Source organism: Phycomyces blakesleeanus, assembly GCF_001638985.1.
Source record: "Phycomyces blakesleeanus NRRL 1555(-) unplaced genomic scaffold PHYBLscaffold_27, whole genome shotgun sequence".
NCBI lineage: Eukaryota > Fungi > Mucoromycota > Mucoromycetes > Mucorales > Phycomycetaceae > Phycomyces > Phycomyces blakesleeanus.
The window spans coordinates 149,942-424,538 of NW_017265160.1; the positions used below are offsets into that span (position 1 = coordinate 149,942).

Genomic DNA, 274,597 nt, shown 5'->3' on the forward strand with positions numbered 1-274,597 from the left:
CTGTTTGGAAAAACAAACATGTCAAGAACTTGTTGTATTCTGGGTGGACACCCATTATTCTTGCAATGTTGATTTCAAGGTAAGATATACAATAAATTAAAGATCAAGACAAGAAAATAAAAAAAATGCCCTTTTTATTAAGCAAATTTCATTAATCCATTAATCCATTAATACATTCATTCATTAATTAAATCTAAATATTTAGTTTTGCCGGCCTTGTTTTGGAGCGTTATGTTGAACATTTCAAGGGTTTGGCTATGCTTACTCCAATTTTGTGCGGTGAGTTTAACAAAATCGATATATATATATATATATATTTGAGGGCTTATCTCGGAAAATATACTTAATAGGTTTATCTGGTAATTTGGGATCAATCTATGCTTCACGTATCAGTACCTGCCTGCACACAGGTGTTCTTGAACAGTACACAAGAGTCGAATGGACCCTTATGTTTATGAACGTCCCAGTTCAGATATTGTTTCTCTTCATTGTCTGGCTACTGAACCTTGGCCATCTTGATTTCACAGTCTATTTTGCCTTTACTTATTTTATTGTCTCAATGATTTGTGTAAGTGGAATTATATTATGTGCATATAATACATATAATTATGAAATTTAATATTATTATTTAGACATGGCTTGCTCTCAAGATGGGTAAATCAATGACCCTTATCTTCTGGAAACATGGTTATGATCCTGACAACTATGTTCTTCCCTACCTGTAAGTTGGTACAAGCAGATATATATATATATATATATAATACAAAAGAAGAAGAAAGAGGTTGTTATTAATTTGTTGCAAATTAATTAGTACTGCTATAATCGATGTGATTTGCACTAGCCTTCTAGTGATTTCATTTACTCTTCTGTCAGAATACGGTCTATCAGATCTTTCTGCGCCGGTTTCCACGAGCAATACCCATTAACGCAAAAGAAGAAGAAAAGCAACATTCCATTTATATACAAAGCAAAAATAATAATTTAATCCATCGCACCCCATCCTAATCATCATCCTACTTACAATTTACTATTTAAACATGTACACAAAACTCTCATTCTCATGTAAAATATTAGACCCTTGTACTCAGTCTGTTTTACCATGATTTTCTTCCTTTTATTTCGTTATATATCTCCTTTACATCAAAATAATAATATATATATATATATTATATACAATAAAGTATTTCATTTTTTTTTAAATCGTTAAACTACAAACATGATAAATGCCAAATGATAAAATATAATTTATATTGCAATAGCAGCTATAACAGTTATAGCAATTTATTAGTATATCAATAATAGTAAAGTTATCTGATTTGTTTCAAATGTCTAATAAATTATTAATGACAAAATCCAAGAAAAATCCAAAAAAATCAAGATTTTTTCTCACGATTAGAAATCTTCTGTCTCTTTCAATTTCTTTATTTATTTTTTAAAAAAAATCAATTTTTTTTTAATTTCTGACATCTTCTGTCAGAATATTGGTTTCTATTGAGATGCATCGTGCATCCCTGTTGACCTTTCGACATGTCTGGGTCCTCCCAAGAAGAACTGCACAGAGGCATTTTACTTCAAAACCACTTGAAAGGCCGGCTGGTCATGCCTTTTACGATGACAAAATTATTGCTGTAAGCATCCGCGATTATCATTATAATATTCATTTACTAAAAAATGAAAACACAATTCCTTTCTTTCATTTTGTGTATATACATATCCCTCTCTCTTTTTGAAATCCAACATTTAGTATGTAAAAAGACCAATAAAACCTGTCACTCTTCAGCAACTTGTGCGGTTCGGCCAACCTCCATTATCAAAAGAAGGTTTACATGAGTGCACTCAGTACGCACGAACAGAACTTCCGGTCCGTCTTGCAAGACGTGTGCGTGCTTTTCAGGGTTTACCTTTTATTGTTGGAACGAATCCATACATCAAGGAAATTTACAAGCTCTATTATGAATCCTTTGAGAGCCTAGAACAATATTCCCACAATACAGACAGTACAGATGACCATGAATTTGGAGAAAAGCTCAAAGACCTTGTCAGTCGTCACACAGACAATATTCCAACTCTGGCCAGAGGTAAAAAGAAAAATGGCAATCTTTTCAACTTTCAAAACAAGTGAATAGTAATAATGATTCATATTAATGAGTGGAATTGAATGGAGAGGGAACTGATACTTACAAATACAAATTATGTATTTAATAAGGTTTCCTGGAGTGTAAGCAATACATGAATAGTCAGGATATGGCTGCATTCTTGGATGACATGATCCATGCACGGATAGGTATCCGCCTGATTGCTGAACAGTGTATTTCTCTTATGCATCAGCACAAAGCCTCTGAGAACCTTCATGAGGATGGTTATATTGGCATCATTGATACCCAGCTAAACCCACAAAAGGTGATCAAACATTGTGTTGACTTTGTGTCCGAGTTATGTGAATTCAACTATGGACAGAGTCCAGAGACAGAAATCGATGGTCAAACAAGCACTACATTTACCTATGTACCCGTTCACCTTGAATACATCCTCACAGAACTACTTAAGAACTCTCACAGAGCAACGGTCGAATATGCTCGAAAGACTGGCCGACCAGATATACCAAAGATACAGATCACCTTAAGCCAAGGAAGAGAAGATATCGGGATCCGTATCAGGGATCAGGGTGGAGGAGTCGATGAGGAGGATCTCAACAAGGTGTTTGAGTATTCATATACAACTGTGGCAAGCAAAGATGACAATAGTGATCCCTCAGATGTCTTTAGAGACATGGCTGAGATGGCAATGCAGAGTGGAGTGGGTGGTCCACTTGCTGGTCTAGGATTCGGACTTCCTTTGGCACGGATGTATGCACGGTACTTTGGTGGTTCACTTACATTGGTGTCCATGAACGGATATGGTTGTGATGTATTTCTGAAACTCAAGCACATCAATGAGTCCATGTCAGAATTAGAAATTTAAAAAGCTCATATTATACTCTCTTATTATATATCTATATCTATATCTTGTTGGAAAACAATGCCATTACATACATATTCACCGATTTATGTGAAAGTATCTTGTTTTATTTTATTTTTGTACAAACTACACTCCATCTCTCTATTTTTTCCCGACTATTATGATTAGTATTAAGGTTATTAAGGTTATTATTATTGTTATTATTGATGATGATGAATGATGATAAATGATATACAGAAATTTACATTTTTGTAGTTTATTTCTTAAATGTTGAAAATGCACCATCTCCAAAGTACTTTTCGTTGGCTTTCTTAACCCGTTCTGCTTGAACTGTAGGATCAATGAGTTCGATACCTTGTACAGGTGTAAAAGAAAGTGAGGACGCCAGCCCAGAGGTCAATCCAGAAGTATTCCACGATTTCTGCTTAGGTGCTTTTACTAAGAAATTATATATAAGAATAAATAACAGATCATTAGTTAACATATGTATATATATTGTTATTATTATTTACCTTTGTTGCGTTGGTCAGCTACTGAAGCCCTAATCTTTCCAATTTGTTTTGCTGCCATTCCAAGTCCTTCAGTCTCATCACCAAAATCAACTTCGTCTTCTGCTTCACCGAACACCATTCTATTACGGGCTGCTCTCAATTCAGTCATTGCATATGCTTCTTTCATCTTTCTAATTCTATAACCCAAAACAACAATAACAGTTAAATTTAAGCACATACATATCGATTTCTCTATATCTTTTGAAAGTATAAATGTGAGTGGTCTTACCTTCGCCCACCACGTCTCTTTTTAGGTCCTTCATCAGGAATAGGCAATGCCTTTGTGATTTTGTGAGGTGCTGCTTCCTGCATTTTCTCGACCTTGTGGTCAATATCCTCTCTAAATTTCCGTCCTTGTTCACCTATAAAAAAACATAAAATAAATAAATGGATAATATTTTAATTGATTTAACTCACCATCTGTGGATTCGTGTTGGGCATCAATACGAGCTGCAAGAACACATTTTGCTGCCAGGATTTTTGCAACCTTCTTACGAAGATCGTGTGGTACGGCTGACACAGTATCCGAGTGATAAATGTATCCAACATGTCTCTCCATACTTGCACTTGAGAATCCTGTGTTTGTTTTACGGTTGCTTCCCAATACTTGTACATTACAAGCCGGTATTTTACAGAATGCCATCAGACCACCAGCAGCCGTCAGTAATTTTGCGGCTGTCGAACTTCCGACCACATTTGAAAGGTTGGGAGCAATAATTGACATTCGCGATTCTACATAACTCATAATCTAAATAAAGAATACGTGGTTTATTATCATATAAATCTATATATTTTTTTGGATTTTTGTTACTGTAAAGTATGGTCTAACTTGACTTGACAAACTAACCTTTTTACGAGCAGCGTCCAATCCAAGAGCCATGTCACAAGCATCTTTGGTGATCTTCCATTCTTCTGGGCTAAGTTCACGCCCACTAGTTGTAGTGTGAGTGACAGTAATGACCATGATGGTCGCAGAAGGAAGAATAGGTCGTAAATCGATTTTGGTAATGTCCATGTTATTGCCAATGGCTTGGACTGTTCGTGCATAATCAAGCGGATTGAGAACAAGGGATTCAAGTTCTGGGAATCGAGGTGCATAATGATCTCGCAAAAACTAAAAACAGGCATTATGATAATAGTAATAGTAATAATAATAATAATAATTTAATTCGTCTTGTTTGGTATTATTTCATTCCAATAAACTCACTTTGTAAACAGTCTGAATTTCACTGTCAATGTCGGCTGTCATTCCATTGGCTTGAATAATCAAATTATATTCTTCGTCTTCCTCACCGGCATCTCTTGTCATGCCACTGGTTTGAGATTTAAAGTAGTCAATTCTCTAAAAATCAATTAGGTTACTTAAGTTTCTTGGATGATATATACATCTACACACCTTCAATATGTCCTGAGTATGCTTGCTGTAAAGTAGCTTTGATACTTTCTTAACATCGTTCGCGTTTTCTGATAGATCGCTAGTCGATGTCTCTTCGGGTGACGCCTTGACATCCATTGCTTCATCGGCATCTTCGTCTATTTCGTCTTCTTCATGATGCTGGCTTTCCTCATCCGAATCAAAATCCAGATCTGCTGCGAGTTCGTCTGCGAGAGAAGACATTTCTTTTTTACAGGTAAAAGATGTATAAGCTTAAAAAAATAAAAACAAGTAAATAGAGGTTTTTTTTTCTATTTTAAACTTTTTTTTTATTTAAAAAAAAAGTAAGAAAGAGGGGTTTGTAGGTGATGAGGGGGGGGGGAAGGATAGAGTGCCAAAGAAAGACAGAGAGGGGGAGGGAAAGAGGGGAGTTTTGTCTAAAAAGACGAGTCACGATAGATGGAAAAAAACAGGCATTTCCTTGGTTGCTGACATTCCCCTCTACCAACCACCACCGCTACCACCCCCCCTCCTTCCTTTTTTCTCTCTCTCTCTCTCTAAAAAAAAGCAGCGCCTTGACTTTCGCTTTTTTTTTTCAATTTATTTTTTATTTTTTATTTTTTATTAAATTTTAATTTTCACTCTCTCTCTGTATATATAATATATATATTTATTTATAATGTCTTACTACGAAGACAGAAACAGAGATAGTTATAGAAGAGGAGGAAGCAGCCGCGATGGTAGAGGTTCAGGCGGCCTTCGTCGACTTTATGTTGGTATGTCATGAGGAAAGACGGCAAAAAAGGAAAAACAAGGCAAAGAGCTGGCGATTGATGATGTTCAATTAGGCCATGTGAACCGCTATGTACGTGAACGCGACCTCAAGGACCTCTTTGCTAGAACTGGCAGAGTTAAGGACTGTGAGATTGTGGTAAGTGTACATGTATTGAAGCACATGACAGCTTTTTAAAGCATATAGTATATATATTTAATTACTTGAACTTTTTTGTAACTATTCTTTTTTTTTAAAAAAAAATTACTCACTCACTCACTTACTTACTTACTTACTTACTTACTTACTTATAGTCTGATTTTGCATTTGTTGAATACGAGGTAAATAATAGTAATGATTATTAGACTTATATTTACAAGACCACATTAGTAATATGCTTATAAATACTCTTGTATTATTTTTTTGATAATTATGTAGGATCCTTTGGGTATGATTTTACTTTATATAGAAACCATAATTTGGCTCAGGACCAAAGGAAGGAATAATATCAATGAATACCTAACAATGCGTGCTTATAATAGATGCTGAGGATGCTATTAGAGAATTTGATGGTTACCGCTTGGAAGGTGAACGTCTTCAGGTAATATAGTATTAAATATGCGTATACATACTTGGTAATCTTGTCATCATACTCACTTTTTTTTAAATATATAATAAAATAGGTCGAATTTGCCAAGAAGGGCAAGGGACAAGATTTTAGATCAGGACCTTCCCGAGGAAGCTCATTTGGCGCGGGTGCTGGTGCAGCAGAGCGTTGTTACAACTGCGGCGAGACTGGTAAGATATATATACGTATTAAATCAATGTGATAATTATATATTGACATTATGTGCGTGTTTTTTTAGGTCATATGTAAGTTGGAATTTGTTGTTCGTTTTAGAGATAATACACCTAATTGATATATAATCTGTGATGTCATAACAGTGCTAGAGAGTGGTAAGTTCAATACAAAGATACACACATAATTGCCCTTCTTTTTCTGACTTGACTATTTTTTTTCTTAGCCCCACACCAAAGGGAAGGTAAATACATTGACAGGAATAAGTAGTTTGGAAAGGAAGAGGATGATGATATTGATGAGTCTAAATTGTGTGTGTACGCATAAAAAAGAGGTGAACGTGCTATGCGCTTTGAAGAGAACCGTTGTTTGTAAGTGTCGTTATAAGAGCTGCTTTTGTGGATGGATTTGGGACTAATATTCTTCGTTTATGCAGCGAATGTGGACAAACTGGACATTTAGCTCGCAATTGCCCGTAAGTATAAGGAATCATATAAATATACCATGTTGTTTAACATGCTTGTATGTGTATAGTGAACGCAGATCCGGTGGCGATCGTGGTGGTGAAAGAAGCTCCCGAAGACGTTCACGCTCCCGTTCTCCTGTATCTCGCTCTCGTTCCAGATCTCGCTCTAGATCTCCTCGCAAAGCTTCGTCTCGCTCCCGTAGCCCTCGCCGCGAAACCCGTAGATCCTCGCGTGACAAAGAACGTAGCCCTCGCCAAGAGGATGACAGTGACCGTACAAGTCGATACAATGATAGACATGGCAGTGGCGACGACAGATATTAATAGCCTCTAATGTTATGGAGAAAAAAGAGCAGAAAAAAAAAGAAGCAAAAAAAAAGAAAACCAAATCACAATCACAATCACTATTCAAATTCAAACAAAAAAATCACGGCCCAGGAGATACAAAAAAAAGGGAATTTCATCACTGGAGACGCAAAGCAAGATATTTAATGGTGGGCGTCTCTGTCTAATGGTGAATGGTGTCTTATGAGCAAATTACTCTTCTGCACAAAGATTGGTTGGTGTCTGTAGGAAATGTTTCAAAATCCCAGGCAAATCTAGCTGTTGTTCGTCTACCTCTCTACATTCTCGCTGTGTGGTGCTCACAGGTTAAAAGAAAAAAAAAAGGAAAGAAAAATAGTAGGGGGAAATGAGAAGGAATATAGGTGAAAGGCGATGTCTTTTTTTTACAGGTCTGCCTCGGACTGCATGATATATACAGTGGTGGCGCTAAGATGTATTTATATCTATATACACTGGTGAAATTGCTTTGGATTTAAAAATCTCGACGTTTTATTTTTATTTTTATATATTAAATATATTATATATATATATATATATATATATATATTGTATTGTCCGAGGATTGCTATCTCACGACGTCATTTCTGATCAAGATGTCTTGTACATATATATAATTATCTATTTTTTTTGTACTTCTTCTTCTTTCTCTTTAAATAACATCAATTACCAAGGAAATCCTTTGATCTACCTCTTATTTGGCCATGTCTGAAGATATCTCCCCCTCTCTATCAAAGGCGGATTTTCATAAAATAAAATGCGCTGACAGAGTATTTATCGGTCCTTGGGATGCAAACGCGACTCAACTGGATATATTCTCTGTCCTTCCACAACCCTTCTCTCCCATCGAACCTACTACTTTCCCAAACTGTGATATATCGTCAACAAGGCAAGTCACGAATTATACCCAATCCGATCACAATTCATCAACTCATCGATTCAATGCAGAAGTGAACATGAGATAGCATCAAATCTCGAAAACCCAGTTGAATCGACTAACTTAGATAGTTCAAGTGCTAGCCCCACTAGTCAATTAAGCCATGCTGGCTCTCCTAGTTCATCCCATCCAACTAGTTCAAATGATCAGACTAGACATGTCAATCAAACACCTTCTTCTTCCCACGATAGTTTTTTTACTGCCTATTCCGAAGCAGTCTCTACATTCGAAAAGCATTCAGAAATTGAAAATAGTGATGATGAAATCGATTTTGACATCTTGAGAAACAATCCCGAGCCATTAAATTCTCCACATGCTTCGTCAATATCTGCTTCGTCGGCATTGTCAATACCTACAATTCGACCTCCACCGACCTCTCAAATAGCTCTTGTTGATGAAGAAATGGAACCATCTATTCCAGAACCTCTTTCCCAAGAAAGGCTTTCTGTGCAACCACAATTAAAGAAAAAGCGGTCGCTAGTCGATCGATTGACCATCGCACCAAAGAAGTTACTTTGGCATAAAGCCGGAGGTGTGTTTGTCCCGACAATGCCTGAAGTTCCGGCCAACAGAAACCCTGCCCAATTTCCTGGCCAGCCTATCAAACATGGTGTGATGCTCTGTATGAAGACCGTAAGCTATAAGAACGGATCAGAGCCTACACGCTACAGAGCAACCAAGGAAGCACGGCTGGGGATGTTCAAGGGTAATTGGCGGCAATTAGAGACTGTATTGACCTCGGATGGGATCACAACCTATTCAAACTCTGTAATGCAATATTTTTCTTTTTTCCTTTCTTTCTATTTGCTCTTAATTAATTGTCATTATTATCAAGTTTGTGCATTTTCTATACACAAGTTATGTTTGCGGATCTAATTTGTTTTTCTTGAATTATATAGCTACTTCATTGGCCGAAGAGATATGAAGAGTACAAGATCGGATTTTCTGACAAGGATAGACCTCCGAAATTACGATTATCCTTGGTTTCACCTTTAGATTATACATTCTGTCTAAGATACGAGTCAAAATCGGATGGGGAATATTCCAGTGTTACCTTTCGAGCCAGAACTCTTACACTGTGTCAGGAATGGTACATGGCTATCTACTGTCTCTTACCAGAAGTATGTAAAACCGCGTGTCCTTTGTTTTGTGAAGTTTATGTGCCAGAAATCGATATCAGAATACATCTACCTCTGATTCTGGATGAAAACAGACTAGTACCGTGTTATGATATCACTGCTGAAAATGTCAAAGACGTTCTTTTGGCTATGATTCACGAAGATCAGGCCTGGGCTAATTCAATAAATGAGCAACTTGGTGGAGGTATGTTTGGACTATGCTGGACCCGGAAGGACCGTGCCGAATGGATATATTGGAAAAACAATGTTGACAATGATAGTCGCAGAGATGTCGTAATTTGCCCTCAAAGCATCGAAAAGGTACTATAAATATACATCTAAGAAAACCATATTTAACTAAACAAGTATTTGCAAATGTATCTTTTTTTTTAAAAAAAAAAAGACACATCAATTAGAGCTTCGACGTGTTGAGCACACACCGCACGATGTTATCCTAGCGGGAGATATGTCCCTTAAAGTAAATCAAAACAGTTGGTTGATTCTACTGCAAAAAAAACGGATATTTACATACTATAATTCACTTTTAGGAGCCACAGCCAATCGAAGGGTTTCTTACACGACTAACAGACTATTACGGTAGAGAGATCAAGAATCGCCAGCTTATTCGTAGACGCTATTATATATCCTCTTTTGATCAGTATCTATTTTATACCAAGCCAAATAAAGTGACCGTTGCCGACCCAAAGTGTTTCGTCAACGATAGAGAAGTAGTTCTCACAAAAAAACCGTGCCCTTATATCGGTTTAATATCTCCTTATGGCGAACTTGGCTCCGACCTAGAGGCAAATGAAAGAAAGCGAAGAATGCAGCTCATGGACCTGGCTTCGGGTCTAATTGATCTCACTGAAGTGGCGTATGTAAGAAGAGCATTTTCAGCCGATTTTACACAGAGTGGAATATCAGAAAGCGGAAGTTTTGGTGCTACTTCAACCACGCCTGTTCTTCATCGCATTCAAAGTGATCAGCCAATATATCCCCCAAAACGGCGAGACGATGACATTGGATATTTAGAAATTGTTATGAATAGTGGGGTGATTATAAAATACGAGGTAAATATAAGAAAGAGAGAAAAGTTAGAGCATGGGACAGAAAAAAAGGGTGTATTTTTGACTAAAAATACTGAACTTTGTGTGTTTGTGGGTGCACACTTAGGCCTTTTCAAATGAGACATGTGATGCCTGGGTTCACCAATTAGCCAAGTTAATTGTTTATTGGAAAGCACTCAAGGAGGCTGAAAGAGATGTCCACGCTCGAAATAACTTTTATAATGGTCTCAACCACCATATGCAGCTAGCACTCGAAGAGAATCCCGTGCAGTTACCTAAAGATAAAAACTGTCTAGTAGATACCCGCATATGGAGCTTGTGTGCGTTTGAGCAATGTCGCGATGTGATGGTAAGAACTATTTTTAAGATCCATTAAATAAGGACGAAGAATTAACTTTTATACATATCTATTTGTATATACAGAAAACAGGAATAATGTACTTCCAACCTCATTCGCGTGGTACATTTACCCAAAAGCTTTTTATTCTGACAACCAGTGGAACTTTGCTTTATTACAACATCTTTAAACGGTCTTCGATGGTATCGCAGCCGCTTATCACAGCCTCTCACGTTAAGAAAGGCTCGTTTGATATCGCAAATTGCTTTGTATTCTCTGGTGACTTATCAATGGATATGGACAGACCTCCGAATCGACCTCCTAGAATGTTTTCGGATGGCTTGGTCACAGAAGACAGCGATACTGACTGTATATTCACACTCTGGAAACCACTCTTACGACGATCATTTAGTCCTCAGCGAAAACGTATCTCGGTATACACGTCTGACTTTAGGCCAAATCCGGATGGCGAAACATGGACTTTCCTAGCAAAAAGTCGGCAAGAAAGGGAGGAGTGGGTTTGGGCTATTAATCAAATTATCGAAAAGACTTTACGCTCTCAAATAGCCGCTAAAAATAAATAAATAATGTAAAAACAATGTAAAAGATAATGTAAGAATATTGAACAAGAAAATCCTTTCTTCTCAATTTGACTTTCCATATTGTGCCACACTCACACGCTGTATTTAATATTCGTTTGAACTCGATTCTAATTATTTTCTACCTTTAAATTCCCAAGTGTAAAATAATACCAATACTAATAATGAGGTTTATAGGATTCTTATTTGCGTTCTATATGATTTCTGTAATATAGTAATGTGCCACATTTAAGTAATATAATGCTGCTTGTACACATTCATTATTTTTATGTTTTTTTTTGTAAATATCGAAAAGTATTAAAATACCGTTTTAAACATAGAGGTAAAAGAAAAGAGCAAACGAGAAAGCAAAATGGATAAATTTTGGTACTGAAACAAACAAAAGAAGAATTGTTCATATGATCGCACAACAGAGTGTTGAACCCTGGGATTCTATTTGAATTTTGGCTTTATTTTTACAACATAGATACCAATAAGAACTCCCCTTTATCCATTCTTGATCTGATAAGATAATATCCAAGGGAACAAGTGCATATTAAGAATACTGGTTTTTGTTTCTACAAAGTTACTCCTCCTTCAATTGACAAAGAAAGATATGTAATAGAACCATGATATACAAGCCACTGAATAATGAGATTTCTTATGCCTTATTGGGTTTATCGTCCATATCAATTGTAGATTATTAAATTAAAGAGTATTATATTATATACATATCATTTTAGATTTCTCAGGGTTTAATTAATACAAATATGTCTATATAGGTCCTAATCTCCAACAATCACTTTTAATAATCGTGAATTTTTTATGGTTTTGAAAGAGCGGTGGTCTAAGAGAGAGAGAAGGAGAAGCCCTTATCTGCCCAACGGTGGAGAAACGTCAGATTAGCGTGGTAGCTTTAGGTAGTACTTGATCAACCTTCTTTTTTTCTGTTCAAGAATAAAAATACAAATGTTTCACTGAACACATTACTATGTGTGTGTGTGTTATTATTATCATTTTATTCGTGAATATCAATTTTTTTGAAACACTATTTTTACCAGAGGTGTACAGCGTACAGTCATGGTGACATAAACATTTAAAAATGGCCCGTTTCAACCAGACGATTGAATTAACAGCGTGATAAATGGTACATTACCCCAGTTGTATTGTCATTACTTCGTATCGATAAATCTATTCACTTATTTTTGTACCTAATATAAAAAAAAAGATATTTTCAATTTCTATAGCTGTTTTTCCCGCCAAATTTCCTAATGGAGAAATATGTGTGTATCTGGTTATGACTGCTTGAGGTTATGACGTAAGAAAGCATCAGACTGAGAGTGGTGTTCATGGTCAAAGTCTTGGTTCGCCATCAGTTAATCAAGTACCTTTAACTCATAATGCCATCCACTGTCTACGCATTCCCTACAACAGACGCGCTTTCCGGTGGACTCAATACATTTGTTGAGAAACTATCGCGCGAAGCTATTGCGGACCATGGCTCTTTTAGTGTAGCAGTATCTGGAGGCTCGCTCCCAAAACTGTTGTCTAAAGAGCTTGTGAACAACAAACAGGTTGATTTTTCCAAGTGGCACGTATTCTGGGCTGATGAGAGGTGTGTCGGATTGGATCACGCCGACTCCAACTATCTTGAACTCAAGAAGACGCTTTTGGATCAGGTCAACGTGCCAGCAAGCCAAGTGCACACCATAAACTCCAAGTACGCGGTCGAGAAGAATGCGGCAGCCTCGGCAGACGACTATGAGCAGCAGCTCAAGGGATTCTTTGGCTCCAATCTCCCATCGTTTGACTTGATTCTCTTGGGTATGGGACCTGATGGCCATTGTTGCTCGCTTTTCCCAGGACATCCACTTTTGGAAGAACACAGTCGATGGGTTGCACCTATTACTGACTCCCCCAAGCCTCCACCGGAGCGTATTACTCTTACATATCCCGTTGTTAACAATGCTAAGAACGTTGCATTTGTGACTGCCGGAGAGGGTAAACAAGAGATGGTCCAAAAGATCATTGAGCAGCCCGAATTACGCTTGCCTTGCCAGCGCGTCCAGTCCATTAATAATGGACCGGTCTATTGGTTTGTGGATGAAGCAGCTGCTGGAAGATTGGAGAAGAAGTTGGTGTCCAAGTTTTAGTGAGAGCTAATATAGTTTTGATATTAAAGAGATTTGCTTAGATAAACAATCGCATATAATCTCTCCATGTATGGCTTTTTTCTTGGCGTACTGAACACGAGAAATGAAATGTATTAGATATATTAGATATATTAGATATATATATATATATATATATCTGACAATTCCCGTCTTGTATATTGTTCTAAACCCAGAATAAGCTTTTTTTTCATAATAAAACGGATTATCCTTGTCTGGCTGAGTCGGCTGATGATTCTGTATATGCTTATAAGACGAGTTATTTGTGAATCTCATCTTGATAAAGATTAATTTTTAGGCACTAAAATAAATAAATCAATGCTCATCTGCCAATAAGAATACAGGCAATAGGTGTGCAGCTTATCATATATAAAGCAAATATTAGTTGTTATTGGACATGCAAAGTCTGACATAGAAATATATATATATAAATATTTTTATGAATTGCAATCGATTTTCAAGGGTGGGCTCTTTTTTTTTTTTTTGGTGTGGTAAAATAAAGGGTCCACCTTCTTTGGCTGAATTCTTTTTTTCCCTTCCTTCCAAAAACAAACTCGGCTTGTGTAACATTTAGTGAATGGGTCAAAGATGGAGAGATAGTCACATTAGGAACAACCCGCCATATACCGTTATTTTCATTCGCTTTGCCGCTTTTCCTTCTTCTGAAAAATTCCCACTTCCAGGCACGCTTTATCAATGCCTTGCTCGCCCCTTTCACTGCTAGACACAAATTCACCTCGTCTTGCCCATTGTCAAACTCAACTTGAACAGGGCTCTCTTATGAATTCATTCTCTCAATTTCTTCAGCCGCAGCAGTTAGCCAGTCCAAGTCATGAAGTGACAATGTCGTCTTTGATCTCCAAAGGCTTGGAATCCCCACCTTCCTTAAATCTCGACAACTTCTCAGCACCTGTATCCCCCACCTCACTCACTTCAGGAGTTCACCAGGATTATTTCAGTGCAAATATTAAAACAAGTCAAGTATCCACATGTAACGAAAAAGGAACAATGCTTGATTATTCAGGGTCCCACCCAGATTCTTATACCCGGGTAAGATTTGACTTGAGAGATTATTAATACCAACCAAGCTTATTCAAACGATTACTATCATTATTCGAATACTCATAATTTTTATATTTACATTCAATAGGCATCTGGCAAAAAATCTTGTCACAATGTAAATGACTACCAACTTATTAAAGATCAAAATACTCAAGCACCAGTCAAGGCGGAAAGGTACAAAACACACTAATTTTTATATAACATTTATTATTATTATTTTTTTAATCGGTTTACAAACTTGCATATATTCATTTTTATATGTATATATGTATATACTTGTATTTCTGACATAAAATAATAATAATAATAATAATAATTTGGTATATAGTTTGTACCTCTAACTTGCAAAATAATAATACTTATAATTGCTTAGTAGGGAGTCCATTTATCCTATCTCCAAGACATCAGACATAAACTCGCGCCACTCTCATTCTAGCCCTTTCATTCCCAGCACTGATGAGTAAGCGGAGGATGAGCCAGTAGTAATTAGATACTGATACTCCACATTTGCGTAGTTTACACATCAATATATTGGGTATTCCCGACGAAGGTGCGAAATCTCGCGTCGAAACACAGATAAAACTGAGCATTCAACTGCTCACTAAAGATGGAACAAAAGCAACTGCATGGCCCTATCTTCGCCTGCCAGAAAAGACCTTGGCAAAGTCAAAATTACGCAAGCATCTTGACTGTTCTTACCAAGATGAACGCGCCCCTGCATTGTTATCCGACGAATCGAAAGTACTCACATTAGAAGCTAGAGTTATATGCGAGTCAGACCCAACCAAGAAGGTCACAATGTGTGTGGGATGTGTGAGACGCGAGGTAAATATTTTTTTTTGAGATTCAAGATATCGTATCCAAAACTTAATTTTTATTTTATTTTTGCAGCGAAAGCGAGCAGAGCGTAAAAGAGTCAGTAGATCTGAAGGAGCTCAACGACTGGCTATGGAAAGCAGATTTTTACCGGAGAGAGATGCAATCAATTCAACTGATGCTGCATTTGAAAAAGACAGAGAACGCATTTTATTATTCAGCTGCGATCCTTTGGTAACATTTAGTTCAGGCGAGATTACGCTTCCTATTCGTATTACCTGCTATTGTCGGCACCATCGTGAACGCGTAGGATTCAGGTAATAACACCATACTCAGTCTACAGTACATAAATTCTAAACAACATACACAATAGAGTCTTGTTTTCTATGAGAGATTATATGGGAAATATCGTGGCTACAGGAGAGTCACCTTCGATTATGATCACAGATGATCACAAAAGCCTTAAAGCTCCCATTGAGATAAGAAAAAGAGATAGTACCGAAGCAGATTTGTCATCTTCCTCTACCCGCCCCATCAAGCAGATTGTAACGCCATCCACTTCTAAAAAATCATCTCCCATCACTTCTCCATCCGTGAAACCCATATCCCATCCTTCCTCGACCTCTTACCGTGCTGGAGGCAAAAAAACCAAAACCCAAAAAACAATGCCACCACCGCTTGATATCCGTCCAGTTAATCTGACATGCTCTCCCTCTAATCTCCAATCTTCACCAATCATTATTGACACACCCATATCCCTCGTCAATTTCTCTTCCCATCCCGCATTCAAAGCCCTCACAAAATTAGACACTCTTTCTATCGAACCACCTCGTATGGAGCTAATTGTACCAGCCCGTGGGCCAACATATGGTGGGACCGAGGTAACCATCCTTGGTTCTGGGTTTTCCCAGGACCTTACTTGCTATTTTGGAAGCCAGGCTGCCGTAACTCTCTACTGGAGCGCAACAACTCTAGTGTGTGTTCTTCCCCCTTCTGTCCAATCAGGTCCCGTACCGGTAACATTCCGAAAAAGGATTTCTCCATTGGAGTACAAGGCTGGGCATTTTGAGTACTACACCACCGATGATCAAGCTTTTATAGAACTAGCCTTGCAGGTAGTTGGTATGAAAATGACAGGAAGAGTACATGATGCGAAGCAGATTGCCATGAATGTAATCCAGGATGACTCTACCCAACGTCAACCTCACCCTCAAAACTTGGTGGACGAGAATCAATGTCGAATTAACCTTGCCAAGCATATTCGCCAGCAACGTACAAAGGCACTTGAGGTCAACTCTGCATCAGCCTGGTTAAACAATCGATCAGACAACAATGGCATTGGTCTACAGATGGGTCAACTTCAACATATGCATCAGCCAGGAATTAGCCAATCCGACTGGCTTAATAATCCAAACGCTGCTCATGATTCTGGATTCTATGCCTTATCAAAATTACTTGAAGAAGACACAGATGAATTGCTTGCAAACTGGGATCCATTGAGCAACACTATGAATGATAAGCACCGCACTGAACCAGCTATCGATACCCAAGCCCTGGCAGCACTTGGAACATATAATGGGTTGGATGACTGGCTTATGCAATCTATGAACGCAAGTGAGATGGACAACCCTTCTTGGCTTTCGCCTCTTTCATGCCCTTCTAGATAAAACTAGATTGCCCATTTTCTCCTTTTATATTTCTTTACTATCTATGCATTTCCTTGTGCCATGCCTATATTTGTTTCTCTTCTTCTGTGTATATCTTTGTTCTTATCCTATGACAAGCTCTAGTTGTAAATCTCTTTTTTTCCATGTACATCGTTTCTTCTTTCTATAAAAATAATAATAATTAATAATAATAATAAGTATGCTGTAATTTTCTTTACTTTTTATTAAACACATAGAAATAATATGATTTTGCCCCCCCCCCCCCCCCCCCTTTTTTTTTTTTTTTAACTTTGTCTACCTCAAAATACAGTCTAATATTGTTCCTTATCCATCACATAAATTCAAAGACCAAAATATTTCTATCGCTTGTATACCTTTTTTAATTTTAGTGAATCAAATAAGAAAAGAAGGGAGACCATATAAAATATGAGTGGCCGAAACCAGAGAAATATTCAGATAATTAGTTGGATTTACACAGTGTTTGAATAAAAAAGAACCTGGTGCATCAAAGATGAAAACAAAAAGTGATAATTCTGTCATGGTGTAAATATAAGAACTCTACAACTAGAAAACATGGGATATCAGGAGATGGTGCAATAGAATTGATAGCCAAAAAATATATATATATGGTAAAGTTGTTACTATCAGCACCGGATTTTCCAAACAGAGCGAGGTGGATCTAGTTCATGGTATTATTATCACCTAGAAAATAACTATGAGGGCATGCTTAATGTGTCAAGTAATTATTTTGGCTTTCTTAATAGTAGAGTTGATTGTATATATTGATATTTAACAAAAAATCTATTCTAATTATCATGCGCTCTTTATAAAGACCATCCCCGTCGGTCCACTCTTATTCTTGCGGGTTACAGTATGAACATATAAACACACATGAATCCTGTCCCATGTACAGCTAAATAGGGCCTTGATCACTTTAAAGTGTTCAGCCACTGTTACGTTTGAGTTATATACTTCTTTATGTACAGTAGCTCGCAGAGATAAATGGCCTGTTATATGGCATCCCAGCAAAAGTTGCCATAATACTAATTGGTAAAGTAAGCTTCTTCATTGCTTTCCCTCTCTGTTTTTCCTATCATTGCTTCTCTGGTCCTTCATATATTTTTTTCTTGTAGCTTATATTGGGGACTAATAATATCACAGGCTCACTTGGTCAAAGACATTCAGTAACTTAATGAACTTACTTACAATATTGTATAGGTGTATTTGTGTGTATATGGTAGCATAATCAGAGGGAGAAAAAGCATCTATTTCAATTTTATCGACTACTTACAGCTTATAAAAGTCTATAGTTATACGCCCACATTTTTTATATATGTCAAGTATTTACCATCTGTATACTCTCATATAGTCTTCAAATGTTTATCTTTTTCAAATGCTTGTGTTAGACTATATCGATTAGCTTTGATCTTTCTCAACGGAAAACGATCTTGTAGAAAGCTATACATCAAAATTAAATAGCTGCTTGAATCGTGTCTCTTTATGAAACTATTTACTACACTTTTTTCTCTCTCTTTTTCTCTTTGCTTCATGACACCACATAGAAAAATTATTCCTATTACTATCAGCATTAGTACTAGACATAAACTCTGGGATTTTATATTCCAAATGGTATAATATATATATCATATTGACTGGTGGGAAGCTCTTTGTAAAGTACAAAAAGGTCTTCCTGCTGCTATGGTAACCCATCGATCGATTGACTTGATTATGCATGAAAATCTCGCAGCAATCATATGAAATATTCCTTTTTTGGGATAGTGCCATCTATTTTTTTGATTGATTGATTGATTGATAGAGAGAGAGAGAGAGAAAGAAAAAAGAGATAAGTATTCCTCTTTTTTTTTGGTTTCCATTTTTTCTCCTTTTCCTTCTTTAATGCGGCTGTCGATTAGGAATTTTTAGCTCGGAATGTAGCTCTAAAACCGATGACCACAGAACAGTGACGACAGCCGGTACTTTGCCCTGAACTGATGCCAACAGGGTTGGGCCAAAGATGGGACGCCATTGCTGTAATTGCAAGGGCCAAGATGTGTTACATGCGCAACCGTGCGGTGTAGTCCTTGGTATTAGCGTTGCAGCCGTGCCGCTTGTAAAAGCGAAATGAGTTCAGTCTGAGATAATACTCTGCTGTCCGCCTCCCTCGCTGTCAAGCCAGGTTTTCGTCCTGGGGGAGATTGAGCCACCTTGTGTGGGGACTAAGAGCTTGACAACCTTTGTATCCTTTTGTTTATAACTATAGAAAAGTAAAGTAGATAGAAATAGTAGTAATAAATAAATATGTTAATAAATAAAATCTTCTTTCAAATAAAAAAGTATTTAAAACCATGTCTCCAAAAAACGTCTGTCTTTTATTGTGCATTTAAGTTGAAAAAAATAATGAGTAATGAATAAGTTTGACACGGTAATTACAAGAAGTCAAATGTAGAAAGAACTTGAGTATAAGTACCGCCTAAAAACACCCGTTCTTTGAATATTTGTGCTATTACACAAAATAGACTGATTTTAGAACTGAATGGCTCTCTTTTAATCTCACCATTCAAAATACAATTACGCGTAATACTTGTCTAATCCGATTCACATTAAAAGACTTTATGGGAAGATTGAAAACAAAAAACTCAATCTACGTACATTAGTAACTCTACTGATGATAATACGAGGGAGTATTGCATGCTGTTGTATGTGAATTTACAAGATTAACGCGCTTTTAATGTAGTCGACGTTGTTCCTGAAGCATTCAAGGAGATGGCTGTTTCAAAAATTGAAACGACTTGAGCAAACTCAATTCTTTTCTAAGAAAAATAATGCTATGTACTAACTAATCAACAAGTAAAAACAAAAACCTAATCACCGTGTAGTAGATGACCTATAGACAAGAATAGCAGTAATATTGAATTGTTATAATTGATCACATTCACGATTAACAATATCTAATACAGCCTACTCTAGCCTACTGCTAAAGTATTGAATGGCAAATACTCATCAAGGTTGATAACCTTAATTACTGCAGCACAGAGGTATATAATTTTTTTTGTCAGTCAAAAAAAATCTAGTAGAATTTTTTGCTTGTATGTGGCTGAACTCTGGTTTGTTGGTGGGATTCTTGTTCAAAAGAATTAAAAGATGCCAAAACTTGTTTTTTGGTTTCCCTCTTTTCCTAGTTTTTTTTTGTTGGACTTTATGTTTTTGTGAAGTATAAAATATTAAATTGCTAGATATCTAGACCTGGAATGGGTATTGATCAAGATTTTTTGGCGTGTAAGCAGTAAAGCAGAAAATTATCTCTGGTGATAGCATTGGTAGCAACAAAAAGGAGCTTGATAAAATACGAAATCCCAGTGGGTTTTCCACAAAGCGAAAATAACCTGGCCAATTATGGAAGCGGGTTGTAGAGTAGGAGCAAAGGAAGGTGGGAAGGTAAGATTGCACAACAGATTGTAGGTATCAGAAATTTGAGAGAAAAATCCAAAATACGTGTGCCAAAACGTCTGCCAGAGGGGAAGCTCGAGGGAGTATACAAAAAGAAATGGGGTTTTAAAAAAGAAAGGTCTTAATTTTTAAAGAAAGTCCAAGTAAGAGGTGGGAATACAGTAGGAACACGACATAGAAAGCTTATCAACAAGAAATCTCGCGATGAAGTAACCATAGACAGATGTTGTAAGAGGTATACGGAATGAAGAAAATACTAGGATTGTTGTCATTGGATGGTATGTATAGCCCGTGATACACCTTTGGTAGAAAAGATGTCAACTTCGTACGAGAAACGTTATTGGCGTGTGGATAAGCAGATCTAAGAAGATATAGAAGATACAGCTAACAGCAACGTGGATGGATCAACATTAGGGCCACTACAAACCATCATGTCAGGGAATTGAACAGCCCAGATATTTTGAGATAGACAAGCACGGATGACGAAAACATTAAGGAGATAGAGACCATCCATAAGCTGAAATATTTTGGGAAGGATGCGCAGTTATTGAGTGAAGGAATTAAGGCAAGCATCGAGAAAGAACACCCGAAGTTCTGTTGATCTTGCAGGTATCTCGGATCTGGAGGTGACACCAAGAGAAAGGGGAAAAAAGGGAGAACATGGGGAATAATAGAGACTAAAGTCAGAGAAACATCCAGACAGTTAGCCAGGTTTACCATAGTGGAGTCAAAGGTATGTGGTAAAAGAGCGCGCGCGGCAAACAGGTTAAAGAATGAACTGGTATATGAGCGAAATAAACTATGTCAATGGCAAGAAAAAATGATTGAAAGAAGATCATCAAAATTAAGCAGACAACGACGAAACAGAGGTATTACCCAAAGTATTACCAAACCAGAATGAGAGGTAGATTGGAACAGAAGTCAAAGCCAACGGAGCTGAAGAGCACCTTGCTGGAATTTTGGGTTCAAAATCCCTAATTTCCCCAATTTTGTTGGGAGACATAGGTGGGGGGTTTAACAGAGAAAAGGCTTCAGTGTCAAAAAAAATGACCCATGAGCGATCGAGCCTTTGTAAAAAAAAAAGGTACTGGGAACGTATACAACACAAGGAACGTGGTGCTTGAGTTTATAGCTTAAATCAAATGTCTTTTGGAAGTGACTTGTTTTTTATTCTGTGTTATTATAAAATATTATAAAATAGAATAAATATGTTGTATTTCACACTTGACTTGACTTGATTACCAAATGTCCAAAGCTCCAACCACATTTGGATTTCCATACGATGCTTATCCCATCCAAAATGACTTTATGGGAATGCTATATGATGTGTTGACTGAAAATAAGATTGGTATATTCGAAAGTCCTACAGGCACCGTAAGTTTGTTATATTGTACACATACGATTTATTTATATAAACACTTGAACATACATATACATCCACACACACACACACACATATATATATAACTATGTAGATATAGATTTAAATATAAACATACACATTTATACATGCTTTTGAATGCACAGAATAAACAAGCACTATTTTTTTTACTCGATTCAGAAAAGAAAAATGAAAATGAAAAATAACATATATCTATTTCAATTGAAAAAATAAATAAAGGGAAAATCACTTAGTTTAATTTGTGGATCATTAAAGTGGTTGAATGACAATGATGAATCTACAACCAATGCAAAAAATCAAGATTCTTCTGACTCATTTCAAGCAGATGGTAGCACATTATAAATAATTATAAAAAAAGCTTATTCATCTTTTGCTCATTTGCTTGACGCTTTCTTAATCTTATTGTACATGTACAATATATATAGAGCCAGATTGGGTCAGGGCATATCAAGGGAATCAGGTTGAGAATAAGCGAGATGTGTTAAAACAAGAGCGTAAACTTGCAATTAAAAAACGAATTGACTTGGTAAAAAGTCATGAAAAGAATCGTTCAATTCTGGAACTGTCAGGAAAGGAAGACAGATCTAGATGGAAAAGAACGAAAAAGGTGATCAAAAGACTACTCTAGTTCTTATTGGTCATATTCTAACACAATAGAGATATGTAGGATACAACTTCTACATCAGATGATATTAAAGAAAAATATGATGAATTTTTACTGGAAGAATATATGAGTGACGATGAAGAGGGAGGAAGAGCATCAACATTATCGTATACGACTGTTGGACCTAATAGTAGTTTCTCCAAAGAAGTACAAGACCTTTTGTCAAAGTCAGTAACAGATATATCGCAAATATTTTGATGAGTCTACTGGATAATTAACAGCATGCTACATATTTTAACTTAGATTTGAAACAAATAAAAAATCCATAGGGTATTCTGATGATGATAGCGATGATGCCTTGGAAGAAGACGACTTTGATGAAGTCAAGGTATTTTTTATAATAACATAATTTTTAACTGATCTAAATATATGTCTATTGTATTAAATTATAACAGATCTACTATACCTCAAGAACACACTCCCAACTATCGCAGTTTGTTCATGAAGTCAACAAGACTCCATATGCCGAAAACATTTGGGCTGTTCCATTGGGTTCAAGAAAGAATCTTTGTATCAACAAAAACATCAATAAACTTGGCAATGTTAATCGTATGAACGAAGCTTGCTTAGATCTTCAAAAGAAAAGTCAGTACAAACAATTCTCTATCCTACTTCTCTGATCCGAGAAATTCGTTTTAACATATTCAGTAGAAACAGAGAAAGATCGGTGTCCACACCTACCCTCACTGCAAGAAAAGGGGAAATGGCGAGACTTTAGAGACTATGCACTTGTAAGTATTACAAACCAATATACACTTTATAGGCATTAAGAAAGCATATTTTAATAGGCTAAAGTAAGAGACATAGAAGACATTGTCAAAGTTGGCGAGTCTCTATCTACTTGCCCATACTATGGATCAAGACAAACTGCAAGACCAGCAAGGGTATGTAATATATTAAGAAAAAATTTTGTGGAAGCTAATATACGGGTATTTATGTTCCTATTTTAGCTTGTTATATTACCTTATCAACACTTGCTTAATGCACACACACGAGAATCACTCGGAATATCCCTTAAAGGGAATATTGTGATTGTTGATGAAGCCCACAATCTGATGGAAACCATCAATTCAATTCATACTGTCGCATTGACGCTTCGTCAGAGCCAACTAGCACTTAAGCAGCTTGCAATGTACATCCAGCGCTACAAAACACGTCTATCGGGAAAAAATGTTTCTTACATCAGGCAAATCATACAAATTATCAAAGCATTCATCGGGATCCTTACTCCTCCAGAGAGTGAAAAGAAGGACCTTATCATTGGAGTAAACGAATTTCTTCACTTGCTCGGTATCGACCATTTCAATATGTTCAAGCTTGAGAGATATTTAAAAGAGAGCAATCTTGCACGAAAACTTCTCGGATTTATTGAAAAGGCACAACAAGATCAAGATAGCGAAAACCAGCTTCTGGGACTCAAGAATCCACAAGTCAAAAAGTCCGCAAATGCACCATCATCACCATCACAATCACCTTTAGCCTTACCTACATTAACACAGATCCAGTCTTTCATTATGACGCTTACAAACCCTGATAAAGACGGCCGAGTCTTTATAAGTTACAAGGGAACAGACACATTAGAACCACAGCTGAAATATATGCTACTCAATCCTGCAGAAGCATTTCGTCCAATTGTGGAAGAATGCAAAAGTGTGATTCTCGCTGGTGGAACTATGGAACCGGTAAGAACCTTTTTCTTTTTTGGTTACTATGCTTTTAACCTTATTTTTGTATACCTTAATCCTATAGGTATCTGACTTTATTAAACACCTTTTTCCATATGTCCCGGATTCTCGAATAACCAACTTTTCGTGTGGTCACATCATACCTCAAAAAAATCTATTGACCATGTGTATTGACGAGGGACCAACGCGAAAACCATTTTTGTTCAATTATGAGAACCGCCAAGATACTTCCTTGGTAAATATGATATAATTGTAAAGTCTAAATATATTTATTTATGAAAATTTTTAGATTGATGAGGTTGGAAAGACCATAGTGAATTTGTGCAATGTGATTCCAGATGGGGTTGTGTGTTTTTTTGCTAGCTTCACATATCTTGAGGAAGTTTACTCTAGATGGAATGGTGCTGAAAGTGGAAACATTTTGGAAAGGCTTGCTAAGAAGAAAAAGGTATTTATATCGGCTTGGTCGCTTTAATAGCTTTGTTTACATTCTTCTAATCAGACTTGAATTTCCTTGATAGATATTCAAAGAGCCTAGAGATAGTGGAATGGTAGAATCAACTTTGAGAGATTATTCGCTGCATATTGACTCAACTAAAGTAAGCTTATATTTATCAAAATAGTCTGAACAACTCACAGAGTTTCTTTCTTCCTTTTCTCTTTCCCAATTGTGGGATATAGAAAGAAGCTTCAAATACTGGAGCTATACTACTATGTGTTGTCAACGGGAAAATGTCAGAAGGAATAAACTTCTCGGATAGGCTTGGGAGGTAATATTATTCCATGCATTTAATTTAGGATGGGATAAACACTAATCGGGCATACACAATTATACATGCATATTTAGAGGTGTGATAATGATTGGACTTCCCTTTCCCAACAGAGGGTCGGTAGAACTTAATGAAAAGATCAAGTATATAAACGAACATGGGGTAAATTATGTATTTGTTGTTTAAATGTTTGATAGATACTTATAGCATTTTACTGTAAGGATGACCCATCTGGAACAGCTGCCGGAAGAGAATACTATGAAAATCTGTGTATGCGAGGTGTTAATCAGTCTATTGGTAATCCTAATCTATAGTGAGATCTTTCATAGCCAGGCCGTATATCTTATACGAACTTATTTACTATTAGGCCGTGCTATTAGGCACAGGGGTGACTTTGCAACCATTGTTCTGTTAGACAAACGTTATTCGACGGCTCGAATCCAGAAAAAGCTTCCTTCATGGATCGGAACTGACATTGTGCACTGTGATCGATTCGTTAAGTCAATTAGTAAATCTGCTGGTTTTTTTAGGCAGCATAAAGAAACATAATTATATTTGACCCACAACAAAAATCCATATGGTGTTTGTCTATAATAAAAAGTACACTCTTAGTGGTCTATTGTAAAGTATATCTAAAAATGCTGTATATCACATATACCTAATCTGATATATGGTTCCCTCAAAATGATCAGGCGCCTTTTAAGTTCTATGCAAAAGAATGCAGGACATTTACTATCCTCAGCTCTGGTGGTGAAACATGTATAAGTCTCACATAAGTATAGTTTGCATACAAACCACTTTATAGTGTATAAGCTTTATACTGATATAAATGCAGCATGAGCTCTATAGAAGGCGGGTGCATATTCAGTTCGTTTAAATATATAGTCAAAATATAAATATAAGCTGAATTTTCTTTCCTAAGAAAAACGATAGCCGCGTAGAAGGAAATATTTTATGTGAAAACCCTCTCTCAGACTATCTAGAGTTCAGACTGTCGTAAAGCTCTTATCATAAAATCTGACAGCTTCCAATAATGCGGTTTGATATTCTAGTTTATTATACTAAAGTAGCATCATATCATAGTTAATATTTCCTACAAAAAGTTATATATATATATATGGTTTTACTTTCCCCTTGTGATTTTTTATAGAAAAAAATTTCAACTATACGATTTTCAAAATGACTTTTTATTGGAAAATACCAAGCTCTCCTGTGACGAATATATAGTAGGAAAAAAAAGCATACTTGTTGGACAGACTTGCTAAGTATTGGTCTTTTTTATTATCATTAAAATTACTATTCGAGTTATCCTGCTCGAAGAGGAAGTGAAAATAAACCTGATATACATTATGATAGAAATATTAAGATACAAGGTATAGGGGAAAGATGATATAGGATAGGAGATATGGAATACATTTACTTCTTTAGTAAGAGTAGATAAATAAGATTAAATGACTATAAATATTAATAAGAATAATAAGAATAATAAGAATAATAAGAATAAGAGTAAGAATTACTCGCAGTCAGCACAGCAGTAGTCGTAGTAGGGAATATCGGCATTATTTCCAGCCCAGGTAGGGAAAGGTCTGTTGACACCATCGCCACCACCAAAAACAGACATCGCCAACACGAACGACATGAGAGAAGACCCAGAGTCCAAAGCGGCAGACATCAAGTAGTTGTGTTTGATGTACCACTTGTTGTAGCGACGTTTGACGTAAAGCTGACTGACAAGAACAATGACGAAGGACAGGGTGATCCATGATGTATTTCCACCAGGAACAACGCAGAGACCAATCATAATCATGGGTACGTTAACAAGGTTAAAGCCAATCTTGGGATAAAATCTGTGGAGAAGCCAGAAAGGAACGGGGAGAGCAAAACCAACAAGGAAGGACCACAAAACGAAATAATACTCGGTATCAGGACCAAACATGTACATGGGACCAATAGCACCCCATGTAATAGCAGCAGAGTTCATAGTCTGAGGGCCAGTACCACTCCAGATGTTGCCATTGGGATCCAAAAGCTGTTCTCTCTTCGAGTTGATAATGGTCTATTGTTTTTTTTAATTGTTGTTAGAAACCAATAATCAGTCATCAGATTTGACTAGTTTTTTTTTACTTACATAGTTGACAATGTAGTTGAAGATGCAACCAACAATAGTACCGATCATTTGAGCAAGGAAGGTAAGTCTTGGTGGGACCTTGAGGTAGTGACCAATCTTAAGATCGGCTGCCATGTTACCAGCCTGGCTCATAGTGTTGTAACCGAGAGTCTTGAAGTACATGTTTGCAACTGCGTTACCAGGAAGTATGAAACCACATATCATCTCAGCGACGACGTTGAGACCAAATCCATTACCAGTAATGGCGGTAATCATATTCAATGGGAGAGACAAAGCCGTAGACAAGAGGATGGCAAGCAAGAAACCCCACCATGGAAGCTGACTCTTGTTAGCATAACCAATGCCAATGTTGAGTCCAATACCACAAACAAAGATAGTGTAGTACCACCAGGAAGGAACTTCTTTGTAGGAAGCCATGAGGCGGTTGTGGATATCGTTTTCTTGAGAATCCTTGCGTTTAAAGATAGAAAGAGCAATTTTCTTGATTTCAGGGCCGTAGAAGAGAGCAACGTGGGAGATCATGGCCGTGACACCAAAGTTGATGATTACATACTGGATAGCGTATATACCACTGAAGTAAGGGCGACCAACTTCTGCGAGAGCGGTATGATTAATGTTGTTGTGCTCATCGAGAACGAGCTTCTGGGGATAGCGTTGGGAAACGCCGGTTTCGGGGTCCCACTGGAACAAACCATTAGACAAGAAGGGGAAGCTCTTAGCGTGCCATACGTCGCAGTAGTAAACAAGAGGGGCCAAGAGCCACAGGATTAGTATACCACCATAAATGTTGAACTGCACGTATAAAGGGAGTACTAAAGGGGCGTAGGACGATAGATAGGACCAATCAAAACTGAGGGAGCCAATACCAAGGCCTTCGTTGACTGATATACCACCGAAAAGACGCTGGACCCAAACACTATCACGCTTGGCAAGGCAGACAATCGAAACACCACTGAGGAGCGGGAACATGTACTGAGGAACGATCTCCCAGACAAAGATGACAAAGAAGATTGTAAAGAAGAACTTGATGAGAGTTTTGTTTTCATTTCCGGGCGTATTGAACGTCTTGAGAAAAGAAACGGTTGGAAGACTGGTAGGCCAAATCATCTGAGAGGGATAGACAAGGAAAGGACGAAGCTGACCGGCGATACCGTAACCGATAATCTGAGTAGCAAACAGCAGAAAAATTCCACCAGCTGCACTTGGGTATTCCGAATAGTAAAGTTGCTGGGCGCCGAGAATGTTGGTACCGTAGGCAGATGCATTTGCGGTTGAAACAATGACATAGATGAAGGTGTGCTCCTTGACATTGAAGGGGGAAGGATTGAGAAGAGTGCCAGATTTAAACAAGCGGGATAAGCCGATACATATGAGGTAAGCGAGGATCATCATGAACATGTTGGAAAGAGTGATGACAACTGGCTTAAATTGCATCAACTGGTTGACAGAGGATCCAAGACATGCAAGTAACTAAGATACGTATAAAAGTATAGTTTAGAGAAAGTTGGGATATGATTTGTGTACACTTACAATACCAACTACCACGGCACGAATGGTTAAGACGATTGTTGTTGGATCATCTTCAGTGCTTGCGATTTGATTGACAATTTGGATATCAAAATCTTCGTTCTCATAGTCAAGATCTTTTTCATCTCTGGTGCCTCTGTGGGTTTCAGCAAAGGAGGCCCTTTCTTCCTTTTCGTCGAGGTATCTTTCTGATTTCTCGAAACTTGTATTTTCGGGGATAACCTCCCTTTTTGTGAGGGTTGTTTCCATTTGATATATTAGGTTTGTAAATTAAGAGTAGGGGGGGTTGAGGGAGAGATTATGATATTATCAATTGAAAAGCAAAAAATAAAAAAGTCAAAAGGTTTGAATAAGAAATAAATAAAGAAAATAAAAGGGTGATAATCGCCGAGGAAGATAATGAAGAAGGATGATGAGAATCAAGGCTTTTTATATAAATTTCTTTTTCTTTGTAAAATTGGGTGGCAGATTAAAATTCCAAAAACATCCCTAGATATAGTTTATATATATATATATGTATATATATATATATTCTTCTTCTGCTTAACCGAACTGTAAGGATAGGACATTGGAAGTATGCAATGTAATCAATGGTAAGCATGTTCCTTGGTACACAAAATTGCTCTGAAATTACATCTACATCTACATATATAATAGACGCCAAAAAAGCTTTATTTTCACCCTTACATGTTCGCTGATAGGCTTCTTCTCTATTCTTACTCATCGTATCATTTCTTGTTTGGGAAAATAACGACTAAAAAAGACATTTTATACTTTGTAACTTGAGAAAGCACTCTTACTATAATACTGACGCCATTTTCTTTTTAATTTCAAATGAAATATCCTCACCTGTGCCAGTTGCTACTTTGGCAGAAATCATGATTTACATTTTATTATGTTTTATGTCATATTTTATGCTTGAAGAATCTACACTTGATCTTGTTCATTATAATGTATTAATCAAGTATTCTAGGCGTATCTATGTCACCTATTAAACCAGCATTAATTCTTTAAATATTTCAAGGGTATATATATATATATATATATATATTGTTGGAGTTCAAATTACTAGGTGATCTATAAACAGGTCACTACCAATGGCGCAAAGTACAATTAGAGTACAAATGCAAAGAAGTTGTACAAAGGAAAAGTAAAAATAAAACATCACAAGCCATGTGAGTTGAAAATAGTACTAATTAAGACTGGTGAGGCATAAGCAATAGGTTGACGCCTGAACATTGTATAATCAACCACTATTTAATTTTCCTTTTTTCGACTTACGGTCATAATTCTGAAGAAAAATGTCGACTTATTATTATATTAAACGCAGGAAGCATACTTAATTTTATTCATTCAACTTGCTGACATGGGGTCTACGTTATTTGAGACACAGCAGGATTTTTGTCCGCAATAGAGAAATAAATTCCAAAATTAGTGAAAAGATTGCTATTACCTACAAAGTTTTTTTTTAGATATGTAATACACTCTTTCCAGAAATTATTTGCCCACACATCGAGGAACAAATTGCCCATTTTCTAATAAAGTGTTTGTACAACCAAGGAGTAAACCTTTTTCCAACTGTCAATTGCTTCGTATACCCGTGGGACAAGTATTTGCAACTCTGATACATTAAAAAGAAATATACCCATGGTCAATGTATTACACATGACCAAAGCACAAAAAGTGCAAAAAACATTTTAGAGATATCATTGCCAATGTAGCCATTATCAAACATCACATTTTTATTAAAGGAGTCAAAAGTAATTGGAGTGCTCGTCAAAGAGCTAGATAAATATTCACGGCTTTTATATCAGCAAAATTATATACATTATCATGCCTCACTTACAAAATTTTGCTGTGTTTCTGCTAAAGGGTTTCATTTCATTTTCATTTGGTGTGGACAGACTAAAAGTTCAAAAAAAAAAGCAAAAATTGAAGGCATATTATTGGACAAGAGTTTTAATTCATTTTGCCCTTTTTTTGAACCTTTAGTTTGTCCACACCAGCTGTACTGAGTTCAGGAATAACCAACAGCAGCCCCAAGCTTTAGCAGAAACAGATAGCAACTTCTCAGAGGCTAGGAACAGAATTTTGACTTACAACACTCAAGAGAACAATTCATCCGTGGCGAAGTGTCATCTGTCTGAACCAGTACCTGCAACAATGTCTTTGCAAGCTCCTACTGACACACGATGGGTTGATTATGTGATGTAAATGTTCAGCTCAGTGACAATAAAGTGAATACTGGTAGAAAGACAGTTTTATTAAAGAGCAAATAAGAATAGCTCTTTAACTACTTCGAAGCTCACTGCGATGAGCGATACAAGAGACCCCGGTGGATAAAATACACCTTGTCACTACCACAGCAGGTGGCTGCCCAGGGATGTCTGTCCCATTAGTCCCAGCAAACACAGGAACACCTGGCTTACAATTATTATTACCATCAATGGCAGAGACAAGCTCGATTCATCAGCGCCAGTAACAGCAACCTCTTAGACAGCAGACTTATAGGATCACTGGATTATTGGTCCTTTTGCTGAAAAATTTCGACTGTATCAGTGCATGGCATACATTATTCCAAAAAGTTGTCCATTATAACCCAATTTCTAAGAAATCCTAGCTTTGGTCAATTTTTTTTTGGCTCTAGAACAACACAGCGAAGCAAAAATGACAGTTTTTGGGCCAGGAACTTCTCGACAAAGCGATGTCACATCAGACAGAGATGTTACTTGGCAAAGTGCCTATCCCTTGCTCTGGATTTACCCCAACTAACTTCGTGACCATTGTTTACGTTGTTTCTGCAATCAACGTGAAAACTATGAGCCCAAAGTAATCCAAACTTCAACTTTTGGCCCTGGTCTCCATCATAAACGACTTACGGGCAGATGTAATAAAAGCCATTGCTGATATGTATGTTTTGTGTATGACGTTTGTTCAACCTTCATCCACCCACTTTCCATTTTATTCTCGCTCTGCACTTATAGGCTCATCAATATGTCATAAAACTTTATCGCAGACCAGGGGAAGTTTGGTGAGGCCAATCTGCAAACATAGTTCTATAATCCTTTGCTTGCGGCAATACCTGCGGATGTCGCTAAGAAAGTTCTATTGCGCTAGCCAAACAAAATAGACAAAACGGTGCCCCAAATACTATCTGACGCTATAGTGTCCACTGTTGTGTCCAAGGGTGAAGCTCTGCTCACTTGCAGAAAATAGCCACCTTATTTTCCATGACGGGAAAATTGAGCTCAAAAGCTAGAGTTTTCAAAACGCGCAAAAGCATTTCATTAAATTGGCCTTCTATTCAAGCAATCATCGAACCTAGCGATAGAATATTTGAAAAATCCTCGAAGATCACCAATAAGAGTTTGATTGCAACCCATTCGGATCCTGATCGTCAAGATCTCTTCTTCCAAAAGCTGCTCTCTCCTGAGCTTGTTTTTACGAATGGACCAATATTGCTCAATCGGATTCAGTTCCAGTGAGTAGGGCGGGAGGTATATACATCGATACCCACAGTTTTCTATATGCTTACAGATATCTTCGTGTTGGTTGGTAGGGAAATTATCCATCACAATATGATTGTCTTTGAACATTTTGTGTCTGTTTAGCACGTTCGTTGTACTCAAGAGGGGGTTAAAGTAATGACCAGTTATAGTTCCACGCTTGCTCGTTGCCTTGTAGACAGTTCTGTTCCTCTCTGCTGCTTTACGCTTTTTGGATGAATCCATTGCCTTTGGACATCGCACCGAAACGTTTACTACACAAAATGGAGAGATTGTACCGAGAATGGTGGTTGTCATTTCTCTGGTTTTTGGCACCTTGACAATTACACATGAGCCCTCTTCCGACTAAGTATACGAACGCTTCATGTTGATGTGGAACACGGTTTCATATACAAACACACAGTTGCTCAGATAATCCATATCGGTTTGTAGCCACTTTGTCACCCAAGCATGTCAATCATCGATTTTTTCAGAGTTGTTTCGTTCAACTGATTGAAAATAGTTTCGCCTCAGACTAATCTTGCATTTTCTAGTCATGAAATGGTGTAATGTGCCTTGCTTGATGTCGAGGTTGGCAAACTTTTCCGTCAAAATTGCCAGGATATTGTCTAGCACAAGTTAGGTGTTTTCATCAATCAAATCAACCAGGAATCTACGGTGCTCTTTGACTGGAATCTCTGGTTGTCCTGGTGGCCTATTGCCACCCACATCCTTTACGATCCGATCTTTTGGTTCTTTTTGATCTTGATGAATTCAATATTGCGCTGTACGTGGTTTGATCTGCATTTATAAGGCCGCAGCTCGCACTGATATGCCTTTCTCATACACCAAAAAAAAGAGCTCCTCTTTTACATATCTTTGTAACATCGATAGAATTTGCGGTTTGGTGTTATGGGGTTTTCCAGTTTCACTTCATCTGACCCAGCTTTCGTGACCACCATTCGTTCAGGCGGTTTCATGTCCATGTAATGGTTGTAATTAGTGATCATCTCCCCTGGAAATAGATGTCTTACCCTTTCAATCATAATATCTTTCCATCTTCATCCATCATATTTCCCAACCCGTCTTTATGAATGAACGAGATCGTTTTGAATGTAGGTTTCTGAAAAAGATGATAGGAGCTACAGTTGTGGCATACACGAAATACAAAAATTGTGGGATACAAAGTCTTTTCTGATCAATGGCCAAAGTTTATTTTTAGCAACTTGCAAACCATTGCTTGTGCTTGGCGCAAAATGTTACACATAGTATGCGCAAAAAAAATCTGGAAAGAAATATGGGCATGTAATATATGTAATTAGGGGTCATCATTCATGAATAATCGTAGGTAATAAAAAAAAAAGGCGAAGATTCACTTTAGCCAATAAGATTCGTTTGCTAATGATGCCCTTTTTACATAAAAAGATGAACTAGTTTTTTATAGCAGCAAATTTTTTGTATTTCCCAATTTTCACCTCTTTGAAAGGTTCACCTTTTTTTTATTACCAATGGTTATTCACGAATGACAGCCCCTAATATAAAACTATAATGAAATTTGGGTATGTGAAACATAATGTTATTTTTACTTCAAAAAGACCTAACTTTCTACCCAATGTTGGGCTGAAAGATTACTATAATTTTGTGTGTGTAAATATCCGGTGTGAATAGTATTAGCACAATGTAGTAGGCAGAAGGAATAAAAAAAACGAAAACATAAAGACAAAAGAAAGGTTAGATTTTGGTAAGAGCCACATGAGTTCTAGACTTGTAAAAAAAATAATAACGTTGACAAGAAGTACGAAACCTGTACTACTCTTTGAAGTACAGAAGTGTATATACAGTCAAAGATCTATATAGTGATACTGTTTAAAATCGCATATCATTCTATAGATTTTAAGCTGGAGCAAAGTTTCAAGTTAAATGCAGTTCTTATTGGAAGATATTTGAATAAGATAACACGAAATAACAAAGAGAATATAAGTTAATTTCTTTTTTTTAAAAAAAATATAGTAATATCTAAAGGGTACTTGAATCTATTGTAAAGAAAGCTTTGAATAAATCTTTATTTTATCTCTTGTGAACAATGCGATCGAAGAAATTATAAAGATAATTATATTGGGTCAACTTTTATTATTAAATCTAACTGTTAGAAATAAACCACGTAGCTTATTTGAATAGAAAGGATAAGATAATAATAAATGGAATAGAGAATACATATAATTGTTTATTAATGGTAAGTAAATAATAGTAGGTAAATATAAAGTATAATTAAGGATAACATTGAGTATATGTTTTACTCGCAGTCAGCGCAGCAGAAATCATAGTAAGGTATATCCTCATTGTTACCAGCCCAGGTAGGGAAAGGCCTATTGATACCATCACCGCCACCGAAAACGGTCATGGCCAACAAGAACGACATAACAGAAGTTCCAGAATCCAAAGCAGCAGACATCAAGTAGTTATGCTTGATGTACCACTTGCTATATCGCCGCTTGACATAAAGTTGACTGACAAGAGCAAGGATGAACGACAGGGTAATCCACGATGAGTTTCCACCAGGAACAACGCAGAGACCAACCATTATCATAGGTACGTTAACAAGGTTAAATCCGACCTTGGGGAATAATTTGTGGAGAAGCCAGAAAGGAACGGGAAGAGCAAATCCGACAACGAAGGCCCACAAGAAGAAGTAGTAATCGGTATCAGGACCAAACATAACCATAGGACCGATGGCACCCCAAGTAATTGCAGCAGAGTTCATAGTCTGAGGGTTAGTACCACTCCAGATGTTTCCGTTAGCTTCCAAGAGCTGGTCTCTCTTGGAATTGATGATGGTCTATTTAATTGATTTTTGTTGTTGCTGTTAGAGACCAGCATATATATATATATATTGAATTTGATTTGCTATTCTAGTTTTACTTACGTAATTGAGAATGTAATTGAATATACAGCCAATAACGGTACCAATCATTTGAGCGAGGAAAGTGAGTCTTGGAGGAACCTTGAGATAGTGACCAATCTTAAGATCGGCTGCCATGTTACCAGCCTGGTTCATAGTGTTGTAACCGAGAGTCTTGAAGTACATGTTAGCAACTGCGTTACCAGGAAGTATGAAGCCACAGATCATTTCAGCGACGACGTTAAGACCGAAACCAGTGCCAGTTATAGCATAAATCATGTTCAAAGGGAGAGACAGAACAGTAGACAAGAGGATGGCAAGCAAAAAACCCCACCATGGGAGCTGACTCTTGTTGGCATAACCGATGCCAATGTTGAGTCCGATACCTAGAACAAAGATGGCGTAGTACCACCAAGCAGGAACTTCTTTGTAGGCAGACATAAGACGGTTGTGAATATCATCTCCTTTAAATTTTCTGCGTTTAAAGATGGAAAGGGCAATCTGCTTAATTTCAGCTCCATGGAAGAGCACAACATGGGACACCATTGCTGTGACACCCAAGTTGATAAAAATATAGTGAATAGCATATAAAGCACTGTAGTATGGACGGCCAACTTCTTCGAGAGCGGTAAGATTAATGTTGTTGTGCTCATCAAGAACAAGCTTCTGGGGGTAGCGCGCGGAAACTCCGGTTTCAGGGTTAAATTGGAACAAGCCATTAGACAAGAAAGGAAAGCTCTTGGCGTGCAAGACGTCGTAGTAGTAAATAAGAGGTGCTAATACCCACAAGATCAGGATACCGCCGTAGATGTTGAACTGTACGTACAGAGGGAGTACTAAAGGAGAATAAGACGACAAGTAGGACCAGTCAAAACTGAGGGAACCAATACCAAGGCCTTCGTTGACTGATATACCGCCGAAAAGACGCTGGACCCAAACACTATCACGTCTGGCGAGACAGACAATGGAGACACCACTGAGGATGGGGAACATGTACTGAGGAACAATCTCCCAGACAAAGATACCAAAGAAAATTGCAAAGAAGAACTTCATGAGGGTCTTGTTTTCATTACCGGGTGTATTGAACGTCTTGAGAAAAGAAACGGTTGGAAGATTAGTAGGCCAGATCATCTGAGATGGATAGACAAGGAAAGGACGAAGTTGACCGGCGATACCGTAACCGATAATCTGAGTAGCAAACAGCAGAAAAATTCCACCAGCTGCACTGGGGTATTCAGAATAGTAAAGTTGCTGGGCACTGAGAATGTTGGTACCGTATGCAGATGTATTTGCGGTTGAGACAATGACAAAAATGAAGGTGTGCTCCTTGACATTGAAGGGAGCAGGATTAAGCAGAGTGCCGGGTTTAGCCAAACGAGATAAACCGATACAGCAAATGTAGGCAATAATCATCATAAACATATTTGAAAGAGTAACCACAATAGGTTTGAAATGCATCAATTGGTTGACGGAGGAACCAAGACATGCAAGCAACTAAGATAAGTATAATGATATAGTTTAGGGAAAATTTTCAAGACATGGTTTTTGCATACTTACAATACCAATAACCACAGCACGAATGGTTAAGATCTTAGTTGTTGGGTCATCTTCAGTACTTGTAATCTGATTAACAATTTCAAGATCAAGATCGTTGTCTTCGTAATCGAGATCCTTGGGATTTATAGAGCCTTTATGGGTTTCCTCGAACGATCCGGACTCTTCCTTTTCGTCAAGGTATCTTTCTGATTTTTCAAAACTGGCAGTCTTGGAAACTACCTCCTGTTTTGTGAGGGTTGTTTCCATTTTGTGTATTTGGTTTGCAAACTAAGAGTGAGGGGGATTAAGATGTTATAAAATAACTAAATATATAAAGAAAAGGGTGATAATCGCCAGGAAGATGATGATAAAATGTATTTCTGATCAAGGCCTTTATATGACTTTAATCTTACACAGAAATTTTGATGGCAAAATCTAATTCCCAAAACATATTCAAATAAACATTTATCTTTCTGTTTGGCCAAATTGTAATGATAAGACACTGTAATTATGCAATATACTCAATGGTAAGGATGTTACGTGCCACACTATATTACTCTAAAACAATATACAATCTTATGTGTATAAAAAAAAGCACATAGCCCAAAAGACATCAACTTTATCTTTACTTGTCAGCCGATATATTTCTTCTTGATTTCACTCATCGTATCAATTCTTATTTTGGTAAATAACGGCTAAAAAAGTTTTTTGCTTTGTTTTTGTTTTCTCACAACTTGAAAAATATAATATATTCTAGATATTAGCATCACGCTTGTCTTTTAAAGTCAAAAGAAGTATTCACGCTTGGATCAACTGTTATTCTGGTATAAATTATTATCTTGATTTATTAAATCTTAATATTTTACTTTATCTTTGATAGATCTACGCTTAGAAATTTGATCAACTTTAATTTATTAATTCAGTATTTTCGGTATATCTGAACAGGCTATCAACAAGTATTTTTTATTTTAAGCAATTCAAGAAGGGTATCATCGTGGTTTAAAGTACCAGGCAATCTTCTAATATTGTTACCAATGGTGTAAACTATTGATTGTCACATCCGCAAGAAAGTTGTACAGATATATAGAGTGGTCATTGCTCATGTACGACTGCAGCGTATATATAGACGAATTCACAAGCCAAAGGAGTTGAAAAATGGCACCAATCAAGTCTATGAGAAACATAACCAGCAGACTGTAACTTGAACACTGTACAATCAACTATTATTTATATATTTTATTTCTTAGCTAGTAGTTATAGCTCAGGATAGATACTGCACACAATACAGAATAACAGAGAAATAGGATATAAACATAAAAAAATTATGAATAGAGACTTTAACTAGTAGTATCTAATAAAAAAACAGTGTAGTTAATTTAGTAAATTTGACAGACTAACATTGACCCTGATCTTGTTGAGATACAGTGGAATATTAGTCTGTAATAGAGAAATAATTTCTAAATTTGGAGAGTAAGTGTTTGCTATCAATAAAGCTCTTAGCTATAGATATATATATAGGTATATTATACAAAATAATTACTGTTGCATATAATTGTCACTTTAGAATTTAATTGGGATAAATACATTCTCTACGTAGTAAATATATTAATAAGCTTTCTTGTTTTCTTCTTTTTCTTCAGAGATACCTGGAAGCGATTTATTTAATAGAGTTAAGAACTGTGCTACTAAAGAAAGAAAAATGGTTATATTCGGGTTATTCCATAATAATATTCTTCTTCTACATTTATTGTCTTGTGTACTAGCTGGAACTCTTGACAAGGCTTATATTCAGTAGAATTTACGTACCCAAACAAATCCCAACATTTATTACTTACATTAAGAATATTTATAAGCCAATATTTAATATATCTTATTTTCCAAATATAGCAATATATAAGTATCAATAAAATTTTATATTTTACACCTCTCAAGTCCATATATTCAATTAAGATCTTTGTCACTATACCCAGATTGCATAATGGTAGAGCTTATGAAAACTAAAATAAACCTTTTTACCCACCCAGAAAGGCGGTAGTATTGGTCTTTACAGAGGTATAATGAATATTAGTCTCATTACGGTTAATGATGCTGTACATCTATATATAATTAACTCTCTTTCATCTATTTGTTCTTAAATTTTGGGTTTATTGGCAATAAAAGATCTTATGGAAGAAATAAGAAAATGTACTCACACAGAGAGAACATAAAATACTACCATCAAATTTCAAACTCTGAAAAATATGCTATGTGCACTCTGGGAGGAAGATAAGGGAAAAATGTACCAAAGAAAACATCGGGAGAAAAGGCTTTCGCAAGAATAGACAGATACCAATATTTAACTAAACTTTAGACTCTACTTTTTAACTAGCACATTTATTAATATCGAATTAGACGCATCAATACAAAAAATTATGAGAGCTAATTGGAGATTAACATATGTGTTGGCTTAATACAAACTCTCATTCTACAAGAATGATAGTAATGGTTATTTCTGGAACATGCCTAATAAAAGGGTATCAGTGCATTTATACTGTTTCTAATATTAAAAGAAATAGATACCTAGCCATTCTTTGGAATTCTGCTAGGTTTCAGTGGTTTGGATCGTCTGCTCCTGTGAATGATAACATAAATGTTCATAAGCACGGAAGAACCCTTGAGAACTTAATATCATCTTCACGCATCCCCGGAATTAACTCATATTTCAACATTTCAACAAAATATGCTATGATGTGTCTCAGCGGACCAACTGAAGAATATATTTCTTTTGTTGAATAAATTGATTTTCCAAGAAAGTCATTATTCTAGAGCAGCTCATATGAAATGAATTTCTTATAAATGTTTAGTATGTACATAAAGCATAAGACTAGCCAATTTTTCCTCAATAACTGGGACTAATAGAAAATCATTTACAATAAAATTCTCCTTGATTTTGATTCACAAAGCATGTGTAGCAACTAGCACTTAACAACTATCTCTATAAAGATGTGTTTTAATATTTATACATATTGTTTGAGCCCAAAAAAAATACATGCATAGCCCTTGGATCCTTCGATATAAATATAGCCAGGTTGTTTTGTCAGATTATTAGATGATGCTTTTTTTTAGCAAAATGGGAAAAAGCAATAAGCAGAAGAATAAAAAAATAAAGATAAAGCTCTGCATTGATATAAAAAAAAGGCAAGAAATTAGCCATATGATTGTTACAACAACAATGCATTGTTAAGACCAAGCAATGATCCACTACATAATTTGATATAGTAGCTGCCTACCAGAGTATGTCAGATATCCATTGTAAAAGACAAAACAACAAAGACATTTAGAAATCATACTAAATTGTATTATGTTGGAATAATCCATAAAGTAAGAAAACGATATCTTCTTACTTCATTTTATTTATTTATTAAGTAAATCTCTCTTTATTAAGCTACTACCCAAGTAATTATACTTAATAATGGTAGTAGAAATGAGTCAAGAAATTAATTATTATTATAGTAGTAAAATAACTTAATAACAAATCGAGTATCAATATACTGCTTTAGTAAGAAGGGATGATAAATGATAGTAATTAAGTAGACATATAAGCACAAATATAGATATAAGGTTTACTCGCAGTCAGCACAACAGTAGTCATAGTAAGGGATATCCTCATTGTTACCAGCCCAGGTAGGGAAAGGCCTATTGATACCGTCACCGCCACCGAAAACGGTCATGGCCAGAATAAACGACATGAGAGAGGTTCCAGAATCCAAAGCAGCAGACATCAAGTAATTGTGCTTAGCGTACCACTTGCTATAACGACGCTTGATAAAAAGCTGACTAACAAGAGTGATGATAAATGACACGGTAATCCACGATGAATTTGAACCAGGGAGAATACATAAGCCATACAAGAACAGGGGTATGTTAACAAGGTTAAAACCGACTTTGGGATAAAATTTGTGGAGGATCCAGAAAGGAACAGGGAGAGCAAATCCAACAACGAAGGCCCACAAGAAAAAGTAATAATCGGTATCAGGACCAAACATGACCATGGGACCAATGGCACCCCAAGTAATGGCAGCAGAGTTCATGCTTTGAGGCCTAGCGCCACTCCAGATGTTTCCGTTAACATCCAAAAGCTGGTCCCTCTTGGAATTGATGATGGTCTATTGGATTAATTTTTGTTGTTGTTTTTGTTAGAGACCAACATATAGATATATTGAATTTGATTCGCTATTATGGTCTTACTTACGTAATTGATAATGTAATTGAATACACAGCCAACAACTGTACCAATCATTTGAGCGAGGAAAGTGAGTCTTGGAGGAACCTTGAGATAGTGACCAATCTTAAGATCGGCTGCCATGGCGCCAGCCTGGTTCATAGTGTTGTAACCGAGAGTCTTGAAGTACATATTAGCAACTGCGTTACCAGGAAGTATGAAACCACATATCATCTCAGCGACGACGTTGAGGCCAAAACCAGTGCCAGCAATGGCAGTAATCATATTCAGGGGGAGAGATAGGACAGTAGACAAGAGAATGGCAAACAAAAAACCCCACCATGGAAGTGCACTCTTGTTGGCATAACCGATGCCAATGTTGAGTCCAATACCTAGAACAAAGATGGCGTAGTACCACCAAGCAGGAACTTCCTTGTAGGCGGCCATGAGACGGTTGTGAATATCATCTTCTCTAAATTTTCTGTGTTTAAAGATGGAAAGGGCAATCCGCTTAATTTCAGCTCCATTGAATAGGGCAACGTGAGATATCATGGCTGTGACTCCGAAGTTTATGAAAATATACTGGAGAGCATATGTAGTACCAAAGTACGGACGGCCAACCTCTGCCAGAGCAGTGAGATTAATATTGTTGTGCTCATCAATAACAAGGCTCTGGGGGTACTGAATGGCCACACGGGTTTCAGGATCCAATTTGTACAGACCATTAGCCAAGAAGGGAAAGCTTTTAGCATACCATACATCGTAGTAATAAACAAGAGGGAACAATATCCACAGAACCACAATACCGGCATAGATATTAAACTGAATGAACAGAGGGAGCACAAAAGGAGACAAAGAGGACAGATAAGACCAGTCAAAACTAAGAGAGGCAATACCAAGGCCTTCGTTGGTTTGTACACCGCCAAATATACGCTAAACCCAAACACTATCACGCTTGGCAAGACAAACAATAGAAACACCACCGAGGAGGGGGAACATGTACTGAGGAACAATCTCCCAGACAAAGATACCAAAGAAGATTATAAAGAAGAACCTGATGAGAGTTTTGTTTTCATTTCCGGGTGTATTAAACGTCTTGAGAAAAGAAACGGTTGGAAGACTGGTAGGCCAGATCATCTGAGAGGGATAGACAAGGAAAGGACGAAGCTGACCGGCGATACCGTAACCGACAATCTGAGTAGCAAACAGCAGAAAAATTCCACCAGCTGCACTGGGGGATTCAGTATAGTAAAGCTGTTGGGCACCGAGAACGTAAGTGCCATATGCAGATGTGTTTGCGGTTGCAATAATGAAGTAGATAAAGGTGTGTTCCTTAATGTTGAAAGGACCAGGGTTAAGAAGAGTTCCGGATTTAAATACACGGGTTGAGCCATGACATATGAGGTAGGCGAGTATCAACATAAACATATCAGAAAGGATAACAGGAACTGGCTTGAACAACATCAGCTGGTAAACTGAGGCACCAAGACATCCAAGTAACTAAGAAAACATATAAATATTATTAAAAAAAGACATGGGAGTTTTTTTAGGACATAAATTGCATTTACTTACAACGCCAACTACTACAGAACGAATGGTTAAGACCTTGATTGTCGGATCATCTTCAATGCTTGCAATCTGGTTAACAATTTTAAGATCAAGATCGTTGTTTTCATAATCGATGTCCCTTATATCTGTAGGGCCTGTATGGCTATCCTCAAATAATTCGTTCTCTGCTTTTTCGTCAAGGTATCTTTCTGATTTTTCAAAACTAGCAGTTTCAGAAACTACCTCCCGTTTTGTGAGGGTTGTTTCCATTCGATGTATTAGGCTTGTAAACTAAGAGTGGGCGGTGAATTATGATGCTCTTAATAAAAAATAAATAAATAAATAAAAGAAATGATAATCGCCAGGAAGATGATGACAAAAGATACCAATGATCGAGGCTTTTTATAAGAATATATTTTTTTAGTAAAACTAGAGGAAGGTATATTGTTTGACAAATAGTTCTCGATCTACCTAAACTTCTTTCAAACCTCATAGCAACGGTAGGATGCTATAATTATATAGCGTAGCCAATAGAAATCTTATTCTCTACTAAACAATGGTACACGATGGTCTTTTAAAATAAAATATAGGCTGTATGTCTATAAAATAAATATAAAAAATATTGTTTATGTCTTTGCTTGGCAGCGGATAGATTTTTTGGTTTATTTGTTCTCATTCTACTTATTCTTATTTGAGTAAATAGTGACAAAAATGGGTAATTTATTTCTTATAGTCTGCGAAAATAGTGGAACAGACTCTAGTAGTACCTTCTTTTTTAACTCTAAAGAAGGATATACACTTTAACCAAGTGGTATTTTGGTATAAATTATAATTTCACTTTATTTGGTTCAATATCTCATTTAATCCTTAACAGGTCTAAACTTAATATTCTTGTTGATTTTTAAGTATTTACATACTTATTTATTGATCCAGTAGCTTTGATATTCCTAGACCAGATATCTTATCAGATTTAAAAATCTTGACTAATAAAGAAACATATCACCCAAGTATATATTAAAAGTCGGTCTATATAAGAAATTTAGTAGCAAAAAATACAGTTTGTCATATCCACAAGAAAGTTTCCCAGATATATCGAATAAAAATTGATTGTACTTGACCTCAGGGTACGAATATAAATGTGCACACGGTCAATAGAATAGAAGATGGTACCAATCAAGGCCATTTAAAATACAATATATAGTTTGAATTTTGAACATTGTAAAACTCATTACTACCTAGATCCCTTCTCTTGACTTATAACGGCAGATCTGAATAGAAATACGTTTCTTTACGTCTAATATTTGACATGAGAAGATTATTCTATTCAGTCGATTCGATCTACTTTTATTTATTTATGCTTTAGTTAAAATCAGATACGATTTTGTGATCTATCCTGTTCACATTATTCAAACGCAATATTAGTCTATAATGAAAACATAATTTCCAAAAGTAGTACATAAATTATTGTTATACAAAAAATTATGTGTATATATTTGTATATATTATACCAAATGAATATTCTCGCATAAATTAGTTGTTCTACGATGTTGGTTGGTTTACATCGTGTGTTTTGTGTATCAGTAGATAGGCTTAAACTTCCTATAAAATTTATGCCTCGTGTAAAGTAAATTATCAAGACTTGGCTGTTATGCCATTAAGAAGACCCCTTTGCTACTGCATCTTCATAGAGGTATGAGAAACCTTTTATTTATTTATTTATTACTAATAAAGGTGTAAACTATACAGATAAAAGGAATTATGCTGTTATACTTGAATCGTTCCACGCTATTATTTTACTCTATTTTTTATTCTTTTATGCGCCTGTTTTCAGTTTCTAGTATATTTTTATAATTGACAGAAGCTGTTCCTATACAGACTCTAGAACTTTGCAATTTTATCAAAAATGTTTAGCGACTCATTTTTAAAATATTTTTCGTTCAAAAGCGGCTATATCTTTTTCTTTTATCTTTATTTTCTACCTTCTACTTATACCAAACCAATATATTCAATTAAAGGCTTCGTCGTCATTACTTAAATGCAAAAAAAAGTGTCATGCGTGACTATTACAACACATCTTTATCTTTCCAAAAGGACATAATTGTTAGGATTTACAAAGATAGGATAAATATTAGTCAAATTGTGGTCAATAATTTTATACTAATAGATACAAATAATTCTTTTCCTCTTCAATAATAATGAAAACAGACGACTGGCTCTATTGAAAATAATATAATCAACCGAAAGAGCAAAGCTATTTAGATCGATAAAATACTATCTCACCCTTATAGCTAATATAGAAATAAAGAAAGTTTTCATTGTACTTTAAGCTCTGGAAGACATATTTTTCAAATTTAGGGCAGAGTCGTGGGAGAAGTTTATCAGAAATTATGGTGAACAGAACCTCGCGTAAATATAAATGTACGCCAATATCTAGCTTACTATCCGTCTCTATTTCTTCTTCTTCTAATGAGTATCCTTCTAGGCATCGAACTTGGCACAATAATTTAAAGATCTAAAACAAATATTTAGATATTTATGCTTATAATAAATAAATCAAGGCTGTCATCTTTTTTTTAGGAAAAAAGAAACATATCTTACTCCACTGTTTCAAGTATACAAATAAGTGAAAAATCGGTTATGCTTTAATTGTTTGGTGGCATTTATAGTGAAATTAATATTCAAAAGTATGTAAAAGAGTTTGGTATATATTCATTAAGAGCTTTAGCTACCCACTTTATGTTTACGTTAACTATTCTAGTTACCAGAAATATCATAACGCATCTCATAATACTAACGTGTCTAACTGATACTAATTCAATGTTGGCTTAAAAGGTTTGGAGTGGAACATAAAAGACGCTTTTATACAGACCCGCTCAAAAACGTCTAGAGCCACTCCTCTCCCCTGCCTTTTCTTTTTTCATAGTTTAGTGTACCAGTTCTCTCACCGAAAATATTATTTTTAGACTGTCAAAAAGAATCCTACAAAACAGTAGAGAAAATTTAAACATGCAGAATTGCTCGACTGTACTTCGAACTAATAGAGGTATATCTACACTCCTAGATCTCTCATTGGCAATATCTTTTATGTTTACTGGTATAAAGCGTGTTTTACTTGGAGTAAATATGTATATGTTGTAGAGCTCTATAATTGCTGTACGTATTCTACCGTTAAGGTCATGATACTCATTACACTTTACATAGATATTATGTTAAAGCGGCGGTTAATACATTTAAACCCCTGCGAACCTGTTAAAAGAAGAGTATATTATTAAGTTATATTTATTAATTTATTTTATTGTATCTCTGCTTTGGTGAAATAAATAAATAAAATAGAAGAATGAAGGTTGAGTATTTAGTGGCCTTTTTATCACAAGTTACATAATGTGCAATTTATTGTGATGTTGTATTTATACTCGATTGCATGACTGTTATTGTTACTTCAAATATCAGAAGGTTCAAAGCTGAACTAGCTCAATCTCATCCAATTTCTAAATACAGAATCTTTAATGCATAATACCAAAGAAATAGGTATACAAAAAAAACTGACATATAGATATATATTTAAATCGTAAAGGCTAACTACTTTATGATGAATTGTGGTATTTCAGGTACGAAACAATAGAAAAATAAAATATTTGATAATAGAAACGTATAGAAATACTTTGAGACTGTATATAAGTTGTCTTTATTCATAAATAAAAAGTGTCCCTTTTTATAAGAAAACACAATCTGCTCTTGTCATTACGTCTTAGTTTCTTAAGGCTTTCTTCCTTTACTATATTTGGTTATTAGAGTGTATTTACTGCTTAACTAGTGTCGGTGTTACAATTATGACATCAAGTCATAAATCGTACTTCTTTAGCTCTTAGCTATTCTTTTCTCTTTTATACTAGAGCTTTAGGACTTCCTACTAAATTAGCTCCATATCGATCTGACACAGTTTACCCGGCAGTATGATATAATTATCTTAACAATCTTTAAGATATTATCTACAGTACTAACTGTAATAATTATTGGGCTGATTACTTAATCGTTTATATATATTTTATACTGACAAGATGATAGCTACTACGCTATCCCAATATGAATATGTTCTTATATGTGATAAATCCAACATCCGAGTGTCTGGATCACCACATGAATAACCTATAAAATATATAAAGTATAGAGTATATAGAATATATAATATAATATAGTATTAGCATATAAATAAACATTATAGAAGTTCCACAGTGGTCCGTGTAACAGTAGTTAGCATAAATCTCATTCTCACAAAAAAAAGTTTAGGCAACATGAATTATGTGTTTTTTATGCTGAACAAAAATGATAAAGTCTTTAGATAAATGCTTATTACAAAAAAGGAAAATTGAGTTTGTTGTAAGTTTTTTTTTCTATTTTTTTCTCTCTTTTTCATTCATAGAATCTAACCAAAAAGAGAAAAAATCGGATTATTGTTACACTGTATTTTGGGCGTGTACGCTTTTCTTTTTTATCTCCATGGGTACAAAGGATTGATTGTCAATTTTATCGAAAAATTAGCTTTTGACATGGGCCCATAAAAGGAAAATCATTTGGATTATTGTTACATGACATTCTCAATACACTTATTTTTATTTCACTTAGCATAAAAACGGGATGACTTTTGACTTGGCAAGAAAATACTCCGTCAAGGTATACACGTACAGGAATATTATAGCTATAGTTTGTCCTTGCGAATAAAATAAAATAAAATAAAATAAAAAAGACGTATTATGATGTATCAGCTACTTGTAATCTAAGCATGATTTGATATAGATCTATATAGTATTTTCAGCCTTAAAGATAATCCTTCTGTAGTATATTCGTATTTTTCCTGTCAAAATGTATATAAGGTAAATCAAGTATATCTACTTACTCATAACCCTTGATAAGTCTTGCTGACCGTGAACCAAATTGTGTATTTCTTCTTTATTCTAATATTCAACCATATTCCAGCCTTCTAGTCATTCTTTATAGTATTAGTGAAATTCAGAAGTATAAATTAAATGAAGATTGACTATATACTTAAATTCGAATCGAAAAAAAGCCTACTCAGCTAGATTGTAGCAATTATAATATAAAATATCAACTCGATTCATATATAAATACATGAATACATTTATTTTAAAGAAAATAAAGGTCCATCAGCAGATTCGGATTCCCTGTCTGTGTAAGCAAAAGACGAGATAATATATTACAAGTACGCCTTATTTTATTGTATTTACCCAAAAGCACATTATCGCGATAAACTTGGGGTTACTTTTGGCATATTGTGCATTCAAAATGCCTCTATATTTCTAAACTTCGGAAATATAGGTAAATTTGTTACAACCGACCTTACCCACTGTTCCCATAGGCTTCTTAAAACATATACCCGCACTTTCCAACTAGTCAGCTGTATTATACTGTGATTTACAAGCAAAACATAGCACAAAAACATAGTCAAGTATATTTATTTACTTTTTTTATATCTCCTAAAAAAAATACACGTATAATATAATATCTTTTTATTATTCTTTTTCTTCTTCTTTTTCTTCTTTACATAAATTATTTTTGCTCTTACTTGGTACCAAACTCATAAAGCATCTGTATTAAGAGAAGAAGCTGCTGTTGTAAAGATATACAGAAGAAAAATATAAGTAAAGCCGGGTGTTTTTTTTTAAAAAGAAATATTTAAAAATACCTTTATATTACAGATATTACAAATAGGAAACAATTTACTATTTTGAAAACAAGTATATATATCACAAAACTATCGGAAAGCTTCTCTGTGGTTACAAAAGAGCATACTCTAAGAGCCGTGTATCAGTAAAGATTTTTATTTTATTTTAAAAAATGGAGTCATTCAATCATTTTTTCCGTAGATATTGTTTTTGTTTGTTTTTTTACTTTATCCCTTATAAATAAATAAATAAATAGACAAACAAATGAATAGAAAAAAGGTATAATAAAATATAACGGAAAGCAATTATGAATGGCACAGAGTGGTCTGTACAGTAATTAATTTATTAATATTTATAAAATAAATGAGGGTCACACGGTTAATTATACACGTTAATAACATATGCAAGGTAGGGATTCAACTGCCATTAGACTTATAAGCCAATATATAAAAATACAGATAATATCAAGAAAACTTTAACATGTGCATAGAAATAATAAGCTGTATTGAGTAAAATATTGATATTAATATTAAATTATAATTATACTTATAGATTAATTGTCGCAAAGTATTAAGAGCTAGACATCTTCTTTATTTATTGGTAACGTATGCTACAAAAGAATAGTAGAATTCACAAAATAGTTACCCGTGACTTTCTTTGTTGCTGGTACCTTGCGTACCTCTAGGTACATAAGTCTACATTCTTTATATTTTACGCGTTATTTATAATTTATACAATTTATATAAGCATAACGCGATGCTAACGCTTTTTGATTCCACAGTAAATAAATTGATGTAAGACAAAGTCATGCTACAGAATAGATTTAAGATTATTCAAGAGTCTGGGAAATACACGCTTGATTCTAAAGATTAGGTACTACCTGAGACATTTCTCTAAGAAACAAAAAAAATATGCCTATTTTGAATAATGTGCGCGAAGCTGAATCCAATAAAACAAGAAGGGTTTTATAAGAGACACATATACAATATATTACTGAAAATATCAATACATATATACACCAAAAACAGGCTCACAGAGCAGTTAATACTCTTTCGAAAGCAAACTAAAATAGCTGAAAGGAAGAGATAAGAGGCCTACTAGCCCAAAAGGGAATATATGTCTAAATATATTCATGTTTTGTATCTGTAGGATCTGTAGATGTAGTTGAAGCTCACTTTTAACAAGTTATTTCTACCGGGAATTAGGGATAAAATAGATTTATTTCTATAGTAAAATACAAAAGAAAAAGATAAATCAAATTTTCTGTCCTATCTAGGAAACACGAACGAAAATATATGACACGGGAACAAGTATTCTCTCTAAAAAAAGAAAGTTTTGCCTTGATCCAGGCACATGAGTATTTTACGGAAACTTGTTTTTATATTTTATTAACATTTCTTACAACCTATGATAACGAATAACATTAAAGGCTAAAAGACTGATCTCCGCAAAAGATGAAATAAAATCAATCACAATAATCAAAGCGTATAGCGAATATATTCATTTTTAATGCAATTAAAATGAATAATCAGCACAGACTAGCTTAGTGTCGAATATTTAAGCAGAATACTTGGAATTGGTAAGAGCCAGATAAATTTCGATAATATTAAAGACTATGTACATGTGTTTATTAATCGATTTAATATACAATTACTATGTGAATTTACGTCCACTTTGAAGTAAATTTGCTTCATTCAATATCAGCTTAATAAAAAACAATAGCAGAAATCTTAATAAAGTTGATTTATTTTAGCAAACATATCAGCACAAGAATCATATTTATTTTAACTTCAGAAAGAAGGGAATTGTTTATCTCTAACTCCAAACGGGCTCGATAGTCTAAATTCTCCATTTGAGCTACTCAAGAGTCGCAGAAAGTGAAACTGTTCAAGTACAGAAAAACTCTACTGTCAAATTAGACGATTTATTCCTATCGCGTACATCAAATCATATTGTCTTTGTAAAGGAGGAGTAATAGAACATCAGGCCTTTCTTGCTCTCAAAAGAATTAATTCTATATTCTGATGCTTATTTTGTACATAGTAGGTCATTCGTTTATTATCAGCTCCTTATTTTCATAAATTGTGCCTCTATTATGAGCCAAGACATTGTTGTAACCCATCCAGAACCGAACCAGTTTTAGTAATTCAAATAAACTAAAGTAAACACTCTTCTTCTGTTAAATATTCAAATATTCAAATATCCAGAGTTTTCATCCCAAGCCAAGAATTACAAAAAGAATAAAAAATGGTAGTAGTGGAATATGTGGGCAAACCTTCTTGTCATTGGGTATGTCTCAACAATCTTGATTGGTACCATGTTCAAATCCTTTAGCTTGTGAACTTTCTTTTGTCTGTACACTGTGGCGGTGCACAATCAATGATCACTCTATGTATCTGTACAACTTTTGTGCGGATGGGACAGAACTATATTTAAGCTATTGGTAATACTCTTCTTTTTTTTTTGCAGATTGACTGGTAATTTAAACTACGATAATAATTTTTTTTTAAAAAAAAAAGAAAAACTATTTGATAGCTGATTTAGATACGACTAATATTTGATCCTTAAGTTAAAGGTGCCAATAGTAATAAAGAAATAAAGTATATATTAATTGTAGGTAGAATAACTGTTAAATGTGATATTATACCCAATAAACCAAGGCAAGATATTTGACCAAAGTAAAGGCTGACTCAAGTACGAATACTTCTTTTGAATTGTTGAAGAGAAAATACCAATTCTGATATTTAATAAGATTTAATTATAGTCAATATTTTTTAACCTGGGTAGAGTACCAAAAAAAAACAACAACAAGTGATACGGTAACTAAAAAATAATGCGAAAATACCAGCTGATAAGAAAGAAGAAAATCACAACTTTTCTTTACTTTATATATATATTTGTACATATATTTTTTGAGAGTGCGTTTGTGTAGCAAGAAACACGATTTCATTGATTGAATTGTATGCATTCTGTATTGTATTATAGTTTGGTTAAACAAAAGGATAAGTAGGTATATTGAGCTGATATTTATAAAAAATATAGGCTGTCATCCAATTTTACAGAAAAATGGGATTCATATAAAAAGCCTTGGCTCTCAATATCCTTTTTAATCATCTTCCTTGCGATTATCATCCTTTTATTAATTAATTACTTCTTTCTCACTTTTGGCTTAGTTGTTGGCAGAATCACAATTATTTCAATTCTTAATCTATAAACCTAATACCCCAAAATGGAGACAACCCTCACAAAGCGAGAGGTATTTTCCGAGACTCCCAGCTTTGAAAAAAAAGAGGAATTCCTTGAGGAGAAGGCAGCTATCGCATCTTTTGAGGAGACTCCAAGAAATACCAACAATTCAAATTTTATTACCTACGAGAACGACGAAGATGATCTTGCAATTGTCAACGAAATCGCCAGTACTGAAGACGATCCAACCATCAGGATTTTAACTGTTCGTGCCCTAGTAGTTGGTATTGTAAGTATATATACATAGTTTATGCACCTAAAAAGGAACTCATCTTAATAAAATTCATCTTTTTATTAGTTACTCGCTTGTCTTGGTTCTTCAGTTAACCAGTTGATGCAGTTTAAACCAGTTACTGTCATTCTTTCTGATGTGTTCCTACTTATTATTGCCTATCTTTTCTGTATCGGCTCAACTCATATATTCAAAACCGGCACTATTCTCAATCCTGGTCCCTTCAACGTCAAAGAACACACATTTATTTACTTGATTTCCTCAACCGCAAACGCATCTGCCTATGGTACCAACATTCTCGGTGCTCAGCAACTTTACTATACCGATTACCCCAGTGCAGCCGGTGGTATTTTTTTGCTGTTTGCTACTCAGCTTATTGGTTACGGTATCGCTGGTCAGCTTCGTCCTTTCCTTGTCTATCCCTCTCAGATGATCTGGCCCTCCAGTCTTCCCACCATCTCTTTCCTCAAATCCTTCAATACATCTGGTAGGGAGAACAAAATCCTGGTGAAGTTCTTTTTTGTCATCTTCTTTGGCATCTTTGTCTGGGAAATTGTTCCCCAGTACATGTTTCCTCTCCTCAGTGGTTTCTCGGTTGTCTGTCTTGCAAAGCGTAATAGTGTTTGGGTCCAACGTATCTTTGGCGGTGTACAAACCAACGAAGGCCTTGGTATTGGCTCCATCAGTCTTGACTGGTCAAACCTGTCATACTTTGCTCCTTTAGTATATCCTCTGTATGTTCAGGGCAACATCTACGTTGGTGTCCTTATTCTATGGATACTGGCTCCTCTTGTTTACTACTACGATGTTTGGTATGCCAAGAGTTTCCCCTTCTTGTCCAATGGTTTGTTCAAGTTAGATCTTGAGACTCGTGAGGCCATTTCCTACCCTCAGAAACTTGTTCTCGATGACCATAACAACATTAACCACACTGCGCTTGAAGAAATTGGGCGTCCTAATTTTGGTGCCATGTACGCTATCCAGTATATTTTTATCAACCTTGGTGTGACAGCTATGATCTCTCACGTTGCTCTATTCTATGGTCCTGATATTAAGCGAATTTCCCTTGCCATCTTTAAACGCAAGAGTTCCAAAGAAGAAGATATTCATAACCGTCTTATGTCTGCCTACAAGGAAGTTCCTTCTTGGTGGTACTACGCTATTTTTGTTTGTGGAATTGGACTCAACATTGGAATCGGTTATGCTAACAAGAGTCAGCTCCCATGGTGGGGTTTCTTGCTTGCCATCCTCTTATCTACTATCTTGTCCCTCCCATTGAATATGATTACCGCTATTACTGGCAGCGGCTTCGGTCTTAACGTCGTCGCTGAGATGATTTGCGGTTTTATTCTTCCCGGTAACGCGGTTGCTAACATGTACTTCAAGACTCTCGGGTACAACACTATGGTCCAGGCTGGCTATATGGCACGCGACCTTAAGATTGGACACTACCTCAAGGTCCCCCCAAGAATGAATTTTCTTGGCCAGATAATTGGTACTGTCGTTGGTTGCATCTTCAACTATATTGTCAACAACGTAAGTTAAAAAAAAACAAATTTGATAACTTTTTTGGTTTTTGGTTTCTAACAATAACAATCAAATAGTCAGTTATTAACTCCAAGAGAGAAGAGCTTTTGGATCCTAATGGCAACATCTGGAGTGGTTCTGGCTTCCAGAGCATGAACTCTGCTGCTATTACTTGGGGTGCCATCGGCCCTATGTTCATGTTTGGTCCTGGTACTACTTATAACTTCTTCTTGTGGGCATTCATTGTTGGATTTGCTCTCCCTGTTCCTTTCTGGATTCTCCACAAATTTTATCCCAAGGTTGGCTTTAATTATGTCAATACACCCATGATTCTAGTGGGTCTCTGTACTCTTCCTGGTTCAAGTTCATCGTGGATTACCGTGTCATTTATCATCATTATTGTCAGTCAGCTGTATGTCAAGCGTCGTTATAGCAACTGGTATGCTAAGCACAATTACTTGATGTCTGCTGCTTTGGATTCTGGAACCTCTCTCATGTCGTTCATTCTGGCCATGAGTGTTTTCGGTGGTGCTGATGGTATTGAGAGACCTTTCCCTAGTTGGGCTGGTAACAATATGGATATCCCTTACTATGACTACTGTTGTGCTGATTGCGAGTAAACCTTATCTTTACACTCGTGTTTATATTAATATTCAATTACTATTATTTATCATCACTTCTTACTAAAGAAGTATATTGATACTCTATTTTTGTTACTTTTTTATTGAATTATTTTACTACTATAATAATAATTAATCTTTTGACTCCTTTATACTACCCTTGTTGAGTATAATAACTAGGCTAATGGTTTAATCGAAAGGGACCTACTTAATAAATAAATAAAATGAAATAAAAAAGTATATTTTTCTTATTTTATGGCTTACTCCAACATAATACACTTTAGTATGATATACACTTGTCTCGGATGGTTTGCCTTTTACAATAAATAGCTGTAGTAAACTCTGGTAGGTAGCTAATATATCAGATATTGTAGGAAAGCATTACTTGGCCTCAATAATGTATTATTGTACGCATTGATATATGCGCTTCATGTTGTTTACAATACAGCTATTTTTCACATGAGTCTAGTTCATGTCAATAAATCGTTGTTGTAACAACCATATGACTAATTTGCTTTCTTACTATTATTCTCTTTAAATGTCAAACCTTCCCTGTTTCAGAATATATAGAGTCTTTTATTCTTCTGTGTGTGAGTATGAATTTTATTCATCTTGAACTCTCTTATTATTAAAAAAACAGATTTCAGGAAATTTTGATCATTATACTCAAACTCTACAGAAATTCATTGGATTTACTGATAACGATATGCTTGGAGAGCTTTATATATATATTGGTGCTCGGTTTATCGAGGACATTAACTGATTAAGACGTTTTCAGAAATTAATTCGTAATGTAAATAAGGGCTTTCCTTTATTCTTTTTTAAAAGAATATACTTTCCTTCATCTTTTTGCTCTTTTGTCTGGCTCTTTTTCTTATTCTTCTTTTTTTTGCATACAAGAAAAACATTAGTAACCCTACATTTCTGTATTACTTTATCAATTACATTTAAAGCTTGATATATTCAAAATTGTGATTTGTGAAGATCCAATTTTATTAAAGACGACTATCGCAGCTTACTAGTTGTAGCGGATGCATTTAGTTGTAATGTGTGGGAGGCCATACAATAAGAAGGATAAGAATTGAATAATTATAATTGTAAAGATGAAGATAGTGTTTATTTGTTGGGATATTCTACTAACATATTATATCTAAATATTAAAATGTACAATGGTCTTGTCAAAAAGCTCTATGATTATGAATAACATGTAAATATATAAATACTAAATACTAAATACTAAATACACATCTGGTTAACTCCCTTTGTCCAAATATAAGGGCCAAGAATAATAAACATCAAACACTGGGCTATGACTACAGTAGTAATACCATAGACATAACTGCGGCGTAGAGAAAGACCTTTCAGTTCAACCTAAAAAAGAAAAATAGCGACATATTATTTATGTGTTAGTCGACACTTATATATTTTGGCTAGATGTGTATGTACTCATACCATAAATGTGGATATCGTGGTAAGACATCCTAATAGACTGATTTTAGCGTTTTGTATTTGAAAAGTATTATACTCCTTACCACAAAAGCCATCAGCAAGTGCCTGTACAACAGTACAAGATATAGAAGTCATTACAGGGCCGGATTGAGATAAAGCTAGTGCAGCCAGTACAGCAGTCCCGAATATGTTTGCAATAAACGTACCAAGTGGAAAACGTTGTGCTCTGTATATATTATAAAAGGACAAATACCAGCGCAAAAGAGCCCCAACAGGAGCAAATACACAGGCCAATGCTAATTCCTTTTGCTTTTGTGTGAAAATGGCTGCAAAAATAACACCCAGCCAGCACAAAATACCGAACCCAATCACACTGTAGTCTGGGGCACTCAGATAATCCAATGCAAATCCACGGGGTATGATCTTTATCTCTTCTTTGCATACCTTTGTTGGGCTTATCTTTTTCACCAACCACTCAACCAGGTGCCCAGCATGCTGCCCAAAAACAAATCCGTTGAATGATATGGCCATTGTTACAAGCAATTGAGATATTGCATCCAGAATATTGTATCCTCTTGTGTGTGGATTGAAATAATAATTTGAAAATCCCTTGAAAATGTCCAATTGCCATGACGAAAATGTAGTAATCGATCCACAAAGCCCAGAAGATAGACCTATCTGGAGCGGCAAATACCTATTGATATATCTATTATTAATTGATGTACAAATAATAATAAAGAAATAATAAAAATGCATAGTGTATTGCATTGCGCTGTATTGTATTTATCACCTGCCATTTATGAATCGCATTCTTATTTTCAACTGCAATACCCATTATAAAGCATCCTACCCACTGAGCATACACCAAACCAAATACAGGTGCACCAGGGTAAGTTTCTAATCTCTGGAGACCAATTCGGATCAAGACACCTAGAACAGAGAATGGGATAATTGCTCCCACGATAGCCAGCTTGTTTTCATGAATCTCCAAACTGATCACTGTCGGTCTCTCATTAGATATCTCCGTCTGGGCATCTTGTCTTAAAATGTCAGGTTCCATGGAAACTTGATTGAACTGATCTCCGCGATTGACATGATGAGGGCTCAGGGATCTATTTCCTTCACCAGTAATGCGAGGATCATTGTTTGTAAACTGCCGCATTAAAAATAAGGCTTTAGAAACGTTGGTATCGGTGTGAATGAGCGGGAATTATGGCTACTTTTACTATTGCTATTACTACTATTACTATTATTCTTTTATCTTATCTTTATTCTCAGGTACATAGAGTGCGGAATGAATTGATCTCCTCACGTGATTCTGTGTCATACTAGATGTAACGGTGTCCTGTCAAAATCACTAGGTGTGTTATTTCCCTTCCTCTCTTTTATTCTTTCTTCCTTCCTTTTCTTTTTTAGAAACATACTAGATAATGTCCAAGCCCAACCCTCTTGACACATACTACATTAGAGAAGCTACTAAGGAAGATCTCCCCGAGATTCTGGAAATCTTCAATGAGCGCATTCGCAATTCAACTAGTCTATTTATATACGATCCTGTTCCCCTGGAAGATAGAGAAGCTTGGTTCAATGATGCCAAAAAGAATGGATATCCTGTTATCGTAGCTGTTGAAAAGTCTACCAATAAAGCAATTGCATATGCTTCATACGGAGCCTTCAGAGCTAAGATAGCCTACATCTTGTAAGTACTATATATATGTATATTAACCTATAGAATATTAAACTGTATATATATATTTTAATTGTATATAGAACTACTGAAATATCATTGTATATTCACTTGGATCATCATCGCCGAGGTCTCGGCCGAGTTATGCTTAATGAAATGATTCGGATAGCCAAAGAGATGGGACTTCGCAGTGTTATTGGTTAGTAAAAAAAGAGAGAGAGATATCCATATCTCCTTTTGGAAATATTTCTAATCGTGTATTCATCCTCCTTCTTCTTTGTTGACAGCGAGCATCACATCTGAAAACTCGGCATCAGTATCTCTGTTCACCAATTTTGACTTTAAGCTTGTAGGAACTTTCCATGATGTTGGACAAAAGTTTGGTAGACATTTGGATGTTGATTTTTATGAGCGTATATTTGATACTCCTCCTACTGCTCATGGCGTTCCACACTTTAACTCTTTCCCCTGGGGTCATTATGTTTATGGTGGATCCAAATAAGCTCTGTGGTCTGTAGCCATTTAGACACTACATTTAATTTAATATCAATTGAATCACATATTTCACTCGTATTTGTATTTCTACTTCTACTTTTGCTGCAGATTTATTGTTTGTATCTTTATTTACATAGATCAAGAAGTGTATCAACAAAAAGTCCAAGTTTAATTAATAATTCATATCTGTTCACTTTTAATTCTTTAGATTTGTTAAATAAAAACTACTGCTATAGTTTCGCAATAAAAAGCCAACTGTTATATATATATATATATATATATATTTGTATTAAACTTAATTTAACCTTTTCTTTTTTTTTTATTTATATCTTCTTTTTACTGGCTTCCAATGTACTGATGGAAGTTTAAGTTTTTTTTTTGAACCAATGGTTTCTATGGTGAATTTCACATTAAATGAATTTTTTTTTATCACTTTTTTTTTTGGTTTTTTCTTTATAAATATAAAAACGTGCACATAGTAAAGTACTATATATTATTTTGTAGATCTTAACGGCTGTCATACTTTATCAAGACCAAAAAGAGGCTAAACTTGGTTTGATCTAATAATTATATTTTGCGCCTTTTTTTTTTATTTATTTATTTAGCACAGATATTATGACGCTCCTAGTTTTATGGTAGTGAGTATTTATTGCCCTTAGTTCTTATGGGATAAATACAGAATGTATACTAAGACGAGTGATATTTGTACGAATGTCGTCATTTTGACCATTATTATCATTTTATCAAGAATCTATCATCCCTTGAAAAACTTTAGTTGTTACTCAACTTCCCACTTTCTTTTACATACACACATACTTGCCTACATAAAGACTTGCTTATGTATATACATTAGCTATGTAGATAGTAAATAGACCAGGGTGTACCTTGTAAAAGACAAAACATTATCAAAGGACACAAAATTAAAAACTTCTTTATCATTTCTTATTTTACTTCTAAAGAAGTATTTAATAAACGGATATTAAAATGAACTGGATTTTAAAAGAAAGAAAGACCAAAAAAAAGGCTTCAAATATCGATGCACAGGGACCTGTCAATTCCCTTTTCATTTTTCACACGCTCCATATTGGTATCCAATCAAGGCTTTTAACCCAAAGAACAGTTGTACAAGTCTAACTTTACAATCTAGCTACCTTTGTTAATCTGTTGTCTACGAGAAAGTAAAGAGAAGAAAATATAACCATTGCACGTATTCTTTAAGCAAAGAGAGCAAGTCTCCAAGACACACAATCCATTAATAAGACCAAAGAAAGAAAAACCCATATGCACACAAATTTTAGGAAAGATTATTGTTTGTTTATCTTTATTAACACAAATAGCAAGGAAATGCAATTTTAAAATGAGTTGACTTGAAGTAAAAGGGTAATTTACTTCTTGCCAGCCTTGGCAGCAGCCTTGGTGACCTTGGAGGCCTTGTCGACCTTCTCGACGGCCTTGATGACACCGACGGCAACGGTCTGACGCATATCACGGACGGCGAAACGACCGAGAGGGGGGTAGTCAGTGTAGGCCTCGACGCACATGGGCTTGGAGGGAACCATCTTGACGATGGCGGAGTCACCAGACTTGATGAACTTGGGGGCATCTTCCATCTTCTTACCGGAACGACGGTCGATCTTCTCGAGGAGCTCAGCGAACTTGCAGGCAATGTGAGCAGTGTGGCAATCGAGAACGGGAGAGTAACCAGCACCGATCTGACCGGGGTGGTTGAGGACAATAACCTGGGCAGTGAAGGAACCGGACTCCTTGGCGGGGTCGTTCTTGGAGTCAGAGCAGACGTTACCACGACGGATATCCTTGACGGAAACGTTCTTGACGTTGAAACCGACGTTGTCTCCGGGGAGACCCTCAACGAGCTGTTCGTGGTGCATTTCGACGGACTTGACTTCAGTGACAACACCAGCGGGGGCGAAGTTGACGATCATACCAGCCTTGATGACACCAGTTTCGACACGACCGACGGGAACAGTACCGATACCACCGATCTTGTAGACATCCTGGAGGGGAAGACGGAGGGGCTTGTCGGAAGGACGGACGGGAGGGTCGATGTTGTCGATGGCCTCGAGGAGGGTCTTTCCGGACTTGACACCAGCCTTGGTCTCCTTGGTCCATCCCTTGAACCAACCCATGTTGACGGACTCCTCCAACATGTTGTCTCCGTGCCATCCGGAGATGGGGACGAAGGGAACGGACTTGGGGTTGAAACCGATCTTCTTGATGAAGGAGGAAACTTCCTTGACGATTTCGTTGTAACGGGCCTCGGACCACTTGGTGGTGTCCATCTTGTTGATGGCAACGATCAACTGGCGGACACCGAGGGTGAAGGCAAGAAGAGCGTGCTCACGGGTCTGACCATCCTTGGAGATACCAGCTTCGAACTCACCGGTACCGGCAGCAATGATGAGGACACCGCAATCGGCCTGGGAGGTACCAGTGATCATGTTCTTGATGAAATCACGATGACCGGGGGCATCAATGACGGTGACCATGAACTTGGGGGTCTCGAACTTCCAGAGAGCAATATCGATGGTGATACCACGTTCACGCTCGGCCTTGAGCTTGTCAAGAACCCAGGCGTACTTGAAGGAACCCTTACCGAGTTCAGCGGCTTCCTTCTCGAACTTCTCGATGGTACGCTTGTCAATACCTCCGCACTTGTAGATCAAGTGACCGGTGGTGGTGGACTTGCCCTGAAGAAATGGAAGATGTTTTAGAAATTTGTCTTTCGTTTTTGTAAATCAGGACAAAAGATTGCCAAGCCAACTCTTTTTTTTTCCTTTGGATGTATAAAAAGGCTATGTATATACTTACGGAATCGACGTGGCCAATAACGACGACGTTAACGTGAGTCTTTTCCTTACCCATTTCTATAATGGATGATTGGATGAGTTAAAGAACATTGAAATCGGATTGAATCGAATTGAATTGAATCGAATTTATTCGATTTTGTTTGATTTGGTTTGTATTGCATTGCATTGTATTGCGTTGTGTTGTATACTAGACTAGAGTTATCAAGTGTGGCACAGATGGCTATCCTTTTTCTTTTACTCCATGCAATATGGGAAAAAATCTTATTAAAAAAATCTTACCTGTGAAGTTTAAAAGATAAACAAAAGGAATAATCAATTGAGAGGATAGTTTAATTTTTTCTACTTTCCTGTGAACGGGCCAAGCCACTGATACGCGCAAGTCACACAATCTGAGCCTAGAAAAAAAAAGTGAACTGTTGTACGAACTCCGTTTCAGGAACCTTGACCGGGCTCATGGGATGTGAGAAGAATATATATATAATTTTCAATCTTGTGTGCATTTAACTTCTCCACTCCCACTTTGAGCCATCAGGGCTTTACACCGATGGCTGATTGGGGAAAGATTGAACATGCGGTTTGTTACATGTGACGGGGTGTACAACCAGATTGTCTAAAAAGCAAAGTAATAAGCTTGATTGCATTTAGTATAATTTTCTTCTTCTTCTTCTTTTTCTCTTTCTTTTCTCTACATTCATGTTTGATCCGGGATAATAGATAGTCTATTAATCTCAACTACAAATACCTTTAGCCACAAGTAATTGATCTCCAAGGCAGCATCTAAAGACAAATCTGCATTGACGATAGTTTTTAACAAAGGACCCCATTATTTTGTCTAAATTTAATTATCCAAATTTATTTATCATTTTGTCTGCTATTCAGGTAAGAAACCGGATTTCACCGATTCTGTTATCATTTTGCGATAATAAACCACCGAGATCTTCTTTTGTTGCTATAGATCTCCAGATAATAAGATAACAGATATATAAGAAAGATATGCACAATCGAGCCTGCAGTCTATCGCAAGGAATCTTTATCCACCCTCCCACTTACATCGAATACAAAGGAAAACGCTTCTTGATTGTTGATACGCCCAGTGCTCTCAGTCTTCCTCTTTATATCAAAGTACAATCCAATTTATTTTAGTTTTGATAGAAGCCAAGAGAATTAAAATACCCTTTTTCCATATTAGGAGTTTGAACGATGGCATGTTACAGACGTAGTACGGTGTTGCGAGGCCACCTATTCTCAGCAAGTGTTGAAGGATCGAGGGATTCAGGTCCATGATTGGGTATTTACTGACGGAGAAGCCCCGTCGAACAAGATAGTAGAAGGCTGGTTAAATCTAGTCGAGCAGCGTTTCGGAACACCTCAAGAGGTTGATTTCGAAAAGAAGACACCAGATGATGATTATCAGCTGCCTTGTATTGCTGCCCATTGCGTAGCAGGATTGGGAAGGTCAGTTTCAACCCTCGCACCCTCACACCCACTCACGCACACGCACACGCACACGCACACGCACACGCACACATACACATGTTTGTCTGTGTGTCTGTGCTTGTGTATGTATTCCTTTTTGTACGTACCACAATAACTGACGAACATATTCAGGGCCCCTGTTCTGATAGCCATCGCTCTGATGGAAGAAGGCATGTCACCACTTGACTCTGTAGCTTATATCCGCGAGCGTAGAAGAGGCGCTATTAATAATAAGCAAATCAAGTATATTGAAGGCTACAGACCACGATCAAAAACCCAGTGTACTTTTATGTAATATAGACAGCATATCTCCCTATTCTTATTCTTATTATTATCATTACTATTACTATTACTATTACTATTACTATTACTACTATTATTGCCTTTTTTTTGGGGGGTTTATTTGTACTTGTTTTACTATTAGGGTTATACTGTATCATTGAATTACATATCTTTATAAGAACCCTAGAAAAAGACAATTGATTCTAAAGTATAAAACATATTGACTAGACAAAGTATGAGATGTATAGGTTATTTAATGATGAAATAGAATATGAAAGAAATAAGTGAATGAATGATAAAAGAAAAGATGAAAAATCAAATTGGATTTAGAGTATATTGTATTGTATTGTATTGCATTGCATTATATTATATTATATTATCTTTTTTTGTCTCGTAAAGAAGTTCAAAAATATCTGTGGACTCTTTGAATGAAGTTCTGTTTCTCTTCTTCTTCCTCTTTGTCTTTATCTTTTCTTCTTTTAATAACATGGCCTTGTAAATTAGAAAGGAGGGGCGGTAGAAGGAGTTAAGAAAGGAGAACAAGAGGGGAAGTAGGAGTAGGAGAAAGTAAAAGTAAATTCAAAAATAAAATAAAATAAAATAAAATAGATAAATAGATAGATAGATAGATAGATAAATAAATAATATATAGATAGATGGCACAAATGTGAGCTCCATCTGTATACCAAGCGATGTTACTTTCTTCTTATTTTTCTTTAAAAAACAGAAGCAACTACTACTACACCAACTGCAGCTGCAACTACGGTTAACTCCTTACAGAGACGGAAGATCGAACTTGCGCCTGATGTAGCAGATCCGTTGAGAGAAGGCTTTGCTGAGCTATAGATTGAAGGATCTGATGTACAAAATTTAGTAAAATTAAATAAATATTAAAGAAAGAAAACTCACTGCTTGGATGGAGCGAAGTGTGAACACCACTGCTGGCAGCTGGCCAGATTGAGGATGGCCAGACAGATGCTGATGCAGACGGGGAGGCAAGGCTAGAAGAAATGGCATGGCTAGCGCTCACGGCTGAAGAATAGGACGAAGGAATAATTGATGATCCTGTTAGAGACGCACTAGACTGTGCCGATATAGAATTAGACGCTGAAGATGGCTGGGAAGATCTCGAGAGAGCGGAGACAGTGGTGGGCGAGAGGGTAGAGATTGCTAGACTGGACTGTGCTTCTGACTTTTGTACGGTGGCAGAGGCTGCAGAAGGCGTATAACTGGGATCTCCGTTTGGCCAATGATTAGATATGCAGCTAGAATAGCAGGCGTTGTCTCTGCATCCAGCCATGCAACTTTGGGTTGTTCCGACTTTTAAAGAGTGGTTAATTATAAATTTAATAGACTCTTAATTTCCTATCAAAAAAAATTTGACATTAGACTTACCACACTCGCCTAGACATGAATGATCATTAGGGTCGCAAGCACATTGGGCATTGATCTGAGTAGTGAATGCAAATAAGCCAAAGAGAGTAGCCCAACCCAAGTTCTTCATTGTTTTTTTTTTTTTTTTGAAAAAAAAGTATCGCTGATAAGAACAAAGAGAGTATATTCTATACAAAGTATCTGTACTAAGCTTATATAAAAGAGCCCTTCTTTTTACGCCCCCCCTCTTTCGTGTCCCCTCGTCCTGTAGTAATCATATATACATATATATATATTGATAAGCTCCTGGCTTGATATTTCCTCATTCTGAACTTGTTCTTGCTTAGACTGTCTCCTTGATGAAGATCGGCTGTTAAGCCAATGTATTATTCTGTCTTTTGTTTTATTTTATTTCCTTTTACTCCTTGCATTAACAAGGGAACGAGATGACTACAAGTCAAAGGTAAAAAAAAAGAAGAAGAAGAAGGAAATCCTTGTATATAGATCTATATACTTTTGCCACCTAGGTAATGATTTCTCACACCAGCATTATACAACGTGAGGCTAATGACATTGCAGATCTCCCTATCCACTCTACACCACTGATATCATGCAGTATATCAAAGCTCATTCAATTACATATAAATATAAATATAAATATATATTTCAACAAGATAATAATAACAGATCTTAAAGTCTCCTTGGTCAGTTTGATATTTTACTCAAAAGTCAACCTTTGACAACAGTGATCTACATTGACACCAAAAAAAAAGAAAGAAAGTGTAAACACTTCTTGTACTCACCAAGCGGTAGTCCAATACATATTTCTGGACGAGAGTTCAATTGTCAGTCACCATTGTGTTCCCAATAGATGGTACACGCTTACATTCCTCTCTCTCTCTCTCTCTCTTTCTCTCTCTTTCTCTCTCCCTTTGTTTCTATGTCTCACACACACCAAAATAACATAAATACACCTCACTTTGTGTATCTGTGTGTGTGTAAAAGAAAAAATCGCACACCTTTTTGCTCTCTTTCGCTATTTCTTTCTTTTCTTTCTTGTCTTTCCTTTATTTTCTTTGGCCCATTAAAGTAAATCACTCATTTGTAAGCTACCTTTTAGAGAAAGAATAAAGGTAAAAATATATTAAAACAATTATATAATTTAAAGATTGAATGATATATATATATGACTTTTTTTGGATCGAACCAAAATCACACACACAAAAACAAACATTGAATAAGAATAAGGGTGACTTTGGCATGATCCCATTCGTATATATTTGTACATAGCATGGTCGATCTTCTTTCAAATTCTGTTTTTACAAGTGTCTTACTTGTCACAGGTGGTTGTACTATTGCACTACAGGCAGGTAACCTAAATAATAATAATAAGAAGAAAATACACAGACTGGTTACAAGTACTGATTTACTTTTATTTAATTTTATTTAATTTAATTTGATTTGATTTGATTTGACTTGTACTGTATCTGTGGCAGGATGTAATGGAACATTGAATCGATATATCGGCAGATCTGCGTCTTCTGTCTGGTCTTTTACAACAGGTGTATTGGGGTGTCTTGTATTTTTTGCCATTGATGTTACTCGGCTTGGGACTCCTTTACCTTCCGAGAGTCTCAGAGGTAACTAAGGACGATTCATTTTTTATGATCTTTCCAATTGATCCACCCATAAATTCTTTCTGACTTTATATATATATAGGTGCACCTGGCTATGCTTGGATTGGTAACAAAACAGAAAAAAGAAAAAAGAAAAAAAGATCAAATTTATTGATCGATGTACAATTTCTTGACCTAATTTTCTGAAATTGAACAATTTATAATACATATATATTTATAGGTGGAATTCTAGGTGCCTATTACGTGATTACCAATATATTGACTGTACGACGACTTGGTGCTGCCACAACATTAAGTATTTTTGTCTGCTCTCTGGTGAGAACGAAAATAAAAGCCATAGATGAGATTACTATAATAAGGACATTATATAATAAGATGACATGCTTTATTTTACTAGGTTATCATGGCATGTATAATAGATAACTGGGGACTCTTGGGTGTAGAAGTAAGAAAGTATTCCATTGCTCGAATATTTGCTTCACTTGGTTTGGTATTATTTGTAGCGATAATTACTCGCTTTTGAAGACCACAGCAGAAAATGAAAAAGAAAAGTAATAGAAAACAAAGAGGTTCGCTGTATTAAAGGATGTGTATCAAATTTAGATTAAATTTATATAATTTATACACATTTATACATATACCACATACATATACCACATATCTATCTATGTATATATATGTATTTAAGATAAGCATCCCCACTAAGTAAAATATTCTTTGATTGGTGATTCGTTATACATATATCTTTATATCGTACTACAGTTGCAATCTTGATATAGCCAAGAAATACCCATAGTTGGAAATTTCAGACTATGGTAAACGAACTAAGGGGCGGATGGTTGGACACCATTTTCATAAATAAAATTTTAAACCACCACAAAACAATTAAATATTTCTCGTTATAATTGACAGGCGAAAGCACAAATAATAAATAGCATATCTCTCACAAACTCCTCTTCTTATTTATTTCATTTAGTCATCTCTTTTCAACATTCAAACAAGTCTTTATTTATTTGTTTATTTCTTCTTCTTCTTTTACCAAAATGGACGAATCACCCACAGATTACAATCAAGAAAGCCAATTTAACTTTCACCATTTCAATCAAGAGTACGATTTTGGAATTGTAAACACCAATGGCGAACGTATTCGTAAACGTAAATCACCCGGACGCAAACCAAATCCACCTTCAATCTCGGAACGAAAGGCTCAGAACAGGGCATCGCAAAAGGCATTCAGAGAGAGAGAGCAACAACGTCGTCAAGAACAAGAAAATATGAAGAACATGTACCTAGAAGAGATAGCGCGGCTGAACAAGCGAGTAGAGTTACTGGAGTATGAGTCAAACTATCTTAGAGGGTGGGTTCTGCAGTACACATTGTCAAGTATTATGGAAAGAGGCACGGTAGCAGATATCTGGACATCATCTCGAGAGTTTTTAGAAACAGAAACTCGGCCAGACAAGGGAGATGAGTCAAAAAAACTCCCTTTTGCGATAAACTCGCTATTAAAAGATAATCGAGTGATTGGGTTAAAGAATGCCATCATTACTCGGTCGCCAGGATATTGGAAAGGCAATGAACCAAGTGAGGCAGGAAACATGATGTTTAGACCTGAGACACGTTTGGATCCAGACATGGCAAATATCAACCGACTAGGAGCCAAACTTGCTTCTCCTGATAATAGTTCTCAAGATCTGACAGAACCAGGAAAAACCTGTACATTAAAGCCTGCCATTGGCACAATAACATCACCACCAACACGTAAAACTGCCGCCGATCTAGCCCATATGCCACCAATACAGGCTCTACAGATCATTAGACTTCAAATGAAATGTGGGAATCTTTGGGGAGATAAATTGAAGCACGCTCTGATTCCAAGTGAGTTTGAACGACCATATATATATTGATAGTTGCAATGGGACTCTTTATTTATTTTTTGGCTTCTTTTACTAATGTGCACCACTAGCTGAGCTGCAAAGAACAATTCCCCATGATGCTAGAATAGATTTTCTCACTGGAAGCAGTACTCGAGATAGATTGATCATCTTCCAGGACTACTATGACACGGACGAATGCTTCGAGTTTTACTCGAAATGGTCTATGTTTAATGGTGGAAATAAGTACGATACTCGAAACTGGGCTGTAACTGGCGGTTTCCCTGAGAGATATTGGTTTTTGTCGCACGAAGTGATTGAAGATTACTTTTTAGAACGTCACTGGAAAGTCACACAAGACCTAATGCTGATCCCATCATCACACGAACAAGTACCTCAAAATAGAGAAAAAAACGAAGAAGAATGCGAGTTGCTGGCCAACCCCAAACCATACTAAGTCTTCAAAAGAAATAGAAAACCGAAACATGTTACCCCAGATAAAGATAAAGATACAGACAGTCATAGGAATCATAAAAAAAGTAACCATACTCATAAAACGTTATACGTTATAATTAAAGAAGCTCTCCCATAATATCCAACACCATATATTACCATCATTCGATCATTTACTGTTACACGCCATAGACAATAGATTTTTTTTTTCTCTTTTAACATAAAATTTTACACACAAATATTTAAATGCATGATAAATAATAAATAATAATAAAAAAAAACAATAATAGTAGTAATAAAGCCTGTGAGAAAATATACCTTGTATTGCTTGACACATACATACACTCACACATGTTCTTTAGATTTCTATTTTTGGAATTTCTCGTCAATTAATGGAAAGTTTTACAGAAATACAAGAGTAACAAAATCTATGAAGCAATATTAAAAATACTATATCTGCTGATACCTTTATACTAAAGAATCATCTTTATATATATATATATATATTCATTCTTTTCTTTTCGTATAGTTTATTAAATGTCGAGAGCCACTGAGACAAAAACAAGTAAAAAAAAAGGTAAACAGTGGATATAAAGAAACGCTTTTGTCTTCTTCTATACGTTTAATATTTAAAGTAGCTAGATTGGAGATGATATTAGTGCCAAAGGAATTATCGTTAAAAATACGATTTTACAACCTATAGTAACGAAAGTATATATATATGTGTGTGTACTAACAGTGATGTTGTTATTTTTTTTTGGCTTGGAGTTTTAATGAGTATGGAAGGCCTTTGGAACTTTTGAGGTATTCAAATTAAAGTGTCTAAGGATCGGCCAGAAATCGATCGGATATTCGTTGCCATACTGGTCGTTTGGTGAGACATTCCCAAAAGAGGTATTGTCCATCTCCTTTGAACTGTCACAAATGGTACAAGTCTTATACTATTCATATATCAAATAACCCGGTCAAAGAGGCGCTATCGGCTAAGTATCTTTGAGCACATAAGCCTCCGAATGGCTGTCAAGACTTTGAGTGTCAAACTGAAGTTTCAAGCCCTACGCCACTCTTTTGGTCAATCTTGAGAGAATTATGGTGTAAAAGGTCAGGGGCGGAGGATATTCGGGTAAACAGATAACCAATGTTTTTTTTTGTCACTAGCTAGTTTAGCAGGCATGAGTTTTATCCCCTATACAGGGCAACACCGACAAAAAACCAGATTATGGTTATTATTATTATTATTATTTGGGAGGTGGTGGGAAGAACATAGAAAACTATTATGCTAAAATGTGGGCTTTTCTGCTGATGAGGTCAGTTGGTAAGAGCAAGTAAGCATATGAGTTATTTAGCTACATGTTTCCATTATTCAGGAGATTAAATGCTGTGCGGATTGTTACTCTGGGCTTATTGATATTCATAGTATCAAGACTTACATAAAGATTCAATACTAGAATCACCATTAGACATCCTAGAATCGCAATATTTTCTTAAAAGATATACAAATGTAAGTAAATCTTGTATTAGCTCTAGTGAGGCAATGCCTAGAAGCTCATCTTTTGCTTATTGTAACTACACTTAACATGAAACATTTTAAGCCATGAGACAGGATGACTGGATTTAAGGTTAATATCAAAGGAAGAGATTTATTACAGTGTCACTGTGTTGCCGGAGTTAACAAGCTAGTATATATCCCGCAAAGCTTCGACGTGTAGAAGAGTTCAGAATAGCAAAGGATTTACCGTGTCTGTAAAAGAAAGCGTTGCATCTTTGGCTCAAGTATTTCGAGATATTATTTGTGTACTAAAGTATTCGCAGAAGTTGATTTTCAGATGACGTTTAATAAATACACCTGTCATTTAAAGGCTGTCTTGGAGTTTTTAACTGTTTTTTCTTCTTTCTCGTCATTTAAAGCGAATAATAGTATATAGCAATGGGCAGAAAATTTCCCGAACATTATACTCCATATAAAGCTGCCAATCTTGAAACGATTTGATTTGAATTTGCGATGTTTTATATAGGAAATAATGTAATTGTTCATAGAAATAAATTAAGAAGTAGGGACACAGCTGTAAAAATTACAATGTAAAAAAAACTCTTCTTTAATAAAACTGTCTTTTGTACCCATATATCTTTTCTTGTCACTAAGTTGAACATTTACACCCACTTAGTAATTAAATCCATTTATGTTTGTTTATAAATAACTCAGTTTTTGGCTCCAATATATCCACCTTTTTTTGCATTTACTGACTTGGCTAACATGAGGGAATATACGTATCGGTAAAAAAGATGACTACGCTAATATACAAGAAAACGAAGTACATTGAAAAAGATAACGGAAAAACTAAATAACCACCTCCAATACACTGGGTGTGCTCTATTACTTGAATAGAGATTTATGGGATAAAATCGTCCAAGAAACCCATATAATCAAAATAATTAACTCATGAGCTCTCCAGATTGTCTGTACAGTGGCGGAATTAGCAAGTATCTGGAGATTCAGAGAGTGAAGGCAGAAAAAAAATGATACCTAGCGATGTGTAGTTGTGCTCAAATAACTCGGGGTATCTAACATTCGGAAAGTTTCTTAATAGTTCGATTGGTTGAACAAGTGTAATTTTCAACAGCGGTTAAACAATAATCTCAAATATATTTACATGCTAGCAAGCCTGAACATCGTGAGCTCATTAAAGTGAATTATCAGCCATTGACTGGAACCTTTAACTATCAGTGCAATTTGACAAAAGCATTGTCCTCGGAATTCATGAGCTACGATCTCGATTTTAATGATCGGTATTATATAAACCTTACAAAAAAAACATCCCCAGCCTTATAATATGATGATATATGCAAATGAATATAATTCCTTTATTGAACTCACAATCATACTTACAATTCAGTATTGTCTAAAATACCTTATAGGCGTGGGATTATATATTTAAAAGTTAAACCTATGTCTTTAGTGAACACGCTTATAATAACTTGGCTTTTTCCTGTGCTCAATGGTTTGATATTTGCCAAATATGCTATTGAAATTCAATAATGGTATCAGTAATAGTGAACTATCGAGTACATAAAATTAGATCCTTTATTTTCATGCATAACATGCGACCCAAATTGACTAGTCCACTTGCTGTTGGGAAAATGACATTCCAACAGGTGGAAATTTGCGGGCCATATGTAGCCATTTTAAAAATCAGCAACTCGAATATTAAGACAGCATTTGGTTATTGCCAAGTGAAAGCAAAGTAAAAGGATGAGAGCAAATATACTCTGTATATTGATACCTTTCACCTGGAAGTCTCCAGTGATAACATTAATAAATACAATCAAGTTGAATAAGTCGAATGACCTTCGCTTTACAATATTGCGGTAAAACTTAAAAACAAAAACCAGGGACATATCCTTTTTTTTTTAAATAATTTCCTCTAATATTAAAAAAGCACTTTATAACACGGGGATAAGGTAAAGGTGTCAAGTAATATTAGATAAGTTATTTGAAAGTATTAATTGATTCATTTCTAATATCGAGCTTTACGATCGAGCTCTTGTTTTGGCCGTGAGAGTTCTTGACCGTTGCTGCTTGGAATTAACAATATATTTTGGTGTTTGTCCAGAGATTCTGATAATTGTACGCCATAGATAATAATTCTCACCTTGGAACAGTGGTTTTATTTTTGTTTTCTCTATTAACTTTTTGCTAAAATACATATTTTTATTATCCTTCCATTCCACAACTTTTTATTTTTGATCTTTTTATTTTAAAAAAAAAATAGTAGTAATTGAGAGATATTCAGGAAGAAATTCTAAACTTTAACTTTTCCAATGTAAAAAAAGTATGGGCGACACAGCGATTATATAAGAAGAATATGTTTACTCATTTAATTACGAAAAAAAAATCAAGGTAGTATGTCTCCTTCCGGCCAAAGAACAGTGGAAGTGGTTGTAATTTTCTGGAAAATACAAATAAAAGATCTGTATGATGGCCACTCGGTCTTTATTTCACCGAATATGCCACTGCATAATTTTAATTTTTCTGTCTTCGAATTAGAGACATGTCAAAGATTTAGAAGAGTAACTCTCTACTGTATTTAGCGATCAAATATTTAGTATTAAAATCTCTACTATCTTTACAACATAAAGAGATAGAAAGGTCAATGCTAAGTTCAACCTAAGCTTATTAAATTTAGTGAGCAATACACTTTGCTTAATAATATTATTTTAACAGCTATGGAATCTAAAATCACTCCAAAGATGATACACAGATTTAACCAAATTTACCTGTCTGTCATTCCTAGTCCTTTTGGAGCATTCGGATTGGTGTGTAAGATTTACATAATCCTTTGTATCCTGAGACAGCTTTATATTCAATAGCTTTTTCTAAAATATGGTTACAACAACAAGAAAACTTATATATACTTGGTCTATGTTTTCAGTTGCATGATTGTCGTTAACATCTGACTTGTACATATCCAGATTCAATGATTAAAAATAACGATACGCAAAGCTAAAAATAAAACAAAATAATAACAATAATAATTAAAGTGTACAAATAATATATGTAGATGTAGCACAATCTCTTGAAGCGACACACACCAAAGTCATACTGACTGCAAGAATTACTTACAGCCTGTAGATCAGCAATCTTACGGGGACGACGTTTCTATCTAACCGGACTAATTAATTGTGACCACCTACCCGAGGTCCGGTGTCTTTCTCTAATCCTTCAGGCCAAAATGACGTGTCCTAAAAAAAACATAGTATATTCATTGTACGCATTAGCTTTACTACTTTGTCCCCACACTTTGTGTTTATCTATCTCTCCCCAGAAACCTACCTCTCTTTCTTTTAGAAAGTACGATCCGTTTCTGACCAATTTAGTAATAAAATGATGTCTCATCCAAGGAAAAATCCTGTATATTCAATTAATAGCTGTTTATGCCTTAGATTTAGACTTGACAATAAATATATAATAATTGGTCACAGACACACTATCTCAATAGCCAGTTCCGCAGAAGATTATAAGAAGTTGTTGTCATTAGAGTGTGACGCAATCTTTTTGAATCCTTTACCATTTATTGGCCTTCTTACGCGTATGATGCTTTTCTCTTTCTTTCACATACTTATATTACCAGAAAGAGGCCCAAGGTCTGTCATTGAAAAAAAAAGAGAGAAAGGCAAATACATTCGCCCTTTCCTCCAAAGGTATTGATTCATGCCATGCCGTTCCAGGCAAAAATCGTACCAAAATGGGCGCAGCTGGTAAGTAATCCCCATCTACTCTTTTTATTTTTAAAGTAATAAAGAAAACCTTGATATGAATATTCTATATCCTGGCTTGTATTAATTATAATAATAATAATTGATCCTTAGGGACCAGATGTGGTCCAGTAGAATCAAAATGTCGTGTCCCACCAGAAAATGCCGTCTCCTTAGAATTAGCGTTTTTTTCAGTTTCGCTCAGGCTTCGTTTACGTGACTAAAGTAAATTTCTCCATTTTTTCAAAGCCGGTACGTCCCGGAGCAGGTATTATGTCAAAAGGCATACTTAACAATCCTAAAATAATCAACATCATCTACTCTACCAAACGTACATAATGATTAGATAGCAGGGAATTCTGAGTGGGACAACGACATGCGCTCAAATGCTGTCCTGGAAGCAAAGTCATAGGTATTGGATTGTGTCCAAGAGAATACTCATAGCACGCCTTTGGATCCATTTTTCGTTCTTGATTTATTTCTGACCAGCCGCGCTATGATGATAGATGATACACTCTATCCAGATTATCCAACAATTTAATGTTTATATACCTTGGCGTTACAAACGCTTCAAAATCAGTTTGGAGATCAACATATTGCTAATATTTTAGTGCAAGTACTAGAGGTCCAAGAAAACGAAAATAACAGAATATTGGGACCTATGTATAAAAAGTTATAAATAATTAAAATTGATGATCAAAGCCATCAAGAATTTGGAATTCAAAACTTTGCAATAAAAAGGAAGTAAAATGATATTAATGTCGATTATCGAAAATATCAGCTTTATGCCAGAATCAGTCACTTCATAGGGACGAAGCATCATGTTGGTTGATAACTATAATCAAGCTAGAATTCAAAAAGGGGTCTTAAACGTATGGGTTGGTCAGAGTGTTATTCGAAAGGTGTTGAATTAAAACCGTTTAAATAGAAAAGTACGGATGTTCTTTGTGATCAATTCAATAAGTGCATAGAACAAAAAGAAAATTAAAGGCGCCTATTAATGTACGAAAAAGAAGGATTTTTATTTCAATTTAGCTTGTAAATAAAGAAAAGCATCGATAATTCATCGATTTTACTATTTTTTTCTGGACCATTTGAATTTTCCATGGATTGACAATACTTCTTTACTGCCTACACTTGAAGCTATACCATGTCTTTACAGATTGTAACCCAGAAATTCATAGGCACCATATCATTACCCCCCTTATTATGTTTTTTTTTCTATTATTATTTTTGATGGTATATATATATATATCCTCCATCAGATAAATACGAGTTAACAAAACGGCATTTACGAGTATGCGGACCTCTCTGTGTCTGTTTGTCCAGAGGATTTGCCCCAAAAGATTAGGATACGATTATCAAAAGGGTAAAATTGCGTGCCGAGCTACATTTACAATTTGATTACACAATGAAAGATACTCTCTATAACTCTATAAGCTCTCTTATATGAAGAGGTTAATGTATACATTTTTATCAAGTGCACTATCGAACTGTTTTTTTTTGAAGGATATGTCTGTTTCTCTATTCTAAGCTGATTAATCATTTAAACACAGATACAACATGACTGTTACTTCTGGTAAAGGGTAAAAGGTAAAGTTATAAGGTATTTATTGTTGTAAGAAGCAGTGTACTTAAAATATACAAATAAGGGATCAGTATGCTTAAAATACATTGTTGGTACAAAATATGTCACCTCATACAAATATAATTACACTTGTCCTGCAATCGTATCGGATAAATCTTTCTCCTCTTTTTATTTTTTAATTTATTTTCACTCATACAGAAATGTGTCACCTAAGGCTCAGAAGAGCTGTAGCCACCAAAAATAAGTCCTTGGCTGCAATATACCTCTCAAAAATAAATATACACAAAAAAAGCTAAAACTGAAACAAATGAGCATCAGAATAACCTCCACAAAATGCAACCACATCTGCCACAGAAGCCCAAGAATACACAGCAGCAAAACCTTGTAGACGTCTCTTTTGTTGTTATTATTAGTAGCAAGTACCACATCTGCTAATTTATCATATGTGGCTACATATTAAAACACAACAAAGAAGAAGGGAAACATATAATTTTTTAAAAAAAGGTATAAAAGACCAACAAGTTGGCAGTTCTTCCCTTTTTTTTCATCATCACATTCGCTCTATTAATCTTTTCTTTAACCAAGCAAATCCAAAAGAAAAATGCAATTCTCTGCTCTTGTTTCCTTTGTCTCTGCCATCTTTGCCCTGGCTATTTTTACCGCAGTTGAGGCCGCTCCTGCCAGCACCAAGGTCAGCGCTGCCTGTCTTGGCTTCCGTATTACCTCCCCTGTGGCATCTGGCTTGAAATGGACCTATGGTCAGTGCTACTCTGTCGATTGGGACCTCGGTGCCAGCCAAGTCAAGACCATCAAGTCAGTCGATCTCTATAGCTCTTCCACCAAGAAGAAGATTGCTACCGAAAAGAGCAACGTTGCTGGAACTGCCGGTACCTCTGGAAATTTCCCCTTGTTGATGGGTGACGATCTCGAGTCCGGAAACTATTACTTCCAGGTTAATGCTGTGACCGCCAGTGGCGCTACCTGCACCTTGAGCACCGTTGCATTCAACGTCAATGTGAACCCTAACTCCCCACCTGTCACTCATTGTTAAAGTCTGCTTGTGCGTGTGTACTACATATTTACTATTATATCCCATCAATAAACCTTATTCTTAATTCTGAGAACACTGTTAATATTCATGCATTGCACAGATATTCCAATAGTCTCTCTATACTTTTATATATATATAATATAAAAATTAAAGCCTCGTAACTATGATGATGTTACAAATACACTAGCTATATATTTAAAAGTGCACTAAATAGGATGCAAACTCATACTAGACCGTATATGTTTATTTTATCACTGAAAAGAATAATAATAATTTAATTCCTATTTTCATATATCTATTACAATGAAATTCAATGCAATGTCATAATTCAAACCATATAACCATCAAATAATTTACTAAGAAGGAATGTTGAATATTATCAAAGAACAAAGACGACAAAGAAAATAATGGCTCATTAAACAAGTTTGTTGTGTGTATTTTTCTTTTTGTCTTATTCTTATTATGAAAGGAGAATTAACAGCAAATAATAATAGTAATAGTATATACATGTGTACAATCTTGTTTCTCTCTGGTCATTCTTCTTTGGAGATGGAGAAGCGGTCGCAACTTTTGCGCATTCCTGACCAGCAAGAAGCTCGATTACAGGCTTGCTCTGCCTGTAAAAAATAAAAAAAAATAAAAAAAAATCCCTTCATTCTAATCACCACACATCGAGTCTATAATGTTATATGCGCAAAGACAGATTTTTTCTTGTCAATAGTGTAAACATCCCACATCAAAAGGACACGACACGTACAGACGAAAAATGCGTGCTGGATGTTATTTTACAGTATATATATATAAGAAAAGGGATCTACTTTCTACCGTGAGATTGGTTTTCCTGCCATGACATCGACCATTTCTTGGTAGTTGAGTGTTTCATATTCTATCAATGCAGCCGCCAAACGGTCGAGTTCGACCTTGTGAGTGTTTAGGACGTCTTTTGCTCTATCTTCTGACTGTTGGATAAGACTCTTAATCTCGTTTTCAATCAATTGCTTAGTTTGGGAACTCAAGAGTTGCATGTCTTCATCATCAAAATTAACCGGTCCTACTTTCTCGCTCATTCCGTAGTGGCGTACCATTCGCTTAGCAACATCTGTTGCCTTTGCAATATCGCTATACGCTCCACTCGTCACATTATCAGTACCAAATAACATTTCTTCGGCTACACGTCCTCCCATGCACACATCAATCTGAGCAATGAACTCTTGTTTCGTAAAAGAATCCTGTTATATCGTCAATCATAAATCGTTATTACCAGAAAGAAGCACTCCGGTAGAACATATGAATTTACCTTGTCCATCTCGGGCAATTGGACTGTCATACCAAGTGCCGAACCGCGTGGCATAATTGTAGCCTTGTGAAGAGGCATTGCACCAGGGGTATAGTATGCTACTAATGCATGTCCACCCTCATGATATGCTGTCAATTTCTTACTCTCGTCTGTACTAATTGCCGACCGTCTTTCTGCACCCATTATAATCTTATCTTTCGAAAACTCCATGTGTTTAAGCGTGACCTTATTACAACCTTCTCGGCTTGCTTGAATGGCAGCTTGATTGACAAGATTAGCCAAATCAGCACCACTAAAACCGGGTGTGCCTCGAGCAATCACACTCAGATCCACATCACTTGACAGCTGAACATTCTGACTGTGTTGTTTCAATATCTCAACACGACCACGAACGTCTGGCAAAGGAACATTAACATGTCGATCGAATCTTCCAGGACGAGTGAGTGCCTTGTCCAACAGCTCAGGAAAATTGGTGGCTGCAATAAATATAACTCCCTCTGTTTGAGAAAAGCCGTCAAGGTCAACCAAAAGCTGATTGAGGGTTTGTTTCATATAAGATTGGTCTTTGGGATTTCGCTTGGATCCAATGGCATCAATTTCATCAATAAATACAATACTGGGGGCCTTCATCCTTGCGGCAGCTAAGTTGTACAGTACATATAGTAGAAAACATGTTTTTATAAATATAAGTAAATAGAATAAAAATAAAAATAAAAATCGTACTTTACCAAATAATTCACGGATACGTCTTGCTCCCACACCAACATAAACTTCGTCAAATTCACTTCCACTCATAAAGAAGAAAGGAACATTTGCCTCGCCAGCAACCGCTCTCGCCAACATGGTTTTTCCTGTTCCAGGAGGACCAGTCAACAAAACACCCTTTGGAAGCTTACCGCCCAGCTCAGAAAACTTTTGTGGATTCTTCAAAAATTGGACGATTTCCTCTAGTTCTTGCTTGGCTTCGTCTACACCCTGGACATCGTCGAATTTGACTGGTGTATGCATAGCAGCCTCATATTCTGTCTGAGGAGTGGGTGCCTTTAACATCCCCGAACTCTCGAGTGCCAGAGAAATGACGGTAAGGATGCAAAATGCATATGTAACAGTAACACCAACCCAACGCAGTGCACGCCAAATCATGTATCTTGGTGCTGTAGAATACACCGGGTGTATTTGTACATATATATTGATTTAATGGTGAGCTTGGATTTACTTGTATTTTTTTATTGGGTCCTTAAACAGAAATTACCTTCTTCAACTATGACATGAACTGGATTTCCCTTTGCACCGTTTCCTCCTCCAATCATACTTTCTGATATGTTTCGACTTCCTCCTCCTCGACCAGCCACCAGTTTCTGAAGAACCTCTTTGGGCAGACCACTGGATGTTCCTGATCCATAGTCAGGAACGTTTACCAAAAGAAAAATCGGACATCTTTTTTCTTTCTCTTTCTCTCTTTTATATCTTTTTCTTTACCTTCTGAGAATTGCCCTCCGCTCTCTTTTTCCAGCATTTGCATAATTCTTGGTAGGATAGACTCTGATCTTCCTGTTTGTGCCAGGGCTGCAATATAGCACTGCCATGATTCTTCATTATGTCTAAACCCTCCATGTTCAAAACGAGCAATCACAGCTTCAGGGTTCTTTGCTGCCAGCCATTCCTGCACATTCCGAAAATTTCAACCATTTGGTCGTTTATATATATATTTTTTTTTCTTTATTGGTTGTTTCGTTTTTTTTATATATTTTTCTTTAAAATAAAAGGATGGAAGGAAGGAAGGAATGGTATGTATATATGTGTGTATATATATATTAAAAAAAAATGTTGTACCTGCCTTGTAAAGCATCGATTGTCGCAGGGGTTCGTCTGGAAAATTATTGGCTTCTTGTTCCAATTTTGCTGTCTTTCGATTGGAGCGGAAGGGGCGGATAGAACGATCATTTCCGGTAAATAATGTACGTCGCTGAGCAATAGATTGTGCGTTTTTGAAAGGATGAAGGTTGTTTATTCCAACTCTGGTGGAGTCTAGTTTTCGATTCCAATCTAAAAACTTGAAATTTTGTGAGAAATATATTATGATTCAATTTGTCATTGGCAGGATTGTATTAAAACACCTACTGCTAGACGTTCGATCCGTTCAAATGTCTGTTTAGTGTGGGCCGAATGAATCTTTCTAAGCTGCTGTTGATGAAGTGAAGTGACAGGTGCTGTGTATGACGTAACTTTCAGGTGTCTTAGATAGTTTGAAGCTTCCGCTGTTATTGCCGCGAGCTAAAAAGTATGGTTTAATATATATATTAAAAGGTTAATCTTGTACTTGTTCTGTATTAAGAATCAATATTGACTAGAAAGTGTGCTTTACCTGCTGCGTAAACGAAAATGCCCCATTGATGCTCATTAGACTCACTCCAAGATATCCAGGGGTAAAAATAAGATAAAAAATAAAAAATAAACAGGGAAAATAGTAAGGAAAAAAAAAGGCTAGTATAAAAAAAAGAAAAAGGCAGCAAGAGAATTGACCACACAAAACTCAACCCTACGTCACCTTGATATTTCCAACCTTCACATTAGATCTCCGAGATAAAAAAAAAAGAAAAAAGAAAAAAGTATTAATTTTGCAGTGTCGTTTGGATGACATCGTTATGATTTCATACAAAAGGAAGAGAAATGAGTATAAAAGAGTTGCTTGAATTTAACTAATTCACTTTATTCAAAAAACATCAATTACAACCCTCTCTATTCCATCTAATAAAAATGTCATTCTCAAGAGTCTTCCAATCCCGTATCGTCGCTCGCCCCAGCCATCGTCTTTATTCCACTGTTCCTGAGCCCACAGCTGGTGGCAACAATGCTGGACTTGTACTTGGTGGTATTGCAGCAGCAGGTGTCGGTTATTATCTTTATAAGCAGCGCCAAGAAGGTAAGAGCGCGCTATATAGTAGCGGTATAATGTGCATCTAATGCAATATTAGATAATAAATATTAATTAAATATTAAAAAAAAAATTATTCTTATTATTCTTATTATTCCGTGTTCCCAATAGCTCAAAAGGGCACGATTGAAAAAAATGCCGAAAAGCTCGGAGTTCAGGCACAAGAAGCGTTTGACAAATCCAAGGAGAGATATTCTGATGCCAAATCCGAGGCCAACCTAAAGTACGAAGAGACCAAGGCACAGGGTGTTGCAAAGGCAGAAAATGCGGTTGATTCGGCTAAGCAGAGTGCTGCCAATGCAGCAGAATTGGCCAAACAAAAGGCACTCGATGTACAGGCCGCGGCGGGTGAAAAGGTCAAGGACGCAGGAGAGAGAATTAAGGATGCCACAAAATAATGATACATAGTAATATTATTCTTGTTCTTGTATAAAATAATACTTATTATAATAATAATGACAATAAAGAAATATCTGTAAATATCAAATGATTTAATTAATATCATTAATAATACTCCATTGGTCAATTGAAGCAATCAGCAAATGTTGTCTATGGTAATGAATACAGTCATATTGTTTTGGTAGAATGTAGATTGTAAAAAGTCGGGCTTAAGTATAAAATATGGCCACTGTTTTCGTGTAAGAGACGCGTTTTAGGTACACATTTTACGATAAGGCAATACATGTTATAGATAATTGTGTGCTGAGCCAGATGTACTAGTAACACGAATTGAGGTTTTTAAGCGTGAACAGTGTGCCGGATCTCGCACAAATTTGAATATATTCACAAGCCCTGATCCAGCGAGTGGGGAACTAATAATAATGAACACAGATCCTCGGTCTTCATTAGGTTACCACACACCAAGTATGTTGTTTAAATTTTGCCGATATGGATTGTACCATGAAGCTCGATTCTTTTCTATGCACACAACCCTCATTTAGATCTCAAAAAAGGATAATGGCTATGGAGATCTTGCCTTGCCAGAGGTTATTATAGAATGAGTGATACGCCCTTTAGGGATACAAGAGAAATAAAGTAAAAGGCACGTTTCTGTTATGTTCTGTTCTGTCAACGTCATCTGAACCTTTAATTCACTTTCTTATTTTTAAACTCTCGATCACAACCTTATTAAACAAGTCGTATATAAATCAAATTAATTCATCTTTAATTGTATCTGTCATCTCTTCAAAAAATTTTATATATTTCTTTAAGCGTCTCTTTTGGAATAATGGACAGATTACCCTATCCACTCCTTTTTGACATTATGCATTATCTCGACCCCTCTTCTCTTTTGACTATGGCCCAAACGAACAAATTCATGTCTATCCCTGCTCTTCAATCGCTGTGGAAAAAACCAACTCTTAGTTCTCATCATATGCTGTCCTTGTTTACATCTTCTCTTAACGCCTCTAGTACTTCTGTCAGGCCCTATTATCTATGGGTTACCGAATTAACCGTGTCTTTTTCTATCAATACAACATATGCCCTTTTGCCTGATACTTCCTATGTTATATTACCTGATACATTCTATGCCTCCCTACGTTTGATTCATCTCAACCGCCTTTCTCTTTGTCGTGTCCAGATAAATATGCACCCTCAGCCAGCCGTGATTGATGCTATTCGCCACCAGATGACTTTATTAGACAGTCTTGATTTATTTGATTGTTCGCCGTCTACCCCAACAGTGTTCCTGATGAAAGCAATCCAAACCAGCCTACCATTAACTAACCTCCGAGTATCGGAATGTTATCTTAGTGACTTTCATGTCCAACATTTTGCTGCCTACTGTCCAGAGCTACAGAATGTCCAACTCAGGAAGACTGGGTACCTGTCAGACAGTAGTATCACAGCTCTTGCTAGTAACTGTCCAAAACTCGAAGCCCTCGCCATTACCTTGCCCTCGAATATCGTACAATCCAACACGATCACTTTGGTAGCCATTAAGTCCCTGGCAGAACATTGCCCTCGTCTTAGACAGTTCATCTGTCCAGGACAAACACGAATTTCAGGACCACAAACCCAGGCTTTTATTGAACAACATTGCCCTTTGCTAAGAGATTATGATTTTTCTTTAACATTCTAAAACAAAACACAAATATGACAGCACAAAAAAAAACACAAACATACATACATACATACATACATACATACATACATACATACATACAAATTAACCTATGAAAATAAACCTTGGGCCGAGAAATAAATATGCACAAATATATATATATAGTATTAATATTTTTTTTTCTGTGTACACAATATTCTCTGGAGAATTTTTTAGACCTTTAATAAGTTAATGGTTTATTTCCCTTAATGGATATGACCAATGAAATAGTATGACCAATGGTTTAGATAAAATCTATAAACTGCTAGATAATAATGTGTATTTAATTGAAACATTATTGATTAAAATTGGAATCTATGCTTGATAACCAAAAGAGAAAAAAAGATTCTTTGTTTTATTTTATTTTGCTTTGCTTTGCTTTGCTTTTCTTTGCTTTTTCTTAAAGAAAAGAAGTCATTACTTCTTTAAAGGTGGTGGAATTTTGCACCTCCAAATAACAAAGGGTGGCTCTGAACCTTTGCCCTTGAATCCAGCAGTGGTTTGTTTTTGGGGCCGACAGTGACATGTGACATGTCTACCTGTTGTTCTAGGCCCATCTTCGAGAGAGATCAGCAGAGCACTCAAAGCATCCATTCCGCCCTGCAACAAGGCTACTCTAGCAAACTGCTTGTGGACCAGCTGAGATGCGTACTATAATACAAAAAGTATAAGTATATGAAAGAATAACCGTTGGCTCTAGAAATCTTACTTCAGGTCCACCACTGTCAGCTACAACAATGTGATATTTTCTATTCAGCTTTCTTAATACACCAGCATAGCTATCAAGTTGAGCAGCCTGTACATTCAAGGCCGATGGAAAGTGACCTCGAGCAAACCTAAAATACAATGCCAATAAAGATTAAATCCTTTCCTTCCTTTCCTTTCCTTCCTTTTTTTCTTTCTTTAAGAAAAGGGATCTAAACCAAATACTTACTCTTGGTCCGATCGAATGTCTAACAAAAGAGTGTAGGGAAGGAGTTTAGTAAGATCCTCAATATCTATCCGAGGAGCTAGTTCTTGCTTTTTTTCTTCAGTTGAAAGGGGTTCCTGCCACCAGGCTGGTTTTCTTGAAAACATTCCATTCGTATCACCAAACTCGCTGTCCAACAACTGCGTGTTGTCTTTTGGGCCATGGACGCGTCTCATAACACTAGGTGGTGTGACTTTGCACATGTTCATTGCACTCTGAACACATTTTTCAATATCAACCTTGGGAAAACTTTCGGAAAATATGGTGATACAGTCATTGAATTCACAAGAAAGGAGTGTATCGCGTATCTGGCGTAGAATTGCAATGCCAGCAAAAAGAGGCAAGGACGGTGGCCCAACCAATAACTTATCCCAGAGATGGTAAATCTTATCGAGTGGAAACACATCTAAGGTTTTGAATTAGTCAAATAAGTATAAAGGTAGATATGCTTACGAGTAAACAACGTAAGGAACCAAGGAATTGCGTAGAGTTCAGGGTTAAACCCAATGGTATCCAAATGACTGGACAGAGCTGGATCATGATAGCTCAATAAATGACGAAACACTGCAAGGTACTCTTGTAGTACAGGGGCATTGTCTGACAAGAAAAAGTTATTAAGGAACTTTGGAATGAATTCCTGAAGACACATGAAGGCAATCGCCTCGTCATTGAAATTGAGTGTCAAGAATGGAGCACAAAGCGAATCAAGGCCTAGAAGAACAAGAAAAACAACAACAAAATGACGCATATTTAGAAAAACAAAAAGTAAGTTCCTATTAAGCTTTTCAGTCTAAGCTTATTTTAAAACATAAAGAAAAATATATAATTACCTTGCCAGTACACCAATTTACGGTTTGCTGACACCCATGCCTTCAAAAGTCGTCTGAGCTTTTCATGTCCCACAGAAGACGCAAGCAATTGGTTGTACTGGTGACATCTTGGTACATCTATGTAGTAATTAAAGATCGATCAATATGTACAAATACATTCACTTATGAGAATATTACACCAAAAAAGAAAACAAACAGTAATAATAAGCTTACCGACTTCAATCTAAAATATATACACAAACACAAACACAAACACAAACACAAATACAAATACAAATGCATAAATAATTAGCTGTTATCATTATTGGTCTCAAATTTCTTGACGTCGTACCTGTCTGTCTGCACCAAGATCAGTGTATTTATCCACACTGTCATAATCATGCTCAAGGTCTCCGCTCAATCCCAACACAGCCGCCCACACCTTGCCGCGCAAAAGAGGGGGTATATCAACCTTTGCGTGGTGAAGAAGCTCTTTACGCGACATTGGGTACTGACGAAGAAGCTCTGAAAATAATGCTTGACGGTAGTATTGGTAGTTTACATCCTGTTCGCGTAAAAACAACGGTAGTTTTGGTGCACTTGGCTGAGTGGGGGTAAGTGGAGTAGGGCTAGTGACCGGCAAAGATGAGGCTGAGCCCGATCTACTCATACCAGACCAAGAGAAAGAACGGTTCGTAGAGCGGGAGGCTGAAGGAGTGGTCGGCAAAGGTGTAGACACAAATGCGCCTCCGTGGCCTGGTGTTTGCTGGACCAAATCCTCTGCATATAGAAAATAGTTTTCAGACAAAATATCATCTTTAGATTGCTTGGCTGGTTCCTCAGATGCCAAAAGAAAATTGACATCATTTTCATCAACCACCATAAAGTAGTCTGTATCCCACTCAAATCGATCGGTGTGTGTCTTGCGGCCTTCTTCTAATCGTTGGTAGAGCTCTTTGAAACCAAGAACGTACATCGTATCGGAGTACAACTGAGCCGTGTCATTGGTATTTGCGCCCACTTCTAGGTCATGAAGGGTACAAATCCGCGGCAATCGTTCGATGACAGGTGTCGAAAGAAAAACCCCTCTTTTGATCAAATCAAGCTCAACATCACCACCTGCCAATCTCCAGAGGTGGTAAATCTGGGAAATCGGCAACCCATCAAGCGCATCTTTTGGTGCCGGATTTGGAGAATCAAACGGGTCGTCTGGATCGAGACTATCGGATGCAAGCACAGGTCCACGTTTCCATGTCCCTGTAGGTTTGACAGCATCACTCAGGAACGCGAGGGACAATACTTGACTTGTGCTCGGTCGAGAGGCCACTGACACACGCAACAAGCAGAGTATAAAATTGCGAAATTCAGAGGAATCATTATCGGGACTATCGGTATCTTTGGTCTGCAAAAATCGTAGTACATCTTTATTGATATCCAGAGAATCGATGCCCTTGTAATTCCAGATATCATCCGACTCTTCGGCCCATTCGGAAAGCGTCATTAGTGAATCGAAAATGAGGCCGACATCTGAAGTCGTCCAAAATGAATTGTGCGTAAATTGCTCCACAAGAATAATTGCCACGGCCCAGCAATCTCTCTTTAATAATAGCAATAGTAATTAAACAGAAAATAAATAAAAAATTAATCAATCTAAAGTTCATTTGAACCCGTATGGTCGACTTTGTTCTATTATAGGAAAGACATCCACACAGATCGTTCACTTACTTTGTCATAGCCTTGTTTTCCCGTGGCCATGTCTGTCACACATTCTGGTGCAAGATAAGCGGGGTATCTGGGAGGCTCCATAACACTGAATAAACCCCTCTTCTTGGCTTATTTGCCCATGCAAGCTTACCCAACAGGAAATTCTACATCCACACCTTGTCCGGTCATGTAGAACAAGCCGAACCCCGATAGTTTGACTTGTTGCTTTATTTTTTTTAAAAAAAAGGTAATGATAATAGTGATAGTAATAATAGTTTAGTATGACAATATTTATACAATTAGATAGATAGGTATATTAAAAGGAAAGAAAAAAATAAAGAAAGTACATGGTTACCTTGGAATCCAACAATATATTGTGCGGTGAAAGAGAAGCATGTACAATCGTGTTTTGCTGCAAATAATCCAAGGCTGAGAATATCTCATATGCCCATTGTTTCAGTAAGCTAATACTATATTCAAATAACCAAGAGAAATAAAGAGGATTATATATACATATATATTTAGATACATTAATTAAAGCATAATTATTATAATAAATCATAGATAATCTATAGTCTTCTTTTACTTTGTCGTTAGACCGATATCACTTTCAATACTGCGTGCCTTTTGAAGAGACTGGTCAAAATGCTCAGACACGACAAATAAACGATCTGTTTGAAGCATTTGAGTATCTCATTCATCTCAATCTTTTAACTGTCTTCTTATTGTGTGTGTGTGTATGTGTGTGTGTGTGTGTGTAAATCCTACCATGCTTTCCTCGATGAATATCAACATATTCACACAGATTAGCATGCGTAAGGGTCTATTGAATTATAATGATTATAACATGAAATGAAAATTGAACATAATGTTTCAGACATTATTCTTTCTTTTTTTAAAAAAAAAATCAAACAGCGTTCATTAGAATGGCAGGCTTGCCTTTAAGAACTGAAATCTGCCAATGATTTGAGAAGGTGCTGAGACAGCCAAATGACCAGATTGTGCAAGGGCTTCTGAGGATCGCGCAGATGCTACAAAATTACAAGATGCAAGTTTCGGAATAGATCTATTCTTGTGGACCTGTAGGTCAATCGTATTGGCAAAGAGTGCCATTTATATTTATATTTATATATATAAAAGTATGTAATGTGAAAATTAAAGAAAAGACAGAGTATATGGAGTGTGTGTGTATGGGTGTGGGTATATACTCTAGACTAAATAAAAAGATTAGGTTGTAAAAGAAGCGTAAAAAGTAAGAGAGAGAGAGAGAGAGAGTTGAATACCCGCGCCTCTTTGCCTTCAAAGATGTTCACTATTGCAAATGTATAATTATTGATTTTATTTTATTTTGCTTTGCTTTGCTTTTCTTTTCTTTGCTTTATTTATTTGTTAACACTTATTTTTTTCATATATAAATATAAATATATGGGAGTGTATTTATATGTGGTTTATCTTTTCATAATGTTTTCTTCGTTAGATATATATTATTTTCATTTTTGCTCTTTTCCTCAACGTAAATCATCGTCTCTGTCACTACCCCCAATATCAATCTCCTCGTCTTCGTCTTCTTCTACCACAGTGCACAGAGGCAAGGTAGTCTCTCCTTTGGAAGACGGAGCATGTTCGACCACCTTGTGAATATTCTTTTCATCCTGCTTTTCTTCTTTACTTTTCCGCGGACTAGCTTTCTTTCGTATAGAGCTATTAGGATGTCGCCCAGTGGAAAGGGCCCCATTCCAAGAGGCAGCCTTCTTGATAGCAGAGGACACAATTTTTGTCTCATTTGACGGTCTGTTGGCAGACCATTTTCCTCCAGAAGGTCGTCTACGTCCATGCGCCGCCACTGGGCGTACAGAAGATTCCTTGTTAACCGTGTCAACATGCTCAAGAAACCGCTCAAGGCGACTCTTTTGATGATTATTCGGGTCAACAGGCATGTCTATATCGTTATCCATCTGGTTCATAGCTGCCTCTCGAACGCGCCAAAGACGAGCCCTTACTTCAACAACATCTGTGTCTGTGTCTGTATCATCGTCCGTCTCTTCCTTGCGCAAAGGATCTAGCATATTCCATCTATGGTTGCCCTGGCCGCCCTGGCTGTCCTGACTGTCCTGAATTTCCTGAATGTCCTGGTCCGCCCTTCTTTTGCCTTTTTCTTTACTGCTGTCTTGACTTGACGATGACACTACACAACAAGGCCTCGGCAGAGGGTCTTCATCTCCTTCAAAGGATCCCAGGACAGGAGGTTTGGAAGCAAAAGATCCACCGACAGTTTGAGGTACTAGCATCAGCTGGTGAAGTTGGGCTGCCTTTGACGCAGACAATGGCATAAAGAACTCTCGCTTCTTGTTAGTTGGCAACGAAAGCTCTGTTCCAACAATCCGGCGTGGTCGTGGGGCTGGAAGATCGATCGGCAGAGGCGAAGGGAAATACTCAAACATCTGTTCGGTCAAAAAAGGTCCCAGCCTATCCTGTATTGAGCAAGTTGCAGCCAGCTCCTGTGCACGCCTCAGGGGGATCCAGGTGCCATACAACGCACTCGCTTTGTTTGCCACCCGGATCCGATTCATTTCAAAGCTCAGGATCATGCTTCTTTCCCGCTCTGTCTCAATTCCGCCGGCTGTCAAAAGGCTCGTTCCATGCACGGTTCCTGAATCGAGTCTGCGGAGAATCCGGTGCTCAGGTGTACTGTCTGTTTTTTCAAACACTGCTACACACACGGGCGTACTATCTAGTACAGTAATATACATTGGTGTCGAAGATGGCTTGATGGCATACACTATTTTTGGGTCGTTTTCTTCTATCTCTTTGTCAGGTGCTACAGTTGTCTGCTGCACCGAACTTTTTGGGGTAGGCTGCGAAGGTCCTGCAGCGTTTTTGGCAGCCAGCTGCATACAGGCAGATATTATGCGGGTCAGGTCTATGTTAGGTGAAAGGTGAACAAGGCCAGTAATTGCTGCAGTCATCTGGTGCAATGCCGTCAGATTACACGACCGCACATTCATTCTTTTTAGGATATCTGCAATTGATTGTGCACTTGACAAATCAACAGTCGGAGCACCACCAGTGGTGTTTAAAGGAATGCCTACAGAGTCTACAGAACTAGTTGCAGGTACAATGGAAGGAAGTTCAGCTTTGTTCATAGGTGCATTTCTTACAGGAGTAGTCGGCGCCACAGACGGCACGATAATACTCTCTGACTTGATTTCCATCTTTACTTCATCTTCTCCATAGTTGACAAAGGTGTCCTCAGTATAGTCTGATATTTCGTCTGAAGAATTATATGGACTTTGTGTTTTCAGAGGCACATTTAGCCTATCTTTTTCTGATTGTAATGTAAAGTAGTAATTTAGATATATATATATATTTATGCATAAATATTGATGGGATTTATTTGTATAATAATTACCTTTATTATTATTACTACTACTTTCTTTCTCCCCCTCTTCTTCCTCTTCTTCCTCTTCTTCCTCTTCTTCCTCTTCCTCTGTGTGACCATTATCATTGCTAAGAATATGTACAAGTCCGGTCATCTTTTCCAAATCATTTTCTTTGAGCCATTCGCGTGCTTGTTTTAAGGGAACCCTACAGAAAATTTTAGACTTCGACTTTAATCATACATCAATTAACAAAAAAAGATACAATAATAAAAAGGGGCAGTTACCAGACACCACGAGTGGCAAGAGGTCCTTTTGTGATTTGAACGACACCGGTTTTTTCTGTTTCTGAAATGTCAAGTACATGGTGGTGCAGGAGCTGGTATATAAGTTTGTCTAATTGGGTTGCATTGACATGTCCCTCTTCAAGAAACACGCAAGCAAGATCCCCGTGATCTTTTGCACCTTGCCGATCGGTTAGTCTACGAAACTTGAGAACTGTAGAAAACATGTTGTCATTAAAAGCAAGCTCGTCGCAAACAAGTGATCCAAGCGTCTTTTGGGAGATCGTCCATGGACGATCAATAATTTCTTTTAGTGGTCTGTCCCAAGGCATTTCACATGTACTCTGTTCCGGCCAAGACTTCCGCCGTAGTCCGGCTGGATCTCTTTCCCCAGAAAGCGAGCGATTTGCGTTGGCAAGCAAGACTTTCTTTGGTAGTGAGAGTGGAAGGTTATTGGTATTATTATTACTGCTATTATTATGATTATGATTATTATGATGATTATTTTTGGTGTTATTCCGTGAACGTAATGTGTGGTGGCGAGAAGCCTTTTTTGTTGTATGAAAGTAAGTATCGAGTTCGGACATGGATGTGGATTCTGGGGTGTCGATGTCGAGTGAATCGGAACATGAGGATGGAGTTGTGCTATTTGAAAGGAAAATTGTGTCTAGATCGTGGTCAAAGCTGTGTGGGGCCCAAAAATCATATTCTCCAGTGTGATTTGTGCGTTTTGGTGGCCATGGGTGAAGGGGCGATGATGGTGGGGCTGGAGGAATTTGGATTGTATTTGGTGTATTAGGATTATCGTCTCCTTGGAGCATGTCTTCGTGGTAATCTGACATCTCGCCTTCACTCTCATCTTCCGGTAAGGTACTAATGGGATCGACTGTGTTTAAACGGGGACGCTTCTGGAGCTGGGTATCGGCCTCGGAGTCAGAGGTAGGTATGTCTATTGCGGTGGTACGTTTTCGGGGAAAGGTTGTCTGTTGCTTTATTTCTTGTCCAATGTCGTGGGTTGATATCCGCCGTGTCAAGGAATGTGTGGAGACTGCTTCTTTAGCAAGAGAGTAGTTGATCTTGCGAGAGTGGTTTTGATCCACATGCTTTGCCAAAAGCGGGGCTCGTGGAGGGTTGTGTTTGGCGGCCCGCTTGAAGTGCTGCGAGATGCGAGAGGATACTGTGGCAAAGGGTGTTGCGCCTCTAATGAAGAGAGTAAATCTACCGCTTTTAAGGCCGAACTACTACAACGTACCCAAGTGTTGCATACTCATGTTGAATGATTACATTGGCAAGTTCTTTTGGTGAGCTCGGTTTGTTCCCCATTTTTGATAGAGCCATTAGGATAGCAGTGAACACTTTGTCTCTGGCATCGTCTGGGTGAATTGCGACAGGCAATTCTTGGTTTGTTCCATCGCCGGTTGTCGAATGATGTACTTGTTGAGGCATCCTTGTGGTTAATGAGCAAGAGACACTACTAGAAGAAAATAATAAAGAAATGCAGAGAGAGAGAAAGAGTGGGGAATAGAAGGGAGGGAGAAAGAGAGGAAAGGGAAACGACTCTTGTCGCTGTAGTCAATATTTTATTTGGGGAAAAAAAGGGCGCCTGTACATATCGCCTTTTATCTTGCGTTCTCGTCACTTGTATCAAGAAAAAGCGGACTTTGTAGTGACCACGCTGTCTCTTTCTCTGTCAAACCCCCTGGCCAAGTATTGTTCTCTGGTGGCGCTTGATCCAAACCCAAATAAAAGGGCTGGACCAAAACGTACCTTGAATAAGCTATATTGGTGAATTAGTAATTCATTAATACGTGCAAACAGATGTAGCGTATTACTATAGTGTCCATGGGCCAATTATATAGCCACAAATGATATTATACTTTTAAATAAATTGTTGTTTCGTTGACTGAGAATCCGAAAGACAGATTGTTACAACACTCTTTTTATAATTTTGAGAGACCTGAGGTATATATTTATATATATACTTATATAATAAGGAGTCGGCCATAAAAGTATGTTAATTAGCTAAAAGCCATTACATTTCATAGCAATTAGTGCGATTGATTTAGGTATATTTATGTAGATAAAGGCTCTATACTGCTGTGCAAATATTCAATTGAGCAATAGTTAACTTGGTTCAGTAAATGATTACTACTGCCGTTCATAAAGATGTATTTCTTCTAACAATATAAGATGAAACACTTTTTTTTTCTTTTCACAAAAAAAAAACATTACGTTGAATATAAATGTTTCTTTTTTACCTCGTATCACGTTGTGCAAGGAAGATACAGAAGAAGAGGTAGTTTGAGTAAGAAAAAAAAGTATATTTGAACTATGGCCAGGCACTTGGAATTCACTTGCTTGCATGTAATTCAACCTTTTACTAGATGATTTAGAATACATATTTCATAACTCAAAATAACTCAAAAATACAAGCGCCTCTTGAGTGCGGGAGATTCCACGGTGCATAAAATAAATAAAAGTCTTCCAAGTTTGGACTATTTCCAATTTTAAAATCACAACAAATAAGCAACATATGTATTGACCTTAATTTGTTTAGATAATACTGACTGGTGTGCACCGACGTGCATAGGCTGAAAATGGATAACGGCAGCTCTAAAGAAGTACCTCATTAATAAAATAAAATTATAATGCCAATTGGCGCCATCTAATAACTGCGTCTGTTCTCTGTTGCAGATCGGCTTGGATCGACATAATCTCGATGACAGAACGAGTTTCTGGGACATTAGACAACCTTTAATAAGACTTGGCCATTAAATTTTAATATATATATTATTATTATTCTTTAAGGAAAGTTTGACTGGATACCCTCATTTAATAAACCAAGTAGATAGTAGATGCATTTCTCTAGTCGTGGTACCAGAATTTTTGCTTTCTACGTTTGGATAAAAAGAATCACAACAAATATATATATTGTTATTTATTGAAGACATTATATGATAATTAAGCGCGAATATTATATGGCTATATACTATTCCGTTGAATTCTAAAGAGAAAGGCATATAGTATGTGTAAATAGAAGCATGAAAATGAGGTAAGAATATTGGTATATCTTGCCAGAAAGCAAATAGTACTAATCATGGATCAATCTTGATCTCGTTCTAATTCTAAACGTTTCATTTCTTCTTTGTGCTGCCTTTTCATATAAGCAAGACCCAAAGACTCTATAGATGATATTATAAAGTAAAAAATCATCAATGACAGGAATGCATTCCATGCGATGCCAAGCATATTAATCTAATAGAAAAGTCAGTAATATAATCAAGTGAACACTAGTATCTTACCTGCTCTTCTGACTCAGGATTTGTTTGTCCCTGTCCCTTGCCGAACTTGTCGGCCTGATCATGGATCAAATCTTTGACAACAGTATGCAGATATGGGACATTTCTCTCAATGATAGTCAGAAATATCGAGAGAGAGTCACTTGAGAAGGCCAGGATAACAATCATTGACTACATTCTCATATTAACAAGTTATCTTGGTTCAATTTAACTTACCTGCATAGATGCCTTGACACAAGCCTTTCCTACAAATGTTGCTCCAAAGAATGTTGCAAATGGTACGAGAAAATGACCACATGTAATCCCTGCTAGGTCGAATAACGGGTTTGGTATGGAAGCAAACAAAAGGATCCCAAAAAAGCCAAGACGTTGTATTCCGTCATAAAGATAATAGGAAACAGTCTCCTTTAAATCACGGTCCTTTGGTTTCTTATTCAATCCAGACTCAAAACCACTTAGTTCTTCGCTCTTTCCTCCTGACAAAGCCACTATTATGTATATATAGATATAGATATAGATATATATTTGTGTGTGTGTAGCCAATTGTATCAGCCTTCAATGATTTCATTATTATTATTTAAATATATATATAGTAGTTATTATTCATTGACTATAACATTTACCTGCGCGGGCAATGAAATATGGAGGAAGCTCTCCCATGGCCGTTCCTGCCCCCCAAGCAAAGCTTTCCCAACAAATCTGGCGGTAAATAGACCAAAGAGAAAGATTATCGACACCCTCTAATCCGACCGGTGAAACACACTCTAGTCGGTAGCTGTTACATGTTCTTTAGCCTTTTTCTACCCAAACCACGTATTCTTTGTTTGTGTTTTTGTTCGTTTGTTTGTTTGTGTGCTTGATTTTTTAGTTGTTTACCTTGTCAAGTTTCTTGTCAATGAGTCTGTAGTATTGCATGCATATGCAGCAATTGTGACTTCGGCAATATATGGGCCCAGAAAGAGCAGAAATGTATGTAATCCAGTACCCAGACCAATTGCAGAAGCTACACCCAACAATAGCCAATATCCATACCACGCTATCTGTTGTTCTATCAGCTGTACAGCCTAGATAAAAGGTGTGGTCAATACTTTGCTGAGTAGAATAGCTCACTAGAGTTTCTTACAGCTTGGTGTGGCCCTTCGAATGTGTAAAGAACTAATGAAAGCACTGTGGACACAATTATGCCAAGCGATAGACGGCTGTGGTTATAAAAGTATAGAAAGGCCGACTGGACTTCGTAAAAGGTGTACATTCCAAAGTATGAAAGCACTAGAATGGGGCTTGTCCAGATAGACATTGTCTTATTCTCCTGTTCAATCTCATGTTTTCGACGAATAATGTAGTCTGACAATGTGTCAGCAAGAGAATCACACATCTAATCTACTCACCATCAAACTTTTCTCCGGGAGCTGCTCGACTAGACCTTTTTTGTTGGACCCGAATGGGGGTTTGTTGGGCTGAGGAATGACTTGTACTTATTGTAGTCATTATAAGGAATCTTAAAGTTGTGGAATGAAGAGTGAGGCAAGTATGGTATCCTCCACACAAAATAAAAATGGTCGTTGAGTTACACTAGGCTCAGATCGACATTCTAGTATGTGAAGGGGACCTTATCAGTCTGCCCTGGTTCATGGGTTCACGTGTGAGCCCCGAGATATATACGTATATTAAAAAAATGTGCCTAGAAAACATCCAATAATTTGAGTAAAACTACTAAGCAATAAATAAAAGTAAAACAAAAAAGAACTTCTTTGATGGCCAGAGCTGACTAGCTTACTAAATTCTTGACAACTGGCTTGAACATCCCCAAGGTCTGTTTAATGCTTTATCTTTTATATATCTAAACCATCAATGTTTGATAATTCTTGTAACGAACTGGCCAATTCCATTTTAAATCCGCCAAGACTAGCTAGCATATTAAATATTGGTGCAGGCAATATGTGTATTGAACAGCAGAACAAGTCTGTTGATACTTGTGATGTAATAAATCTTATTTTTTGGTCTATGAAAATATTGTATGAAATGAACTCTCCGGTAATACTATTCTTCAGTTTGCCAATATCAGAAAACTTTGATAAATCTGAGCCTGTCACAGCTCCATCCAAACAAAAAATCAGTTTGCCAATAAAATCACTACCCCCCTTTTTTTTTACTAAAACATCAGCGCATATTTTTTTGACATCTAAGATGAGCAATTTCAACAACACAAATTACTTTGCCATTGCTAGTGAGGCTTCTTCAAAGAAGTACGATGCTGCCTTGACCGAGTTCAACTCGATATTTCTTGCCGGAAGAGAATTCTTTTCGACTGTAGCTATTCGTGAAGCCGTTAAGGCATATGGGGCTAAGCACAATATTATATTCACCACTTATTCTTCTTCAAGCACCCGTATAAGAATGATCAGTAAACCCTATGGTGAATATAGAAACACTGAAAAGGCCGAGAAAGTTGTTTCAGAAGCCTCTGTCAACCAAGAAATCCCTCTTCCTGGGTGGGAGAGACAACGTGTAAAGAATACGTAGAAGAATGGCTATCCATGCTTCGCATATGTCTCGAAAAAGAAAGACGGAAAGATTGTAGCCCACTCCTGCAAGATAAAGTATAATCATGCAATTGTGGAAGACCGTAGAGCATATTTCATCCATCAAAAACTCTTACCTGAGGTCATGACTCTTGTTACGAAGCACCTGGAAGACAATGATGATGTTTCCACAATCTTCAAACTTTGAAGAAAAATGGATTCACCAATATCATTTGCCGGAATATTGAAAATAATAAGCAACATTTTGGAAAGTCCAAGGAGGGAAAGGAGGTGTTTAGCTTTATCACAACCTTACAAGATCTTGACTTCCAGCTCATATACAGTTGGTAATAGTGAGGGCAACAATATAAGCATGGTCTTCTTTTTCCATGAAGATACGATTGGCAATGCTAGACGAATGCCTGAGACAATTGTGACCGATGCGACATATAAGATAAATAGCTATAGAATTACTTATGTCAACTTTTTTGGTATCAGCAATGTCAGTGGAGATATTCGTACCACTTTAAAGACATTTACAATTACTGGTCCTTGGGTGGAACAGGAGACAATAGACAACTGTCTCTGGGTACTTGGCTGTCTGCGTGATGCATTTTGGCTAGATGTCAGTGATAGCAGCAGCAACAGCGAAAACAACCATAACAGCACAACCACAACAACAGCTCTTCTCCCAAGGGCGTTTATTACTGATAATGAGAAATCATTGAGAAATTCAATTACAGGTGCTTTCCCTGAGTCTAAAAAACTCGTGTGCTCTAAGTGCATTAAAGATAATTTTAAGAAGTAACTTTTACCAGTGATGAAGGAAGATAATAATGGTGACAAGAGAGGCTTCTTGGATGAGTTGGCTGGTCATCTCGACCGAATTGCTTTGAAGTGTACCACTTCTGAAGAAGAAAAGAGAAAGATAGATGCATATCTCAGTTTTGCAAAAGCTAACTGCAAAGACCAAAGGAAAATAGCCCGAACTTTCCTTGAAAGGTATACAAGGTGTTGTTATATTTGCTAGAAACAGTTTAGTAACTATAAATAATGCCATTTTTTTATATGCGTTATCAAAAAAAAAATGGATGACAAAGAGAAATGGGTGAACTATTATGTTTATAAGTATCTTCACTTTGGAAATCGCACTTCCAACCGTGCAGAAAATACACATGCTTCTCTAAAGCATGCCTTTTGTACTTCGTCCGGTAAGCTGAAGACAGCTACCATGAAAATTACCAGGTGGTATGAAGAGTTGGTAGGTGTATGCTTTATTATCTTAAATATAAATTGATTAAACTTTATAATTACAACAATTAACTGTAATGCTCTTGTAAATTTTACAGGTCGATAATAGAAAGCGTAGGTTGACAACGGGGTGTCTCGGAGAGAGCACTACAGTTGTGTTTGATAAGGTCAATTCTTCCAGGCTGAATTATATTCGCCACAAAATGTGTCTTTTTGCAGTGGACCGAATCAACCTTGAACTCGCCAAATCAATAATACCTGAAAAACTTACAAAAGAGTGCGAATGCCTCATTAACTACAAATATCTCTTGCCCTGCTACCATCAACTTGTGCAGTATAATAAGATTCTAATTTCTTCTATTCCCAGACGATGGAGAATATACTACTTTGAAGGAGAAGGTAATGTATAGATATGTATATATAATTTTTATTAAACTATTTTCTCATTTTATATATTATTATGTACAGACCACTCAATTATCCATAACGCACTATCTGTACCTAAAAACATCACCAAAATCACCACTACAACACCCCAACTCGCATATAAGCTTGAACGGGTTACCCAAATACTTACCAACGCCCAAAGCGAACAACAGCAAATACATTCCGAAGAATACATCGACAAAATAATAGAATTAGACTCCAAAAAGAAATTTGAGGACCTTAATTGTACAAAAATAGTGAAAGCTATCAAAGGCAGACAAAAAAAACAACAACAAAAAAGTAAGCTTTTATTATAACATATTGTTTAGATTTAATCCACCCAAGCTTCCCCAATTTTCTAGACAGCAATGATCTTTAGAAGAAGAAAAAAAACAGCAAAAAGCCTTAAAAAATCATTAAGCTTGGTTCACCATATGACCATACACTTTTGACAAATCTTACAATCGCACCAAATCAAATATCCGAGATATTTTCTTGAAAAGCAGGCGGAAATTGTGAATATATAGCAGTAGCGATGGAGGTGTGCCAGGACCAGGAGCGATGGCCTGAAGTCAAAGACAGAATGCTAGAAGAATTTTTAACATACCAACATACACACTACCGGGGAAGAATAGAGAATGGCCATATGTCTGCACCCACGAACCCATTAATCATCAATCTACAAGACAAACACTCGCCCCTTCCTCAACAACATTGGTTTGGTAAAATTGACTACCCACAACTTGTAGTAGATACATTCAACAGATCAATTGCAGTATATTGGAATACTCCAAATGAAACACGCGACTGTCTCTTTGTACTATTCGCCACCTCAAACAAGTTCGAACCCATAATTATTATTTTAGAAATCAACCTCTTTCTTCTTGCAAAACGCACACCAGCCAGAAACTTTGTTTGTCCGTGGATAAACCCTTTCTATAAAGCCGTAGTCAAAAGACATGGTCTAGAAAACTTTTCTACTATGTATTAACTACCAATATATGGCTTTCATAATGGAATTATTCTCAATAATATTAACATTTACTATTGCATTTATCTCTTTATCAAATTTTATTCTATTTTCATACTTTTACATTATCTTTTATCTTTATTATCGGCTGTCCGTAAGTTTTTCTGCATTGATCAACGATGATGACGTCGAATACAATACGCTCACACATAAGAAAAATCTGCATGCTTAAAAATATGACAGAATGAAAGTGTACTCCTTGGTTCCGAAATAAAGCGCTTTTGAGGGGTCAAAAACGATCCAGACAACACCCATATCTCTTTACAGTGTTATCAGTACCGTACCACCTCATTTGTGCCAATACTTTATGAACTGAGTCTATATTGAACTGACAAACGGTATGGCTACGTCTTTAACCCAAGATTGGTCTATCCACAAAAGCATGAGGTAGGCTTTCAGCCGAGATTTGGTCGGATTAATGTTATTAAATGAATCTATCGCAAAAGCACTGTTTGTGAATTTTGGCCAGGTGTTAGGTTAAAGAAGAACCTTGGATGCCCATCGAGAATCATTTAGAGCAAAAAAAAAAGGGAGACAGATGCGTACCTCAATTCCTTTCGAATACACGATATACAAAAATGTATAACGCGCAACAATAACGGATGTGGATGACCCGAAACTTGTAATTGGAACAAAAACGTTTAATTTATGTGTTGCTTCGAGTCTGCGTTTAGATCCGCCTTGCAACCCAGAGGTAGTACCAAGCGTCGTATCCTTTGACCTGAACGACAGTCCCAAAGCAAAAACCATCACCATCTTTGTCAAGGAATCAGCTTGGAAAGAGGTAGCTGAAATTTCTCAAAATAACAAAATAAAATAAAAACCGTGAGCTTTGTTTAAACTCCAAATTAGAACATATTGTTCAAGAGCATATTGCCTTTGTCAACGATATAATACATGGTTTTCGACCTGCCGTACTTATTGACAATAGTACCATTTCCATCTTCATATATACCACGCTTATAGCCATACCCATTTATATAATTTTCAAAAGACAGATAATTCAAGTATGAAAATTCTATTGATGTCCCTAGAAAATATATAACTTCGTTCAAAATATGAAAATTTTGTACAACAATTCCCCAGGGCCTCTAATTTTCGAGATTTCCTGAAAATGTGTTAATAGCCTGTCCCAGAATTTATTCCATCACTGTACGGATTTTTCTTTTTTCGAAAGTACAATAATTTTTCCCAAAGTGTGCGAAATTTTTCTGAAAAAAAAAAAAGTATTACCCCTCCAAAAAAGAAAAAAAAAAGGAAATCCATGGATTTACTCTCTTTTAGCTCTTGGATGACTACTTTAATATTAATACTACTGTCGACTTCTTTATATTTAATATTCGCATATTATCGGAGGAATGACAAACCTTTGGCCCTTAAACATGGCCAACCTCAATATAAAATGCGCAATTCATCACTATCATCACAAAAACCAACCAATGATCATAATTCCCAAGATTCTCACATTCCCAACTCAAAACTCCCAGTTCTTGACTCAGTTGAAGAACGCCTGTTAATGAATTCAAAGTTAATTATTGATCTCCAGAGACGACTCAATCTATCAACGCAACAAGTTCCCGATCCTCTTTTGGAAGAAGTAGACTATTGGCGTACACGTGCAGAAAAGAAGGAAAAGGACTTTGCCCAAGCTAGGGTAGATCTATCTATTGCCCAGAATAAAATTGATTCGATTCTACGGCAATGCAAGGCTGATGAACGAGAAAGAATATCTCGGGCAGATCAGCACAGACAAGAAATAGATAGTCTTCGGAACGCACTGACAGCCAATCTCGAGGAAAGGAATATGTGGGAGGACCGATACGAATATGTATCAGAACAGCATCTAAATCTCGAAAATGAGACTTCAGAACTGCAAAAAAAGTATGATTTGTTACTGCAAAATAAGAAGAGACAAGACGCCGTTGTACAGAAACTTGAGAGTCTTGTTCGGGGACACGAAGAACAATGTCGGGAGTACGAAGATAGTATCCACGAACGAGTGCAGCAAAACATATTCTTGAACCAGAAGCTAAAAGATGCAGAAGAACACATCAAGAATATGCGTTTGTCACTCGAAGAACAAGAAGATGTTTTTGAGAGAGCTGTATGGCTTATAAAAGAAGAAGAGAGAAAAGCAAAACACGAGGAATATCAACGTGAGCTAAAAGAGAATGATGATCGTGAATCGTTCCAAGATAACGATGCCGATGTTGATACTACTGACATTGGGTCTGCGCAACACCCTGACCCCAGTGCAATACAGTCAAATGTATCTACTACCCAATCACATCATTTTGTCAAAGAAAACCCCACTTTAAAGGCTCAAAATGCATACAAGTTGGAAAATGTGAGGTCATGGATACAACAGACTGCTGTTGGAATGCCCAGTCAGATGCAAGATTATGCAATAGAAAAAGAAGAGGAGCTGGAGCCGGAGCTAAAGCCGGAGCAGGATCCGGAGCCGGAACTGGAGCAGGAGGAGCAGGAAGATGAGGAAGATGAAGAGGAGCAGGAACCAGAAGAGGAAGAAGAGGAACATGGTGTTGAACATGAAGAATATGGAGAAGTAGTAATAAGTCAACCATCGATTCAAGATAAAAGCGAAAGAGAAAACTACAGTGAATACCAAAACCAAGTACATGAAGAACAAAAAGAAAGAGAAGTAGAAGGCTATAAAAATGAAGAAGAAGAAATAGAAAGAGACGATGAAAAAGCTATAGACGATATTGTAAAGCAAAATGAATTGCGTATACAGGCCCAGCTACTTGAATATGAACAAGTACAAGAGCATAGACATGAGCATGAGTACTATCACAGAGATGGCTATGATCATGAAGACAATCAGGAACAAGAGCAAGAACAGGATCGAGAGATAGAACAAGAAGTACCAGAAACAGAGCCAGAGCAAGAAAGCAGTGATTATAAAAGACACGATACCCAGGAAGTAGATGAAAATAACGTCTATTCAGAAGACCAAGAATATGTCTATTCTTACCGCGAAGACGATGTTGGTGGTACTACTGAAGATATCCAGCAAAGAGAGGAACAAGAAGATTTTGAAATGGCAGAAGAGCATAAAGAGCTTATTAATCGCATGAGAAAGACCAGTAGGATACCCATTAAGACATCCTCTTCTGCTTCTACGTCTACTTCTCTGCTTCCACGGCCCACATTCTTAACCCGTGGATCGAGCCAACGCATTCTCCAACCATCTATATCACTTCCATTACCACATTCTATTTCAGGAAGGGAAGAAAAGGATGAAGCGTCAAAGAAAATGGGAAGGCTCTTTGAAGAACGACAGGGTGTTATAGACCGCAAAAATGAACGTAAAAACCTAGTGCAACGAAATAATCGTGGTCGCCCATTAGGAGGCTACTTTGACAAAAAGACATTTAGCAAAATGGAAAGTGAACGACAATCCAAAGAGTTGACAGATCGCATGTACAACAACAGAGAGAATCGATTCAATGTGGTTCGTTCTTGAACCATTTTACTGCATGTATTAAGATTGACACGTCCACACACACACACACACACACACACACGCACGCATATACGCATACACCCACGCATACATATATAATAAAGTCCCTTTTTTTAGCTTTATTTAATTATGTCTTTTGAAATTACTACTATTACTACTATTAAGCATATATCTTACATTTATAAAAAAAGCTATTACTTGAAATACGCAGGTAGGGAGACTTATTTTCTATAAACCCACTTTTATGTTACAATGCTTTTTGAAATAATTGCACGTTTTAATATCTGGAGTAAGAAAAATACACTTCCAAAATCGTGACATGAAATACTAATAAAGAGCTTAGCAGACACAAAACGGTATAAATATATACTAGCAAAATATAAGTATGGGAGTAATAAGGGGTGTATTCATGCTTGCTCTTCCTGTTTAGTTAAAATTATATAGTATGCTTAGAAACCGTTTAACAGCATCAAGATTATGATTGATCTTAATCTGGATCTTAATCTGGATCTGGATCCAAACAGGAATAATTGGTCATTGCTCAAAATCATCAACAAAAGTTATGGGTCAATTTCAAGGATACTTGATCTAACGACAATATATATATACAGTCTAATTATATTTCAAATATTTTTCTTTAGATATATAAACAAGTTTAAATGCTACTACTTTCTTTACAGTAGTATTGCTCTTTTTTGAGACCTAATTGTAACTCGACAACTCAATATGTTCATATTTTTATAAGCATTTAATATTGTAAAGATACTGTGAAGGTCTGAGATGTGCACTGCCTGAACTGAAAATACCCAGCTCGGTTGACAAATGATTGAAAAATATGTATTATGTGCCTAACCCAGTATGTTCGTTTTGGATTGATTTTCTGGTGCTTTTTATTTAGTGGAGTTGCCTGCAGATGTCGCAAGGATAAAATCAGAAGCCTCCATAAAATGATATTCACAGCTTATATTCGCGACATCTTCGTTTGCTTGTGTCCGTATCCAGTACAGCAGTGTATCTAGAGATTGCTTTAACACTATGGGAAATGAGTGGTGATTCCGATGGGGATTTTGGGAAACCTTCTATAGGAATTTTTCAAAATCGCCACTTCTTTCCCATAATGTAAAGAAAACAGTAGGAATGCTTGTACATGTGTGAAAGAGTGAATGGTACGTAATTCTCTTTGTTTTCGGCTTTCTTTGGCTATCTCTTACCATCTTTGGGAGATTTTGCTTGTATATATTGTGTGTTGCAGAAGAATTAATCGATTTACCACTGTCTTTTGCAATAGATACAAGCGTCTTGGTTTTATTCTCGCCTTTTTCATTTTGATCGAGAACAAGTTCATTGTCTCGTTTTACATGTACCTCCGGGATATGTGAATTCAGGTAAATGATTCAGGGAAAGTGGAGCAACCATGTAGGGCGGTCATGTTCTTCGTAGGTAGCTTGCTTTTGACCATAAGTAAGTTTGATATATATGTAGTTGACATTGTGCCGAAGTGCCTTTTTGTTGAATCCGTTGATGAGCGCCAAAAATCACTGTAACAGTGCTTGACATAAACAATTTTACTCGTATGGTCTTTTGTTAAAATAAAATGAGGCGTACCCTTTAACAGCACTTGTTCCATGTTTTTAAGGCTACTAGAACGTCTGCAAGGGTTAAATTTTAGACAACATTATATATTTCTTCTGGGGAAACCACTATCAGGTTTCTTGATTTCTGATATCGAATAAACTGTACACCAGCTTCTTTGTGTTATATCTTCCAAAGACTCGACTGAATAATATGAAACTTCATTTTTTTCATAGATAAGTATATATATATATATATATATTTTAAAATAAAAAGAAAGCTTACTATAAGGTATAGCCACCGCAAGATTTTATTATTGGTTGTTGTCCAAGGTATACTCGTATGCTTTATAATATCAGTTGGGATATTATTGATTTGATAGAGCCCAAATAAAACCACCATGGTCAAATCCTAATAAGTTTGGCCTAGAAGGCTGACTTTTGGATCTTTTATTTCTTGCTGATATGATAATTGAGCTGTATGAAAAGCTTTTGTAAAATGAAAGCAAATGAGGTGTGGTCAAAATAATGGTGTATTTATAATAAAAAAATAGGAACGCCATTTTATCTTGTTGGTGTTTATATGATGTTGATTAACTACACAAGGTATTGAATGCAGTCAAGAAATAGGGCCAGATGTGGTCACATTTGAAAATATTTAAGTTTTACACTAGAGGTAACCAACCGTGAATATTCGTTGAAATTAGCATGAAGGTGGTATGGACATACTAAAAAGTTCAAAAGATCAAAATGAGCCCAACCAATCAGGTCAATCTATAACTGTCCGTACAAATGATATTGATTTTATACCTTTTATGGAAAGAGACTTTCTATTGGAGTTCTCAGTGAGCCGATTGAATTCTATGGTTTAAAAATAACTTGCTTCTCTGGAACAACCTTTTTTAAGCGTTTTGGTTATTTTTTGCACTGCGCCACTTTTGACTCGTATAAATTCAAGACTCTGCTTTTAAAGTTTACACTAATGTTTACTCGAATTTGCAACGTATTTTTTTTTGCGTTTTCCTCCCCTTCTTCCATTTTGAAACAAATTGACAAACCAAAGCAAAATTGAAACAAATTAAATAGCCACAAAATGATTTAATGTATGTAGTTATGTGAATGGATCCTTATAACAAAATACTTGTCGTTTCTTTCTCTGACAATCATATTAGAGTATAGAAGTTACAACACATTAAAACTTCTATTAAACAGGCTCTATATATTTCTAATTAAAAGCAGTAATATCTTTAAGTATATATATTTATTTATTAGAAATGGATCGTCTAATTGGTTATTGAAGCCTTTGAAAGATGAGAAAGATTATTATTGATTTATCAATGTATGCTTTATGTTCCATTTATTTATATATGTATTGTGTAAAGCCTGTATAGAGGGAAAACAATATTGGGAAAAAGTAACTTTTCTTTCTTGTCTTTAAAAGAAATGTCATTAAATCCAACTTCTTGGAATCTTTAGCTACTTTTTCTCGCATGAAATTCTTCTCAAATTATATATTCTGTTAGTACAGCAAAGCAGTAAAATATTACCCTACATGATTGTTACTAAACACAGGGACTTATGTTGGTTGATTTGGAAATATAGTTGAATTAATAAAGCCAACTTTATCAATACCATATTCTCTTTCTCCTGGAACATCGTTCCCATAATGGGTGTTTCAGATAAATTAACCCCATAACCTTGAGCTACGCATTGTTGCCAGTGAATTTTAGAAATATTCCATGTTCACTATTTTGAGAATTTGATGCTTGTTCTCAAACCTTTTAATTGAGTATGATTGATAACTTTACATACTTCTTGAATTATAAGCATTCCAAACACAATAAATTAACCAATGTATATATATATATATACGTGGATATTTCAATAATTAATACTTTATTGGAATAGAGTAAAATGTTTAAAAGTCCAAAGGCTTTTAAAAAAGGCACAAACCCCCTAAGGATCGTACGGTATTTGTTTATCTATAAGTATAATTGAGGGAAAGAGTTGATCCATAAGACCAATAATATGGAGTCTCTATAGTGCATGTTAAATATTTTGATATGGCTCATTAACTACTCTTACTTTAGGAAATTCAGACTCTCGGTATACTGACATTTAACCACGAATGCAGAAAGCTTGGGTGATGTGACTTTTGGACCCGAATCCAAGCTGGAAATTATTCTAGGCATATTCATTCTCTTCTACAACACATTCTACCTTGTGTGTTTTAATCAAAACTGCTGTAATAATTCTGAAGATTGTGTGGCTACTAAACATATCCTTTATTATCAAATATGAGTTTGGGCGCAAAGATCCAGGAGTGATAGAGAAAATTCCTTCTAGATAAAACAGTAAAAAAAATTAAAGCAAGAACAAACCTGCAAAAGAATATTTGGGCAGTGACATACTCTTTTTGTATATTGTTTATTGAAGATAATGTATGGAGTAGTGAGCTTGGATCTGCTCTGCTTTATTATATCGCCAATGTAGGCAGGTTTTGCGTTCTGTACATTTGGTGAAACAATATTCAGGCTTGTGATAAGAGCCAAATGAATAGGTACTACAAATTGTGGTAACGCAAACGACACAGTCATCTTCAAGTAGAATGGCTTTTGATAAGTATAAACTACTCATAACAAATAGAATATTGGTGAACTTGATGAGGGTGTATACCCTGTTACTTAATCAGTCTTGGAATAGACGCGTGCCTACATTTATGCACATTTCATAGTTTTCCACAATATCGCATATACCCTTAATCAGTGATACTTTTTTTAGTGAAACATTTGAGAAATAGAATTTTTATCAGCCATGTGTCATACGCAATCATAGTAGAGAAGGTGGCGTATTAGTATTTGAGCAGTAATTACGTTTAATGAAAAGAAAAATAGAAAGAAAAAATTGGCATTTTACTAATGAGATTACAATTTTCACAATTGGGCGTTTCAAAATCTCATGAACAGCCAAAGCAACGACAATAGTGACAGGACGGGTGAAATGAGCAATGCCTTTAATAAATCTCAAATAATTACATTGGCATAAGATATACCATATAATACAGTGTGAGTCTGCACTTATAATCAGCCTTGATATTGATAAAGACACCATTATTGCGAACATTGTGAAATATTGGTACTACTGGTAATCATGATGTTGGGCATTATTAGCTGGTCATAAAGGTTGAATGTTAAAAGTAAAAGCTCAAAGTGAATTAGGTTAGTGAGGTAAATATCAAGAGACAAGGACAGACAGGGTTGTATGTTTCATGTTGCTCTGGACGAGAGTGAGGATTAAATTCTATTTATCTATTTACTTTAATATGCAACTTAAAAAAAAAAATTAAAAAAAAATGAGGGGGGCGGAACACAGAATATTTCTTGGCATTTTATTGGATGCGTGCATTAAACTTTTCACAGGTGTTTTTTAAAAAAAGGAAAGGAAGAGGCACAAACGCAACTTTGTGGAAATGGTGTACACATTTGCACGCTGTGTTTAAATATTTCCATGTTTGGTAGTCTTATTCAGCCCCGTTCAGGTGTCTCTCGCTCTCTCGCTCTCTCTATTTCCTTTCCTCTCGCCCGCCCGTCCCCCACTACACACAATCTATATCCGTTTCTCCGCTAAAAAGTCAAAGCCTCCTTTTGATTCCATCACTCACAATACACTTGCTTTTCTTTCAAACGTTCTGTTTTATTTATCCTTTTATTTATTTGTCATAGCAACCAAATTAAACAAGATCACTTTGCCTTCCTTGCTTTATATTAAGCATTTTTCTTGTTAGCCTAGGTCTTGATCTTTACTGATATCAAAGCAAGATAAAGTAAACATGTCATCTGTTTTGAAACCCAATAAACGATGCGTAACTGACATTTTATTTTTATTTTGTATTATATATATATAAATATATAAATATATATATGTATATATATATATGTAGACATAGTTTCTCTTTTATTCCTTTCATAGCTTCTCACGAATATGGCCACTGAGCACCTATCCCCTCATGTGCTCCAAGCCGTCGAGGTCTATACCAAAGGTACTCGAGCATGGTTCGAGGATGACCGAGATGGTTGGGTCTCTGCCTCTGTTGTCTCCAACCAAGTAGATTCCACCAAAGTTAAGATCGTCTTTGAGAATGACGAAGATTCCAGAAGAGTACGTTTGTTTGTTTTTTCTTTGTGTTTTTTTTTTTGTTTTGCTTTTGGTTGAAGTGTTCTCTTGACTGATATCAGATTTAAAAGGAGCATGTGTTTGAGAGTACTCTGGCTACAGTTGAGAAAACCAACGGTACCACACTTCCACCTTTAAGAAATCCTCCAAAGATGGAAAATACCGATGATTTGACCAACCTAAGTTATCTCAACGAACCTTCTGGTAAGATACATACACACACGCCCATGCAAGTGGGATCAAAAGAAAAAATGAGTATCTCTAATTTGTGATCCACTCTACAATTTTTTCTCTTAGTTCTTAATACTATCCAAACTCGTTATTCCCAGCGAAACATCTACACTTATTCTGGTATCGTTTTGATTGCTGCAAATCCATTTGCACGCGTCCAGTTATACGAACCAGATATTATCCAGCAATACTCCGGAAAGAGAAGAGGTGAACTAGAACCACATTTGTTTGCCATTGCTGAAGATGCCTATCGCTGTATGATCCGTGAAAAGAAGAACCAGACAATCGTTGTTTCCGGAGAGAGGTAAATAAGATGGATCTCATAAGGGATAGGATGGGCGGAGGGGATTATTTGGGGGTTTTAATAGAATGCATATCTCGTTGTGTGTGTGTGTGATTGCTTATTTTATGTTTCACAGTGGTGCAGGAAAAACCGTCAGTGCAAAATTCATTATGAGATATTTTGCCACTGCAGACGATAAGGAAGCCAAAGGAAAGGCTTCCAAGGAAGGAGCGGCCAGTATGACTGAAGTTGAAGAACAGATTCTAGGTTAGTGGGATTACACGCATACGGTTATTTTTGGTTGGTTGGTTGGTTAGTTGGTTGGTGTGTGTGTGTGTGTGTATATATATTTATTTATTTTCTCTACAAATGTATGAAACCAAAATACTCACAATAAATTCGTTATAATCTTTAGCTACCAACCCTATCATGGAGGCATTCGGTAACGCAAAGACCACTCGAAATGATAACAGTTCCCGCTTTGGTAAATACATTGAGGTAAAGAAATAGCAGTAATAATAAATAAATAAAAGCTCTCTCTCTCTCTCTCTCTCTCTCTCTTTATTTCCCTCTTGATATTTATATTTGTCGAAAATGATAATAATTTCCAACTTTAAATGTATATTGCTTCTTTAGATTCAATTCGATAAAGACACGAATATTGTCGGTGCAAAGACTCGCACCTACCTTCTTGAACGCTCTCGTCTTATCTACCAGCCCGAGATTGAACGTAACTACCATATCTTTTACCAGCTCTGTGCAGGTGTACCTCCAACAGAGCGCAAGGAATTCGAGCTTAAAGACTGGACCAAGTTCCACTACCTCAACCAGAGTGGCACCGGAACTATTCCAAATGTAGACGACGTTGAAGAATTCGAACTCACCAAACGATCACTTTCAATGGTCGGTATATCCTTACAGACACAATGGCAGATCTTTAAACTCTTGGCTGGTCTCTTGCATCTCGGTAACGTTGAGATCGGAGGTCGTGGTGATGCCACACTGGCAGAAGATGATGCCTCGCTTGAGATAGCAACCCGCCTTTTGGGCATCAAGAAGACATCAGAGTTCCGCAAATGGTTGCTTAAACGCCAAATCATTACCCGCAGTGACAAGATTGTCAAAAGTCTCAGTCCTGCCCAAGGAACTGTCGTCAAGGATTCTGTCGCAAAATACATCTATGCTAGTTTGTTCGATTGGCTTGTGGTTGTAGTCAATTCTAGTCTGTCGTGCCAAACACCAGGACTGGTCACTGCATTTATTGGTGTATTGGATATTTATGGATTCGAACATTTCAAGAAGAATTCATTCGAACAGTTCTGTATTAACTATGCCAACGAAAAGTTGCAGCAGCAGGTAAATCTGGGCAAGAAATTAAAGAGAAAATATGTTTACTTACTTGCATTATGTTATAGTTTAACCAACATGTATTCAAACTCGACCAAGAGGTAAGACATATACAGTGCCATGTATTAGAGGGAGCTATATAATAACAAGATGGTGTTTTGTTAGGAATACGTTCGAGAGAAGATCGAATGGAAGTTTATTGATTTCAGTGATAATCAAAAGTGTATTGAGATGATTGAAGCCAAGATGGGTATTCTTTCTCTCCTTGATGAAGTATGCCAAATACACGCATATATATATATATATATATCCGGCAAACACAAAGAGATCTTATTATTATTTTTCATAATTTTTGCAGGAATCTCGTCTTCCTTCTGGTACAGATCAGGGTTTCTGTGACAAGTTGTATGCCAACTTTTCCACACCTGCATACAAAGGTTATTTCCTCAAGCCTCGTTTCTCAAACAGTGCATTTACTGTTTGCCATTATGCTCACGACGTTCAGTACGAAGCCGAAGGATTTATTGACAAGAACAAGGATACTGTTCCCGATGAAATTCTTACACTCTTGCAGAATTCTGAATCAGAGTTCTTGGTAGACATGTTGCGTACTGCAACTGATGCAGCTACTGCTACGCCTGTAAGTTTTGGTTTAGCAGAGTAAATAGGGTATCATGTGTTTATTTATTTCGCGTGTGGGATTTGTGGGTAGACTGAGACCGTCAAGAAGATGACAACTCCAAAGAAGCCTACACTTGGTTCTATTTTCAAGGTAAACTTGTTTTATTTTATTGTCATGTCTATAATAAAACAAAGCAAAAATATAGCACTTGCTAAATCATCTTCATTTTATACTATATTGTGTCTGTGTGTAAAATAGCTTTCGTTAATTAACCTAATGGACACGATTGGAGAAACAAATGTACATTATATTCGATGCCTGAAACCCAACGAAGCAAAGGTTGCTTGGGGCTTTGAGCCCAACATGGTACTTGGACAGCTACGTGCTTGTGGTGTACTCGAAACAATTCGTATCAGTTGTGCGGGATATCCATCTCGATGGGAGTTCCCTGATTTTGCAGACCGCTACTATGCATTGATCAATTCCAAGTACTGGGATCCCAATACTCATACCAACATTGATTTCCGTGAGCTGTGTAATGTCATTCTCACCACCTATATCCAAGATCCTGACAAGTACCAGATCGGTCTTACGAAGATCTTCTTCCGAGCTGGTCAGGTAAGCCAAATATATAAAATATTAATAATTCACATATACTTGTATATAATTAACCATTTTTCTTTTTCTTTTTGTAACGTGTGTGGCTTTTTAGCTGGCTTACATGGAAAAACTGCGTGCTGATAGATGGAACGAATGCGCAGTCCTGTTACAAAAGAATATGCGTCGATTCGTAGTTAGATTGAGATACTTGCGTATGAAGGACATCACATTGATGATCCAACGGGTCGCACGTAAAAAGGTTGCTCAGGCTGTATTGGCACACAAGCGTCAAGAGAAGACTATGATTATGATCCAATCCCAATGTCGTGCGTTCATGGCACGCAAGAAGATGGCTCGCCAACAAAACTTTGTAGTCCGTGTCCAGACAGGTAAAAGAAAGAAATAAGATTGAATGTTTGAGAAATATTGATAAATTGGTTGGTGTGTACCCATTTAGCTATTCGTAGTCGATTGGCTCGCAAGGCATTTGCAGGCTTTAGAGAAAACAATGCGGCTACTCAGATCCAGTCTCTCTTTAGAGGATGGTGAGATACAACAATGCGCAATTAATTGATTCGTAGTGAAAAGAATACATAATATACTCATCTACCATATTTACAGGGCTGCACGTAAGAAATACTTGGCTCAAAGAAATCACATTGTGTGTGTCCAGACACAGATTCGTCGTCGCCAGGCTCGCAAGCAACTTGCAATCTACCGCTCTGAAGCCCGTTCTGCAAGTCACTTGAAAGAAGTGTCCTACAAACTTGAAAACAAGGTAGTAGAGTTGACTCAGACATTAACCCAGCAACGCGAAGAAAAGAACCAGATCCAATCCAAGGCTACACAGCTCGAGACCCAGATCCAGTCTTGGATCCAGAAATACAACAAACTTGATAAAAAGGCAAAGGAACTTGAAGCATCGCTTGCCGAATCAGCTGCGGTTCAGACAGAACTCACTTCGTGGCAAGAGAAGCACAACTCTCTTCAGTCAGACCACGAAAGTACCCTCGAGAAAATCAGCAAGCTCGACCAAGAGATTGCTCGTCTGTCAGCTGAGAATCTTAAACAAAAAGAGGAGGTTGCGGCACTTAAGCAGCAACAGCAAACAATGGCTTCATTGCCGCCACAGCAGCCACAGCCCCCTCAGCAACCTCAGCGCCGCACATCTATGCACACCAACTACCACAATGCTGCTGCTGCCGCTGCTGTCACTAGTGCCACTGCTAGTGCGGCTTCTGCTGCAGATGATGCCGAGGTGGCTGAGCTCAAGAGCCAGATCGTAGCTCTTAAGGCCCAATTGTCTCAGAGCCTCCGACGCCAGCCTACACGCCAACAGTCGATCAATGCGTTCTCGCGCACCCTGTCACCTGCACGAAATGATCCTTACCGTCGTGGAGTGTCACCTGAAGGAGCCAGTCCGCGCGGAAAATCCCCCACTGGTTCATCTATTGCGTCTTTCCGCCGTAACAGTGTAGGAGAACCACCTGCTCGCCCAGAAACACATGCCTCCAAGGTGGTTTACAATGAACCCGAGCAAATGCGGCCCATGTCAATCGACCACATCAATACTCTCAAGAACAAGAAGATGCCTAATGGTAGCAACCCTGACGAAGCCGTAAGTTTTCTTGATTGGTTTTTGAGTATCAAATATTGTAAAAAAAAATTAATAATAACATTTTACTTTTTATTTTTAGATTCATGCTATCTTTCACGATCTGGAGACCTTGGATAAGGAAATCCATATTGGGCTGGTCCAATCACTCAAAATTGTTCCTCCCAATGTTCAGAACCCTCCTTCGCCCGAGGAAGTGCTTTTCCCTGCCCATATGATTGCCATTTGCGCCACTCAAATGTGGAGACTTGGTTATCTAGCAGAATCGAACTCTATGCTATTCTCGGTCATGTACACCATCCAGAAATACTGCGCCGTAAGTGCTATTGGTTTTTATAAAAATAAATCAACAAGAGAAGAGTTATAGTTATTATTATTATTATTATTATTATTAACTATTTATATTTACATATATAAATGACTTGCAGAGTTTTACTGGTGAAGATACCATTATTCCCTGCGCTTACTGGCTCTCTAATGCTCACGAGCTTCTGTCCTTGATCTGCTCAGCTGAGCAAGAACTCGAGCGTGAGATGCACTACAACTCTATACATGGTCGCCGCGCAGTCGGATGGCACGAATTTGAAAAGCTAGTCGAGACTGTCAAATACGAACTCCAGTGCCTTGAAGACAATATCTACCACAACTGGCTCACCGAGCTCAAGAAGAAACTGACCAAGATGGCCGTTCCTGCCGTGATTGAGAACCAGTCTCTTCCAGGTTTTATTGCCAATGAGTCCAATCGATTCTTTGGCAAGATTCTGTCGAGCAACAACCAGCCCGCTTACTCGATGGATGATTTGCTCAACTTCCTGAACCGGGTCTACCGTACCATGAAATGCTATTATGTTGATCCATATGTGGTGGCCCAGACATTGACTGAGTTGCTAAAGTTGATTGGCGTCACTACCTTTAATGACCTTGTTATGCGACGCAACTTTAACTCATGGAAGAGAGGTAAGAATAAAAAATAAAATAAAAAGAGAGAGAGGCATAAAAACTGACATTTTGTGGTATTGTGTACAGCTATGCAGATCCAATATAATATCACTCGGCTGGAAGAGTGGTGCAAGGCTCATGAGGTTCCTGATGCCACTGCACAGCTTGAACATTTGATGCAAGCTGCCAAATTATTGCAGTTGAAAAAGGCAACTCTGGAAGATGTCAAGATCATCTATGATGTGTGTTGGTTATTGGCTCCTACTCAGATCCAAAAACTTATCCAAAACTACAGTGTGGCTGATTACGAAGTAAGCTTAATTATTCTTTTCTTACTACTTCTACCACCAACGACACCAGATAGTGTAAAGTGATATGTATAAATGTTGAACCATTCTCTCTATCCTTTGTATAGGATCCTATCAGCAACGATATTCTGCGTGTAGTGGCATCGCGGGTGAGCAATGGAGATTCCAACGACATCCTGTTGTTGGATAATGTCTCTTTGGATGATAGTCCATATTCTATGCCAGAAAACCACGTGGTCGAAGCAAAACTCTATCTACCTGCCTATCTCAACCTGCGACAACTTCAGCGCCTCACATCTTTGGTGGCCATTGTCAAACAGAACCCATCACGTCAAGAATCCCTTTAATAAACATCGAAAATATCCGAATAAGGGAAAGACGTTCTTCTTCTTTTTCTATTTCCCCCCCTCCTTTCTACCCTCTACAACTTCTTTATCTCTTTATCTCTTACTCTCTCGCTTCTTCGTTCTCTCTTTTCCTTTTCTGTCTTGTTATCCCATTTTATTAAATATATAAATCTTTCTATATGTACAAATGTACTAGACTGAAATATGTAATTATATATACTTTGTGTATGTGTGTATGTGTGTGTGAGTGTATATGTGTATGTGTGCTATATGTGCTATATGTGAGTGTTGTGTATGTGCTGTGGGCTTGTTAGTGTTGATGTGCGTATCTTTAGATTGAAAGGTAAGGTCTAGAGCCTGTTGTCTGTTTGGTTAAGATGAAGTGGTACGGGATATAAATTTCTGTTCCAGGTGACTGAGACGGGTGGATAGTTCCGAAAAGACGGTTTGAAACGGTGGTAGATTTACTACAGGATGTGTCGGCAAGACTTTCATCTTGGTCGCTTGTGTTGCCAGCAAATCGAGATTACACGCCACGCGGCCTTCGTCTTGCTCTCTTTGTATCGTGGGTACTATTTGTTGTGAACGTGTTGTCTCGGCCCGATCGTCCCGTCTGAGAGGAGGAATTTTGTAGGTCTTGTCCTTTTCCCACTCATGATCAAATGCGTGTGCAGTTAAGACAGGAGAAAGGGGATGATCGGAAAAGGGAGAGGTTGACCAAACTGGGGTAGAGACGCGCGCTGTACTATGTGTGCTGTGTGGACTGTGTGTGCTGCTGTGATCACTGCGCAAGGGTGCCAATACAGGAATGCTATCTGTATTAACTAGTGAACGACGATACTTGCGACGACCAGATACAGAAACTGAGACAAAGCTAGTGCTAGTGCTAGCGCTAGTGCTCGTGCTCGTGCTTGTGCTCGTGCTGATACTAGTACTTGTACTTGTACTAGTACTAGTGCTAGTGCTAGTACTGGCACTGGCACTGGCACTGGCACTTGTATTTGTATTTGTATTTGTATTTGTATTTGTGCCTGCACCTATTCCTGTTCTTGCACCTACTCTTGTGCTTGTTCTTGTGCCTGTGCATGTTCCTGTACTTGTTCCTGTTCCTATTTCTACTCCTGTTCCTGTGCCTGTGCCTGTGTCTGTGCCTGTTCCTGTACCTGTGCCTGTGCCTGCACAAGCTGCAGAAGCAGAAGATGATGATAATGAAGATATTGAAGGCGATGATGGTGATAGGGTTAGGCTGTCACCCAAGGTGCGTTTGATAGGCCGTTGGCGCATTGTCTTTTGTCTTTTGCGGACTGGTCCAAGCCGTGTGTCGATTATGACAGCCTGTTGTGCGCGTGCTTCGATGATTGCCTGTTGCTGTTTCCTGAGTTTTGCGGCAGTCAGCAATGCTTTCTGAATTTCGTGTGGAGATTCATTTCGTCGCTTGGCTAATCGAAGTATCCAGCTTTTTGTCTTTTGCTTGGCTTGACGCTCAGTCTTTGGTGGTAGCATACTGGTTGGAATAAACAATATAGAAAAATGATATAAAAAAAATGAAACTTTGTGTCAGTAAAATTCCATAAAGCCATATCACTTTTTATTTATTTATTTACTTTTTTTTTATAATATACTATTTATTAAGAAATTGATCATAATTGTAAAGTGCTTCAATGTCACACATGCTGTCAATTTTGGCAGCACCGATTCGTTTCAGATTTACAAAAATATCTCCACAAAGACATTTCTCCTTCTATCCCTATTAATTCCTTCCCCTTGTTTAAATTTGTATATTTATATATATTGATAGGAATGTTGGTCAAAGAATGACACAAAGAACAAGTCAAGTCTGCTTGTGTGTGTGTGTGTGTGTGTGTAGATAATATGTAAAATTAAATACAGTCTAATAGAATATATAAAAACGACTCACCATTCCAAAAGAGTCTGTTCAGTATCTGAAACTGATTCTTGTGTAAATTCGCCATCGTCAGAACTGATATGGTGCTGTTCAATGAATAGATGAGCAAGATGTGACAGAGTAGCATCGGTTATGCTCCAATCCAATATTAATGTGTGCTCAGTTATGTGCGGGTGTGTGTTGGGTTTGAGAGTAAAGGATAGACTCTGGAGTAAAGGATTGGCTGTTCCTGCCAACAGATCCTTGTGAGAGAGTCTACATAACTCTGCCAAGGCATAGAGCTGCAGACGACAGGCGATGGCGATAACCAATTGAGACTGTAGATAGATATGGCCGTTTTGGTCGGTACATATGGACTCTGGACTACTCTGGACTAGCCGAGTGATTGAGTGGATTTCCTCTGAGGTTGGAGAGTGAATTATGGTGAATATATAGCGTAGATCGTCAAGAGAGAAGAAGTCGAGTGGTTGGTTGTCTTGGATAGGTATCATGTAGAGAGAAAGAGCTGAAGGATGTGTGGTGCCTAGGGTAATTGCTTTGACTCTCATATTATTCCTGTCTACAAAATAAGGTGAGAAGATTAATGATAATATAATAAGCAAGGAAGGGAGAGTGTATTTGGGGGGTAAATAGATAAGTAAGTAGGTTTCCTATATTTTTTATTTTTTTTTTAAAAAAAAAAAAAGGCAAAAAATTATGGGGGGGTAGAAGGGTATAAAGATAAAGAGATAAAGAAGAGGAGGGTGGGGGTTGAGGATCCCTTGAGATGAAACGTATTATTATGAATATTAAATATATAAGGTAAAGTAAAGTAAAATAAAATAAAATATATACATAAGAATCCCCACAAACATGTGTTTTCTTTTTTTACATATAAAATTATAATTATAATTATAATTATTTATATTACATTTATATATCAATTATTATAATAATTAAAGGTGATTTGCTCTTGTTCTTTATTTTATTTTATTTTATTTTATTCTCTCCTTCTTTTTCTGAAATCCATAGTCTTGAACCCCCTTAAAAGACAACAACGAAAAAAGAAAAAGAAAATTAAAGTGAATTGAAGTGAATTTGAAGCTGAAGTAGCAAATTCATATTTTTTATATATAAAAAAAAATATTACTCCTTGTTTCATCATTTTGAAAGAAAGGAAGAAAAATATTAACGTTTATTGTGTGCATGAAACAACCTCTTGTTTTGTCTGCTTTATTACAGCGTTTCATGTCTAGAATTAAATTTACCAGGAATTTTTTCAGTTAAACATCTACACAAGCCACACACTCTATTCTTTTTCCACTTAAACCTTGGTCTGTCCTGACTTCAATTGGCGACTAAGCTATAGCCACCAACCTACAAACCAACAACCAGTGACGAGCCACTTGTTCAATTTTTAAATCACTGCACACACACACACATATATATATATATATATATATACATATATACATATAAAACATGTCTTCTGATGAAGATGACCTTGACTTGAACGACGACACTACTTCTCAATTAGACAATGCTACAGACGATGGTGATGTAATGGACATTGAAGGTAAAGCACATTCTTGTCTCATTAAATACATAAAAACAATAAATTACTCTTATCAGTATTGTCTTCTATTATTATTATTATTTTTTAATTTTTATCAACAACAATAACAATAACAACAACAAACTCATATTTATACATTTGTTGATATATTGATATGTATAAATATAATACAATAACAATAAAGACCCCTTACCTTCTGCTCGAAGTTCACCGGCACCTCAACAGGAGTTAATGGACACAAACACATCTCACAGACAACGTCTCTGTTTGTGCATCTCACCAGACGCAAGGATCTGTAGATCCTACGACTGTGTTCCTCATGCAAGTTATTGTAGATATTGAAGAGAGAGAGAGAGAGAGAGAGAAGGAGAGAAGGAGCGAGATATTGATATTAAATATAAACTTAGGTTGCTGCTATTCACCCTAATCCAATCTATAGTTTGGCAGCAACTCGATGTTATCGGTGGATATTTACAGGATCGGATGATGGCTATGTACGAAAATGGGATTTCTTTGCATCGATGAATGGCAAACTACTTCTCACTCAAGCACAAAGACATCAGCATGTTGAATCTGTGAGCATGGTGAGTATTAGATAATTATTAGTATATCATGATGTAGTTTAAATAATATTACTGTGGGGAATATATATAATTTTTCTCTGAATCTGGCAGGCTGGTGTCCTGAGTTCTTGGTGGGAGCATGAAGAACATCCAGGTAAATTGACTATTGCTATTATTATTCCTTTAATTTCATAACTGTCCTTTGTATTACTATTACTACTTTACTTTTATATAACATTTAAATAAAACCTTTAATATGCACACATATACATACACTTGTTTCTAATAAATAATATAATATAATAATATCAATATTAATATTAAATAATAAGTAATGGGTAAAAAAGAAGTAAAGTAAAAAAAGAAGTGTATAATTAATGCCTTTATGTATATATGTATATCTATAACCTGCATTCATCTAGAACCTGTTGCCAAAATAGAACCAGTCGATTCTACCGGAGAGGAAAGTGCTGGTACACAGGCTGTTCAAGGGCCACTACTAGAACCCAAGGCATCTCCTGTATACAGCATGGACGTTCATGCAGAAGCACTCTGGATGGTTCTAGGCTGTGACAATGGTAGCATTAATCTTGTCACTGTACGACATGAGGAAGGCAAGTGCCGTAATGTGTTAAGACATCACAAGGGTCCAGTATCGGTCTTGAAGATCACTCCAAGCGAAACAGGTGTCATCAGTGGCTCTTGGGACCGGACTGTAGCCGTAAGCATAGTTTCTTAATTTATATATATAACAAAAACAAAAGCAAAAAAAAAGTGCTTTTTTGTTTGTTTATTTATTTATTTATCTATTTATGTGTGTATATCATGTGGATTGTTAGGAGTGGGATCTTCACACAGGCACAATAGTCAGATCATACCAAGGTCACAACTCACAGATTGCATCGGTCGCCTTTCAACCTATCTACACACCCTATGTGCCTACAAACACATCAAAAGACACCCAAGATAAATCTGTTCTTGACACCACAGATAATCCTGACTCTGCGCAACCCACAGACCCTAGCTTGATCTGGGACCAAAAGAACCCTGACATTCTGCTAACAACCAGTGTCGACGGCCAATGTTTGTTGTGGGATCGACGGGAACCTTCAAATGATGCACGAAAATTAGGGGTACCAGAACGTACCCCACCTTGGTGCTTATCCGTGAGTAAATACCGACCAATACTGTGTATCTGTTGTTGATTTTAAACAACAACACCAACAACAACAACAACAACAACAAAAAATCTCTTTGTCTCAATAGGCATGCTGGAGTACTGACGGCACAAAGATATATGCAGGTCGGCGCAATGGAACAGGTATGTCTTAATATGGAGTAGTCATACACAGAAAAAATTCAACACTATATTGTCTTTTTGTTTTATTTATTTTTTTGGTATTAGTTGATGAATATGACTATGCTTCTCAAAAGCATATCCAGACCTTCCGTATGCCATCGAATTCCGGTCCTGTATCTTATGTTAGCAGTATGCCAAATGGAAAACATTTGATATGGTAAATATCAAAAAGCTCTATTCATGTTTTACTTTTGTTTTACTAAATATGTACATTGGGATGTAATTATTAGTGCTTCAAATGATAATGTGCGCCTCTGGGACACATCATTAGATTCTGCATTTACCATCCGACCAGGAGTTGAACAAGAATTTGTAAAACCCTCGAAAACACCATCAGTAATTCCTTTTATCATTTTGCCTGGTCATCATGGAGGAGTTATCTCACATATATGTAAGTCATATAGATTTTTATATATATAAAAATTGATCTATATCATGTTATTAATTTTAATAAACTAGATGTTGACCCAACATGTCAGTACATGATCACCACGTCTGGAAATAGAGGCTGGGAAGGTAGCTCTACAAATGCATGTCTATTTTATGATATTAGTCCTGTTGTTTAAATAAACGTGATTTACTTTCTAATATATCTATATATAAGTCTCTTTACCTTAAGGATACAAAAAAAAACTAGAGAGAAAGCAAAAGTTGTACTATAAGATAATGTTTAGCTGATTCATATTTAGTTTCAACTACATTCTTGTATATTATTATTATATATCTTTGAAATCCTTTGAATTTATTTATTTATTTGTTAGACAATGTTAATCCTTTCATGTTTATACAAGTAAACTCTGCTGTTATGTCTGTAATATTCTTGACTAAATATAATTTTAATAAATGTCACAAAAATATGCTATAGAAAATTATATTTAAGATTTAAATAATACATTGGTCTCTTACCCTGTAGCTATATGTAAAATGTGACTCAATAGACCTTAGAAATAAATATAACTATAAAAAAAAACAGAAAACATTAATTCAAATTATTTTTCTTCTATTTCTACTACTTATTTACTGTAAAAAATATATAAAAGCTGTAATAATATTGTTTATTTAAAATTCTATATACTTTCACAGTATATCTATATCGTATCTAAAATTATTTTAATATTACAGCTATCAAATTATAATAAGTATATAAAAAAATAAAAAAATCTAATTGTGGTATTTCAGGTACAAAACAATAGAAAAATAAAATATTTGATAATAGAGACGTATAGAAATACTTTGAGACTGTATATAAGTTGTCTTTATTCATAAATAAAAAGTGTCCCTTTTTATAAGAAAACACAATCTACTCTTGTCATTACGTCTTAGTTTTTTAAGGCTTTCTTTCTTTACTATATTTGATTATTAGAGTGTATTTACTGCTTAACTAGTGTCAGTGTTACAATTATGACATCAAGTCATAAATTGTACTTCTTTAGTTCTTAGCTATTCTTTTCTCTTTTATACTAGAGCTTTAGGACTTTCTACTAAATTAGCTCCATATCGATCTGACACAGTTTACCCAGCAGTATGATATAATTATCTTAACAATCTTTAAGATATTATCTACAGTACTAACTGTAATAATTATTGGGCTGATTACTTAATCGTCTATATACATTTTATACTGACAAGATGATAGCTACTATGCTATCCCAATATGAATATGTTCTTATATGTGATAAATCCAACATCCGAGTGTCTGGATCACCACACTAATATTATAAATAAAAATCTAATACTTTATATATGATTTAATTAGTAATATCCTTTTAAATGTCTAATCTAAATAAATTATAATAGACAGCTAATTGTATTATAAAAACTTTGAATTTTTTTTTAAAACAAATAGAAATTGTCTTTCGCCGCTACTGGGAATCGACTGCTTTTATAACTGTTATAACACAAGTCCGAGGAATTTACCGGACAAGTCCGGGCCGCACATAACAAATTTTATTGATTAAATTTATAATAACTAAAACTTTAATTTAAAAGTAAGCCGCAATAGCTCAGCTGGGAGAGCGTTAGACTGAAGATCTAAAGGTCGTGTGTTCAATCCACACTTGTGGCAGTTACTTTTATCTGTTCTGATTAGTTTTTTTTTTGGTAATTTTTAGTAAACAATTGTCGTTTTCGATCTGGTATTTCTTTTGTCAAGTCTCGACTGGGTGTATCTTTCTATTATTTTAACTTGTATAAGTTTTGATAATAGATCACCACCAACTAGGACGTTGTGAATAAATAGGAACAGATAAGAATATAGAGAATTGAATGCTTTTTATTGATATAAATCTTTGAGTATTTATACAGATTTCTTAAAAGTGAAACTTGTGGTGATCCAGACACTCGGATGTTGGATTTATCACATATAAGAACATATTCATATTGGGATAGCGTAGTAGCTATCATCTTGTCAGTATAAAATATATATAAACGATTAAGTAATCAGCCCAATAATTATTACAGTTAGTACTGTAGATAATATCTTAAAGATTGTTAAGATAATTATATCATACTGCCGGGTAAACTGTGTCAGATCGATATGGAGCTAATTTAGTAGGAAGTCCTAAAGCTCTAGTATAAAAGAGAAAAGAATAGCTAAGAGCTAAAGAAGTACAATTTATGACTTGATGTCATAATTGTAACACCGACACTAGTTAAGCAGTAAATACACTCTAATAACCAAATATAGTAAAGGAAGAAAGCCTTAAGAAACTAAGACGTAATGACAAGAGCAGATTGTGTTTTCTTATAAAAAGGGACACTTTTTATTTATGAATAAAGACAACTTATATACAGTCTCAAAGTATTTCTATACGTCTCTATTATCAAATATTTTATTTTTCTATTGTTTCGTACCTGAAATACCACAAAACTATCTAATCTAATTATTTTACCCAGGACATATTGGTTTTACATTTATGGAAGGCGATATAATATGTCTTGGCTAACGAAAAGGGGAACCAATCGGTATAACATTGAGGGCATATGTTAAAAGGAATAACCAATTGGATACCTGACTTAAGGATTTCTATCTACGATGTCAACTCTGACACTTTTATGGCACTTGTAACTAAGTCGCATAATCAATACCACTGTGGATAGTCAAGTTTATGAGTAGCTTTTAGATAGAAATAATCATATCTTTTTATTAAGAATAAATGTTAGCTGTCTATACAAAATTATTATGATATTTATGATAAATAAATAGCTACAACAATATGTCTTAGATGCTAGATATCCAGTAATATTTCTACAAGTATATCAATCATCTTAAATATATAAAGTATACGAGAAAGACCAATTGGCGAAGTCTTGATCTTTTATCCAAAAGTAATCAACCATTACTGGTTGTCTATGAATGCCAATTTTGGTCGCTAGTATCAACTCTGACACAATGATATTTTGTTTTGATTATACATTGTTACACATTTTAGAAACTGTATTCAGAGTAAAAAAGTAACTATTCATTAGTTTGTTAGTAGCTTAATATATTACTTTATTTTATTCTTTTAGCCCTAGGGCAAAAATTCTATAAATTTAAATATTCTTTTTTTTAATACATGTATATATATTATGTAAATTCTATTGGCTTGGAATGAAGAGCAATTAACCTAGGAGAAAAAAGTAACAGATATGAATTTTATTAAAAGTAGGTTATAAATCTTCACTTTTTTTTGCAATGTTTCTTTGATTCAAATTTGTTTATTTATCTATCTATCACAATTTTTTTAATTACATAACAATCAATATGCATTCAAATTCTAGCATAGTTATCAGCAAACAAATATTAGCAGATACAGTTTTTAGTGAAAGATTAGAGAAACACAAATCTACCATGGAAAAACAAGCTTATATAACAGGAATATGTATCGGAAGATCTCTTAAACCAGGTTGCTATTTGGTCAGCTTTGATGCATGTCCTGAAGAGCGTTTCATTATCCAACATAAATATGTATCTGAAAAAGGTGAGAGATATATAAAAGTAGTTCTTTAAAAAAGCAAGAAAATCTAATTTTTGTTTGCTGTATGTATTTGAAACAAAAAAGAATACACATTAGACAAAGAGAAAACCATACCAGCCGACAAATTGTTTTGGAAAAGTATTCAGTATCCTCAAAATTATATGACTTGGGCAAACACAAAACCAGGTCGAGTCTGCATATACAACTACCCTGATACTCCTCGTCAAGTATTTACTCAAAATACACTTGTTATATCAGAAAAAGACAGAAAACCTTTATCTTTTCAATTTTTAAACCTGCTTCCAGGAGACTACATCCGCAATACTATAATACCTACTACTAATATGCGCCTAAAAAAGCTCAATGAATTTCTGCCGTTGCTTGATTACGGGGAATTTCTTATATGGATATCAGTACTTATGATAAGAATGGACCATATGTACGAGGAAATCGAAGACTTTTGGCATTATCTGAGCAAAGCTATGCGTCCTAGAGATATAAATATGTACATGACACTAGACAGATTCTTTACCTTAACATCAGAAATAGCTTTAGCAGACATATCAATTTGCTCGTAAGTATTGAATCGTATTTAAGCTCAAGTACATAAAACTAACACTTTATTTTTTTCGAAAAAAAAGTGTTGAGGCTAGTGTTGAAAAATTTGAAAAGGCTTTTAATGAAAAACTTGCCACAAAGATTATTCCTGAGAAGTACTTGGTTTTATACAGTAGAAAATTATCAATCAGCAAGCATAACAATGAGGTGACGACATTAATCGACGAAGCCACCTCAAGTATAATTCAGGTTAATATTAAGACACGCAAGAAGGTCCAATATTATACAAAGGCATTTATCAAAAGAAAAATCAACGATTTTAAAGAGATAACCAAGCCGTGGCATCATACAAAAAGAACAATCGTTTCAAATTGTTTTCATGGGACACCGCATATCCCGGTTTCTTTGGAAAAGTGTGGTCTATTCACTATTTTACAAATATATCAGCCTGGATCAGAGTACAAGAAAATGCCAGAATACAAATATATTAAGAATCTCCTCGAAAAAGACAGTGAGGATGTTGCCTTGATATCAGAAAATCCGTATTGGTATATTGCACCGCACAATGCTGCCGAAGACCAGCTTATCATATCAAACTGTGGAATAACAACAAAATACATTGCCGATAATCAGACGGGAAAGGATTTACCTAAACAAACTAAATATCAAGACACAGTATTCCAAGAATATGACTCTATTAAAGGTACAAAAACGAAACATTTTTTTTATAACGCTGACAAAAAAATAGATATAGAGCCACGCATTAAAGAAATCACCGAAAGATTCGAAAACACAAGTTTTCTAAGCTTAAATATATTTGCAAGATATATAGCATTTTTTCTTGAAATCACATTTCACAACCTATGTTGTTTGCGAGCTGCTCAATCTAATGAACCAATATCTTTATATAAGAGCCTACGTTTGGAAATAGCAACAGCATTACAAGACAATGTATACGACCTTAAGCAAACCCTTGCTAATGTCAGTTCTTATGATAAAGCATTTTTGGAAATATCTAATATTTTGAAAATAGATAACCTCGATGAGGGATTTAACTACTTTAAAACAGGGTACAGACAAGAATTCATAGAGACACTTGTTGAGGTCGCCGGTATTCAACTCAAAGCACGTGAAATCGAGAAACAAGTATAATCAAAGGAATATCGAGAATACTCGAACTTGAATGCATTTGTTTTTATCAACATTGTTTTTACTGCTTTTATATTTTGTAAATATATGCAACAATACTTTTTTTACAGATGAACTCTTTCAGTAGTTTCATATTTCAGAGTTGGGGGGGGGGGGGGGGGAGGTGCTTGGGAATTGCTGTTCATGCCATATACTTTGATATATATATATTCTTTATCAATTACTAAATAAATAAATAAATATAGTACTAGTTTATGGATTTTCAAGTAAGCTGTATAGTTTGAATGAAAAGTACAAATCGAGGTAATGCAAAAAGAGTAAAAGGAAAGAAAAGGCAAGGAAGATAAGACTATACGGGAAGATACATTTTTTCTGGTATTATATATTAGAAGCATATACTGCCAATATATTACGAATTTAAAACCATTATTCAATGATACCAACAATAGGAAGATGAGGTCAAAAAATATAGCATGAACTCGAGCAAAAGTTTTACACTCTGAGACGGTCATAATATAGTATATTTGACCACTTGTCTATCAATATCTAATTGCGTCCTTTTTGAAAACACTTGGAGTAACAATGCTGTTCCCATTAGCCCACCACGTTTATATTTTGAGGAGTAATTTTTTTCAAACCACATTGACAATCAAAATGATTTTCTTCTTCTTCTTTATTTTTATAGTATCCCTCTTTCTGTTATTTTTTTTTCATTTTTATAAACAATGCATCCTTCACAGTTTAAGCACAAATATAAACTGATAACTATTGATTATTGATTATGTTTTCCAAAAAAAACAAGCAATTTGCAATTACTAAAATTGGGTTTTTACCAATTTTCTATTTTAGAATATATATATATATATTTATAGCCCTGAACCTTGTCTATTTTTCGCCAAGACGCCATTTACGCTTTGAAAGGACCTCCAATTGCTTTGTTACAGGTCTTACATAGACAATCAGCATGATTAAACCAACAATTACACACATGGTTCCAGCATAGTAGTATCCGTCCTGTGTAATCTCACAGCTACCACCCAAGTCCTTGCACTGTGCCTTTCCATCTTCTGACCCACAAGAAAATTCTAAAATAAACAGTTTCACGATAAGCACTCCTATGTTTTACCAGAGAGAATATAAAAATTCTACCTTGATTAAGGCTATCAGGAACGCTGCAAGTAGAAACAGTGAAGTAATCAACAGCTTCAAGAACGAAGAATTTGGGCCATGTTCCGCCAAAATTACTAAATGTGTTTAGAAGCTGCATATAAAGTAAAATAAGATTAGATATTATGAATATAATAATAATAATAATAAAATATTACTCAAAACTTACTGTCATGTATGTTCCACCAATTACAGGGTCAGCAATACTTGTCATAAAAGCCGAAATGCTGACAAATTGAACAGTCGACATAAATGAGCTAAGTACAGTAGACGACATGATGATAGCAAAGTATATAGGGCCGACTTCCTGATCTTTAGGATAACCAGCCACTACAAGCATTCCTAGAGCAGAACACACGAGTCTTCCAAAGAAGGCATAAAGCCACTATGGTCATACAGATAAGTAACACTAATATATAGTCGATACGATTTAATCGCATATTATTGAATGGGACTCACAGGTTTTAACGGACGAGATCCATTAGACCATTTGGCGGCGTAGTAGCCAAATAATACTTGAAGAGGGAAATCCAACAAGACGGCCAGGGCAAGATCTTCCTTGGAAAATCCTTTTTCGAGCAACTTCAGAGCTGTCACTGTCTCATGACAAATAAACCCAATCTTGGACACCAACAAAACAGCAATAAACGAGCGTACATCTGTGCCAATCAATATGTAAGTCTTTTTTTCTTTCTTGCACTCGATGTATTTTAACTTTATTAAACCTACTGGACAGTTTGCAAATTTTGATTATTGTTTCATAGACACCGCGTACACCCATTTGGTCGTCTTCACTTGGGACATCATTCTGGATAAGAGAGAAAGTCAATATTTTGTAAAAGTTGAATGTTTTGGCAACCAATCTTACCTCTTTGGTAACAAAGGCGAGCCAGGCAGTAACGACAAAGTACATAATACCCCAGAACTTCATATAAGCTCCAAGAGGAACTAAGCCTGTATCAAGTGGCTCTGAACGCAAATATTTATTACTGAATTCGGCTGAATTGAGGGCAAGAAAGACAGTAAAAGACAAAAAATAGCCTGTGTTGAGACCAATGGTTTGGGCAGTAGATGCATACGACAAACTTTCCTTTGAGAGGAGTGTAAGAGCCCAACCATCAACAGCAATATCTTGTGTTGCACAAAAGAAGATTGTAGTAAGGAAAAGGAAAGTGAGATAGTAGATGGGAACATGTTCAGCATTCATAATAGCATCAATGCGACTTCCCAGCCACAAGAATAGAATGCCTGTGAGAGTTTGAATAGGAATGATCCATGATTTACGTCTGCCTAACTTTGGAGTGTAAACAGCATCTACGATTGGAGACCAGATGAGTTTTAGAGAGTATGGCCATGATGATGAGAGAGAAAAAACTGCGATTTGTGAATAAGACATGTGTGATTTGAGTAGAAAGGGAATGGATCCGAATGAAAGGCCCACAGGGATGCCCTGGAGCAAGTAAAGAATAACAAGCAGCAAGAAGTTGCCTCTGTCTTTTTCACTGAGAGCTTGATCTCCTTTGGGTTCTTCTGTTGGAGTCATTCCTTCTTCCTCTTTGTTGCGAGGTTCTTTACGGCGAGTGGTGGTGGTGGGTTGTTCCATAGCTGTAGTTGTTGCTTTTGAAATAGCTGGTACGATAGGTTCGTCGTCCAGAGTTGAAAAGACGTAAGCAGCCGTCATGGAAATGAGGCGTTGTCTTGAAAGGGGAGGGGAGGGCAAGTAAGTGAGAGGGGACGTGGAGGACGATAAGAGGGACGTGGGACGGAATTGACCAATCAGAGGAAGGGGGGAGAGATGATGTTTATTGATTAGGCTAAAAACTAAGAGGATATTGCGTAGATCTAGTCGACATCCATAAGGTCATGTCGTGGCTGTGTTGTGTCTGGTTCCGCCTCTACTTCTGTAGACGAGCCTGAGGCAAGGCTACGAGTAGAGCGAGAGTTTCGCCTGCGATGATGATAAAAGAGCCGTGGATCACGCCTAGGCTGATCTGGAGTATGATCCGGACTGTTCATAGAAAGAGAGGAACGATGGGTGTCTTCTTCTACAGGTTCTGTATCTACTTGAATAGTTTGATGATCGATAGTAATAGGTACTACTTCAGTCCCTGTTGTTTGATCGAGTGGAACAACCTGGTCAGTAACTGTTGGCAGCTGAGGAGCTGCCGCCACAGCTGCTGCAACTACAGCAGCTGTGGTGTTGAGGGGTGCATTGGTGGCTGGAGAATTGGCTGATTGAGTCCTTTCAACACACCACCACCTATGCCCCTCGGCCCAAGCCTTAGACTGACAGGATTTGGAGCAATATTTTGCCTTGCGACTAAAGTACAATTAAAACATAATTTTGGGTGGTTGGGGGAGGAGGGGAGGGGGGGATTTTTTTTGTTTTGTTTTAAAAAGGGGGAGGGGGAAGCAAGTGAATACAATGAAGAAATATAGTATAATCTCTATAGATACAATATACACAGCATTTACGTACCACCGTCGACATTTTGCAAACTCGCGTGGATACTGCTCCCATTTACCGCACTGCATGTGGGCACATTGTCGTCGACCACCTTGTGTTTCATCTTTGCGGCAAGCATTGCGCATAATGACACCTGCCCAGTAAATGATAGAGGTCGGGTGGAAACGGTGGGTGAATTTCTCGACTACAGAAAAAACATTACGATGATGGTTGGTGTGAAGTGCCTGACGTAGCTGAGGGTATTTAGATAGATAGGCGAGAAGCTGAAGAGATAGAATAATGTCGTCTTCACGATGAATTACAGCATCGGGAGTGAGGTTGGAGAGGAGAGGAATAAAAGCACTGGTGGATGAGGGTTTTGTTTTTGGCTTTGTTTTGGGTGTGCGGATGATGAAGGTGCGGCGAGTGGGTGTAGAAAAAGGAACTATTGTGGTTGTCGTAGAGGAGAGAATAGAAGAGTCGGGAAGATTGAAAAGTCTCCGGGGGGTGATGGGTGTAGACCTAGAAGGATGCAAGGGCATAGTAGGCAAACTGAGAGCAGTGACTGTAGTGTCTGGCTTGCGTTCATCTTTTTCAAGCTTGACTTTCTCCAGTGCATCCATAAAGTTCTCTAGGATCGCCAGCACAATATGGATCGTGCCTGCATTTACCACACGGGTCCGGATCGTCTCTGTCCCACGAACACCCACATTTACCACACACTGAAACGCAAGTGACCACTTCCACAGCGACCGTCGGTCTGTGTGTTGACAAGTAGCCAGAATCTTCACCAGTCTTTCTAGTCCACCATCTGTTGCAAGGATCTCTCGTATGCGTGGTGATGTCGACGTCATGTAAGCCAGGTGAGTCAGCGAGTTTACCAATGGAAGTGTCGCTGTGCAATCCAGTGCCCGTCGATCGTACAGTGTCGACGAGATAACGACCGCTGCCTTATGTTGTGATGGGACGCTAAAGTTGGGTTCACGCATGATCTACTGATTAAAAGATAGAAAACCGGCCTTGATTAAAAGAGATTGAGTAGATGAGATGGCACGAGCAGGTTCGCTTGTATTCGAGCGAAAAGGAAACGTAAGGGAAAAAAAAGAGGGAGAAGGGGAGGGGACTGAATTGTTATAATATGGCTGTATAAAAAGTTTGTGTCCTACCCTTATTCTGATACGGAGATGAAATTCAACTTGTCTCGATAGGTTTACCATTGTTGGAATCAACAAATCCTGTTTTTCTTTGTCTTCTTTCACAAACATCCCACATTGGACAATACACAGAAAATAATGTATAAGATTGTTCTGATACTATGGTAAGTATCCATGGCAATTGAGAAATAAGATTTATATTCATTCATAACCATAGAAACCGAAAAAAATAGAGTTTATATTTTAATTATCATTACATTTGACTTTATTTTATTTTATTTTATTATACTATACTATACTATACTATATTTTATTATATTATATCAATCATACTAGTATATATTTATATTTCACCTTACGCTTTATTTTGATTCTTGCTGTGCTTCATGAGCTTTTTACTATTTTATTTGTGAGGGAAAAAACAAAAGCAGGAAGGGAAAAATACTACGTTGTCAAATAGTAAGAATACTGGACTAAATGATAAGGATAGCCAATAAAGTACCTACACTTAAACTTCCGTAAATCCACAGACATCCTTACCCAAGAATCTTAGTAATTGAGAACCGAACCAAAGACATAACACCAACCTTGCACTGTCTGTTATTCTTGATCTGGTGGTACTGTACATCAATAGCTAGCTCAGACAAGATACATATAGCTCAGTACAATTGCAGACGGTGGGCTGATTTCGGGAGTCAGACTCAATGCTGTCTCTCTTCCGCTCTTTCTCCCTACCTCTCTCGTCTCTCGCTCTCTCCTTCTCTTAATATCTATCTTTCTCTTTGGTTCCATGTATTGGCCGATAATTTTAGTGAGAATATCATATGGTCTAATAAGCGAAACTATGATATACTTTATCTTTTCAAGAGAAAAAAAGGAAGGGCTTTTTATGCATGCAGTCCAAGACAACGCATGCTAATCAAAGGAAAAAAAAGGTGATTTGAATTACATCGTACAAGCACACTCGCACCCAAACCCACAGAATTAGTAAACAATTGCCTACCTGCCTACCTACCTATCAATGCCTTTATGATTTGCTTTTAGACTATCAATCCCAAACATTATCTTTCATATATACATCAAAGTGTTAGCTCGATCACCATATTTAGAAGTAATACAATGAATCCTGAAATTTAAAGACTCAAGGAGTAATGATCGATTCAATTTTTTCCAACTGATTATAATTGATGTCCCATACTTAGACAATACGATACTGTATATGGCATTTGATTATTAAAGTCCCGGAACTTTATCCCTGCTGTTTTTACAAAGGATTAAATATTTCTGATAGCTATATTTAGTGTTTGATTTCGATTGCTATAAGCACCTTTGGGATCATCATTTTATCTCATAACCACACCTCTTTTTCACTCTCTTTTCTTGCTGTAAAGCCTGGTATTTTCTTTTACTCAAAATAATATACTGAGTACCCAAGAAAAAGAGCATAATTCCTTAGATAACCAAATTCCAGGCTAATGTGTACTTTCTTGAGTCCTAAGAAAAGTGTCAAAACAAGGAGCATATATATATAATATTACATCAATATAAAGTAAATTACGTCTATATTAAAGAATACATAGCTACATTTGTTATTTATTAATAGCTTGTGGGATACCATTTGTCATCAATTACTGCCTGACACCGTCGATTCATACTTGAAATCAAACTATCAAAATATTTTTAAGGAATAAGCTTCCATTTCATTTCAAGAGCAGCACGAAGATATTTAAGGCTACACACAATGTATTTTTTTTTGTGTAGGGAGCCGTAGGCTCTGATTTATTAGTGAGCCTCTATGCTGCAAGGAAATAGAGGAAGTCACGACTTGTTTTTGATTTTTTCTATTTTTACTATGTTTTTCTAATATATATATATATATATATATGTTATATATATATGGAGATGATATTGAAGGAGGAAGCTAAAGGGAGAAATTATTGAGATCAATATCGCTCTTGAGGCGGCCAAGAAGAGAAGAATCGGTAGAAAAGGCAGCAGAGGAGACGAAAGGAACTTGATCAAATATTAACATCCAGTGATTGCGCCATATTGCTAGCATCGTGCAGCCAAAAATCGAAGAAGCGGGGAGAGCAGGATCGGCGCGAGGAGGGAAGGTGAAGGATTGGAAACAAGAAAGCAAGATGGTGGGTGTTGCGGTTTGTGCAAAGGACAATGTCCAGATCGACGAGGATACGGATCGTTTGACCGGACAATGGAAGAGAAAATGAATCTGATTGTCGAGAGGGTGAGAGCTGATGACACAGGATGGGTCTGGGAAGGCTGTGGGAAACCTAGAATTGAGGCGAGAGCGACAAGAAATTTTCTTGTGCAGGGCACGAAACCAAACATTACGGGCACCATGCGGGAGAGGAAAAGACAAAAACCGACAAAGCTGACGGGGGAGAAGTGAAGGGAGGATGGGGTGGGCGGCTTTAGAGTGAAAGTTGCAGAGAAGGCAGAAAGACTGAGTGGACAAACGATGCCAAGGAATGTCAGGAACAAGAGCCGTCAAGAAAGGACCCACTTCAACGGCTGTACCAGTAGGCGGATCAAACGATGGAAGCTGTATGGCACATATTTCAGAGGGAATTGTGGCACGGTACAGGACAGGATGCAAGACAGGAGAGCGAGTGTAGAGTCTTTCGAAGAACCGGTGGCGAACGATGGGACGGCGAAGTATGCGGTGGAGGAGGCGTTGAGCGAGCACACCGAAACTAGGGTCAACTTCATAGGCATCGGAAACCCGGAGGTCACGCCATGCAGATGGAAAGGGAAGATGGTCTAGTTGTGCGATAGTGAGAGATGAGAGAGTCAGAGAGAGACGTGTGGGAACGTTTATCACTACGTCGGAGAAGTTGTGAGGGAGAAGGTCAATAGCAGCAAGTAGGGTGGCCAAAGGAGAGTTGAAATCGAATTGATGAGAGGATTGGAGAGATGGAAATATTAAAGGAACGAGTGGATCAACAGAGGAGGAATCGAGGCAGAGGACGTACGAGAACCAAGGTGGGACCAGACCAGAGGGGGACAGTGGAGAACAGACGAGAGGCCGGAGCCAGCGCAACTAGAGAGCAGCTTGTTGGACTTGAGGATCAAGAATACCTAGACCACCAAGTCGAATAGGCCGACAGAAAATGCTGAGGGAGATTTGAGGAAAGTAACGGTATTGTAGAAACTTACTCATGATCGAGCGAAGTCGACGCAAAAAGGAGAGAGGTACAGTGAGGGCTCGGAAGATATTCCAGAGCTTAGATAGGATCAAGGAATTGAGCATCATGTCACGGCCACAAATGGAGAGAGATCGAGAGTCATGGATATGCCAGGCAGATTAAATCTTGGAGAGAAGGTCTTTGCAGAAATAATTGCGTTAAGGTAAGGATTGAATGAGTGGAAAACCGAGATATCGTAAGGGAGTGGAGGAAGATCTGTCAGACCAAGCGGTGATATCAAAGCGTTGTAGGATGGGATGCCATTCTGGAAATGAAAGGCCGGTGGTGGTGACAGAGCAGTGCGCGGTGACAGAGAAAAACCGGTAAAGGAAGGATCATGGATCATTCGACGAAACAAAGATTCAAGCGCAAGGTTAAAAAGCACAGGAGAAAGATGATCACCTTGTAGGAGTCCACAAGCTTGATGGAGTGCTCGGGATAGATGTCCATTGACATTGATTTGAATCTGTGTAGAAAAGAAAAGTTGAGATATGCGGGTGACGAGGGAAGGGTGAAAGTCGAAATGCTGTAGGACCTGACGAAGGTATTCAGGACGGACTCTGTCGTAGGCTTTCTCCTGATCCAGAAGAAGTCCTATACCGGAAGAACCGTCTTGTCGGGCTTGTTCCATAACTAGCTTGGTCCGCATCCCGTTTTTAGCAATGAATCATCATTGCACGAATCTGGTCTGGAAGAGCATGTCAAGCGAGGAAGCAGCAGGTACCATGCGACAGTTAATGAGGCGAGTGAACACATTTGCATCGGTATTGATGAGAGCAATCGGGCGTCAGTTTCGGAAGGAGGTGAGGTCACCTTTCTTGGGAAGAAGACAGACGCAGGTCGATTGCCAGGACGAAGGAAACACACCGAGGGCAAGCCCATCGTTATATATTCGAACAAGTAGATCGGCACACATAGAATGATCCATTACCAGTCGCAAAATTTAGTAAGGCAAACTATCCGGCCCAGGGCTACTGGCATCAGGAGTGCGAGTGGCTCCAGCTCGGATGTCATCCAAGGTGAAGGGTTGAAGGAGTGTCAGAGAGGAAGAGGTCTGGTGGCAAATGAAGGAGGAGGTCGTCAATAGCTGTCTGAGCAGGAGGGTCGGGTGTGTAAAGCTCTTCATAAAATGCAGCAGCAGCTTCCATAAGATCATCGGGGTCAGTGCATAAGGTGCCTGGGGAGGAGTGGCGGATGCTGGCGATGGTGGTTCGAGCTTGGCGAGTAGCAACTGTGCGTTTCAAAAAACCAGCGGAAGTTTCGCCCTGTTCTCGCCAGTGTTTTCCGGCACGGAGTGCTAGTATCTCGATACGTTCCTGTTGAACTCGCTGAAGCTGAGGCTCAACGATAGGAAGCTGAAAGTCCTGAGCAGGCCGATAGCGAAATTTATGTATCAAATGGTCATGTTTACTCTGCAGTTTTACCTGCAAAGTGGCAAGGGATGGGCGGGTTGTGCGTGAATATGAAAGTGTGAAACGGGCCACTTCGACTTTGATCTGATCCCATTGTGATTGAGGGGAGATCGAAGGCGAGAGCAGTGGTAGGAAGGAGGAAAAACAGTCGGACAGGCAGGAGCAGTAGGAGGGGTTGTGAGTCAAACGAGGGTTTGCACGCCATAAACCCCGACCAATTTGAGAAAGCGCAGGAAAGCGAAGGCAGGTACGTACAAGGCAGTGATCGGTCCACAGGGGCTGAACATATGTGACGGTGGATGGTGAATGATAAGATGCGATGTCCTTAGAGGCATATATGTAGTCGATAGTCGATGAGGAAAGTTCGCGATGAAAAATAGGCATAGGTCGAACGTCAGGCGATGTGACGCGGTCTACAGAGTGATTAGCAACAAAATGCAGTCATGGACGTGGCGCGAGACCAGCACGAGAGGCATTTGCATATGATGAATAATTAAAATATCCTAGCATAATATATTGAGAAGGAAGGGAATGGAGAGGATGTGGGGAGGATAGAAGAGAGGTAAGAAAATCATATCGAGGACGATATGAAGCAGGGACATATAAAACGCAAATACGAAATGGGACGAATAAATTTGAAGAGTGAACAACGGTGGCAGTAATGCAACGACCACAGAGAGAAAAAATGGGATCAGTAAAAGAAATGAGGGGAGAGATGGAAACCAAACCACAGCGAGGAGACCATAACGAGTAGGATGCTTGAGATTGAAGATGAAACGTCTGTTGAAGAGCGTCTGTGCTGGCATGAGTTTCTTGAAGGGTAAGTATGTCTAAAGAGAGTGAGCGAAGATATCTAATAAAGAGAGAGCGAGTATTTGTGTTTCCAAACTTGACAAGTCCGCGGCAGTTCATGGTAGCTATATTAATTATAAAGTTAAAATAGATCGCCATCTGCCATCTCGTCTTCGGTTAGTGCATGGTGAGAGTCTTGGTCGTCGTCGCTGTCAAATGCGCTGGGGTGAAATGCTTCCTGTTCTTCAGTAGTGCCCGAAGTAAAGTTTGATGGAAGAAAGGCGTTTTGGAGCGGGTGAAAAACGGGGTCATATTGGGTGTTGTGCGTCCTAAGGAGAGGTAGAATGAAGTTGACGAGTGCGCTTGTGCTGCTGTTGTCATTCAATTCGTCAAGTGGAGCGAACCTATTAGCAGACAGACGGGAGGAGGTAGGAAGGGAAGTGATAGAAGTCTGTGGTGATGACTAGATAGTGTTACTGTCGGCGTATGTGGTGTCCTGGGATCCCTCAGCCATCGTCGCTATACCTTGTGGGAGAGTCAACTGCTTAGTCGGTGTCTTGAGACAATCAGCAGGGGTGCTCTTGGGTGGTTGAGGGTGGGATACTGGTTTCACGGGTATCTTACGGGGCTTCTTGGACGAGATGGCATCTACTGGTGGTGCTCTAGGGCAGGCATGTTGCAAGTGACCAGTCTGATAACAGGTAAAGCATCGCCGGGAGTCTTTGGGACGTTCAGGGCAGTTCTCAATGTCGTGTTCCATAGCCTTAAAATATTTACAGTGGAGACCCATCTGTTTCCAGGTACCTAAGAAGTAGGAGCCACCATTGTACGGGATCTTGTATGAAAGTTTGGCAAGAGTGGCATCGGGGTTAGGTGGTTGTTCAAGGTAAGCAAAAGCAAGCAAAACCAGTATCGGAGATCCAAACCGTATTCGCGGACAGTGCCATACGCGGCCAAGGCTGTTTCGATAGCCTCTTGGAGCAGAGGGCGAGGAAGGAAGGGAAGCTGGGCGAGGAAGATACACAAATTTTTTGTGCCTGGGGCAATACCCATATAAGGGAAGTATGTCTGGCTCCCTACTGGGAAGCCTTTGGTACAGATGTCGGTACTGATGGCGGAACTGGTAAGGGGTATTTCGTGGATGAGCGGCTGTTTGTTGGGGAATAACACTCCCAAGGTACATTCTTCAGGAACGTTGGCTCGGAGAGCAGTCCAAAATTCATCAGTAAGGGTGGGGGCAGCAGGTGAGGTGAAGAAAAATCGAGTGAGGGGAGGTATTTTTGCGGCAAACGCGATCTGTAGATGTCGGCAAGTTGGAAAAAAGAACAGCTGGTACTTGAACAGGCTTAGAAGCAGCTGTAGCAACATCGAGATATGACCTAGGGGTTGGTGTTGAAGGGGTGGTGGCGGAGGTTTGTGAAGTAGAAGTATTGGGTTGACTTAATGTTGTGGTAGACCCATTGGGCGGGTTTGGTACTTTAGCGGGAAGAGCCATGCTACACACAATATATCTGTTTGACCTGATTCTCTTGCTTATATAGTCCAATATGTACTCAATGTTATTAAGATCTGGGCTTTGAAGAGGCTTACCAGACAAAACTTTCAACTTATATTGTCTTGTCTATTCTAAAGCTACCTTGCCTGTGTGTGACATTGTATTGTCTTCTTGGGCTATAATGTCCTTCTAGTCAGCTGGATAATAGAAAATTGCGAAGGAAGAATGATATCCCTTTTCTAATACCTTGACATACTTCTTGGGATTGGCTTGTTCGTTTATAATACTTAAAGCACCGCTACCCTTACTAAGAAGAAGCCCCAAGACATAAAAAAAACACCTCTAAACTTCATGGTTGGAGAGATGAAAGGAGAGTGAAGACTGGTATTCTTTTTATGGAGCGCTTTATTGCACCCATCGCTTCTAAAAAGCCCGAATCACTTCTCATCGCTCCAAATGATTCTATTCCAATCCTCAATACTTCAATCAGGATGAGCAGTGTGACATTCAGACCACTCCTTTTAATTTTCAAGGTAGATCTTAGGATTATTTAAAAATCTACGTAAATAAATGCCATAGTTATGAAGGAACCGTTTGAATGTACTTGATTTAGGAGTGGCGACAGTTCTTTTAATGGTTGAAACTTTCTGCGTTGTATACTTTGAAATACACAGGATTTCTCTTTCATCTCTTGAATTTAACTTTTTTTTATTGCCTTTCTGGTTTTTTGGCTCTCTAATAAGATCCAGTTTTTCTGCGGTGTTCGAGAACTCTGGAAGCAATATAAGAGCTAACACTGAGCTTCTTGGCGATGTCACATTGCTTGGTATTGTTTTTAATACTCTTGTGTACAGTAATGGCATGAGTTACATCGTTTATTTGCTTCATTTCTTTCTTGAGATCTGAGAGCAGGTACCATATTTGTGATTTTAGTTTTTTGATTACTTTTTTTCTGTATTGTTTCTTTGATTGGTCTATTGAAATGTGGATTTAAAAGAACATCGCGCAAGTTTTAGAGAGTTTTCGGGTTATAAAGCTTGCATTACTTTTTGATACTCAGTGTATTTTTTTATGAAAATCAGTTTTACTACACTACGGTAAAAAAAGGGCTATTAAGAGGGCGATTTTGAAAACTGCTTATAGTATTTTTAAAAGCCACCCCTGAATCGCCCCTTCTTTCTTATAGTGCCATTGTATTATATATATGTATATGTATATATATTTGTATTTATGTATTGCTTCCAAATTGGTGGATTGCCCTTTTTTAATTGACCCATCATTTCATAAACACCTTTAGCAATTCACAAAACAGCAGGAACTCCGATATCTTTTGTATAAATTTGAATCAGATATTCTCAGCGTTCATGCACCTCTTTGCTCTTGTAACCGCTAGGTTTTTTTTAAAAATATTTATATAAGCAATGCCACGCGATAATTTGCGCCGTGCAATCGAAGATCGCTATCGTTTGCATCGAAAGATTATGCGGGAGCCCGAAAATATGTCAGAGGAGTCCTTACTTAGCACAACGCACAATAACGATGGACGTGTCGAACCTCACGATGATCAAAGCTACCGTAGTCATACTCATAGTCATGCTCATCGTGGCCACAAACTTAACCCAATACCCTTTTTTTACAATCATGGGCTCACCCGTACAGCCAACCCTATTCTCAATGCCCAGTCAGGTCGACGTCCTATATCCACTGGAAACCCAGCCGTAATCGGTATACATCACATATGAAAATATGTAGTCGCCTTTGAATAAGCTCCTGTGTTAACCACCCGTCTTTAAAAAATAAAATAAAGGGAACTGGTCTTTTGCTGTTGTTACTATCCTACTGGGTACATTCAACATTTTTTTGCCCGATAAATCCAACCACATCATTCTACCTACAGCTATAATGTTTGGCGGGCTTGCACAGTATGTAGCAGGGTAATAGTCGAAGATACAACGAAACACCAATTTACGCCATCTATTAATCACAGCTTATCTTCTGACACATCATACAGTTTCATTGATTTATATTTCGGAGGTACATTTTCAGGCACAATATTGGTATCTTACGGCGCTTTCTGGACAGGCTCTGGAATGTTTATGCTCCCAACCGTTTATCCTACTTTATCATCCTTGGACGATGAGAGAGACTTAGGGCGAGCAAATGCTGTATACAATTTTCTTTGGGCGGCATATACTCTTATGCTGGCAGTGATATCTGTTAAAGTAAAAAACGGCACTTTTGTCCTCACATGGTAATACAGTACATTGCATTCTTTATATACTTCATCTAAATACTTTGTACATTCTTGGCTCGGATTATTCTATATTTTATCTGTTAGGAACCTCTGGTGGGTTTTCATGACATTGCTGTTCACAGCCATATACAATATTACAGACATAGTGCCAATTCTACGTGTTAGTGGTAAAATGCCTCTTTAAAATTTGGATTTTTTTTAATTATATATTACTTACTTGGGATTTATTGGTGTTAACCAGGTGTATTCGCATATCTAGCTGCACTGGGGGCATTTTACAGTGGAATTGCAATCGTAATGGAAGAGCAAGGTGTACAAATGTGGGTTGGTGCTTTCAGACCTTATTCAAATGACTGAAAGTAGCTCTCACTAAGATTGGTTTTTGATCTACTAAAAATCCTTCCACGCCCGCATCAACATCCACAGCCACATAAGCAATCCAAGTAGTTAAATCACTTTGTGTACTTCTTCTGTATATACCCTTATACCATAAAAATATAATCTATAGAATAATCTATAGAATAATCATATAAATAATCATACAATTATTCAACTCTTATGAATTCTTCAATGTAGCAGATATATTAATAATTCATTTATCCCAAATGCGGCAAGTTTTTACCTAAAGAAGTGTGACTGTCAAAGAAAAAGGTCAAGTCAAGCGATGTCATGAAGCACAGGATGATTAAGTACCATGGAAGTCCAACCAGGAATCGTCTTGCAATCCAAGCCTTTCTTCTCTAACTGTGTCTCATGGTCAGAAGACTGTCATATTCTTGCTTGCTTTGAATCAGCGGTGCATGTACTGGTGCGATCATATAATAATCAATCCAAATTGGCAATGCATTGACTTTTGCTTTTTTTTTTGCATGAATGTGAATGGGATTAATTAGACACCTATCCTAGCCGGGATGGCTTCTGATCTTGAAGGTCACATTCACGAAGGAATCTTGGCAATAGATTTGGAACCAAGTGAATTTGGAGAGTCGCAAGGCAAGTTCTTGTTTAATATGCGTCAATCGCGTATGCGACTTTAGCTTATAGTTGAGCTCCAATATTATCTAGTATTTGAGCAATATGTTGATCCATCCTATGCCATGCCAGAGTCCTTTCGATGGGCTACATGGTCGCCTAGTGGGCTATCAAGTAGTCTTGGGTAAGATAGAAAGAATATTATAGCCAGCCAACCGACCTCTATTTTTGTTATTTTATATGTATATCTTTTTCTCTGAATTTTGATAATGCTATAAAGGTGCTATTTGACAGCAGTGACAACAAAGCACCGAATCGTGTTTTATGAGCATCCAGATAATGGCCAATCACGTTGGATACCTACACTAGATTTGACTAAGGATATTTACAAACATGTAAAAAGTACGGATGAAAGTGCTATGGATATCGATGAAAAGGCAGCGGCATTAGCTCCAAGTGATGAAGAAGATGACGAAGAAGAGGAAGATGACGAAGAAGAAAATGAAAGCTCAGACGATCAAAAAGAATCAAATCCAAAGAAGCTTAATAGTCAATTTCAGTTTAAAAATATCGATGAGATGAAGCGATTCCAGACTCTCTGTGTGTAATAGATAAGGACCTCATTTTCTAAAAGAAAAAAAAGAGGCTTACTTCCCTTCCCTTTCCCCCTTTCTTCTTATGCTTAGATTGTGCTTGGACATCTAAGATTATTGTAGATCCATTAGCAGAAATGCCTGGTGTTCTGGCCTTATCACACAAGAGTGGCCATGTAACTATTTGGAGGTAGGAAGCTTAGGTATATAGGTGATATACTTTACAGAGCATTAAAAGAGAAAGGAAAACACAGCTATTCGCGTCGACACGGCTTAGCGTTCATCACAGAATTCAGACCCACAAATAACTACGTAAATCTATTACAATGGTCCAAATGGAAAATCAGTGGAAACACATGTAAGTTTTATGTTTTGCAAAAGTATTGATAGAAATAGATTAAGTAGATTAAGTAGACTATATGTATAAATGCATCTAAATACTACTTTTAGACACTGCCTATCTTATGGCTTCTAGCAATTCAGGCGAAGTATACCTGTCTTCTTTCACCATCACAGTAAATGCTGATGCAAAGGGCCAAGTGCATATTTACTCTCCTATCGTCAAAAAACTATTTACCTGGTTTAAGGATAGCCCTAGTATCCCAATTTTACTGACTACATGGGATGATTTCGTAAGTATTTCTATTTATTATTTGTCATAAGCATACAAAATCATTGACTGGTACCATGTATGTATTATTTGTAGTCTGATGACGGTTCTACTCTCAAACTAGTTGTCTCCAAAGGCATCAGTATACTGACTGCCTTTCTGAAAATAGAAAGCGATAGTGCAGAAATGATTGGAGACTGGCACAGATATATACCTGAAGATACAAGCATGGGACTGTCTAGTAGGTCAAATTCTTTTGTACACGCGTTTGTTTAACATGTAAAGTAAATAGGCGCTTCCTGGACTACGGATGGTGAATATTTGCAAGCTTTTACACACGAAGGTCAAGGTCTCGTCCTTAACACTAAAGAAAGCACAATTTCTTTGAACCTTCCCCGCTCATGCGCTCTTACGGATATTCTGTTACACAAATATAAATTCCAGTGTATGGAAATCGAGTCTAAGGCCGAAGAGGATGCTATAAACCCAAATATCGATATTGTGCCTATTATGTGGGGAACAGCAAACTCTTATAGCTCTCTGTACACTGCTATTGCATTCACCATGAAACCGGTAATCGATATATCTAATCGATCCAACTCTGTGTTTGATACATACATGGGATTCATTTTACAATCCACAAGAGAAGAAACAGAAACACTGGAAATGCTATGCAAAAATATTGAGAAGTGTATTAAAGATCCTAACTACAGTAAGTTATTATAAAATACCATACAATCTCTTTAACTTTCTTACTAACGACCTTTAAGTATTCACATACCCTATTAAAAATATTATTCACGAGGCTTTGGAATATGTTGCGAACGATGAAAGTGTCGATACTATTTTTACATGGTTATCAACAGTTGGAAGCCTTATGAAAGACACACACAGAAAACCAAGGTGAGAACAGTGTTCAATTGAGAGTTGCATATGCTAATTTACTGACGAGCATTTATTATACCTCTTTATTAGGGATCCCAATACATTGACCAAGAATATATACAGTGATACTACATCTGCAGCAGCCATGACAATGTGCACCGTCAAATTGGTATTAAAGGTAAAATATTCATTATATAACAAGTAGCTGGATTGTAATTTCTGGTGAGCTTTTGTGTATTTATACTTATACTTTTATCTATATTTATATTAGTATTTTGAGCTGCCAAAAATGATTAATGAAGATTTGAGAAAATGGTGCGCGATGGCCCGAAAGATAACAAGGGAAAATTATGCAGATTCTGTCCTACAATTTGCTATCGAGCGTGAAGACGAAGATTTTAGAGAGTTTGACGGTAAATATCTAATGAGAGATCACAAGAGACTACTAAATGTATTTCACTAAAATAGAGGACGACATTATGGTGATTCAGTTGATTTGCGATGATGCACTTATAGAAGGAAATGTGTCATCTTATCTATTGGACACCATTCGAAATGTCCACGACAAGTTGGAATCTTGCTTTCCTGATCTGGGCCCTTACGACGATTTATTGGCTGAGATCGACCGTGCTTCCCAATTTTCTAAAACCACCGAGCCATCAGAAAAAGTTATAGGACGAGAACACTGTCCAATTTGTCAAGACAATATCCTTTTTTTTTCTTCGTCTTATTCTTTTTCCCTCTCGCATATTGATTCATACACATATATATTCTTTAACTGGTATAATTACTGATCATGCCTTCTAGAGGAACTTTTGCTTCTTGCACATCAGGTCACACATGGGGTAAGTTCTGTACCATGACAAAATTAAAAGGAAAATAGCAACAAGAGAGCTAATAGCTGTAATCGATATACATAATATTTCAATAGAGAAATGCTGTATGACCATGCGAGTTCTCTCAACACCAAGTGCGCGTAAATGTACCTCTTGTAATTCCAAAAGTTTACAGCCAGGATCATTGGATTTCATCAGACTTCCAAACAATAATCCCGAACATATGTCTTTTACAGATACTATCTTACTCAAGTGCCAAAAATGTATCTTCTGCGGATCAGATTTGATAGATATAAATGCACTATGAGATTCTATCTTTTTATAATTCTAATACGCGCATGTCTATCTAACACCATATCATTTAAATATCAATAAAAAAAAGTATTCGTTTCAATGTATATTGTACACACAATTATTATTATTTTAAAAGGTTCGTGTGAATATAGTAGTTTAGGATTTAATAATATGCAATAGAAAAGGGGGTGGCAGATATGATTTGATGATGTGTTTGGCTTATGGGCGAGTAATTTACAATGGCTTTTTGGTTTCGTTTTAATGGATTACCAACGGAGGTAGTGGGTAGGACACTGAGAAAGCACGCATTAGTAATCTATTATTCTCTAATTAATTATTTTTTATACTTACTGCGTAACCTTCAGGATTTTTCTCCAAGTAAAACTATTGTGCAATGAAGTCTTACGGTTAGTAAATGTAACACACGATAACAATTGGCTCTGTCTTCATTACCTGATGATATTCTTCTCCATCATAGTATTGTTGTGCTGGAACAATTTGGGTTGCGATTCCCTCCTTTTTGTAATGCTTTTCCAATACTTCCTGAGTTACTTTCTCAGCAATAGATTTTTGTTCAGGGCTGTGGTAGAAAATGACAGAACGATATTGGGTACCAACATCAGGGCCTTGGAAGTTGAGAGTGGTGGGATCTGAAGATAAATATAAAAGTGTTTAGTCAACAGGAACTTGTATTACAGATTATTGTATTCAACATATATATATATTGCAACAAATAAAATGTTTGTAACTTACCATGCATACTATAAAAGAATTCGACCAAAGTCTCATAGCTCACTTTGCTAGGATCAAATTTTATTTCGCAAACTTCGGCATGGTCAGTGGTCCCTGTTTTCACCTTTTTTTTAAGAGAAAAGAAAAAAAGAAAAGGAAAAATGGCACATACACATATATACATATATTTAAATTTCCAGTAACTAAATGCTTCAAATGGTTTGCATTACCTGTTTATATGAAGGATTTTCTAATTGACCTCCCATATAGCCAACACGCGTGATAATGCCATCTTTCAAGAAATGCTTGTTGAAAATGTGCTCAACACCCCTATGGTCAATTGATTGATTAATTATAATTGCGACAATTACAATATAAAATTAGTCTCACCAGAAGCATCCAGCGGCAAATGTGGCAGTTTCAGACATTGTGATAGTTTTGAGAGAAAAAGTAGTTATATTTGAAGAGTATGATTTTATTTTCATTTTTATACTCATCGGTTTCAATATAATTTATTAAGTATGGCGGAGTTTCGTCATCTACCTTGAATGCCATTGCTTGGTTTGATCTCCATCTCAAAATCTCCATCAGAGTGCTGATTTTGGCTTCAATGTATCGGAGATTGCGTGATCGAAAGATCTGATGCTTGTGTAGAAATCGGAAAACTTTCTATGGCTTTATAAAATGCTGTAAATAAGATGTGATCAACATTAGTATATTAAAGAAGTACTACAAGGCTATACGTACCCATTGAGGAGCGAAAACCATTCTATTTGAAATGCCATTGTTCCCTTTTTGCCTTTCTATCAAACTCTATAAAAATATAGACCTATTTCTGTGTTACATTCTGCCGCATAATTTAATATTAAAAGAAAATTGTTCTATGCTGAGACTATGGAAGAATAAAGATGGTTCCGTTCTATTGTCCTCTACGCCGACACTTGTACTACAGCTGGCAATCACTTTTCTTGAAATATAAGGATAGGAGTAGGCTTATGATTGACCACCCAGCAGCTTACTAATGAGAGGCATTACGATTTTAATCTCAGTCTCCAGCAGTGCAGTTAACTTTTAACTTGTCTAAATCCAAACATCGCCACTTTAGCTAACGAAAAGGTCACTTCGCCAAGCAGTTCAATTCACCCTTTTCTTTAAATAAATTATGAAAGCGTTCTCAGTAAGCAATCTTAAATCTTTATTAACTTTTTTTATTTAAAATAAAGTAAATTGAACTGCTAGGAAAATCAACGTTGGCTAAATATTTCAATTTAAGAGAAAAGTTGAGTTAAGGCTGACTACTGGAGATGCTCTTATAAACCAAAAGGCAACTTTAACTTTCTTTTTCATTTTTACAGACTGTATAAATATCCAACCATGGTTTATAATCATTTCATAAAATACCAATACAAAATAAGTAACTCTAGAATAGAAATATTGAAAAAACCCAATATTTTTTTATAGAAACAATGGCGGGACTCTTTTTTGTCACTTGGAATTAAGACCATTTAATCATTCAATTTTAAGCCACTGCAACTCAACAGTAATTGGGGTTTTTTCTTAATATCTAGAGTACTTGAGTACTTTTAATGACGAAATTTCTTGGCAAATGGTCAATTGGATTTAGCTCAGTAATATATAAGTATGAATATAAGATACTTTCTGCATTGATGCTCTGAAATCTATTATTCATATAGAACATATAAAAGCAAAGACTTATCAATTATAGACTCCAAATAATACTAAAGTAATGCGTTTTTTATTTAAAGAACGATTATTTCTTTCTTATTGAAATCATCTGGAAATCCAAAAATACAATCAAGACATGTTACATGGCTTGTGTTGAACACTTGGAAGAAGAGATACATCCCTCAAGGATTGATTCTGATACATTCCAAACCCACTGTACACTTATAGCCTCCATTTATCAAAGTCTGCCTTTTTTTTTTGTTAGTAAGACTTATTGCAAAAGCGATTTTATTGATAGAGGGATCTTGAAAGTTTAAGCGTTTTCGCCTCCGATAGAGTTTGTTTTGATTGACATGTAACGTGTAACGTGGGATATAAACCACATTCCCTTAAGAAATTTGCGAATTGTGTTTGCATATCTGTGAACGCTCTTCTTTTTTTTTCGAATTGACGGCGAGCATCTTCGGCGGTTTTGAATGTATAAGTATAATAGACGCGGATAAGGTGACTAGCAAGTAATATATCAATTTTAGTCGGTCTACTAAGACATTGTCATATCGGAATGTCCAATTTGAGACGAAGCCTTTTAATTGTAGTGACCTATAAACCAATGATATTTGTAGCATCCTTGACAGATTTTCTATTTCGAAGTTAAGCTTCAACAAACTTTTGATTGCCTTTTGGGATACGACGCATAATGAGAGTAGAAATGTGTTTTAATTTCCACCAACGATGATAATAGTAATAAGCTTTAATAATAATCAATGACTGACTTTGGAGACATGAACATATGTGTATGTGTATATGTATGTGTATCTGGATACATTATTCAATGTATTATCATAAAACCAAAAGCAATTCTCAAGCACTATTTTATATCCTTGGTTTTATCCTTCGAATGTCACTATAAAACGAAAGTTGCAGCGCAAACCATAATTTCTACACTCCATTCAAATACTAATCATACCTATTCACAATTGCTTTATTATACTGTTTGGGATATTATATTGTACTTTATTGATGCGAGTTATTAGTATCTTGAATGTGTTCTTATTGTCAAATACAGCCGATAGAATAGTTTTATTCTGATCGCCTGCTGAATGGCACGCGACGATGGTCTTTGGTAGCATTTCTCTTGCGTCGCTTCTCGAGAATCTTGTCCATATTCTTTTTGCCCAATTTGTTGTATCTGTCGACAAGGTCCAGCTTTCTCTTTTCGGCTGTATAGGCAATGTGATAAGGAGTCAGTACACCATTATGACAGTATTATGATACTTGTATCTGATACTTACAGCGCTTGAGGTAAAAAGGGGTTTTACCCTGTTCAACCAATTCAGCCTCAACCTTCTTTCGCTCACGTGCCAGCAACTGCTTTCTCTTGGCCTCTTTCGCAGAGTATTCACGAGATGTCTACAATAATTCCGTTTAGGATACCACCTTGGTGCCAAATGTGACGCTTACCATTCTAATTAATGCACTCTCTAGTTCAGCACGAGTATCTGGATCCTTTTCCTTCTTAATTCTATCTCGGAGCATCGCTTGTTCGTTTTGTTTATAATCATCCAAGAAATCATACGACTTTTCAAACAACTCCTGGTTGAATTGTCCTGACATTTTATCAAAACGCGGATCTCTTCGTTTCTATTAGACAAAACAGTTTTAGTTTTATTTTTAAAAAAATGATATCCTTATTAAATAATAACACATTCACTTCATCCACTTACTTCTGCAGCAATTGGAACAACCTCTCTAAATCGACCGACAGCTCTTTTTGATGACATTTCCATAGGACTTTTTTTAAAAAATAATAATAAGAAAATCTATATTATGCATTTTGTATATTAGCCCATTTTTACCTGTGTTTGCTGTCTCGTTTCATATCTTTTTTTGTTCGTTTCACACGGTCTCCCTTTAACTGTTTGGATGCCCCCCTGAGATCTTTTAATATCTGAGCCTTTGACACAGTTCCTTTTTTCTTTCTTGGATCTTCTTCCTCAGACTCTTCGTCGGACTCTTCATCAGATCCCTTGCTTTTTCTAACTTTGTTGAATTCCTTCATTCCCATCTTTGCTTTTATCTCAGCCAGCTGCTCAAAAGAAACATGGGCAAGACCTTTTGCCATGTTGAGAGATATTAAGACTTGGTATGTTTAGATGCATACAATACATATACATACTTCTCTTCAGTTGTGCAAGTTTGGCCTTTGGATCTACCTTGCGCTCTTCTTCTGATTCTTCTTCGCTATCTTCCTCCTCGTCATCGTCTCCCTCTTCACTTGTATACTCCTAGAGTAATTGAGGTCTCAATGTTAATGGATCTCCAAAGACTTGGATGCATTTCTGTGCGTCTTGCCTCTTCGTTACTACGGTCAATTTCCTCGTCGTTTTCGTATTCGTACTCTTCTTCAATGTCGGATTCAATCACCTCTTCATGCTTGGCTGCTTTTGTTCGTCCCATGTTCAATTTATCTTTCTTTGCTTAAGAAATGTCAAAAAGTTTTGAGCATAAAAGGATAAAGCTAATTTAAAACAAGCCACAATAACCGTCCTTTTCCTATTTTAGTATTCCCTTTATCTTTGGAATCGATCATTTTCTTCAACCATATTTTATACTAGTTTTTAGGACAATTAAAAAAATTAAACTGGACGATTTGCACTTATGAGTTGGACAGTAACTAGAAAATTTTCGGGTATGTGACAAAAGGAAAGATAGATAATTCCTTTTGATTTTGTGGAGGATGATTAATTCCTAGAAGTCTGATTATTTAATGTAGACTTGAGAAATTTTGCAATAGTTGAAGTGATAAGAGCATCCACAGCGGTATGGGGGAAATAAATGTGTATTTTGGAACGAAAAAACAAATTTAATAGCGGTAGACAGGTGAAAATATTTTATTGTGGGTCTTTCTAGGCCTTGCGCATTTTATCTAATATGTATTTTGAACTAATTTTGAACTTTTAGTCTGTCCACACCAAGTCTTATTCCGTATATGGCTCACGACAATTCAGAGCAAAAACATTTGTATTCTCGTGCAAGGTTGAAGGCCTATATTTAATTAATGCATTTTTGTCAGAATTACTAGATATTATTTGTATACAGCTTTCATAACTCCATACAGGGAAGAATACACTTTGAAATATTTTTTCTTCTTCTGTGAGAGCATGAATGATTTACAGCTTCAAGGACTCCTATACGCTTTTTTAATATCTGCTTCTGCTAACTGTAATTCTAATTGGCGGTTATTAGGACAAGAGAGCGACCTTTATGTTTCTTATTATGTAACTAATTATTACTTTCTCAATCTTTTTCAATGAGATCTGCACGTCATCCGGAAGCGCCTTCCATTCCTTCTTTGCTTGCCGGAGCTTCTTCATCTGGCTTCACTGAATGTCACTAAAAAGTGAGCACTGTAAACCTTTTGATTTGTCCTCATTAGACAAATCTAAGATACTATTTAAGACATTACTATTTTTTCAAAAAAAAGGTGTGAGTACAATGTGGCACAACATTAGCTTTCACACAGTACCTGATAGTGGTTTTAGATGTATTATCTAGGCTGCGATACTGATTGCCTTCATACAACGCATAGGCTTTTTGCTTAATCAAAGTAGCTACGCTTTTAGAAAAGGCTTCCAAGCACGTTTTTTTTTCTTCAGGTAAGCTCTATATGTCTAGCAGTAAACAATTGGGCTCAAGGGTTTATAGATAATTACTATTTTCCCTTTTAGCCTCTTGCTTGACCTCGTCTCAGCTCTCTATTTAACAGGGCGCACAGCTGAATACTTTGTAGTCAAAAGAAAAAAGTCAGAGTTACATGCTCCTCATTTTCAGAGTAATCTTCGGGACTTTCTCGGCTAGACCTCTATCAATTGGGGGTGAATGCGTCCGATTGGTTTATTGCCGATAACGGTTTGTTGACACACCTTGTAATGCAGCAAGCCCAGATAACTCAAGATCCGGGTATTGCACTGTTGCTGGATCAGGAGAAGGCGTACGATCAAGTGCATCCCGCGTACCTTCGACTCACTATTTCCAAGCTTGGTCTGCCGGTCGTATTTTTTAATACCGTGTGCCTTTTCTTCTCCACGTCGGCAGTCTTGGAATTGCAAATCCTGGTAGTCTCTATAACAGCATATTCTATCTGGCGGGCCCACTAGAATTTTGTTTTTGAGGGAACTCCTTTTCTTCCTAGCGTGATGGCTAACAAAGTCTCAAGCTGGATTTCGCAGAATCGGTCATTGGGCACTAATGTTGTCAAAAATAATAGCTGGTTTCTACATTTGTTACCCCATTCTTCCCATTGACCACTTTTCTCTCTCTCTTTCTCTGCCCTCACATGCATAAGCACAAAAAAACCAGTAATGGCCGCGCGACAAGCACGGCTGCTCTACCAATAAAAAATACTTTAAAAAAGAAAGAAAAATTGGGGGTGAATGAGAATGGGTTTAGGAATACTAAGATTTTTTTTTCAAAGGATACCTTTGTTGGTACAATGACTCTTCGGTGGTAGCATCTATTATATGAAACAATCAGTGAATGACAAAACAAAATTGCCTTTATCAAGAACACTATTATTTTACCTTGTGTTTGTTTATTGTTTTCTTTCCTGCGCCTCTGATATTATTGCATGACATTTTTGCTAAAAACTAAATATATACTTAAAAGGTTGTAAACGCCTAAAGTTACATGTTTCATCTAAAGCCTATTTTACTAGAGGAGGTGTTATCTAATGGAAAAAGTGCGACTGTTAAAAAATAAAGATTGGACAAACCCAGTAAAAAACAAAGCACTCCGGCAGCAGTTGTGGAAACTTATCAATTGATGAGAACATCATACTGTGTCAAATATAAGAAAAATAAATCCTCATAAATTTCAATCTTTTTTTTTTAAATAAATTCGACCTTTAAAGATCGAATAAATTAATTACATATACAATAGACACTCCTGGCTACCCTATACCTTAATTTGAGAGTGAGATAATAAGCTTGATTTTGAGGAAATAATTAATGGAAAATGTTAGTGGAAAATTAGGAAATTCGTAATTTTCCACATACATTTTCCACTAAATCGCGTCAACCGAGAAAAACGTATAACAATCATTGGAAATTACATCGCCGTTTCAATTGAAAATGGATAAAATATTCAATTTTCCACTAGATAACACCTCTACTTTCTAAATCAAGACACTTTGTTTTGTTTTTCTAGTCACGAGCAAAAAAAAACAAAAAACAAAAGCAAAGCTCTGAAAGCATGTATTTCCTTACAGACTCTTTCTCTTTTCCTCTTTTTGTTTCTTTAGAGGAATACAAAATAAGGTATAAAATCAGCGAAAGGTGATAAAAAAATGTTTTTCTGATTAATAATCTAATTATTGATATCTTGCGAGGACAGCGAAGGGAAAGAGTAGAGAAAGGGCATCATATAAGATATCGTTTGCCAAGGGACGAATACCTTCGAAAGCCGAATCAAGCAAATACAGATCGGCTACCGGCAGTTGGTGCCGAAAGAGGGTTTCCAGGGATGCTAGGATCCATAGACTGTATGCATTGGGCCTGGAAAAACTGCCCAACGGCTTGGCACGGTCAGTACACTGGCCGGAAACATGAGCCAACCTTGATCCTTGAGGCCGTTGCTTCTCAAGACTTCTGGCTGTGGCATTCGTACTTTGGGCTCCCTGGCAGCCATAATGATATTAATGTTCTTGATCGATCTGATGTCTTTCAAGAAGTCACTGAAGGAACAGGCCCTGTTGTGAGTTACAACATTGGAAGCAAGACATATGACATGGGGTACTATCTCGCCGATGGAATTTACCCAAGGTATGCACCATTGGTAAAAACCATATCAATTCACGTATTAGCAAAGGAAAAGGTAACATATATTTGTGTACTCTTATATTTATTCTTATCTTAACTAACATTTACTACTTAAAATTTTATAATCTAGCTGTTTGCTAAAAAACAAGAGGCTGCAATAAAAGATGTTGAATGGGCTTTTGGAGTACTGCAGGCTCGATTCAACATTGTAAAGCTTCCTGAAAAGTTGTGGAGAATTACCGACTTAAATATGATAATGAAAGCATGTATCATATTACATAACATGATAGTGGAAGACGAACGCGGCGTGGATGGCCTGGACATGGTCTATGAACAAAGCTTGACGGCAATAGCGTTATCAGACAGAGTTAGTAGAAGAGCAACTAGTGAAGACGTTACTAGAGGAACCTTTTCTGAGTTTGTCGCAAGATATGGTGAAGTTACAAGCAGAATCAACCATGCCGAGTTAGTAAAAAGCCTTGTAAATAACTTGTGGAGTATGACAGAAAATAAGGAATAAATAAATAATTGTATAATAAAGTTTTATGTTAAAAAAGTGCAAAAAAATATTCATCAGAAAAAGTGTTTTCTTCATCACTTTAAAGCTCTTCAGCTCCTTCTGCTCAGCGAGGGGCTTGCTTTTGCTTTAGCAGAACACAGTGGCGTCCTACTGGATTGTTGATGGTGTCTGTATCCATCATAAAATATTTCACGCCTAGCATCTCCCTGAAGTTCTTGTCCTTGCTGCTTCCAGAACGCCGGGCTTTTCTTTGATCATCCACCAGATCAAAAAGAGCCTCCTGAACCTTTCTTTTTCACTGCTATGCGTAAAGGATTCTTGCTTCAGAAATTTAGTTTTTGTATATATAGAGATTAGATATCAATCATAACGTAACCAATTTTTTAGCTAGGATATTACCATATCTAGGACATTAACACCACTTTGATTGCGTCGCTCAACTTGAGCCACACAGCCACAAAACTTTGCTACTTTGCTTTGGATATGATTCCAGTTGGATATCAAAGAGCGAGCAGAGCGGAACATACAGCTCGCATTGATATTTTCGAGGTAGTTCATTCCAATTCTCTCCCACATTGTGGTATCCCTTTGATCTTTACCCGTTATTGGGACTTAAGAAATAGCCAGCAAGGACTGACAAATATGAATATCTTCCAAGTAATTCCAATTGGCGTTACGGCTACTGGTAGACATGGGAACAGGTACAAGAGAAGATACATTATCGGTAGAGGATTGCAAAGTAATGCTGTTCATTTTAATGAGTTTAGCAAAGTATAAAGAAAATAATTCTCAGAATTCATATCAAAATCTGCCTTCAGTTTATATTGTCAAAGGTTTTAGTAAAGTTCGAAACATCCACATCCACATCCACATTCACTTAACATTTCTCATAAAGATTTTAGTTCTGCACTTCGTATAGCAAGACCACTGTGGATGAAAAAATCTAAATAATTTATTTAATTTATTTAATCTATTTAATTTATTTAATTTATTCAATTCTCATATGCCGCTGTGGATGCTCTTATCTCAACAACTTGAAAGCCCAATTTGGCAATATAGTTAAAATGTTTCTGAACTTTACGTAGAAATCAAAAGAAGAGTCTTCTCGTATTCGAATTAAAATGACACGAGAGAAATACACTGAAAAGTTTATTAAAGAATTGACCAATATAGCCCGTGACTCAAGTGTATAGTAAGGTCGAGCAAGCATCCAAAAAAGAAACGTGAGTGCCAACTGACAGTATAATGTCGCCTGAAAGTATAAATAAAATTTAAAGCTTCACCTCAATATACCCAGCAGAATACAAGCCCAAACAATTGTATATATATATGGCGTCAAAGTTAACACCCAAAGCCATTCAAAAGCGCTCTACAAGCTCGCTTGATTGTGCCAATTAAGCAACCTGAAGACGGCTCATTGCTTCCCAATATGGTGTCCCTTCATATCTGAATATACTACTTTGGGTGCAGAAATAGTAAATTTTCATATCTTAAAAAAATCACATATGAAAGGGAAGGAGAATATTGTTTGGGAAAAGGACGTTTATTTGAAGAAGAAGGCAACGAAAATTCAATAGGTAAAAAGGTTTGCATTGTGAAAGCACCATCAAAACATAGCTTAGCATTATTCGGTATGAATGAAATTCAACCTAGAATACTGTACGGTGAAACTTTGAGCAAAGAAATAATAGTACCTCATCAAAAGCCAAGAAAACCAAATATTTCACTTTAAGGTTATTGCTCTAGAAATTTGATACAATCGTCGATTTTTAGGATAATGTACTGTAAATAGTACATAATGCTGTTTAGATAATATCGTATATGACAGCTTTTGTTTATCAATATTTTATACTTTTTTGTTATATTTGAATATGTATAAAGTCTTTATTTATGTTTGTTAAGATTATATATGAAAGATTATTGTAAAATATTTATAAAGTTTGGATAATAATGTAAGAAAAAAGCTATGGTTTATACTGAAAAAAATGTTAGGCTAAAAGGGTGGAGGATAAAAGTCAAATGAAGAGGGGAAGCTTTGACGACCTTCAAATCCCTCAGGTCCACCATGTATACCGTGTATACCATGTCCACCATGTCTACCATGTCTACCATGACCGCCGCGACCACCACGGCCACGACCACCAAATCCAAAGCCTCCGTGCATGCCATGGCCACCGCGACCACCAAATTCAAAGCCTCCATGCATGCCATGGCCACCGCGACCACCAAATCCGGAGGCTCCGTGCATGCCATGACCACCAAATTTACCGTGTTTACCGTACTCACAATGACGGGTATGAGCAAAACCCTCGCCAAAGGCTTCAGAAACACCATCTTTTGCACAGGGAGAGTGATGGTTGTAATGGCAACAGTTATCTGTCAAGGTTACAGAGTCACAAGAGTCGTTATCTGTATGTTTCGTATCTGAATTTAATGATGGAATGGGGCATTTCTTGAAACTGTCTTGGCAATCGATGTTGTGTTTTCCGCAATGTAAAGCGGCTTTCTGGCAGAGCATACAATCAGTACTCAGGCATGGCTGTGTTTTTGTATCAAAATTATGGCCTTTAGAGTTAGAAGATCCAGGTTTCTTATAGTGACGCTTGTGGTGAAAATCATGATGATGATGTTTGCCCTTCTTGTCACTTTCTGGGCGTGTGGTAGGTGGCTCGGCCTTTTCAGCGGAATCGGGGAGATTTTCAGCGCACGGATCATCTTTAGCAACATCGGGACGATCTTCCGGTTGTCTAGGACGGGAACCTCTGTGTCCACGGTGTCTGTGATTATGTCTAAATGCATCGGGATGCTCGGGACTATCATGCGAAACATTTGAGGGATCAAATCGAGGGCCACCTTTATTATGACGACCGTGCTGTTTATGTTGGCCTTTACGCCCGTGGCCGTGATGACCATGTATTATGCAACCATGGCTAAAAGCGGCAGAGTATGAACAGGGGGTATTTTCAGTATCTTTAGAAGGAAACTCATGCTTTAAGTTATAGCGGGGATTATGAGCGAAAGTCCACCCGAGGTGGTGGAATCCGTGGTGTCTACGTTTGTGGTGCCATCCGGTACAGAAATTACAAGCAGATTGGATAGGGGGCTCAGAAGAAGTTGGGTTTAAAGTTCTCTCATTTGTATCAAGTGGGACGGTATTATCATTCTGGGGAAGGCTGTCGTTGACACAGTCGCTCTCACTTGAAGAAGTCTCACTTTCACTCTCACTCTCAGAAGATGTACTTTGATACTCAGTACTCATTAGTGCTAGCCAGCGCTCGAAAGATGAAAGGTCCACTGAATTGGGATGCTTAAGAAGAACGGTTACTAGATTACCGATTGCATACGAGACGGTCGAGCTGTTCTGAAGTGTAGGTTGATAGGAGTCAATCATGACACCTAATTTCTCAAATGCGATCGAGGAGGAGATGTCTGTGATCGGCTCGCCATTGTCAATGTTTACGGATTCAAATGTCTCGGACAGGGAACGGGTAGCATTCAGGGCAGCGGTAGGGTCACTCCAGATATGGACCTCTTTACAGTCAGAATTCAGCAGATAGCGAAGTCCCTCATCATCAAAAAGAGAGACTAATAGACCCTCAGGGTTTGAATAATAAAGAAGATTTGGGGTAGATTTTGGAAAATGCTCATTTAATATTGAAAGAAGAAGATTCCATGTTGTTTCGTTGGGCAGAGTGAAGACAGCGTCCTTTCTCTTAATAGTCACTTTGAATTGAGTTGTCATGGTGAAGTGGGAAGAAGAAGGGTTGATATCGAAAAATAGTTACTTTTTGGTTTCCATTTTATACCTTTTTTTTCTGTCCTCTTTTTGTTTAAACAGGTGTTTGACATATATTTTTATCATTATACTGCGGTTGATTTCTTGGCATTGATTTCCACATTTGACAAATCCGAATGGCCGCGCAGGTAGAATGAGAATGTTAAATGCAATACACCATTATTACCATGCGAAAATTAAATGCCCGTGTGTTCTCTATTGATGAGTTTGAGCCTTGAGAATTCATATGGGCAAAAATTGTTAGTTCTTGGACATACTACTATAAGCTTTCATAAAGTTGATTTATTAACAATATGCGATAGAGATATAAAGTATAGAAATATTGTTTAGGGTAATAAGCATAGTAAAAGCTATTCTTGCTGCCTACTAATGTACAAGATTCAAGTTTGTTCTGGAAGAAAATATAAAGAGCCTATTTTGATTTGGTAACGAACATTTCACTTTCGCAGTGATAACCTTTATCATTCTCGCTGTAAACCAGATACAGTTATTCAAAAAAAAATGGCACAGGCACCGAAAAATTAACATCGCTATTTCTAAAAATAAATATGGCGTATTTGAAATCAAACATTATGGCCAAGAAATATTTTAGGTGGTTGCCTTTTATTCAGAATTGATAGCTTTCTTAAAAACGGGTATCAGAGATCAGACTCTGCGGCTACCAGAATATAGCATGTCTGTAGAATACAAACGTTCATACAGTGCATACATAAGCTTTATTCTTAGAGATTGCGATATTACCCTTTCCGTACTCCGTGATATTATCGTTTTTCTAAGACAGTGCAGGCGTACCGAATCTGCGCGCATCTCAAAATTTTCTCCTTCCTCCCAAATGTATGGGAGCCAATCGCTAAAACATACTCTTATGGAACATACTTCCCTAAAAAGGTTCAAGCATTTTAACATCCATTTTCTTCTATAGTCTCACCTTTTTTTTCAATAATGCTCCTTAGAGCCCAAAAAATATCAGCACTAAAAAGAAATGTATCATTACATAATGTTGCACAGATTAAGAAATCCTTGGCCTTATATCCATTGGGTTTGGAATATCAACTAAATAACGCACATTAAAAAAAGGGAGGTTTTACTCTAAAAAGGAATTTTTGCCTATTGATGGAAAATACAGCGTTTGCTTAACTTTGGGGGACATTTGTCTTAAACATGATATTATTATGTCTTTTCAAAAGAAGACCAAGATGTGATAGATTTTCTTTATTATATCAAGTATATCTTTGGTTATATCATATAATATTAATTATTTTATGATTCATAGACTACCTATAACCGAGGTTTGAATGTACTTCATTTACTATATGGTTTAAATACAGTAGTAATTAATTTTCAGGAAATCGACTTTAAAGGGTAGGGTAAATGAATTTACAGTTATCCAATCAAAAAAGATACTAATATTTCTTCAACTTAAGAACACATCTAGGATTATTCATTTCGTAAGTCTTGTCAATTAAGTAGGTTGTTTTCAGTCCAAGTCATGATGATAGTGTCAGTACGACCCAAAATCAGCAAACAGATAAGCTTTGTTATATAGTAAAATATAAAACTTTAAAACGTATACACTCTTTCTTTCACACAATTTTATTGCTGTAGTATATGATTATTACTGTAAGAATATAATGGCACTTCTATAGTGTAGGGGACAGCATGATACTGATAATCTAATTAAAATCCCTCTAATTTCTATGTTGTCTTGGTTCGTTTTATTAAGCCTGTACAAGTTTCCAGCGGACAAGTCGTTCCCAGTTTGACATGCGTGCCTGATAAGCCCAGAGCCCGAATTCAAGAGAACGGTACTCCCACCATGCAGTGAAAAGCTGTTTCAGCACATTCCAAGAAATACCGTAAGTTGCGATACTGTCAAACAAGCTTTTCTTGGCATCAAGCCAAACAGCCTCAGCACAGTATCTGCCCATAATAATATATGTCATATGCTTGGTAACTGAATCACGCAATGTTTCATCCAAGCAACGTAATAAATCGCTTGTTTTGAGAAGAAGTAGAACAACCCGAGGAAGTCTGGCCAATATATCTGCGACCTTAAGTAAGAAGTTCTTTGCACGCCCTGACACACGTTGAACTTCTATGTCCGTTCTGTTTGAAGACAAATCGGCGGATTCAATCGTTTCCCATTCTCGGCCTGTTAAAAGAGAAGCAAACAGCCTGTGTGCTTCAGGTCTACACCCGACACGCAGAGAATACTTTCTAATACCATCTTCGTCGCCTCGGATCAAAGAAGTCCACAGGTGGGCATAATCTGTTCGTAGTTCCTCTGTCAGAATACGATAGAGACCGTGGTCAAGTAAGACAAGGTCAAAGTTGTATTTGGACTTAGGGTCTTTGGCAGGTCTGATAAGAACGTTTCCAGGATCTAACATTATTGTGTTAGTGATACATATTTATATGCTTAAAGTCATTTAAATGATAACATACGAGGATCACAATGCAAAAACCTAAAATTTACCACGACAACAAAATAAATAAATATTATGATAAACAATTAAATACATTTGAAAACCTACCCATGCAAGAACATCATCTTGGAAAATATCTCTGTCAATTCTGTAGAGACAGTACTTGGGTCGATGTCATGCTCTTTCATATATGCGAGATCATCGATTCGAGCACCTTCGATAACTAATTGAAAGTATACTTAGCACTAATCCTTGGATTGATTTATTACTTACACTCCATAAACATAATTCTTCGCTGTGCCCACACAATATCGGGGATTACAAGTGATGTTTGATTTTGGGCACGTTCTTGGGCAAAGTTCTGTGCTACCTGCTGTGCATTAGATGCTTCATGAACAAAATTGAGTTCTTGGGGTAATGATTCTTTCATCTCTTGGAGAATCCAGTCGAATCCAAAATCGGGGAAGGCTTTCTTGATGTACCCCATAATAAATGACACAGTTCCCAGATCAACTTTACAGAATTCATCTAGTCGTGGGTGTTGAAGCTTGACAGCAACCCAGCCATCGTTGCCTAGGCGTACACCATTTACATCAGGACGAAGACGGGCCTTGTGAACTTGAGCCAAAGATGCTACGCCAATAGGTTTCCAATCGAACTCTTCGAATATTTCATCAATTGAATGCCCATAATCAGACAGGAACAAAGCCTCGATGTCTTCAGGAGAAGAGGGATCGCATCTGTCTTGTAATGCAGACAATGTTGATGTCCATTCGAATGGTAATATGTAAGCCATTGCTGAGATGTGTTGTCCGAGTTTAACGTAGATTCCACCCAGTTTCTGTAACCCAATAAGTACTCGCTCGGCACAACGTTGATCGCATTCCTTCTTAGCCTTAATCTCTTCTTCCTTGCTAGAGTATTTTTTAGAAAGAGTCCATTTGTAGTCGGCTGCTACTCTTACGCCAATACTGGTCGAGATTCCACTTCGTTGGATAGCAAATATAACATGTCGGAATCGATCGTCTGTTTCGTACAATGCTGTACCTGCCACTCCAGCAATGACACCAGTACCTAACATAAGCTTGAGAAATGTCCTCGGCTTTTTAGGTGTAACAATGGCTGCATTGGAGTAATTGTGTATTGAGATCTTTGGTTGAAGTCTAGAAAACGACTTTTCCCGGAGAAGATGCTTGTAATTCTGCAGTAGAAGCCTCGAGTTAGCCATTGAAGATTAGCAAAAGAAGTCTCTGAGAATAAAGAACATTTTTTTATAAAGAGCGGAGATAGCTTTCTCGGTTCCAGATAAAAGTAACTTATTTTACAATAAACACACTATACAAGGCGTATTTTTGAGCTACTAACCGTTATGAATGGATCTTCTTTTCAAATAAACAGTACAGAAAGGTATTATTAATCTATTAGGGATCACAATAAACATTTTAACACTATTTATTTATATAATTTATGCTCGATTTTTGAAATATATATATATATACCAAAAATTCGCCTTACAAATGTGTTTTATTGTATTTCTTTATCAAAATAAACAATGAATTCCCACTAGTAACTATAAGGAAGGTGTGAAATGGCAGAACATAAAAACAGGGCATTATACTTTATAGGCACTGATTAGTTTTTTATAAGCATCATATTTCTCTAGTCTCTTAATAGAATCCAAAGGATAATAAGAACTACGACGGGAAAATATAATAAGTGGCAAAGACATTAATAACCACATTATAAGTATTTCAGTTACTGCATTGGTGCCCAAAAATTACATGTGTACTTAAAGTGTTTCTACTTCAAATCAAGACAATTGGTGTGGACAGACTAAAATTTCAAAAAAAAAAAGGACAAAAAAAAGGGTAAAACAACTTCATCCAGAACTTAGTCAATCAGACTAATTTATGGTGTCCACACCTTTTTTTAAAAAAAGTTCAAAATTAGTTCAAAATACATATTAGATAAGATTGTGCTTATAATGCCGTCACTTTCATTAAGTGAGAACCTTTTATTGCGAGTTTTTCTAGACCTCTCATTATATGGCACATCTTCTCCATAAAAAAATGCTTCTCTTCTCAATCCTAGTGGCAATGGAAGAAAACTAGCTAATTAGAGTCGATTAAACTTTTTGCCCTTTTTTTGAACTTTTTTTGAACTTTTTTTGAACTTTTAGTCTGTCCACACCAAATATATCGAAAAGTTCAATCAAATCCTCAACCCTTGCCTATATCGTCACTCTCAGAATTCTAATAGTAACCTGCTATGGTATTCTAAGGGAATATTACAGCCAGTACCATTCTTCTTTTGCTAGTATTATGGATATACTAATTCAATTTCTGTAAAACATGACTTCGTTACAGTCTGAGGATCATTGTAGAATATAGATCTAGCTGCTATTTTGAACTACTGGCAGATTATTAACCAATTGCGATATATTAGTACGATTCCTGATAGTTTAGCGAATTAATTTAATATTATTCTTCCTAGTGTGTGGAGGATGGGACATTGAAAAGGTGTTCTTATTTTCGAGCTACAATGATAAAGAAATAAGAAACATTACAATTAAAACATAAAAAAAAGGAAAAGTATTGCTTAATCAAAAGTCAACCTTAAAGCAGCCCTTAAGTCCACCCGAAAAAAAATGCTTCCAAAAATCACAAAGTACTTGTGAAATACACAAGAAAATGTTGTAATATATTTATTGTACACTCATCACATCTCTTTTTTTTTCAGCTTTCTATGTATAATTTGTATATATATATATATATTTGCTGTTCCTCATAATCTCCATTTTTTCCATGATGGAGAAGCTACACAAAAAAATCCTAAAGGTTATATTCCGCGATCGGTATATCGATATGTCCGGAAGGTTCGGGACAGGAAGTTCCCGGACTGCTACGTTTCAATGAAAATCTGGCTGTCCCAGTCTAATGTCCTAAGGACTGACCAATCTGTTGATGATGTGACTGCTGGGTGAGCAATGGTCCAAGATCAGCAGTCCGATTCAAGAATTTCGGGAGGTTCAATATAAAAAAAAAGAAAAATATTTCCAAGCCAGCTATCTTTACACGCCAAAGTACACCGAGATGTCCCAAAAGATTGGTGAGTCTAACGCGCCCAAGGTCTTATCTACCAATCCTCACACTGCTCCATTCTAGCTATCCTCTCTGTCTACGACAAGACCGGCCTCCTTGAGTTCGCCAAGGATCTTCACGCCTTGAACGTCCGCCTTCTTGGCTCAGGTGGAACTGCAAAGCTTGTTCGTAACGCTGGTATTCCTATTGGGTACGAACGAATTCAGCTATGTCATATAGAAAGCTTTGATTAGTCTCTAAATAAAAGCGCACAATAGTGATGTGTCTGAAATTACCAAGGCTCCTGAGATGCTTGGTGGACGTGTCAAGACACTCCATCCTGCTGTTCACGGTGGTATTCTTGCCCGTAACATCGAAAGCGACGAGAAGGATCTTGCCGAACAACACATTGAAAAGATCGATATTGTTGTCTGTAACTTGTATCCCTTTGAGGAGACTATTGCTAAGCCTAATGTCACCATCCCCGAGGCTGTCGAGGAGATTGACATCGGAGGTGTCACTCTTCTCCGTGCTGCTGCTAAGAACCATGCCCGTGTGTCTATTGTGTCCGATCCTTCTGACTACAAGAAGATCATTGATGAGCTCAAGAAAGGTGAAATTACCCAGGAAACTCGCAACACACTTGCCTTGAAGGTATAACATCGAAATAAAGAAATAGAGAGTATGAGTGAATTTGGAGGGGATTAAAGGGATCATTTGGGCTGAACATTTTTTTTTAAAAAAAATTGTCTACCAGGCATTCAACCAGACCTCCGACTATGACTCTGCTATCGCCGACTACTTCCGTCACCAGTATTCCAACGGTGTTGCCATGCTCCCTCTCCGTTATGGTGCTAACCCTCATCAGAAGCCTGCTCAGATCTACACCAAGGAAGCCAAGCTTCCTGTTACTATCTTGTCTGGCTCGCCCGGCTATATTAACTTCCTTGATGCTCTCAACTCCTGGGCACTTGTCAAAGAGCTCAAGGAAGCCACTGGTCTCCCTGCCGCTGCTTCCTTCAAGCACGTTTCTCCTGCTGGCGCTGCCATTGGTGTCCCCTTGACCGAGACCGACAAGAAGGTTTATCACGTCAATGATCTCAAGGAGCCATTGACACCCTTGGCCTCTGCCTACGCCCGTGCCCGTGGTGCTGACCGCATGTCCTCTTTCGGTGACTTCATTGCCCTTTCTGATACTGTTGATGTTGCTACTGCCAAGATTATCTCTCGTGAAGTTTCTGACGGTGTTATTGCCCCCGCTTATGAAGATGCTGCTTTGGCCATTCTCCAGAAGAAGAAGGGTGGAAAGTACTGTGTTCTCCAGATGGACCCCAACTACGAGCCCGAAGAGAAGGAGATCAGACAGGTCTATGGCCTTTACTTGGAGCAGAAGCGTAACACAGTCAAGATCGATGCTTCATTGTTCACTAACATTGTCACAAAGGACAAGAACCTTCCCAAGGAGGCTCTCCGTGACATGATTGTCGCTACTATCGCTCTCAAGTACACTCAGTCTAACTCTGTATGCTATGCCAAGAACGGTATGGTCATTGGCCTCGGCGCCGGTCAACAATCCAGAATTCACTGTACTCGTCTTGCCGGTGACAAGGCTGACAACTGGTGGATGCGCCATCACCCCAAGGTCCTCGCTCTTGACTTCAAGAAAGAAGCCAAGCGTGCTGACAAGTCCAACGCCATTGATCTTTATGTAACTGAGCAGACTGGTGAGGGTGTTGAGCGCAAGGCCTGGGAGGCTCACTTCAACACTGTCCCTACTCCTTTGACCGCTGCAGAGCGTAAGGAATGGATGGCACAGCTGAAGGACACTGTCGTATCTTCTGATGCCTTCTTCCCCTTCGATGACAACGTTTTCCGTGCTCGCCGCTCGGGTGTCAAGTACATTGCTGCTGCCTCTGGCTCCGTTCAGGATGAAGCTGTTATCGCCGCTGCTGACTCTAACAACATGGTCTTTGCCCACACCAACCTCAGACTTTTCCACCATTAAAATATCTTTCATCTTCATCTATCTTTTAATCCAAAAGCTCTCCTGTATATCTTTTTAGTCTTTAATTCATATAATGAAAAATATGAAAATAAATCACAGTTCTCAAACTGTCAAATCTTTATTTTATTTTTTGCTTCTCTTTTTGGTCTGTGCACAACTCATGCGAAGGGATTTGGTTTGAATGGCCGCACATGACATCACGACCTTTCTCTCTCTTTCTTCCTCTCTTCATCGCCCCTATATCCTTCGATTTTCGCTCTTTTAAATAAAAAGGTTCCCCTTCATCTGATCATCATTATACATCATGGGTCAATCTGGATCTCATCTCGAGGATATGGTGAACTCCTCAAATTGTGTGTATATTTTACTGGAAATATATGTATATTGATACTTCGTAGCTAATATTAATATTTTCTTCTTTTTTCAGTCTCTGCGGAGGAGATCCAGCGCCTCTACAAGCGTTTCATGAAGCTTGATAAAGATAATTCGGGATCTATTGACAAGGAAGAATTCTTGGCGATTCCTCAGATTGCCAACAACCCATTGGCTACTCGAATGATTGCCATATTTGATGAAGATGGTGGCGGAGATGTTGACTTCCATGAGTTTATTAAGGGTTTGAGCGCGTTCAGTGTTCGAGGAAACCAGCGCGAGAAACTTCAATGCAAGTACAAGTGTATTGAGCAGGAGTATGATTATTTTTATTTTTTCCAACACTTCTCGGTCTTATTTGGTAGTTGCATTCAAAGTGTACGATATGGACCGCGATGGATTTATCTCCAACGGTGAGTTGTTTTTGGTGCTCAAGATGATGGTTGGAAACAACCTCAAGGAGAACCAGCTTCAGCAAATTGTCGACAAGACCATCATGGAGGCTGATAAGGATATGGACGGAAAGATCAGTTTTGAAGAATTTATGGTTATGGTGGAGAATACGGATGTGGCAAAGCAGATGACCCTGGAGAGCTTTTAAGTTGGAGGGCTGTGGAATGTATATTTATTTTTTTGCTATTGTTCGTGTCATTTATCCTCGAAACAACATATCAATAGAATACGGGCAATTATGCACATAAGGGAGAAAAGGAGATCTGTGGTATCAGTCAAAGAAGTGTTATGTACAGATTGAAAAAAAAAGTGGAAAGAAAGAAAAGACAGAGAAAAGAGAAGCTTTTTTAAGCACTGACTTGCACCTCTGAATGGCTGCTTGTGCTGTTCGTTATCGATACTGCATCTTCATCCTCTTGGCACACATCTTCTTCGTCTTGAAGAGCTAGTGCTAGGGCAAGCGAATCTTCCTCATCTTCACTGTCTCCCATTTCTTCATATCCCAGGGAAGCTAGATCTAGCTCTCCGTCTGCTTCGCAACGGGCGAGAAGTTCATCAAACCAGGTTTCGAGACACCGGTCACTCTCGTCCTTCATCTCCCGCGCTCTAGTGTTCGTTTCATCGGCCGAAAGATGTTCGATCTGTAGCATGACACCTCTAAGAGTTCCCAAAAGTTCAGCCGAGATCTCGCCTGTCGAAGGAGTTGTTCTAATCTCTGCAAGGACGTTTGTTAGATCAGATAGTAGATCGTCCTGAGGCTCTTCCGGTTGTTCATGATGTCTTTTGTGCGATGCAGATTGGACTGGCGAAGGCGATCGACTACGCTTGCGGTTGCTGAGATCTGGACGGGTCGGCATATTGGTATTTGAGAAAGAGTGTTTATAAAATGTATATATATATATATATATAAAGGCGAGACTGGCGATCTCTGTGTATATTTATGTATATGCAATTTAGCTCTTTCCTGTCGTGCGCAGATCACGACAAGAGGGCAGGAAAATAGGCATAATACCCCATTCAAATAAGGGGAGCCTTGTCATTGAGACGAATCGGGTCTTCATTGTGGCTTGCGCCAATCAAGCGGGAGAAAATACTAGTTAATGTGTATAATAATCATAAGAACTGTACAACCTTGTCTTCACTTATCCCAAAGCCCAAAAAAGAATAAAAATAAAAAGAAATAATGCCAAAGTAGAGCATTGGCCACTATTATACAATTTAATTTCTAGACATACTATCTAATACGATTAAAACGAGATATACAGTAAGTGTATAGTAAATAGATTCCATTAATTAAAACAATTATATTGGATCAGCAAAATTCTTTGTATTATCGAGATGAATGCCAACTGAAGCATTATATGCCGACCATATCTGACTGAGTGCTACAATGCTCTTGCTCTGCTCATTCATACTCTAAAATTAAACATTAGCTTGCGCATTTATATAATCTATTTATGCAAATTGTTACCTCCAAGCGTTTGTTCAATTCTAGTACTGTGCTGTTGAGTTTATTCTAATCAAACAGGTTATTGGTACTATCATATACAGTTTAATTACATACCACGTTAGCTGCAATTCGGTTTATCAATGCATTCTGCTGTTGCTCATGAGGATTCTCCATTGTCTCTTTAAGCCAATGTGATGCACTTGCAGATTCGATCAACAGTGAATAAAATTCGTCGTTCCTTTGTAGAATGGGACTGCACCTTTTTTTTGGAGATAGAAAAAGTGACTTTATTGTTTAAAAATGCTTGATTTTCGTGATATTTGATCAATCTTTTTAGGTAGCTTTATGAGTGAAACTGAGAACTAAGTCAACATTTGTAATATGGTTATATGATGTTTTTGGTTTAATAATAGTACTTTTAAATATGAGAGAGATAATAAAAACTAGAGTAATATATTTATGTATGTGTGAATAAATGGCTAATTTGAGTAAGGCAGGACTTTTTTTTTAAGAATAAAGGAATAAAGAAAAAGAGCGGAAGGTTTAGATAAATAAAGCACTAACAGCCGCAAATAGGGTAACTCCTGAGAGAGAAGCTGTCAAGAATCCGCTTGCTCCACTTGTGGAGGTACCGCTTGATGAGCTGGGAGTGGGACTGGTTGCATGATCGTGATCATGAGTATCGGCAGTAGTGGAATCAACAGAATTAGCTATCACAAATGAAGCTGCAGGGCTACCGGTAGAGGCATTGTAAGAAGCAGTTCCTGGGATACCAGTCCATTCTGTGGATCCGACAACACTAAATGAAGCAACCGAATATTCAATAATTGGAAAATGAGATAATTACGATTTGCGTGTTACTAACCATGTTTGGACAATAGGGAAGTATATAGTAACATTGGGAGTATTGGTCAGATCAACTTGGGGTAATGTGAAAGTGAGGCCAAATTCTTCAAGTCCATCAGCAGGAACATAACCACCAGTCCAAGAAAAGCTGCTTACAGTCTGGTTGACAGAGACACCATTAACCTGAACAGGAGTATCAAGCTTTGTATATTTTACATCAAGAGTCTTTAAACAACAACAATAAAAATGGTTAGATGGCAAGCTTTATTTGAGTAAGTCAAGTAATTGCTTTTACATACCCAATTTGAGACAGGCAATGGGGTAAGAACGACAATTTCACTCGGTACAGACACACTCAATCCAGTAGTAGCGGATCCGTTGCATCCATGAGGAACATGGAAGCTTCCATTGATACTTTGACCGGGCTGTATGAATAATAGTACTGAGTATTAAGCACAGAACAAAGCACGTGTGGGCTTATTTTGCCATTACCTGTCCAGTGGAAGGGGATATACCAACATGGGCATTACAGACGAATGCCATTGCGGCCACAAAAGCAAGGACAAGAGAAGGTTGAGGAGACATGGTAAGGAATACGAATAGACTTCTGTGATGAAAATTACTAAACATCCAAATATTCGTCTTTATATACACTTTGATCCCTTTCTATAGCTTTGGAACAGCAAAATTCCCTCAGGGCATGAAAACGCAGCTGGGCCAATCGCGTGTGTCTCCAAGGAAACCGCATTGAAAAAAGGTACAATGGTTGGCGCCGACCTAAAAAAGATTTACAAATACAAAGAATGTCAAGAAAGCGTGTTACCTTCAAAGAAAAAAAAAAGAAGTAGCTCTGTAATACCATATGTAAAGTCAGGCGATTGGGTCTTTCTTTTTATGTAAAGCATATCTCTTGAATTGTGAGTAATATTTTAGATAGAGAAGAAACTGAATAAATATATGATCCTTTTTGCTTTTGGATCGAAACGGTCACGCCAGCCGCCAATGCCGAGAATGAAAAAAGAACTTTATAATAATGCAAATAGTTAAAAGTACATTTTCTTGAATAGTAGTATAAAGTAAGATATATTACGTTTGCTTCAATACAAAGTAATCTCGAAAGAAATTAAAGAGGGCTATAAGAGTCTCTTTATTTGCGCGATGTCAAGATATTTTATCAATAATAGACTTGAGATGGTAGGAGAGACAAAAAAGAAAGATGCTTGAATCTGTGGCTGACCAATAAGCAGCAACTTTGCAGCAAAAATAGCTCTTGTTATATTAAGGTATTCAATGTATGGCGTTTCAAAGTAGACAAAAATCACAATAGGAGTATGACTTAGTTACACTGATTGAGATTTAGTCATGTACGATGTGTCATTGGAGAAAGTATACTTGATTTATTTTCCTAAACCATAGTTGCCGCCAACACCAGGTAAATATTATGTTCAAACCTTGCTGTCTTAAAAGCTTTATAAATAACTCTGGGTATACAACTATAATTAATAACCAAGGTGTGCTTTGACCGACAATAAGTCACTAAATCTTTCCTGTGGTTCTTTAAATTTTTGGTAAATTTCCAATCAATTGATAATTTATGCGTATATTCATGATCTACACGGCGGATTTTTTTTTATTATTTTTTACTGGGTCCCCAAAAGATGAATCCAGAAGCAACTGCTTTTGATTTTATCTATAAGACAGGTTGTACAAAACAGATAGTGGTGACTCTGAAAAAAAACCAGTAATTTGAGATATACAGACATTACAAGTACCGTTTTTTATATAGTCTAATAAACAATAACAATAATAATAGTATTGTACTTTATTACAAACACCCAAATCGTATTAAGCTAAAGCAACTTGAATATTATTCATAGAGCTTACACCATGATTCATGGCAAAATTGGAACACATCAATTCCACATTGTTTGCAGAAATTAGAGTGAATAATATAACACTCTCTGACTAAAGTTGTAGATCCTTCTGATGCCTGGTCCTGTCTGGGGTATTCGTCGATATCGCTTGGGTTTTCAGGCTTTTTGTCTTGATCGGTGGTCGATTTATCCGCCACTGGTTTTGTTGACATTAGGAAGATAAAGGGAATAAAGAGCAAACAATTAATAAAAGCCAAGAGTATTATTATTGATCGTATATCTAAAGGAAGGGGTTATTTTTTGTATTTCTTAATTCATGTAATGAATGCAACATAGACGTGCATAATGCATGTTCGCACAATTATATTGTTTAAAAATTTGAATAGTACTATATAAGACCTAGTTTTAGAAAGAAAGAAAAAGAACCGCCTCCTAATTTACAGAATAGTAAAAAAGGGTACTTTCTGTATTTTCATAAAACAACATAATATATTGAAATTATACTTCCTTGAAAGTTACTACCAAGCTTGCACATATAGACTAAAGCTAACTTTAAGTATTTCAGTTTTTGCTCTTCATAAAGGTTTTTCTTTTTCAAAAACTAAAATCAAAAATCAAATCAAATCAGATCAAAAGGTTTTAAAAAATAACATTTTTGAATATATATATATATATATATATATATATATAAAAAGGAAATTGGCGCCACCGAGATTCAAGTGTGGCTACTGTTCTGCTTGATTCGTATTCATCTCATACAGACAATCTTACTCTCGATCTTATTTCAAACGTGTTCCCTTCAGGAGAATAGACAGGGTGCAAAGCTATATCTCTACAAATTTTTCTTTTTCTCTATCGATTAAAACCCCTTTATCTCCTTCTTTTGAATATACATGTATATAGAATCACCGGGTACTAAGAAAAAAATCGTGTAGATTTTCATGAAGCTATAAAAGTAGCAATAATCTGGTTTATACAGCTGTCCACCATATACTGATTTGTAAGGACATAAATAAAAGATTGAATGAATACACTTTATATTATTCACCAGAGTATAAATATATATATATATAAAGCAATTGTTTTAAAGAAAAGAGTTAATACAGTTCTTCTGTCCACGAGGGAAATGATGCGGTACATAAAGATTGATGCAGGGTAATAAAGAAAAATCTACTAATGGACTTATATTGTGTGTGTGTTTGATAAACTATCTATACTGTTTAGTAATATCTTGTACATATAACAGATTTATATTAAATATAAATCAACGGCTATATGGATATTCGACTAGATTCTTTCTCCCACAGAAAATGTTTCTGAGATGCTTCGTACCCTTTTTAAGTCTGAATATATATATTCTTTCTTAAGACTATTTACGATTGGGATTCTTACCAAGGCGCGGTAATAGACGATAGCATTTATTAACACAGCACGGAAATACAGGGTATAATACAATGTAATACAATATATATTGGATTACTTAACTGCTGGCTTTGTAGGTTAGACTATTGCACCTATTTTTTAAGCAGGAAGATGCTTGTGATATCTATTTTATGTAAATTTGCTCTTTTTTTTGTTAAATTATATATAGCTACCATTATAAAAAAATTGTAAATTCAAAGGTGATTGTATGGGATATGTTTCGAAGAGTCTAATTTTATTCTACTATTTATCTTTATAAGAAACAACATATATCCACTCTCTTAGGGATGTAAGCTTTTATTCATAAATCAATGTATCTCTATATGTGATAAATAAAAATATGTATATATATGTGTATATTAAATAACACATTACAGAATTCTCATGTGCAATTAAAAACCACTGGCTATAAATGTTCTAATGTATATCATATGCTCTCATATCAGATATACTATTTTTATTGTATTTGTCAAGCGATGCATGTCTTCTTTAGCAGTATATATCAATAGTTTCTTTACTATTTCGCAACTCCTAGAACAATTTAGACATCAACCCTTCAAGTAGTTTTTTCTTTGTATGCCTTGGCCTCCATGGTACATGCAGATTGACAACATAAGTAAGTACTATCATATCTGAAAGATATCATGGATATAATTTATGAGCTAGCTAAACATATGAAAAATGGTGGGTAATTTGAGCAACACAGAAGATTTTTTAGCCCTTGCGCCTTTGTCGATTATTGAATAATTAATATTTACCTCAACCTTGATTTATACAGTGTCTTGGCTGTGGTAAACATGCCTGGATCTCACAGCAAGTACCGTAAGACAATAAATGATATATGAGTTATAATATTACTTTGCAAAAACACGGATTCAGTATTTATTGGATTGATTGGTTTGATATGGATAAACACCACCCTTAGTCCTCCGAACCATCTCTTGAAAAGTATAGGCAAGTACCCAAAATTTTGAGTATATCACTTCTTTTAAATGCAACATCTAACATACCATAATCTTCTAAGGCGATATTATAGTCGGGCTTCATTGTTTAATATTTGATGTTCTCATAAAGTATTTAATATATACTACCACAAAATACTTTGAAGACATGACTTTAACTATATCTTTTAGCAACATTTGTGGAATATAAATATGGCTGCTGTTTTTGGTTTCTAACATACATTTAACCAATTGCAGCACGGTAATACAATTCTTGGTATATTCATCCATGTTATTCGAACTGAAACTAATGTAATACTAATAGAGGATATTTAGTAGTGGTTATTGTGTGAGATGAGAACTTTAAAGTTTCAGAATAATCTCACTAGTAACTATAATAATAAGATGTATTTTTCAATCTGATCACTGATATGTATTTTTAAGGTACTGACTCTATAAGCTTGAGCAGTTTTATGTACTTCTTCTGTAAAAATTGGAAAAAAAATTAAGTAGACACTGATATAAAATCTTGAAGGGAAATGGGATGTATTTTGTTGATAATGAAAACCTGGTCAATTATTTAAAATTTGATAATTGTTCAATAAATTTTTTAGAGTGACTTGGTAACTTTAGGTAATGAGTTCTGTATAAAAATAATATTTATTTTGTAAATATTTCTATGTATGAATGTATGTAGTAATTAAATTGAAATGTAACTACTGTAGGTGCTTGTAGAAAAAGTTTTTCTCTTTCTCTAAAATAATAATAATCTTTTTATTATATTAAGTACAAAATTTTTGAGTTACTTTGAAGAAACAGTGTAAACTTTTTTTATCATCTACAGCAAAATATTAAGCTGCTACTAACAGAGGTCTAAGAGACATGCTACAGTATTATTTCTTTTCAAAATATGTATTTCTTCTATTGTTATTAGAATTCTATGCATTTATATAAACAGACAAATAAATTGATTTATCTCATTGTCAGTAAACGCTAAATCTTTATAGCTTATATTATTCTAATTTTATATTATTTTATTGATTATCTAAACTTATTTCTATATAAGAATTGCAAAGAGTATAGTTTTAAAAAAGTTTTTGAAGATAGAGAGATAGAAAGAGTGTCATCCAAATACTGCATGGTATAGCTGATAGATTTTCTCTTTTTTTTTAGCAATTTTTCTGATTGATTTCCTATAACAATCAATAGTCTATTTATATAGACATATATACTTACAGTTAATTATAAAATATTATAATACTTGATAGCAGAATAATGAATTCTGTTTTTTTCAGATGAAGCAAAGTATTAACTCATTAACAAGAGAATTAAATATATGGATTAAACTTTTACTTTAGTTTCAACAGTTATACCATATTTGTATCTGTCTTATGATTAAAATAAGTAATATATAGTAATTATTTGGCTATTGATTAAGATAATATATACTTAGAAAAAGAATAAGGCTTTGATTATATAGATCAATAATGTAAGTAATAGATTATACAAACAACTTGAGTTTTTGAATCAATAAATACAGATATTATTATTTTTTCTAACACTTTACCCAAACTTACTTAGTAAATCTTTTGTTAAAAATATACTACCAAAAGTTATATTTATTGATGAAATATATTATAATAGTTAGCAGGTGATTTCTAAACAAAAAAAACAGAATAGACTCAATTTGTACAAAGATAATCTCAGATATAATATATACTAGATTATATTATAATATTTATTTATTTATTTTCTTTTATATATATGTTTGCATTTAATAATATTAATAAGATCTAATATGTATATTATAGCATATCACTTCTATTTGGCTCCCAAATAATTTTAATAACAAAAATCTTGTAAAATTAATATGAAAAATTAAAATAGTATTTAATATTATTGATATATCGAATACAGATTTATATAGCAATTTTTATACTAATATACTAGAAATTAATATAGCTGTAGTGATTCAAACACTCTCTTATTAGATTTATTACATTTAAGAATATATTTCTATTATTATGGCTGAGTTATATGAATAAAATTTTAAAATAAAACAATAGATACTGTAAGAGTGTTGTTTATTTAAAAAAAAAAGATCATAGCTGCTTATATAGACATTTGATTCCCTAATTTAATATTTTCATTAGTTAATGGTTGATTATCACTGAAGTGGTATAAAGTATACAAGTGTCTGAGATGTGTTAAGTTTCTGAGATGTGATTCTGCTAGATTTCTTAGCAACTGTAGTATCTGATCTAGATTATAAAAATTGTATTTTACTCAATTATAATATATATACCACATAGACTAATAATTATTTATAGTAAGTACTATATAAATGACAACTTAGTAAATACTGAGATAGTATTATAATACTGCTATAAGATTAAATTATAAATGTAGTAGTAACAACTCTTTAATAGTTAAATATAGTAAACAGATATATCTTTAAGAAATTAAAATATAACTGATATAGTAAATTATATATTTATATAAAAAAGAACTTTTTATTCTTTAATAGAAACAATTTATATATAGTTGCAAAGTATTATTATATATCTTATATTATAAACTTTTATGTAGTATGTCAAGTATAAAATAATAAAAAAATAATAAATTTGGAAATAGAGACATTGTTGTAGTGGTTGGAAGATTTTAAGAAGTTGTTAATGTGGTATACACACCACAATTGAGTGAAGAACAGACCCCACAACCAAACACTGGTTCCTTCTTGCTAATGAACCTGGCAAGTTAACAATCTCCGGAACTGTTACACACCAGGCACACGTATACTACACACTCACACAGTATAAACCAACTATTACACAACAGGGATTTGAATTACAGGGATTTGAATAGTAGCAGATATAAACAATATTATTTTGTCTTTTTAATAAATAACACTCTCACAGTATCTACTTTTTCCATTATTGAGATACTAACCCATAAACAATCCCGAATACCTTAGTTAAGAAGAATTCAAGGTTTGAAAGTGAGGGACAAAGATTTGTGAGAACTTATGTAGGATTTGTTTATTGAGAAAAGATTTGGTATCAAAATCTGGCCACGTTTCTATACTGAACTACTACTGCTATTTATATTATTTTGGATCAGGAAAATTATATGACTGGGATCAGGTAATCGATCCTATCTGAGCCTTAATTAGAGCAATGTGATATTGGGATAATTAATGTATAATTAATTATATAAATATGTGTAGTTCCAATGAAGTATTAAGATAGAAAGTAAATGTGTTTAAAAGTTATAATTATGTTTATAATAATTCATTGATGTACAGACTTCTGACAAAATATTTGGTCATTTTTAACCCCTGCCAAGGCTCTTCAACTTATATTGTAGCTGTAAATTTATGATAAAAGATAGTAAAGTTCTATAAATCTCTGGTACTCTCACAGATAACTGTATAAGGTGTGATAGATAAATTGAAAAAAAAATTGAAAAGGCTTTAATAAGAGATTGGTCTAAATTTACACATCTTAAGTTCAGATAGATGATTTTGCATATTAAAGCAAAACGTCATACAAGTCTCTATGCTAATTGCTTTCCACGTTTCTTGCAAAGCATTTTCCAATTGTTGCAATGTGGTAGGCTGAGGTCGTCTTGCGTGGATTTTGTTATCAAGAAGCCCCCAGATATTTTCAATTAGACTCAAGTCTGGACTGTTAGGAGGCCACTCCAAAATCTTCAATCCAAAGTCTTTCTTGAACCTTTCTGCTAAGGTAGTCTTATGATAACTCGTGTTATCTTCTTGATAAAAATAGTCTCCCTTTTCTACATTAGGAAGACTTTAGTAGAAGAGCATGAATTCCTTCTCCAGAACTTCATTGTACAATGGGGCATTCATGTTACCCTTAAGCATAACCAGTAGTCCAACTCCTCCAGACCAAATATATCCCCAAAGCAATACAGAACCTTCATTTCCTGAAACCTTTGAAGTCAAGAAGTCTGGATGATATTTCTCTCCTAGTTCATGCCATACATGACTATGACCATTTTTCTTGAAAATATTAAAGGTTGCTTCGTCTGTCCAAATGACAGTATCTCACTGTTTTTCCAACATTTTATTTTTCTATACCAAGTACAACGTTTGGCAATGTGCTCCTTAGTTAGAAGAGGCTTTGATTTGGTTACACGGTAGGCTAGATTCATCTTATGCAACATTCGGCTGATAGTTTTTGTACTGACTTTTTTTCTAGTCTTTTCCTTAATCAAGTCTGCCATCTCAACCAAGTTTTGATGGCAATCCTGTTTGACATCCAAGAAGAGATGTCTTTTATCTCTAGCAGTTAATTTAGAAGGTCTTCCTGTTGGCTTCTTATTAGTATCAGATCCAGTTTCATTGTATTTTTTTATAATATGCGTGACAGTAGTTCTTGGTATTCCCTTTTTCCTTGCAATATCAGAAATCTTCATGACATCTTTATGAAATCCAATTAAGATTCCTTTTTCAACTTCTGAAAGTCTTTCAAATGGCTTGTGAGATTTACTGCTTTGTTGTTTAGGCATTATATTAAAAAGATTTTATTGAATTTAGCAGATTAAGTAAAGTAAAGTGTAAGAGTATATTATGAAATAAATAGCAGAAATATAAAACGACCAAATTTTCTATTCCACAACTGTATTCTATATTATAATTGTTGTGGTGGTTGAAGTTGAAGAAGTTTTTAAGAGGAAGAATTGAAGATTTGAGATTAGGAATGAAGATTTGTGAGAACTTGTGTAGGTTTTGTTTATTGAGAAAGGATTTTTTATCAAAGTTTGACCAGGTTCCTACACTGAACTACTACTGCTATTTATATTATTTTGGATCGGGAAAATTATATGACTGGGGTCAGGTAATCAATCCTATATGAGCCTTAATCAGAGCAACGTGATCTTGGAATAATTAATGTATGATTAATTATATAAATGTGTGTAGTCCTAATGAAGTATTAACATCGAAAGTAAATGTATTTATGAGTTATAATTATGCTTATGATAATCTACTGATGTATCTCATATTATGGTGATATAATCATATGAAATATAATCACTATCATGCATGCTAAACCTGTGTGTTAAATAATAAAGTAATTGGTAAACACCTTTGACTGAAATAGCGGAGGCCTTATATTATTTCCTTCAGACTTATTCTCAATTACAGCAGTAGTCAATACTCATTTACAACAATAATGATATCATCATATAAAATATAATCACTATTGTGTAGGATAAACCTATATATTAAATAATAAAATAATTGGTGAACACTTTTGACTGGAATAGTTGAGGTCTTATATTATTTCCTTCAGACTTATTCTCAATTACAGCAGTAGTCAATACTCATTTACAACATTTATTCATAAATAAAAAGTATCTCTTTTTAAAAGAAAGTATAATCTGTTCTTATTATTACATCTTAGTTTTTAAAGTTTTCTTCCTTTACTATATTTGGTTATTAGAGTGTATTTACTACTTAACTAGTATTAATATTATAATTATAATATCAAGTCATAAATTATACTTCTTTAGCTCTTAACTATATTTTTTTCTTTTACACCAGAACTTTAGAAATTCTAGCTAAATTAGCTCCAAATAGCTCTGACACAGTTTATCCAGAAGTATAATATAAATATCAATAACAATCTGCTCATAATAAAATAATTTCTTTATCTACTATATTATTTTGTTTATTTAATTATACTTATTTAAGTATATTTCTTTCCCTGTTTTTATATTATACAATTATTGGGTTTGTTATATTACTACAATCCGACATTTACGTAACAGGTAACTTGGCCGAGTTGGTCTAAGGCGCCGCACTCAAGTTGCGGTCTCGCAAGAGGCGTGAGTTCGAATCTCACAGTTACCATTTTTCTTGACTCGTGTCGCTTTTTTTTTCTTAATGTCAACTTGTCGGACATTATTTTGATGAATCCGTAAAATCTGAAGATGGTTAACTGTAGTATAATGACTCTCATTTTATTTAAATATAATATAATAACTACTGCGTATAATGCGCAGTATTAGTTTAGAGAACTATATAAGACAATTCAATTCATATCAATAAAAAGTATCTTTTATCCTCTCTTTGATTTTACGTATACTCCTGGATCCCCAGTGGGTTTAACCTTTTGACCATACGTATACTTCTTTTGTTTTGATACTATATTTACGAATCACTAGAAATTTTTTTCCGATGAACAACTTTTTTTGGAGTAATGACACAAAAACCTCCATCAAAATAAAAAACATAAAGCAGCACTAAGTTAACCGTTTCTCTTCTATATCTATTTCTTCTCTTTTTCTATTTCCACTAATCTTACATATATATATCTTATTATATCCGTTATCCTTTTTCTCTCTTCTGCATTCAGTCAAATCCACTTTGATGGCATTTTAAAAGCTGTGTGCAGAGCGTAACAGCAAATCAATAAATTACTAAAAAGAATTAATATGATGTCCTCTTCATTTACAGTCTTTGCGTGTTATTTCTTAAAAAAATGCCTGTTAAGAAAAAGAGCACAAAAACGCCGTCAATCCCAACAAAAGTTTTTTTTCTATTAGTTATTGAATTAACTATTGGGTATAGAGCATGGCTAATAGAATTGTTTCAAAATGGAAACATAAAGTGACAGAGCAAAGGTAACATACAGAGAAACAAGTATCCCAACAAAAGAATATACCATTGCTCAAAACATTATCATATTTTTTGCGTTTTATTTCCAAAAATAATCTAATAATCGTGTATATGAATACCTTGAACATCTTAAATATAATAATTGAAAGGACAAACATGTGCTTATGAAAGAGAGCAGCAAAAAATAACAGCAATTTATTAAATGTCCATTTGATTTATTCGAATATAACTAAGAATTTCGACTATAAGTAAAAATTATAAAGTACAATGAACTTACAGCAGGGTGTTTTATTCTCTCTGCAGATCCAGATTTGGATACAGACAGGGAAAAACATTTCATTGTGGGTGTGCAAAAGCCTAGCGCACTTAGGAGTTCAGGCAACCTAACGAGAACCTCGAACTAATAGCGCACAATAAAATACAATCTTCCTAAATATAATAGGAAAGAAAAAACATACAAAAAAGAATAATAAGTATTTGGCCCACCACAGTAGAGAATAATCAGCCATATATATATAAGAGCTCGGAAAAGACCCCTATTGGAGGAAAGGTTTTTTTTAGAAAGAACATTAAATTAAGATATAAGCATAGCGGATGGTAATACTGGAGAAATAAATATATAAATATTTAAAGAAAATAAGAAATACGGCACTTTCAAGTCGAGAATAAGTAACTAAGTGTTGACTACCCCAAAACTGAGGAACGTATTTAAGCAAGGATATGAGCTCCAAAGAGAAATCCTCTTTATATGTCCGGATGTCCCGTTTATGTATCCAGAATATGCAACAGTGGCAGAAAAAAAACAGGTCATATTAGGTGCAGTTTCGGGAGAGCACTGCTTGTTCATATTGACAAGGGACAAGGGATAATGGAAATTCCGAAATAAGCAAGGAAAGTGGATTCCAGAAACAGGTTTTCTCGGAGGTTCTACGGTTTGAAGAATACATATTTGTTTCTTTGCCCATATTTGTTTCTATAAGGTCAAGGAGAATTTGATCATAAGTCTTTTCTTCCGGAAGTTTTTAGGATGATCTGGTTTGACCAATTGCACGTAGTAAGGAAAGCATAAATTACCACCAATAGCATCACGTACCAGGTTGTTTAAAGGGTATAGGGAGACAATTGAGAGCATAATTGGTTAAACAGATCTCTGGAGAGGATAACATGGCTGATCAAGAACCAAAGGTTTTGAATGAGAGCAGTGGTAGTAGAATATATCAGAATTGAGCAGACAGAAACCTATAATTTTAACTTAATGTAGATTTTTCTTAGTCAATACTTCACTTCTTTTAACCTCTGCTTTCTGTATCCACACAGATATATCCGCCATATAATAAAACAAAGAATATATAAAGAAAATTTTAACATCAAACTAAATATTACCAAAATCGTTTTTTATCATTAATGTTCGCTTTAATTTTTTCTTAAATTTAAATGGATTGTAACTTTTTTACGAATGTGGATATGGTACCATCTTATACGAGTAAGGCTTTGAAAAAATAGATTTTGAGGAGGGAGTCGACCCTTGCAATATTGGTACTCTGTCAACTCTGTCCGAATATCATACTTCTCAAATCGCTTTCCCACTGAATCTAATGAGACACTTTGTGTAAAAATGGAAGACGTGGCTGAAGAACTAGCTATAGATCTATTGACTGGTAGAAAGTACCATGTTTACTCTGGCAAGCAAAAAGTAAGTTCTTATTCCTTTGGCAGGATAAGACTGTGGAAGACTACCCCTTTTACCCACAAAGCTCAGATTGAACCACGTACCACTCAAAATTGGGTCAAGTAACTCAAGAAAACTTCCAGTTGGAATATTAACGAAAAGCAGATAAATCAGTAAAATAGAAAGTTTCCAACTTCAAAAAGAGCATAAGAATCACCTTATATATTATTATTATTTTCGATTTAAGTACCCCTAAACAACAAGGCTCAGTGCAGTAGAGAGTTTGACGAAAACATTCGAGAACTTTCGCTTAAAAGAAACGTCTACTAGAAACTTCATCCTATACGAGTGTACTTTGAATTTCAAGAGAACAAACTTGCAATCTCTGACAAGAAATAGCGGCAGGGATCTCGAAAACCGCTATCAATGGGTTAAAAAATTGGTTGAATATACTGAAATGAGCTATCTGACCAGCTGGGTTCTTGCAGATGAAACTGATTTCAATATCAACATGAGATGTCATAATCCTGGCTCAATTTGAGGTACATCAGCAGTTGTTGAAACATTTATTATTCGCACCTCACGTATACCATATTGGGAGCTATAACAGCCCATGATATTATTTCAGCTGAGATTAGAAAGCCTTCAAACCCCAAGAAAGTAAAGGCTGATAGGAACAGAAATATGGAAACTCATATTAAAGAGAAACGCCAAGGGAACTGTTACTGGCCATTTTATGAAGTTTATTTCTAAAAATTCAGATAAAATAGAAAAATTCCCTAAATTGAGTAAATTTTATGTAGCTATAGGAAATGCACCCACCCATATCTTAGAGGATATCGTGAAGTTGATCGTAACAAGAGGCTATAGAGCTATATATTTGCTTCCTACTTCCCTAAGCTGAATCGTATTAAAAAGGTCTAATCAGTCATATAAAGTCCAGTCAAGAGAAGTGCATTTCAGGAAACCATATATCATAGAACTATAATTAGCGAGACTAATAGAAATACTCTTCATAATATCTCGCAGCGTTTTGTTAATAACTTTCAATAAATTCCGCAATTTAATGATTAATACCAAAAGATCAAGTCATTCGACTTGATAATAAATATTATAGATATTTCGAAAAGTAAAAAGTACATTAAGAATTATCAAACGAAAAAAAAAGCTCGTTTGGACAGACTAAAATTTCAAAAAAGGGTAAAAAATAGCAATTCTTTAAACGACTCTTATTGGCTAACTTCTTCAATTACTACTAGGATTGAGGAGAAGAGCATTTTTTTTTATAAAAACGATGTGCTGTAAGGTGCAAGATATAGAAAAACTCACAATAAAATATTCTTACTTAATGACAGGCACGGCATTATAAGCACACTTCTACCTAATATGTACCTGATAATTTTAAACTTTTTTTTTAAAAAGAAAGGTGCGCTCAGTCATAAATTAGTCTGGCCAATTTTAGGATGAACTCGTTTTACCCATTTTTTGCCCTCCCTTTTTTATATTTCAGTCTATCCACACCAACTATCCACACATTGGTTCACTAGATATCTCCACATTTATAACGTTACTTCTAATAAACAATACAAAAAATTCACAAATCGGTAGATATATTTTTACATATTGAATTAGTGAAAACACAGTACCTGCCTGGGGCCAGGTGTTTTTCTCTAATCCTCCAGGGAAAAATGGGGTGCCCTGAAAAATCCTTTATATTCGATTAATAACCGCTTGTGCCCTAAATTTAGACCTGGTCATTAAAGATATCATATAAGCAAATAGCACTAAAGATACCGTCAAGGGCGATTCTAGTAAGATATTTTTATAAGATTTCCTGGCTTTAAGGTGTGTTTTAAGGTTTAATTTTGATTAGGCATAAAATGGTTACAAGTAACTTAACCATTTGATGCTACAAGGATTAAATTGTCTAATCCTGATACTTTATTTTCCAACCAATGCTTAAATTATCCAATCTTAAGTTTGTCACCTTTCTTTGCTCTTTCTATCTTTTATACGTTTTCTTTTCAATTATACATTAACCAACAATTGCCTTTTAAATATCCAACGTTTACACCAACAGTGCTTTACAATTAATACAAAACACCCTTTTCCGGATTTCCGGATTTCCCGATACAGTACAACAATAATGATAACATAATAATTCACTAAAAATATTCAAAGAATGGTACAGCTTACCAAGAATGGGTATCTTGGGTGTCTCTCTGCCAATAAACATGCTGGACATTTATATTCTTTTGGAACCTGGTGGTCTTATAGTTCTTTCCATTTAAATAACACACATGAATTTATGAAGAGTAGTACCATTGTGTCTCAATTGGTTAACTATACGGCTGAGGTTCAATGAAATGGCAAGATCTCGATTCCACAAACGATGATTTAAAGGTAAACGGATCTACATTTTCCAAACAATTTATATTGTCACATATTTAACTAAAAGATGAAAAGAAGAACACAAATAAAAAGAAAAGATGAGTAATATTGTTTATTTAGTTGTTGGGTTTTAAGATCTAAAATAATATACCAAGTTTTTTTATGCTTAAGTTGGGTGCTTTGTTGGGAAGAGGTGTCTCAGTGACATCCTGGCCTAGCAACACCCGAGTTCTCATACATTCATTATAGCATATATTCTCCCCCATTATAAACAAAGATATATATATATACATACAATACTTCAAATTAAATGAAACTTGCTATAAAAGAATCTTACGCATTATTCAATAAAGATGTAATTATAAAATGTAGAATATATAAATATCGATATGTGAATGAAACCTTACATCCGCAAAAGAGTGTAGATACAGTGCTATTTATAACAGACAAGAGGTAGGAAATGATAAAGGGCAAAAAAGAACTCCCTCGGGTAACTCCCTGTGGTCACCTATATTCTCTTTCTGTAGTGATAATGGATCTAATAAGGGTCTTAAGCCATAATTTGGGTATATCAATAAAGCCGTCTCACAGAATATTTTAAAGCGGAATTGCAGAATTGCAAAGTTGCAGAATCGCAGACTAACAGAATTATAAAAGTAAAAATATTACAGTAAGTAAAATCATATAATTCAATGTTTAAAGCGCAAGAAAGCTATAAAAAGTCACATAGCAATCTTCAAGAAGGGTCTTGAATGAAATGAAGTATGCTTATACATGCTATAATTTAGTATTTACGCTGGACATTTCTAAAATACTGTAATTAGAATATAAGTTTGCATTATATCGAGATACTTATATATAAGAAATGATGTTGGTTTGTACATATCAATTAAAAGTATAGTATGAATCGATATATTTACTCATAAATCTTGTGCCTTGTATATATTCATACAATTATTCTTATAAAAGAATAATATATATTTGCTGTATACAGTACATAAATACTCATGTCAGAGGATCCCTATCTAGTGCAATAGTTAGCGCATCCTCAATTGAGGTCTAATACGCTCTAGTAGAGAATATTTACATATATGAGTGTAAGTGTGTGCGTTTGAATTTGTGGCTCAACCTATTGTAAATGTTCTAACAATACAGTACGCACGCGGTCAACGAAAGTTGATGTATGTGGGTGGTTACATATATCTTTTTTTTTTTGGTCGCAAAGAATGTGGCCGTCATTTTGATCTACTATACTCAAAATTGCAGTGGTATGTTGATAGTAGACTTGTATTTATATGTCTCAATATACAGATGTCTCTTGGCTCTACCTATTAAAACACACGCTAAAGAAAGAAGAAGAAAAAATAATTGTACACGAAGCCTTTAAATATAAAGAGTGATCAAAGAATGCAATAAAAACATCAAACAAAGTATTCAATATTCTTTTACTATTCTCGATTTCAATTATATATTTCCAACTCTTTTAAAGAGTTTCTTTTTTTTTTCTTTTTTCTTTTTTTTAAGTTATTTATATTATCTCTTTTGATGAGAATCAAAGACATAAAATCTGTCTTTGTAGGGCTAGCACTTCTCGGAGTGACCAATGGAGCAGTAATGCACAGTAGCAACACGCTTGGTTATATGAATACCACAGATGACTTTTTCGTAAATACCGATTTTCATAATATCTTACGGGCGACTACTATTCGAGCTCCATACGAGCAGCCGCCAAAGTCTTTTGATCGCATTGCACACCCAAGGCCTCCAATTTTTGCCGACCCTAGATACCACAGAGTTGTTCCAACAAATTCTTGGATCAGCAACCTATTTTACCCCAGTCTCAACGATCTTGCTCCAACCACACCTGACCCATATATAATTCGGATTCTTGACGACTTTGGTGGCACTCGAGGTCTTTCCATTTCTCAACCATCCGTAAAGGTTAGTTGTCGGGTATGGGATGTCTTGATAGAAACTGGAACATCATATTCTGAAAAAAAAATCGGTACGATAGTACTATGGTACCTACCCACAAATGAACAATGTTCCAGAAACACAAGCAGGCTATGTTGTAAACGGAGTCGTTGTTGACTTTAGATTCACAGCTAAAGAGTGGACCAATTCCAGACCTAAGCTTTTGGTAAACTATTGGGATCATTTTGGCACCTCGCTGCAATTATCAACACCAGAAAATTCGGAGCAGCACATCACGTTCCCGTTATCCCGTGGGATGGCATACGTTACAGGAAATTATGTTGGCCTAACTCCACAATTCTACACACAACATGCTATTATTTCAGTTCATTCTGAAAGCACACCAGGCGCAGATATGTACTCTGGTAGAAAATTTAAAATTATGTTCAATGACAATCCGACTAGCACATACTTGATATACGTTCTCGGCGAGAAGCCTTTGACACTTCAAAAGGTCGGAATGAATAACCTTATTGCGTCCGAGCCATACAGTGGTATCATTCGTATTGCCAAGTTACCTTCCCCAGAGCACGAAACACTGTTAGATAATCAGCATGATGTGTGGGCCACAGGCGGAGAGCTAGTAGCCAGTAGTGATGGGTAAATATAAGCTACACATTGCATAATAGAAAAAGAAAGAAAGAGAAGATAGTAGCTAACTTATATTACACACAGTTCATCAGCAACATATAGTATTAAATGGAAAGTTGTTGGAAATCCCCAAAGAACTCTGCTCACATATGCGTACCCTCATCACATAAACTCATTTGCTGGAGATATCCAAAAAACCGGAATGCATCTTGAATCTTCCACCAAGGGAATGATGACCGCCGTACTTGGAGATGTATGGACCCTCAATGAAAACCATCTCAGCAACGTTACTTGGCTTCCGCTGAATCCTATACCAGAGGCTTCGACCCGCAACGAGATTATGCGCACAATAGAGCTTGACATCCATTCAAATTATGCTGCGGAAACCCAGAAAGGAGACAACTATTTTTCTGGAAAAGGGCTACAAAAGTTTGCTATGCTAGCACTGATATTGAATAAGCCCAAAGAGACATTTTTGCACAATCCAGAGCTTGCCAAAATCTCTTTGGAGAAGATCAAGGCTGCATTCACTCCATATCTTGAAAACAAACAAGAAGATCCGTACAAATACGATGTTGTATACAAGGGAATTGTTGCCAAAGACGGGCTACCTCGAATAATGGGCGGTACTGGTAACCCTGATGCAGAGTTTGGCCACACTTACTACAATGACCACCACTATCATCAAGGGTATCTGGTTGTAACAGGTACTGGAATATCCGTGTAACCCAAAAAATAAAAGAAAATAACGGTGTGGACATATACATATATACATATGTACAAATAAACATTATATTTAATATTTCATATGCTCAAATTAGCTGCCATTATACACCATCTTGATCCAAAGTGGCGAGCTCCAGAGCTTGTAAGGTGGACAGAGACATTGATTCGGGATGTAAATTGCCCAGTAGAAGATGACCCATACTTTGCTCCTTTCCGCAATTGGGATTGGTTTGCGGGACACAGCTGGGCAGGAGGTATAAAGAATAATGGTGCTCTTGATGGCCGTGATCAAGAATCTGTACCTGAGGTAATATTTATTTTTATATCATACTTTAATCAGAGATTTGGGTTTATTGACTTTCTATCGAATCATCTTCTGTTATATACATTATAGTCTGTGAACTTTTATTGGGGTACAAAGCTGTGGGGACTGGCAACCAAAAATTCGGCAATGATCCACCTTGCAGCTTTACAGCTAGCCATAACCAAGCGTACAACATACGAGTATTTCTGGCTTTTGGACAATAACAGAAACCGACCAGCAGAAATGATAAAAAACAAGCTAGTTGGAATCTTCTTTGAACAAAAGACTGATTATGTAAGAATACTTTAATATATATATATATTGAAGGGGGTTTAAGCAAGTAATAACCAACCAGCTAATCACTCAATTGATCAATTAATCAATCAAACAATGTACTTTTGTAGACCACCTACTTCGGAAGATATCTTGAGTTTATTCATGGTATTCAGCAGCTTCCAATGACACCAGCTCTGGCAGATGATATTCGTATCCCTGCGTTTGTAAGTTTTTGTTTTTTTAGGAGGTATTGAACTGTAAGACTAATTTGTTCCCTTATTTTTCAACTGTCTAAGGTCGAAGAAGAGTGGAACCAACGTCTCTCGGCGGTTGCACCCCAAATAGAAAGTCCATGGGCGGGTGTGCTATGGCTCAACTATGCACTCATCAATCCTTCAGATGCATACCCAAGACTTAGAACTACGGAAGTTGACGATGGACAGACTCGATCATATTCTCTTTACCTAACTGCAACAAGGCCAGATTTCCGTAGACGTCGTAAGGAAACACAACTGCTAATACACATAATTTTTCTTTCTCTTTTTTCTCTCTTAGCCTGTAGACCTAATTTTTTTCTTTATCTTTATATTTAGCTCTATCCAGAGTACACTCCAAAAACCCAAAGAACGAAACTGCAGTAGGTGGATATAAGCCGGCAATAAGAGGAGTACGCCACATAAGCTTTAAAGACGCAGTTACATTTGGCTCATAAATCAAGCGCAAAATTATTACTCATGGCAGTTTAATTATACCACAGATGCCCTAAATAACCTTTATATACGTTCGAAATATTCTAAATACTCTAATTATTATAATCATATGCTTTATTTTAATAATTTGAATCCGTACCATAGTCTATTAACCCACATATATACAGAGAGAAGTAAGAGAGAAATATTCTTGAATTCACAAACTATTATTGAGTAAATGTTAATAGTAGTCTAGTTATTTTCTAACCTTATGCTCATATTTATATAAATTAATATCGTAATATCTTACCCATGAGTGAAGTATTGATATATACAAGCTTAATTTGCTTCAAGCCAAACAGTAGAACTGGTGACTATTAGTATCAGATGTATTATAATTGGAGATACCTTACCAGCCTTGTAAATTAGCTGGATATATATCAACTCTTTTGCTTCCAATAAACAATGCCAATACAATTGATACATACCAAAAAAGAAAAGCCAATGCATTTTGGGCAAGTCAGTTAAAATATAAATTCCATATACATTGTGCCCTTGTTTTATTTAAGGAAAGGAAATTTGACAGTGTATGTATGTATATGTATATGTATATGTATAGTGTGTGTATAATATGTGGGAAATGTGTTGATTTCCCGCTCAACTATGATTTTCTGCACAAAGTATCACTTGCAAGGTTCTTATCTTTACCCTTGCAGATTCAAACCCTTAAAATCACCCTTTTATTCTTCTATACCTTACTAATATAAGATTTTACAGGCAGCGTATTTTATATTACAATAATCTATGCAACACAATCGGTAAAGAAACAATGTAAGTAATTAATAAAAGTACATATTTATTTTATTTTGGTACAGAAAATATATCCTTTGTTCCTAACCTGACAAAGTGGTCCTGACCAATGTCTGCAGACACTTTTTGTTCTATATTCCTTTCTTTTTATTCTTTAACAGAAAACAACCTTCCTGTTGTATATTACTGAGGTGCGGCGGGCTAGATGTGTATTGCATAATACCAAACTGGTCAAATATAGTGAACGCGGGTTGAAAAGCAAATTTAATAAAGAAAAATGTATGCCAACTATTTATCTACTTTAGGACATTCTAAAGCTGTATAAACGAACTCCAACAATTGATACAATGAGCAACACATACACACACACACACACACACACACACACACACACACACACACACACACACACACACACACGCACACGCACACGCACACGCACACGCACATTCAAATGCTCTGTTACCACTTGGTGTAGACAAGCCAAAAAGTTCAAAATTAGTTCAAGTGCATAATAGATAAAGTTAGTGTTCATAGTATCATCTCTTCTATCTCATGAAAAAAACTTTTATCGTGAGGCTTTCTAGGACTTGCACCATATAATATATCTCTTCCATCAAAAGCATGATATTCTTCTTGATCCAAGTGACAATGAAAGAATAATATCCAGTTAGAATCGCCTGAATTTTGTTTTAAAATTTAATCCGAAAATAAGGCTTACATTTTGAACTTTTTAAAACCTTTTAGTCTATTCACACCAGCCGTTTAGACAAAATTGTACATTATAAAACAGTCTATTATACAGTCTTTAAACATATCATTAGTACTACATTTCTCTACTTGAGATTGAGACTATTCTCGAAAAAAAATATTGACAAATAATATTAGTGTTTAAAATGTCTTGTAATAACAAATACTAGTTAGAGTTGTAAGTCCAAATAGAAAGAGTATAAAGAGGTTGGTATAGATGCTATATAAGCATTCCAAAAACAAACAAAAACTGCTGGAGTACAATTGTATTGTGAATAATATAAGACAGAGAGAATAAAACTACACCTTCACTTATATCAAGATGTACAAAGAACGTGCGAAGTAGTGATAAACATAAGTAAAGATGGCAACTGAAAATGCAATACGAAAAAGAGCTTACCAGACAAAAGATAAAGGCAAACAAAGTATGCTCAACTGAGAGTAATACATACATAGTACATTAATACATATTGAGAAAACTAATAATTTGTATTACCGTTTTATTAGTGGAAAAGGATGTTGGCGACCAAATTTTTTTTTATTATAATCCGTTTAATTTAGTTATCATTGCTTTTGGTACCGGCATGAAAGGCAAATATGCTACAAAGTTTAAAGGTTATTGTGTAGGAGGTGTGGGTGTTTTGTACCGAGCATTGAAGAGTAAGGAAATGAGTGGAGATTTTCTTGTGGCGGACGTTGACAAGTTCAGAGTGCCCAAGGTAAGCCTAGTAAGCTTAACACATTTGTAAGGCTTGGTTAACAATGCTTTTATTTCTTTGCTCTAAAGATTTTCCAATTTTGTAATCTTACCAACTTCACAAATGTATTGGTTGCTTTCATAATAGCCCTCGCTTGCCAAAGTTGTAGGATGATTTGGGATGGAGATGCTAATGGCTCAAAAATATATACCAGGTCACAGAAGAGGCTTTAAATAGCCGCGATTGACCAACTCTATTTTTTAGAGACGAGTATCCTATTCTTTACAAACTATATCGCCGTATAGGGCACGGGTTTCTTTCCGCAGGAATTTACATTTCTACACGTAAAATATTATACAAAAAATATAAAAACTAGCATTGGTTTGTTTCACTTTTCTTTTTCATTTTTCATCTGAAATTAAACACCTGTTGGTCTAAAAAGAATCTCAATTTGCCTTGATCTCAAGTAGAAACATTATAGTATCAGTATAGTATACCACAGTAATTCTCTCATAATCTCATCTGGAAATCAATTGTTTGTGTGACCCAGGTATCTAAATATTTCAATATTAGAGGACAGTAAGTCAACTTATCAAAGACCCGAGTATTTGTACGCATGCCAAAAATATCACTGTTACCAATTGAGTTCTTGTAGAATAAATGAATTAAATAAATAAATAAAAGACGTAGATATTTTTTGAACATTTCAAGGAATCATCAGTATTTTGTGAAACCAGACAGATTATTGGCTGCATAGCGAAAAAGTTTTCCAAACAAGTAAAATGTAACTTGATAAGCCAACAGGACAATTTAGATACAATACTAATATTCTCATTATAAGCTAGAAAATGATACATATATTTTTTCTTAAAGAAAAGTGAAAACATGTATGTATAATGGGCTTATAATGGTATTTCAACGTAGTTTAGCTATCTATATCATTCATTTTTAAAGATAAAATTCTTCACACTAGGCTTGGCATCTTGAAGTTCTTTTACCATGTTAAAAGTCAGTATATATATATTTATAACAAGGAAGTCATTATTAATGTAGTTTTTTTTTCTTTATTAAAGTAACATCGATCTAGATTTTATTTGAGTCAAAATCTCATCGTTATTAAAACAGTCGAATGGTTCCCGAAAGCCATGTATTATATCAGCATAAATTTGCGTTAAATGCTTCTAAATGAAAATAATAGTATTAATATTATACGTAAAGAAGAGAAAATATATTTTGCTTCCCCAGATTCTGGAGAGAGTTCCCGTTTCAAAAAGCAATGCCTGTTACTAGCAAGTAATGAGTTTCTTAATATACACACACACGAATATATATAAATAGTATTCTAACTGTTGAAGACTGATAAGGCTAGTTGGTGATACATGTAATTATAAAAAAAAATATAAGCTCGGCTTGTTACATGCAGCATTGTGTATAACGCTATTATATGTGCTGTAGAAGAAAAAAAAATTCGATCAAAGAGCAAAGCCAATTATAGACTTTTTATTTTATTTCTGTATTCATTCAGAAAATAAAATAAACACAGCCACGGGTTTTTGATTGGGTCAAATATTATATAATTATGTTCCCTCTAAGGTTTGGCGCGTTGTGTGCACAGGAATTTATTTATTTATTTGTTTGTTTGTTTTTTCTTTTTTCCTTCTTTCTGGTGGTGTACCCATCCAAACACAGACAAAGAAAAACAAGACCAAGGGCAAGAATTACCAGATCCAAGCCTTAACCTGTACCAACTCCCTAAAATAAATAAATCAAATAAAGACGCAAGTAAAGAGAAATAATATAGCCGAGCTTTTTATATCTTCACTAAACTCTTCCAAAGTATTTGTAGCTTTCAATATATGCTTAACAAGAAGCATATACTATACTATAATACAATACAATATAATATAATGAAACGTAGTAATAAAAAGGGGGGAAAGGGACAAGGTAAAAAATATATAGAGTGCCGTGAGGAATCTATAAGCCAAGATATGATAAGATAATGATAGGTGGTTCAAGACTATTCTTTATCTAAACCACATGCTTTCAATATCACCAAAAGAGAAATGTGGGAGTGGGGGTCAAGTATTATATACTAAGATTACAGTCTCGCTACTCTTTTCAAGAGTCTGTGTTATTGAAAAAATTAGTAGATAGTAAATACACACGACTTTTTTTCTTCTTTAATTTTATAGAGTAAAAACAGATCTTTCTTTGTACAGTCTATCCTTGAGACTCTTAACCCAAGATGACCAAAGCCAATTTTGTACAAATATCTTGTTATATATATATACATATATCTAAGAGACCACCTGTTCCACAGATACTTCACTTATATAATAGGCTTTAGGCTCATTAAGGCCCGCACTTGCGTAGGTATTTTATTGTGCTGATATTATAGATTTACAAATAGCCATAAAAAACGAACCTTTTTAGCAATACATTTATCGAAGCATTACCAATTCTATACACAAAGCCTTGTCGTTAATTTGTATTGTTGCTGTTACTGTTGTTGTTGTTTTCTTAAAAAAATATGTATGTGTATATGTATATATTTGGAATATTGTACTTGGAACATAAGAAAAGGAAAAAGAGAGATTATATCACATATGTCATAACAACAGACCGGTGTACAAGATGGATAAAAGATTATAATATTATGATACGCATTTTGTTTTATATGTAAAAACCTTATTTTCGAAAATGATCGATTGTTTTCTCTCTCTTCTTTTTTACAAGGGACCCACAACTCCTTTTAATACTTACATGAAATATAATCACGAAATCGTACTTACCATGTAATGTGCATGAGTATTCTAAGCTTATACTTATTTAATACATATATACATATATATATATACTGTTAAGATAATTCCTGTTCTCTTATTTTTATTTCCTAGAAAAGAAAACAAAAAACAGGAGAATTTTATGTATGTCATCAAAAAGGTACACACACACACACACATATATATATATTCTAGTTTCCGAAAATATACAAGCAAAAAAAAACTATAAAATAATTATCTGTATAAGAAAAAAAGAGGGGATAAAGCGAGAGAAGGGAAAAAGAAAGAAATAAGAAACAAAAGCGGTTGTAGAACTAGAAGCAGTTATCCTTTTCTTTTTTACCAAGATTTTCTATTACCTTTTTGTATACCCACCAGCCAAAAAGAAGCGCTAGGCCGAATATCAAGTATTGAATATATAATATGTAAAGGAGAGAAATAAGCTTGTACAGCAATAATATTCCCTAGTTTACCAAAAACAGTCATAATGGCAGTTTATTCATATATATCTTTTCAGTGCCACATAAGCACGAAAGCTACTGTCATTGTCACTTTGTTAAGAATGATAATGTGCAGCTTTTCTAATTCATAATTTATAGTGTCAATACTGTAAATTATAAACATATTAAGTAAGGTCCCCAAATTTAGAGACAATTTCAGGCACATACATACACATATGATCCATTCAGCCCTTTAATGTATGTATCAGCACTACATTCAGGATATCAAGAAATAAACCGATAAACAAAAGTTGATGTCAAAAGGTACTGTGAAAAAAAAAACCAAAAAAAAATAAGACTAATTTCTGCCCATGACCCACAAAAATCGTTTGTTTTACAAATCATAATACACACACAAATATATATATATATATCCTTGCATATATTTTAAAGAGGGTTTTTTTTCAAGTTCTAAATGATGCTTTTGAATGCCATATTTTCTTTCTCTTTGTCTCACATATAAATATAGATATAGAAAGATACTTGCCTCACAGTCCGATAAAAGCGCCCCAATAAACCTCTATTATTGTTATTTTCATTATTTATGTAGAGGTATCATATAGGTGTAACTTTATAAGTATCAATTTAGTAAGATTATTAGCGAGGGTAATATATATATAAGCAAGAGCAGGCGACGCAAAAATAAGGAATATAATCATTGATATTTTATTACCTTCTTTCAAATATATACAGCCATTATTAACATTAACATTAACATTAACATTACCATTACCATTATGCTATATATATAAAAGAAGAACAGGGAAAAAATCAACTGTATATATCTATATATCTATATACGTGTATATGTGTATATATTACAAGGAATATAATGACAATCTTAACCGTGTTCAGTGTCCGATAAACTTGTTTCAATAAATAGCTTATAGTATACTACATTTAGTGGTTGTTTTATTTCATTTATATCAAGTAATCAACATAGGTAGATAATATAAGAGATCCTCTTCATAAATGAATTAAAAGCCGTAAACAAGTTTGTGTTCCGGTTGGTAATTCACTCTTAACAAACTATACAAAAGCAATTGAATAAATAAAGGAATAAAAAGGGAAAAAAAGATGCGTAAAATTTAATTATATTGAAGTAACAAAAGAAAATTTTGCTTTCTTAAACAAAACAAAAAAAAGGAGCATATTAAGTTTCATATAGAACAAGCGTAATGGTACGATAACAGTAATGATAGTAATAATAGAGAGATATAGTATTTTTCATTTTTTTAAAGGATATAGATTGCGCTTCACGCGCTATACATAAGGTTATTGGTTTCGTAGACAAAAACAATTTCGATATCATAATAGCAATATTAAAAGAGGAAGATGAAAGTGAAGATAATAATGAGGATGAGTATATATAAAGAGAGAAGATAGTCGTGTAAGAATAAGATTGCTCTTGAGAGCCGAGTCAAATGCGCTGAAGAAAGGTTGCTCTCTGTTTAGGAGTTATATTCGCAAGATGAAAGGATTCAAACTCGCGCTCGTCCCAGAATCTACCCAACATATCTTGAGCAACCAATCTCCAAGCATGCTTAAAAAGTTGAGTTCGCTTTTGAACCGAAAGTACCGGTAAATAGAGTTCTTGTTTAGACTGTCTACGGCTGTAGGCTATTTTTGACTGAAGTATCTTAAAGCGACCCCAACAACAGCCGCGAGAGCGACGAGGAAGATATGTGGTCGATATCATTGCCCAAGATAATCCTTCAGAATACCCTTGCTTTAAAAGCTCGTCTTCTTCGGGTGTCCATGAGTTACGTGTGTGAGATTGACTCAGCCGGCGAGTCAAAGGTCTTTTGGTTCCCAAATCACTATTGTTGATACTATTTATGGCGTTGCTTTCGTTACCACTGTAGTAGTATGGTGGTGGTGGGATCGACATGGAAGGATCAGACCATCCCAAGGCTGAGGTTCCTTCTTTCTGCCCAGAATGAGAAGACAAAGAAGACAAAGATGAAGAAGAAGACGGCAAAGAAGAAGACGAAAAAGAAGACGGCGACGGCGACAACGGTGACAACGATGATGACGACAAAAAAGGAGAAGAAAAGGAAATATGCCGATGAGATGTAGGAACTATTTCTGGGGAGACACTGTTCAACAGAGAAGACCAGGTAGAAGGATGTTGAGTTTGCTGGTGATTAGGATATATTGATGGTGTGTAATTTTGTGTATCATAGTTAAGCGAATCCAGACTATAGTCCCCAGATTGATGTCGAGTAGAGTTTGAGGTAGAACAAAGAAGCTTTTTTATATCCATGGCAACAACGATAGTATTTGTATTTGTATTGGTATTAATTTAATGCTTTGAGTTTCAAGACGAGACAAGGCGAGGTAAAATGACAAGATTACTATTCTTTTCTATTTTATATATTAGATACATCCTTTTTATATATATACATATACATATACATATACATATGATCAACATCAACCTCTTGTGCTTGGTCAAAAAGTATATTAAGAATAAGAGTAACAATATATATATATACTAGACCCTGAGTGCCTTTGTATTCAAAGAATGCTTTACATGATAACGAAAGGAGGCTATAATATATGGCAATTGATGTTACTACGGTAAATAAATTGCATATGTATATGCATATATTTACACCTATCATCTATACGCCGACATTAATTTTTATTGTAATATATTTTCTTCCCTATAAATAATTATTTACCTTGGCGTTCTTCCAAAATAAAATACTATACCAATAAATACAACACAATATAAAAGCCCTTGGTTTATTTTGCAAGTTCAGTAAAAGTTTCTAGTCCATGCAACTCAAACCCTTGTTCCCGCATTTAATACTAACATAGACACTACAAGAATTATTATTAAGTTATTTCGAAAACCCCTCCAGCCATCCTAATCCTTTTCCCCCTCTTATATTATACTATTTTATTTTATTTATTATTCTTATTCTTATTCTTATTTTGAGGTTCATTGGCTAGAGTCCCCTATTTTTCTTTTCGTGGCTAGAGTAGTATAACGAGATATGAGCTTGGTCAATTTTTTTGTGCTATCCATGTTTACGCTTTTTCCGAAACAAAAATAGCTTCTTTTGGATCAGAATTTTCAGTTTTCAACATCTCATTTGGAAGTACACACCCGTGTATCAGTCTATGTGTATCTGTGTCCGTGTATGTGTCTGTTTTTGCGTAGATACCAGGTCATTGTGTTAGAAGGAGAGATGAGATATGGTACGATAATATATATCCCAAAAGCCCCTCACATATATCTCAAGTCTACCATCAACAAAATATTATAATTGAATTTTGATTTTTTTATATTGGCTGATTAAATAAGCATATATATGTATATAAAAAATAGAGTAGCATGTGGAATCATTAAAGAATAAAATATAAATAAAAGAAAAAAAAAACGAGGGGAAAACAATTAATGATTTTTTGTTTTGATTTTGCTTTTGCTTTTGCTTTTGATTTTTTATTGTTGTTTGTTTGTAAGTATCCTTTCTGCTGCACTTCTAGAACATTTCCGAGTGTATTCATCATAATGAAAACAATAGGGAGCTTGGTTCATAACAGACGCGTAGTTTTATTCTATTTTTATTATATTATATTATTATTTTTCTCGATGGTTTTGTGTAGTTCCTCCTGTCACTCACAGATATTTTTTTTTAAAGTTTGATCTTAGTTTTACAATACTAAACTTCCATACTATTAAGAAATACACAAATATATATAAATGTAAATTTAAATTTAAATAACCAAATAAATACACGCAGTCATACAATCCTACAGTCCTACAGTCCTACAGTCATATACACATAAAAGTGTGCATGTGTGTGTATGCATGTGTGTATGTATGTATATATATGTATATATCTAGATGCTTTGTTCAGAACTTGGATTCTTCTGAAAGAACAAGAAAATCGATCACATGTGTATAAAACATAAAGCAAAGGAAAACACACGTGTAGCCTTGCAAGGTTAGTAACTTGAATAAACTCAAAGAAACCCATCATAAAAAACCTAGCTTAAAGAATCTTAAGATCCTCGAGACTTTTCTTGTTTGTAGCAGTTGGTACTTTAAAAAAATGAATATATAAGAAAGATTAATTAGTTTCCATAGTGATTCAATATTGAGGTATTTTCGAATATTCTTATTTTAGAAAAATGCAATTCGTTAATTTAGCAATTGAAGAGGAGGTTTAAATATTTAGAGTATATAAACGCCAAAGATACAAAGGCACACGTTTATTGGTGCAAAAAAGGGTCCTTTCTGTAATACACAAAATGTACTAGACACCGATCGTTCCCAAGTACTTTAAGCACGAATTTCTCTATTTTTAAAGAATAATCAAAGACAGTAATTTTATCTTGAACACGTTCAAAGAAGTAAAAAATAAAATAAAATGGCTAAATAGAAACAGACCCTCTCACACTCACACACTGACAAGTATATCGCCAAATCATTAATAACCACGTTTAGGACCCCATATTCACTCCTTTAGCTTAATCTTTTACTCGAAAGGGAAATTCTCCAAAGGCACAGACTCGGCTTTTAATCCTAATAATAATATACAGAATTATTTATACGGATCTGTACAAACAAATACACATACATACATACATACATATTATATATATAATTTCACCCCTTCTTTTTTTCTTTCTATCTTTCTTTCTTTCTTAGTTCTAATTATGATTCTTCTCTTCTACCTCTTTATCTCTATCTTTATTTGTTTGTGATAAATTTGGAAAGGGTTTCTTTTATTTCTTTTTAGTTTATAGCCATATTTGACTATGGATAGAGTGATTAATATCTACCCCTCCCCTCCCCTTTATTTATTTATTTATTTTAGTTGAATATAGAGTATTAGGGTGAAAAGTGAAAGGTCAAGGGTGATGCGAAGAAGAAAAAGAAAAAGCGAGTTTGATCAGAATCAATGTTCAGTCCATTTTTTCCCACTACAATTGACTAAAATATATTCTAGTAATTTCCTCTGAAAGAAAGCAATTTCTTGATTAAAATAAAATAAAATAAAATAAAATAAAATAAAATAAAATAAAATAAAATAAAAGCCAAGTGTGATTTTTATTATTCTTTATGTACAAGAAGCACGATTATTTTGGTTTACACAATAAAATATAACCAATATATATCTCCAGGAATTTGCTTTTAATGAAATACCAATATTATTGTTAATAAGAGATCTATAGATCTATAGGTATATAGGTAGACAGATAAAGAGAGCCAATAGTTTGGTAAATGATATGCAATCAACAACTTTTATATTTTCAATAACCCCAAAGTTGTCGTTTAATCCCTGCGTATGAATACAACCTGTTAGTACAGTATTTGTAAGGGATTCGATCTAAATGTCCTTTTTGTTTCTTCTTCTTATTCAGTGTGTTCGTCAATACAGATAAACAGACGATCACGGTGATGTAGTGTGTGAATTGGGAGATCAGGTTAATAATTACAATAATAATAAGTAAATAAACCCTAAATCGAATCATATGGAGTAGAAATAAAAGACACTGTAGACACATCGATCAATAAAGTAAGTTATACACATATATAGGAGAACTTTTATAAGATTTTTATAAGATCATCATAACACAATACAATACAATACAATACATTACAACACGATTGAACTCAACCAAACTCAACTCATTTTACTTCAATTCAATTCAATCTAGAAGGAGAAATTCTTGAGCACCTTACTAAATACAAGAACCAATTACCCGGAGATAAACCTTGCATTATTTTTTCCCGTTACTATTTCTACTATTCAATGCCAAGGTCAAAAACAAAAACAAGAACAAGGGCAAAGATAGAGTCATCGCTAAATTACACAGTCAAGATAAGCAAAAAGAAATATTATAATAATCATATGTCTCCATGCCAACCTTTTGTTTGCGTATTTTCTTCTAATTACTTTATTTTTGGAATCAAAAAAACTTGTCCCAATCTTGCTCTTGTAGTGTATGTGCTTGCTGGGCGGCAACATTAGCATTGCCCTTTGCACGTCCCATAAAGTGCTCGCGAATCATTTGCAGTCGCTCCACAGCTTGTCTTGGTGCCTTTTGGGTATCGCTTTGCACTTCTTGTACTTCCTTTTGTGCCTCTTTAACCAAAGCTTGAACAGCAGGCGGTAGCCCATAGACGTCTTCAGAGTATCGGGCTTCCGAAAGATAAGCTACAATATCATCAGCCCCTAGTAGTCTAGCAAGGTTCTGCTCCAAAATCTCTTTTTCAGCAACACTGTGATCATGGTCTGCCTGATGGCGGTAGGATGTGTATGTGTTTGAGTCTGTGTAGAGATCGTCGCTATGGATTTCATCATTGTACATTCCAGAATTCAAAAATGCCGCAATTTCGGCACCATCCCCAGGGTGTTCAATAGGACGACTCAAAAAAGAGGCAGCCTGAGAATGTTGGTGTCCAGTCAATGGCGAAAATATCGAAGGGTTTACATTTGCATTTGAGAAAATTAGTTCTGGTTGTTCTTCTGAACGAATGAAATGATCATTCGTCTGGCCGGTGAGTTCAGGTGGCTGGGAACGGAACTTTTGTTTCTGTTCAGTAGTGGCAGGTGTGTAACGACTACTACTGCCAAGTGTCTCGTCGTGGCGAATAGTTGTTTGCCTTGACGATCCTGACTTATCTGCCCACATTTCTTGATGTCAAACCAAATATATTTTATATATATGTATATCAATATATATATGTATATATATTTATATAAATGGTAAATTTCAAGCAGGGCCCAGGTGAAATGAATTATAGTGTTTCAACTTGAGATTGAGACGATGTTAGTTTTTTTTTGGGCGAATCAAAATTCATTTTTAGACAATTTGCTTACCTTTTTTGGACAAACGAAAAGAGAATCGAGACACAAAAGAATATAATTTGGGATATAAAGGGGATTTAGTTGAGAAAAGATAAAAGTAAAAACAAGAGTCTGCTAAAAGGTACCCACAGAGTGGTTAATCAATTATTATTATTTTGTCTGTAAGAAGCATTTTATTAAGCTTGGGAGGTCTGGTGACACTCAAAAGAGGATAATCAAAAGAGTGATCACAGCATTTGTTTGGAGGGTTTTCTGGCTGGTTAATCAATTATAAAAATACAGTTGATTAAACTTGTCTTTTTTTAACCATACAAAAATACAAATATGAATACTGTGTTATAAGAGATACTATACCTCAAAGATAGAATTCTTTCTATGAGCGTGAACTCAACATATTTTAACAAAGCTCTTGGCGAAATATAGTATTATATTCAATACTTAACATAGAAAAAATATCCACTCAGTAAAGAACATCGTGTATGAGCATCTACTTGACATTTCATTAATTAGACTGCCAGCCCCCCTTCAAATTACAGATCAAATATTACCAGAGAACACAATTATTATACTCCCTCGACTTTCTGCCTTTATGAATGAAAAAAAAAACACCAATCCTCAATAGACTGCCTACAATTCCAGTCAACAAGGCTACTCTTTCGAGAGATCCTCAAACAATTATTCCGGTCTTGAGATAAAATTTGAATATTTATGTACAGCTTCCTGAGCAGTGACAGAAACAACCCCAACCATAACCATAACAACCTATACTCCTAAAACTCTTTGCGGTTTCCCTCGTCTAGTTTTAAGTGGAAATTTATTAAACTAGACGGTAAGAATGTTAAGTCATTGTTCGAGCAGAATCTACAGAAATTGTAGATAGTTTCCGAGTATGTACAATGGATCCTGGGAGAATAGATACCTCCAATTCATATCACGGTGATGATGGTATAGGACGCTTAACAACCAAAGAATACTATGATGTATCTGGTAGCGCTAAGTGAATGAGAAATGAAGATGCAAGGAAAGCGATCCATGGAATCAAGGAAGTTGAAACACATATCTTGTCAGTAAAAAAAAACACCGGGAGAGCAAATTCTACGGAATATCCAATATATAATAGCCAATATGCCTATTCTATTCAATTTTTACAGATTTAGAATAGCTGAAGTATATTGAAAAAAAAGTAAAGGTAGAAAGAAGGTTCTAGACAATTGTTCCAATATCATTATCCATGGGTCTATAAAATATAACAAAAACCGAATAAAGAAGAAAAGGAAAAGCTTTAATCGAAAAAGAAAGGTCGTATAGCAAATAGCCGGAATCCTGAAAGTGCATACCAGCCTATACAGCCTAGATAATAAGGTGGTCACTTATTGTTTGTATCCAATTTCATCTATAACTATTTAAGATATGTTTGCAACAACTGTAATTTTTTTTTGAAATAGGGATATCATGGCGGCAAAAAACATGCTCTATATTATGCAGGGAATTTGAAGTGGCAATGGTAGGCCAGAAATCTTCAATCCAACCAAGACCAAGGCCAAGGCCAAGTACAACAACACAATGAACGTGGTTGTTCCTAACTTTGGTAGACGAACTTAAAGATACTTACAGGTGAAGAACATTCTAGTTATCTTTATCTTGTCTCAACTAAATCCTCTTTCTATCCCAAATTCTATTCTTTTGTCTCGATTCTCTTTTTCGTTTGTCCAAAAAAGGTAGGTATATTGTCTAAGAATGAAGTTTGATTCACCCGAAAAAAAACTAACATCATCTCAATCTCAAGTAGAAACACTGTATTCAGAAAGATGGCTGTATTTCGGAGTAACATGTGATTTTGGGCTATGAGGAAATACGCAATTTCTGAATTAGATCTCTAGGGTATTACTTGCAAAATGTTCTCACGATCAGTTCTGCCAATAGACATCCAGGACTCTATTTTTTCAATTACTTCCAGATAGCAAATGTAATTATAATGATTATAATGTTACCAGAACAACCAAATAATAATATAAGCATAGAGCACAAGACACACATATACACAAAAATAAATATAAATATAGATGTTGTTTTTTAGACATAAAAACGATCGGTAACCACCTACTTTTAGGTTTTTTTTCTAATATGTCTAATACACCAGACAATTGGTACCAGTAAGCAGACGGACTTGTGATGTCAAAGGTTACATTCCTGTGAATGACCGCGTTTTTCATTACATTTGTGGATTCTAGGGCACCATGCGTCTAAAATATATAAAAAAAAGAAATCTCCAGTTGCACAGTGCATAGTTCTTTTTCTTTGTATGGAGCCAATGAATGGCTTGTACAGAGCATAGCTCCAGCATAGCCATAGAATGTTTAACAATGGTCGTACAGCATATGATGCTAGAAAGATAAAGCACAACTTGAGTCCCTCTATTCTTCTTTCTTTCTTTTCTTTTCCTCTTTCTTTCAAACGTCTGTTCTGCGAGAAAATAAGCAATAAAGAGATAAATAAAAAAAAGAAAAAGAAGATGCCTAGTTTGTGTTGTAAATCAAAAAACAACAGTCTTAACTTTGCTTCATCTAATGCAGTCAACCAATATGCGCCAAATACGGTCATTGAACCTGTTCATTTGGGTGAGTGTACTTTAAACAATTTCTTTTAACAAAACAAAATTACACATTTCAATTATCTCAAACTAATAGATATATATTTATGCATTTGTTTGTACCTTAAGATATCTGCCTCAAGCTTGATGATCTAGAGAGCAATATTCTACAAGGAAAAGTGACTCTCACTCTTCGCTATAACAAGCCAACTCTTGTGAAATCAGAAAAAGAGCGCTCAAGCTTGGTGCTCAATGCGGAAGAATTCGTAAACGTACAAGTTAGCGGCGAGGGTGTCTCCCACACCTACGATGGCCATCATATCCAACTCTTTTGGGAAAGTCCTTTTAAAGTTGATACGGAAAGAAAGGTTGTGGTCACCTACATAGTCGATGATCCAGTTGCCGGCCTCTACTTCCAAAAGGAGGATCCATTCTTCAAAAGCAATCCTCGTTGGGCAATCACAGACCACGAACCCGAGAAGTAAATAAGAAGAAGAGAAAAAAAAAACTCAATTAGCATATTTCTATACGATATATTCAGCATATACATATTTAACATTGTGTTTTTATTTTATTTTACAGGGCTCGTTATTGGTTACCAACTATCGATTATCCAGCCATTCGAACTACTCTGACCTGGGAAATTACTGCACCATCAGAATATGTCTCATTAGCAAATGGATCTTTGGTATCTGAAGAAACCGCAGATGGCTTCACAACTACTCATTGGAAACTTGATTATCCTTGGTAAGTAAAGACTAGTGATACTATTATTCTTATTTTTTTATTTTAAATGCAAGAAGTTTATTTCCTAACTTTTTGTTTGTTTTGTTTTTCCTTGCAGTCCATCATATTTGGTTTGCTTTTCCGTGGGAGATTTTGTCTGTGTTGATGATGGTGAAGTCCAGGGAATACCGATCAAGGTAACACACACCAAAAAGTCTATTTTACCCTTCTGAAAAACAAAACAACAATATACATATTGGGATTTCAATGAGACAAAGAGAAATGATACACATCAAACCAAACCAAACATAAATATAATAATAATAATAACACTAATTAAATGGGTAGTACTACGCAGCCAAAGGAGCTGACCCAGCAGATATTTCCCGATCGTTTGACCAGACACCAGCCATGATAAAGTGGTTACAGGAGCGTGTCGGTGTAACATGTAAGTGGATCCTATTTCTACAATGGTAATTTGTAGGCTTTATAGACATACGTCTTATATATAATAATAATCGTAGTTCCATGGACCAAATATTATCAAATTGCACTTCCGGCTATTCGTGGAGCTATGGAGAATATCTCTCTGGTTAGTCTAATCATTTATTCGTACTTTTTTTTTTTTTTAAAAAAAAACAAATATTATTATTTTACACACATAAATACACACAATATACCAACCTTTATTATATATTAACATACATATATATGTATATATATATATATATACATTGCATGTCTTTATAGGTTACATGGGCAGATAGATATATTTTGGATAAAGTCAATGCCCAGGAAAGAAAGTATATGACAGATCTAGTAAATATTCATGAAATGGGTAAGAGATTGGAATCAAATTGTTAAAAGTAGAAAAATATATAATGTATGTTCTGTTAATCCTGTGTACCATATAGCACACACCTATTTTGGCGATTTGCTTGTTATTCGGCATTTCGAGCACGCATGGTTAAAGGTAACATATAAAAGAATGCTTAATTGAATATAGAAGAAAGAAAAAAAAGCATTAATTTGTGTAATGTTTCTATTTTATCTACATATATCTATACACACACCTATTTGAATATGTAGGAAAGCTGGGCTACCTACATTGAAAGTTGCAAGTATTTCTTCTTTTTATTTTCAGCATGTATTGTATATATATATATATATCTAATTGACTTCTCTAGGCTGGCTGGAGGATCACTTATCGAACGATAATTTTTCCTATGAAATGTTGCAAAATCAAATACACTACTTTAAAGAATGTGAAAAATACATGGTAAGCTTTGAGTGTACTGTGAACCTCAATTTAATCGGGGTTGTGTGTGTCGGTGTGTTTTATAATTCATTTATTTTATCCTTAAAAATAATAATACTAGCGTCCTATTGTCACTCGAAAATACGATTCTTCATGGGATATGTTTGATATGCACACATATCCCGGAGGTGCCTGGCGTATTCACATGCTCAGGAAGAGGCTCGGTGACGAGGCATTCTGGGCAGCAATTAAGCTGTATATCGAAACCTTTTCAGAAAAAACAGTCCAGACAAGCGATTTCCAGACAGCACTCGAGACTACCTCGGGACTGAATCTCACCCGCTTTTTCGACGAGTGGATCTATTCGAAAGGATACCCAAAGATCAAAGGAAAATACTCCTATGAAAAGCTCACCGGACTTGTAAAGATAGTGCTGACCCAGACACAGGAGAATGAAGCCAATAATAATAATAATAACAATAATAATAGCAATAATAATAGCAATGGCAATAACGGCAGTGGCGGTGTCCCGCTTTTTGCATTTGATCTTGATATCCAAATCTCTGACAACAAGGGTAATGTTCATCACACGACTGCCTGCTTCGACCGCGAAAATACTGTCACCGTGTTTGTTCAGCTAGACAAAGAAAATAGCCCCGAGACTCTGAGAGTCGATCCGGAAGGGAAGATACTGTTTGCTTTTGAAATGCCCGTAGACCAGGAAGTATTGGTCAATACAGCCAAGAGCAGCAAAGACGTCTTGAATCGCATCTGGGCTTACAGAGAGTTGATAAAGTCAGAGTCTAAAATTGCCCTCAAGAAAGTCCAGGAAATTATCAAGGATGAACCGTTTTATGGTGTTAGAATTCAAGGTAAGAGAAAAGAGAAAAACAAAAAGATTTGAACTGTTTCTAAAGATGTCTCTTAATTGTGGGTGCCTTTATTGTAGTTGCCAACAATTTATCTAGTCTCCAAAGCCATTTGAGTATCAAGATATTGACAGAAATTCTAGACCGTGAACAAGATCCATTGGCCCTTTCTTCCATACTCAATGCATGTCAGTTCAAGGACGTCAGGGTACGCGAGTCTGTACTTAGGTTCCTTTCCCGTGATTATACACTACCATATCGGTAAATATCACCTCTTTTTTTATATTATATATTATTTTTAGAGCAAATATTTCCAAATATGTTGTATTAAATTTTGGCTCATAAAACAAAATGACTTCATGCGCCTCACTTTTTTTTATTAGTGCCCATGCGTCTGCTCTTTTGGTTCTTGCTATTCAGCACAACCCAGAAGATATCTCTTTATTGCTCGATGTAGCTCAAGACCAAACAAAGATTGGTCAATACAGCCTTGTTCGTGGTGGTGCTTTAGAAGGTAAAACAAAAGGAAATTAAATGAGATAAAGGTGCTGAGAATCAAGTGGATATTTACTGCGAAATTATATTATTGTAGCACTTGGTTACCATCGTAGTTTACAAGGCTTCGAGTATCTTATAAATCATGTGGAATACGGTACTGAACCTACACGGGCCCGTCCCCTTGCTATCGAGGGTCTTGCTTACTCAGCACAATGGCAGGAAGAACGCCACAAGAAGCGTGCTGAGGAAGTAATCGGTAAATAAGTGTTGATTAATCTATCTTTCCTACTATACACCGCAGACATACTAATGGATCATTATCTCTTTATTATTATTTCAATAATATGATAACCTAGTTTCTCTTTTACGTGATCCCGACCCAAATGTACGGGCCCAGGCAGTAAGCTCAACCATTGGCCTGAGTATCAAATCAGCACACACCACAATGGAGTCTATTAGATACATGTATTCCAAAGACGACCAAACATGGCTGGACCGAAGGCTTTCTGAGCTAATTCATTCGGGCTCCTCCACTGCTCCCCAGTGTAGCAAGGAGTATATTGAGAAGCTTGAGGAGCGTATCAAGAAGCTTGAAGCACGACTGGAAGACAAAGATGATGCTCAAAAGACTGAATAATGATAATAATGAATAAGAAGCTGGTTTTGGTTACTGTTGTGTCTAGAACACTTGTCAAGTCGCTAAATCTATCATTTGATAGCAAATAAACGACAGCTGATGTTTATATAACTATATATACCAATACATTTTATTTTTATTTCAGTTGATCGCAATAAAGAGGCAAAACTTGTCATTTTTCTCCATTTTTGTAATATTGGAATACATGAAATGATTTATGTGTGGTATTACTGACAGGATACCTGTTTAAGTTTTGTACTAGTCAGTAATTGGTAAAATAAAGTACGTCATAGTCGCGCACAAAACAAGCTGAGGATACACAAAGTACAAGACTCTTTTATTTTTATATTATAGTTTTTATAACAAAAAACCAAAAAAAGGGCGACTTTAGTAGGAGATGTTTGTAAGCTTCTTTTCTTTTCTTTTTTTTTGGGGGGGGGGGTCTGAGGGCTGTTTTAAGGTTGATTTTTTTATTAAATACTAATCTCCCCCTCCCCCTCTCCTTATATATTAGCATGTGTGTGTGTGTGTGTGTTTCAATTTCAATTTCAATTGTTCACATTTGCTTATTGTAATTCAATAATAAAAATAAAAGATAAAAAAGACGTCTTTGTCCCACCTATATATAATATTTACCGTTAAAGCAAAGAACTTTACTCCACCCCTGCACGCAATACAATAATAATAATACTACTACTAATAAAACTCAATTCACCAAATGATTCAAAGTATTTAATGACTTACCAAAATGATACCTTGTAAGGAGGTGTCTGTCAATAATCAGGCTCAAAAGTCTTATCTTCTTCATTTCGCTAGTTTTATTCTTCTAAAACTTGGTCGTCTTCGTCTTACATAACCATCCTCCGACACATCTTCTACTGGTATTAAATTACTCCAAATTTTAATGGCACAGGTGGGCCTATCAGGAATCGTACCATCATATCACAATCGGTTAAAGATGTGTCGGAAATTCAAGGCACCAGCAAGATTTATATTCCACAAAACGATACTCAAAGTGTAACGAGGACATGTCTTCCAAGCAATTTGGATTGGTACCTTTAGTAAAATTTATAAGAGTATTAATAATAGAAAAGAAATGAAGGCTGCCTGTAATATCCCTTGAAATATTACAGTATGCTGAATTTGGTGTTTGAGAGCAGCGATACGCCCAAGTGCTTGATTGAGCTTTGAGGTCCAAAAGAATCCGGCGAAACTTTTCATGCTTAAGTTTGGTGCTTTGTTGGCTGAAGGTGTATCAGTGACATCTTGGCCTAGCCACAGTAGTCCTTATCCATCTAGTGGTTACTTGTGATGGTGTCTTGACAGTAAGGAGTTGGAATACGATGATTTCGTCCATTGATTATCAACCCACAAAGGTTTAGAGATATGAGGTTTACTTTCTCTGTGTTTTTTTTTAAAAGTACCAACTGATAGGGGTGATGTACTAAGAGACTATGTGTGTCTATATGATGTGGGTCAGCTAATTGTGTATTTACAACAGGAAAAGGTAAAAGTGCGTAAAGTTTAAAATGATTACCTTTTAATTGTGGGGACTTTTATACCTTTATATTCATATCCCTTTGTATGCTATTCATCTTAAAAGAAAATAGTGTATAGCCGTTGGATTGCTTACAGAACTTCTTCCGGCCCTTTTATTATGGGAATTGATTAATATTATTATTACCCTACAATGAGGCAAGGATCATTCTAAATTAATAATACCAACATCTAGAATGCCCTTTTTTTCTTTTTAAAAAAGTCTAATTGATACCACTACAATATTAAATAACACCATTGGAAGAACATGCCTCACATAATTGAATTTATTCTTTATTCTTTATTTTTATTTTAAAGAATACATCTCTATACATTTATCTATATGTGTATTTGTATTCAAAACTAGAAGAACAAAATGAATTGCCCTCCAAAGAAGTATCCGTTACTAGAAATTCGTTTTGTCTGGGTGATATATATATGTATATTTGAAATATAAAAATATTTTGTACATAAAAGAATAGAAAAAGAAAGGAGTAAAAAAAAGCTACCCAATTATAAAAAATAAAGTTGTAAATTTGAAATGATGTTTGTAGGGATGATTGCAATTGTATTCATGTATCCTCGCTGCCCAAACAAAGCTATTTTTATAGGCAGCAATTTGCGGGCTATTCCTAGCCCTCACGAACTACAAGAAACAAATGATAGAAAGAATAAAGTTTTCTACTATTCTCCTTGTATTATTCTTGCTTAATCATCAACTCATCATCACCAAAATCTTGAAGTGATGTCAAGTGAAAGAAAGCTTTTAATATTGTCGTGACTGGTCTACTTACACACACAGTAAATATATGATTTGTATTATTTTTTGAAACATAAGTATTATAAATATACATTATAAATCACCCATTATTTGGGACCAATATTTGAGAACACACCCTATTGTAATTATATTTATTTTAAGAGAGTACGTTTAAGAAATTAAACCAAATCATGATAAAAATCAACTGAACTGAACTGAGCTAATTAATTGTCCAAGAAGTTTGAATGGTTTTTTTTCTATGGATAAAAAACAAAAGAAGAAAAAAGAACGATTCTATTATCTTTCTAATCATGAATAAATCTAAAGCCACCCATTATCACTGTGGAAATGATGGGCGTGTACCTGGGAGTGTGAAAAAGGGGGAGACAGGGGTTAGAGGCAGAAAAGTTTAGATGGTGGCGCATTTACATTCAATCACTCCACATATGCTTGCTTAGTATTGCCACACATTGACTTTCTGACAAAGTGATATATTTACAAGCACATCTTACAACCAAATGAGACACTCTAATCAATTAAATTGCTTGCTTTCTTACATTTTTTTTTAATCTTTATGATATTGTAAAGAATTGGTTTTAATAAATACATAAATTAATAATAATATATATATATATATAAAGAAAAAGTACATAGGAATGAACGTGTGTACGTCCGTGTATAAATAAATTGACGTGTTTGTATTGATCTATGTTTTAAATCATCTAAGTCTACCAGCAGTAATCATCATCACTATCAGGAGGGATAAATCCCAGAGTAACTCTCTTGCTCTCGATCCCATTTACTTCGACAGGGCCAAAGCGAGACGGAGGCCAGATAACGTGAGTAACGATAGAGCTTATGAGTGAGATAGGTACCTAGTAAAATAAAAACAAGTACATTTTGTTTGTACATGTTTAGTAATTCATATATATATATATTTAATGTATATTTAATGTATATCTTACTGGGCCAAATAGATTACTGTCATTTGAGTGGAACCCTTCATCTCCTTCTACCCAACAGTGTCCCTTTGGCACATATACTATAGAGCCCATAAAGAATTTGCGTTAACCAACAAGAATTTGTTTTTGTTCAATTTTTTTTTAGAAAATAGTGTAGGTTATTGTACCTTTTTCAGTGCCCTGGCGTAGTTTTACAGTGTCCCCTTGAAGAGCAATGATACGTTTTGTAATTTGTCGCTTCGGGTTAGTAGGAGATCTACATGATTGAACAACCCTTTAGTATATATGTATATGTATATGTATATATAAATAAAATCAAATAGAGAAAGAGGCCCTTTTTTCATATTTATACTCTATTATTATATTATATATAAATATAAATATAAATAAATAATGTGATATTTACGTGAGCACCACTACTTGTCCTCGTTGGAATGAATGGGATGTTGCAGACCATTTATTCAATAAAACTATGTCTCGTTTCATTTGGTTACTATCTGGATTTAATGTAGGCTGTGACAAAAGTAATAGTAATAGTAAAAAAGAGAGGTATATATTAAGCATTTCAGTGTTAATGAGCGAGATTAGGAGTTTAGTGAGTAAACATGTCAGACGGTCAAGGAGAGAGTTGTTTGGGGTAAGATTTATACTACACTCTATGCTATGCTATGTTATGTTATGCTATGCTATGCTTTACCTGCATAGAGCGGCCTTCCACCTTTGATGGACTGACACCATTTTCAAGCACAAATAAAACTACGGGTACCCACGAGAGTGCTTTGAGGGTGGGAATCGTGTAAGGACTGGCCCTGAGACGTCCAAAGATGCCCATAATGACTTATGCATCTGTTCTAGGGTGGAAGATGGTTCTTTCAAAGTCACCACAAACCAAGCCACTCCAAATGGATAGGAAAGTAATGGGATTTGTTTTTTTTTGGGTATTTTTTTTTTGGTTGGACTGGTTTAACTATATTTATATACACATATGATCTGTGTATGTAAGTGAGTGAGTGAGTGAGTGAGTGAGTAAAGGTGTATTTCTCGTTAATTTTTATATTTATTTATTAAAAATGAAGTTGGGATAGGATGAGCTAAGATGGGCTGGGTTGAGGTTAGACCTGAGAGAATTTGTCGTAGGGTTAGCAGACTCTTATGATAATGCATCCCAAGAGACGGCACGGCATACAGATAGGATGGCTCTTTAGCAAGAAGGAAAGATCTGATGATCAAAGAGAATATTAATGATAGCCATACGATAGAACAAGAAGATATATATTATATATTTAAAGAAGTTCCCTTTTTATATATCTTGACAATCAATACACTAAAAAGAAAAGCATTGCTATTAATATGGATATTGAGTTAGTCAAAGTTCATCAAATACAAAAATAAAAAGACGGCATAAAGGATAAAAAGGATAGAACGACGGGCTTTAGTATATTTGGAAGGTATACGATGACAGAAAGACCAAAAATAGACCTCTTTTTCATTTCTTCTTTCTTTCTCTTCTTCCTCTCTTCTTCTGCTTCTTTGTCTCATTTTGCCTTTATATATTCTACTATCTATCCAATTTTTTTTTCCATCTTTTATCCTATTTGTTCTTGATTCTGCCTGCCTGCCTACCTGTCTGTCTGTTTGTATAGTTGTTTGTTTGTCTATTTGTTTGTTTTCTTGCTTTGACGTTTGATGAACTCGAGTTTATTAGTATATTTATTTTATTGCACATACACTAAAGAAGTGAATAAATAAATATATAAATAAATAAAAGAAATAAAATGGGTCAAGCTCGTAGTAAGCCTCATGGTTCCTTGACATTCGGTCATCTCTCAAACACAGTAACCATTCCTCCATCTCGACACGACAGCCAAGACAATGACCTCCTTTTACGACATCCTTCTTTGTACGGTCTGTCTCGCCCAAACCAAGCCGTGCACCCGAGTCATCCGGACCTAGCAATCTGTACCCAAACGCATACACAAGCGCATACGCAAACCCAAACCCAAACCCAAAAACTCACACCAACACAAACACGTTTTGAAAGAGCGGATTCGGGATACCTTGGAAGTAAACCCTCTGACGACCTTGTAGCCGACCTTGCATACATAGATCAAACTTATTATGGCCGCACGACTCAGCTTCCGAGAAAGGTCACTCGGCCTATTCCATTGATTGCCCTGAGTTTTGCTGAAGTATCCAAGGTGTCTCTACACCAGACAATGAAGATTATTCAACTCTCTAGTCGCACGTTGACACGCCTGAACTCAAACATCGGGTTACTCACAACGATGCGTAAGTTGGATTTGTGAGTACCTGTTTGTGAACACACACACGCAAGTATATATATATATACACGTATACGTATACATATGTTGTGTGTTGTGTAGTGTGTGTTATTGGTGTGCTGTGTGTGTGTGTGTGGGAGAGTAGGCCAGATTTGTGCAAATGTATCTTTGATTCTTCTTTATTAATTCATATAGCCTGTTAATAGATCCTACAATCAACTTACTGAACTGCCAGAAGAAATCGGCTATCTTCAGCAGCTAGAGTGGCTGTCAGTGGCCAGTAATCGGCTCACACATCTGCCAGTGACGATTGCTTACCTTGGTAGTTTAGCTGAACTTGATCTCTCCGAGAACCGACTCGAATATCTACCCGCCAGTATTGGTTATTTAAAGAAACTTCAGATGCTTTTATTGTCCACAAATTGCCTCCGTTCGCTGCCAGTCGAGATGGCGGGTCTGATTGGCTTGTCGACACTCGATCTATCCTACAATCCTTTGGATGTTCTGCCTGCAGAAATCATCTGCCTGCAGTATCTGCGTCGACTCAAGCTGGATGAGTGTCCACTCCTGAGTCTGGCTGACGTTGCCCTTGCGCACAATCCACCCAGCCTCAAGGAGACCTGTGCCAGGATTGCACTCCGCCACCATCTGCACACACACCCCTTGTCTGATATTCTGCTAAAGTACCTCGCGTCTTCCAAGGCGTGCAGCTGCTGCGGAGGACCATACTGGGACACATTTGTTGTACGAAAACGTCTGATCGAACGCAACGAACGGTCGGTTCCTCTTGAGTACAGACTATGTTGTGCTCACTGGACAACTGAAACCGATCGGATCCTACAAATGTTTGGCCCCCTCCCCAGTTCATCTTGTCTGCCTCCTCAGCCCACTCTCCCACCCCTCTTACCATTCCCCCATTCCAACCAACGCCCTTGTCGGCCTTGTAACACTGATGCCGTTGAAGAAGAGGAATCCAAAAAGAGGTCGTGGCGATCACAGCACAAGAAAGTCATGAACAGGAACCACTCTGGCTTTCTTAATCTATCCAAACTCAAACGTGCATCTTCCAGAAACGACAAACTGCCTTAAAAAAAGAATAATCTATATACACACACAAACAAATTGTACGACACCAAATTGCCACTACAGCTTTTTATATCCTATTTTATTTTTACAAGCGTTTTTATATATATTTATATATATATTGCACGTCCTCTCCTTTTTTCTTTTCTCTTATATATTCATATTCCTATTATTCCTATTATTCCTATTAATATTAATATTATAATCATAATTATTATCATTGTTTTGTAATATGAGCACAAGGCCTTTTCTATAGCTTAGATACCTTGTATCTTGCTAAATACAAAGTATACACTACCTAATATTCATTAAAATTAAAATTGATATTTTATTACTGCTACTGCTACTGCTACTGCTATTAGTATTACTAAAGAATATCTATGTGTGCCTTTAATAATGATAATACTTGTACTGACAGCTTATAAAGGGCTTCAACCCAATCTAAAAATCTGTCAAAAAACAAAAGATAGAAAATCACTTCGTATGAGGTAAATGATAAGTGTATTCTGTAACTAGGTTATTTATATATCTATCTATACATATATATATATATTAGCAATTTTATGGTAAGTTATACATGTACATATAAGGAGAGGGACAAGACATGAGAGTAATTGGAAAAGTGCAAAAGTGCAAAAGTGCAAAAGTGCAAAAGTGCAAAAGTCCTAAGTACATCAAAAACACAAAAATCACAGTTGGAACACATGCAAACTGGAAATAATATAATCCTGTATTGTGGCTACGCACAAACTTGATTGTTGATCGTTCCAAGAGGGTTTTGACAACCTTCATTAGTCTGATCTTAGCTGATGACTCTAATAGTCATGGTCATCAGCATAGTCATCAGCATATTAGAAAAACAGGTTAAAACCAAAAATCATAATACAAACTTACGCCCCCATTGATTAATGATCTGTTTCATCATTTACTCTATATTTATTCCTTAAAAAATTATATATGACCTTTTGCTACTAAACTAAACCCAATAAACTCACACTCTTGATTATGCTTAACTTTGGCTGTAAATTGTCAAACTAAATAGAAAGCGTCTTTTGTTATTTCCGTTGTCATTATCACTTTTTTTTTGGCACCCACACACAACACACGTCTTGCACCTTTGTACCGAAAGTACCCAACATGGTTCTCGGTATCCTTTCCAAAGGGCGATAACAGAAGCCGGGGTAGCTTGGATATCTTGAGTCTGAAGCAATATTCTTATATATATATATATATTTGCTTTTTTCCCCAAAAATAGGCACTAGGAACAGGTGTAATAAGCAAACGGCTTTTTTTTACAGTAAAGAAGCCATTAATATCAGTGTTATTCAAGTAAATTACCTGACACTCTGCTAGTTGAGAGTATAGACTCAGGTGCGATAAATAACTACACTACCAAGCCCACAGAATGGCCAAAAACAAATGCGCATTTGTATACACAAAAGTAGTACATTGAATGAATAGAAGTATGATTTCTGTTATATAGATATTCTTTGGTTACAAGTTCAGTGAATTAATTATCTGTAAATCCTGTACTTGGGAACAATCTAATGATTACTCCTTATTATTTTTCTCTTTCCAAAATTTGATAAGAAATCAACTGACTTGCACAAGAAAATAAAGAAAAATAACCTAGAGTTTGTTACATTTGTGTATAAGCTGATATTTTTCTTTGTGATTATAGATTTAAAGTAAAAGAAACAATAAGGAAGAATGCTAGTAAGAAGGATTGTCAAATATGAAATGATACCCATTGAATCTATTACTCTTCCCGTTTTCCTCATAAGCACACAGTTGCAATCACACTTTGAAAAGTCCAGTCTTATTAATTAGAGATGTGAATTGCCTTGGTGACCAATACACGTATCAGATTTGATTTGATTTGATCTGATCTGATTTGATTTAATTTGGTTTGATCTGATTTGATTTGATTTGATTTGATTTGATTTGATTTGATTTGATTTGATTTGATTTGAATTGAATTGAATTGGTTTGATTTGAATTGGTTTGGCTAGATTTGCTTTCATATATATATATATATATATTATTTGAAATGACACGAAATGACATGAAATGATATGTTATATGTGTCATTGTATGTAGATATTGCAGACAGAGTTTGAATAAGATCTTTTCCGATGCATTCAGTCTCCTATATAATAATAGGGAATGGCAGAAATATTTATTTATTTTTTGAAACAAAAAGGATAAAAGAAAAATTCAAAAGACAGAATGACAATATAGTGCATAAATGCTACTCCGTGCACGTACCAACTTTTGAAGAGCAGGTCTAGGCCCAGATTCATTACCATGAAACACATCATACATAGAGAAAACAAACAAGAATATAACATACAAAGACGCTGAGGAGATCTTATTGCTATTGGTCTAGAGCCAAACAACACAATATCCAAATCTGTAACTGCAAAAAAATAATAATAGGTTCAGGTAATTGAATTTAGACTTTGGCTTTCTGATATGTACATAATATAACTGTGGATACACTCACAACACACAACACATAACACAACCGTCTTTTTGTGACGAGTTTTGGTGTGACATGTATGGTTGAACAAAACAAAAAAAAACAGGTCTTTACTCGTCCCACTTTTGTACGATGGTACTTGGAATCTCTGACTTGTAATGACACGTTTTTATTTTTTATTTCTATTGTTTTGTACACGCATTCCCTCTATAAATATTTATAAATCAATCAATAAAGTATGCCATTTTCCAAAATAATCTTATTCTTGTTCTTTTGAGAGGGACCACGTCTTTATTACTAACCAGATATGACGTCAATACATTAGCCCATAAACACATTAACACATTAACATAGTTTTATTATTAATCCTATTGATTCTCTCTCTATATATTTTTTTATTGTATTGTATATTTATATATAAAAGGTTTGATTTGTCAAAAGAAAATATACGAATAAAGAAAGTGTGAATTGATTGTCTATTTATTTATTTATTTATTAATGAAATATAATAATTAATTTATGTACAAGAATATTTACAAGAGGGGCTCTTCTTTAAAGAAGTATAATTTATATATATATATATAGCTGCTAGACAATGGTTTCGTAGGCAGGAGATGCGATGACTGGGAAGGAGGCGGGTGAACGCAAAGCAGTTCCGTACGAGGGTACCCGAGAAAGGTTTGTCCAATCATTACAGACTCCTTCTACTAGGGCCTGGATGCATGGCAATTGTGAGATTTCTTCATAAACAGGCAGACTATCCAATTCTTCGGGAACCTCCGGAGAAATAATGACAGGGATCGCAGCTCTTAATTCTATTGAATTGAATTGTTTTTTTTTTTTTTTTTTTTAAAAAAAAACATTTAATATAAAATTACTATAGAAAAAATAAAATCGATTGCTTACCAGATACATGTCCATCAGAATTCATGAGAGACACGGTGAACTTGAGCTTGTGCTTGACTTGTATCAATTCACTGACAGTATCGCACTGGATTTGCTCAGACGAAGCAGTGTCGATCTTTTCGGTCTTGACCCATCTTCCGGACTGCGGCATCGGAAAATGGTCATCCCGACAGTATCGGATAATACGACTCTCAGCCTTATGGTGGCCTTTAGAGCGGAAGGAAGTATATTCTTTTAGGAGACAGAGTACCGACAGAACCCGTATGGTATTTGTGAGGGGTGAAATCGAAAAGGTAACAGGGATCTGGTCACTGGCCCCATACACTTTGCTGGGAACGCTAATGTCATACATAATCTTGTTTGCCCACACATTCGAGATCACAACAGACTGGGCCAGCATAAACGAAGGCCGCAATCGACGGGAGATGTGGAGATATCGGCTGGTGGCGTAGTTGATCAAAAAAGTCGACCGCTCAATGATGGCCTTGAAACGGTAGGTTACTGAGCCAAGGCTGTGATGAATTGACTCGGGCAAGTGACCAGGAAGAGCCAACTCAAATTCCCTAAAAAAGAAAAATAAAATTTTAGTTTTTGTGATTTTTAACTTTATTGTTGGGATTCAACATATTCCTGTTTGTTGTAAATGTATGTACGTATAACAATAATAAAGGTCGATGCTATTTACTTACCATCGATGTTGTCCTTCAAGAGAATGTGATTTTCCAGTCAAGGGAAGTAAGGACCAGTCTTGTTGAATGAGTGTGATTTCTTCTCTGTAGGGACGTTGAATTGATCCATTGCCTGTTTATAATAGAAATCAATTAGTTTAATGACACTCATGTCTTATATAGATAGAAGATCTAATGCAACAAATGAATAAATACTATGTATTCTATATACCTTCAGACCAATGAACCTTTGCTGTTCCAGTGAATGATAGTCGAATTGCTTTGATTTTTGTTGGTTCTTGACAGTTTAAAAAGACAGATCCATGCAGTAGCACACCAGCAGATTCTTCAGTCGAACCGTTCATAAGGATTTCGTCTGTCTCGAGATCAATGTGGAACTCTGGTGAATGAATGAATTGAGCAGGCATTGTTATCGTTGTTGGTAATTTTGATATCGTTGTTGGTGTTGGTGTTGGTGTTTGCGGTATCGTACTGAGGATTTGTTTTTATGTGTGTATATATATATATATATATTGATATATATATGGTCGCGCGTGTCTGAATAAATTAATGGTTTTGAATTTTGATTTTTTATAGAAAAAACAAACAAACAAAAAAGACAAAAGAGCAAAAAGGACTTCTTTAAAATCAATGGTTATAAAGAATAGGTGAAGACGAAGAAGAAGATGGAGAAGAAGAGGAAAAAAAGGTGGCGATTATATATATATATATATATATATTTTAAAGAAAAAGGGGTTGAATTGAGAGGGGTTATTTATATACAAACCGCAAGATCCTAATTTTTATTTTGTCCGACCCGAAAAAAAAATGTTATACATTCAGCCACCTTACTTTGCCTTGTGTACTATTTTCTCTCTATTTTCCTTTGACATTGAACCTGTTTTATACATACAATATATACATACATGCATATATTTCATTGGGAGTAATTTGTACATGGTCTACTAAAAAAGGAAATATCTACTCTATATAATCGCTAAAAATGGATTTACAGTTGTTTTATTTTTATTATTATTATTATTATTTACGGGAAAACATTATTGCTGCTAGAAAGGGCGGTAATCATTACTCAGCTGAAAGGATGGATAAACTTAAACCTTTAGTGGTTTCATGTGATATTATTGTCTTTTATATATGTATATATAAAAATAATAAGAGAAAAGATGAAATTTGTTTCAAAAATTGAAATAAAGATAAAGACAATCATAAAGATGTATATAAAAAAATATTAATAATAGTAATGAAATATTGAGGTAGATAGGAAAAAAGAAAAGAAAAAAGAAATGGGTTTTTGTATTGACAGTTGAAAAATAAAAATAATAAAAAAAAGAGAGATATTGGGTGAGTGAAATGTGAGAGTGTGCAAGTGAGAGGAGTATGTGAGTGAATAAGTAAAGAAGTGTATAGAAAGAGAATGAATAGGGAAAAATAAATAATTATAATGATAATAGTAATAATGATAACAATGATAATATAGAAAGTCAACTTTCTACATCTTATTCTTCTTCTTATTCTTCCTCTTCCTCTTCCTTTTCGCCTTCTTTTTATCTTATGAAGACACTTCACACATCTCTGTGTCTTGGTCTTGTGTAGTAGTTGTGCGTTGAGAGAGCATCATATGCCAGGCATAGTGAGGAAGTCGCATCATATTCTGGACCATCATTGCCTCGTAGTCAGTCTCTGGATCCAAAGGGTCTGTACTCTCCCAGAGTTCCTCAAATTGGGCGTCTGGTGATTCATCTACAGATCTAATCCAGATTTCTTCCCTCAACTTCTTGTGCTGTCGTACACAAAAATCATGATTGTGCATAGTGAAGATTGATTAATTAATAAATCATCAAAATAATAACAGTAGCAGTAATCTTCATATCTATATTTGAATACAAACCCTTTCTCGGTCTTCTTCCATACGACGCAAGATGTCATCTTTTGAAAACCCGTCACCAGTTGTATGAGAACTATGTTTACAAAAAAAAAGACAAAGACAAAAGATATTCAGGTATAAGAGCTACAAACTACAAACTACACACACACACTATACTCCTTTATACTCATTTATACACGTAGTCTACGCACATATACACATACACACACACACACACACACACACACACACACACACGTACATATACATATGTGTAGCTTCTAAAGTTACCCCCAATACACCCACCCGTATGAAAAAGAAAAGAAAAGAAAAGAAAAAAAAAAGTCACTTTTACCTTGTTTCTCGACCCAATAATGGTTTCTCTGCTTGCTCAATCTCGTTAATCTCAAATATTCTCTTTTGTTTCCAATGATTAAGAATCTATTACAATTCAGTCTGTCAATAGATCCAATCCGAATTTTTTTTACACATTACACACTTTACATTGAATACATTAATCACATTGCATATCTATTTCTTATTATTTAAAACTATTGAAAAAATAATAATAATATCTTACCTTGCGCATGTTTGGTAGATTAACAACGCCCTTGGGATCACTTGGGACAACTGCCTGCACAATCCTACCGAGGTCTTGGCGAGTAAGGTCTACATATCCTGTAAAGCGTGATTTCAGACTGGCTGAGAAGATGGCGTCGAGTACGTAAACGATGTTTAAGCGAGCGTTTATTGACGCCTACATAGAAGAATAAGAAAAAAAAAAGAAAAAAAAGAGAGAACGATATGTAGGTGTACACATATACAGATGTGTAAGTTTTTATATATAGATAAGTTTTATGTATTTTTTTTTTGTATATGTATTTTTGTATATGTATTTCTTGTAGGCATATATTTTGTATGTGTAAATAGATAGATATAGATATAGATATAGATATGTGCGTTTGTGGGTGTGCTTGTATATACGTTTATGTGTGCGTAGATTTTATATATAGGTATATAGATATACACATAGAGATGTATATATGCATGTATATAAAATAAAATAAATAAGAGTCGCCGTCGAGTAGGCGCCAAAGACAGAAGAAGAAAATGTAAAAAAATAAATAAATAAAGCATAGAATATATGATAGAATTACAAAAGGTGTATTATTTTCTTTTCTTTTCTTTTTCTTTTTTTTAGCTGTTTTGGTCTATACTTTATACACTGTATCAAAGCAAGAGAAAGGGCGTGCTTGCTTATAAACAAGAAGTGCCACAAAGAAAAAGATCTATAGTCCTTGTGCGCACACACCCTCTTCTTGTTCTGATGCCAGTGATTACATCTTCTTTTGTTGATTTTCGTTTATATACATATATACATATATACATATTTATATATTTATATATTTTTATATATATTTATATATAGATATAGATATATATATATATATATATATGGATAAATGTATATACATGCGTGTGTTGTATGTTGTATGTTGTGTGTGTGTGTGTGTGTACGTGTGCATGTGAGAGTAAAGGAGTAACAATTGTTGCTCTTTATACTGTTTGTTAAAGAAGCAGTAGCCTCTTTAAAATAATAAAAGAATTATGGTAATAATAGCAATAGTAATAGAAATAATAGTAATAATAATATTAAGAGAAATCAAAAGCTAAATTTCATAAAAGTTGTGTATATGTACATGAAAAATAATGACAAGAAAGTTATGTTGTTTCAATTATAATAAATCTGCCCTACCATTACCAAATACACTCTACCAATCTATCCCATATCACCTCACCTCATCTCGCTTTACTAAATTCTACTTCACCTTTTCTTAACCCAACCTCACTTCATTTTACCTTACTCTACCCAAAATGTACACATGCACACAAGCATAGACGTACACACGCACCTATGCACGTACATACACATATACACATATACACACGCACATACAATGTAATAAAAATATAGAAAAAAGCTTTATCAAAGCACTCCAACATCACCACCATATGATTAAAGAAGATAATAATAATAATAAAATAGAGAGAGAGAGAGCGAGAGATATAAAAGAAGAAAATGTAGAAGAAGTAGTAGTAGGAAAGGGAGTAATAGAGATAAAGAAAAAAAAAACAAAGAAATGAAATGAATTTGTCCGAGGATGACAATTACCTGTTCGAGTTCTTCAATCAGACAACTGTAGAGATCCTCTGACAGTCGTCGATGGCGCATGGCATAACTTGCGACTTTGTATATTGATTGCTGTGATGCATTGAGCTTGTTAAGTAATGACAGGAAAACCAGGCGACATTCAAAAGGGTCAGAATCTTCGGCCATGATGAAGGATAAAAGTAAGAGTGTGAAAAATTAAATTAAATTAAATAAAATAAAATAAAATAAAAAATGAAATCAAATGACAACAACAGGGTCTAGGATAAGAAGAGTGCGAATGACGTGACGGCTTCTCTACACTTGTCTTTTTATTTTTAGTTTTAATACGTAAACTCTCTCGCTCTCTCTCATTCATTCTTTCTCATTCTTATACTTGATTACAGTATCGTTATAATATAATATCAATTGAAACATATTGCTATTCCTGCGCATAATATAAACCAGCTATTACGTAAAAATAATATCATTATGTCTATTAAAAAGACCAAAGAGAAAGAAGTATTTGCGTATATATATTTTACAATAAAACTACTCCATGAGGGTGCATGTTCTGCTATAAAAAGAGAAAAAAAGTGAATTGCATAAAGTCTGATGACTGGCCTAGGATCCTCTTCCTCCCCCTCTCTTTCCTTACCCAATTATTCTCTATATTCATTTTCCAAAAAAAAAGCAAACCAGAAAACCTTTTCTGTATAACTATTTTCGAAAAAAAATGCAACTTGTCGTTCTTCGTTACATGCTCGATATCTACAATAGCCTAAGAAATGGCGATTGCGGAACTCTTATAATCTTCAGACGTTTATTACTAAAGCCACGCATCGTCTTACCTATAGAAGCTCTCGATGATGAGCTCAAACAAGTCCTGGACGATAAATCATGGTCCATAATGCACCATATCCTCGAAATGGCAAAGCAAGATCCAAGCTTTGATACTCTTTGGAGACTATTTGCTGAGCATTTGGATGTTATGTCTTCCCTCTACGGTATGCTGCCAGAATCCACCATCTCCGAATGTGTTTCTTCCATGCTACACCACGAGGAATGGGTCTCTGACAGTAAAAAAAGAAAGGAATGTTCAGAGCTTCTTCTCAAAAGCGGCTTCCTTTATGTCGACGCTATCAATAACCAATGGCGAGACGAGCGTATATGGGTTAATCATGGTTGAGTATCTTTTCTTTTCTTCTTCTTCTTTTAAGCGTACAGAAAAGAAAAGAAACCGAGCTTATTTTGATGTTTATGTATCTGTCAGTTATTGAAGAAGCCTATAAGCAAGAGATCCGTAGTGCTATGGCTCATGATGAAAGTTACGAAAACTTTCTTGTAGTGTTCCGTGAGCCTAGGAGCTGGGAATACGAAGAGTGGGGGAGTAGCTACAAAGCCATGATGTCTTGGGTATCGTACTATCGACGAGAAGCATTTGGTCGTGTATCTGATCTACTACAGGGACTACACAATCATCGTGGTAAGAAGGAGCGAGACTTTATTATATATACATACATACATATATATGTTTCTCTTGCCTTGTAATATATTTAAACATATACATTTACTGACTGTGAGACACGAAATACGTGTTTTTATAGAAAATAAAAAAGAGGAGTATGATTCATACGAAGATTATGTCCAAAATGGATTTCTCAGAGAAGGCAGACAAGAACTTGTGGATAATGAATTTGAACATTGTCAAATAGAACGTCGAATGCGTAGAATGAGGCTGTAATTAATAATAGTGATAAGAAAGATACAAATGTAACTATCTTTAATTTACGCCAATCCCATTAATGACAGTTTTTACACATCTACTCTTTATTTCTTTGTATATATATATATATATATATATATGAAACAAGGGCAATATAAATGCACAGCCCTAAATTTCATATATTTAATTAAACAAAGTCTGTATTTGTTTGTATAGTATGTGTTTCCAAACTATTCTTTCCAGTGTAGTCATTTAGTCTGATCACCTAAACCTAAATACATCGTGAGAATATGTACTCCAAAAAGAACACAAATCATTATATGTATATATATATGGGTGTGTATTGTTTATAGACAAGCTTTAATATAAATAATAGACCAGTATTTAGCGAATTATAGTCTTGGATATCTAGACATAAAGGTGTGCAATTAGCTCATTACTATTAACAATGTTTGAAATAAAGAAATCTTGAATCAGATTCTTATAGAGTAAATAATAGCACACAAAGACACTTGGTACCAGTAGACAACAAGAAACCCACTTCAGTAAAAAAGAAAGAAAGAAAAGGATATTAAATGTATATATGTGTATAGATATTTAGAAATAAATACAATAAAGAAAGCTACCCATAATACACTTTAATGACAGGTGTCTGTGCTGGTGTTTTTATCTTTTATATTTTCTTAATTTAAAAAGATACAAGCACTGAATTTCCTGCCTCATTTCCAGATGGTAAAGTGACATCAAATGGTTGTACAGGCTGTTGTGGCCACTGTACATCAATGTGAACAGACGCAATGGTCTGGCTGGGATCCGCAACAGAAAGATCCCATTGGCGAGTAGAGACGCTAATTGTAGGCTGCAGTATTAAAACGATCGGACGGTCAACAGTAATAGATACAGTCTTTGATATATAGCTGCCCGAACTCCAGAAAGCAAGAACCCAGAAATCAGGCGTGTAGGCACCGCGTACTTCGGCTGTGCCGGTATTATTCTGGACCAAAACAAAGCCTGGAATAAGAGGTACATAGTCTGGCTCAACATCAATCTGGACAAGATACGCCTGAAGATTGGTAGTCGTAGGCGTAAATAAAGCCATGGTCTGAGTGTCATTCGATATACCCAAGGTAGACCAGTTGCCTTGCTTAGGTGCAGTGTTAATCTGGAGCTCGTCTGCAATCAGGGTGTAACCAATACGATCATGCCACACAGACATATGCTCGTTGGCTTTGACCGAGACAGAGACAGTAGAGCCATCAGCAACAGCCTGCCGGTTGATGTAGACCGGCCCGTTCAATCGACGCTGATCAAGTGTGGTAGTAACGTTCTGTGGATCGGGACGGACATTGTTTAGCTGGACGGCATAGCCCTGGGGAAAGAACACAAAAGTCTTTTGCCAGGAGAGCTTGTGCGTCATTGGGTTTGTGTAATTCATTACAGCTATGCCAATATCACCGTGAGTCGCACCACCAACAAATGACTCGACACCCGTCCATTGGGTTAGATTACACTCCAAGGGAGTCTTTCCCACATCAACAGTTGTGCCCGGCACAAGGTTCCAGTCCCAGCTGGCAAATACGTCTACATATTCCTCTCCGGTTCGATAGGTATAAATAGCTCCGTCGCTCAAATGAAAACCATATGGGTTCTGGCTATTGTTACACTCGCCATTGGTAGTACGCTTAGAGTACATCTTGAGTGTAACGATTGCCTGACGCGTGCGGTGAACAAGATAATCGGATGAGTAAAAGTGACGGGTACCTAGCAACGGTCCTCGGTTGGGGCTGTTGGTAGTGTTGGTCCTTAGGCGATCCACAATGTCCACAAGTGCCGGTTGATGGGGCCATCCGGTCGTGGCCTCCGTAATTTGACTTATGTTGATCGCCACTCCCCCGCTAGCCTGCTGGCTGCTAACCGGAAATGAGACCATCCGTCCGATAGTGCTATAGTCCCACCAAAGGGTCTGGTTAGGATGCCCCACAATCATCCACTCGGTACCTTCCAGAAGGATCTCGAAAGCTGATTGGGTGTCTAGAGAAGGGGCAAATGCGGTATCTGCTGTCTGAAGAAAGATCCGCAAAACACTATTGATAAAATCTTTTCCGTAGTTTCCGGTATACAGTTGTCCGAAATGCTGAAGGAAAGAGCCATCTTGTTTGATGCCGTCTTGGTTGGACGGTGTGATGGAGAGCTGCTTGTAAAAGTAGTCAAGCGCTCGGGTCATTAAGGTCAGGTTGTTTGTCAAGAGGGCCTCTGCCATCCCAATGGACGACACATCAAGCATATTTGATCCAGTCATGTAGCCGATGGAAAAGATAAAGTCGTCCACCTTGTCAAACGATCTCTTTGTCACACTTGTGCAGTTCCCCAGCTGTGTGCCTGTCAAATTAGGCTTGAGTAGTAGACACGCATTGCTAATTATTCTAGGCATAAGAATCATCTATTGGGTTGATTGTCAGCAAGTGTCATTTATGTAGTAAAAAACAAAATAAAAAAAAAGACTCTCCCTGTTCTTCTTTAAAAATAAAATGATCAAGAGATTTCTTACTTGTCCAAACCAGTTTGTACTCCAGAAACCAGGTGTGCCGCAAGGACATGTATTGTTACTCAGCCCGCCCATGTCAATACACGAATCTGGAACGTAGTTGTTACTAAACCAATAGTCCATAGCCAGAGAGGATTTTTCAAGGAGAGTATTGTCTGACTGGTTGACATACCACAGACTTGCCATTGTAACTTTATATAGATACATACAATGTTGTAAAGACAAAATACATAAATAATGATGATGAGAAATGCCTATTGTTTCAGGGATATTTTCTTTTTATGTTAAATATGTCTCACCAATGCGTTGGAAGTGATATTGGGCTGGCCAGTTGGCTCGTCTAATTGTGATATTTGTGATATATATATTTAAAGAAATAAATACACGGTAATTGCATTGCATTGCATTGCATTGAATTGTATTGTATTGATATAGAATCCTAACCTTCCATCGCAGCCAGTAGAGTAGTCAATGTCTGGCCATGTGCCTTGAGATGTCAAGTTATTGATCCTAAAACAAGATGAATAATAGTAATAATGATAGTAAAAACAAAGAACCAATGAACCAATGAATATTGCTTTTTTTGCAGCATAATGCATAGCATGTACAAGAGACCTTACCAAGTATTAGGCACAGTGGATGCTAATGCTGTCTGGACAGTATTCTGATTCTTGCGATCGAGAAATATTGACATGTCTTGGGCTGAGCTAGTTTGACTGTAGACAAGTCGAACCAAGGAGGTCAATAGTCCAGCAAAGAACAATATCCGCATTATTCAAGACAAGTAAAAGAAGAAGAAGAAGAAGAAAGAAATAAGGCGAGGAAAACAAGATCTTTTAAAAGGTAAAAGGAAGAAAGAAAGAATAGCAACTGATTGTATTTATACATACCTTTAGTGCCAGAGTTAATATTATGATTATGATTATTATAAGCATAATAATCATTTAGTTTAGTTTAGTTTAGTTTGGGTTGGGTTGGGTTGGGTTGGGTTGGGTTTCTTTGATTGACATTTTACCTCAGCCTCCTTTGAGTCCCCCCCTTTTTTCTTTCCCTCTTTGAATGAATATATATAGTTTCGCTGTGATTTTTTGTTTTTTGTTTTTTGTTTTAAAAAGACCAAAAATAATTCACTCTATATTTATATTTATAAAATAGATAAATATATACCAATTTCCCCCTTTTGTCGTCTTTCTTTTTTGTGTATGTGTGTACCTCCTTGTGTCCTATATAGGTTAATTGGAAGATACCTATACTATTGTTGGTATGCAAGGGACACTATAGGTTTACTAGGTTGAATATACATATATATATACATATACAAAATAGCCAATTATCGATCATACTCGAGATTGTGATTCTCAGCTGTGTCTTGTATAATTTTCATTATAATTTTCATTATATGTATCGTATTTATATATATATATATATATTTGGTGGAAAAAGGTTAAAATAAAGGCCAAGATGAAAGCGAAAGTGAGGGTGAAGGTGAGAAGGAGGGGGAGTAAAGGAGGGTGAATATAAGGTCTATAGCATGGGGAATTGGGAGGGGATATTGATGTGATTGTAAGATCAAGATAAGATATCTAATTAGAATCCAGGCTCAGATGGTAAAAGCTTGACGATTCCATAACTGGCACCTGCTGCAACAGCTCCAATCAAGAGGGTTTGGATAGCACCCGTAAATGCACCATCAGGGTTGACCAACTTGCTCTTCACATAGCCAAATATCAACAATGTCAAGGAGGTCACGGCCACTGACACATACAGAGCCATCATTGCATCTTCCAAGAACAGATAGGGCAGTAATGGAATCAGGCCTCCCACAAAATAAGAGATACCGATTGTAAGTGCCGAGATCTTTAGACACACATAAAGTATTTGAATAAATAAATACACCATAGTCGCATAATAGCATCATACATCATCTGCTCTTTACCCGATTCACCGCGCCCGCCACCAAAAAACAAAAAAAAAAGAAACTTACCCAACTGCGACGAGGATCTGGCATCTCCATGTTCAGTTCAAACTTCATCATAAAATCAACAAACTTTTCAGGATCACTCTTGAGCTTGTCAATCAAAGGCTGGAGTGTTTCACGATCAAGACCATAGGGCTCCAAAATCTCCACAATTTCATCTTCCTCGTCTTGGGGACATTCCTCCACCTCACGCTCTTCCCGAAGGCGTTCGGTCCGGTAATGGTCGATTTCTGATCGAGCAGCAAGATATCCACCGAGACCCATCGAAATAGCACCACTTTATACAAGTATAGACAGCACTGTATTAGTCATCAAGTAGACATTTGACACACGGATACATTTATCTATTTATAATCTTGATATTGATCTTGATATTCATTATATCTGTACTAGATTTACCTCACAAGTTCTACAGATAAATTAGATTGTCAGTTTCTCTGATCCAAAGCAACACCAAAAACAAGAAGAAAACTTGTATATCTTTAAAATAATATTTTACCTGCTGCACCACCATAAATAACAAGCTTGGAGTTACCAAGGGAAGACAGACCAGCAGCCAAAGCAAATGGTACAGTGAGACCATCTATAAACACACACACACATATATATATATATATTTGTTCAAAAGAATAATAAAATGATCAGGATACATTTATATACTCTTGTCTTGTTTATTTGCAAGAATTCTTTACTTCTTGTATTTTTTTATTTTTATTTTTTTATTTTTTTTTACCTGACAAGCCAATGATAGTATCACGGACGATCTCAGCAGATTCAAAGTGCTGTTCGAGATGCTGGTAAGGTGCATACTCATGAGAATGGCGGCGACGAAGCTTGTTGATGATTGAAGTCATTAGTAAAGGAAGAAGACAGTGAGGAATGTCAAGTTGATCAAGAAGAAAGTCTTTATTTTGCCGAAATAATAATAATTGTTATTATTATAATAATTATATATAATTATAATATATATGATCGGGTTTTCTTTTCTTTTTTTTCTTTTTTTTTGTACGTGTGTTCACTGCATGTAAAGATATGAATTCATCTCCTTTTTGAACAACCGCGAGTCAATTTCATTTCCTTTGTCTCATAGTAAACATAAAAAGAAATGTGCATCTTCAATATAAGAACTGTCGTTAAGATGAACTTGGGCTACAAGGTTAGCCAGCTGATAAAAGTGCTGTTTCTGGTTTTGCTTTATTTAAAGGACAGGCTTGGAATAAACTAGTGCTTGGTCTTTGATTATGTTATGAGCCATAGTGGCCACTGAGAACCAAGACTCGAATTTTAGCTTTTAGTGATACGTAAAATAGGCATAGATTTTTATGTGATTGTAACAATTTTCTGCGAGACAACAGCTTGTGGTGGTACTGCACACTTGAGAGGCGGGATTTTTGTGGCCATTCCAATCCCTCCCCCCCTTCCGCCCTTTCTCTCCCTCTCTTTCCCAGTTTCCGACAGTGTTTTCCATTCTTTACAGATATTTCTGTAGCTGTTACTACTGTTACTGCTGTTACTCACACTTTGTACAGTGCTCTACAAAACATTCTTCTTATTCTTCCAATTTTGATCCTTTAATTTTGCCCACACAAGAAAGGCCTTGATTCAGCAGACAATTAAATACTTGTGTCTTCTAAGAAGCTTATACGCCTGACAAAATAAAACAGCGTCACTTTCCCATAAATACACCTCTTTTTTTTTACCACACCTTATTTGGTTGTCTCTTTTGCAGAACCTTTTCTTACAAAAAGAAAGAACAAAAACCATAGTGAACATAGCACCATGCTTATATATTTTAGGAAGATATTTCTAGCTATCATACTAGAGCTTATACGCTCTAACCAGAGAGATCACCGTCAGATTTCTAGTCTCAAATAAACTACACGTCAACTGAATCAGATTAAACCTTTTCATTTTCTTTTAGAAAATTATGTATATATATATATGTATGTATATATATTAAAGCAAAATCTAACACATTGTGACAACCTCGAGGTCTAATCAAAGCATTGAGTCTATTTGACATACTTATTACAATAGTATAAAAATATTCTACATTTCCCAACTTTTTTTTTCTTTATCACGTCTTGTAGAAATCTAGTGTGGCAGCTGGAACCATCTTCTTGGAATTGGAACATGGTGTCATGTTCATAATTTAACTTTATATACCAGGGGATTCCACAAAAAAATATTAAGAATAAGGTTGTGTGGTCAAATTAAAGAAATACGGAAAAGAGGTGCGTGTCTGGGTAAAGTGACTCTATTTTATGATGTTGGAGTAGTATATATGTAAAAATAAGCCTTTAATTTACATTGCAGGAAATGACAGGATTTATAACTCTGGATTCGTAGAAAATATACGCGCACAATTCCCTTTTTTTTTACTTGTCGGAGTTATAAATTATGCCATTTTTTACAGTGCCTTGTACTTGTAAAAAAAAACTTAAGAACAGTCCATTTTAGGTATGTGATACAATCAACGTGTTTGCTGATCGGTGGACCACTGCAAAGGGAAAGAATATCTGAATTTACAAGTCACACTCCTTTTCCTCCCTCCCTTCCTTCTATCCTTTTTTTTTATAAAAGAAAAATGGCAAGCCAATATTTGTTTGGTTTGTGAGTTTGTGTGCATTGTGCAGTCAAAAGGAATATACTTCCAAAAAAGGAAACTATGCTATTAACCATACACAAAATGTGAAAAACTCAGTTTATTTTATATATTACAATATTGACGTTCTTGATGTGTACAAGAAAACTCAACCTTTGATACACAAACATACGTACATTGTCTGCATATGTGATTGATACTTTAATAATATAAAGGCAGCTTGTTTTCTAAAGCAATAACAGGAACATAAACTTGGCATTAAAAATTATGTAATTTAATTCAAATTAATTGGATAGAGATGTGTGCTTTTGTGTTAAAAGACAAAGTGTAGATAGCCAAGATTTAGCTGTATCTTGTAGTTTCTTGTTTGTGTTATTTCAAGTGAAATAGATATGTGGATAAACAGTAAAGAGCCATTTAATCTCGTCATTTTGCGTACCCTTTCTTTGTAAAGATGATACGGTCCAGTTGTTTATTTGTTTGATTGCTAATGCACCTAGCAGATGTGTAATGCATGTAATCGAAATTGAAAGGATAACTGTTGTAGTCTTGTTACTTTTGGGGGTTAATATAAATATATTTGTATTTATAGTGATTGAATTGGGCGGTGCTTTGTCAACGCACAACAGTAACAGTAACAGTAACAGCAACGGCAACGACAATAATAATAAGAATAAATTATTATTTTTATATATAAAATCAGACACTGATTTACCCATGTTCATTGTTTCACTTGGCACCCCAGCCAACTTAAATATCAATTCATTTATTCTCAGGTAAAATTATCCTGTAAATACTATACAATAAATTTACGTATAAAAATAAAAAAATAAATAAATATTATATTTTATATATACACACTACACATCATCTACATTATACATATATGTATATGTATGTATAATGTATCTATTAAAAATATATATATATATAAAATAAAAATGAATTATATACATACAAAATTGTGTACCTGATTAAAAAATATTAAATATTAAAATATAGAATGCTTGATAGTAATAATTAATGGTAATAAATTAATTTTGTTAAAAGTATATATGCCAATTGAAATACAACACACTTGATTGAATCGAATTGAATATTCATCTGTATTTTCATAGAAGTAGCGCTGTCAAATATATCGAAAAATCTAAAAGAGAAGGGGAAAGTGACATCCCACTTGCTTACGTTGACCGGGTGGCTTGTGGCAGGCGAGTTTTTTTTTTCTTGGTTGGACCCAAACCAAAACCATCTTTTTTTTCTCTCTTCTTTGAGCACTACTTCCCTATCATCTCGTAATCCGCTCCAATTCATCTTATTACCGAAATCCACGCCTTCAAACAACATATAAACGTTGAAAACACCAACGTCTATTTGCTCATCTCATCTCATCTAAAGTCTATTAACTCTTGCTGATTCAGTCACCCCTGTTTTTTTATTACCGTCTTCTTATTCCTCATTTTCCCTTCTTCATTCTCTTATTCACTCACCTGCACCTTCTTCTATCAAACGTCACGCCCATCTTATGACCATTGCCCCCCTCTCACTCCCCTTTTAACATTTACTAGACCTCTAATTTCTCATTTTTTCCCTTCATCTCTCTTTCTCTTACTCTGTGTATATATATATATCATAAAAAAACCCCCTTTTTTTCTCCTTTCTCTTTCTTTTGTATACAGCATGAACATAACTATCTCCGACAGACGCCGTTCTGGCAAGCGAACGACTCTTACTTCACCTGTTTCGACAATGCCAACAACTCGCTGGCCAACAACAACAACAACGACGACAGCAACATCAGTAGCAAAAGAACCCGAGTCACGACAAACCGAGGGAGACGACAGGAAGTCGGGATGGACCGATGTCGGGGTCAGCAAAAAAGCTACTACACCAACCACGAGTGGGTTTGGGCCGTTTGTAAATACCGACCACGACCCATTTGCAGGCATGAAGCAATGCGTCGATTATCAACAGGAAATCGAACGACTCAAAACACTAGTACCTAAAGTTGAAGCCAAAAAACGACCATCGTCACGCCCTCTTTCTGCAGGTGCCTGGAACGAAAACACCAGCAGCAGTCCTCGACCGACTGGAAAATCCACGTCGTCAAAGGGCAACGTATCTGTCCGACGATCTTCACCCACCGCGCGCCCAATGTCTTCTCTCGGAATATCTTCGCGTACTCTTGACGATAACTCAATGGGAACGGAGCGCGTCCGATCCGCCACTGCCCCTCACTCACCCGTGTCTTCTAAAAGCAGCACACCCACGATTTCACCCACTCCAAGCCACTCCAACATTAGCGACGGCAGTATTAAAGGCATTGACGAAACATCTGTGTCAATCTCAAAAGCAGTAGTAGCGGCGGTAAATACATTGGTAGATACATCAGTAAAAAAATCAGAAGCAGAGTCAGAAGCAGAATCAAAAGCAACCACAACGTCATCAACATCATCATCAGTTTCAGCAGCACCATCACAATCACAATCACAATCACAATCACAAACAGAACCCAGAAATCCTATTACTGAAGAAGAAAAGGCTCGTTTCTTAGAATTTGTTCGTAGTTGGACTGGTGGTTGGAAAGGTGGATGGGAAGAAGAGAGTGTGAAAAAGACTGCTGGTTCATTGTGGGCAGAGCAGTCACCATGGGACTTTACTCCCGATCGCCAGCGAGCCCATCAACCTGACCCAATGACTAACTCTCAGCCATTAATGGATGAACTCTACTGGCATTCTTCTGCTGCTCAAATTGTGCTTGCCCCAGTACACAGACCAGTGCAAACATCTGTAGCTCCAAGACACACCTATCAAAATGACCTTTGGCGAAACAGTCTTTCACTACATGCAGCAAACTCGGCAGCAGCGATGCGCCCTTATTTCCACCCTAAAGCCCAATATCAACAACCAGGATATACCACTTAAAGGCACAAACACACAAACACGATCTCACAATATCACAATGACTTACTCGCTCGCCACTCACCCACTCGCACTCGCACTAGCACTCACATTCACACCAACATTCACGATCACCAAAAAAGAAAAAGCAAACACTTCATTTCACAACTATATTTCATCTCCCACTACTACTTTGCACCCTTATTAACCAATCTCTATCTACCCACCTCTTCGCCTACCTATACTTTTTTTTTATATTCTCTTATTCTATTTTACTTTATTTTACCTTACCTTATTTTATTTTTCTATACACAATTTACAAACAAATACAACCCAACACAATAAACCCTCCCTCTCCTCCTCCTTCTCATAATCATTCTCCTTTTCTTTATCTTCCTACTCTTCCTACTCCTCTTCATCCTATTCCTCATCTTCCTTCTCCTTCTCTCATCTTCCCCCCTCCCCCTTTTTTTTGATAAGTAAAATCAATCACTCACTTATTTACACTCCACTTGATGATCAAACCGACAAAAAAAAATCAAATCAAATCAAATACATATATATATAATTACCCATGTTCCAAACAAAACACCCACAATAACAACAACAAAAAAGACCGCATTATTCCCTTATTAAATGTCATCTAAGAACTGTTTGTGACTGAACTAAAAGAAGTAATCAGCTCATTTTCAAGCAGTGAGTTTATTTATTTAGTTGTTTTTGAATAAAGTCATTGCAAATATTTTACTTCTTTTAGGCAACTCTAGATCATTATGATTACAATTCTTTTAATACAAAACAAAATCTCATGAGACTTCCCTCCTTCATTTTCCTTTCCTCTTTATTCAACCAACTAACCAAGGAATAAAAAGAATAAGAAAGAAAGGCTTGTTCTGAATCAAGACCGAAAGTACCGAATGTCCTAGATGGAATGAGAACAACAATTGACTCAATATACCAATATGATTCAAAGTGTGTTCAAATTGAACACGTTAACCATACATATATTCCTCTAATTACTGTTTTTCACGCCAGAACATGTATGGCAGTTATTTCTTTTACAAGGCAGTTTTATTTGTCTATACACAGTCACACTTCACAATGACCAGCAATACTAGGAATCTCTTGATGACCTCAAGGCTTATGAGAGGAAGTTATAAAAGGAAGGAATGAAACGAAGCAAAATTACAGATAGGATGTTAGAAAAAGTGAGCTTGATAAACCCAATTGTAGAAGGGGGTATGGACAGAGAAGACGTCACTAATATACGTAAAGGGCCCAGTAGGCTTTCCACAATATATAAATATTTTGCATCATCATCAACAGATTAGAAAAATAGGATAAAATTAAAAATCATATAAATTTATACCCCCTCAATTCATGACGTATTTCATCATTTACTCTCTATTTCTCCCTTTAAAGAAGCTATTTTTTTACATATGTTCTTTTGCTACTAAACTAATGCACTTTCAATATCGCCAGTATCACCAATCATAATGATCAATCATTAAGTAAAGAGAAAACGCACTAAACTAAACTCAAAAACTCACACTCTTGATTATGCTTAACTTTGGCCGTAAATTGCCAAACTAAATAGAAAGCGCCTTTTGTTATTTCTATTGTCATTGTCACTTTTTTTTGCACCCACACACAACACACGTCTTGCACCTTTGTACCAAAAGTACCCAACATGTTTCTCAATATCCTTCCTAAAGGGTGACAACAGAAGCCGGGGTAGCTTGGATATCTTGAGCCCAAAGCAATATTATTATTATTATTATTTTGCTCTTTTCCCCGAAAATACGCACCAAGAACAGGTGTAATAAGCAAACGGCTTTTTTAAAGTAAAGAGGCCAGTAATATCAGGGCATTCAAAGCCATTAATATCAGTGCCATTCAAGCAAACTGCCTGAGACTCTGCTAGTCGAGAGTATAGGCTCAGGCGCAATAAATAATTACACTACCAAGCCCACAGAATGGCCAAAATTTACAAAATCAAATGTTCTGTACACAGCAGCTTAATCTAAAAGCAAAACAGACAGACTGCCACTGGTATTGATCGAAATACAATCTCTACTGTCAACATGCCTTGTTTTTTATTAAAAAAAAATATAGCTTAAAAGCTGTCTTTTATCAATCAATAAAGCAGTGAAATAGTATTTATGTCTCAAAGCATAAGTATCTTTAACCAAATAGGAGATAAGTAACTACGAGATAATGAGACTTTGTTAAAGTATCTCCGTGTCAAGACACTTATTAAAAACATTTGGCAGAATGAGAAAAAAACTTAGAAACTAATTAAATATACGCTATCACATACCTCACTAACTCCCGTTAACAGTGTTTATTTTCCCAAAAATTCATTTCGCTTTACTTCACTTTGGACAACTGATCAGAACTGTTCGGTTGGATTTAGCTTAGATGAACATGTAAGAATATATATGCATTAGCATCCTCAAGAGTGAATATATTTTTCTTTGTTAGTTGAGTTATGGAAAGAGAATTATCTATAAAGAAAATATCATCTATTCATTTCTGAGTACCTATCCATCTCATTGATAATAGACTTTAGAAGGTTCAGATAATATCCTGTCCTTCTTTCTTTCTTTCTTTCTTTCTTTCTTTCTTCATATTGGGACAGTGTATTTCTGGTAGATAAATCACATTGAGTTTTCATGAAACTGTAAGTAGTATTATGAAAAAAAAAATTCTACAAAGATTCGGTCCAAACTTTCTGCTACTTTAGTTACAGTAGCTGAAAATTTTCATCAATGTAATTTAATAAAGGAAATCCTTGTGCTCCTCTCTAAGAATGCAATGTCGATCTTTTTTTCGAAAATGCTTTCAGGATTATTGTAATGACATTTGACTCACCTCTGGGCTACACGAGTATAAGTACCTAGTTCTCTCACCGTAGCAAAAGCACCGAAGCATTTGCTAAACAATAAATAAATAAATAAATAAATAAAACTAGTCTCCTTATTATCAAAGTAAACTGTATATTGTCGCTTTTTATTCTTTTATCATCATTTGGATGGCTTGCAGGAATAGAATATATCTCTAGGCGTTTATTCATAAAAGAATTAGCAAGAGGATTTATTGTTTCGATAGCAAACAACCTTTTGTCAATAATAACATCAATTGGCTCAATTCTATTCTTAATAAAAACATGCCCTTGTCCACCTTTGTAAAAAAATGTATATCCATTTTGAATCTGCTGTACGTAAAATAAATATGAACAAGAAAAAGAAAGCAATAAAGATGATTCCTTTTTGTAACAACCAATTTGTGTAGACAGATCGAAAATAATATTGATCAAAAATGAAACAAAGGCTAGGGTGTTAAGCTCTATTATTGGATTAGAGTTCATTTCATTGGATAAGCTCATCCAGGCCTTTGTTTCATCTGATTAATCTTTCCAATCTGCCCATACCAACTTTACTTTTGTCGATATTTTGCAAATTGCTCATTTGATTGGCTAAATTTGCTGTGACTTGTAGAAAAGTATTTACAAAATCGTTTCCGGTGAGAATGAAAAGGCGGCGGCTGAATTTGTGTGCAAATACCAAAATTCAAACCTTAAAAATTTGAACCAAAAAAAAAAAGAAAAAAAGAAAAACGAATATTGAAGACCATAGTGGGTAGGATAGTAATATAAGTTCAAGATGGATCTTAGGTTGCTTGGTAAATATTAGCTCATTCCATAAATTTATTCTGGTATAATTACATAAGCTTTTTGAAATTTAAGCTAGATTTTTTTTTGATAACTATGTTTATATTTTACTATTTTCTACGGTGCTTAATTCAATTGAGCAAGTTTTACCTGTTTATAAGAGCAAATTAAAGGCAGCGTAGTTTCTTGTACATAATACCTTCACTTGAAAAATCCCTGGCGTCTGAAACAATATCGTAAAGCATGTTGTTCAGGACTTTCTCTCGTTATTATTTTGTAGCAGGAATTGACAATGGTTAAAATCTTTGAAAATTCTTAAGATGTGACCACAAATTGTGCTTGACATAATAAAAAAGAAGGTACAGAATACATCATAACCTCTTCAGATATATTATATGCACCATTCTTTGAAAGTTGGTTACTAACAATAATTTTCAGACTATCATTTGTCGATGGTATTATTTTAAACCAACCTTTTCTCCACACTTCTTTTCTTTTCTTTATCTGTAAGTCCTTGACCTATTCTTGTAGGATATATTCTTGCTATAGATATATATATTAGATGTTGAATCATTTTAAACCCTATATATCATTAGGTTTAAATTTTCCAAAGAAAAAAATACAGGCAAGATCACCTACCTTCAAGTGTAAAAGAGATGGAGTTTTTTCCAAATAAAATTCAGTCTACTATTTATTTTGAATATGTTCCTGAGTTGGTATTTGTACAGCAGGAGCTGCATAGCCCCATTTTTTTTTAGGGAACATGAAGCATTTTAGGCTCTCCTATTTCATCTATATCTTTGTTCCAGTCTTCCTATTGACTATTGAACTTACAACAAAGAGTACCCCCCCTTTGTCTATTTTATGATCGGTTGCACCACAGCCACAACTCAACATGCATCAATTTGGGATTTAAATCCCGAAAAGTAAAACAGAAATTTACGCCACGTTTTTATACAACTCTTGTTATTCCTTATACAGTTAGCGCAACACTAAATGGCGGCCTTTGTTTTTCCAAAGAGCGGAAACCGTTTTCTTAAAGGGCGGTTACTGTTTTCTTAAAAGGCACTCTTCGATCTTCAGCAGATGTTTCTTACAGCTGCTTGTGCCATTTTATTAGCAGCAATCTTACGGGAACGACGTTTCCTGGTGGGGTATGACATTTATATCTAACCAGCCTAATCAATTGTGACTACATTTCCGGGTCCTGGTGACTTTCTCTAATCCTTCAGGGCAAAATGGTGTGTTCTGAAAAAACACAATATATTAATTGTACGTATTAGCTTTACTACTTTTCCCCGCACTTTGTATTTATCTATCTCTCCCCAGAGATCTATCTCTTCTTCTTTTAGGAAGTACGACCCATTTTTGGTCAGTTTAATAATAAAATACTGTCTCATACGAAAAACAAATCCTGTATATTGAATTAATAGAAGTTTGCGTCCTGAATTTAGACTTGACAATAAAAAAAATTGGTCACAAATACATTATATCAATAGCAAGCTATGTAGAAGATCATAAGTTGTCGTCATTATAATGCGACGCAATATTGTTAAAAACTTTACTATTTATTGACCTGTTACGCATATCATGCCTTTCTCTTTCTTTCACCTACCTATATTCCCAGAGTTTGAGAGCACCAGCTGGTAAGTAATCCCCACTGCCTCTTTTTTTTTGCAAAGCACAGCAAAATTTTTATACCAATATTCTGTATCCTTAGGGACCAGATATAATCGAAATGTTGACTCCCACCACGAAATGGTGTCCCCCTAGAATTAGCGTACCAAAAAAACAAAAAGCCAATAAGGTCTAATTCACTCAAAGAATTAAACGATGCTGTTTACTAAAAAAGAAATTAAACGAAGAGCAAACATGTCCTGCCTATGAATGGTTAAGAAGTACACTTCTGGATTACTTGACGCTTTTCAAATGGGGTTATCTACCTCTTACCGATCAGCTAGAAGGTGACATGATGAGACGTGTATGGAGGTTTATCGATACAGTTTTTTATGATTCTAAGATCACGTGTAGAGGGTGTATACAGGATGTGCTTCCAGCCTAATTTTATTTGGTTATATACTTATTGTTTTTCTCTTGCATAATTAAGAGCTAAAATGCCAAGCAGATCATCATCAGCTAATATAAATACAAACAGAACCTTGGTCGGAATGGAAAGAATGGAGCGAAAGGCAATGGGTAGAAAACTGGATTTAGTTTTTTACCGCCAACTTTTTGAATACGGATGTTATGAATGTGGTAGAAGAGAGTACCAAGCAAAGAAGCTCCTTCATGGCTCTAAAATTGCAAAAGTATTGAAAGATATGCTGTATTCATTATATCAAAGAACTCCTGGTTCCCTACGTGAATTAGCCCTTGCTGGACTTTTACTTTTTGGTAAGTAAAATTATAGACATACTTTACACTTTTTTTTGCTGATATCTTTTTTATCTTGTACTATGTGACTCACCAGTTGGGCGTGTCTGTAGTATCAGCCATAAAAGAAATCTTGATTTAGCAGAAGAAACAGATGCTATTTGTACTGCATTGTTGCCAATATTAGCAGCTGTTTACAAGTCAATAGTAATGATGGAAAACACCAACAAGCTTGCAAAGCAAAAGCTGGTGGATATTGACCTTGACCTTGACCTTGACATTGATCAGTGCAAGACAATTTCCTAGCTTTACAAGTGAAGGATGTGAGAGAAAAAGAAAAAGAATGAGTGATTCTACTGAAGAATAACTTGGTCACCATGCAAAATAAGGTCAAATGTAATCAATTTCAAACCAAAGAGGATTTATCAACAAGAATCACTGAGGATTGCAATAATTTTCCTCCAGGACATCTTCGAGCATTTTCATAGCACTTGGTAGACATATTTGAAGATTGCTTAAAAGGCAATCCTATCTAATAAAATGTCACAAACAATTGTAAAAAAAAAATATCTACTGAGGACCGAAGAGACCGCCCTTTGAGAAAACAGTAGCCGCCCTTTGGAAAAAAAAATCCGTCTAGAGAATGTAAAAGTCCGCCTTTTCATGTAAAACCCCGCCATTTAATATTGCGCAAACTGTACACAAACTGTCGACCTATATAATACAATGATTATAAATTTTGAGCCACTTAGTTTATGTAAGAGATGTATAGATCTTTTTATTTAGCGTAGAGTGTGACTATGCTGTTATTTCGTTGTTTCCTGTGATAATTCTTCTTGTGCACTTAAATCAATAGTTTCCCACTCATCTTGCAGGGATTCTTCTAACTTCTTCAGGGTTGTTGGCTGGCAATGCCTTGGGCGTACAAAGTGGTCAAAAATATTCCAGGTGTTCTCGATTCTAATAAATAGAGACTTTTAAGGACACTCGAAAACACGTATGTTGAGGGCTTTCTATTTTATCCATCATCTTTATAATAAACACCTTGTGTAATGTGGCGTTATTTTTTTAAAAAATAAATAAATAAATAAAAAGCAGTAATTTTAATAGGGTCCTTGTGTGGCAGTATGTGTATGTGTATCATATAATTACACACACTTTTTTTTGCAGCATTATATATATATATATATTACTATTCAGACAGACAAAACGACCAATGTTTCTCAAGGTAGACTCTTGACATCGTTATCAATTATCAACTTCTTTGTAGCCTTTGTCTTTGTAGGAAGTTATCTGCGTGCTACTTGTGATCTAGGATTTTTCTATATATAATATATATTGTTTTTCCTGTTATTATTATTTTGGAAGAATAAATAAATGGGTAAACTGGGATTCATTATTTCAAATCACAGTCTTCTACTTTCATTTTTCAGTCCATTCTTTCTTTCTTTTTTATATATATATTTTGGTGGAGCCACATTAATCTGTATTAGGAAATGGCTGTACAAATTCAACACAGGTGTTTCGAGTTTTAGTTGTATAAAGCTCCGTGATCAGTACTCTAAAATATGAATACCGATCATCTCTACTTTGTAATATCTATGAAAATTTGATGTCGCTTTCTTACGATGTTTTGAATGTTTTGGGATCTCTATGGAGTTCAATATTTGCCTTTTCCATTGAGCGAGTCCAGTATTTCACAGAGCTGGTCGTATTAGACATCTTAGACACTAAAGCGAATTGCTCTCATCTTTGTAATCTCATGCCAGACATTCTCATCAAGAGACATTCCACCTTTGTGTATTTTTATAACATTTATAGTCTATTAATTGAAGACTTGTTATATTTTCCGAGAGGCGACTTGTTTCTTATTCTTCTTCTTTTTCTTCTTTAGTGTGTAAATGTGAAAGATGAATGTTTGCAGGCTTAAAGAATAGGAAAAACGAAATTAGATAACGTGTCAAGAAGAACAGTCGGGGGTTAAACCATGAAATCAGGTTTCCTAATGTTCTGCATATGATCAGCTCGCTACAATCAGACCTTTATATTAATTTTTGCTTATGTATGTATATTTATATGTATATACTTATGCAGTTATTGATTTGGGAACAAATTAGATAGTATAGGTTAATATTGACCTATTAAATACTATAGATGTAAATCCAGCCAAAGTAGAACGAAGGAACAAACACACAGGAAACACAGGTATAACTATAACTAAAATTATATATATAATTTAAAAGGTCAAACAGACAAACAAACCGTATGTACCTATAGTTTAGATTATTTAGAGATCTGTATTTGTTCTCACGATAATAAAATAAAAGCACATGCAAAGGGGCGTAAGATATAAGCTGAATTGGCTGTGTAAAGTATTGCAAATTGATTTGTAAGAGAACCACGTTTTGCTTATTCACAAATTTGTTATTAGGCACTTATATTATATCTAATATATTTTACCAAGTCTGGCATTTGCTGTAATTATGACAAAAACAAAAACAAAAATAAAACAAGGCACTTTTTTTCTTCTTCTTCTTTTACTCTGTCAGATTTAGCTTCGAATTTCATCATATATTATGTATTGTATGTATATATACATATCTATATTTCTCTTTATATATACAGAGTAAACACTACATACTACATACTGCCTACATACGTACATAATTTACACACTGTTGTATTAAGCAAACTTATGTAATTTTTATATCATTTTGGTCAGTTTTGCAAAATTCAACATTTATTATATACACAAAAAAAGCCACCCAAAACAAGTACTTGTTAATAATACAAAAAAATACAAAAAAAAAGAGGGTTCTGGACAGAGCTTCGAAATTGGAAGGGTAGTGGAACCACTGATGAGGCTGCAGTGTCTTCTTTTTTTTTTTTCCTTAATTTAAAACGAAATTTCTCTTTTTTGTTTTTAGCTGTCCTACCCTTTTTCCTTTCTCTTCCTTTCTTTCGTATTTTTTCAAGTTTTATCTATTAGAAGACGGTCTACAAAAGAAGTAGACTTTTTTTTTCTTTCTATCTTATATCCACTTTAGATATCTTTAGTCTTCCTTATCGATTGCTATATTGATATCTTTGGAGACCATAGAAGAAAAAAAAGGATATAGATATATATATATACATACATACACACATAGAATATATAATTATGAACCCTTTTGTACCAACAGGGGTAGACTACCCGCCACACATCGATATCGAACCCGAATCATCCCAACATGATATTTATACATCCTATGAAGGCCAACAATACTTTACGTCCCTCACGCCACAAAACTTTCAGCCAGTCCAAACCGCACCTACCCATATACTTCCTCATCCGCAGCTCCAATTACATATGCCTTCTCAAAACATTCAACCACAACCTCCCAATATGCCACCTTTTGTACCCGATTTTGGGTCGCAGATTAACCCCAATATCGGCACTAATACACCTTTAACTTACGACTATCACGATCCTTACACAATCGAAGACCAAGTAAACGTTCCTTTATCCTTGTCCACCTATCACAATCAACCGACCGAGTCTTCGGTTAACCAGCCCCTCAAGGCCGAGACTGAATTTAATCCGATCATGGGGATTGATATGTACCCGCCCTCAGACTATAATCAAACGCTTGACACTCAAGTCTGGGTATCTAACCAAGCGCTTACAGATATTCAACCTTCTTTCTCTACTTCTACTCCTATTACTTCTTTCGGAAGCAATTTTCCAAACGCGATAACATTCTCCAATGATGAGCGGTAAGTTTTTCTGTATTTTTATATCATTATCATTATCACTATCACTATATATTATTATATATATAAACGAGTAAATAAAGGAGAGAAGAAAAAAAGAACAATCCAATGTCAAAGTACCACAGACACAGACATATAGACACACGCATGCTTGTGTGAGCGTGTGAGCGTGTGAGTGTATAAGTAGATGTATGTACGTATGTACACATAAATATATATATATATATATATACATATATACATCTATATCTATATATATACATTTAGATATACAAACACCAAAATAAGAATTGTATAATTAAGCACGATTTATTAATATATATATTTTCGAAACACGAGTAGCTAATAAGCCGTGCTATATTCTGTAGAAATTTTGAGCTTGTCGTTATTCAACAGCCTTTGCGAGCTCGTATGTGTGGTTTTGGTGACAAGGACCGTCGACCGATTTCTCCACCGCCTATTCTGCAACTTTCAATCAGAACAAAAGATGGTCAAGAGATTAATCCTGAGTAAGCATAAAGTTTATATTGCCGTTACAAGCATCATTAGTTTTTTTTTTTAAAAAAAAAAGAAAATACATAAAATAAGAAGCACGAAATATTTATAGTCAAACATGCTCAGCTAAAATATTCCTCGCGTCACTTTCCTTTTTCTATTATTTTAGAAACGTCAATGTCTCTTTCTTTGTCGTTTTGTGCGATAGTTGGTTAGAAGATGGCAAGACTGAAGCAAATCTTGTATATCACTCACTTGCAGTATCTCAGATCGATAACCTCACAGGTGAAATATCACAAACTGTCAAGATACGCAACATGGTCGGGTCTTCTGTAGCTTCGGCAACAAAACTTTATGACGCTCAGGGAAATCTAGGTATCTATTTTGTTTTTCACGACATAAGTTTCAGAAGCGAAGGTCGGTTTCGACTCGGATTTTCCTTTATCGACATTGGCACGTAAGTAGCTTAGCACAATTTCTTTTTTCGTTTTTCTTTCTTTTTAAGGACAAGTATTAGTATGGGTGAGTTTTAATGGGGTTCTCATTTGACGTTTCATTTGGTATTCAATTTGTATTTATTTATTTATTAATATTTTATAGATCAATATTTTCTGAAAATTCTGTTCGCGACAGCCAACAGGTCTCCATTCAGCCAAAGCCTGCCCTAAAGAAAGTATTTACAAACCCATTCACTGTCTATACAGCAAAACAGTTTCCGGGTGTAGCTCGTGAGTGTTACTACTACTTTTGCTTAGCTGATAAACTAATACTTGTTGATTTATACGTAGAGTCAACTTTATTATCACAATGCTTTGCTAGACAAGGCGTCAAAATTCCTATTCGTAAAGACACAAAACCAAAGCAAAAATCATCAGAAAGGAATCAAGAATATCAATACAATATCAAGTCAGAGGAAAATGAAGAATGGTGAAATAGAAGGAAAGAAGGGAAAAGAGAGGAAAATCATTAACAAATTCAAAAAAAAGTGTATTTATTATCTTTATGATTTATTAGTACTTTTATTATTAACATTATTACGACAAATTTTGGTATCTTGCGCATTTTAACTATCAAAAAATATTTCTATTTCTATATGTATTATTATTATTATTATTATTATTATTACTAGGCTACAAAGCTTGATTGAATCAACCTTGTAATGTAAACTTAAACCTTCAATTCTTTATGTAACAAAAAAAAACATTTTTTGTGATTTATAACGCTTACCCGATGCTGGGAGACGTAATATATATAGCATACAGCACATGTACTGTCTGTGCCTATTCTATAACTCACATTCTACTTTGTGGGCAAAAAACTTGGTTTTCGGCTTAATCAATAACTCTTATAAGCAGTATATTATGTTCTTTTATTATTATTATTGTGTAATTTTGCTTTAGTGAAAGCGTATATTTTATAACCCTGTTTTGGAAATTGCATAAAGTACCATAAATTGACTTGTCACCATCAAGTTATTCACATACAATAAACTTTGTTTTGTGTGCTGTGCGACGCATCGGATGGTTAACCGAGGGAGACAGAAGGATTTGGAAGGTTTGCAGTTCTATCAAGATTACTACATCGTCTTTTTTGTAGTGGACCTGGATTTTAAATAATTTATATTTTAATGTGTAATCTAAAATATGATCTTATTAACCTCGATCAATTAATCCTAAAATGAAGATATGTAATCTAGCTGGGTTTAAGGATCATAATAGCCAAATAGCCAAAAACAAATATATAAAACAAGAAAAAAAAGGAAAAGAGTTAGGAAAATTATGTATGAATATGGTATTTGTGTGTGTGTGTGTGTATTTGTCATTGTTCAACACTGATTATATTCAGAAGCGTTAAAGTCATCAAATTCATGACTAATAAAATGTGAGCATGGTACCAAATAGAAGTATACCCAAGCTTCTCTTTTCTTCTTCTTTGCTCTCTTTAAGAACGTCAAAATTGTACTCTTTAGTCAAGTATTATTAAGAAAGGAAAATTCAGGGCTTCGTGTCAAACTCATGGTGAATTATGGCAAATATACACTTATCATTCTATATTTATAGCTTCTCATTATCATTTTTCAGTTCACAATAAACATTCTGAACAACCCCGTTTTTGTACGACAGAAAAAATATGGTGGCTGTGGTTATTTTCATGACACACCTTCCCAACACTCCGATGGTCTTTCCAGATATTGTTTGAATAAACAAGTGATACATCTCTTATGACATAACCACAATAATAACATCTATTGTAGCCCAGGATAAAAGCACTCGACCACCAATGCAATTTACATGTGTCCTCATTTTCTTCAATTTGTTTAAGCCACACTATTGTGGCGCAAGCTACAATAGAACAATATTATCTTTTCAACAGAAAAGAAGAGTAAAACATAAGAGAGCTTTAATCATTAAAAGATGAAAGAAAAAAAAGGAAGAATTTTTTTTATATATAATTCCTTGTTGTATTCCAACCTTCTTCACCACTAATATCGAATGAATAGCCTACGTACTCTTTCTTTTTCTTAAACAATACATGCTCCTCCATGATCGTTGGGTATACCTTTAAATCTTTGGAGACTTTGCACTCGATCATTCTAGTGGTGGGCTCCGAAATATAAGTTGCACAATAGAATAAATCTCTGCTCTTTATTGACTGTTTTACGAGAATAATATATATTAGATTTTTCTAAATGGTTTAACCTATAATACTCTGCCCTATAACATAACACACATATATATATCAGCACATTAACTATACTCTTTAAAACGCAAAGGTACAAGTAAACATGCCTAAAACAAAAGAAAAAGAGAGCCTACTGTGGTTTGTGTAACATTTGTATATAACAGGTAATAGTTATAGTACTTGATTTCTCCAAAAAGTATGTATCCGGAATTTTTTTTTCTGTAGTAAGAACCTTTATTTTATAATGCATCATATATATTGACAGCAGCCTTTCAAAACGCAGGAGTCCAAGTGAACGCACTCAAACTGAAAAGAAGAATTATGTAATAGTAATAATGTGTAAAAATGAAAAACAAAATGACCACTACCAAGACGTAAAATATGTGTATAGAGAGGATATTAGGTCAGAAAACTTTCTCATTTTGAATCAATGATATACAATAAAACACATTTATAACACATTAGTAAGCCTATCTTTGGGATTAAACTTGATATATAAAAATATAAAAATATATAGATATATAGATATAAATAAATGCTGGTGGTGGAGTTCAGAGTTGTATTTTCCGTATTATGCATAAACCATGAACGCTTGTTTTTTGTCGGCGACAACTAAAGAATAAACTCTCTCCATTATACACTTCTCTAAAATCAAAGTATTGGATCTCGTCACCACTAGATCAATAGTGCAAGTTCATGGTCAATAATGACTTCTCTAATCCTCTTGGTAATTTCATAAAAAAAAGCAAAAACAAAAACAAGAGATGCAGTCGACATCATTGGCATTATTCGGTGCTAACAACATATATATATATGTGTGTGTGTGCTTACATTGCACATCTCCATGCTGAAATCGCAAATTACTCAAGAATCTTGTGTAATTGAAACGTTTCTTGAATCATGAAACAAGAGATCTGAATCTGCTGAGCAAATTAATGCTGTAAAGAAAAAAAGTTTTTTCTTACACAGATCTTAAGCGTGAAAGCTGTTGATTATATATTTAGCTGTTTTCGCGAAACATTGGATTTTTTTTGGTGAGATTCCTTGATTTACGACTTCAAAGAGTATCTAATTCTTATAGAATTTGGTGAGTTTTGCTTGTTTGTTTAAATGATAGAAAGTGTTCAAGGAGCGGAGTTCCTATAATTACAGTCTATTTCCTGAGTTCCTTGGAGGAATAAATGGTAGAAAGCATTGTAACCTTGGCTTTACAGCTCCATTTCAAAAAAAAAGTCATGATATAAAATTTAGATTGTAGTTTTACTAACGTACTTTGTATATAGTTCATCTGTGCTGGGTTTAAGAAGTTCTTTATCAATATAATAAGCATTTAAACATGTAAAAACTGAAGATTATAAGGTAAGAACAAAGGACTGGCAAGAGTAGACTACATTATTTAAAAAAGTCAAGAAAAAAAGTATAATGGGCATAATCAGATCTATAAATTTTGCTACGAAGCCCTTTTTGTGCTACTTTTAGTGTCAGTATTGAGTATTTTAGAAGATATAAAAGCTGTAGTATGTATAAAGCTAGAAAATGAAGAGCTATATACAAATCCTATGCGCCCTGTATTTTACATATTAAGAGGCTGTATTACTTATGTAAAGGAGTTATTTAACGTATTTATAGTTTTTATACTTAAACTTTGAATGTCATTAGTTTTTTTTTGGATTAAGCAAAAGAAAAATCAGATAGAAAAGAACTTTGCTGAAGACGAATGAACGGAGACTTTTCTCTCTTAAAAAAGCGAACATATTAATGTTAAAAAACTTGTACTGGATCTTGGATTAGTGCAGCCATAACTACACAGTCTTGTTTTTTTAGTAGCAGACTAACGTGCACTTAATCTGCAGAATATCTCTTGTCTTCTTCCGTTCTTTCCCAAGCCAAAAAGAACATGTCTAAGTTTTGGGGTGGCGGCCATACAACGGTTTCAAGGGCGATAGAGAGAAGACTGGGTATCACCCTAAGTAGATTCGATCACGGACATTAAGCATTGTTGGTTTTTGCACCTGGATAAAGATTGTATATCTTATTATCTTATTCATAAACATACATATATGACTTTCATATAAAAGCATTTATCTTAAAAGGCTGTGGAAATTTACTATAGGATATTTTCTTCTTCAGAATGGTATAGGTTTTTGAATTTTCTTAAATTTTCCAAGTTCACCGTCTTGACAAGCAGGGCACAGACTGGAAGCCTTGAACTCATCAACCAAGTATACCTAGAAGCCTCTCTTTTCTGGAATTATATGCATTCAGATACCTCTGATGGAGTCATGATAGTTACTTTGTCCGGCCAACCAATTGTCAAGTATCAGTACAGCATAATTTCCGAACCTTCTTCTACTATTGTTGGCCAAGCGTTTGTCTCCATGGGCTTTCATCACCTTGGAATTAATATCCATAACCCTTCTTTATACCACTTCTTTATCCAAGTAGAGAATAACGGAATCATTCAAAATAAAACATTTTAGAATACGCTTATATACCGTCATATAATATGGTATATAGCCCTTTTGTAATGGAAAGAAATTCTTCGGGGATGCCTTTAATATTCCTTGACGAGATAGCCTGCTTGATCTTGTTTATCCTCTTTATTATTAGTTTCTGCGGCTGTCGCAATATTTTTCTTGCTTTCCTTATTCTTATTCATACTACTCCCCGTCGTCTTGATCCTTTACATATTTTTCAAGAGCAAGTTGAAAAATATTCGAATTTTATTTCCATATTGAAGCTTGATCCCATGTAAATAAGTGGTAAGGATCTTTGCTGTTTAGTAAGAAGCTATTTGATGAGCATATTTCATGTCGGCTGGCTCATACGAACAGCACTAAAATTACTGGACTTGATAGTTGGGTATTAGATACCTGTAAGCTGTTGATTTTGTCGAAGTCTTCATTAATAAGATCCTATAAAGGAAATTCAGGTTCGTTTCGCAGCTTATAGAGGAATATATACCTTAAAAAGGTGAATTTATGCGATACTAGGGTGTGGGCGTTGGCTACAGGTTTTATAAGTTACGGAACATATTGCAGCTTCAGTTCTATACCAGTGATTGAACTTTTAAAGGGAGTTCTAGGAAAGAATGAAAGAAAGACAAGTTGATACATTTTTATTTTTCATGCTAGCTTTAATTATTGCCTTTTATATGACATTGTTATATTATAATTTCATCAAATAATCTTCTGTTGAATCTACCTTGTTTCTTTTGTGAATAAGCTTTTCAGTTTGAACACACCAAGTGTACGCTTAATCTTACCGTGCTTTTTTTTCTCTCTCTCTCTTGGGTATGTGTTTACACTAGTCTCATTTATTTTTAAAAAATTGACTTCTCGTTCGTCTTAAATCAAATTCTTTTCTGCCTGGATTTTTTTCTTCATCCAAAAAAAAAACTAACATCGCCTGGATTTTAAGTGGAAACACTGTAATCAAAAGCAATAATACACTTACTATAAGTTTTTTTTTTGCTTCAAGACAAGGATTACAAAAAAGAAATAATAAAAACTTCTCCATGACGTTGTATAATAAAGGTTACAAGGCTTAGCTACCGCACCCTGTGGTTTATAATTTCTGATCAGCACGTTTTGCTTTATGGGGATTCTATATGTGTAAGTGTGTGTATATACTAAAACTTATTAAAAGAAAAAGTCATTTGTGGCTGTGGCCTTTGTCTTTAATTACAAATTAACCGCATCAAATGTTCCCATAGAAACTATTTTTCTTTAAAATAACAATAATAATAATCGAACATCATCAAGATATTGTAGGGACTACACTGTGTTCATTCTACAAACCGGGAATTACATTAAAAAATTAAAAGCAATAATAACATAAAGTACTAAATACCATCAAGCTTTTAATACTTTCAAATATTAACAAAGAGAAGTTAGAACAAAAAAATTGCTTTCTGTACAAACGATTTTTCTATTTTGCTATATATATATATAATTGACCAATTTCAATAGCTATAATATTTTTACTTATCCATTTAATAAATACACCAAGTCGTACTAAAGCAAAATTTCCCCCTTGTTAAATTTTTGTTCACTCTCTTTATAAAAGAAAACAGGGAGGAAGTGTGGATGTAGATGTGAGAAAAGTAGAAATTGCATAATCATGTATTTCAAACACCACTCCTCTTTTTTCTTACCAAATACACACACATACACACACACATTTGAATTTTACTACATAGGAATTTAACTAAAGGTGTCAGTCAAAAGAAAAGAATACCTCTTATATTCTCGTATATATGTCTAAATGTGTGTGTATTACTAAATAGACTACAGCGGTTTCCATGACAACTACATCCGTTGGCAAGAGTTGATTTTACACACTAAACAACCCGTTGCCATAGAGATCCGAGTTTCTTCATTACTTACCCACAAAAGGAAACTGTATTGAATCACCGAATATAACCAGCATTCCCCTACTCCACTCAGTTCTACCTTACTCAACTCTACTCTACTCTACCTTACTCTACTCTACTCCACTCAACTCCACTCAACTCATTTTGTTGTATTCCTTTGCTCCTCCTTTTAAAATTGGCTTGAATCGGGTATTGCCTCAGGAGACATATGTATCTTGCACACCCTGTCATAATATTCGTTGAGAAACAAGCAACAGGCCAAGAATAAGAAGGTTTGGTGATGATCTTTTTCCGGAATCACAGTGGAACATGTGCACCTCTATTTTTTTTCAATATGATGTACTAATGATGGTTGGTTCTCCGCTAGTTTGGACAGCGAGCCCACGTTCTCGCACTTTGTTCAAACCTCTTCTTTATTTTCTTTCTTTCTTTCCTTGTTATCCCTCACCCTCTTACCCCACTTGTGGCCCCTATTTCTCCCTTATTAGTCGTATTCTTTATCTAGATTCTCATTTGATTATTTTCCACTATTACTTGATTTGCCTGTCTTCCTTTATTTATTCTTTAAAAATATATATACATACATATACACATACATACTCCATTGAGTGATTGTGCATGTCTTCAAAAGGTCCTAAAGAAAAGTCATCGAGCCAAAAGTTTTGGAAAAAATTTGGCTTGGGCAAGAGTAGCAAGCCATCACACCCTTCTCCAGGCAAGCTAATTTATACAGACACACATATATCTTTAGCGTATAGACATAAAGACATGTAAACTTGACAATTCATTGCTCATTTCATTAGGTCCGTCAATAGCTCCTGAACCAATACACGATGATCATTACGACGATGACAGATCGATCAAAAGCAAACGCTTGAGGTAATTACTCTTTTTCTTTACTTCTTTGTTTTGCTGCTATTTCTATTTGTTTGTAGTACCTTGTAGTCTCAACTGGAATGTTTACCTTAATATTACTTTATTATTATTTTATTTTTATTTTTTTTAAAAAAAAGTGGATTATTGCCCACAAAGCGTCAGAGCATGAGTTCATTAAAGCGACGTCAGTCCTCGAGCTATCCAGCCATTCTGGATGTACACCCAATGCCCGTACCGTCGTTTCCGCCAACAGAGCTAACTATAGCAAACCAGGGTAGTCCATCACATGGGGACTTGCCTAAACTCCAAGAAGTATCTCCAAAACACGTGGGGCGACTATCTGCAACCCCAACTACCTTTCCGGTCGAGCTAACAAAAAGTCTTTCAGCCGAGCCGAGCCCTGGGATCTCACAGAAACCAGAACCTATTCAGACTACGGTTGTCATGCCGACCACACCTGGACCTACATCTATATCTCCTGTGACAGGTAAGAAAGTGTAGTAATAGAAGAAGTGGAATAAGTAATATTTTAAGAAATATATTAATAATCTTATTTTAATTTAATTTTTTTAATTTTATTTATTAATGAATCAACATCTTTTATTTTTTATTTTTTTATATTAAATTATATTACATTGTATTATATTATACTATTGTTTATTTTATTTTTCATTGCAGATCAAGAATCACCAAAACCACTAGAAAAGTCAGAAGAAAAACCGGTCTCGATTATCCCCGAACCCACTGTGGCAAGGTTGCGAGAAAAAACCCGTCCTCGATATAATTCTAACCCCACCAGACCTGGTATTCCTGTGCCTACAAGTCTCACTACTGGTAGTAGACTAGCAACACTCGGAAACAGTACGACCACAAATACAGTAAAAAAGAACTCCCCGAAATCAGACGACGAACAATCGCAGCAACAGCAACAACGTCCAAAAATCCAACCAACAACTTCAAATGATCGTGTACCTCGTCCTGCAGCCAACAAAAGCACACAATCCCAGCCCTCGGCATCCACCAGTGGCGCCACTTTAGGGTCAGTTAGCTTAGCTACCACACCTACCACACCGACACAGAGCTTAATACCATCTTCGCCAGTGCCAGCACCAACACCAACACCAGTACCAGTACCAGCACAAATACCACCAGCATCAACCAGCATTGGGACAACAAAATTGAGAAAGCCAACCCAGATTACTGTCCCACTAGCCAAAATTACACCACCGCTACGCAGTAGCCGAGCATCAACTCCAGCTAAATCTTTGGATGGAGGCTCGGCTAGAAATAGTAAAGTTCCGGCTGAATCAGAAGACAAACCTCCTAAAGAGCCAGACGTGCTGCCACCACAGACGACCGTACCAGGAGAAGACGAACTAACCATTAGCCAGTTGCAGGAGGACCTAAAAAAGGAGCGCTCGGTGGTACGAGTCCTGCAGGGACAGAAAGAGGGTAAGTCAAAATTGGGTTAATTTTTTATTTTATTTTCTGAAAATGACGTTTACAGAATCTAATTATACACATCTTTAAAAATGGAAATAAAAATAACATGTCATATAATCTTGCAGCTATTTCCAAAGATCTTGATTATTTCAGTATGACAGTTGATGAGCTTATGGAAGAGAAAGAGATGTTCCTACAGCAGTACGAAGAAGAAAAAGTAAATATTTTCTCATACACATGTACATGCAAATGCAAATGCACATACTTATATTTATATAATATTGAAATTAATATTATCTTATTTTAGCTTAAAAATCAAGCGAAAGAAGCTGATTTGGCCATGTTGCTTGAAAAGTTAAAAGTCGTTACAGATAACGCAAGGTGTGATTTCATAGCCTAGACAAAATAAGACTGCTTGCTTTACTCACTCTGTATGCTGTTTTAGAGACAAGACCTATGAAGCTGATCAGTCAAGGCAAGACCTAGAGGTAAATAGTGAATAATTAATAATATATACTGTATATGTTATAGATTTCTAAACACGCATGCACGCATGTATGCGTGCATGCATGTATACATATTTACCTATTTTATCTAATGGATTAATGAATATCTGTAGTATTACCAGAGAATAGCCGAAGAAGAAAAGTCTGAATTATACAATGCCCTTTCTCTCAAAGATCAAGCATATGATCGCCTCAAGGTAAATTCAAACTTAAATAGATAGAGAAGTATATGCGCTTGTACGTATAGTTAGATACTTTATGTTTAAACAATTTGATATAGTCTGAATATAGCCACGCACAAGAACAAATCCTAGCACTCAAATCGACAATGGAACAACTGATCAAGGCCCAGGCGGCCAGGCCAGATGTCATGTCAACCGACACTGCAAGGTAAAATTTATTTTATTTATACATATATATATATGTATGTATGTGTGTATTATAATTTGAAGATCATGCCTAATAATGACTCCAATAAAAATAAAAAATAAAAGGTCCTCTGCACCATGGATATACACACCCAGTGCTTCACCCCATATTCAACACGCCCATGTAGACTATCCTACTGATATTTATGAGTCTCACTCTAGTAGTATGGGCAAGGAAGGATTGTCCGCAGGATTTTTTATTCCTCACAAAAAGACTACATCACAGGATATTCACCCTATTTCGAGCTGTGATTCTGTAAAGAGCCACTCGGGCGTGTACAGCACCACACACTCGTCTAATACTACTGAATCACACGATATTGAGACTGCTGAACCCAGGAAACCGTTACTGGATAACAACCTGGATGATCAGTTGATGGTATTGACGAAAGAAAAGGAAAAGGCAAGTGTGTTATATTTTTCTTTTTTAAAAAAAGAACAACTGAATCTGTTTTATTCTTCTTTCGTTATTTCTCTGTGAGTGTGTGTACTAATACCTTCTTTTTGTACTAGCTTCAGTCAGACTATAGCAAAATTCCATTAACTGGAGGAGGACCAATGTCTCGCAGAAGAAAGGAAGAATTGGAAGAGATGTTGGATGAAGTAGATTCTCAACTAAGCAAGGTTAAACAAAAGATCCGTCGCTCCTAAATTTCCAAAACAGGAAACAGAAATCTACCTATCACAAACAACCCAAAAAAATCAGAAAATTAACGATATATTTTAACACTTCCCGTCCTTTCCCCCCTCACAGTCGGACAACACACGCACCACACACGCACAACAATCCTTTTATCTTTATACCTTGTTTCTTCTTTCATTCTTCTTAAAAGGAAAGGACATATACATACACATGCGCTTCACGTCACCCAAAAAAAATTACACAAGACAAACATTACATTTACATCAACAACATTTATTATACATATATTTATACATATTTACTCTTCTTCTTCTCTCCCTCTCCTTCTTCTAAACAACGATTTTTATACATCTTTATATATACATTTATATATATATATATATAAGTTTATAAATATTTTTAATTTATAAAAAAAAATCAACACATATTTACATTTATATATTATTAAAGAAGAATAATCCTGAAAACAAAATATCAGCCATGGCTTCCTTTTTTACAATTTTTATTCTAGCCAATAGTGATCGGTAAAGATGTACAAACTATCTTGCCTCTCTCATGGATTTTTTTTCATTGGGTTTTATACAAGCACAAACACACATAAACCTACACATAAACCTACACATATACCAATGTATGCATTTATGTGTGTATGTGTGTATGTGTTTGTGTATAAAATAGCACATACTTCTGTTTCTTTTTTCATCTTTTGTATTTAAACAGAAATATATATTACTTTTCTTTAATAACCAAGGGCAGCAATGGAAGCATTGACAGTCTTGAGGGAAGCAGCCTTGGACTCAACAGCCTTCTTCTGGATGGCGATGAGGGCAGCCTTGCGCTCGTAGTAAGCAGAAGACTTGGCCTTGCGCTTATCCTCAAGCTTGGCAACAACATCCTGGTACTTCCATCCGACCTCGTGGGAGATACGGCCAAGGGTGGTGAACTTGCGTCCAGGCTTGAGACGGAGAACACGGAGAGCATCGGGGATGACCATGCGCTTCATGCGATCGTAGGGAGGGGGGACACCCTCGAAGACCTTGATGCGGTCAAGAGCGGCAGCACCACGAGCGGTCTTGTGGGGAACCATACCACGCATAGCCTTGTAGAGGATGCGGGAAGGAGCGCGGAAGTGGAAAGGACCACGACGGGGGTTGACAACACAACGCTTGTTGAGGTAGGCGTGGTACTTCACTATACACACACAAAAGTATATATTATTAATAATTAATTTATTAATTATTGAAAATTTTAAAAAGATAAGAATCAATTATATACATATTAAACCTCTTTTATTTCAACCTCCCAAAAAAGACATTGCTTTCTTAGTTAGTTATAAATTGCCTTCCCATTTCTATTTCTCCCATATATAAAAGATTTGCATCGCTGAATGCCACAGGACGGTTTTTCCTTTTAATAAGAAACTTACGCTTGTTACGGAAGAATTCACCAGAGACGTTGAGTTCCTCGCAACGGACAATGACGACCTTCTGGCCGTTGAGAGCCTGCTTGGCGACAATGGAGGCGAGACGACCGAGGAGATGACCCTTACCATCAATGACAACAACCTAATGCAAGTTCAAAAAAATTAAGTATATAATATATATACACATATTATATTTTATAACTTTAAAAAAAAAATCTCAAAGACACTATATTCACACACATATATATGTATGTGCACGCAATACTAGCGATAACAATAACATCCCAATCAAAATAGACTTTGTGGTTACCTTTTCAAAAGTCGACATTTTTATTTATTTATTTGTACAGGGAAAGAGGAGGAACCACTTGATCTCCCAAAAGGATGTTTTTTTTTTCAGTCTCGCGGCACATGTGGCTTGGCCCGAGCAGAAGGGGGTTCGACACAGTGACGTTTCGAAAATTTTTCAGTTTCAGGTACCGACTAATTTGTAATGAGCTTGCACAGTTGGTTTGTCCTGCATTTCACACAGATTGATGTGTCTGTGCGTTTCTCTCTCTCTCTCTTTCATTCTTTGTGTGTGTACTGTGCATAAAATCTTCTATTTATATTTCCTTACTTCCTTTGTTTTCTTAAAGAAGTAGTAAGATAATTATATAAGTATGTATATATAAGGAACAATTAATCAATAAACACAATTAAAATGAATCAAAAAAACAAAAACAAAAAACAACAACGTTCAATAGCAATAATAATAAAGAAGAGTCTAGTGAGCATGATTGATGTTTAGAAAAATTGGCAATAGCATGCCAGCCAGTACAGTTGCCATATGAGTTCGTCCCAATTTGTCGGATGGTCGACAATGGGCTGACGCTGAAGGTTGAAGTTCCTGAAGAGCGTGCATAGCAACATAGAGAAAAGTACCACCAGAAAATAGTAGCAGAATTCCTGTCCAATAATCGAGATTACCAGGAGTAGCATTTGTTGGCAGTACAAGTAATGCCAGATAAGTTGTGAGCGCACCGACAGGTGCAGCAAGTGAAAAGATCAATAAATGTTTTCGGACCTTGTCACGGGACAATCCATCACCCAGTAATACGGTAGTGAGTGCAAATGCAGCCGGGGCTTTGTGGAGCATAATAGCAACAAATACAACCATTGACAGGGTGGGATGAGTTGCAGATGCACCAAGCGCAATACCGTCTGCCGCGGCGTGTACAATCAATCCAATTGTGGGGGTCATTGAACGCGTTTGGGCAGAAAGATTGGAGTTGGTGTTACTTGGGTCCGTAGAATCTGGAATTGTGTCAAGTTCATTGTATTCGTCTGATGGATGAGAAGCGTGTACATGAAGAGAGCTGACTTGGTCAATCAAAAACATCATTGCGAATCCAAGTACAAGTGTGATTCCTACTGCAGCATGGCTTGCTTCATCATGTTCTTGTCGTTTTGAGTGTGAATCACTAGAGAGATGGCGTTGACTGTCGTAAAGTGTTTCGATGCCTTCTGGAATAATGACGACCAATGCTGATCCAAGTAAGAGCCCGACACCAAGTGCAGTTAAATAGCGTAATTTGGCTTCGGACAGTTTTGTGGAAAGCGGAACACTGCCGGCTAGAAAGCTCCCGACCAGCATCGACAGACTCAGCAAAGTGAGCCAAACAAAAGGATTAAGCATATAAAAAAAAATGAAGGCTTTAATTAATTATAAAGGCAATCAAGCAAATAAGTGAGTAAGGAAGTAGACCAACAAAGAGGAAGAGAAGAGAAAGAAAGTAATGTATATTATATATAAATATAAGTGTGTGTATTTAAATGTGTAATTTTCGGTGGCAAAGAATTCTTGTCGTGAATCTTTTCTACAGATTTGCTAATTTTTTCTTTTTTGTACACTACACATACCACTTACAGTTTACATTAATGGAAAGGATGCATCTTGCAACCAATATTTTAGGAAACATTTTTTCCATTGGGCAAATATTTATATACTCAGCACATTTATTGGTTACTGGAATTTTTTTAAAAATTTCTTTATAATCACACTTATTGGCTGCTCTAATTAATTTCTGTAAAAAATGCCGTTCCTATTGGATACACCGGATAGAAAAATACACTAAATTTCCAAAAATAGGAAGTATTCACTTTGTATTCTTTATTCTTACTTTAATTTCAGCCAATTACATTGTGACCTTTTTACTCTTAAATAAAAATCACAATAACAGATAAAATATAGAGAAATGTAAGTTTGTTTGTTTTAACGCGACCTTTAAAGATTTCAAAAAAGAAATTACTATTGATAATGGAAACATATTCTCAGGAACTATCCTAAATGTATATATTGACAATATCATAGATGTCTTCTTTAGGGACGTATAGCCGTTTCTTTTTGCTATAGAATTTAACCAAAAACTTTGGAAATGATAAAAAAAAATAGAAAGCTGTATATATCTATCTATATATGCAGCTCCTACCTTTCTTTCTTTCTTCTCCACGTACACATTTTACTGAACAAATCCAACGATGTGGTAGTTTACTACAATATCCAATAAATATTCCAAAAAAAACATATCTGTTTCATTTATCTCTCTCTCTCTCTCTCTCTCTATTTTTTAATATAAAAACAACGCGCTTTTTTTTATTATACAGAAAAAGGGGGAAGGAAAAAAAAAGGTTTTGAGGATATTGAGGAAAGTGGACCTAAGAGTGGTGGTGATGGTGTGTGTGGTTCTTTTGGTTTTCTCTACCGCCAGTCGACAGACGTTCGTTCTGATCAACCATGGATGCTGCCTTGTCAGCAAACTGGAGAGCAAGGACCTGGAGTTGAGAAAGCTCAACTTGGTGTAAAACAATAACCTTGGAGACTTGATCCAGAGAAGCCGAAAGTTCTTCGTTAAGAATAAGTTTGGCAACAATGGCAGACACGCGAGTAGGCTCAAGAGCAAACATACTGGCAAGCTGTTCCAAACCAATGGTAGAGTAGTAAGGTGCGTAAGTGAACAAATAGGTGCGCAGACCTTCTTCCTGAATCTTCTGGACAAGCATCTCCTTGATTGCCTCGGTGTCCTGCATCAGATCCCACACCTTGATGGCCAAAATAGAGTCACGTGCACGTTCCCACTCACCAGAGGCCAATGCCTTTGCTGCACTCATAATGTGGTCGCGAGTGTTCTCAGGAGGACCTGAGAAGGGCTGACGCTCATTGTAGTCTAAAAGGCGCTTGAATGGTCTGGAGATATACTTCTTGGTATTGGGACCAGCCTGTGCCTGGGCAGGAATTTCCAACAGCATAGAGCAAGTCAAAAACACACACTCGAGCAATTCAAGGTTAATGTGCATGTGGAAAGGCAACTGGCGCTGGCGTTCAAGCTGGTCAACCTCGGGTGCAGTCTGTTGGCCATAGCGAGGGGTCTGGATACCCTGACCAAGCAATTCCTTAACACGTCCAGATCCCTGGATCTCTTGAAGAGCGGCGTGGGCTTCCTTGATAAGTCCTTCGCGGAATGCACACAAGCCAATCTGTACCATGGCACGGTTGTAGAGCAATTGGGTGGTGATATCTGCCTGGTGGATCGACTCCTGAAGATGGGACATCAGCAGCATGTCGCGTGCAGTGTAGAACTGTTTGTGGAGAGCAATGTGGTAAATGTGGCACAGCATGGCGCGTGTACGCAAGGCAGATGCCTTTTGACGGTACAGATAAGCACACAACTGATGGATCAATTCAGATGGTTCTTCAGAAGTAATGATTTTTGAAACCAGGTTCTTTGACAATAAATTGGCGGCTGAAGATTCGATGGATCGAATAACAACATCAGGCTAATAACACACAATTTCCATATTAATATTTATATGTGTATTAATATTTATATATCAGTTGGTTGATTAACTCGGTTATCTCTTTTTTATTTATTTCTTCTGTTTGCTCGCTTTGTTTTACCTTGAAGTAAAGATGGTCAATGCGACGCATCACGACTCTAGAGACAGTGTTATCCATGTTGTATTTCTCACCATAGATCTGGACACGGACCAACATGGTATATAATTGAGGCTCATCTCTCAGGCGATCAATGTAATCTGTGCTGTGTTGGTCAATGTTTTGCAGAGACTTTGTGAATTCATCGTCAAGACGCTCGATAAAGCTGACGATAGAGCCGCGCAATGCAACCACTTGTCCAGGGGCAGGAGTGATATCCTTGTCGTCTTCGTCAAGAGGTTCTGCATCTTCACGGACCACAAATTGAGGGTTCTTTTCCAAAGTCTCCAAAAGCAAGTTCAACTCTTTTTCGGCAGCCTTCCACACAGGAACAGGCAAAAATCCAGCCATGCTGAGGTTAATATCGAAGCGAGAAGAGATGAGTAGCAAAAGAACAGAGATAATTTGGAAAGGTGAACGAGCACTCTTCAACAGGCGCTGAAGAGTTACAATCTGGTCATCGCGATTGGTGTTCTAATACAGAGTAAACAGTAATAAACAGTAAGTATAAGAAAGTGCAATCCCTAACATACTTATGCACATTAACACACATACACACGTCTATTTATATATATTACCTTTTTACCACGGTTTTCAAGAACTTCCTTGAGAGTCGAGAAGAAATTATCGGCTGTAAGCTCAACCATACGCTTACCGCCCTTGCCAACTGATGTGAAACCATCATCTTCTTCCTCATCTATGATCTGAGCAACAGGTGCCTTGACTGGCTCGGGCTTTTCTTCGATAATTTCTTCTTCTTCTTCTTCTTCCATGAAAGCTTCAGGATCCTGAAAGTATACAATTTTTACAATAAAAAATTGTGTAATTAAATTAGTGATTAAATCAGCAAACAATAAAGGGATCAAAAGTTGAGATTGCAGTATTCATCTTGGTACAATATCTCTCATAAAACTCCAATTTTCTTATATCGTTCTTGGAAGAAGAAGAAAATAAGATCCGTTGGTGTACCTTGTTGTATTCGGCAACAAGATCTTCATACTGTTTGGTGATCTTTTTCATCTTTTGTTTCATCACGTTCATTGCCTTGCTGTTGGTGACATTAAGTTTCTTCTTGCTGTTTTTCGATTCTTGCAAGAGCGCATCGATATCGACAATAGTTTTGATGTAACCTTTGGGAACAGGAATACTATCGAATCCAGTGACAGCCTTGGTTACATGGAGAGAGAGTTTATCGAATTCTATAAATTGTACAAAATGTTAAAATACGAAGAGGGGTTTCTTTTTTTTAGTCTCTCTATCTTTGTCTGTATCTCTCCTTTTTTATACCCATATATGTATAATACACACACACAAGTGTATATTAACCTGTATTTCTTACCAGCCAAGATGCGTCCCCAGTCATTGTTCTTTTGACCACTCTCGATGGCCTTGATCGAGTTTTCCATTTCATCAAGACGTTTGTCCTTTTGAGACTTGACTTGGCGTTTACGGCTAAATTCGTCGTCTCCGGAATCGGAATCACTCCCAGTACCTTTCAAGAAGCGCGATTTCTTGGGCTGGGCTTCTCCAAGCTCTTCTTGTTCGACTTCGTCATCAGTGGACTCGTGGTCATCATCGGAGATGTAGGATTCGTTGTCGGATGACTCGCTGTCAGACTCGCTGTCAGACGCAGAACGGAAGAATCGAGACATATTTAAATAACTCAATAAAAGAGAATCCCACAGGAAGAAAGAAAGGAGAACAAGGGAGGGGAGGGGGGGGGTTCGTGGCGGAGCAAACAAAAAGTTTTGAGCGTGTGACGTGTAATTAAAGTAGCTTTGTCCCAAAGGATGAATATTATCAAATATATATATATATATATATATATTGGATACAATATATAATATGTATGCAGATATGAGCGTAAGTGTATGTGTGAATTTATTTCTTGTAAATCAAAACAAAAGTATTTGTTTTTTTTTTCGAATGTGAGTGGGTAGGTGAGTTGGTAGGTTATTGCGTGTAAATGTTTATAATGTATGTTATGCTATGCTGTATTATATTGTGTGAGTGATAATAATCTACTCGACTCTCATCATCATTATCACTATCATTATTATTCTTATTGATATTATTATTATTAGTATTAGTAGTAGTAGGATGATTATTATTGCTGTTGGTGCTGCTGCTGTTGCTGTTTAAGCTTTTGGTCTCGCTCAAAAACCCATTCTAACTCGACCACCTCCCGCCAGAGACTTGTGTCCTGACCAAAGGTAATTGCGACACTTGTCCGAGCAACATAGATCCACATACGAACACCATTCTCATAAATTCGCTCAAGACGTTTACCAATTCCTGTGAGTTCGAGTTGGACTAGCGAGTTCCAGCTCGCTCTGGCCAACACTAGGGTATGGTAGGTCACGGTCGGATGAAGAACAGGAAATATGAGTTTGTATACCACGAGCAGGTAAAGGGAGCAGCGCATGGCTTCTACCCAATTACTTTCTGCCATTCTTTGTTGCATTAATCCTTCGATGGTCCGGATAGTAGCTAAATTCAGACAGTGTAATTCAGGGATTTTTGATAAGGCCTGCATTGTGAACTCCAATCGAGCTGCGAATCGTGCACGCTCTTCGCGCGTCTCTAGTTCAAACCCATTCAGGGGATGACGACGGTGCTGGATGGTTGCCAGATAGTAATCCGGAGACATACAGTGACTGGTGTAGTGGGTAAAATCAGGAACATCTAATTCATGCCCAGGTGTGATTGTACCAGGAGCAGATTTTTTGGCACTGTAAAGCTTGACCTTGTCCAGTACACTCCATGTCTTGATTTCTTGGGGAATGTGACTAATGTCTTTGGGTGGACAACGTTCCAGAAGGTAGTCAATCCCATCAGTTGCCTCACACCGAGCACAGTGGCAAACATACTCAGGGCCAAAGCGAGCCTGGAGAGCCTCGAGCCGGTCTTGCTTTGTGGAAACGAGATCGACATAGCTCAGGGTGATTGGTTCATCAGCCGATATATCTGTGACGGCAATAACAACCTGTTGGCTCCCTTTGTAGATAACACCTGCGTTTGGTTGACAAGAGTGTGGAATGTGAAGAGAGGTGAGAGGATAGAGTCCAAGAGCAATTGGGTCAAGATGCTGATCTGGATCTTGGATGACAAATGCAGTCCGGCGGACTAGATGGCTCAGCTCACCGAGTTCTTCGAGTGACATTTCGCATTGTTTCAATAGTGTTTCGATCGCGGTGTTGTCAGGTAAGATGTCCGTTCCGATTTTTTTGTGGGCTTCGAGGGCTTCAATAGCGCGTTGTAAATATGGCGGAGAGTGAGAATGCTGCTTACTCAGGTGCGCGTGACTGTGCAAAGTTAAAGCAACTCTTTCAAGAAGCCATTGGTTTTTGTCAATGTTGGCGTAAAGGTCGCGGGTTTGGGGTTCACAGAGAACTCGGTGAAAGTGCAGCCAAGCATTACGGAAGCATTCGTTGCTGCAGAAATAGGCAGATATACAGCGTGAACAGCATTGTAGAGGTGCTTTTTTAAGACAGCTATTACAGCGCTGGCGACGTACTTCCGGTAGAGGAATTGATGCTAGGGCAGCCTGAGTGAGCAGGACTGTTCCGGCTAGGATAGGGGCTGTGGCCACATATGAGTTTTTGTTTGTGGTGATGTCTTGGTGCAATATTGGTTTCATTACACCAAATAATAAAAGAGGAAGATAGATAGAAGAAGAGAAAGAAGAAGAGAAGGAGGACTTTATGAGATAAAGTCAAATAAAATAGAATAAAAAAGAGAGAGAGAGAGAAAGGATGAGCGGGTGCCAGGGACGGGCCAAAACAAAAAGGGTCTGACCATGCTTAGATTTCCTACTATGGGTAAATAGTAAATCCCAAGTGCGCTACTCCATTCCACCACCTCCAGTCATCCGCAAACTTTTTTTTTGCATTTTATACTATTTTATATAATATATATATATATACAAGTATTAGATACGGTGAGAATAAATTCAAAAGTAAGCAGCTTTCAAATGCGATTATATCGGTTATTGATTATTGATTATTATTAATATTGTTAATATTATTACTATTATTACTATTATTATCATACCATTGTCAATGTCAATGCTCACCCTCATTTCTGCTCTTCTTCACTTGATTCATAAAAATTGGCTCACAAGGATTCTTTTTTTTTCATTTATTATTACTTTTACACTGTATGCTATTTAAGCTATCTTGTCCTTCCGCACGTGTTGCTTGGTCAGCCTAAAGGTTCATTTCTCTTACAAACTTTTTTTTTCTCTTCTTCTTCCTCTTTCTCTTTATACCCTTATATATAGCATGTACTATAATATTGCTCATCAATATTCTTATAAAGAGATAAATAATAAAATTAATTGCCATAAAGAGCTTGTAGTTTACAGCCTATTGTTTTTCAAGTATACAAAATACACGTAGATATATATATTTATGTATATATATATATAATATTAGATTAGAATATTTTGAGAAATTATCAGGATTGTATCAGGTACCAGACACATAATACATGTAACCGATCCAATTGTGCTTTGAAGCTGATTTAAGCAATATTCACATCACAACTTTGGGTGTAAATTGGGTACAATACTATAATCAGCGATCTTACGGGGACGACGTTTCTATCTAACCGGACTAATTAATTGTGACAACCAGTCCGGGGCCCGGTGTCCTTCTCTAATCCTTTAGGAAAAAATGACGTGTCCTAAAAAAAGTGCACCAGTAATAGATGTTTGTGCCTTAAATCTAGACTTAATAAAAAAAATACCAGGGGGGTTTCAACGGTCCTTTAAGCTTGCAAATTTAAGCTTTGAGTTTAAATTTTAAAATATAATTGGCTGAAATTAATCTATAAGCACTAAAAAAATAAAAGCTCTTGAAAGAACCCTTTGAGTTTTAAACTTTTAATACATTTTTGTTTAATTTTTTCTTGAAATTTAATAAAACCTTGATGCAAATATTTTTCCTATTTAATTACTACTCTAAACTTATACATTATTATCACAATGTCTAATAGAACTGAAAGATGTATTTAGGGTACTCAAAAACACTAAGGAGCTCTTACGTATTATTGGTCACTCCTTTAAAACTCAAGCTTAAGTTTAAAAGCTTAGAGGACTGTTGAAACCCCCTGTTATGGTATCCTGTTTTTTTTTTCTTTCTCAAAAATACTCTCAGGGTTTGTACGATAACGTTTGACCCATCTTTGAGCTGTACGAATATAAATTTACAGTTGGTTTGCAGTAGCAGAAGCACTTGAGTATTCTCTAAAAAAATGAAAAGATCGAGTTTTCTTCTCATCAGAGTAAAATATGTACTGTCGCTTATTGCAAAACTCTATCAACATCTTCACCATTTCTTTCATCTGGGGCTGAATACATTAGGGGGTTTCATTATCTCTTCGAATAGAAATTAAGATTGGGATTCGGATAGCGGGTGTTAAGCTTGTAGCCAATGAAAGTGAGTATAAAATGGAAATTATTGAGTCCCCCTTTTTAATCAATCGTCTTATTTTTGTACCTGATATTTTATTATAAACAATTAAGTTATTTTATATCACTTATATTGGACATTTTTTTATAAATCTGGTATATAGAGTAGAAATATGTAAGAGAGTCAAATAAATTGATAATTTTTTGCTTTAAGTATTTCAAGATGTCAAAATGACTAATGGTATTGTTGGCCGAGGCCGAAGGCCGAAGGCCTATACCTATTATTCGAAGAGACGGAGACTCTGGCTGTGTTACCATCAATTCTTTATTGAGACGAAAATTTTAAATAAAAGCTTGCTATTGCTATAATACTATTCTTTATCATCTATTCGCGAGTGGTATATATTATAATAAGGAAGGGAAGGGAAGGGAAGGGAAGGGAAGGGAGGGGACAGCCAGAGTCTCCGTCTCTTCGAATAATAGGTATAGGCCTTCGGCCTTCGGCCTCGGCCAACAATACCATTATTCTTCATTCGCCAGAGACTCTGGCTGTGTGTCCAGATAACCGCTAGAAGAAGTCAAAGTCATGGTAGAGAAATTGCTAACAGTCTGTCGTGACAAGCGGTAAAATGTGTCAAAAACGGCGGAGGAAGCCCATGAACCGTGTACAAGAATGTCTTCAACCGAAGCACCAGAAGCCAAAGCAAGAGTAGGTCCGAGAGCCCGGGCCTTGGGGAGGAGGACACCAGAAGGACGAGGGATCTTCTCCATGAGAAATTGAATATGCTTGGATATCCGTTCTGATCCAATGGGTCTATCGTAATTACGGACGTCACGTACTAATCTTTGCAAAGTCACCTGAGAGAGGACAGGGTGAGGCCGAACGCAGACCGAGAAGGCGATGTTGGACTTGTAGGCTAGATAGGTGGCGACGGGGCAAAGTAAGGGGTCTTCATGAGGTTGAATGGCGACAATCCTTTCGATGCGTCTACCTGAACGTTTTTCTTTGGGGGCAACAATGACCAAGCGAAGGATGCCATTGTCTCTTGATGTACGGCGGTCATCGACTCGTTCCAAATCGGCGGGACGCAGAAACCCACAAATGGCAAGTAGCCAGCACAACTTACGTGTGAGATCTATCGCATTCATTGTGTCATTAGGACCAAGGTTATGAATGAACCGAATGACCGGGGCAATATCATATGTTGGACGGTGGAAAGACAGTAGGTTCTGTTCGTTGAGTGCGGAAAAGAATTCAATGTAGGTAGAGTCTTTGACAATAGAATCTTTATCCGAGTACAAATCAAGAATGGCGGAGCGGTAGGCTTGACAAGTGGATGCTTTCCATTTCAAATGGGTAGCACCATAGGCCAGATAGTTGACTATATGAACGGGGTTAGGAATGAAAGGGTCGACGTCGTGGTGGTGTGCCCAGTCGATGTAAGCGCGTTGAATACGGTTATAGGATCGTCGGGAGTGGTTGCGATCGCGGTTGAGGATGATGATGTTGGCATTGTCATCGAATCCTTGGTCTTCTAACCTGCGTAATTTATGTCCCACGCGATCATGTTCCAGTGTGGGTTCTTCAGGAGAACGTGGCCGGCGCAGCCTGGTGCGGGAAGGACCAGGTGACGAGGGATGGGTATTGGCGGGCGGGACGACAGCTGGAGGAGGAGAGGATACCAGAGGGCGCTCGACCAGTTGGGCGTTATCAACGTAGCGGGAACCTTCTCTCGTTGTAGTTTCTGCAGTATGTGGAGAAGTAGGTTCCACGGCGGACAAAGATATAGGCGAGGCCAGGTTGTCCAAGGTACAGAAAGTGCGTCCATCGCAAATGCTTGCGGATCCCATTTCCATGTCATGTACGTCGGAAGCTGGGTGTTCAGGCTCGATGCGAAGCAGTCGATGTGGTGGGGACCCCACAGTGAGTCCAAGTGCCGAAAGAACGTTGGACAAATACTCCACTCCAGCTGCTGAATCAAGCTGCGAGAGGGAGGGTCGGCAGGGTTCAAGGGCGAGGGAATGTACGCCAGGCGGACACGGGTGCCAGTGACAAGGCATTGCTTCCACATGTCCGTGGCCAGATTCATGAGTTTGGCAGACCGGGTTCCTCCAAAATGATTGACATAGGCAATCGTGGTCATGTTGTCGCAGTAGATGCGAAGGGCTTTCCCTTGAAGGCGTGGAAGCTTGGTGGCAAAGGCAATGGTCATCAATTCGAGGTAGTTGATGTGCTCGGTTTGTTGGTCTGTGGTCCATGTGCCAGACAGGACGGTGTTGTCGTACACGATGCCCCAACCGGTCTCCGAGGCGTCGGTGTACACTTCGACTTGAGGTACTTCTGGGAGGAACGAGTGTCCATTCCATGCCTTCAGCTGGTCGATCCACCACTGAAGTTCCTGCCGAGCCATGGAAGAGAGGTGTATCGGACTGGTCCATTGCAATCCGCGGTACAAGGCTTGGTTGCGTATGGATATCAGTTGCCGGGTTTGCAGGCGCGCGGGAAGGACTGCCAAAGTGGTTGCCTGGGCCTTGCCGATGAACGAGGAAAGCTGTCTCAAGGTGATTGTCGGGTTGTGGAGAAGGCGAGATGCTTCTCTCCGGATATCTCTCAACTTGGAGCGAGGGATGATTAGTGTCATATCCTTGCTGTTGATCACAAATCCTAGGTGCTCTATGGAGGTTGAGGGAGTTAGATGAGATTTGGTCGCTTTGATCAAGAAACCTAGTGACTGTAATTTGTCCACTACTCGCTGTGTGTGCTGCAGGGACAGTGTTGGGGATCGGGCAATCACGATCAAGTCGTCGAGGTAAGCCGACAGACGAATCCCCTGTCGCCGTGCCCAACGAAGTACTGGGCGAACCATCTTCGTAAATACCAATGGGGACAAGGACAGGCCAAACGGCAAAACGCGGAACTGGTAAATGTGACCTTTCCAGGAGAACTGAAGATACTTGCGAGAGGACTTGACGATCAGGATGTGCAGAAAAGCGTCTTGCAGGTCGACGCTGGTGAGGTAGTCGCCACGCTGGATCAACTGGCAGACGTGCTTGATGGATTCCATCTTGAAAGATTGTTTCGGGATGTACTGATTGAGTGGTCGTAGGTTGAGGACAGGCCGGAGGTCGCCTGTCTTCTTCGGAATTGTGAAGATGCGCGAACGAAACCCTGGTTCGTGTACTTCCTCGATGGCTTTCTTGCACAGAAGGGACATGATCTCCTGTTCGATCACATTGCTGTCCATCCGGTTGTGGTTCGTCAACGGTCCGGACGAGGAGATGGGTGGCAGACGAGTGAAAGGGATGTCGTACCCTTGTTCGACGGTGTGTCGAACCCAGTGTTCGTTTGTGAGTTTGGTCCATGCGTTGCGAAATAGTTGAAGGCGCCCACCTACTGTGGTGTATTGGTTGTCTGAGACTTGGACAGCTGTGGGCGACTGTGAAAAACCTTCTTCGAGTCGTGGGGACGGGAAGATCGCTGGTAAGATGGGACTGAGATAGCAGAAGTCGGGTCAGATTGAGTGGGTTTGTTGGTCCGGTTTGATTGGCCGGTGCGTTTTCCCTTTCTCGTTCGGGAAGGTCGTGCGGCGTCGTGCAAAGCACGCTGGAGCTTAGCTTGTTCCACAATTCGTTGAGAGTCGAGAAGTGGTTTGGGCTCCAAGGCAGAGTTGGTGACAATTGGTGTGATAGGTAGATTGGCATCTCGGCAGATATTATCACTACGCATCTGGGTGACAACAGAGGCAAGGTCTGATAGTAATTCATGCATAGTGTTGGCAAAACCCAACGCCTGTGTAACCTGGATAGATCCTTCCACAAGCACATCATGTGCGAACAGGTCGATGGGACGGGTGAGACCAGATAGGCGGAACTGAATATCAGCGAGTTGGGCATCAGTACGTTTGGTGTGAGTTCCCACGCCACTGTAGTTGAGAACAAGGGCTTGGTACTGACGAAGTACATTTCGTGGGCAGTTAAGGAGGAATCGGCGGCGAGAGGCTTCGTCCAAGGGTTGCCTGAAGAAGTCGCGCTCCATCCCGGGAATGGCTTTAATAAGTTCGGGGAAGGGAGTGAGATCAGATGCGATAGGTCGTTCGACAATATGGTCGGTAGGTAGCATTGTGTCGTCTTCATCAGCAGGAGAACCATCAAGGGCCACAGGAGGAGCAGCAGAGCGTGCTCCCAAAGCTTCCATGCGGGCGAGGAGAGCTTGTAAAGTGTCGTGGATATCATTTGTCATAACTTGGATCTTCGATAAAGTCGAGCGGTTGAATACCAGGAGCGAAAGAAAAGATGATAAAGAATAGTATTATAGCAATAGCAAGCTTTTATTTAAAATTTTCGTCTCAATAAAGAATTGATGGTAACACAGCCAGAGTCTCTGGCGAATGAAGAATAATCCTCAATTTTAACCCGAAAGCTTTTTTCTTCATATTAAATCTACACATTTTTATTCTATTCAGGTTCTTCTAAGCCAATCATTTCACCGTTTAAACACCCGCTTTCCAAATCCTAATCTGAATTTCTATCCAAAGAGATCGTGAAACCCCCTATTGCAGGGACATGTCTGCCTTTCTGAAGGTTTATTCATTAGAAACTGGGTACGAGAACTTATTGTTTCGACAGAAAATAGCTCTTTATCAACAACACGTCCTTGACCATATTTACAAAAAAAATCGCATACTCATTTTAAATGTTTGTAAAATAATTGGGTATTTGGAAAGGAAAGAAAGAAAACGGAAATGAAAGAAATATACCTTTTTCAGAAACTTTTCGCATTTCAGGAAATCCTTCTTAGTTTTTTTTTCTGCTTTCTAAAACAAGACTAATATGAGCACCTTTTTATTTGATAATGGAGATAGCAAAGTATACGATGAACAAGGAAGAGAAACTCATGTTTACGGAATGGCGGTTGACAATAACCAATATTCTTTGGAACAATTTACTACTTATGATCAGTATATGGATTTAAAACCGCCAGAAAAACCAGTGAAAATTATGGAACAGGAGGCTGAAATACCTGTTTCTGAGGATAACAGCCGTATTGATCTAGCAGGTAAATATCGACACTATAAAGGCACTGACAAAGAGATGATTTTCCTTTCTCATTACGAAAAAAGGATCAAGTCTAAGCAAGGCTGCTGTAAATCTTAATATACCACCATCAGCTACTCAAAGCTGGAAGAGAGAGAAAATACAAAAAAGGGTGAGGATGTTTCCACAAGAAAAGAAGAAAGTGGTAGACTACAGGGAAGACAAGCCATTTTAAATGAGGATCATCAAAAACATTTAGTTGAACTGATCAATTACAATCCTGCTTTAGTCCTGGATCAAATAATTGGGAGTCTTCTCCGTTTGAAGAACTTGAAATCTCCAAAACAGCCCTTTATGATTTTGTGAAGAAGAAGTGCAGGATAAGCGTAAAGCGTACCTATTTTCATGCAGAATATAGAAATAATGTAGACAAGCTTCAAGAAAGACGATAATTGGTACAGAGTTGGGAAACAATGGACATGTATTGCATGAGTAATTGTGTTTTTATCGATGAATCAAGTTTCAATGTAAACATGAACCTAATCCATTGCTTGGACTAAAAGAGGGGAACGTGCTATTGTAGCAGCTCCAAAAACCAAGTCAAGTGATATCACTATACTAGGTACTATTGCCTCATATAGGGGTATAAATATTAGTGGAAGATGCCTAAAGAGAATTGAGCTCTCAAAAAAAGAAAAAGAAAAGTGGGGCGAGCTTCAGTGAGGGTTGCGAACAAAGGTAAAGGTGAGACTGTCACTGGTCATTACTTCGATTTTGTGGCTGCCACTTTGGATGTGCTAGATAAACATGAACAGTTCAAAAGACATTACATCATTATGGATAATGCTCCTATTCACACACATTTGGATATCAAGAAATATATCGAAGGGAGAAGTTATGGCTGTGTTTATCTTCCTCCGTATTTCCTTGAGCTAAATCCGATCGAACAACTCTGGTCAGTACGCAAGAGTAAAATTGGAAAGAGAAAAGCTTTTACAGGAAGAAACGTTATAAAGAATCGCAGAAGCATGCAATAATATATACTTGAGTGACATGCAAGGCTTTTGTAGATTCTCTGTTTCAAAATTCCGAGACTGTTTGGAAGGAAAGCCTTTGTAGTATTATTGAACGAAAATAGCTGTACGAATTTTTTTTTTTGGTGCATGAAACTTTTTACAAAATATGCGAAAAGTTTCTGGAAAAGGTGTATAGGTATGTATCTATGCATATATTACATTATTAAAGTCTGCTGATTTGTCGTATTGATGAAATCCATTACCCAAAGAAAAAAAAGATATACTAATACTCAATATTGGTCTTTATCGCGTTGCCTTTGGGTCACTATCCTTGTTTCCTTTTTTGGGCATAATTTTATATCGCAAAAAGGTAGCCATTCTTTTTGGGTCTTGACAAGGCCAACACCCGGGGGGGGGGGAGGTTTCAACCATATGAAGCACAACCATGTAGTTATATTCTTATTATTGATATTATTATTATTATTATTATTGTCGTTCTTGTTCTTGATTTTGATTTCGGTTTTGATTTCGGTTTTGATCTTTTTAGCATTCTTCTTTGTATTAATATCCTGCATTGTCTTTTGTTTTTTCTTTTTTTTGTGGCGATGGTTGGTTATAATATATATATGTATATATATATTTGCAAATAGAACTTAATGTGTCTTCTCCTTTTCCTTTTCATCTTCTTCTTCCTCTTCTTCCTCTTCCTTTGCGGCCTTGGATTCAGGAGCTAGAGGACTTTCTCTGACTGGGCTGGTAACAAAGTTGTTGTTACTAGGGGAAGTGTGGGGAATAGAATCTGGTGAAGGGTGCTCGGATCCAATTGCAAGAGGTTCCTTTCCAGCCTTGGAAAGCGCGTAATCACCCGAGTCAAAGTACTTGCGTTCCTACAGTACATATTACACACACATACACACACGCATGCACGCATATATAAGTATATATGTATATGTACATTCTCTTTTATGCGTATTAAATAGATTTATTTACCTTGAGCTTGTGTCCTAGTAAATCTTTGCGGTCGGGCAACTTTCCGTACATGCGGAACAATTTTTGTTCTTGTTCAGTCAATTGCTAAAAACACAATGTTATAAGTTCTAAAGCCATGATAGTCATTATAATCATTTTGACCAATCCTTGATTTTTTTTCCTTTTAAGCTACCCTGTTCTATTGTATTTTATATTATTTTTGGTTTGCTTTAGCTTGACTTGAGTATATATATTTTTCCAACTTTTTTATGCTTCTTCTACTTGTTCTTTTATTTTATTTTTGTATTTGAGATGATTAGATTATTAAAGGAATCAAAAGAAGGGAAGATAAAGGAAAGAGAAATATAGAGAGGAGTATATTGTTAGCTGACTTACACTCAAGTCAACCTTATTCGCTTGTGCAGGGTTCATAGTGTTCAATGAGTGGTGCAATGAAGCAAAAGAAAAAGAGACAGTGTGGGATGACGTTGTGATTTTGGTTTGTCTTTAGGTCTCGCTGCCAGCTCTAACCAATCAGATCAAAATAAGCCTATTTGAGTAGTGAAGGCTGTGACTTTTGACGTAAAAATCGTGTGAATGAACAAAAGAATAAAACGAGCAAGAAAGTGAGTAAGTGAGTGAGTGAGTGAGTGAGTGAATAAGAATGCGAGAGAACAAGGGGTATATTGGTAGTCTATTGATCTCCATTACATTAATTCTTTCAGTCATTTATTAATATACTCACACTCACATTAGACATCTGTATATATTATTTCATTTATGTGTGTGAGTGTTTACATTAGTGCAATAGTGCAATAGTGAAATAGTGAAATAGTGTAATAGTGCATTAGCTAATTAGTATGTGTGTGCTTGTTATATGTATATGAATATTATAAATGTTATATTTTTTCGTTATTTTTGCTATTTTATCTTGGCCAATTTCAGCAACAGGCCATACTCGATTCTCCTTCTTTTGGTATCTAAAATTCACCTTGTCCTTTCTTTCTTTCTTTTCTTTTTTTTTCTCTCTCTCTCTCTTTTGTATAGTCCATACTTACTTGTATCCCACAAAGCATTCTTTCATCGTCCTCCTCCTTTTCCTCTTCTCCTTCCTTTCTCATCTCCTCATTTTGTCATAAATCTTCATTACTTCATTGCTTCATTGCTTCATATATTCTACTTCTTCTTATTTCCTTTTATATAAATCATTCATCATGGGCATGGGAATGGAGAAATGCTGTTGTTTTATCCCCCTCCGATTGGGTACATTTATCATTGCACTTTGGTTCTTTGTAAAGTATCATTCCTTTTTGTTTTTTGTTTTGTTTTGTAAATATAGATTATGAAACTGAAATTTTTACAAATTTTTTTCTTTAAAAGAAAAACACAGACACAAACATATAAAACACTTGAGATTATTAAGATTAACTGACATCATTTACTTAGGTCATTTACCTTTTGGACGCTGTCACTGGGTTCTTGGGAGTAAATGGTGAGTATACCTTTAATATAATATAATATATGTAATAGGCTGAGTCTGGTTTGAGTTTATTATGTGTAACTATGTAGTCAAACTGATTATGGTAATTCTTGTTTTATTGTCTATTAGCTGTAATTGTCTATTCAGGCCAATCAGCCAAAGCATGGTACTATATTGATTTACTATTCACTGTCCTTGTTTGTCTTGGAGGTCTATTGGGAATTGTTGGATCTTGCTTTGTAAGTCTATTTTTATTTTGTATAATGAGGAGAGTGGATATTTATATATTTAGAGAGTTAAAAATAATACCAATGCTTATATATAATCTTTATTAAATGAATGAATATGTATGTATACAAATAATATTCTGTAGGCTTCTCGTGGATTTGCAAAATTCTTTAGTGTGATCATATGGATCAATTGCGGACTGTCGATTGTCAAATATGCAGTATCTCTTGCTCTTATGGTCGTGCATCGTGAAGATCTCATTAGATCATGTCTACGATCCGGATTTGTCGGATTTTCCAATGCACAAACACCCATCAGCAGCACTGTCACCATTTCAGAAAGCCCTTATTATGCACCAGTAAAGTATCCAGGAACCTTGAATGCACACGCTACCGATCTTGAACAATGTCAATACAATGTCCAAAGCTTCCTAATTGTATACGGTGTAGTTATCTTTGCAATTGAAATACTTCAGGTACAGAAAAAAGAAATTGCAAAGTCAAAATAGAAGACAAACACACACATATATATATACAAATGTGAAGTTGCTATGGCTATGCTATTTCATGTCATTAGTTATTAATTTTATTTACTTTTTTTTTCCTTTTTTAGATTTATTTTGCTTCGGTAGTGAGTGCATATGCCTCCCGTCTTCGCAATGGTGCCCGTCATCACCGATTACATGACCAGCAAATCAAAGATTTTGAGGAATCTCGTTACCACATGTCAACCGTGTATTAATTTGCCTTAATATCTCACTCTCTCTCTCTCTCTTCTGTTATTATTATCCACACAGCATTTTCTCACCTCACAATCTTTATCTTGTACATTAACATTTTTCTCTATTCCTTTCAATTCTTTTGATTCTTTATTATTATTATTATTTTGCTGGTTCAAATGGATCGTCCTGCAGTTCCACTATAGGGAGGGAACAGTGAAGAAACAAAGTATAAAGAAGAAGAAGAAGAAGAAGAAAAGTGATTGTAAATTAATGTGATTAAGGAGTTAAAAAATACAAATATACACAAATTTGTGAGCTAGTTTATATATATATATATATATTATATGGGGGAATATAAGTATAAAAAGAAAGAAAGATGTGAGTGAGTAAGATTGAGAAATATATATATCTCACACATATTATAGACGATGATAATTGTGCGCCAAATTGAAATAAATAGTAGAGATAAAATGGCTCAGGATGTAGCCTTGGATTTACACAAGAAAACCTTTTGTTATCAAGACAGTTATAAAGCTTTGAAAGGCTTTCATAGATTTAGACAAACGAGTAGTGAATACTTGAAATTGGTAGCAGTATAAAACATATAAGAAACTTTAGAAAGAAGTATTATCATAAATTAAAGTATGAAATCAAGTAAAAGAAACTAAGCAACAAGTTCAATTTTTAAATGGATCATTTTCGTTTATGTTTTAGTATCAAATCTTTATAAGAATAAAATATTCAAATATACTTAGCGAATATTTTTTTTTCTTTCTTTGCATAGTATGGTTATTGTCTATTAAACTGTCTCAATGGGGATGCTGGTCTACCTCATAATTATATTTTACTTGTAAAAAGTGGTACTTGTGATTATTTACACACACACAGAGAGAGATAAAGAGATGTAGATGAAAACCTAAATTTACATTTGTGTGTGCATTTGTGTTTGCTTGCCTTATGGCCAGAATGTAATATTGCACAAATTTAGGTAGACTATGTGTAAATGGTTTTTACCCCAAGTTGAATTATTATTATTCTTTTAGTCTCATCTCATGTAGGGGATACTTCACGTGACATGACTTTTTTTTTGTGTATATTTTGATGAAAGGGTTCCAGGATTCTTAATTCATATTACTGGTCGTTTTAACACATGAAAATGTATTCATGACATTTTGTGTGCCTGGCTTTATTACATAAAGGTTTTTCTTGTTTATTCTGATGAGTAACCGTATATGAAAGTTAATCAGTGATTGAAATTGAAAAACAACAACAACAAAAAAATAAGGAAAGAAAGCAAGAGAGAAGGAGGGGTGCAAATTAACTCCACTGATGTGATTGAAAATAATACTAGATCTTGATGGTGGAACACTAATAAAGTTAGATAAGAAAAATATACACACCAAAATATAAAAGCATATAACCCAGTAGTGCTTTTCTCACGCCAGAAAATGATGTAAAAAGAACTAACCTTCCTGTCTGGACAAAATAAGAAAAGTCTTTTTTTTTTTTGAAAATATATTTTATGTATCTGAAAGAAAGAAAGAGATGGAATAAAATACTTCTTTACAAGCCAGAATATACTTCCTTTACTTGACTTATTTGGATATAGAGTTGATCTTCTGTACTTTTATATCTAGTTTTCTATTGTCAATAGTATTATCATAATAAACAAGAGAATCTTGATTTTATACAGATCGTTAAATAATAGTAGTAATAATAATAAGGAGATCATATCTTCTCCATCTTGACTGAGTTCTATTTTGATAGATGCTTTTATAGGCAACCCGTCATGTCTACCAACTGCATGTAACCCAGTTGCACTACGCCAAGCCTGGTTTGCAGCTTTTGTGAAATATATTATACACACACACACACACACTACACCCAAAATAAAGTATATATAATTATATATTAAGACTAACGCCTGTCATTTTTTTTTGTAACTTAAAATAAAATTATAACCCACACCATGTATTTATCTATCAATCAATCTATCTATCTATAAGTACTATTATCATTATTATGAGCATATAAGAAACTAGAGCAGTAGGTGGCCAAGTATCAGTCTGAACGTTCGTTTGATAATAGCCAGTAAAAAGGGCAGTCTTTCCCCCATGCTGTATAATTTTTTCTTTATCGTACTGAGCTGCTCTACAAATTCTCGTGTTGCCCCGTGCCATCTATGAACTGGGAATTTTTTTTTTGTTTTCTCATTATATAATCAATAACGGCAGAAACAACGTAAATACCTTGATAAAAATAAATATTTTTTTCTTGTAAAAGTTCAAGGCAACCTTAATCAAGCTATAGGCTTCTCTCTCTCTCTTTTTATATTATATAAATATATCACCGGATAAAAATCTGACTGATCGTTTATGTTAAACTTTATATTTGATTTGGCCGTGGTCAATATCGCATTCAAAGTTAAAGTTGTAGATAGTTTTTCTTTGTATATTTAGGATATTGTTCGCCCACCATAAATGAATTTATTTTTTAGGGTTTCTTATCAGACAAGAGAAGATAGACTCAAAGTATACTCACCTTAATTTACTTTCACTTGATCATCAATTCAAGGTACAGTTTTTAGATTGTTAGAAGAATATGGTCTAGGAAAGCATTATAGTCTTTTATTCTATGGAACATAAAGGGTTGATTTGATTGGGTACGCTGATTTTGATCGCTTTGATCTGTCCACACCAATTAGACTCTTACTATTATTATTTTTATTGTAATGTATATGAAATTTGTTTGAAAAGTTTTAATAGTTAGATATATATAAATGTAAAGGAAACCCAAAGATCTGGTTTCAAAACAGTTCAATTAATGTCATCTAAACTTTCATCCTTTTTTGTATTTATATTTTGGAATCAAGCAAATCTGTTTTAATGGGTTTGAAACAAACATATAATTTTTTTTTATAATAGTAGTAATATAATAATAATGGCTATCTTTATTTATTTTTTGCTTCTTTAGTAAAAAAAAAAAATAATATTAAAATATATACAAGCGTGTCGGAGGTCTCCATCTTTTTAGAATACTTGTAATAAAAAATAAATAAAAACTCTTTTTTAAGCCATTTTTTACTCACCAAACTCCACTCCACTCCATTCCACACCCCACACACGTACACGTACATGTAAACGCGTATATATATATATATATAATATAATAAAGAGATAAAGGTCTACAAATATATACTTGTTGTGCTTTGGGGGGAGGAGGTTTACAGTATA

General features: G+C 36.1%; 85 protein-coding genes and 2 non-coding genes across 87 annotated transcripts in view; 41 read left to right on the plus strand and 46 right to left on the minus strand.

The window, feature by feature from the left end:
- Window positions 1-926, plus strand: part of PHYBLDRAFT_68202 (hypothetical protein) — a gene marked incomplete at both ends in the record, with an annotated part of 2,279 nt that extends 1,353 nt beyond the window's left edge. The window contains 5 exons of the mRNA XM_018441908.1: window positions 1-79; window positions 206-279; window positions 351-568; window positions 633-721; window positions 812-926. The exon at window positions 1-79 is cut by the window's left edge and continues 63 nt beyond it. Coding sequence (XP_018285873.1) covers window positions 1-79; window positions 206-279; window positions 351-568; window positions 633-721; window positions 812-926 — 575 coding nt within the window. The remainder of the gene's footprint in view (window positions 80-205; window positions 280-350; window positions 569-632; window positions 722-811) is intronic.
- Window positions 927-1,837: 911 nt separating this feature from the next.
- On the plus strand, window positions 1,838-2,922 carry PHYBLDRAFT_90618 (hypothetical protein; the record flags this gene model as incomplete). Its single annotated transcript, XM_018443757.1, has 2 exons — window positions 1,838-2,078; window positions 2,207-2,922. Coding segments are annotated over 2 exons (957 nt in total), but the record flags the coding sequence as incomplete, so codon positions are not given.
- Window positions 2,923-3,214: 292 nt separating this feature from the next.
- On the minus strand, window positions 3,215-5,022 carry PHYBLDRAFT_23225 (hypothetical protein; the record flags this gene model as incomplete). Its single annotated transcript, XM_018439802.1, has 7 exons — window positions 3,215-3,396; window positions 3,471-3,646; window positions 3,739-3,871; window positions 3,927-4,257; window positions 4,357-4,623; window positions 4,717-4,849; window positions 4,904-5,022. 7 exons carry the CDS (start codon window positions 5,020-5,022, stop codon window positions 3,215-3,217), a joined length of 1,341 nt encoding a protein of 446 aa, XP_018285875.1.
- Window positions 5,023-6,787: 1,765 nt separating this feature from the next.
- On the plus strand, window positions 6,788-7,337 carry PHYBLDRAFT_160282 (CCHC-type zinc finger transcription factor). The gene is made up of 3 exons (XM_018434156.1): window positions 6,788-6,826; window positions 6,892-6,930; window positions 6,990-7,337. The coding sequence occupies exons 1-3, from the start codon at window positions 6,801-6,803 to the stop codon at window positions 7,243-7,245; spliced, it is 321 nt and encodes a 106-aa protein (XP_018285876.1). The 5' UTR covers window positions 6,788-6,800; the 3' UTR covers window positions 7,246-7,337.
- Window positions 7,338-7,439: 102 nt separating this feature from the next.
- PHYBLDRAFT_188869 (hypothetical protein) lies at window positions 7,440-11,574 on the plus strand (the record flags this gene model as incomplete). Its single annotated transcript, XM_018439573.1, has 7 exons — window positions 7,440-7,571; window positions 8,153-8,968; window positions 9,100-9,639; window positions 9,722-9,796; window positions 9,867-10,388; window positions 10,492-10,734; window positions 10,809-11,574. The coding sequence occupies 7 exons, from the start codon at window positions 7,440-7,442 to the stop codon at window positions 11,304-11,306; spliced, it is 2,826 nt and encodes a 941-aa protein (XP_018285877.1). The 3' UTR covers window positions 11,307-11,574.
- A 1,099-nt stretch (window positions 11,575-12,673) lies between these two features.
- PHYBLDRAFT_127864 (hypothetical protein) lies at window positions 12,674-13,720 on the plus strand. The gene has a single exon (XM_018429193.1). It carries the CDS (start codon window positions 12,701-12,703, stop codon window positions 13,451-13,453), a length of 753 nt encoding a protein of 250 aa, XP_018285878.1. The 5' UTR covers window positions 12,674-12,700; the 3' UTR covers window positions 13,454-13,720.
- Window positions 13,721-14,167: 447 nt separating this feature from the next.
- On the plus strand, window positions 14,168-17,016 carry PHYBLDRAFT_173753 (hypothetical protein; the record flags this gene model as incomplete). The annotated part of the gene is made up of 6 exons (XM_018437102.1): window positions 14,168-14,521; window positions 14,622-14,707; window positions 14,907-14,993; window positions 15,049-15,358; window positions 15,425-15,666; window positions 15,723-17,016. 6 exons carry the CDS (start codon window positions 14,168-14,170, stop codon window positions 17,014-17,016), a joined length of 2,373 nt encoding a protein of 790 aa, XP_018285879.1.
- A 1,893-nt stretch (window positions 17,017-18,909) lies between these two features.
- PHYBLDRAFT_150924 (hypothetical protein) lies at window positions 18,910-21,466 on the minus strand (the record flags this gene model as incomplete). Its single annotated transcript, XM_018432573.1, has 5 exons — window positions 18,910-19,123; window positions 20,853-20,980; window positions 21,048-21,083; window positions 21,181-21,241; window positions 21,318-21,466. 5 exons carry the CDS (start codon window positions 21,464-21,466, stop codon window positions 18,910-18,912), a joined length of 588 nt encoding a protein of 195 aa, XP_018285880.1.
- Window positions 21,467-21,708: 242 nt separating this feature from the next.
- On the plus strand, window positions 21,709-25,618 carry PHYBLDRAFT_136631 (hypothetical protein; the record flags this gene model as incomplete). Its single annotated transcript, XM_018429801.1, has 16 exons — window positions 21,709-21,837; window positions 22,085-22,193; window positions 22,291-22,472; window positions 22,533-22,696; window positions 22,773-22,857; window positions 22,925-23,114; window positions 23,181-23,260; window positions 23,318-23,413; window positions 23,480-24,211; window positions 24,279-24,449; window positions 24,504-24,662; window positions 24,736-24,813; window positions 24,896-24,984; window positions 25,062-25,146; window positions 25,206-25,281; window positions 25,352-25,618. 16 exons carry the CDS (start codon window positions 21,709-21,711, stop codon window positions 25,531-25,533), a joined length of 2,607 nt encoding a protein of 868 aa, XP_018285881.1. The 3' UTR covers window positions 25,534-25,618.
- An 879-nt stretch (window positions 25,619-26,497) lies between these two features.
- Window positions 26,498-28,888, minus strand: PHYBLDRAFT_118039 (hypothetical protein; the record flags this gene model as incomplete). Its single annotated transcript, XM_018428616.1, has 3 exons — window positions 26,498-27,040; window positions 27,113-28,582; window positions 28,643-28,888. 3 exons carry the CDS (start codon window positions 28,886-28,888, stop codon window positions 26,498-26,500), a joined length of 2,259 nt encoding a protein of 752 aa, XP_018285882.1.
- A 1,584-nt stretch (window positions 28,889-30,472) lies between these two features.
- Window positions 30,473-31,135, plus strand: PHYBLDRAFT_150927 (hypothetical protein; the record flags this gene model as incomplete). Its single annotated transcript, XM_018432574.1, has 3 exons — window positions 30,473-30,550; window positions 30,632-30,849; window positions 31,006-31,135. The coding sequence occupies 3 exons, from the start codon at window positions 30,473-30,475 to the stop codon at window positions 31,133-31,135; spliced, it is 426 nt and encodes a 141-aa protein (XP_018285883.1).
- A 791-nt stretch (window positions 31,136-31,926) lies between these two features.
- Window positions 31,927-32,442, minus strand: PHYBLDRAFT_68211 (hypothetical protein; the record flags this gene model as incomplete). The annotated part of the gene is made up of 1 exon (XM_018441909.1): window positions 31,927-32,442. One exon carries the CDS (start codon window positions 32,440-32,442, stop codon window positions 31,927-31,929), a length of 516 nt encoding a protein of 171 aa, XP_018285884.1.
- A 1,975-nt stretch (window positions 32,443-34,417) lies between these two features.
- Window positions 34,418-36,826, minus strand: PHYBLDRAFT_173757 (hypothetical protein; the record flags this gene model as incomplete). The annotated part of the gene is made up of 3 exons (XM_018437103.1): window positions 34,418-34,960; window positions 35,048-36,517; window positions 36,581-36,826. The coding sequence occupies 3 exons, from the start codon at window positions 36,824-36,826 to the stop codon at window positions 34,418-34,420; spliced, it is 2,259 nt and encodes a 752-aa protein (XP_018285885.1).
- A 761-nt stretch (window positions 36,827-37,587) lies between these two features.
- Window positions 37,588-38,655, minus strand: PHYBLDRAFT_68213 (hypothetical protein; the record flags this gene model as incomplete). Its single annotated transcript, XM_018441910.1, has 4 exons — window positions 37,588-37,779; window positions 37,964-38,059; window positions 38,395-38,428; window positions 38,576-38,655. 4 exons carry the CDS (start codon window positions 38,653-38,655, stop codon window positions 37,588-37,590), a joined length of 402 nt encoding a protein of 133 aa, XP_018285886.1.
- Window positions 38,656-40,161: 1,506 nt separating this feature from the next.
- PHYBLDRAFT_23198 (hypothetical protein) lies at window positions 40,162-42,578 on the minus strand (the record flags this gene model as incomplete). Its single annotated transcript, XM_018439799.1, is given in 4 exon segments — window positions 40,162-40,704; window positions 40,791-41,693; window positions 41,706-42,260; window positions 42,333-42,578. 4 exon segments carry the CDS (start codon window positions 42,576-42,578, stop codon window positions 40,162-40,164), a joined length of 2,247 nt encoding a protein of 748 aa, XP_018285887.1.
- Window positions 42,579-45,314: 2,736 nt separating this feature from the next.
- PHYBLDRAFT_68215 (hypothetical protein) lies at window positions 45,315-46,453 on the plus strand (the record flags this gene model as incomplete). The annotated part of the gene is made up of 5 exons (XM_018441911.1): window positions 45,315-45,425; window positions 45,883-45,916; window positions 46,101-46,158; window positions 46,202-46,259; window positions 46,367-46,453. The coding sequence occupies 5 exons, from the start codon at window positions 45,315-45,317 to the stop codon at window positions 46,451-46,453; spliced, it is 348 nt and encodes a 115-aa protein (XP_018285888.1).
- A 490-nt stretch (window positions 46,454-46,943) lies between these two features.
- On the plus strand, window positions 46,944-48,138 carry PHYBLDRAFT_68216 (hypothetical protein; the record flags this gene model as incomplete). Its single annotated transcript, XM_018441912.1, has 5 exons — window positions 46,944-46,987; window positions 47,113-47,179; window positions 47,457-47,496; window positions 47,559-47,642; window positions 48,023-48,138. The coding sequence occupies 5 exons, from the start codon at window positions 46,944-46,946 to the stop codon at window positions 48,136-48,138; spliced, it is 351 nt and encodes a 116-aa protein (XP_018285889.1).
- Window positions 48,139-51,218: 3,080 nt separating this feature from the next.
- PHYBLDRAFT_117953 (hypothetical protein) lies at window positions 51,219-53,614 on the plus strand (the record flags this gene model as incomplete). Its single annotated transcript, XM_018428610.1, has 3 exons — window positions 51,219-51,464; window positions 51,534-53,003; window positions 53,072-53,614. 3 exons carry the CDS (start codon window positions 51,219-51,221, stop codon window positions 53,612-53,614), a joined length of 2,259 nt encoding a protein of 752 aa, XP_018285890.1.
- Window positions 53,615-54,701: 1,087 nt separating this feature from the next.
- On the minus strand, window positions 54,702-56,390 carry PHYBLDRAFT_183389 (hypothetical protein; the record flags this gene model as incomplete). The annotated part of the gene is made up of 3 exons (XM_018438762.1): window positions 54,702-55,741; window positions 55,854-56,216; window positions 56,376-56,390. 3 exons carry the CDS (start codon window positions 56,388-56,390, stop codon window positions 55,061-55,063), a joined length of 1,059 nt encoding a protein of 352 aa, XP_018285891.1. The 3' UTR covers window positions 54,702-55,060.
- A 103-nt stretch (window positions 56,391-56,493) lies between these two features.
- Window positions 56,494-57,252, plus strand: PHYBLDRAFT_150933 (hypothetical protein; the record flags this gene model as incomplete). Its single annotated transcript, XM_018432575.1, has 3 exons — window positions 56,494-56,762; window positions 56,834-56,949; window positions 57,038-57,252. The coding sequence occupies 3 exons, from the start codon at window positions 56,494-56,496 to the stop codon at window positions 57,250-57,252; spliced, it is 600 nt and encodes a 199-aa protein (XP_018285892.1).
- A 1,285-nt stretch (window positions 57,253-58,537) lies between these two features.
- PHYBLDRAFT_183390 (hypothetical protein) lies at window positions 58,538-60,370 on the minus strand. The gene is made up of 3 exons (XM_018438763.1): window positions 60,353-60,370; window positions 60,075-60,130; window positions 58,538-59,953 (listed from the first exon to the last, which is right to left on the minus strand). Exons 2-3 carry the CDS (start codon window positions 60,126-60,128, stop codon window positions 58,631-58,633), a joined length of 1,377 nt encoding a protein of 458 aa, XP_018285893.1. The 5' UTR covers window positions 60,129-60,130; window positions 60,353-60,370; the 3' UTR covers window positions 58,538-58,630.
- Window positions 60,371-60,775: 405 nt separating this feature from the next.
- Window positions 60,776-61,938, plus strand: PHYBLDRAFT_188875 (hypothetical protein). Its single transcript, XM_018439574.1, has 4 exons — window positions 60,776-60,952; window positions 61,029-61,195; window positions 61,263-61,528; window positions 61,682-61,938. Exons 2-4 carry the CDS (start codon window positions 61,067-61,069, stop codon window positions 61,842-61,844), a joined length of 558 nt encoding a protein of 185 aa, XP_018285894.1. The 5' UTR covers window positions 60,776-60,952; window positions 61,029-61,066; the 3' UTR covers window positions 61,845-61,938.
- A 609-nt stretch (window positions 61,939-62,547) lies between these two features.
- On the minus strand, window positions 62,548-63,335 carry PHYBLDRAFT_150936 (hypothetical protein; the record flags this gene model as incomplete). Its single annotated transcript, XM_018432576.1, has 3 exons — window positions 62,548-62,687; window positions 62,741-63,151; window positions 63,227-63,335. 3 exons carry the CDS (start codon window positions 63,333-63,335, stop codon window positions 62,548-62,550), a joined length of 660 nt encoding a protein of 219 aa, XP_018285895.1.
- A 1,161-nt stretch (window positions 63,336-64,496) lies between these two features.
- PHYBLDRAFT_68223 (hypothetical protein) lies at window positions 64,497-65,365 on the plus strand (the record flags this gene model as incomplete). Its single annotated transcript, XM_018441913.1, has 5 exons — window positions 64,497-64,575; window positions 64,702-64,845; window positions 64,925-64,948; window positions 65,063-65,157; window positions 65,240-65,365. The coding sequence occupies 5 exons, from the start codon at window positions 64,497-64,499 to the stop codon at window positions 65,363-65,365; spliced, it is 468 nt and encodes a 155-aa protein (XP_018285896.1).
- Window positions 65,366-65,885: 520 nt separating this feature from the next.
- Window positions 65,886-67,173, plus strand: PHYBLDRAFT_173769 (basic-leucine zipper transcription factor; the record flags this gene model as incomplete). Its single annotated transcript, XM_018437104.1, has 2 exons — window positions 65,886-66,720; window positions 66,809-67,173. The coding sequence occupies 2 exons, from the start codon at window positions 65,886-65,888 to the stop codon at window positions 67,171-67,173; spliced, it is 1,200 nt and encodes a 399-aa protein (XP_018285897.1).
- Window positions 67,174-70,352: 3,179 nt separating this feature from the next.
- PHYBLDRAFT_173770 (hypothetical protein) lies at window positions 70,353-72,883 on the minus strand (the record flags this gene model as incomplete). Its single annotated transcript, XM_018437105.1, has 6 exons — window positions 70,353-70,568; window positions 71,445-71,543; window positions 71,632-71,670; window positions 71,862-71,909; window positions 72,409-72,445; window positions 72,744-72,883. 6 exons carry the CDS (start codon window positions 72,881-72,883, stop codon window positions 70,353-70,355), a joined length of 579 nt encoding a protein of 192 aa, XP_018285898.1.
- A 1,686-nt stretch (window positions 72,884-74,569) lies between these two features.
- Window positions 74,570-75,226, plus strand: PHYBLDRAFT_79084 (hypothetical protein). The gene has a single exon (XM_018443424.1). The coding sequence runs from the start codon at window positions 74,612-74,614 to the stop codon at window positions 75,059-75,061; it is 450 nt and encodes a 149-aa protein (XP_018285899.1). The 5' UTR covers window positions 74,570-74,611; the 3' UTR covers window positions 75,062-75,226.
- A 656-nt stretch (window positions 75,227-75,882) lies between these two features.
- PHYBLDRAFT_117931 (hypothetical protein) lies at window positions 75,883-77,366 on the minus strand (the record flags this gene model as incomplete). Its single annotated transcript, XM_018428606.1, has 3 exons — window positions 75,883-76,290; window positions 76,359-76,999; window positions 77,087-77,366. The coding sequence occupies 3 exons, from the start codon at window positions 77,364-77,366 to the stop codon at window positions 75,883-75,885; spliced, it is 1,329 nt and encodes a 442-aa protein (XP_018285900.1).
- Window positions 77,367-79,082: 1,716 nt separating this feature from the next.
- On the plus strand, window positions 79,083-79,822 carry PHYBLDRAFT_188877 (hypothetical protein). The gene is made up of 2 exons (XM_018439575.1): window positions 79,083-79,281; window positions 79,405-79,822. Exons 1-2 carry the CDS (start codon window positions 79,116-79,118, stop codon window positions 79,689-79,691), a joined length of 453 nt encoding a protein of 150 aa, XP_018285901.1. The 5' UTR covers window positions 79,083-79,115; the 3' UTR covers window positions 79,692-79,822.
- A 699-nt stretch (window positions 79,823-80,521) lies between these two features.
- PHYBLDRAFT_173774 (hypothetical protein) lies at window positions 80,522-81,376 on the plus strand (the record flags this gene model as incomplete). Its single annotated transcript, XM_018437106.1, has 1 exon — window positions 80,522-81,376. One exon carries the CDS (start codon window positions 80,522-80,524, stop codon window positions 81,374-81,376), a length of 855 nt encoding a protein of 284 aa, XP_018285902.1.
- Window positions 81,377-81,702: 326 nt separating this feature from the next.
- On the minus strand, window positions 81,703-86,035 carry PHYBLDRAFT_183394 (hypothetical protein). Its single transcript, XM_018438764.1, has 13 exons — window positions 85,820-86,035; window positions 85,649-85,703; window positions 85,467-85,551; window positions 85,236-85,350; window positions 85,032-85,105; window positions 84,902-84,968; window positions 83,529-84,773; window positions 83,411-83,420; window positions 83,198-83,314; window positions 82,821-83,078; window positions 82,332-82,773; window positions 82,107-82,233; window positions 81,703-82,048 (listed from the first exon to the last, which is right to left on the minus strand). The coding sequence occupies exons 1-13, from the start codon at window positions 85,991-85,993 to the stop codon at window positions 81,815-81,817; spliced, it is 3,003 nt and encodes a 1,000-aa protein (XP_018285903.1). The 5' UTR covers window positions 85,994-86,035; the 3' UTR covers window positions 81,703-81,814.
- A 353-nt stretch (window positions 86,036-86,388) lies between these two features.
- Window positions 86,389-89,987, minus strand: PHYBLDRAFT_150945 (hypothetical protein; the record flags this gene model as incomplete). Its single annotated transcript, XM_018432577.1, has 4 exons — window positions 86,389-88,205; window positions 88,290-88,465; window positions 88,545-89,741; window positions 89,794-89,987. 4 exons carry the CDS (start codon window positions 89,985-89,987, stop codon window positions 86,389-86,391), a joined length of 3,384 nt encoding a protein of 1,127 aa, XP_018285904.1.
- Window positions 89,988-91,643: 1,656 nt separating this feature from the next.
- PHYBLDRAFT_150946 (hypothetical protein) lies at window positions 91,644-93,328 on the minus strand (the record flags this gene model as incomplete). The annotated part of the gene is made up of 7 exons (XM_018432578.1): window positions 91,644-91,796; window positions 91,844-92,011; window positions 92,057-92,328; window positions 92,464-92,615; window positions 92,717-92,904; window positions 92,964-93,184; window positions 93,229-93,328. The coding sequence occupies 7 exons, from the start codon at window positions 93,326-93,328 to the stop codon at window positions 91,644-91,646; spliced, it is 1,254 nt and encodes a 417-aa protein (XP_018285905.1).
- Window positions 93,329-94,027: 699 nt separating this feature from the next.
- Window positions 94,028-95,170, plus strand: PHYBLDRAFT_150947 (hypothetical protein; the record flags this gene model as incomplete). The annotated part of the gene is made up of 3 exons (XM_018432579.1): window positions 94,028-94,348; window positions 94,403-94,546; window positions 94,682-95,170. The coding sequence occupies 3 exons, from the start codon at window positions 94,028-94,030 to the stop codon at window positions 95,168-95,170; spliced, it is 954 nt and encodes a 317-aa protein (XP_018285906.1).
- A 279-nt stretch (window positions 95,171-95,449) lies between these two features.
- On the plus strand, window positions 95,450-97,889 carry PHYBLDRAFT_173778 (hypothetical protein; the record flags this gene model as incomplete). Its single annotated transcript, XM_018437107.1, has 5 exons — window positions 95,450-95,623; window positions 95,712-96,012; window positions 96,082-96,339; window positions 96,567-96,761; window positions 97,744-97,889. 5 exons carry the CDS (start codon window positions 95,450-95,452, stop codon window positions 97,887-97,889), a joined length of 1,074 nt encoding a protein of 357 aa, XP_018285907.1.
- A 3,557-nt stretch (window positions 97,890-101,446) lies between these two features.
- PHYBLDRAFT_173780 (hypothetical protein) lies at window positions 101,447-101,972 on the minus strand (the record flags this gene model as incomplete). Its single annotated transcript, XM_018437108.1, has 3 exons — window positions 101,447-101,635; window positions 101,768-101,871; window positions 101,921-101,972. 3 exons carry the CDS (start codon window positions 101,970-101,972, stop codon window positions 101,447-101,449), a joined length of 345 nt encoding a protein of 114 aa, XP_018285908.1.
- A 2,137-nt stretch (window positions 101,973-104,109) lies between these two features.
- On the minus strand, window positions 104,110-105,250 carry PHYBLDRAFT_173781 (hypothetical protein; the record flags this gene model as incomplete). Its single annotated transcript, XM_018437109.1, has 5 exons — window positions 104,110-104,164; window positions 104,213-104,331; window positions 104,509-104,739; window positions 105,044-105,138; window positions 105,163-105,250. 5 exons carry the CDS (start codon window positions 105,248-105,250, stop codon window positions 104,110-104,112), a joined length of 588 nt encoding a protein of 195 aa, XP_018285909.1.
- Window positions 105,251-106,108: 858 nt separating this feature from the next.
- PHYBLDRAFT_136641 (hypothetical protein) lies at window positions 106,109-112,777 on the plus strand (the record flags this gene model as incomplete). Its single annotated transcript, XM_018429802.1, has 19 exons — window positions 106,109-106,310; window positions 106,403-106,504; window positions 106,598-106,835; window positions 106,972-107,081; window positions 107,230-107,312; window positions 107,451-108,170; window positions 108,230-108,262; window positions 108,327-108,434; window positions 108,520-108,801; window positions 108,874-108,933; window positions 109,042-109,401; window positions 109,496-109,772; window positions 109,841-109,928; window positions 110,005-110,464; window positions 110,657-111,001; window positions 111,081-111,314; window positions 111,427-111,955; window positions 112,025-112,248; window positions 112,353-112,777. The coding sequence occupies 19 exons, from the start codon at window positions 106,109-106,111 to the stop codon at window positions 112,590-112,592; spliced, it is 4,695 nt and encodes a 1,564-aa protein (XP_018285910.1). The 3' UTR covers window positions 112,593-112,777.
- Window positions 112,778-114,506: 1,729 nt separating this feature from the next.
- PHYBLDRAFT_150953 (hypothetical protein) lies at window positions 114,507-115,046 on the minus strand (the record flags this gene model as incomplete). Its single annotated transcript, XM_018432580.1, has 1 exon — window positions 114,507-115,046. The coding sequence occupies one exon, from the start codon at window positions 115,044-115,046 to the stop codon at window positions 114,507-114,509; it is 540 nt and encodes a 179-aa protein (XP_018285911.1).
- Window positions 115,047-115,959: 913 nt separating this feature from the next.
- PHYBLDRAFT_150954 (hypothetical protein) lies at window positions 115,960-118,542 on the plus strand (the record flags this gene model as incomplete). Its single annotated transcript, XM_018432581.1, has 10 exons — window positions 115,960-116,053; window positions 116,238-116,365; window positions 116,461-116,637; window positions 116,728-116,770; window positions 117,039-117,337; window positions 117,456-117,782; window positions 117,883-117,937; window positions 118,022-118,133; window positions 118,207-118,367; window positions 118,436-118,542. The coding sequence occupies 10 exons, from the start codon at window positions 115,960-115,962 to the stop codon at window positions 118,540-118,542; spliced, it is 1,503 nt and encodes a 500-aa protein (XP_018285912.1).
- A 1,426-nt stretch (window positions 118,543-119,968) lies between these two features.
- PHYBLDRAFT_t231 lies at window positions 119,969-120,041 on the plus strand. The gene has a single exon. It is a non-coding gene; the product is annotated as a tRNA-Phe (tRNA).
- Window positions 120,042-121,721: 1,680 nt separating this feature from the next.
- On the plus strand, window positions 121,722-123,645 carry PHYBLDRAFT_173785 (hypothetical protein; the record flags this gene model as incomplete). The annotated part of the gene is made up of 4 exons (XM_018437110.1): window positions 121,722-121,938; window positions 122,020-122,509; window positions 122,577-123,196; window positions 123,242-123,645. 4 exons carry the CDS (start codon window positions 121,722-121,724, stop codon window positions 123,643-123,645), a joined length of 1,731 nt encoding a protein of 576 aa, XP_018285913.1.
- Window positions 123,646-124,527: 882 nt separating this feature from the next.
- PHYBLDRAFT_118030 (hypothetical protein) lies at window positions 124,528-126,352 on the minus strand (the record flags this gene model as incomplete). Its single annotated transcript, XM_018428615.1, has 6 exons — window positions 124,528-124,754; window positions 124,792-124,903; window positions 124,979-125,194; window positions 125,269-125,468; window positions 125,539-125,617; window positions 125,678-126,352. 6 exons carry the CDS (start codon window positions 126,350-126,352, stop codon window positions 124,528-124,530), a joined length of 1,509 nt encoding a protein of 502 aa, XP_018285914.1.
- Window positions 126,353-126,588: 236 nt separating this feature from the next.
- PHYBLDRAFT_79090 (hypothetical protein) lies at window positions 126,589-128,321 on the minus strand. Its single transcript, XM_018443425.1, has 2 exons — window positions 127,289-128,321; window positions 126,589-127,129 (listed from the first exon to the last, which is right to left on the minus strand). Exons 1-2 carry the CDS (start codon window positions 128,242-128,244, stop codon window positions 126,652-126,654), a joined length of 1,434 nt encoding a protein of 477 aa, XP_018285915.1. The 5' UTR covers window positions 128,245-128,321; the 3' UTR covers window positions 126,589-126,651.
- Window positions 128,322-132,051: 3,730 nt separating this feature from the next.
- On the minus strand, window positions 132,052-132,258 carry PHYBLDRAFT_102335 (hypothetical protein; the record flags this gene model as incomplete). The annotated part of the gene is made up of 1 exon (XM_018427713.1): window positions 132,052-132,258. A coding segment is annotated over one exon (207 nt), but the record flags the coding sequence as incomplete, so codon positions are not given.
- A 367-nt stretch (window positions 132,259-132,625) lies between these two features.
- Window positions 132,626-135,314, minus strand: PHYBLDRAFT_68245 (CCHC-type zinc finger transcription factor; the record flags this gene model as incomplete). Its single annotated transcript, XM_018441914.1, has 5 exons — window positions 132,626-133,440; window positions 133,756-133,944; window positions 134,345-134,623; window positions 134,650-135,115; window positions 135,156-135,314. The coding sequence occupies 5 exons, from the start codon at window positions 135,312-135,314 to the stop codon at window positions 132,626-132,628; spliced, it is 1,908 nt and encodes a 635-aa protein (XP_018285917.1).
- Window positions 135,315-136,735: 1,421 nt separating this feature from the next.
- Window positions 136,736-137,925, plus strand: PHYBLDRAFT_150961 (hypothetical protein; the record flags this gene model as incomplete). Its single annotated transcript, XM_018432582.1, has 5 exons — window positions 136,736-137,039; window positions 137,122-137,248; window positions 137,326-137,565; window positions 137,653-137,735; window positions 137,810-137,925. The coding sequence occupies 5 exons, from the start codon at window positions 136,736-136,738 to the stop codon at window positions 137,923-137,925; spliced, it is 870 nt and encodes a 289-aa protein (XP_018285918.1).
- Window positions 137,926-138,262: 337 nt separating this feature from the next.
- Window positions 138,263-141,858, plus strand: PHYBLDRAFT_188883 (hypothetical protein; the record flags this gene model as incomplete). Its single annotated transcript, XM_018439576.1, has 15 exons — window positions 138,263-138,376; window positions 138,462-138,561; window positions 138,634-138,724; window positions 138,821-139,140; window positions 139,227-139,323; window positions 139,361-139,491; window positions 139,584-139,765; window positions 139,840-139,984; window positions 140,036-140,455; window positions 140,514-140,646; window positions 140,719-140,806; window positions 140,900-141,041; window positions 141,097-141,333; window positions 141,420-141,473; window positions 141,560-141,858. The coding sequence occupies 15 exons, from the start codon at window positions 138,263-138,265 to the stop codon at window positions 141,769-141,771; spliced, it is 2,466 nt and encodes an 821-aa protein (XP_018285919.1). The 3' UTR covers window positions 141,772-141,858.
- On the minus strand, window positions 141,847-142,922 carry PHYBLDRAFT_32690 (hypothetical protein). The gene is made up of 6 exons (XM_018439999.1): window positions 142,881-142,922; window positions 142,721-142,820; window positions 142,512-142,614; window positions 142,212-142,408; window positions 142,110-142,142; window positions 141,847-142,051 (listed from the first exon to the last, which is right to left on the minus strand). The coding sequence occupies exons 1-6, from the start codon at window positions 142,916-142,918 to the stop codon at window positions 142,025-142,027; spliced, it is 498 nt and encodes a 165-aa protein (XP_018285920.1). The 5' UTR covers window positions 142,919-142,922; the 3' UTR covers window positions 141,847-142,024.
- A 2,334-nt stretch (window positions 142,923-145,256) lies between these two features.
- On the minus strand, window positions 145,257-145,975 carry PHYBLDRAFT_118022 (hypothetical protein; the record flags this gene model as incomplete). The annotated part of the gene is made up of 4 exons (XM_018428614.1): window positions 145,257-145,396; window positions 145,469-145,586; window positions 145,632-145,817; window positions 145,901-145,975. Coding segments are annotated over 4 exons (519 nt in total), but the record flags the coding sequence as incomplete, so codon positions are not given.
- Window positions 145,976-150,995: 5,020 nt separating this feature from the next.
- Window positions 150,996-151,705, plus strand: PHYBLDRAFT_68252 (hypothetical protein; the record flags this gene model as incomplete). The annotated part of the gene is made up of 2 exons (XM_018441915.1): window positions 150,996-151,283; window positions 151,598-151,705. 2 exons carry the CDS (start codon window positions 150,996-150,998, stop codon window positions 151,703-151,705), a joined length of 396 nt encoding a protein of 131 aa, XP_018285922.1.
- A 4,321-nt stretch (window positions 151,706-156,026) lies between these two features.
- Window positions 156,027-157,815, minus strand: PHYBLDRAFT_117989 (hypothetical protein; the record flags this gene model as incomplete). Its single annotated transcript, XM_018428611.1, has 4 exons — window positions 156,027-156,691; window positions 156,754-156,773; window positions 156,843-156,957; window positions 157,008-157,815. 4 exons carry the CDS (start codon window positions 157,813-157,815, stop codon window positions 156,027-156,029), a joined length of 1,608 nt encoding a protein of 535 aa, XP_018285923.1.
- Window positions 157,816-159,811: 1,996 nt separating this feature from the next.
- Window positions 159,812-161,944, plus strand: PHYBLDRAFT_136654 (hypothetical protein). Its single transcript, XM_018429803.1, has 4 exons — window positions 159,812-159,842; window positions 159,899-160,025; window positions 160,093-160,468; window positions 160,572-161,944. Exons 1-4 carry the CDS (start codon window positions 159,827-159,829, stop codon window positions 161,817-161,819), a joined length of 1,767 nt encoding a protein of 588 aa, XP_018285924.1. The 5' UTR covers window positions 159,812-159,826; the 3' UTR covers window positions 161,820-161,944.
- A 153-nt stretch (window positions 161,945-162,097) lies between these two features.
- Window positions 162,098-162,895, plus strand: Pp2B2 (calcineurin regulatory B subunit). The gene is made up of 3 exons (XM_018443046.1): window positions 162,098-162,172; window positions 162,247-162,483; window positions 162,557-162,895. The coding sequence occupies exons 1-3, from the start codon at window positions 162,124-162,126 to the stop codon at window positions 162,790-162,792; spliced, it is 522 nt and encodes a 173-aa protein (XP_018285925.1). The 5' UTR covers window positions 162,098-162,123; the 3' UTR covers window positions 162,793-162,895.
- Window positions 162,896-162,991: 96 nt separating this feature from the next.
- On the minus strand, window positions 162,992-163,501 carry PHYBLDRAFT_150971 (hypothetical protein; the record flags this gene model as incomplete). Its single annotated transcript, XM_018432583.1, has 1 exon — window positions 162,992-163,501. One exon carries the CDS (start codon window positions 163,499-163,501, stop codon window positions 162,992-162,994), a length of 510 nt encoding a protein of 169 aa, XP_018285926.1.
- Window positions 163,502-163,916: 415 nt separating this feature from the next.
- Window positions 163,917-165,538, minus strand: PHYBLDRAFT_188887 (hypothetical protein). The gene is made up of 6 exons (XM_018439577.1): window positions 165,433-165,538; window positions 165,240-165,365; window positions 164,960-165,165; window positions 164,209-164,893; window positions 164,116-164,160; window positions 163,917-164,060 (listed from the first exon to the last, which is right to left on the minus strand). The coding sequence occupies exons 1-4, from the start codon at window positions 165,523-165,525 to the stop codon at window positions 164,638-164,640; spliced, it is 681 nt and encodes a 226-aa protein (XP_018285927.1). The 5' UTR covers window positions 165,526-165,538; the 3' UTR covers window positions 163,917-164,060; window positions 164,116-164,160; window positions 164,209-164,637.
- Window positions 165,539-166,626: 1,088 nt separating this feature from the next.
- PHYBLDRAFT_173800 (hypothetical protein) lies at window positions 166,627-167,026 on the minus strand (the record flags this gene model as incomplete). The annotated part of the gene is made up of 2 exons (XM_018437111.1): window positions 166,627-166,727; window positions 166,825-167,026. 2 exons carry the CDS (start codon window positions 167,024-167,026, stop codon window positions 166,627-166,629), a joined length of 303 nt encoding a protein of 100 aa, XP_018285928.1.
- Window positions 167,027-174,972: 7,946 nt separating this feature from the next.
- On the plus strand, window positions 174,973-175,055 carry PHYBLDRAFT_t232. The gene has a single exon. It is a non-coding gene; the product is annotated as a tRNA-Leu (tRNA).
- A 2,383-nt stretch (window positions 175,056-177,438) lies between these two features.
- PHYBLDRAFT_68260 (hypothetical protein) lies at window positions 177,439-178,396 on the plus strand (the record flags this gene model as incomplete). The annotated part of the gene is made up of 4 exons (XM_018441916.1): window positions 177,439-177,614; window positions 177,757-178,010; window positions 178,121-178,152; window positions 178,196-178,396. The coding sequence occupies 4 exons, from the start codon at window positions 177,439-177,441 to the stop codon at window positions 178,394-178,396; spliced, it is 663 nt and encodes a 220-aa protein (XP_018285929.1).
- Window positions 178,397-182,113: 3,717 nt separating this feature from the next.
- PHYBLDRAFT_127894 (glycoside hydrolase family 81 protein) lies at window positions 182,114-184,553 on the plus strand (the record flags this gene model as incomplete). Its single annotated transcript, XM_018429194.1, has 7 exons — window positions 182,114-182,457; window positions 182,533-183,155; window positions 183,270-183,481; window positions 183,569-183,772; window positions 183,883-183,978; window positions 184,051-184,252; window positions 184,348-184,553. 7 exons carry the CDS (start codon window positions 182,114-182,116, stop codon window positions 184,464-184,466), a joined length of 1,800 nt encoding a protein of 599 aa, XP_018285930.1. The 3' UTR covers window positions 184,467-184,553.
- A 1,814-nt stretch (window positions 184,554-186,367) lies between these two features.
- Window positions 186,368-187,890, plus strand: PHYBLDRAFT_68262 (hypothetical protein; the record flags this gene model as incomplete). Its single annotated transcript, XM_018441917.1, has 6 exons — window positions 186,368-186,428; window positions 186,511-186,722; window positions 187,275-187,280; window positions 187,392-187,478; window positions 187,575-187,584; window positions 187,823-187,890. The coding sequence occupies 6 exons, from the start codon at window positions 186,368-186,370 to the stop codon at window positions 187,888-187,890; spliced, it is 444 nt and encodes a 147-aa protein (XP_018285931.1).
- Window positions 187,891-191,404: 3,514 nt separating this feature from the next.
- PHYBLDRAFT_68263 (Homeodomain-like DNA binding domain-containing transcription factor) lies at window positions 191,405-192,250 on the minus strand (the record flags this gene model as incomplete). Its single annotated transcript, XM_018441918.1, has 1 exon — window positions 191,405-192,250. The coding sequence occupies one exon, from the start codon at window positions 192,248-192,250 to the stop codon at window positions 191,405-191,407; it is 846 nt and encodes a 281-aa protein (XP_018285932.1).
- Window positions 192,251-195,915: 3,665 nt separating this feature from the next.
- On the minus strand, window positions 195,916-196,641 carry PHYBLDRAFT_150980 (hypothetical protein; the record flags this gene model as incomplete). The annotated part of the gene is made up of 1 exon (XM_018432584.1): window positions 195,916-196,641. The coding sequence occupies one exon, from the start codon at window positions 196,639-196,641 to the stop codon at window positions 195,916-195,918; it is 726 nt and encodes a 241-aa protein (XP_018285933.1).
- A 2,300-nt stretch (window positions 196,642-198,941) lies between these two features.
- On the plus strand, window positions 198,942-203,587 carry PHYBLDRAFT_79097 (hypothetical protein; the record flags this gene model as incomplete). Its single annotated transcript, XM_018443426.1, has 16 exons — window positions 198,942-198,970; window positions 199,365-199,435; window positions 199,537-199,888; window positions 199,990-200,154; window positions 200,252-200,330; window positions 200,482-200,581; window positions 200,658-200,725; window positions 200,884-200,971; window positions 201,048-201,106; window positions 201,223-201,280; window positions 201,321-201,412; window positions 201,513-202,263; window positions 202,341-202,521; window positions 202,644-202,774; window positions 202,853-203,014; window positions 203,115-203,587. 16 exons carry the CDS (start codon window positions 198,942-198,944, stop codon window positions 203,393-203,395), a joined length of 2,667 nt encoding a protein of 888 aa, XP_018285934.1. The 3' UTR covers window positions 203,396-203,587.
- A 750-nt stretch (window positions 203,588-204,337) lies between these two features.
- PHYBLDRAFT_150982 (hypothetical protein) lies at window positions 204,338-204,616 on the minus strand (the record flags this gene model as incomplete). Its single annotated transcript, XM_018432585.1, has 2 exons — window positions 204,338-204,451; window positions 204,527-204,616. The coding sequence occupies 2 exons, from the start codon at window positions 204,614-204,616 to the stop codon at window positions 204,338-204,340; spliced, it is 204 nt and encodes a 67-aa protein (XP_018285935.1).
- A 1,803-nt stretch (window positions 204,617-206,419) lies between these two features.
- Window positions 206,420-207,485, minus strand: PHYBLDRAFT_23219 (hypothetical protein; the record flags this gene model as incomplete). The annotated part of the gene is made up of 5 exons (XM_018439801.1): window positions 206,420-206,566; window positions 206,657-206,733; window positions 206,821-206,909; window positions 207,060-207,166; window positions 207,351-207,485. 5 exons carry the CDS (start codon window positions 207,483-207,485, stop codon window positions 206,420-206,422), a joined length of 555 nt encoding a protein of 184 aa, XP_018285936.1.
- Window positions 207,486-208,192: 707 nt separating this feature from the next.
- Window positions 208,193-210,387, plus strand: PHYBLDRAFT_183408 (hypothetical protein). The gene is made up of 2 exons (XM_018438765.1): window positions 208,193-208,955; window positions 209,142-210,387. Exons 1-2 carry the CDS (start codon window positions 208,429-208,431, stop codon window positions 210,022-210,024), a joined length of 1,410 nt encoding a protein of 469 aa, XP_018285937.1. The 5' UTR covers window positions 208,193-208,428; the 3' UTR covers window positions 210,025-210,387.
- A 1,457-nt stretch (window positions 210,388-211,844) lies between these two features.
- Window positions 211,845-212,042, minus strand: PHYBLDRAFT_117905 (hypothetical protein; the record flags this gene model as incomplete). The annotated part of the gene is made up of 1 exon (XM_018428603.1): window positions 211,845-212,042. One exon carries the CDS (start codon window positions 212,040-212,042, stop codon window positions 211,845-211,847), a length of 198 nt encoding a protein of 65 aa, XP_018285938.1.
- A 1,046-nt stretch (window positions 212,043-213,088) lies between these two features.
- Window positions 213,089-214,502, minus strand: PHYBLDRAFT_68268 (hypothetical protein; the record flags this gene model as incomplete). Its single annotated transcript, XM_018441919.1, has 4 exons — window positions 213,089-213,315; window positions 213,407-213,969; window positions 214,096-214,207; window positions 214,307-214,502. The coding sequence occupies 4 exons, from the start codon at window positions 214,500-214,502 to the stop codon at window positions 213,089-213,091; spliced, it is 1,098 nt and encodes a 365-aa protein (XP_018285939.1).
- A 1,142-nt stretch (window positions 214,503-215,644) lies between these two features.
- PHYBLDRAFT_23306 (hypothetical protein) lies at window positions 215,645-218,297 on the minus strand (the record flags this gene model as incomplete). The annotated part of the gene is made up of 5 exons (XM_018439803.1): window positions 215,645-215,875; window positions 215,984-216,053; window positions 216,315-216,400; window positions 216,540-216,716; window positions 218,133-218,297. 5 exons carry the CDS (start codon window positions 218,295-218,297, stop codon window positions 215,645-215,647), a joined length of 729 nt encoding a protein of 242 aa, XP_018285940.1.
- A 547-nt stretch (window positions 218,298-218,844) lies between these two features.
- PHYBLDRAFT_68270 (hypothetical protein) lies at window positions 218,845-219,852 on the plus strand (the record flags this gene model as incomplete). Its single annotated transcript, XM_018441920.1, has 3 exons — window positions 218,845-219,282; window positions 219,336-219,594; window positions 219,716-219,852. 3 exons carry the CDS (start codon window positions 218,845-218,847, stop codon window positions 219,850-219,852), a joined length of 834 nt encoding a protein of 277 aa, XP_018285941.1.
- Window positions 219,853-220,419: 567 nt separating this feature from the next.
- PHYBLDRAFT_79099 (polysaccharide lyase family 8 protein) lies at window positions 220,420-223,151 on the minus strand (the record flags this gene model as incomplete). The annotated part of the gene is made up of 5 exons (XM_018443427.1): window positions 220,420-222,274; window positions 222,383-222,570; window positions 222,679-222,719; window positions 222,824-222,889; window positions 223,000-223,151. 5 exons carry the CDS (start codon window positions 223,149-223,151, stop codon window positions 220,523-220,525), a joined length of 2,199 nt encoding a protein of 732 aa, XP_018285942.1. The 3' UTR covers window positions 220,420-220,522.
- A 595-nt stretch (window positions 223,152-223,746) lies between these two features.
- PHYBLDRAFT_40485 (hypothetical protein) lies at window positions 223,747-225,218 on the minus strand. Its single transcript, XM_018440144.1, has 5 exons — window positions 225,091-225,218; window positions 224,857-224,940; window positions 224,757-224,766; window positions 224,364-224,634; window positions 223,747-224,236 (listed from the first exon to the last, which is right to left on the minus strand). The coding sequence occupies exons 1-5, from the start codon at window positions 225,209-225,211 to the stop codon at window positions 223,967-223,969; spliced, it is 756 nt and encodes a 251-aa protein (XP_018285943.1). The 5' UTR covers window positions 225,212-225,218; the 3' UTR covers window positions 223,747-223,966.
- Window positions 225,219-231,424: 6,206 nt separating this feature from the next.
- Window positions 231,425-233,778, minus strand: PHYBLDRAFT_68274 (hypothetical protein; the record flags this gene model as incomplete). The annotated part of the gene is made up of 6 exons (XM_018441921.1): window positions 231,425-231,607; window positions 231,665-231,820; window positions 232,181-232,184; window positions 232,735-232,797; window positions 233,303-233,438; window positions 233,733-233,778. The coding sequence occupies 6 exons, from the start codon at window positions 233,776-233,778 to the stop codon at window positions 231,425-231,427; spliced, it is 588 nt and encodes a 195-aa protein (XP_018285944.1).
- Window positions 233,779-235,647: 1,869 nt separating this feature from the next.
- Window positions 235,648-236,212, plus strand: PHYBLDRAFT_150991 (hypothetical protein; the record flags this gene model as incomplete). Its single annotated transcript, XM_018432586.1, has 2 exons — window positions 235,648-235,927; window positions 236,004-236,212. The coding sequence occupies 2 exons, from the start codon at window positions 235,648-235,650 to the stop codon at window positions 236,210-236,212; spliced, it is 489 nt and encodes a 162-aa protein (XP_018285945.1).
- A 1,173-nt stretch (window positions 236,213-237,385) lies between these two features.
- Window positions 237,386-237,628, minus strand: PHYBLDRAFT_150992 (hypothetical protein; the record flags this gene model as incomplete). The annotated part of the gene is made up of 2 exons (XM_018432587.1): window positions 237,386-237,467; window positions 237,534-237,628. The coding sequence occupies 2 exons, from the start codon at window positions 237,626-237,628 to the stop codon at window positions 237,386-237,388; spliced, it is 177 nt and encodes a 58-aa protein (XP_018285946.1).
- Window positions 237,629-239,066: 1,438 nt separating this feature from the next.
- Window positions 239,067-241,085, plus strand: PHYBLDRAFT_150993 (hypothetical protein; the record flags this gene model as incomplete). The annotated part of the gene is made up of 5 exons (XM_018432588.1): window positions 239,067-239,662; window positions 240,028-240,168; window positions 240,324-240,611; window positions 240,755-240,882; window positions 240,943-241,085. 5 exons carry the CDS (start codon window positions 239,067-239,069, stop codon window positions 241,083-241,085), a joined length of 1,296 nt encoding a protein of 431 aa, XP_018285947.1.
- Window positions 241,086-241,979: 894 nt separating this feature from the next.
- PHYBLDRAFT_68277 (hypothetical protein) lies at window positions 241,980-242,746 on the minus strand (the record flags this gene model as incomplete). The annotated part of the gene is made up of 3 exons (XM_018441922.1): window positions 241,980-242,117; window positions 242,315-242,496; window positions 242,626-242,746. The coding sequence occupies 3 exons, from the start codon at window positions 242,744-242,746 to the stop codon at window positions 241,980-241,982; spliced, it is 441 nt and encodes a 146-aa protein (XP_018285948.1).
- A 1,649-nt stretch (window positions 242,747-244,395) lies between these two features.
- PHYBLDRAFT_173819 (hypothetical protein) lies at window positions 244,396-246,568 on the plus strand (the record flags this gene model as incomplete). The annotated part of the gene is made up of 8 exons (XM_018437112.1): window positions 244,396-244,437; window positions 245,005-245,277; window positions 245,317-245,345; window positions 245,447-245,587; window positions 245,620-245,711; window positions 245,830-245,849; window positions 246,373-246,450; window positions 246,485-246,568. 8 exons carry the CDS (start codon window positions 244,396-244,398, stop codon window positions 246,566-246,568), a joined length of 759 nt encoding a protein of 252 aa, XP_018285949.1.
- Window positions 246,569-251,567: 4,999 nt separating this feature from the next.
- Window positions 251,568-252,875, minus strand: PHYBLDRAFT_79103 (hypothetical protein). Its single transcript, XM_018443428.1, has 3 exons — window positions 252,841-252,875; window positions 252,534-252,672; window positions 251,568-252,298 (listed from the first exon to the last, which is right to left on the minus strand). Exons 1-3 carry the CDS (start codon window positions 252,856-252,858, stop codon window positions 251,847-251,849), a joined length of 609 nt encoding a protein of 202 aa, XP_018285950.1. The 5' UTR covers window positions 252,859-252,875; the 3' UTR covers window positions 251,568-251,846.
- Window positions 252,876-253,296: 421 nt separating this feature from the next.
- PHYBLDRAFT_173822 (hypothetical protein) lies at window positions 253,297-254,208 on the minus strand (the record flags this gene model as incomplete). Its single annotated transcript, XM_018437113.1, has 1 exon — window positions 253,297-254,208. The coding sequence occupies one exon, from the start codon at window positions 254,206-254,208 to the stop codon at window positions 253,297-253,299; it is 912 nt and encodes a 303-aa protein (XP_018285951.1).
- A 933-nt stretch (window positions 254,209-255,141) lies between these two features.
- Window positions 255,142-258,188, minus strand: PHYBLDRAFT_40491 (hypothetical protein). Its single transcript, XM_018440145.1, has 5 exons — window positions 257,843-258,188; window positions 257,473-257,702; window positions 257,082-257,291; window positions 256,468-256,977; window positions 255,142-256,346 (listed from the first exon to the last, which is right to left on the minus strand). Exons 1-5 carry the CDS (start codon window positions 258,153-258,155, stop codon window positions 255,228-255,230), a joined length of 2,382 nt encoding a protein of 793 aa, XP_018285952.1. The 5' UTR covers window positions 258,156-258,188; the 3' UTR covers window positions 255,142-255,227.
- A 422-nt stretch (window positions 258,189-258,610) lies between these two features.
- Window positions 258,611-260,143, minus strand: PHYBLDRAFT_68283 (hypothetical protein; the record flags this gene model as incomplete). Its single annotated transcript, XM_018441923.1, has 1 exon — window positions 258,611-260,143. The coding sequence occupies one exon, from the start codon at window positions 260,141-260,143 to the stop codon at window positions 258,611-258,613; it is 1,533 nt and encodes a 510-aa protein (XP_018285953.1).
- Window positions 260,144-262,438: 2,295 nt separating this feature from the next.
- On the minus strand, window positions 262,439-266,156 carry PHYBLDRAFT_173825 (hypothetical protein; the record flags this gene model as incomplete). The annotated part of the gene is made up of 4 exons (XM_018437114.1): window positions 262,439-263,790; window positions 264,256-264,565; window positions 265,099-265,394; window positions 265,520-266,156. 4 exons carry the CDS (start codon window positions 266,154-266,156, stop codon window positions 262,439-262,441), a joined length of 2,595 nt encoding a protein of 864 aa, XP_018285954.1.
- Window positions 266,157-266,746: 590 nt separating this feature from the next.
- Window positions 266,747-268,088, plus strand: PHYBLDRAFT_151000 (hypothetical protein; the record flags this gene model as incomplete). Its single annotated transcript, XM_018432589.1, has 3 exons — window positions 266,747-266,972; window positions 267,695-267,919; window positions 268,021-268,088. The coding sequence occupies 3 exons, from the start codon at window positions 266,747-266,749 to the stop codon at window positions 268,086-268,088; spliced, it is 519 nt and encodes a 172-aa protein (XP_018285955.1).
- A 303-nt stretch (window positions 268,089-268,391) lies between these two features.
- Window positions 268,392-269,397, minus strand: PHYBLDRAFT_79105 (hypothetical protein). Its single transcript, XM_018443429.1, has 3 exons — window positions 269,332-269,397; window positions 268,957-269,040; window positions 268,392-268,853 (listed from the first exon to the last, which is right to left on the minus strand). Exons 1-3 carry the CDS (start codon window positions 269,365-269,367, stop codon window positions 268,620-268,622), a joined length of 354 nt encoding a protein of 117 aa, XP_018285956.1. The 5' UTR covers window positions 269,368-269,397; the 3' UTR covers window positions 268,392-268,619.
- A 633-nt stretch (window positions 269,398-270,030) lies between these two features.
- Window positions 270,031-271,538, plus strand: PHYBLDRAFT_183416 (hypothetical protein). The gene is made up of 5 exons (XM_018438766.1): window positions 270,031-270,227; window positions 270,382-270,427; window positions 270,545-270,654; window positions 270,789-271,118; window positions 271,256-271,538. Exons 1-5 carry the CDS (start codon window positions 270,150-270,152, stop codon window positions 271,382-271,384), a joined length of 693 nt encoding a protein of 230 aa, XP_018285957.1. The 5' UTR covers window positions 270,031-270,149; the 3' UTR covers window positions 271,385-271,538.
- The last annotated feature ends 3,059 nt before the right edge of the window (window positions 271,539-274,597 follow it).

Coding starts and splice junctions, on each gene's coding strand:
- PHYBLDRAFT_136654 (XM_018429803.1), top strand. Junction 160,026..160,092: donor AACGCTGGTATTCCTATTGG/GTACGAACGAAT, acceptor AGCGCACAATAG/TGATGTGTCTGAAATTACCA. Junction 160,469..160,571: donor GCAACACACTTGCCTTGAAG/GTATAACATCGA, acceptor ATTGTCTACCAG/GCATTCAACCAGACCTCCGA.
- PHYBLDRAFT_188875 (XM_018439574.1), top strand. CDS start 61,067: ATGCACAATCGAGCCTGCAGTCTATCGCAAGGAATCTTTATCCACCCT. Junction 61,196..61,262: donor GTCTTCCTCTTTATATCAAA/GTACAATCCAAT, acceptor TTTCCATATTAG/GAGTTTGAACGATGGCATGT. Junction 61,529..61,681: donor TGCGTAGCAGGATTGGGAAG/GTCAGTTTCAAC, acceptor GAACATATTCAG/GGCCCCTGTTCTGATAGCCA.
- PHYBLDRAFT_40491 (XM_018440145.1), bottom strand. CDS start 258,155: ATGTCTCGATTCTTCCGTTCTGCGTCTGACAGCGAGTCTGACAGCGAG. Junction 257,292..257,472: donor TTGTTGCCGAATACAACAAG/GTACACCAACGG, acceptor GTATACTTTCAG/GATCCTGAAGCTTTCATGGA. Junction 256,347..256,467: donor TTGACCATCTTTACTTCAAG/GTAAAACAAAGC, acceptor GTGTGTTATTAG/CCTGATGTTGTTATTCGATC.
- PHYBLDRAFT_127864 (XM_018429193.1), top strand. CDS start 12,701: ATGCCATCCACTGTCTACGCATTCCCTACAACAGACGCGCTTTCCGGT.
- PHYBLDRAFT_160282 (XM_018434156.1), top strand. CDS start 6,801: ATGCGCTTTGAAGAGAACCGTTGTTT. Junction 6,827..6,891: donor TTTGAAGAGAACCGTTGTTT/GTAAGTGTCGTT, acceptor TCGTTTATGCAG/CGAATGTGGACAAACTGGAC. Junction 6,931..6,989: donor CATTTAGCTCGCAATTGCCC/GTAAGTATAAGG, acceptor GTATGTGTATAG/TGAACGCAGATCCGGTGGCG.
- PHYBLDRAFT_79105 (XM_018443429.1), bottom strand. CDS start 269,367: ATGAACCCTGCACAAGCGAATAAGGTTGACTTGAGT. Junction 269,041..269,331: donor CGAATAAGGTTGACTTGAGT/GTAAGTCAGCTA, acceptor TTGTGTTTTTAG/CAATTGACTGAACAAGAACA. Junction 268,854..268,956: donor TACTAGGACACAAGCTCAAG/GTAAATAAATCT, acceptor TATGTACTGTAG/GAACGCAAGTACTTTGACTC.
- PHYBLDRAFT_79103 (XM_018443428.1), bottom strand. Junction 252,299..252,533: donor TGAATTCTTCCGTAACAAGC/GTAAGTTTCTTA, acceptor GTGTGTGTATAG/TGAAGTACCACGCCTACCTC.
- PHYBLDRAFT_32690 (XM_018439999.1), bottom strand. CDS start 142,918: ATGTCTGAAACTGCCACATTTGCCGCTGGATGCTTCTG. Junction 142,821..142,880: donor TTTGCCGCTGGATGCTTCTG/GTGAGACTAATT, acceptor AATTGACCATAG/GGGTGTTGAGCACATTTTCA. Junction 142,143..142,211: donor ATGGAGAAGAATATCATCAG/GTAATGAAGACA, acceptor ATTGCACAATAG/TTTTACTTGGAGAAAAATCC.
- PHYBLDRAFT_183390 (XM_018438763.1), bottom strand. CDS start 60,128: ATGGGTAAGGAAAAGACTCACGTTAACGTCGTCGTTATTGGCCACGTC. Junction 59,954..60,074: donor TTATTGGCCACGTCGATTCC/GTAAGTATATAC, acceptor CCATTTCTTCAG/GGCAAGTCCACCACCACCGG.
- PHYBLDRAFT_183394 (XM_018438764.1), bottom strand. CDS start 85,993: ATGGCACTCTTTGCCAATACGATTGACCTACAGGTCCACAAGAATAGA. Junction 84,969..85,031: donor GATGTAGAATTTCCTGTTGG/GTAAGCTTGCAT, acceptor GGAGCCTCCCAG/ATACCCCGCTTATCTTGCAC. Junction 84,774..84,901: donor GAAAACAAGGCTATGACAAA/GTAAGTGAACGA, acceptor CTATTATTAAAG/AGAGATTGCTGGGCCGTGGC.
- PHYBLDRAFT_188887 (XM_018439577.1), bottom strand. CDS start 165,525: ATGTCTCCTCAACCTTCTCTTGTCCTTGCTTTTGTGGCCGCAATGGCA. Junction 165,366..165,432: donor TATCCCCTTCCACTGGACAG/GTAATGGCAAAA, acceptor TTATTCATACAG/CCCGGTCAAAGTATCAATGG. Junction 165,166..165,239: donor CATTGCCTGTCTCAAATTGG/GTATGTAAAAGC, acceptor TGTTGTTTAAAG/ACTCTTGATGTAAAATATAC.
- PHYBLDRAFT_183416 (XM_018438766.1), top strand. CDS start 270,150: ATGGGCATGGGAATGGAGAAATGCTGTTGTTTTATCCCCCTCCGATTG. Junction 270,428..270,544: donor TGGGTTCTTGGGAGTAAATG/GTGAGTATACCT, acceptor ATTGTCTATTAG/CTGTAATTGTCTATTCAGGC. Junction 271,119..271,255: donor TTGCAATTGAAATACTTCAG/GTACAGAAAAAA, acceptor TTCCTTTTTTAG/ATTTATTTTGCTTCGGTAGT.
- PHYBLDRAFT_188877 (XM_018439575.1), top strand. CDS start 79,116: ATGTCATTCTCAAGAGTCTTCCAATCCCGTATCGTCGCTCGCCCCAGC. Junction 79,282..79,404: donor TTATAAGCAGCGCCAAGAAG/GTAAGAGCGCGC, acceptor TGTTCCCAATAG/CTCAAAAGGGCACGATTGAA.
- PHYBLDRAFT_79084 (XM_018443424.1), top strand. CDS start 74,612: ATGCAATTCTCTGCTCTTGTTTCCTTTGTCTCTGCCATCTTTGCCCTG.
- PHYBLDRAFT_40485 (XM_018440144.1), bottom strand. CDS start 225,211: ATGACTTCAATCATCAACAAGCTTCGTCGCCGCCATTCTCATGAGTAT. Junction 224,941..225,090: donor TACTATCATTGGCTTGTCAG/GTAAAAAAAAAT, acceptor GTGTGTTTATAG/ATGGTCTCACTGTACCATTT. Junction 224,237..224,363: donor CAGATCCTCGTCGCAGTTGG/GTAAGTTTCTTT, acceptor GTGTGTCTAAAG/ATCTCGGCACTTACAATCGG.
- PHYBLDRAFT_79090 (XM_018443425.1), bottom strand. CDS start 128,244: ATGCGTGAACCCAACTTTAGCGTCCCATCACAACATAAGGCAGCGGTC. Junction 127,130..127,288: donor TTTGCAAAATGTCGACGGTG/GTACGTAAATGC, acceptor ATTGTACTTTAG/TCGCAAGGCAAAATATTGCT.
- PHYBLDRAFT_183408 (XM_018438765.1), top strand. CDS start 208,429: ATGGGTCAAGCTCGTAGTAAGCCTCATGGTTCCTTGACATTCGGTCAT. Junction 208,956..209,141: donor ACGATGCGTAAGTTGGATTT/GTGAGTACCTGT, acceptor GCCTGTTAATAG/ATCCTACAATCAACTTACTG.
- Pp2B2 (XM_018443046.1), top strand. CDS start 162,124: ATGGGTCAATCTGGATCTCATCTCGAGGATATGGTGAACTCCTCAAAT. Junction 162,173..162,246: donor TATGGTGAACTCCTCAAATT/GTGTGTATATTT, acceptor TTCTTTTTTCAG/TCTCTGCGGAGGAGATCCAG. Junction 162,484..162,556: donor CCAGCGCGAGAAACTTCAAT/GCAAGTACAAGT, acceptor CTTATTTGGTAG/TTGCATTCAAAGTGTACGAT.